Below are 219993 nucleotides of genomic sequence, written 5' to 3' on the forward strand. Positions count from 1 at the left end.
AAGTGGACTTTATGAGGCCCCCTAAAACTTCAGGGGCCAGAAGTGACCATGACCTCTTCTTCCTCTATAGTTGCAGTAGTGTATGTCCATCACTGAAAATCACTATTCAGTAAATCACTAGTTGCATGCACCTGTAAGCGGTTGGCCCAAGTGATACACCATCCTTCACATGGTTAAATTTGTATGTATTATATTAAGTGCAGAGAGGAGAGTGACTCAGCAATTGTTTAGAGATAAAAGGAAGAGCAAAGAGTTCTATGGCGTCAATCAGTCCCATCTAATCAGTGAGGCAGCAGGTAGCAGAAAAGGTAGAGCCAGCAGAGTGACACAGAGCTGAAGTGGCACAGGCCGTGCTTGAGGGCCAATGGTCCTGTGAAAGGTCTGTAAAGTTCTGTGCTGCACTGAAAATGCATCCAGAAAGAATAGAGGTGCCACCAAGGATGCTGCAGCGCATGGAAGGAGAGGGAGTCTCCCTGCCTGTCATTACCTGGAGGCAGAGACGGAGTGGGTGCTGTAAAGTTCTGCGCAGCATAAGCACAGATGAAGATGGAAACCACTGTCAGTGCAGTGGAGTACTAAAAGTATATTCTTGTGTCCCAAATCAGGGTTAGTATGAGCTGCTCAGAGAATCACAGGTCACACAGCATTTGTGTAAATCACTAATGATTCAGTTAATTTGTTAACAAGCCAAAGTATTTATAGTCATTTTAGACAAATACATTAAATGGTCACCTGACTTATAAATTGTTATGCCTCTTGATTATTAAACATGTGCAGTGACATCGGTCTCTGAGTCTCTAGTCATGCGCTGTTTGCTTACAGTCTGAGATCGTTAATTGGTAATCTATAAGTATTCCTAAGCTTAGTTAAGGTTTACATAGTTAAACATCTATATAGAAATTCAAATAAAGTAAAACAGATGATAAAGAGTTCTCTTTGCTAAGTAGAGTATATTTCTAAAACAGTCCATGTTTAGTTAGCCGCCTGGCTACACATTTGTGTGAGCGAAGGTCAATCGCAGCTTTTCTTCCTCAGGTCTTCTATCTTCCTATTCTGAAACAAAATATCTGAATATGTGTGTCAATTAAGTTAGAAAATGGAGTGGGAAATAAGATGGCGTTCAAACACTAAGGGTCCGAGCGCTATGGAGAGGTCTATATCTGGTGAACTAGATGCCTGCAGCAATAATGAGTGCACACTGTCCCCCAGATTTTGTCAGACATGAAGTTTCTTGCCATGGTGGGGTCTTGGATTCTATGGGACTAGACAAAAGTTTTAATGTACCAAGCGGTGTTATTAGTGGCATCATTTTAGTGCAAGGCCTTGCATAGAGACAAAGTAAATTGCTTGCATAGATGTAAGTAAAGGGCCTTTTGTATTTTGAATCAGATGTAATATTGTGATAAAGCAGTGGACAGCAGTAATGCAGACTAGGCTTCCATGCATTTGCCAAGATATCCCATTGGGTGGTTCTAAGAAGTCTGGGCTGATTAGCTACATAAAAGTAAGTTGCAAGAAGTGTATATTTTGGCAAAAGCTTCTGTGCATTATTTGTGTACTAAAATGCTGTCAGGGATGTGTGAAGCCCCTGCATGTGGTACCTATGTTATATTCAAAGTGCTTGTGGGTAATGAGCTTCCACACGAGCAGGGCAGAAGGAAGCTGGATGTAGAATCCCAGCAGCTGCCAGTTGGAAATTATTGTCTGAGCCCAGCATATACATCAATCAGTACCATTTAGAAATGAGCTGCCAAATTGTGGTATAGATCAAAATACTAGCGAACACCTTTCTATCCGTGTGTGAGTGAGTTACATGCTCCGCCCCTGATCACATGACAGTGACATCATTACAGTTCCTGTTCAATAGCAACTGAGGCCGTGGGGGTTTGTAGGAGATGCATAACTTACTCACTCAGGATTAAGTCCGGATGAAGGACCTGTGATAATATCATCGTCATGTGATCAGGGGCGGAGCATGTAACTCCCTCTGGATGATCAGGGGCGGAGCATGACAATGGAATGAGTTACATGCTCAGCCCCTGATCACATGACGGTGACGTCATCAAAGGTCCACATCCCCAGTGAGTTACACGCTCCGACCCTGATCACATGACAGTGACGTAATCACAGGTCCTGTAAGCACATGGCTGCTGTCCGGCTAGGTGTTCTTAGTATTCCATAGCAACTGAGGCTGCAGGGGCTTTGTAGGGAATGGAATACTAATGAACACCTACAGTAGCCATGTGCTTACAGGACCTGTCAAGATATCACGGTCATGTGATCAGTCACCTGTGTGGAAGCAGTCTGGGGTCACATGACCAGGGGGTGATCAATGTGTGCAGGACTCTGCTGTGCTGCATTTCATCCCTGTTGTATGAAGAATGTATGTAGCAGAGCTGTATGTGATGTACATGTTGCAATGTTATGTGTGTGTGTAACGTGCATGTGGAAGAGCTGTGTGTGTGTGATGTGCATGTAGCAGAGTGTATGTGATGTACATGTAGCAGTGTTGTGTGTGTGTGTGACGTGCATGTAGAAGAGCTGTGTGTGTGTGACGTGCATGTAGCAGAGCTGTATGTGATGTACATGTAGCAGTGTTGTGTGTGTGCGTATGTGTGATGTGCTTGTAGTAGAGCTGTGTGTGTGTGACGTGCATGTAGTAGAGCTGTGTGGCACATTGCGCCACCAGAAACACTGGTACTATATCATTTCCTAATAATTACTAGTCAGCTATATATACGGGAAAGTCCTGATTTCCATGTACCTTGCTGAGAGAAAGGCTAAGAGCAGATGTATAGGCAGGTATGTTATAACAAATATTGTGAGCATGAAAGTGGCATAAAAGCAATGGTTTGTGGCAAACACGTCTAGATTGAAGCATCCAGTGTGATAGCGCCATCATAAATTGTGGTTTAGGTGCAAGTCTCATCGGACAACAATCCATGTGCAGCATGATACACACGGAAACTGCACATTGACATATGTTGGCATGTCAAAATTTCTCATTCGTAAAGCAGACAGGAATAGGACATGCTTTGCGTTTTATCAATGTCCATGAGTATAGTCTCATAGGCCTATTATGGGGTCATATGCTATCCATGGACAGCAAGTGGCCCCAAAGTATGCTGGTGTGCACCTAGCTTAACTGTTAAAACTCACTTCATGTCCTTTTTTTGGCGTTCTATGGGAATACCTCGCCCATTGTTTTCAATGGGACCTTTAAAAACATCGCATGGCACTCGCATCCCGAGGAGTTTCTTGGTCCGTATGAACTTAGCCTAGCTTGGAAGCACTTTATACAATGTACTCTGCACTTCTGTATCCTGCTACTTCTCTACGAAGATGGGATCTATTGTTATGCAATAGAAATTGTATTATTCATTAATCCCTTCTGTGGGATTATTCGTATATATTATTTAAGAGTTGTATTGGATAGCATGTTTAGCTACTAAGAAGAGAATATATGTCTCCCCATGGTATTGCATTTTGCTCATACATTAAATTAGTGCATGTGTGTAACTGCCTGCAAAATTTTGAATCTTCTTGATGCCTTTCTATGTGTTTTGTAGACATTTTTTCAATGCAGTTCGTGGGATTAATAAAATAATATTTTCGGTGGTATAGGGCTCCAGAGTTCAGGGCCTGCACAGGGTGATTCAGCGCCCTAGGCAGATTAGGCGTGCTATAAAATAAAGAAAGAACCATTATGTACCTGCCTTCCCTGGGAAGCAGTGGAGCGTCTCCAGTGAATCTCCTGCTGTCGGCACTGGCCAGACGTCCGGTTACCCATGCAGCATCCTGTTCTTACCTCCTGGCATCATGGTGCACAAGATGTTGAGTGCTGATGCCAGGAAATTGGGAGGTGATACTGCAGCCTTTCATTGGCTGTAGAGGTAACCTTACTTCTGGCCAGCTCTGGCAGCAGAGGATTCACTGGAGCCACTCTGGTGCTTCCTGGGGGTGAGAAGGCAGGTAAGTACGGGTTCTTTTTTTATTTGATATCATGCCTGGCCATTTTTTTAAAAAGTATACTCAGACAACATATTTAAGTATTGCAAGAAATTTTTTTTTTACCAAAAAAAATTGTACTCATCAGCGGCAAGGTGGCACCCTAGGCAGTCACCTACCCCTCATCCTGGCCCTGCCGGAGTGTTGTGTTATTTGGTGAAGCACTGCAGTAATTTCCGGTTAAAGAGACAGTGTTCACAGGTTACGAATAGAGATGAGCGAGCATACTCGCTAAGGGCAATTACTCGATTGAGCATTGCCCTTAGCGAGTACCTGCCCGCTCGGAAGAAAAGCTTTGGCTGCCGGCGGCGGGGAGCGGCTGGGGAGAGCAGGGAGGAATGGAGGGGAGATCTCTCTCTCCCTCTCTCCCTCCCGCTCCCCCTGCTCACTGCTGCAACTCACCTGTCACCCGCGACGGCAGCCGAACCTTTTCTTCCGAGCAGGGAGATACTCGCTAAGGACAATGCTCGATCGAGTAATTGTCCTTAGCGAGTATGCTCACTCATCTCTAGTTACGAACAGACCACCGTGCATCCTGGGAGCACAGAGACTGTGTTTTGTTATAGCACGTTCATAGTAGTGCAGCAATAACCTTGTTCAAAAGGACTGTGTGCTGTTCCCCATGTTTTGTGTTCCACCGTTACCAATCTACTTGTTGTAAATGTCATTCATGTTGTTTTGATTTACCGCTTGCAATAAGTTACGGACTCAGAACTGTAACTTATTGCAAGTGCAACCCAGATTGTTTGTTTATTGCCAGTTACTCTCATTGCTACTTATGCTCATACCGGTGTAATCATCATTTCTGTATTCCTAAATAAAACATATGTTTTGTTGCCTCCGAGGCTCCATTGTATCCTGAAACCTCCCCGCGACATATTAGATAGGTAGACATTTTCTTTGTACATGAAAACTGAACTGGCATCTACAAGAAAAGTGCAAGAAAATACATTCATTGTAAAAAAAAAATCAAGCACCTAGAAGAAGTTGTTGGAATTGAATTAAAGTAGCTCTGTGTCATTGTAACATTAGTATAAGTAAGTGACTACAGTATCAGGACGAAAGGATAAATTATTGTAGAAAACTGAAAACTTGAAAGGAGGCTTTAGTATCCTGCTGTACCGCCTCTAGCTTGGATACAGGATGTGATACAGGCGAGCATGGAGGCTCTAGTACCCTGCTGTACCGCCTCTAGCTTGGATAGAAGATGTAATACAGGCAGGCATGGAGGCTCTAGTATCCTGTTGCATTGCTTCTAGCGTATATACAAGATGTCATACAGGCGGCCATGGAGGCTTTAGTACCCTTTTGTACCATCTCTAGCTTGGATACAAGATGTGATACAGGCGGCCATGGAGGCTTTAGTACCCTTTTGTACCATCTCTAGCTTGGATACGAGATGTCATACGAGCAGGCATGAAGGCTTTAGTAACCTGTTGTACCGCCTCTAGCTTGGATACAAGATGTGATACAGGCGGGCATGGAGGCTCTAGTACCCTGTTGTACCGCCTCTAGCTTGGATACAAGATGTGATACAGGCGGGCATGGAGGCTCTAGTACTTTGCTGTACCACCTCTAGCTGGGATGCAAGATGTGATACAGGCGGGCATGGAGGCTCTAGTACCCTGTTTTACCGCCTCTAGCTTGGATACAATATGTCATACGGACAGGCATGCAGGCTCTAGTACCCTGTTGTACCGCCTCTAACTTGAATACAAGATGTGATACGGGTGACATGGAGGCTCTAGTTCCCTATTGTACCGCCTCTAGCTTGGATACAAGATGTGATACAGGCGGGCATGGAGGCTTTAGCACCATCTCTAGCTTGGAAACAAGATGTCATACGGGCAGGCATGGAGGCTTTAGTAACCTGTTGTACCGCCTCTAGCTTGGATACAAGATGTGATACGGAGGGGCATGGAGGCTCTAGTACCCTGTTGTACCGCCTCTACCTGGATACAAAATGTGATACAGGCAGGCATGGAGCCTCCAGTTCCCTGTTGTATCACCTCTAGTGTGGATACAAGATGTGATATAGGAGGGCATTGAGGCTCTAGTACCCTGTTGTACCGCCTCTAGCTTGGATACAAGATGTGATATGGGGTGCATGAAGGCTCTAGTACCCTGTTGTACCACCTCTAGCTTGGATACAAGATGCGATACATGAGGCATGGAGGCTCTAGCGCCCTGTTGTACTGTCTCTAGCTTGGACATATGAGCACTACATGTCCACTACACACAAGTATCCTCTCAGAGCCTTTTTAAAGGCCAGGGTGGAACCACTTTTAGGGCCACAGGTGACAAGACCGTTCATCCAATCACACCACAACTCTCATCACTTGTATATCAGCAAGTATGGCAGCAAAACAACAACTTCTTCTAGGTGCTTGATGTTTTTTTTTACTAAGAGTATATAATGCAGCGAATGACTGATTATCTCCTTTATACCCAATGCAGCAGGTTTGTTCTGTGGCTCCGTCCATCGGCTGTCTGAGGCGATCACAATGAAAAGACATAATTTTCACCTAATTTGCACATTGCTAACAAAATATACCAACGTCAGTGGAAATGAAAGCGGGAGAAGGAAAGTGTAGCGATAATGTAAACATTTTTAAATATCATTATATAGTCATGTCTGACTGCCTCCCGCTCGCTCCATTCCCGGCTCGGCACTTGTCATGGCTTAAAATAGATGTTTACCGAGCGGAGCAGGGTGGCAGGAGAGGATTATAATTAAGGCTCACAAAAACAGGCTACATGTTAACCCCACGCACCGCACACACTGTTAGCCTCCATCACGGGAAGGTAAGCACTCATTGCCTCTGCTTTATTACCCAACTGACCGTCTACAACCAGATGGAAATGAGAAGGATGGGCATGCCATAGAGAAGGATCAGATGTAGTAGAACTGAGTTTGTCATTTGGCACAATGTGTGCTGTCTGTGGTTTTACATAGGACTGCGAGTCGACGAACCAAGTCTTCTAACAATGTACAAAGTCATCTACTTTGTATACTTTAACCCTAAACTATCTGGCAAAACTTTCAAACATGCATTTGAGTAACTTTTTGACGTATTCCGAATTTAAGGGGTTAATGGGGTACTCCTATCTTGGTCCTGACGATTTCCCCCCAGGTTTCAAGGGATGGCTTGATTTTATGATAGCAGTGTAACATGGGGTTCCCAGCTGTTCCCGCAGATACTTCTCGGAGACTGTATGCGGCAACCATTGAGAGGACAGCAGAGGGACTAAGAAGTGAATATCCCCTTACCTATTATTGATGGCACATCACTAAGGCTATATTCACGCTGATTTTGCAGTACATATTCGGCATATCGGAACATATATAAAAGCCACCAATCATCCAACAGATGCCGAAGGAGTGTCCTGCACTTTTCCATGCAGAGGCATTCCACAAAAAACGTGCACCGCGCCATTTACCTCTTGCTAACATAGGAGCCTACGGGTAACATATGCCACTGTATATTGACGGCATATCTTAGGCTTTGTCTACATCACGTTTGAGCCCTCTCAGCTATGGCCCGCAATAGCCATATGCGACCCTTGTAGTTGCACAGTGCGCTGGCCGCAAGCCTGCAGGGGGAGCTCCAGGCTGATGTATGCTAGGGGCAATCGTTCCCCCGCCCCCCCTTAGGTCCACCTGGCTAAATAACCCTGTGCCACCATCTGTGCCACCACAGTCCACCTGCCACCACCCACATGCAACAGCATTTTGTGGAGCTACTTGAATCATTCTACTCCTAGCTGTCTTCTAAACTCCAATGTTCTGAGGTGCCACTGCCAGCCCATTGCCGCCCCACAACACAATCACTTTGTTTTGCTACTGTATTTATGTTAAAAACTTGGTTCTGTTATTGTATCTATATATTGAGTTTGATTCTGGTTCTGTAATTATGTTCTAAGCTTAGTTCAGGGGCTTTATTTTTATTATGATCTTGGTTCTGGTGCTGTATTCATATACTGAGCTTGGTCCTGGTGCTGTATTTATGTACAGAGTTTGGTTTTGGTGCTGTAATTATGTAATGAGTTTGGTTTTGTATGTATCTTACAATCTTGGTTCTTGTGCTGTATTAATGTTATGATTTTGGTTCTGGTACAGTATTTATTCACTGAGTTGCTCTGTTTTGAATATGCTGTATGGGCAGACTGCCTTTCAGTGCAATATATGTTATTTTTCTTATGACGGGGGTGCACAAAACAATTCCACACAGGGTGCCATCTATCCTACGGCCAGCACTGTTCCCAACCTATACATCTGAAGAAGACAAAAAGGTGATGTGAAGAGAGTCTAAGATATGTCATCAAAGTGTGAGAGTTGCGAACAAGACGCCTGGGACCCTCAGCATTCACAAGACTAGAGGTGCTGCTGTGCTCTCTGGTGCCCTATCACCGCTGCAACTTTTACCAAGTACAGCGCCACCTTCAACTGTGAGCTATGTGCAGTATTGCAGGACATCCGTATTGACTGAATGAGTTAAAAAATATCAGACGCCAAATCCTGAGGGTCCCAGCGGTTGGACTCACACCAACCACATGTCCCAGGTATATGCCATCGAAAACTGTTAGTGCAGAACGGTTTTAATAGGATCTATGAGATTCCCTGTTAAACTTTCTAATAGAAAACTTTTCAGCCGTGCTGCTTGATAAGAAGAGATCGGAATATGTTTAGACCTATTAGAAACATGAGGTGCAGCCCAAAGGGGGGTTAGTTCTGGATCTCCATGCTTTGGCAATCATATTACTGTTCCAGCTGCAGAGCCCACACCTATCACACTTCATTCATAGTAAGGCTCTCCTGATGTAGGGCAGATTGGCTTTTTGCACCCCTTCAGACTTGTGCAGTCCTATAATTAAGGGTACCTTCACAGAGGCATATGTGTTTCTGTGCACGCCTCGACACAACATATTTGCGCTATATACGAGATGTTTTGCATGTGTATTGGTAGTGGGGATTTCACATGGTGGGGAGCGCGATATGGAGGCGGCATTCATGGCCCTATATCGCGCTTGCCCATGTGAGGTTAGCCTTATGCATTCCCTTGTATATTGTGCATGCATTTGCGCACCTCCCATAGACGTCTATGGGGACCGCTGGTGCGCAAATGTGCACAAAAAGAGGGCAAGTCCTACGCACAAATTCTGCTTGGGTTTTCTGCATGCAGATTATCCCCAGAAATATGGGCTTTAGCGCTCCTTCACATAGGCGTATGCGCAACGAGGTTGATTTGTGCACACAGGGCCAGTTCACATGCGCATGCAACACTCCCCACCCTAATCTAAAAGGGTATTTAGCAGTGCTTCTATGGGGCCCTTCGGTGTATGAATGCACACAACATAGAGCATGCCCTTTTTTTTTGCATGCGCAAGAAATGTGCGCGCAAAAATTGGAAACGTGTATGAAGCAATTGATATTAATGTGTTCTAATCTCTGCGTTTTGCATGCACAAATAAGCTTGTGTGGAGGAGCCCTTCACATGTGGATTTTTTTTCCAGACATAAAAGCACTAACACAAATCATATTAGTTCGCTACGGAGATCGTATGGCTGGTTATGCTATTTGCAAGCATGCATACTGAAGGGCTACACAAATAGCTTAGTGGCATGTAATGTGCCCACTTAATTGCTGTAGTGAAGCAGGTGGATAGTAAGTGATGGGGCGGCGGTGACAGAATATTTTATTACACAATCACAACTTAGTCACATTACCACATTCGGCATCTCACACCGACACATACATTGCCTTTAACATCTTCCTCCAGTGACAGCAACAAGGCACTTGTATCACGGCCTTCTCCAATCATGCCCAAAACCCAACCCTCCAGCTTTGTAGGAAGTGTGTCCTTTACTCACAGAAGTTGCAGACATCACTAGCACAAGGTTCTCTATCACAGAATCCGAGTCACTACCATTACATTGGACTTCTTCATCCACAGCCCCAACGCTCTGTAGACACCATATACACTGAGGTCTCTTCCTGCGAAACAACGTTACATGTGGCCAAATTACTGCATCACTGTTACGTGTGCTGCTGTGATCTGTAGTTCTAAGCTTCCTAGCAGCACAGCCCTCTCAGGGTTACTAATTGAGCTGCCTGGGTGTGGTACTTCCTGCTAGCCAATCACCTGGGTCTGTGCTCACATATAAACCCAGCTCATGGTCAGTCTCTGTCTGGTGTTCAGGGTGAGCAGTCATGAAACCTTGTCTATTGAAGTTTGCTGTGTGATCTGTGTCTTCCTGGTTCATGTCTGTTTGTTCGTTTATATTCTGTCAGTTTTGTGTTAGCTTGCTGTATGACCTGCAATCTGTGTCCTGTCCTGTTGCAGCATGCTGTGTGAACGGTGTCCGGTTCTGCTGGACTCCTGGTTAGTGTAGGGACTAGCAGTATAACCAGGAGTCGTGAAGTGGCCTGCTAGCTTTCATGTTTTGTACAAAATGTCAACCAATACCTGGTATTTATATTCAGCTTCTTACCTGTTACTAGTGGTTGCATTTTGGCTGCTGTATGCTGCGTATTCTGGCTCTGTGTGTCCTGTGGTTCAGTCCCTGTCATGTGGCATGTGAATGCGTCCTGTTCTGGTGCGTGGCTCCTAGGATCAGCTAGGGCCCAGATTCGAAGACCGCTGGGCTGCCCTTATTAGGGCAATGTCCCCTCTTAGGTAGGGCCAGGTCAACCTTCCGGTAACACAGGGTCAGTTGTCTGAAACCAGTGTGACCCGTGTGCAACCTGTGCGCATGCTTCCATCCCTTCCCTCTTTGGGTACGATCGTGTGGGCCCCGTGCTTAGTTTCCCACACGATCGTAACAATCACATTCCACCTTAAATATATAGTGGCACTTTACCCATCAGGTGCCTTGTTGCGCCATTATGGAGTAACACACATCAAGCTGTACACCATGGATACATTATACTACAACATAACTATTAACGGCATACAGCCTTGCACTCAACGGTGCCATAAGTCCACTACTCGCTTTAGCATAGTCCCATAAAGTCAACATCCCCTACCCAGCTCAGGGGAACTAGTACACTTAAACCACCTTCACTGAGTATCAGACTCTCCATCAAGCTAGTCCTTTTCTTCTGTGCTAACGGTCCTGTCACACTTTGGCACACGATGACTCAGTGTCACGGAGGGAGACTTCCTCTCCTCCCATGGAGTCCTTTACACCAGTGATCTGACTGGTCCTCCATTCATCCATCTCTTCAGCCCCGAGTCATGAGGGTCCTTTCAGTCTTTGGCAGTCTCATTCCTGACACCTCCCGAATATAGGGGCACTGCCTGCTGCAATGTCCCTAGGCATGGTCTCCACAACCGCACACCTCTCTGTGCTGTGGCCAACTCCTCTCATACTCTGCTGCAGAACAGTCCTAAGATAGTTGCTTAGTAAATTGTTTAGGGATTGTAAAAAACAGTAAAGGGAATGGGTTTGTCTTTATGTAAAATCCTGTTTAAAGCCAACATTATGCTAAGTTATATGTGAGGGAGATGCACATGTGGAGTCTCTATGGGTAGAGATACAACAATAAAATCCTCATAGGAGTTCTCTATAAGCCACCAAATATAACAGAAGCTATTGAAAATCTGTTAATGAAACAAATAGATGAAGGAGCAAATCACAATGAGGTCATTGTTATGGGGACATTATCTATTCGGCTAAAAACTGGGAAGCTGAAATCTGCAGATCTCATAAAGGTAACAAGTTTCTGTTAACAACTAAAGATACCCTTACCCAACTAGTGGGTAATTACAGGGACTTCCATTTTGGGCTCAATATTAGCTAATTGACCTGATAGAATAACAGAGGTGCAGATGGAGGGGCAGCTTAGAAATAGTGACCAGAATATAATACATTTTCACTTGTTTTACAACAAGAACTTTCATCAGGGAGCTATAATAATACTAAACTTTTGAAAGGCAAAGTTCAATTGGCTTAAAGATGCCCTGAACCCTATTGACAGGGATCATGTCCTCAGAAATAAGAGGGCAGACAACAAATGGGAAATGTTTAAAGACATCTTAAATACTCACTGTAAGAAGTTTATACCTTCCACAAATAAAAGGGTTAGGGATAGGAGAAACCCAATTTGGCTCAATAAAGATGCAAAGGGGGCAATAAACAGTAAAAGGAAAGTGTTTAAACTACTAAAACAAGAAGGCAGCGAACAAGCACTAAAAACATATAAAGAAAAAAAATAATTTATGTAAAAAGCAGCAAAAGTGGAGACAAAGACTCATCGGCAAAGTGTTCTTCTACTATATAAATAGTAGAAAGTTTAATACTGAAAGGATTGGCCCTTTAATAAATAATGCAGGGAAAATTATATAGAGAGATTATTAAAATTGGGATCATTTACTTAAAAAAAAAAGACAGCTGAAGGGCGGCCTAATAACTATGTATACATTTATCAGGGGACAATACAGAGATCTCTCCCATCATCTGTTTATAACAAGGACTGTGACTGTAACAACGGGGCGCCCTCTACATCTAGAGAGAAGAAGGTTTCTACACCGACATAGAAGTGGGAACTTTACTGTAAGGCCTCCCTCACACAGGGTGTTTTGTACAGCGTTTAGCGCTGCCTTTTCAGCCCAGCACTAAACGCTGTACAACACTCCCATTCATTTCAATTGGGCTACTCACGCAGGGCTGAAAACGCAGCGCCTTCCAACGCTGCGCTTTGACAGCAATGCATGTTCTATTTTTTGGCCTGTTTTAAGCCCTGCGTTGCCCATTAAAATGAATGGGCAGCGGTTTCAGCACTGCTGAAAACACGGCAACACTTGGTGCTTTTGGCAGCGCTAACCGCTCACCGATTTTCGGGGGGAGGGCTTGCAATAGAAGCCCTACCCCAAAAATCAGTCCCAGCTAGGCTAGATAGAGAAAAAAAGAAAGTAATACTCACCTAGCCGCTGCGGTCCGGGTCGCGGCCGCTGCTCTCTGCCGCCGATCCGGGCTTCCCCTGCACTCACAAGTCTATTGCAGTAGGCCAGGTTTGAAAACCCTGCCTCCAGCAATAGAGTGCTGTAATTGGTTGTCGGCGCAGGCCCGATGCCCAATCACAGCCCTTCATTGACTGTCTCAGCCAATCAGTGGCAATGTTATAGTCACTTATTATTTCAGAAGGGTCGGTGATGTAGGGGTTCTGATTGCCAGACTTTGAGTCAGGAAGGACTTTTTTTCCCCTTAAATAAGGAAAATTGGCTTCTACCTCATTGGGGTTTTTTGTCTTCCTTTAGGTTAGCATAGGCTGAACTGGATGGACATATGTCTTTTTTAAGCCTTACACACTTTGTTACTATGTTATTAGCATGTCATATGTCCTAAACCATGCTACATAATATGCAGACACTTGTAAGTGTCAGCCATAGTTTGTGATGGAAACTGCATGCTACTGGATATACGGGTTACATCACTGCACACAAGCTCTATCCTGAAGCAAAATGCAGTGGCCTGCCTACAGTGGAACAAGGATCATTATCATTGGACAGTTGAGCAATGGGAGAATGTTTCATGGCGTGATGATCACTACTATATCTTCAAATCAGATTACCAAAAGTTAAGTTCGGTGGAGGTTCCGTTATGGTCTGGGGATGACTGGCGTAACTATAGGGGATGCAGGGGATGTGGTTGCACCCGGGCGAAGAGCCTTAATCGGCCCATAAACCCTCTCTTCGCCATATAGGGAGCCCAGTACTATGAATAAAGCATTATGGTTGGGGGCTAAGTTACAGGTTTTGCATTGGGGCTCAGGAGCTTCAAGTTACGCCTCTGCATTAAGGGGTTAAGAAAAGTGGGGGGGCCCCCAAGATGAAATTTCGCAACTGGGCCCATGAGCCTTTAGCTAAGCCCCTGCTGGGGATGTTTTACGTGGTCTCAGTCTATTGGTTATAGTGGCAATAAACATGAACACGGAGATGTACCATGAGATTTTAGACACCAATGTACTGCTGATGCAGCGTCCGAGAAGCTGGCCCTATGCCCAGGAGACACCAGGGTAGAGTTTAGGACTTGTCACGGGGCTCTATCATTATGCCACCATTCCTCCCTCTGTGGTGAATCCGGGCAATGAAAGAACTGGTCCAAGCTTACGGAGTAGTTTGAATTAGCAAAGCCAGGAATGGTCAGCAGTGCCACTTTACTTAAACAAACTTATTTACAGTCCAACAAGAAATAACCCACAAAAGTGGAATACTCAATACAAACTTCACAAAGTGGTGCGACAGGGAGGAAAATCTCGGGTACACCAGGTAGTCTACAGTCTCAGTTATCTGTATGGCTCTGGGCCTGGCAGAACTTCTCTTCTCTAGCTCCCTACCAGTCCGCTCTCACGGCAAACACACACTCCACTCTGCACTGGAGAGCCACTCTCTTCCTTCTTTCCTCCAGCACCTCAGTGGTAGAAATCCACTGGTATCTCCTGGGTGTAATGGGCCCAGGAAAAGTGGAGGTTACCTCTCTCTTTCTCCCATTCTGGCCCCCACGGACTGAAGGTGTCTGTGTGGGTCTTTGGCAGCTTCACTCACTCCACCTGCTGCTGAGTCTAGAATAGAAGACCCAGCCTTGCAAACAGCTTGTATATACATACATAAAGCATGATCACAAACAAACAACAAGATACATTTCCCAGACATTCTCACATACCAGACAGTTAACTCATTCAGTGCTGCAGAAGTACAATGCACATCATATTCATGCAACATGAAAGACGCTGACAATACAACGCACGAGACAAATGCATTCATACATTATGGAAGGGCCCCGTTGTTCTGGGCCACTACATTTACAATGTGACAATACTCTGGGAATGGTCAGCAATACTTCAAACACGCCTTGTCACAAATACAACACTGTTTTACATTGGTTTGAGGATATCAATGTTCCATGATTGGACTGGCTGCACAGAGTCCTAATCTGAACCCTACTAAACATCTTTGGAACATTGGGTCAGGAAATGTGAACAGCGTCCATCTTCTTTGAGAGAACTCGCCATACATTTTCAAGATGAATGGAAGGAAATACCAACTGCAGTGTATCACACTTTAGTAGAAAGTATGCCACGGAGAGTATCCAATGCCATTAGGGCCAAAAGAGACCCACTAAGTATTAACATATGGAAATAAATGGTACTTTTGATTCTTGTTCAGGTGCCCAGTTACATTTGGTAGGATGCCGTATACCTGTTCTTTCTGAAATGTTTTAGCCATTCTCATCTACATGCTGTATTTCCATCCTGTGTATGCCCACTGGCCATGATTTTCACCCTGCAGGGGTGCCCATGCTTATAACAACACATATAGCCAACATATCTATGAAACTAAGTAGCAAACATAGTTAAAACGCTGTTGAAACTGTTGCTTCAGGTGAAACTATGGGATAGTATTTTGCCTTTGCTCCCTACAGTCCAAAATCCCTTGCCCTATCAGAGTCTGTGTGCCAATCTGACATTTAAGCTTCTATCTGTTTTATTTTCTTGAACAGTGGTGGCCAGGTAGATTAAGAAAATCCAGCCTTAAGTCACAATGCAAAATACCAAGATAAGAAATACAAATTATTTTCATATAAAGTATCGCTTTAATGAGCAAAACCCTTAGGACGTTCAATGCGCGATAACTCTGCTGCTCCGGAAAACTAATAAAGAGAGATGATGTGATGAGGAATAGCAGTTGGATGGAATGGAAAAATTGCCCCGCAGTTGTTCTCCGTCTGGGTCTGCTCCGGCTATAATTAAACCCCATCGGTGGCTGGTTGCCATCACTGTGTGTCACTCCCTTATTATTTGGGAAAGCACCTGTTACCGGGAAGATTAGCGAGGCTGTGTGATACAGATAAGTGAGCTTTTAAGTATCTTTCTTTGCAGTGAGATGCATTGTCATCAAGATCACGTATAGCAATAGGGAACATAATTAGGAAAACAAACGGAAAATTAGTGGTTACTAAACAACTGTTTACAGACTTGTCATAAATTGCTGCATGGGAAACCAAAATATATCCGAGAGGCTGCTTTACTTTACAATTGAATGGTATGTTAATGGACGAGGACAAAGCATTTGCTTAACTCTATAATCAAAGCTTGATTATAAAACTACTCGTAATTAAATGGTGAATAACACTTATTAAATCACTTTGTTGGGTTTATGTTTTCAAACTATGCCCCTTTTCTTCAATGCAGATAGCAATCTATGTGCAATGCTATAGAATATGCTGGCAATGTACATAGTCACCTCTTAATTAGAGACAACCATCTACCCGGTTTCCCTGAAAATAAGACATACCCTGAAAATAAGACATAGCATGTTTTTCCAGCATTTTTGAGAATGCAAAATGATTTTTCAGGCTTTTTGAGGATGCTTGAAATATAAGCCCAACTCCAAAATTAAGCCCTGCTAACAGTTAATTTAAAAAGTCAATTTAAATAGTGTCCAGGCAGCTATACATGTAAAAAAGTTAAACTTTTTTGAACAAAAATTAATATAAGACACTGTCTTATTTTCGAGGGAAACACGGTAGTAGTACGTTGGACCTCCTTCGGCCTTCGAAACTGCAGAAATTTGTTGGGGCCCTCCATCCATAGGATGTAGCAGAAGACCCAGGGGGTGCCAAGCACTGGCGTAATTATAGGGGATGCAGGGGATGCAGTTGCACCCGGGCCCAGTAGCCTCAGGGGACCCTTAAGGCTTCTCTTCTCCATATAAGGAGCGCAGTACTATGAATAAAGTATTATAGTTGGGGGCCCTATTACAGGTTTTGCATTGGGGCCCAGGAGCTTCAAGTTACGCCTCTGGTGCCAAGAATGCATTCTCCGCAGCATTACTGCACCTCTATTAGCCTGAAGTGTTGATACCTGAAAGATGGGGTCATGGATTCATGCTGCTTGTGCCAATTTCTGACTCTCCTATCAACATGATGCAATAGAAATGTGGATTAATGTGACCATACTGTGTTTTTCCACTAGCCAACGATCCACTGTTTGCTACCTTTTTGCCCACAAGGAGTCTTGTCTTCCTATTCCACTCAGGCTGCATTCCCACGAACGTATATCGGCTCGGTTTTCACGCCGAGCTGATATAAGTCTTCCTCATCTGCAGGGGGGAGGATGGAAGAGCCAGGAGCAGGAACTGAGCTTCCGCCCCCTCTCTGCCTCCTCTCCACCCCTCTGCACTATTTGCAATGGGGAGAGGCAGAACGGGGGCGGGACTAATTCTCGGGCCTTAGCCCCGTCCCCGTCCCGCCTCCTTTCATTGCAAATAGTGCAGAGGGGCGGAGAGGAGGCAGAGCTCGGGCAGGAGCTCAATTCCTGCTCCTGGCTCTTCCTTCCTCCACCCCCTGCAGATGAGAACGACGTATATCGGCTCGGCGTGAAAACCGAGCCGATATACGTTCGTGGGAATGCACCTTTAGGGCTTAGTCAGACGGGCGTTTTTAGCCGCGATTTGCGCATGTGCATGCGTCCGGCGATTTTTTAAAACCATTGCTTTGCAATGGTATCGGACACATGAGCGCTTTTTATGCGCTCGTCCGATAAATTATAGAACAAAAAATCGCAGATCGCACCTATCTGCGATCTGCGATTCCTGTTCTCTTCTGTATATGCGCTCAATGGGGCCGGCGACAGCAGTGCCGACCCCATTGAGAACATATAGAAGACAAATCATTCTTCTCTGCCACAGCTGTAACAGCTGTGGCAGAGAAGAACGATGTTTGCCCATTGAATTCAATGGAGCGGCAATACAGCCGGCTCCATTGAAAGCAATGGGCTGCCGGCGTGCGCGGGGTGAATTGTCGGGAAGGGGTTAAATATATAAGCCCTTCCCTGCAATTCATCCTAAAATGTGTTAAAATAAAAAAAAAATTGTATACTCACCTTTCCGCTGCAGCCGGAGTCCAGCCGCGGCCGCTGTCAGTTCTCCTGAACTGCTTCTCGGCACTATTCAGCCGGCGGGGCTTTAAAATCCCCGCCTGCTGAATGATCTGTCTCTGATTGGTCACAGCCCTGACCAATCAGAGGCTGAAAACACTCACACACCCATTCATGAATTCATGAATGGGTGAGTGACTGCTGCCTTAGGGGCAGGTCTGACTCACATCCATTCATGAATTCATGAATGGGTGTGAGTGAGGCATGCCTCTGATTGGCTCAGCGCTGAGCCAATCAGGGGGCAGGTCTGACTCACACCCCCTTCACACCCACTGCAGGACAGCCGCACGGAGCTTCGGCTGCCGGCAGAAGGTGAGTATACAATTGTTTTTTATTTTAACACATTTTAGGATGAATTGCAGGTAAGGGCTTATATATTTAAGCCCTTACCGACAATTCATCCTGGGCTCGCCCGCAGCGCATTGCTTTCAATGGAGACGGCTGTATTGCCGTCTCCATTGAATGCACTGCGCTGGACAGCTCCGGCCCGTTTCTAATGAAACGCGGCTAGGAGCAGATTTGCGGGCGATTTGCGGGCGACTTGCGCGCACCGGTCACGCGATTTGCGGATGCGCACCCGTCATGCGATCCGCAAATCGCGCGAAAAAACGCCCGTCTGACTGAGCCCTTAGACAGCAAAGACACTTGAATTCGTCATCTGCCAATCTGTGCTAAAGAACCATTAGTTGTATGTTTAGACACATTAGTTAATCAGTTCCAGGATTGTATTCAGCTGCAATTTGCTTGATGGTCCACCTCCTGTTCATCAGAATGATTCTTGACATCCTCCTCTGATCCCTTTCATATTGCTAATGTCCACATCCCCTTTCGCTGGATATTTTTTTCTCGATCACACCATTTTTGATATACTGTTGACACATATGCATAAGAAAACCCCACAAGGTTGGCAGTGTATGAAATCCTGGCCCCGGCTTGTCTAGCACTGATGACCTAGCTTCGTTGGAAATCACTCGAATCACTCGATTTGCCCATTCTAATGTGGATTCACACTGAAACTGAACCACAGAAAACTTGCTCACTTGATTTTATTCTGCAGTCCAGAGTCACATGACTAATTTCCTTACAGTAAAGTTCCAATTGTGAAAGGGCAGATGTGTAGTAACACAAAATGGTCACTACATAAATTGTAATGGTTTCAATATTATTGTGTTAGGTATGTTTATGCCCAGGTTTGAAGTTAGTGGTTCAGAGACTATAGAATTTAGTTTAGTAGGGGATAGAACAGCCCAATAACTCAGCTCCCTTCCCCAGCCAATCAGCATTAGGTTGATGGGAGGAGTTAATGTTATATAAATTGTCATGTCCCAGAAGTTGCAGAAGGGAGACAGCAGGTATAGTGATAGTTGAACAGACAGCTGGTTTAAGGAATGCAACATCTCAGGTCCTAACCACTCGTTTCCTGAATAGGATGATTGAAGGATAAAAGGGCTTAGTAGTGCTGGCTGAAAGTATCCCCGGGCCTTATGAGAAATCCAGATCAGCAGTATGGGAGGAGAAAGGCTACAGTATTATGAGCTAGCACCTTCAGAATTGGCATTGAAAGGTTTGCACCACTTGACAGTTGAATAGATGTGAATCATAAGTTCATCTGTCTGATTCCTTAGACATTCTTCCTCAAGGGAACCCCTACACCACACCACGACATCACACCGGGCAACAGCAGCCAGCCCGTACCATCAGTCCCCAACTTTTTCACGGGGACGCACCCAGGTGGGCCACTGGACATTACATAAGTCTCTGATAAAGTGGCCTTTCAGTGTATAAAATAAAAAAGCAATAGAAAAGCTAAAGTAAATTATTGTAACACATATGAGCCAGGTGGCAAATATAATTTTTGTCATATTATAATAACCCAAAAAAACAAACTCTTTTGATTATCAGGGTGCTCTTAAAAGAGGCCACCTGCACCCTTACACTTTTAGCTGAAGATGCAGATATAGTTGTGTGGTGCCCCACGGTGACCAAGACACGAGGCCCATACTCAGGAGCTGGCGGGGTAAAGTTGGCTCTTCTCACGGTGGCTCTACCAGACTCCTCCCTGGAGGGACGCACGGAACCTCAGCCAAGGCACCGCTAGGCCTCTTCCAGGCAATGCTGGGACAGCGATTACCTGTATATGTGTAGTGGACTTGAAGATGTCATGCGTGACGCCACCGTTCCTTTCACACCGGCAAATTTTCGGTGGTTAAGAGAGAGTTTTAATAAGAGAGTCCACACACAGTTAGCTTTGAATACCTCAATCACTGGGAACGGGCAGTGACTGGAACTTTACTTCTTGCAGAGATAAAACTTACTCTCATATGCAGGAAGGACAGTGTTTCAGTAGATGGTCAGGGAGAAGAACACAGGATGAAACCGGGCCCACAGTCTAAGTTATCTGTAGTGCTCCGCTCCTGGACACACACACACACTCCGGGACTCTGAATAACTCTGGAAGCGGACACAACACTCCACTGATGCTCACTCAGAACTTGTTTGTAGAACACTGCACGGCGGACTCCTTCACTCCTTGCACTCCTCAAAGGTGGTTCCTAGAATGCTAGTAATCTGGATACCTTTCCTCCGCTTCCATCACTTCACCGCATGAGGTTGAAGGTACCCTCATGTGGCCGGCACTTTCACTCCTCTCTCAACCATTGAAGTAGAAGGACCTCACCTTGCTCTCAATCGCTCATAGTTATAGATGGTAGACATCACGTGACTAGACAGATATTGATACTTTTCCAGACATATCCCAGCCACTTTCAAACATTAACCTCTCACATGCTGCAGCTGTGCAATACACATAACAGAAGACAAGACACTTTGCACAGTGCATGACTAGACATTCAAAATGTCCTAATGGGGTGTTGAATGCGGTCTTCCACTCATCTCCCTCTCGGATGCGAATTAAATTGTAAGCCCCCCTTAAGTCAAATTTGGAAAATCAGTGAGTCCCTACCACCTGATTCAATAAATCAGGAATCAGGGGCAAGGAGCACTGGTTTTTCACTGTAATTTTATTCAAAGCCCGATAGTCCACACAAGGCCTCAATGTCCCATCCTTCTTCCTTACGAAGAAGAAACCTGCCTCAGCAGGGGACCTGGACGGCCTGATATGATGTTTGGCCAGAGAATCTGAGATGTAGGACTTAAGGGCTTCGTGCTCACGCCCAGACAAATTAAAAATGGCTCCCTTAGGAATGGGACTGTCAGGGGTCAAATCAATATCACAGTCCCACTGGGGAGGCAAAGTCTCAGACAGTTTCTTGGAAAATACGTCATAAAAATCAGACAAATACTCCGGGATAAATATGGTATCTGCTGAACACAAGGATATAGTAGCTAAGTGACTATGACAGGACAACCCCCAATTCCCAAGTGGACCAATCAAATCGGGAATTATGCAGTGCCAGCCAGGGCATGCCAAGCACTATATCAACGGACATCCTTTCCATTACCAAGAACTGCAGATTCTCAGAATGGAGAACACTCACAGTGAACTGTATCATGGGAGTCCTCCATTGCACAACCCCTGCAGACAGAGGGGTAGAATCAATACTAGTAAAGCGTATGGGAATGTTTAACGCTGAGAGTTTAGTCATCAGAGGTCTGACAAAACTTAAATTAATCAAATTGGCGTCCGTCCCCAAATCAATAAAAGCTCGACCGGACCGAGTGAAATTCCGGAAGCGAATCTGACAAGGCACCAACAACTTAGGGAGTACCTGTGATCCTAGGCGATTCTCCCAAACATCACCTAGGATCTGAAGTTTTCCGCTGGTTCAGAGACTGATGTTGCAGATGCTTCTGATGACAGGTCGCTAGACGATGTCCGGCTTTCCCACAATAGAGGCAGAGACGATGAGTCATCTGGAATCGTCGCCATTCCTCAGGACTCAGCTTGTCAACTTCCATAGGCTTGGCACCAGAAGTTGGCATGGGAGAAGTGGGAGCGGGTCTGCTGAATTCCCTAGCTTTACGGGCCTGATGATCCTGTTTTCTAAATCTCAGCCTCCTGTCAGCTTTGACTGCCAATTCCATCGCAATATTGCCACGGGGGCGGGGTGAGAAATGAGTAGATCCTTGACAGCGTCAGACAGCCCCAACAAAAACACGTCTTTAAGGGCGCTATCATTTGAAGAGGTTTCACCTACATACTGTCTAAATTTAGAGCAATAGTCATCTAACCACTGCTGCCCCTGACATAACGACATGAGATAAGATACCGCCAACCCCGCATGGTCCAGCTCATCAAAAATACCTCCAAGTTCCCGAAAAAACAAATCAACTGACTGCAGGCAAGCCGAACTCTTGGGTAAGGAGTAGGCCCATGTCTGGGGGGGCCCCCGAAGTAAGGACATAATCAATCCAACTTTCTGGGAATCTGAGCCGAATGAGCGGGGCCGCATCCGAAAAAACAATCTACATGCCTGCTGAAAAACAAAAAAACTTGCTCCTCTCCCCTGAAAACACCTCAGGAAGAGGACACTTGGGCTCCGGAATAGAAGGGGTGGCAGAAACATGCACTAACTCGCGCTGCTCCTGGGCCATCATATGACCGGACAGGTCTTGGATTCTGACCACGAAATCCTGCAACTGACTTGCGAGGGTACTCATGGCCTCCATTGGAGAGCAAAAAAACCTGCTGAGCAATTTTTAAGGGCCAGTTATTATGTTACAGTATACTACCCTTGATACGCCAGCCGGGTTGCCCTGGATCTCACCCACAACCCCTGTCCCTGCCTGCTTGCCTCTACTCCTGGCTAACCCCAGGCGGGCAACTGGGCGGCAGTCCCTACTCTCACTAGGGACTGAGAAGGGACGCTGGCATACCTGATGGAAGGGTAGAATACTGACAAGGCAGATGAAAAGCAACCAACACGAACAAACTAAACAGATCCGAGGCAGATGGAGAAACCTGGCAGATGGTAGCAACTATAGCAGACAAGCTGATAGAGGCAGGAGACCTACAGAGGCAGACTAGCTAGCACACTGATGGAAACCAACAACTGGCAGAGACTGAGAGTCCCTGCCAGACCTTTAAACAAAAGCCTCCGCCCAGGGGCGGAGAGAGGGAGACAGCCCACTCCCAACAGATCATAATGAAAGGGATCTCGTGCATGGCAGCTGCACTCACAAGCACCACGGCAGCCGGCACCCTCGCCCCTGGCAACCGGACAACAAGCCAGGGGCAGACGTGCCCCGACCGCGGGACCCCGCACACTGCCACCCTGGGAGGACCAGCATCCGCCGCATGGTAACAACAGGAGCTGCAAACGTGACCAGAAACATCTTCAAACTTAATTGAGGAGGAGCCGGAATAAATGTGTACATTCAATCGCTGATTGGTCGGCTGGGAGACATGGCTCCTAGCCAACCAATCCACCAGCAGAGAAGTGTTTGTGTCGGCATCGAGCCATGACATTGAGCATGCACTGGCTTGTGAATCACATGGACTGGAGCATATGCCGTGATGTCTCCCCGATCCCAATCCAACACTCCTGGCGAGCCATAACAATAACCTTATCTCAGTCTCTATTTGCATAAACATGCCCTTATTTGCATAACCACACTCACAACATTTCACAAACCAGCCATCTCTGCACTTTTTTTTTCCGGATGACAGCCTTGCCAATATCTATCATAATATAGCAGATTTCACTGAACTACTGAATTAGATAAGTGAAGACAAAGAAATCTAATGCTTTCATATTATCGCAGCCTCTGTGGATTCGGCGTGCGCACCTAGGCCCCCGACTGTGATGCTCTCACCGTACAATTAGGGATTCAACGCAACAGAAGGCCAGAAGAAAAAAACAGATGTCATTTTTCAGCATATAAAGTACTTTCCTCGCAGTGTTTTGCTGAGAAATGTACAGTACAGAGATATTTTATTACATAAACAAACTCAATTGTTCCCCTGGTTCTAGGAAGTAATGCCGCATTTTCAGCACAAAACAGAACAATTTGCTGAGTTCGCTTCTAGGTATGACAAGTTTATTGTATTTTAGTGATATATAAATTAACAGCCAAGCATAATTGTCTGCTAGCGTTTAACAAGGCAAAACAAGAAAGAGTACACCCTCAATTGAATCTATATGAGACCTGATCTAATACACTAACCCTCCGTTTTACGATCAACTCACAAATTTCCAAACTTTTTTTGCAACACCTACAAAGGAGAGTCATGTCAAGTGTTGGACACTTGGGAACAAGGCAATGCCACTAAGTTCCAGTAACATTGTAGAGTTTTAAGTGGCCCTGCAACCACATTAGATATTTTCCAATGGTCTCCAGGTCATTTGCAGGTTTTTCTACCATGGGGAAACATTAAAAGGAACCTTTCACCTCCATACAGCACCATAAATAATACTATAGTGCTGTTAGGGGAGGTGACAGGGAGCTAGGGGATGTACTTTTTATACTCACCTGCTCTTTGGCTCCCATGGTGTCCCCTTCTGAAGATCCCGTGGCACAGAAAAATCGGACTCTTTTCAGAATGCTGTGCATGCGCTCTGCCATAGACTGGCACAGGAGTGTGCATGCACAGCACTCTGAAATGAGTCTGATTTTTCTGTGCCTGCGTGGCTCCCAATCTTACGAGGGGACACTGTGGAAACCAGGGAGTCAGTGAGTATAAAAAAATACATGTGCCCTCCGCTGTTAACCCCTTCCCTGCCACGATCTAAGTGGCACTTAATCATTCACAGCCATTCAGTAAATGACATCACTGAATGGCTGTGATTGGTTCATCTATCACCGTCTCTGAATGGCTGGCGCTCGATCCAATCACAGTGCTCGCTTGCAGGAGGCAGTGTATTCAAAGCCCCATTACCAAGCAGAGAATCCTCTGTCAGCGCGCAGGACACAGCAGCTAGCCGCAGCTCCGGGGAGGCCAGCGCGAGGGACCAAGACACCGGCAGATAGGTGAGTATAAGACATCCCCTAAAAATAATACATTGTGCCTCTTTTGGGGCAACAATTAATATAAGACAGTGTCTTATTTTCGGGGGAAAATAGTAGTAGCGATAATTTCTCCATTTTATTATGACTTGCATGCTACGTATTGTCGTAATGAGCTCTAGCATTAAAGGGATTGCTGGAGTACAAAAAAATATATATATGCCTAGACCTGATATAAAATGAGAATAGAAGCAGTACTTACCTTTCTTTTTACCCCGGGAAACAACAGAGCGGCTACAGTGAAAATCTCGCTGTCAGTACAGACTGGAGGTCAGGTGACCACTGCAGGGCTGTTGTATACAGAAACGCAGCGATGTCTAGTTAAAGAGACAGTGCTGGAACAGAGACTTAAAGGGGTTGTCCCGCGGCAGCAAGTGGGTCTATACACTTCTGTATGGCCATAATAATGCACTTTGTAATGTACATTGTGCATTAATTATGAGCCATACAGAAGTTATAAAAAGTTTTATACTTACCTGCTCCGTTGCTAGCGTCCTCGTCTCCATGGAGCCGACTAATTTTCACCCTCCGATGGCCAAATTAGCCGCGCTTGCGCAGTCCGGGTCTTCTGCTCTCTTCAATGGAGCCGCTCGTGCAGAATGCCGGCTCCGTGTAGCTCCGCCCCGTCACGTGCCGATTCCAGCCAATCAGGAGGCTGGAATTGGCAATGGACCGCACAGAAGAGCTGCGGTCCACGGAGGAAGAGGATCCCGGCGGCCATCTTCACCGGTAAGTATAGAAGTCACCGGAGCGCGGGGATTCAGGTAAGCGCTCCGGTAAGCTTTCTTTAGGTCCCTGCATCGGGGTTGTCTCGCGCCGACCGGGGGGGGGGGTTGAAAAAAAAAAAACCCGTTTCGGCGCGGGACAACCCCTTTAATACAATACACCACCGTGTGTCATGGGGGTACAGACTCTGTGTTTAGGTATAGCGAGTTCATAGTTATGCAGCAAGAACCTTGTTCAAAGGGATAGTGTACCGCTTCCTGTGTCCATGTTCCATTGTTACCTGTCTGAATCTTGAAGATGTCATTCATATTGTTTTGTTTTATCGTTTGTAATAAGTAACGGACTCAGAACTGAGTTAGTGCGCACAGCATTAAGTAACCATAGAGTGAAACCCAAATTGTTTATTGCCAGTTACTCTTGATACTACTTACGGATACCGGTATAATCATCATTTTTGTATTCTTACATAAAACATTGCTTATTTTTGTTAACTCCGAGGCTCCATCGTATCCTGAAACCTGCGTAGTGCACAACCATGCTCACGACAAATGTACAGTAAATGTTGTGGCCTTGGATATCCAACAGAGAAGTTTAATGTCTTTATTTCTAGGTGTTTAGTTTCATTATGACTGGGTATGCCTCTTTGATCCCAAGGATCATAGCATATCCCATGCCACAATGTAGTAGCAAGGTTGCCTTCAGCAGGTATACCACCAAAGACAATCTGGACATCTGCATGGAGTGACATTATGACAAATCTTCCTCTCTAAATTGACAGATTCGTATTCTGCAGGACTCCATAATATCTTATGTAATTGTGTAAGGGGTTAAATACCCATGCTTATATATTTATATATATTATTGCTTGACTTTATATATATTCCTGCTAGAACCTTTAGAGAGGTCACCTAACATTTTTTTGTAACTTTAACTTTGCTGCTGTCAATTAGGAGAGAGTAATTTGCCAATTGATTGGCTGATGGGCTAAGTATAAAAGGAAGGTCCTCTTCCTGGGCGAGGGAATGACTCAGCAGTTTTTGTAGAGAGTCTTATGAGGAGTGAGTTGCCCCAATGCTGCTGGAGGGCTGGGATTTTATTTACAAGAGAAAGAGAGATTGCAACTCGGATTTCTGGAGTAATGCTACCCAGATTTTGCAAAGCAAGTGCGTAAGGGAGATCATACAAATCTCCAAAGAAAAATCTGCTGCAATTACTGATGGCAAGCACCAAGCCATCACTAGGACAGAGACCACTAGTGACAGAAGACAGATTGACAGACAGAATACAAATATTCAAGTTTCGGTGGTTTGCAATCGTGAGTATCATCAGCCAGGTTCATCACCTGTAAAGCAGATTGGTTTGACTTCATCACTGTACAGCCTCCCGAAAGGCACCAGGGACAGTGACTGCATATTTCAGTTAGCAGATTTAGCCATTTGGGCGACCAAAGTTCGTCAAAGACTAAGTTACTTTAAAGAAGACTCCTATTTTCAACCAGCATCTGTGTAGTTATTTGTCTCTGGCTATGGAAAATCATTTATTGATACCTCCGATTCCAATGCTGAAGGCCCCGCTGATCCAGGAGCAGACACAGGATCTTCAGCAGCCCTATTAGGCCCTGTTAACCCAGTGGATACCACTACTCTTGTAAACGCCCCTACGTTTCCCCGTAGGTTGTATTTTTGTTGTGTCTGTGAGAAAAAGGGTGTATCGGAGCCACTTCCATTGCTGTCACCCACACCCTTCCATGGACTGTGGGCATCACAATAGGCTATGTCTTTAAGTGGTTCAAGGGGACCTCTTGGTTTTTCTTATACTTGCCATGAAATAAAGCTTTAATGCCCGACAGCCGTCCCAGAGATGTTTGTGCCTGTGATTTCACGCATCAAGGATCATCGCTCAGTGAATAGAGGGGGATCAGGCCTAGGATTGTTCCGGCCTGTTCACCTCCATTCAGACTAAAAAGACTACAATCATAGATGAACGACGGCCTGTCTACATGGAACGATGCAGTGGCAGACCAACGATGATTTTTTGGTCTGCATCAAACATCCGATCAGCTATTTATCATTGATCATTCTTTCACAGGAGGAATTCACTCTGCACAATTATTGGGCAAACTTCTTGATCTAATGAGCAGTTTACATGATGATCAGGTAATGTAGAAAGGGCTTTACTGTTATCTGTGTCAGTAGGGTGTGTCCCTACATGTCTGACACTATCAGCCATAATTGGACAGAGACTAAGTGTATAAGGTCCAGGAGGAGGAGCAAAGCAATGATACAAATAAAAAAAATTCTAACTACTCCATGCTATTGGCGGAAGGGAGTGAGGTGAATAATACAATGAAAATGGAAGGGAATGAGATGAATAACACAACTTGGTAAACATGGGTGAATTTCCTTTTTGGCACGAAATAGCATCCTGATTAGCCATGCAGAGAAATAATAACTACTTAATGACTTTGCAAATATTATCATACGTGAATACAATTATAAAAGTAATTAGAAGTAAGAATGGGATGAAATCATTTTAATATGCAACTTATTATTACAATATGCAATATTACCGGAATGGTAATTTTATCAAGGAGACACTCAGCGCTGAAATCTTCATCTACCTGTTCAAATTGTAAACTTAATGAAAAAATATTACCGGGGTAAGGCTAACAGCCTTATTACTGGACCGGGCTATAAATCGCTTAACATTGCTATGGGAATCAAGTGTGATGCATAATTAACTAGATCCGACTTTATTTATACAGTGTCATCTAGAAGGGAAAAAGCAGGGACATACCCTTAAAGGGATAATCCAGGACATTTGCTCTTGGTGACCTATCCTCAGGATAGCTCATCGGTAGTTGATTGCCAGGGATCTGATGCTCTGGATCCCTTCCAATCACTTGATTATTTGTCCGTTCTCATAGCAGCATGGCAGACGTCATCATCAGTGGTCGGGCCGGAAGTGTAATCAATGGGAGCGATGCCTCCTATTCACCGACAACCTCTTTAAGGGCTCTTTCACATGGCCGTAGGCGTTTTTATGTGTGCCCGCCAGTGCCATTAAAACACGTGATCGGGCACAGAAATCTAACGTTTGTGCGCCCGTTCAGATGGCAGGGCCCCGGCGCATATACACCGAGCCCGCAATGCCATTTAGTGTGGGGAGACAGTTTAGCTCTGCAAAACTGTTTTCCCCCTTCCCTCCCCCTCGCCGGCTCTCTGCCTTTCTCCTCCCCTCCGACTGTTTGCAATGGGAGGGGGTGGGACAGGGTGGAGCTAAGCTCCCACCTCCTCTCCACCCCTTGTCCGCAGCCAGCAATGGGAGGGGGCGTGGCGGAGCTAAACTCCCTCCCACCTCTCTTCTCCGGCCACTGTCATTATGCTCCCATAGGAGTCTATGGAAGCGGCCATATTCCGGCCCGGAAAGATAGTTCCAGAACTATCTTTCCTGGCCACCGTAAAAGTGCCCGACGCTATATTGGCTGGCCGAGCGCTTTTACGCAGCGGGAATATGCCTGTGTGATCTGATGCATTGGAATCCAATGCATCAGATGATAGCATATATATATAGTGGCCAGCCATGAAAATGGCATCCAATATACTCTGGTGTGAATAAGCCCTAAGCCACAAGACTCTATAGCAGAACTGTAAATGAGCTTCCATTGCCATCCTATATTGCATGTAGCAGGAGTGGTGAACTGCAAAGATAGTGCTGGTTCAGCAGTATTAGATTCACCGGAGGAGGATGTAAGTATTCCTTCACATGGCCGCATGTGTTTTTATGCTGGCAGCATTGCAGGCAAAAATCGCGTGACAGTAAAATAGCCGCGATGAAGTCCCGATCTTAATTATCATTCTCTCGTCCATTCACATGGGCGGCGTATTAGTGAAAATATACACTGCAGCACAGAAATCCCTCGGTCGGAAGAAATTCTCGGAATAACTTGTGATGCTTAAATAGAGGCAGCTGTGATTATTTCCCAGTGTTGGATGCCGGAAAACTCCCTCCCCTCACTTTTTTTTCCAGCTCCCATAAGATTCTATGGGAGCCTCCAGCATATCTGGTCAACAGATAGGGCAAGACCTGTCTTTTTGCACACCATATAAAATTGGTCGCCGATGTCCTACATTTCCAGGCTATGTTTTTCTCGCCTAAATATCGCTCATCTGAATGGATATGTTGGAATCCAATGCTTCAGATGGTTGCAGTTTTTTGTTGCAGGTACATTAGCCACATATTAGCCACTCGTATATATGCTCGTGTAAATAACGCCTTAAGGTGGCAAGTTGGTTTGGTGCTCGAAGAGCAAAATTACACTGGTTTTGCTTTGTTTTTTTGTGCTTTTGGGTCAGTGGAGGTGTACATCTTTGAGTTTGGGCTAAAGATCTTCAGCAATTAGTATGTGCCTTAATGTGCAAACGGAAACCGCAGTACCTCCTGTCACCAAATCTTGCTGCAGGTCTTTTGCAGTTACTCAAAGGTTTTTGACCACCTGCCTCCCAAGGAATCTGGTGGCAGCCAGTGATAGCTTCCTCTTTCTGCCACCTCCAAATAGTGTAGCCAGTGTTCCTTTAACTTTGAATTTGCGAACTATGCCTCCAACGGTATCTTTAGTAATATTCAATGTTTTTGCTATCTTTTTGAATTCTTTTCTTTATTTGCGTAAGGCAATGATCTCTTCTCTTAACTTTCTGGACCCCTCTCTTAACTTAGCCATATTTCTAACATGCAATCAAACGTCACAGTCAACAAAGCCCTAGCCAGTCCAGGTATTTGAGCTGGTTAATCTCAAGGGCATCTGATGCAACTAATGAAGCCCTTGATTAGTTACATCAGGTGTGCTTGATACAACACCTGATTCACAAGTGTGTGGGCTTTTATGAGAGATTCTCTTCAGGGGATGAATAATTCTGAGACTGCAGTAATCATTAAAAGTGTTATTTTGCGTCAAATTTGGAGAAACCACTTGCTGTTTTAGCATTTTTGAGATGTTTTAATTGCACATTTGTGTAAATCTGTCAAATATAAACCTAATTCGCATTGGGGGTTGAATTTTAATTGCAACTATAAACTGCTACATTAACCCTTTCAATTTGTGTTACAGTGACCATCATGACTTCCAGATATTCTTATCACAGCTCATTGCTTAGAGAACCATTACAACGAGACAGCAATCCAAGTGTGTTTGAACTGGAGAAGCTCCTATATACTGGGAAATCTATAAAGAACCATGTGGATGAGGTGTGGCCAGGGCTCTACTTGGGAGATCAGTAAGTGATATTAAAAGAAACACAATATACAGACGGTTTGAAAGACAAGGCTTTGCCAAGAAATTCACATTGCATCAAAGTATAGTCCTAAATTTGCTGTAGTAATGGTAGGTATTGCAATGTTGTCAATTTTTGACAGGATTCACACCATGTAGTGCATCCTCATAGACATCGAATCGCAAATGAAATTTGTGAGGCTCAAATTTGGTGAAATTGTTCCTCTCTAGGCATTACTGTTAATATTATTTTATTATTACATCATTTTAACTATTCTTATCTCTAATGTTTCAACGTACGTGTTAAAAAGAGCGCTGCATCTCCATGTAGTCCCAGCCTGATGCTTCTCCGAACTTTAGAATACATATCTGGTTTTAGTTGGAGATAGAAACGGTAACTATCTGAAATCTGCAGTTTGTGCACAAGTTCATTCACTATGTTTTATTTGACACCAGCCAGCCCACAAAACAATCCTATCTCCCACTATCTGGTTTTACTGAGCCAAACTTCTGGTAACATAGAGACTAATACTGTGAATAGGGGCAGATTTACTATTCCAAACACAAGAGTTTTCTTGTGCCGCATGTAATGTCTTTTTAGACATTTTTGGCCATTTTTTCTAACACATCTCAAATAAGGGCATAGCTTTATGAAAAGGGGCATAACCTAAATTGCAGCAAACGTTGCTGAAAACTATGCCAAGATTTCGAAAGAATTTTTGGTGTATACTAGGCCAACTGATAGGTGGTATAAAGTTAGACCAAATAGTCTTAATATTCTACAAATTTACCATCCAGCATGATTCACTGTGATGAATCTGGAGAATTTTAAGACTGCTAAGGCTGGGTCCCACTGGCCGTAAATCCCACATAAATCCAGTGAAATTTCTGCAACAGTAATGCAGCTTCAAAACTCGCGCCAAACTGTGCCGATTTTGAAGCAGCTTCGCCACCTGTAGTCCCCATAGAGAGGAGAGATGGCCGCAGCGGAGACTGTGATAAAATTGACATGCCAAGGCTTTGACTTCCGTGCGGTATGTCAGTTTCAGCGCAACTTGGCTGCAACGGCTTCTCCGCAGTGTGTGGACAAGATTTTCGCAAATCTCGTCCACTTTGCTGCTTAATCCCAGGATTAAAATGCCGTGTAGAAAGTGGAAATTCCACAGCGATTCCGTGAGAACCCAGCCAGCTAAGTGTGCACTGCTTAACTTTTAGAAAACATTAAAAAATGTGCCTCGTAGTCAATAGTTTTTCCAAAAATAGCATTTTTGACATTGGCATCTTTTGCTACATCTTTTTGTAACAAAAAAACACAGCATCCAGATGTTAGTCGTGGGTCTATAGAAAAATATCAAACACCATTGTATGCGGCTGTATTATGGCACCCATAGGAATTTACAAGACTCTACCTCTATATCTGTCCGATTTCCTACGGAGTCATTCCATGGTTGTTATATCTTATATGAGAAAAAAATTGAAGCATGGTCCATAAGAAGCAGAATTAAGACTTCAGATACAAATTCGCAACAGAAATCAACAGGTTGATCCACATTGGATTTTGACGACGTAGATGAGGCCTTAAAGCAACCCTGGAGAAAGAAAAATGGCCTCACCAGCTTCTGACTACCTGATGCACTGTGTGTGCTAGTATGCATCATTAGTCTAAGACATTACACCTGCTTTGATTAATCAGTTCTACTCCAATGAGCAGTGCTGGCCACTCAAAGCAGCATGTAGGGTGCATCAAATTTTGAACCATTTTGCACCAGAATGTTTTTGCAGCATATGGCTTCTTTTACACGAGCGCATATTGGCCGGCATTTTCACGGCTGGCCAATATACGCTTCCATCTGAGTCATAAAAGCTTGTGAATGGGCACACAAATCTAACGTTTGTGCACCTGTTCACACGGCATGGGGTCCAGTGCATATGCACCGAGCTCACCATGCCGTCACCCATTTCCCCTCCCTCCCCATTGCAGGCTCACCTCTCGTCTCCTCCCCGCTTGTTCTTTGCAATGGGGGGCGGGGGCGCAGCTAAGCCGTGGCCAGCCCTGCCTCCTCCCATTAATGGCTATGGACAAGCGGCGGAGAGATGTCAGTAGCTTAGTTCCACCCACGTCCCACCCCTTGTCCATAGCCATCAATGGGAGGAGTTGGGACGGGTCGGTGCTTAGCTCCGCGCCGCCAACTTCCATTGTACAGAGTAAGAGACAAGAGGTAAGCCTGCACGGGGAAAGGAAAGCAGAGGGAGGGAGTTTAGCAGGCCTGGGGGTCACTTTAAATGGTCTATGCAATTTTTACAAGTGTATTTTCAGTGGCATCTGTTTTAGGCTAACTTCCTACTAGTGTGAATCTCGTCCCAATATCGCACTTGCCAACGTGCAATTTTGCCATGAATGTGAGGAGTTTTTGTATCAAAACCACCTTGGATCACTTTAGGCAAGTAGCGATTTTCTGGTGAGGCCGACAGCCGCGGCGAGGATTATGGAGTGTTTCCCATTGTTTTCAATCGGAAACCTTGCATCGCACTCGCGTGCACCTAGCATGCACTCTGTTGGTGCCACCAGCCCCATTAAAAACAATGGGTGATGCAATGCAAAGGTGTGTATGACCCCATTCACAAGAATAAGGTTCATATTTATGCGGGATTTGTGCATTTTGCAACGCGCAAATCTTGTGTGAGAATCTCGGCTGTGTGAAATTTACCTTAGACCGGCTTCACACGGGCGTTAAAATTGCGCAAGATGTTTGTGGTGCGAGACGCCCAAATCTTGCACACTTATAAACCCCAGTCTTTTGAAGTGATCATATACATGAGCGATGTTTTCCTGCATGACGATGCGGTGCAGGAAACAAATTGCAGCATGTTCCATCTGCCTGCATGATCTCGTATCGCAGTGCCCATTATTTCCAATGGGACCAGCGGCAGCATCGCACCACGTGCCAGGTGCATGCAGGGTGATGCAAGGTTTCCCCACACAAGACAATAGGAGAAACTCCACGATCCTCTGCTGCGGCTGACAGCTGCGGTGGAGGATTGCTACATCCCCGAAGTGATGCGAGACTGCTTTGACATAAAAACGCCTTGCATCAGCAGGGAATTCACATTGTGGGGAGCGTGATATCACAGCCCCATATCGCACTCGCCTGTGTAAAGTTAGCCTTAGTCACAAATTTTAGCATGTGTTTTTCTGCATGTTTTTCATGTCCCATAGAAAAGCCTATGTAAAAACATAAAAATAAAAAAGCAACCTGCTGCCATTGCAGAAAAAAGATGTTTTCCTAAAAAATTGCACAAGCGAAGAGAAAAACAGAAAAAATGTGCTGTTTGTAGGTCATTTAACACTATATTTTATCACTATTGACTTCCAGCTAACATCAGCCCGGTGTGTTTTTGTGAGTGCTGCCCTTTTCCTAAGCTATGTATGACTCCACCCTGAGGCCGGCTTTCCATGGGATTAACTCTTTTCAATCCACTGTCTGACGTCTTCCTACATTCTGATTGAAGCTTGTACAGCTCCAATGTCAGAAAACGTCCGACAGGGTATTCTTACCCTCTATTGCCAGCCACTCTGCTGTCGGAGCCTCTCTGGCGCACACACACTGGCTTTAGCCAGCAGATGGCACTGTTGTACAACAGCAAAAAGAGAAAGCCTTTTAGGAAACCCTGAATCCAAAATTGGATTGGAAAGGGTGAAGCGTATTTGCACACACAGGAGTGCTGCGTAGTCATGGAATGAATGCAGGCAAAGTGCCTCCCTTTCTGAAAGGTTGGGTGCTATGAATATGGAAAGCAGTACTGCCACATCTCCTTGCTCCGTGGTGGTCATACCCAAGATCAGTACACTCGGTAAACTCTAAGCATGGAATATTACTTATATGTTGGGGTATTTAAACCAAGATTGGCATCCTGATTTGAAAACAAGATATTAAGAATGCAATATCAGAATTTTATTACACGCGTTGCTTGAAGCTTTTTCTGCTAGAAAGGACTCTTCCGACCTTTTGTAAAACGCCAGCATGATATGCACACAGCTAAAAATAAATTGTCACACGCATTCACCTTTTATATTCGCCCGCTACTTTGCTGACAGTTCCATGGTCCCCTGCTGAACTTTGTTCATTAGACCACTGGGGTGATGCGCCATGCTATACACATGACTGTAGCAGCTAGTCACTGCTGCAAATGTGATGGGCTATCCAAGCTGACATGACGGCTTCAGCGATTACTAATACTATTGTAGGATGTAAGCTGCAGTAAATAGTAAAATATCTCAGTGTATAGTCAGAATTCTGTGCATTATCAGATACTATTTATTGAAAGGCTTTTTTTATTCCGAGTCCAGGGAGATGGCGGCCAATAATGGTGAACTATACCGGATGCATATCACTCACATCCTGAACGCTTCACACAGCCACTTGAGAGGAGGAGCGGAGAACTACAAAGGAATGAACATTCTGTACATGGGGATAGACGCTCAAGACTCCCCCACATTTGATATGAGTGTACATTTCTGCCCAGCAGCAGATTTTATTCACAAGGCCCTAAGAGAAAGAGGTAAGAGACTAAGTGGGTTCGTCTTGGTAGGGGGCAGGCGACACAGGAATCGGGGTACGATGTGGACACCAAGCTTACAAAAATATAAATTTTTCTTATGACAAATGAACTCATTGGATGAAATAGCGATAGAAGGTTTTGTCTCTTGCAGAACATTAGACAGTTACTACAGAAATATTAGACAGCCTTATTGTCTCTAACTAAAAGTAGGAATAGCTTTAACACTACTGGAATGATATAATAATCTCTCGTTATTCACAGAACTCCGTAATACACTTTAACCGTAGAATACCACTGAACATATTAACCCAGTAATGAATGGTGGTTTACCGTACCCAGTGCAAATGTCACTGAAGTATTAACCGATGACCTCTTCTATGCATCCGATGGATGCATACTCCTGCAATTACGGTCCATAAGTTCCTCTGCAGTCACACTTCGGTATGTTTAGTGTTTGCTTGAGCTCCTATATTGTAGCTGGTAGGCTGCTTTATCCCTGAAGTCTGATGATGTGCACACAAGTAGGTTTTTATAGAGAACCGCCCTCAACTTACAGTTCTCCAGGTATACTCGGTACCACAGAGGGGAAGAGAAGTCTCTCAAAGTCCATAGGAGATGATTAATGCAAAAAGATGCAGAACGGTGCCTATCTCTGTCTAACAGTCTTACCCATGGTCCCTTTGGCTGCAGTCCTAGTTTACTTTCTTTGGACTATCTCTCCTGGCAATGGCTCCTGATACTGAGTTCATGCAGACAGAGTCAATACACAGTCTCATCCACTGGCTGCCGCTGTTCACCTGTCTCTCTCTCTCACTGCCACCATACACAGATTCTCACTGCCACCATACACAGGTGCCAGGCACATATCTCCTCTTCCTTCCTATCCCCAGGTACTTTCTCCTGGACCGTGTGACCCCTTCTCCCAGCAAATCACTGTTTTGCTTTTATAAAAGAGAGGTGATCAGCAACGTAACCATGCTACCAATTTAAGTCACTAGCAACCCACATTAGACACAGCTTAATACAATGGTAATAGCAGAAACAGCAATGCAACACACTTTCAACAATGAGGGAAAGCATCGAGGTGTGGGATTAACAGCACTGCACCCCCATTACATGTTCATGAAAGCATGGAGAAAGTGTCCCTGGAAAGCAAGATCACGAGAGAGAGACTGACTTACTTTAGACATGTGATGAGGACAAAGTCGCTAGAAAAAGAGATGCTACTTGGATGGTCAGTGGTAAAAGGAAACAGGGAAGACAAAAGACACATGTTGGCTGGACACCACCAAGGAGGACATGGGAATGGGCATCAGGCAATTGAAAGCAGCTATAGAGAATAGAGAAGCAGGGAGAGGACCGGCCTACAGAGTATGCAAGAGTCGGACACGTCTGAATGGATAGAATTGGAATTATTTACAGAGGAGCTGTGTGGTCGACACAAAAAGGTCTCCTGTATCAGAGCTGGATGAGATTTCTAATCAGCACAGCCTCTTTGCCCCTTTTAATGCTCATGTTGTTACTGTTAATTCTAATATGGAAAGTAGTGCTTTATTCAATAGTATTATGGATTGGTCTACAAAGTATAAAGCCCCGTCCAGACCTTGTTATGGCCTCCATCCTGGGATCCCATTGGGGTTACCAGGTAAAATCCTGAAAACTGCGCCTCTGGACAGGATGTGACCAGAACCTTTCTTTTCCATTAATGAAAATTGCTTAAACGGAGAACAAAAGGTCTCTATATTCATAGGTTTCAGATTGTTTCCAATATTTTGTGCCGGAAAGAACAACATGTTATTCTTTCTGGCACACATTTTTTGAAATCAATGGAGGCCTTCCAAAAAGAGTCCTATTGCTTTTGGCTTTAGCAGTTTTCATTAATGGCCAAGATAGGTTCTATTCTTGTCCCGTTCAGGGGTGCCATTTTTAGAACTTTAAATGGAAACCATGATGAGACTTCTGGACAGAGGCCATAACAAGGTCTGAACAGGCCTCAATACTGTTCAGAGGTCTCCAGCTGGTGCCTGGTTTGTGGCTTCTTCAGCTGATGAGTTTTGTATTTGTTCTTTGGTGCTAGATGAGAAATACCCACAGAACTCTTCTCTGGCACATTTCGGCACATTGATATGATTCTAGAAACATATGATAGTTTTGACAGTTTACCTGGTTTGATTACAATGAGGAGTTTAGGCAAAAAAATCAGTTCCTTTTACAATGAAGTGAAGATGCGAAGACGTCGCTTGACGGCTTAACATGATGTTGCCTCAAAAATCTGCATTGGTTCCCAGGCAAAACATGTCTGCTAGTAATTCACTGTAGAAGGATGTCTGTTCCGCGTGCAATGAGCCACAATCTAAATGGTTGAGTAACTGCTGTAATAAACATAAATGTTCATATTGTGCAGAACCTCAATCCATTTTTCATTGCTTTAAAAATCCAATCAATCCATTCAGCTAAATGCTAGCGCACCAAGATAGATGCACAGGCACTGATGAATTGTCAAGAAAGTTACCTTACCTAGAGGCTTAGCTAGACAGGCAGAAAGTGGAAGTAATTGTGAGCTAAATTAATTCTGATTAGAACTAAAGATGTTTTTTATGTCCCAAAATATGAAGGTGAATGCTGTTCTTAGATAGAAAACCTAAAAGGAAGTGGTTAAAGAAATGTTGTCTAAAGAGTTAAAAACATGTAATCGTAGAGTTGGAAGGGACCTCCAGGGTCATCGTGTCCAACCGCCTGCCCAATGATTCACTAAATCATCCCAGACAGATATTTGTCCAGCCTCTGTTTGAAGACTTTCATTGAAGGAGAACTCGCCACTCCCCCTGGCAACCTGTTCCACTCATTGATCACCCTCACTAGATGTTAGAGGGCAGAATTGCTGGACCTTTTCCCAAACTTCCTCTTGACACTTTAGACTTTCTCCTTTGGGTAAAACAACAATGAATAAGTTTAGATTACTTCCCCATTGTTCCTATTACTAACCTTTTTATTCCTGTAAGGTTTGACGCTCTCACAGTAAGTTTTTACGATGTTTTTAAACATTTCCCATTTATTATTTGTACTCTTATTTTTGAGGACATTTTCCTAAACAATATGGTTTAGACAGGAAAAAAGAGAGAGGTTCAAATCCAAACCAGTCGTATTATAATCAAAATAAAAAATGCTCTTGCCATAAGCAATAACTATGAATTGGATCTCTCTAATTTATATAACTTTTATTGAATTGCAAAAAGATTGCACATGTAAACGAAAATACTTTAAAACCCAGTATATGGTGCAGGCTATTAGGACTATCAATCTCCAGAGCTCCTATAATCACAGACTACGTGCTATTTCACACAAGCGTATATCGGCTGCCGTTTTCACGTTATGATGTGAGGTGTAAAAACTTGTGAACTGGCGCACAAATCTAACGTTTGTGCAACCGTTCAGATGGCATGGGCCCCGAGCACATATACGCCAAGGCCGCCATGCCATTTCCCCTTCCCTCCCCCTCGCTGGCTCACCTCCTCTCTCCTCCCTTCCGGCTAATTGCAATGGGAGGGGGAAGAGCTAAACGTTGCCCCGTCCCGCCTCCTCCCATTGCTGGCTGCGACAGGGGGCGGGAGCTTAGCTCCGCCACTCCCCCTCCCATTGCAATCAGCTGGAGGGCAGGGGAGGAGAGAAGAGGGAGGGAGTTTAGCAGTCATGCTGCTAAACTTCCTCCCACCTCCCTTCTCCGGCCGCTGTCATTGGCTCACATAGGAGCCCATGCAGCTGCCGATGTATTCCGGCCCAAAAGATAGTTCCAGGACTATCTTTTGGATCTGACGTAAAAACACCCGATGCTATGTTGGCCGACCAGGCGCTTTTACGTAGCAGAAATACGGCCATGTGATTTGATGCATTGGAATCCAAAGCATCTGATCACAGCGTATATCGGCCAACTGTGAAAACAGCGTTCGTGTAAAGGAGCCCTAAAGCTCTGATGATGGACCCACCCATCTCCTATTTAAACACTGACCTTTTCGGGTGGCGCCCTCATAGCTTTTATATTCTCCTGGAGATGCCATTTGGTGGTGAAACATGTTTGGGGAGCTCTGTTCTACCTTTTAAATCAGTATTAGACTGCAGGCATCGTTAGCCCATGCTATTAACCCTTTAGGTCACAATTATTACTTAGAACACAGCTGGACTGTAGTTTTCCAGAATAACATCCTGGTCCCTCCATAGTGGTCATACATGTGCTGTCTTATATAGATGCACTGTGCAAGACTGTCATGTCAATTTTCTGTATGTATGTTGCACAGCTGCGGCATCTGAAGGGTTAACTCCCTTAAAATCATTGCCTGTCAGCTCTGTCTGCTGCTGAATGTATCTCTTCTACTGTGTTATGTGGTACAAGTGAGGTTATAAAAGTGAGTGTCTGAGAGCAGGAAAGGTTGTTGATGATCATCCATCTACCCATGCTGTTGGAGGACTCACAGTGATGCAGGGAAGCACCTTTAGCTTCCCTGCACTGAAAATGGAGAAGAAGGAGAGGCTCCCTATGGAGGAGCTGAGGATCTTCCCTCTTCCCCGATCTGCTGGGGAAACCGCAGAGGCACAGGGAAACATCTCTGGTTTCCTTGTGTCTAATATGGAGGAGAAGGAGAGGCATTCCTACCGCATATGAAACGCATGAGAGAACGAGTGTATCACTAAATCCCCCAAAGTGAGAGCAACCCCCAAGTAATTCTGTATAGAGCGACCCATCATACCAGGTACCCATTCACACTACAGGCATTAATTTTTCCTGTGTGGACGTCTGCCATTAGGATCACCACACAGAGGTACGTGATTGTGACACCCACGTAGAGAATGTGCAGGATGCATCTAGGCTAAGTGTTCTTCTAAGTAACTTTCTCGCCAGAGAGTATGTGGAGAGATTCTTCTCTTTTTACCTCCTCCGGAGTATACTTAATTTCCAGGACCGGTGACATATAGATAACGTGGACTATAGGGCAGTATTGTTCCTGTGTATTTTTCCTCCCAACCTCTGAGCTTCTGCCTGTAATTTTCTACAATGATACCTGTAATTGCCAGAAAGCAAAGTTTTGCCGGGCCTCAACCGTTCCCAAGGACTCAGGTACGATACACTTGTCCAGTGTTCATTAATCCGCTGTGTATGAATGCTACCCCCCTCATCCTGAGGACTACTATCCTCTGCTGCAGTAACTCCCTCCGGGACCAGGAGTTGGTAAGTGCCATTGTGACAGGTCCATGCACTACACTCGCCCAACTTCAGACATTTTCCCTATTGTAATTCTCACCAGTTGGGCGTTACAATCCGTAGGCGTCTCTCTACAGGACATTACAGGACAGTCATACAGCTTCCCTCCATGGGAAATGCTGGAGGATGGTGTGGAATGTTCTGATGATCAGACTATCTAGTCAGATGCTATAGGCAATTCTCTGGGGGCTTAATTGCACCTCCAGTAAGGAGGATCTGTTTGGTGTTACTGATCTTCATGGAGAACACACGCCCTGCTCAATTTTTGACCATTTAACATTCTGTCCAGTACTGACCTGCTGAATTATAAATGCAAACATAACTATAGTCATAGAATGTCAGCTATTTAAATATTTTGGTGGAAAAGATGGTGATCCTGAGTTGTGACTAATTCCCTAATGTCACAGTAGGAAAATATGACTATGAATTAGCTGTCGTTTCAGCTTTTGTTTGCTCCCTAATTGAACAAGTTTTTCTATTTCAAGTCTGTTTTTAAACTAGCTGGATTTATGCCAATCAATAATTTATTTCATGTTAAAGCAACTGTTAAAAGTCCTTAAGAGGTCATGGTCTAGTCTGGATGGCAGAAGGCCAATCACTTTTGATCTGTTGAGGAAAATTATTGATGCACTGCTTCACATTTGTTCATCTGGCTTTGAGTTTTGCTTATTTAAAACAGCATTCATCTTGGCATTTTTAGGAGCTCTTAGGATTGAAGAACTAGTGGCTGAGAATAAAAATGTAGAATCTAGTTTGACTTTCAAGACGTTGTGATTGTTGATTCAGCAATATTGGCTTTTATTTGTAGGTCTAAGTCTTCTTTCCCACAAGGTTTTTTCCCCTTCTTTTTCACGGCCGGCCGATATACGCTACCATCTGAGCTGTCTCCCCCTTTCCCTCCCCCTCGCCGACTCTTTGCCTCTCTCCTCACCTCTGGTTATACGCAAAGGGAGGGGGTGGGGCGGAGTGGAGCTAAGCTCCCACCCCCTCCCCGCCTCTTGTCCACAGCCAGCAATGGAAGTTGCGGTGCTATGATCCCGCTCCCTCACACTACTAACAGCAGGAGGGGAGGAGAGAAGCATAGAGCTGACGAGGAGGAGTGGAGGGGGAGGACAGTTTAGATGGTAGCATGAATCCGTTGGCCGTGAAAACGGCGGCCGATATACGCTCGTGTAAAAAAAACCCTTAGGCAGGGCCCTCTCTTCCTCTGCACAAGTCTATTGCTCATTTAGTCATGTTTATTAAAGTTGTTTTTTGATATGCACCCCGCACTGGGATTAACCCTTTCCAATCCATTGTCTGACGTCTGAAGACATTCTAATTAAAGGATGTACAGCTCCAATTTCGGAAGACATCCGGCAGGGTATTCTTACTATATATTACTGGCTGCTCTGTTGTCGGGGGCCTCTCCAGCATGTCCTATACCGCAGTACTGGCTCTAGCCAATAGATGGCGCCATTGTGAAATGGCAGAAAGAGAAAGCCCCATAGGAAACCCTGAAATCAAAATTAGATTGCAAAGGGTTAATGGTGTTTTAGATGGAACGAATATCATTCAAAAAATTGTTTAAACGAGCAAAAATGAATGATATTCATTCAGTCTAAACATGAGCCAATGTCCAGACGATGAACAATCGTTCACTTTTTGTTCATTTTATACAGGCATAAAAATCATCGTTGGCTCATATACTTATCATTTGGTTTAAACAGCAGTCGTTCAGTCCCTCTCATTCACCTATACAGGGAATGTAAAAGACTGAACAATTCTGGGTGATTTCTGCTTTGAACAAGCCAACGTTGTATCTGCCTGTCTAAGCAGCCTGCACGAGCGAATGAGCTAGCGGTGACGTCACTCACTCGTTTAAATTATAAATTGGCTCGTCTAAAAGTACCCTAATGGTGCTTTAAAATAAATAATAATTAAAGCACCTCTCTAGCTGGGAACAAAATTCACATTACATGATCTGAAACGTGATATTGTATAAGATTAGGATCACTAGTTATGCTGACTAGTCTCTCTGTCCCAGCTGCTGTAAAACACCCCCTCAGCATGATGCTGCTACCACCATGCTGCCCCACTGTACGGATGGCATTGGGCATGTGATGAGCAGTGAGTTTAATCTTTTAGGCCTCAATTCTAAGTGCTATGTTTCGATGAATCAAATAGTGAGAAACAGAGAATCTTGTTTCTCACTATTTGAGATTCCTTTAGGTAACATAGTATATTAGGCTGAATGAAGACAACGTCATTTCTAGTTCAGCCTGTCCCCCCCCCCCCCCCCCCCCTTGTTGATCCAGAGGAAGGAAGAAAAAAAACAACGAGGCATAAGCTAATCTAGCCCATTTTGGGGGGAAAAAATTCCTTCATAATAGCAATCAGAATAATCCTTGGATCAATGTTTGAAAGTTCCTACCAGACTCCAAGACCCGAATCAACAACTCCGCTGGTTATTTAATGTCTATATCCTGTAATATCATAGCGCTCCAAAAAGGTACTTTTTAGGCAAACTCCAGGAGGGCTTTCAAATGACTTTTACAGAGCTAAGGCTTCTTTCTGACCACTCTGCTATAAAGCCCAGATTGGTGGAGTGCTGCAGTGATGGTTGACTTTCAGGAAGTTTCTCCCATCTGCAGACAGGGTCTTTGGCAAATAGGTTCTTGGTCACCTCTTTTACCAAGGCCCTTCTCCCCCTATTACGTATTTTGGAATAACCAGGACTCTTCCTAGAGCTGGCCGCCCCACCAAACTCCTTCTATTTAAGAATTATGGAGGACACTGTGATCTTGGAAACTTTCAGTGTAGCAGAATTTTTTTTGTAGCCTTCTCCAGATCTGTGCCTCCTGTAATCCTGCCTCTAAGTTCTACAGACAGTTCTATCCTCCTCATGGCTTGGTTTTGGCTTTGATATGCATAGTGAGCTGTGAGACTTTATATAGACAGGGGTTGTCTTTTAAAATGATGTCCAACCAACTGAATTTCTCACAGGTGGCTCCAATCAAGGTGTAGAAACATCTCAATGATAATTATGAAAGGATGTGAAGACTTTCCAAATGCATTATATACTTTATGGTCCTAGAGTTTCAGAAAGTACTGCAGCTCACTACAACTGGCCATCGTCTTGGTCCTTAAAAATGGACCGCTAACATTCATTGTATATTTCTTCATCTACAAGCCAATAAGAATAGAAAATGGAAAACTTTTCATACACTTTACATATTCTATACATCAATATTGTACTTTTTATACTTTTTGCATAAACAAAGACTAGAAAACAAAACTTATACATGCAGAACAGATAGAGCAGTGACTGTCATTTAACCCCTTAGTGACAAAGCCTGTTTGCGCCTTAGTGATGGAGCCAAATTTTGGAAATCTGACATGCGTCGTTCAACGTAGCATAACTCCGTAAAGGCTTTACATATCCGCATGTTTTTTTGTCACATGTTTTACTTCATTTTGGTTGTAAAAAGAGACCGATAGAATTTGTGTATATTTATTAAAAGCGCCAAAATTGGGAAAACTTTGAAAAAATTGTCATTTTTTCACATTTTCAACTGTAATATCTCAAATATGTCCAAACATACTGTACACATTTTTGATAAGATATATATTTCCATCTGTTTACTTTATTCTGAATGCACATTTGAAAAACTTTTGTGTTTTTTTAACCATTTAGATGACGTACAAATTTAACATTACTTTTCAGCATTTTGAGGAACACTTTGTTTTCCTGCACCAAGCCAAGTTTGCAAAGGCTCATTAGTGTCAGAATAATACCCCCCAAAATGACCCCATTTTAAAAACTACACCCCTTAATGTATTCACTGAGGGGTGTCATGAGTATTTTGACCCCACCGTTTTTTTTTCAGGAATTAATAAAATTTAGAGGAGAAAAAATAAAATTTCATATTTTTGCAAATATGTCATTTTAAAGACATATTTTTTTCCCATAGTGCCATGAAAATGAGGATTTACACCCCAAAATGGATACCCCCATTTCTCCCGTGTTCAGAAATATACCCATTGTGGCCCTAATCTTATGTCTGGATGCACAACGGGACCCAAAATGAAAAGAGTAGTCGGTGTCTTTCAGAACATAAATTTTTTTTGAAGGTGTTTTAGGCCCCATAGCACTTTTGTAGAGCTCTTGAGCAGCCAAAACCAAAGAGAACCTCCACAAATGACCCCATTTTGAAAACTAGACCCCTTAACGAATTTATCTAGGGGTGTACTGCCCATTTTGACCCCACAGTTTTTGAATGAAGTCAAGCAAAGCAAAAGGAAAAAATTGTGATTTTCTTTTTTTGGCAATTCTGTCATTTTAAAAACTGCTTTTTTTTGTACAGCACACAAATGAATGAAGACTTGCACCCCAAAATGGATACCCCTGTTTCTCCCGTGTTCAGAGACATACCCATTGTGGCCCTAATCTTATGTTTGGATGCACAACGGGGCCCCAAACGAAAGGAGTAGTCGGTGTCTTTCAGAACATAAATTTTGCTTGAAGGCGTTTTAGGCCCCAAGGCACATTTGTAGAGCTCTTGAGTGGCCAAAACCAAAGAGAACCCCCACAAGTGACACCATTTTGAAAACTACACCCCTTAACGAATTTATCTAGGGGTGTACTGCCCATTTTGACCCCACAGTTTTTGAATGAATTCAAGCAAAGCAAAAGGGAAAAAAATGTGATTTTCGTTTTTTTGGCAATTCTGTCATTTTAAAAACTGCTTTTTTTGTACAGCACACACATGAATGAAGACTTGCACCCCAAAATAGATACCCCAGTTTGTCCCGTGTTCAGAGATATACCCATTGTGGCCCTAATCTTTTTTCTGGATGCACAACAGGGCCCAAAATGAAAGGAGTAGTCGTGGCTTTCAGAACAGAAATTTAGCATGAAGGTTATTTAGGCCCCATTGCCCACTTGTAGAGCCCTCGAGCGGCCAAAACGATAGAGAACACCAACAAATGACCCCATTTTGAAAACTAGACCCCCTAAAGAATTTATCTAGGGGTGTACTGTGTATTTTTACACTACAATTTTTGAATAAATCTAAGCAAAGCAGTAGGAAAAAAATTACAATTTTCATCTTTTTGGCAGTTGTATCAATTTAAAAACTGTTTTTTTTGTACAGCACACATAGGGATGAAGACTTTCACCCCAAAATGGATACCCCTGTTTGTCCCGTGTTCAGAACCATACCCTATGTGGCCCTAATCTACTTAAAGGACACATGGCTAGGCCTATAATAGAAGGAGCACCCGTTGGATTTCAGGGTACAACGGAATAAATTCCAGGCCCCATCGCCCACTTATAGAGCCATTGAGCGTCCAAAACGATAAAGAACCCCCACAAGTGACCCCATTTTAAAAACTAGACCCCTTAACGAATTCATCTAGGGGTGTACTGTGTATTTTGACCCCACAGTATTTGAATAAATCTAAGCAAAGCAGAAGGAAAAAATAACGATTTTCATTTTTTTGGCAATTTGGTCAATTTAAAAACTGGTTTATTTGCACAGCACACATAGAAATGAAGACATTCACCCCAGAATGGATACCCCCGTTTGTCCCGTGTTCAAAAACATACCCATTGTGGCCCTAATCTACTTACAGGAAACATGGCAAGGCCTATAATGGAGGGAACACCCGTTGGATTGCAGGGTACAGCTGAATAAATTCCAGGCCCCATTACCCACTTGTACGGAATAAAAATTGACACCGTAAAATAATATCCCCTCCCCCACACACTCCGCACCCTTTTCGGCGTTCCCCAAATCTTAGATAAAAATAATAATGTGAACTATGTAGTATTACCGAAGACAGCGGTAATTACGGAGGCTGGTTGGGATGGGTACATGGGGCAATAAAACCGGGTATCCCCCCTCCTCTCATGCTTTTTGGGGGTATTTTGTGACCTCAGTGGCGGGTATGGGGTGTAAAAAGTGGCGCTCTCTGATTCTCCGTAAGCTTGATGAGGTGCGGTGGTCTCACACAGAAGGTGCTCAACAAGCTGCTCCTGGAACTGCATGAAGGCGAACGTTCCCAGGGGCTTCTTGTAAATTACGGATTACAGGTAGTGGTCTGAACAACGCCGGGCTCACACAGCCGTAAGCGGAATCCGCTTGTGGAGGCCTGCAGCGGATCCCAGCTGTGAGCCCGGCTGTGACCCTGCGTACGGCCACGTAATGTACTGCGCATAACTGCCTACTCACACAGGCGGTCATGCGCAGTACTTTTTTTTTGTTTGCATTTCCCGCACCGTCGCTTAGCGATGACGAGGGTACCCGCAGAACGTATGCAACGTAGTTGCGTATGGGCAGCGGGTATATCCGCGACCATGGAGCACAATGGGCTCTATGTTGCGGATATCCACGGTAAAATAGAACATGCTACGTCCTCTTTTCTGCGAGTGGATTACGCAATTCCGACCCACTAATGGGAGCGGAATTGTGTAATCCAATGCGATTGATCTGCATATTACCGCAGATGAGACGCATGCAGGATCCGTAATTCCTATCCGGTCATGTGAGACCGGCCTAAGGTAGATCGCTACCTTTTTATCACGTGACCGGGGACCGCTCAACGAGGCCACCCGTCACTGCTCCAGGCTCTCGGCGACCGTTGGTCACCGGGAGCAAGGAGATTTTAATTTTCCTGGGCTCCCCGACTCCTGCGCATGTGTCCGGTGTTTTACCGGCGGTCGCATGCGCAGAATCCGGGAAAGTTCACGGAAGATCGCGTCGGGGTGCAAATACGGAGGCCTCCGGTAAAAAGTTTCATTTCCTCTCACCGATCGCATCGGTGAGGGGAGATGAACCTTCACCTTTTTTTTACTTTTACGTGATCGCCATTATCCATTGGATAACGGCGAACACGTGATCAGGAACCGCTCACTGCGGCCCCCTGTGAAATCTCCAGCCTCTCGGCTAAATTTTGTAGCCAGGAGCAGGGAGATTTTAAATGACCACAGCTTTTGCGCATGCACCTGCCATTTTGGCAACAGGCGCGTGCGCAGAAGCTGGGGTAAGGTCCGCGGATAAATCCGCGGGCCTTAGGTACGTCATTTCATCCTCCCTCACAGATATGATCCGTGGGGGGAGATGAACGCAAGCTTTTTTACCTTTTTTTTTTACTTTTTACCCCCTTTTTTTTTTTTTTGTACTTTTTACACTTTTTTTTTTACTTTACATGATAACTGTCATCCATTGGATGACAGTGATCATGTCCCTGGTGACACCTCTCTGCTCCTGGCTACACATGGCAGCCAGGAGCAGAGGGATTTTAAATTTCCCGGGGCTCGAGCCCGTCTGTGCACATGCCCGATGATTGACATCAGGCGCGCATGCGCAGACGGGCACTTCAGGTCCCGGGACATCGGGACGTCGCAGAGGACCCGAGGTGAGTATTTTCACCTCCCCTCATGGATCGGATCCATGAGGGGAGGAAAAACTTTACTTTTTTTTAAACTTTTTTTAACTTTTTCGCGATCGCCGCTATCCAATGGACGTCATCGTCTGGCGCGCATGCGCAGAAGGCCGGTGGCGGGTCCGAGAGGACCAGATCTCCTGGGGACACCTCGGACAAGCCGGGTGAGTATTTTTAGCTGCCCTGATGGATCCGATCCATCAGGGAAGCTGAATATCTGACTTTTTTACTACTTTTATTTACTTTATTGCGATCGGCGCTATCCATTGGATAGCGCCGATCGCAATGCCGGGGGGACTGCCCGCATCCTGGGATGACAGCTTCATGCTGTCGGCTACCTGCGGGCACCGACAGCATGGAGCTGTCACGTCCTCAGGCAAGTGGGCATTAATCCTAAGAGGACGCATAAAACTACGTCCTCTAGGATTAAAGCCCACTTGCTGAGGACGTAGTTTCCCGATGGGGCAGTCATTAAGGGGTTAATATTCTGGGGAATTGTACTTAAAATAATAATTGTGTACCCAGAGAATTGGAATTTTTGACTGAATATTTTGTTTCCTTTATTAGGGAAAGTCTTTGTTCATTGTGCTGTAGGAGTGAGCAGATCGGCCACACTGGTGCTTGCATATCTCATGATTCACCATCGCAAGACTTTGGTTGAAGCTATTACCACAGTAAAAGACCGAAGAGGAATCATCCCTAACCGTGGATTTCTTCGTCAGTTACTAGAACTGGATAGCACCTTGAGGGGAAAGCGCTAATACACTATTTATATAATCCAACCAGCAACTATTTTTCATTTGCTGCTTATGGAAAACCCTAAAGTATATTCCAAGACAGTCCAGCAGCTTGGCTTCCATCATGTTGTATTATAGGCATTTCTTTGCCTTTGTTGAGATTTTATAATGGAAAAAGTAGGATTTAAAGTTTTTTTTCCATGATATGCTAATTCATATTTAACAGTGATAAACATTTTATGGGCCACTCCAGCAAAATCTAATTTTTCCACCCCTAAACCCCTCACCTGATTGCCTGTCAAATGTCTCCTCTGTATATTGCAGTCACTTCCATGCAGTGCAGCTTCTTCTCTGATACTTATCAGACATCATCTTAATGTGTAGATTTTTCCCTGCTTTCTCTTCCTTTATGCTGTGTTGCCAATCCCATGATGCATCAGCACAGCATCACATGACCAGCTAGAGCTAGTACTATCTTAGTACCATCTCTGTTTGCTGGGAGTACAGTGTAAATATCATTAGCCTCCGTATTCCCCTACAAAAAGCTAAAGACCATAATTATACAATCAGGAGGATGAACTATCATCTCTTTCATTTTAGGTCTGTGACAGGAGCCTTTAGTCATCAACAGAAACTGTAATAGTAGTTAATGCCCTCACCCCACTCCTGAGAAAAGCCTGTGTGGTACAGTCCATGTAATATCAAGCAGGAATTCTGGTATATAAAAAAGTGACTTCTTGAGAGAACAAAAGGACAAGTAATTCCTAGGTTGTCACAATGAGAACACATAGCCCACCTAAGGAGAAAGGCTCAAGGAAGTTTCAGATCTGAAGTAATAACTAACGTAATACTAGCCACATATATATACTGGGGGACTAGTTAAAGAAGGAAGGGAGAAAAATTCACTGAAATGGCCCTTTAAAGGGCTATTCTGATGAAAACAGATTTTCCCATTCATGAGCTGTGATCTCCTCTATTATAATTATGTGACAGGAGCTGTGTGATCATCATCAGTAACTGTGACAGGAGTGCCTGTTTCCTCCTAAAAGCTGTTCCTGTGGTTGATGTCACAGCATCACACAAACTGAGAATCTGACTAGAAAATGAGTTCATAACACCAAGTAGATCAGAGCTGGTCAGAATTGAGATAACACAACCATCTGAGGAAAAATAGGCTGGAAGTTTAGGACAGAAAGGAATAGCTAACCAAGGTAGCACACACATACTGGAGGAATAGCTACATAATGAATGAATAACAAAAATCACTGGAGTGGCCCTTAAATCAGATGGTAATACAAGTACAGTTGATTATAGTTACTGACCTACCCACAGTCATTTCTGCTTACTATCCTTATGCAAATACATGACACCCATGCTGATGGGGGTTATCTGCCTCGATCACATAAGGATATTAAACAGAAATTATTGGAGAGAGGCAGGAGCACCACTGAACCACAAACCTTATTAAACCTCATTTATACTGTATATCCTGGAGTGTAACTTTAATAGGTGGCGGTTTCTTTGCAAAATGTCAGGTGCCGTGAGACTTGAGAATCAACAAAATGTCCATTAGCAATTAGAGTTGTGGGTAATAAGTGACTCCAGACCAAAACTACTTATTACAATGGATCTTTGACTCTTAAAGATCATTTTAAAGAACTCTCCCCAAACCTAAGATCAAGTTGAAAGACAGTCTACTCCCTGCACATAAGCTAGAAGTCTCAAAAATGTAAGTGACTATAAGGTGGCATCATACCTTCCCATTTATTACTCCGTCCTCTTTCAGACAGAATGGAATTGTTCTGCAACACGCAATAGAATTTGCAGTTGGGGAAATCTGCAACAAAATCTGCATGTCTAAATGGGGATACTGATGCATAATTGCTTGGAGAATTAAGCCACGTTCAATTCTGCATCAAAATCTGCACATTAGATATGCAAAGTTTGGTGCCGATTTTTCTGCACCGCAGCAAATTCCGCGGACAATTCCATCCCATATGAAATAGCCCAAATACAACCCTTAGTCTGGTCTACAGGAAGCACATTTTGTTATGTATGGAATGCAGTTGTAGGAAGGGTTGAATTAAACACCTCTATCCCAGATAGCAACATTGTTGGGACCCCTCTTTTGACTATTGTGTTTCATTCAACTTCTCACTATGGGACACGCATGATATGTAAGACTAGGAAGTGGGTGGGGTGGAGGGTGGGGGGGCAAAGTTTCAAAGATAAGCATCCAGCCTAAATAAATTCAGATTTTAGTTATTTGTATATTATATTAACACATAATAAATGTAAAAGTCATATTTAATGAACTGCCATATAACGTATACTGTATTTTGTGGCAGCAATCCATAGAAATAATACTAGTCTTACTAAATCTTTGATGCAAAATTATATTAGTGATGAGCACAATATAATTGTGATAATTTCAAATGAATTGCCTAGAAGACCGTTTACATTAAATGTGTTCCTTTACATGTAGTTCTTTGAGCTGTTTGTATGAGCCTTGTCCATTACTGCATCACCAAGTAAATTGAAGGATATTACCAATAGATTAAATTAATAACTCGAGCACACCGTGAGGGGGTTCGCTGGGAATTTAACATTGATGGTCCATCCATAGGTAGGCCATCAATTGTTGAGCAATGGCCTACCAGACATCTTCATCTTTGAAGTATATGGTGCAGATGTGTTCATAGAGTCATAGAATAGTAGAGTTTGAGGAGACCTCCAGGGTCATCAGGTTCAACCCCCTGCTCAATGCAGGATCACTAAATCATCCCAGACAGATGTCTGTCCAGCCTCTGTTTGAAGACTTCCATTGAAAGAGAACTCACCACCTCCTGTGTTGGTTGTAGATCATCAATATACACCATGCAGTATAGTAGCTGGTATGGCCAGTCACTAGTGGAGCATGGAGATCCAGTGTAGTCAATTATTTGGGTGAGGGTTGAGCTAATAACTATGTATAACTATATCAGGGGTCAATACAGAAATCTCTCCCGATAATCTATTTATACCAAGGACTATAATAAGGGGGCATTCTTTATACGTAGAGGAGAGAAGGTTTCTACACCAAAATAGAAGGGGCATCTTTACTGTGAGAGCAGTGAGACTATGGGAAGCTGAGAGAATCGTTAAGAGTCCCAGAGTGGGCTGGAGGCCTTTGGTGAGTGCAATAATGCTACTGTTACGGCACTCTGACCCCCGAGCCCCAGGTGGGGTGCCCTGAACTTAACGCACCCCACTGTCCCTGCCTACTTGCCTCGACCTGGCTAACCCCAGGCGGACAACTGGACGGCGGTCCCTACCCTGGCTAGGGACCTGGCGCTGCACTAGATGTACCTAACTAACGGGGGACAGAGTACCAACAAGAAAAGGCAGATGGATTGACCAAACAGAAAATACTGAGCACAAGGCAAAGCTGGAAAAGGAAGCTGACGAGCAAACTAGGGAACTGACTGAGAAGAACTGCAGACAGGACTGACTAGAAGCTGACAGAACCAATAACTGGCAGTGAGCTCAGGTCACTGCCAGCCTTATGACTACAAGACTCCGCCCAGGGGCGGAGAGTGGGAGGAGCCAACTCCCCCACTACTGCACAAGAGAGGTGGAGGAGTGCGGCCGGCACCCTACGGGCGGACACGCCCACGCCGCCGCACACTGGCCGCCCCACATCGCCAGGGGAGCCCTGATGTCAGAACTCCCGGACGCCGAAGCCGGAGCGGCGCGCGCTGCCCGTGGGACCCCGCGCCTCCCTGCACAGTAACAGCTACAAGTCATAACCATTAGTACTGTGGTGTTAAGAAAACTTTTGAAAAGTTTGGTTTGGCTGGTTCGCCAAAATTCAGTCCTCCTTTTTCTTCCTCTTTTTCCTCCAGTTCGGCTGGGAAACATCACCTGAGGTTTGGGTTCACTTTAAACTCAACTTCTAGCAAAATTCGGCCCAAAACGGGCTTTGACTGCTGTGGATCACTGAACGCTCATCACTAGATTACTGGATCTAAAATGAAGAAATTGGCTTCTAACTCATGGGGTTTTCTACCTTCATTTGCAGGATAATAGGCTGAGTTGGATGGACATATATGTCTTTTTTATCCTTAGAAACTATATAACTATGTTGCCTAAAAACAGCACAAACAAGTATTTATTTAAAAAACTAAAAAAGCACTAATGAATGATCAAAACTGATTGTTAGTCTGTTACAAGGATTTACCTCTAATGCTTATGCATAGAAAATATATATTGGAAGGATATTTCGGTTTCAGGAAATACAGTTTATTCTGTTTGTAATTAAAGGGGTTGTCCCGCGAAAGCAAGTGGGGTTATACACTTCTGTATGGCCATATTAATGCACTTTGTAATGTACTTCGTGCATTAATTATGAGCCATACAGAAGTTATTCACTTACCTGCTCCGTTGCCAGCGTCCTCGTCTCCATGGTGCCGTCTAATTTCAGCGTCTAATCGCCCGATTAGACACGCTTGCGCAGTCCGGTCTTCTCCCTGGTGAATGGGGCCGCTCGTGCCGGAGAGCTGGTCCTCGTAGCTCCGCCCCGTCACGTGTGCCGATTCCAGCCAATCAGGAGGCTGGACTTGGCAATGGACCGCACAGAGCCCACGGTGCACCATGGGAGAAGACCCGCGGTGCATCGTGGGTGAAGATCCCGGCGGCCATCTTGCTAAGGTAAGGAAGAAGTCGCCGCAGCGCGGGGATTCGGGTAAGTACTAAACGTTTTTTTTTAACACATGCATTGGGTTTGTCTCGCGCCGAACGGGGGGCCTATTGAAAAAAAAAAAAACCTGTTTCGGCGCGGGACAACCCCTTTAAGTATGAAACAATATTCTAGTAGACATGCTGTATCAATTCCTACTGATTTTGCAAATATCTGCTTGCTTCAGTCTTCCTTGCTTATTTCCAGTGAATAAACATCTGTCCTGGTCACATTAAGAGCAGACAGTATGACTTATTGCCGGACACAACTCTGATAACTGTACTGTAACAAGCCATGCGCCTATGTGTCCATCACATGAGCAGGATGGATGTTTATCCTCTGGAAGCAAGCAACGAAGATTCCTGTAGAATGACAGCAAGCAGAGATTCTTTAATACAGAAAGCGTATTAGAAAATCTAAAAAAAAGTTATTATACAAAGAATAACTTTTCCTTGTTGAAACTGTAATACCCCTTTAAGGAATATCCACCGTAAACTGACAGTCAGTACGACACCAGTGTGAATAGAGGTCTATCTTTAGTGAGCAATGACACATTCATCTCTGCTACATGTGCAAGTACAAATGTGCTGATTAGATATGAGCGAGCATACTCGATAAGGCAAACTACTAGAGCGAGTAGTGCCTTATTCGAGCCCGCTCGTCTCTAAAGATTCGGGTGCCGGCTGGGGAGAGCGAGGAGGAACGGAGGGAAGATCTCTCTCTCTCCCTCTCTTCCCCCCGCTCACCGCCGCAACTTGCCTGTCACCCGCGCCGGCAGCTGAATCTTTAGAGGCGAGCGGGCAGGTACTCGAATAAGGCACTACTTGCTCGAGTAGTTTGCCTTATTGAGTATGCTCGCTCATCTCTAGTGCTAATGTTATTCTAGAAATACAAGGTACTGTATAGTAGACATGCATGCAATAGGATAAACATACACACCAAATGTACTTTGCATAAATTTAATACCTATGTTTTAGACTTTGCTATGGTATTCAACTCCGGTCAAACCACCTTAACGGGAATTATGTCAACTTTTTTTTCTTAACTTCAGCAGAAACTGTTATAATAATGGAAGACTAGACAAATACAATTCTAAAGCATAGATCATTTGTTAACTTCAGTCTTCATCTCTAAAGGACCACTCTCCTCTTCAACTGAGTCTGGGATGGCTTCTTCATCAGCTCTTTAGGGGATTAACAGAACATTAACTGATTAGGTCATAAAATAGGATAACTATTATTATTAGAGAAGTCAGGACCGGTCATTTTTAACTTTTTAATGGTTAGGATTGACTCATCAAGATCTTCCATTATGTCTTATTATGCCATGTGGACATCACAGAGTTTGGAACTAACTCTCTATTAGCGCTGATAACCAAGAACAGCCCTCATGCTGACGGACCTAGCCTGTTTATGGTGGGCCATTTATGTTAATGTCAAGCATTAAACACTATATTTCCCCTGCAAAGACTGCTTTCATCTGCAATAGCAGTTGAATCCTGGAGGCTTCTGAATCATCTGCTCACTTGCCCAGCTACAGTTTGAAAAGGGATTATCTTGACGAGGCGACCCCTTTAACCCCTTGGTCACATATAGTGGATGTACAGTACGTCAGGAGCCCAGGCGGCTTCATACCCAGCGGGTGTCAGCTGTCTTTGACAATTGCAATGTGCCCTAGCAAAGTGCATAGCAAGCATGACTCTTTACAGAAGACTGTGCATGTGCATAGAGATAAGTGCACACGCACAGCCTTCTGAAAAGAGGCCCGCTGGCTGTTCATGTGCTGACTTTGCCAGTATACAATGCAGAAGCAGGGAACCAGGTGAGAATGCAAACACTGCAGAAACAGGCAACTGGTTAAGTTTTAAAAGAGGCTCCATGGACTCCAAATCACCTAAATGATAACTCTAGTTTAACCGCTTAGATTTTGACAACAGTATTTAAATGGCTCAACAGAGGATAAGGGCTTCCTCTGTCTCTGAAAGGCCACCCCACAATGAGATTGTGAGGTACAATTAGTGTGCCATGGTATTAGAGCTGTCACCATTTATTTTTGCCTATTAAGCTATCCCTGTGGCATGTTTAATAAAATGCTTACAAAATACAATATAGTGCAGTAATAAAGTATTGTAGTGTATTGTATTAATGAGGTTTAAACCACTCTTTTCCTATTTTTTAAAATAAAAAAAAATAAACGTGTTATCACCATGTCTTTAACCCTTAACAACACAGGACGTACGGCTATATCCAGTGTGTTTGGGTTTGCATGGACGAGAAACAGGAGCCAATCCCGCTACATACAGTGTTGTTGTCAGCTATATCTTACAGCATTGATCGCGGCTATTAACCCTGTAAATGCCACTGTTACTTTGACAGCTGCATTTAATTCCTCCGCTCGCTATTGTGGCGTCTTCAATGGCTCCACTGCAATGAGATCTTGGGGTGTCGTTCTGTTGCCCTGGCAGCCTGGGGCCTTCTGAATGACCCAAGTGCTGTCATTGCTGATTGTCTGTCAGATTGCAGTATAATGTAATACTATGGAGTGATCAAATTATCTCAAGTTCAAGTCCCCTATGGGGATTTTAAAACATTTAGAACTTTTAAAATGTTTTTCAGTACATTATATAGTATCATGGAAAAACACAACTTGCTCCACAAAAAATAAGTCCTTAGACAGCTACTTCTATCGATAAATAAAAGAGGAGTTCTTGAAAGTGGGGAGAAAAAAAACGAAAATGGAAAAGAGGGCCGCGATTTTAGGAGGTTAAAAGTCCAATATATCCTGCATGGTGAATCCTGTCAGCAAAAAAATACCCAATACAAGAATTGTACTTTTTTGGTGACCCTATCTCCAAGTCTCCTAGATAAATTTTAACAAAAAGTGATCAAACAGTCACATGTACCCCAAAATGGTCCTAACACGATTACAGGTTGTTCCACAAAAAACAAGCCTTCACAGAACCCAATTGATGGAAAAGCAAAACAGCTTTGGTGGTCAGAAAATGACAACAGACAGTAATTAAGAAAAGATTTAATATTTTAAAAGTAGTGGACCAAAAAAAATCTATATACATTTAGTATCATACTGACCCACAGAATAAAGTTTTCATGTCATTTTTCCCACACCGTGTACACTATTAAAACATGACTCCCAAAAATGACGCAACTGCTTTTTTTCCCATCCACCCCACTTTGAAGTCTTTAACCTCTTAACACTACAGGGCGTAAAGTTACGTCCTGTAGCTTCGGGGTATGTATAGAGAGGGATACAATGCCAGTGCTGGCTGTTTCTTACAGCCGACACCTGCCCACAACAGCTCAAATAAGCTGTGCTGCTTATCGAATCTGTTAACCCTTTAGATGCCACCGTCAATTCTGACGGCCGTACGGCCTCCCACTATGAGATGCCAGGTTACTGTGCGGTTGTCATAGCAGCCGGGGGCCTTCTTAAAGGCCCCAGGGCTGCTATTGTAGATTGCCTATCAAGCCATACTTGTGTCATAGCTTAAAAGAATGCCTATGGCATTATATCATACTGCAGGAGTGATCAAAACATCGTAAGTTCTTGTCCTCTCTGGGAGTTATAAAAAAAGTAAAAGATAAGTTTAAAAAAGCTTTACTAATTATTAAAAAAATAAAAAGTAATAAAAAGTTAAAAGAAAAAAAAACCTTTGCCATATTTATAGTAAAAGACTCTAATTTCTAAAACAAAAATGCACATTTGGTATCGCTGCATCCGTAAAAGTCTGATCTATCAAAGTCATGTATTATTTCCTCTGCACGATGAACATCATCAGAGAAAAAAAAAAGAATGCCAGAATTGTGGGGGTTTTTTGTCCCCCCATCTCCAAGAAAGAATGCAATAAAAAGCGATCAAAAAGTCATATGTAATCCAAAATGGAATCAGAGAAACTACAGGACGTCCCGCAAAAAATGAGCCCTCACAAAACTTTGTTGATGGAAAAATTTTTTAAATTATGGCTGTCAGAGGATGGCGGCAGAAGATAATTTTAAAAAATTACAGCAAAAGAAAAAAAGAACAATAAATTTGGTATCATACGAGTAGTAATCTTACTGACCCATAGTATAAAGTTATCATGTCATTTGTGTTGCAGTGTGTACGCTGTACAAACAAGACGCACCCAAAGATGGCAGAATTTAGGGTTTTTTTCATTACTCTCTACTTAGAATTTTTTTAAAGTTTCTCAGTACATTATATGGTACATTAAATAGTACTATTGAAAAATAATACAACTCGTCCCACAAAAAACAAGCCCTCAGACATCTATGTCGATGAATAAAAAAAGGCATATGATTTTTTAAAAGGGGGGAGGAAAAAACGGAAATGGAAAAAAAAGACACGTCCTTAAAAGGGGTTAAAAGCTTTTCAGAACATTATATGGATATATTAAATGGCACCAATGAAAAATACAACTTGTGTTGCAGAAAATTGCCCTCAGATGGCTGTGCCAACAGAAAAAGAAAAAAAAATTATGATTTTTCAAAATGCGTAGAAAAATTCAATAATGAAAAAATGAATTGGCTGACCGTTTCTCAGAAAACTACACATTTAATACATACTGTTTGAGGTTCTTTAGAGTTATATGTTATATTTTTTTTAACACAATGACTAGATGTTAAATTTAACTAATCATGTAAAGCCAATAAAGGAAAAAAATCTAACTTACTTGTATGGAACTTTTCGTGCCAAATTCCTCTTACAGAACATAAATAAGATGATTCCCAGAGGCAATGTCAATAAAAAGACTACGAAGAGCCAATTTATTAGATACAAGTCCTCCTTACTGGAACACTGGCCACTATTGTCACCTGTATAAAACATAATAAATACATGTTCCTAAGTTGTGGCATTCACACTACATCATAAAGAAAAAACACATATAGATGAAAAGACACATCGCCATCAAGTTCCACCTTTCAGATATAACTTTCTGACCTAAGGGAAGGCAAAACAACCCACACACACACACACACACACACACACACACGCCCCAAACTCCTGGGTAGTTGTAGACAAAGATGGATCTTACCAAGGTAGTTGGATAAGTTGTTTGGATTTAGCAACACCCTATCCCCCTTATTCTACACCCCCCACCCCGACCCACCTCCTTCTAACATTTTTAGTTATGTGATGTCTGCCCATTTATAATTCTGTCTTTGCATTGGTCTTGAAATGAAACGTTCACTTGCCAATTCTTTGTACAGACCTTGTATAAATATTATATAATAACATTACGTTGAAGGAGTCTATTTCCAAGCAACAGAGGTTCAATTATTCTAGTCTTTTGTTATGAGGGTAGTCACCCATCTCATCTATTCATCTATTGTCCATCTTCCATATCCCTTTATCCTTTTCATATTATATCGTTATGATGAATATTATGTAACATATCCCATGAATATTATATTTGTACATCAATGTAATATGTATTTTATGCATTCCAAAATTTGATTTCCTTTTGCAGCCACTGCTTGGCATTGAGTGCTGCAGTTTAGCCTGCTTTTAATAAAAATATTCAAATCGCTCTAATATACCATTGTATTTGATTGGAGGGATCACCATAAGTAGCACATATCTGTTTGCTTAACACAGGGGATGTACAGAATTTATAGTAGAGTAAGGTACAACGCTTAGGCCGGCTTCACAAGGGTGTATTTTCCGTGGAATACGCAGAGAAGACATTCCATTGATTTCAATAGGTTTCTCCACATTTCTGTATTTTGTGTACATGTTTTGCTTATTTGCGCCCCAAAGTTCTCCAAAGAGGTCAATGGGGGTGCACAAATGCACATACAATGCACTAGGAGATGCGTGAAATGCTGCGTAATTCCGCTGGGAAAAGAACACATCAGACGAATTAGACATTTCAGTCGTTGCATCTCTGTGTCCTGCGCAAACATAAACAAGCCCTGCAGGCAGGAAAAAAAGTAGTAAAATATGCACGCAAAAAGGCCATTCAGTGAATGACAGCTGAGCACTGCCTCTGATTGGTCACAGAGCTCAGGCAATCAGAGGCAGTGCTTCTGGAGGCGGGGATTTTTCAATCCCCGGCCACCAGAATACAGAAGACTGCCAAGGATCAGGGATAAGAGCCCCTTCCCCCTCCCTCCCGAAAAAAATAATCGCTGCGGGGTTGCCTTCATTCCATTGCTTTCAATGGGGCAGCAGCAGCATTGAAAGTAATAGGATAGCATTACGGTCCTCTGTGACAGCTGTGGTAGGGAATTCTTTCATCCTCGCTGCAATCCCCTCATCATTGAACACTGTGACAGTGCTGTCACGGTGTTCAGTGATGACGGGACCTTCGTGCAGCAGCTGCTCCAGTGAATGAGCAAAGTTTAATGCACAAACTTTCCCCATTCCCATGTTTTCCTCATAAGCAAGGAGCGCATTTTTTTCGCACACATAGGCGCGCAAAAAAAAACGCTCGTCTGAATGAGGCCTCAGTGCGCAAATATTTGCAGCGTGCAATTACACATACACTTGTGTGAATATGTTACAAATAAATTGATGACTTCAAAATGAGGTGCCAAGTTACTACGTTTTAACATTTGCTCTTCAGCACTCATGGGCTCTTCTTAAGATGAATAATGGAAAACACTAACCAGGATCATATGTCCGTGATCTTGAATGTAGTTTACCAAAATCACCAGTCTTATTGCAAAATGGTGGATTCCAGCCCAGGTCACAGTGGCACTTATGTTTATTATTGCAAACCTTAAAAAGTAAAAAAAAGAAGACAAACAAGTACATTCTGGCTGAACATTTTAATTTTTCCCAGATCAATATCAAATTCCCTGATTCCCAGTGACAAGCTGGTGGAATAGAGGAACAGGATTTCAACTCTCTCTTTAAATGTAATATTTTATCTAAATTTCAACGGTAATTTTCTTTTACGGTGAACCCATATTGTGGTGGAGATATACAAACACCATGCGGAGGTTACTATGGATGGATTGGAAGCCATGCTGAGGAGCCATTACACAGCCCACTGCATCCTTTAACCCTTTCCAATCCACTGTCTGACATCTAAAGACATTCTGATGGAAGGCTGTACAGCTCTGATGTTGGAAGACATCTGGCCGGGTATTCTTACTGTATATTACTAGCCGCTCTGTTGTCGGGGGCCTCTGCAGCATAGCCTGTACCGCAGTACTGGCTTTAGTCAGCAGATGGCGCCATTGTATAATGGCAGAAAGAGAAAGCCCCTAGGAAACCCTGAATCCAAAATTGAATTGCAAAGGGTTAAAATAAGGAGAATATCATAATCAAGCAAGTTCTCCTCTGTTTTGTCTAGTAATGCTTAGAGGAGTGTGAACAGGTCAAGAAAATCAAGGAGGAAGTGTGATGGAACAATCCTGAGACAAACCCTAGGTAGGGTTATACTTCTGTGGCCTCCATAGCAGTAGATACTGCCTGTTTGGCAAGTATCCTATATGAAAAACTAGTTGGTTTTAAGACTTCTGTTTTACTTTTATTACCAGATACAGGTAGATATAGATATAATAGTTCTGGTAAACGTTGCATCACAACGCTCTATAAAGACGCATCGGATGATAAGAAGCAGCCACCATAGCATATTTTGAACTCATAGACAGTGCAGGGGATAGTACCAGGCAAAAGAGTAGAAAGAGCAGCAGAGATCTGAAACACCAAAGCTCTGTGACAGCGACACTCGTGTATGAGCCAAGAAACAAAAGAATCTGCTTGGTGGAGGCAGGGAGCAGCAGCAGTTCCCACCGGCACTCACCACCAATCAGCGGTACGAGTAAATGATTACAAGTTTGTTTGTATGACTGCGATTTAGTTTGCATGATCACACATTAAACTAGCGATTGTGCCGGAAAACTGGAATTTCGGTACGTTCGCGCTATAAGACGCACTGACTTTTTTGGGGGTGAGGGGGGGAGAAAAGTGCGTCTTATAGAGTGGAAAAATACGGTACTTACCCCATGACCATTACAAGTGGTCTCCCGTGTACAAGTGCTGTCTGACCAAGAGATGTTGGTGCATTTTTTATTAATGCAAATCTGAAAACATAATAACAAAAGTTGGAGATTTATGTTAATGTTCAAGTAAAAAGCAGAGAAGAAAATCAGTTTCAAGTCATTTGTGGAAGAATCCTCAATGAACTATAAGTTCAAGGGGCTCCTGATATTGGAGGTCCCTGAGGTGGGTACCCTACTTTTTAGATCTATGGCACATTCTTTTAGAAAACTTTCTGTAAAAACTGGCTCCTCACCAATGATAAACATGTAAGTCATTGGGCACCTGTGGGTTCCCAAACCATAAAAAAGATTATGTTCCCAGCAAACCCCATTAATATTTTTTAACCTTACATATTTTCTCTTATTTATTTTTTTTGGTTGATGTTCTGGGGATTTTACAACAAGTTATTAGTTTTCCATAAAATTACAGTCTCAAGTTAGAATATTTTTAATTGATAATGGCATAAACTACCTTACAAGCACATAATCAAATCAGGGGTAGGTACTTTCTTAAACTGGAGCCCTTGAAATTGATGTCCAAAGCACTGCTAAGAAGACCCAATAAACATGCTCCATTGTCTAGGAACACTTAGGTTGTCTACTATTAATAGAATGTAGTCAATCACCTTACTAAGAAGGAATTATATCATTGGGTAACTCAGATGTACATGAATTATCCCATAAAGCCTTACACTTCGGCTCCTTTTAGATGGTATGACCTCGTTTGCACGAGCTGGTGACGTCATCACCAACTCGTCCTTTCATGCAGCCTGATTCATCGTTGACTTTTTCAATGAGAATAGTTCACTTCTTGTTCCGTGTTTCACATTCGCTATGTCAAACACAATGAGAAGTGTTTAAATGGAACGGCAAGTGAATGAGCCAACAATTACATTTTTAGTCCTACAGAAACTGAGCAACGAACGAGAAGTGCACGATTCTCGTTCATTCATTGGCTGGCGTTTAGACTTCCATTCGCATAAATGATTTTTTGAATGATAATTATAATCGTTCCGTCTAAAGGCACCCTTTTTGCTCATTTTATCACATGGTGATAACATTTTGTACTTGCAATTGTTACCTTATTTTCACCACATATCGTCCCATCTTTAACCCAAAGAGGGTCAATAAAATGATCAGTCAAAAGGTCTCCCGATAAACAGATGTGATGTTTGGAGGTATAGGAGAAAGATATAGCCATGTCTGGTCTGTATTTTGCTTCTTCATCCGTTGTCATGCAATGAAGTTTTCCACACAATACATCCCTGGAGATACAAAAGAGACAACAAAGCCATTAGTGATAAGGTGGGATTCACACAGAGCAGAAATTCTGCAACATTTACAATGGACGAGATTTTAAAAATCAAATCCGTGGCATGTCACTTTTATCGCCGCCTCCATTGTGGAATTCACTCCCTCTCAATGATGATCCAAATAGTACGGGTTTGGAGGCAGGCTTTCCACGGCTGATCTGCAGGGGAATGCCCACTGCGGACATTCCGCTGGAAATCGGCCCCTGTGTGGACCTGGCTTTAAGGTTCTTTTTAATAACTTTATGATATCACTGAACCTTATTATTGTACCTTAATTTACAAATTTTCATAGACAAACAAAAGGAAAATAAAATTTGGGTTACTTTTCCTTGTCATGGCCAGCTTTAATCAAGAACATATTGCAAACCTTCTTTCAAAACCTCCGACTCCATTGGATCATTGGTCTTTCAAGCTAGTTATTTGTAAACCTCAAAAGGGGCTGTCCCACAAGGACTACCCCAATCCATTTGCCATATAAAAGCATCAAAGGAGGATCGACTTCTAGCTAGAAAAAAAAAAATCTCGGAAAATAGTTGCTTACAGGGCTTAGTCACACGGGCGTTTTTACGTACGTACACTACCGTTCAAAAGTTTGGGGTCACATTGAAATGTCCTTATTTTTGAAGGAAAAGCACTGTACTTTTCAATGAAGATAACTTTAAACTAGTCCTAACTTTAAACAAATGCACTCTATACATTGCTAATGTGGTAAATGACTATTCTAGCTGCAAATGCCTGGTTTTTTGTGCAAAATCTACAAAGGTGAATAGAGGCCCATTTCCAGCAACTATCACTCCAGTGTTCTAATGGTACAATGTGTTTGCTCATTGGCTCAGAAGGCTAATTGATGATTAGAAAACCCTTGTGCAATCATGTTCACACATCTGAAAACAGTCTAGCTCGTTATAGAAGCTACAAAACTGACCTTCCTGTGAGCAGATTGAGTTTCTGGAGCATCACATTTGTGGGGTCAATTAAACGCTCAAAATGCCCAGAAAAAGAGAACTTTCATCTGAAACTCGACAGTCTATTCTTGTTCTTAGAAATGAAGGCTATTCCATGCGAGAAATTGCTAAGAAATTGAAGATTTCCTACAACGGTGTGTACTACTCCCTTCAGAGGACAGCACAAACAGGCTCTAACCAGAGTAGAAAAAGAAGTGGGAGGCCGCGTTGCACAACTAAGCAAGAAGATAAGCACATTAGAGTCTCTAGTTTGAGAAATAGACGCCTCACAGGTACCCAACTGGCATCTTCATTAAATAGTACCCGCAAAACACCAGTGTCAACATCTACAGTGAAGAGGCGGCTGCGGGATTTTGGGCTTCAGGGCAGAGTGGCAAAGAAAAAGCCATATCTGAGACTGGCCAATAAAAGAAAAAGATTAAGATGGGCAAAAGAACACAGACATTGGACAGAGGAAGACTGGAAAAAAGTGTTGTGGACGGATAAATCCAAGTTTGAGGTGTTTGGATCACAAAGAAGAACGTTTGTGAGACGCAGAACAAATGAAAAGATGCTGGAAGAATGCCTGACGCCATCTGTTAAGCATGGTGGAGGTAATGTGATGGTCTGGGGTTGCTTTGGTGCTGGTAAGGTGGGAGATTTGTACAGGGTAAAAGGGATTCTGAATAAGGAAGGCTATCACTCCATTTTGCAACGCCATGCCATACCCAGTGGACAGCGCTTGATTGGAACCAATTTCATCCTACAACAGGACAATGACCCTAAACACACCTCCAAATTGTGCAAGAACTATTTACAGCAGAAGCAGGCAGCTGGTATTCTATCGGTAATGGAGTGGCCAGCGCAGTCACCAGATCTGAACCCCATTGAGCTGTTGTGGGAGCAGCTTGACCGTATGGTACGCCAGAAGTGCCCATCCAACCAATCCAACTTGTGGGAGATGCTTCTAGAAGCGTGGGGTGCAATTTCACAAGCTTACCTCAACAAATTAACAGCTAGAATGTCAAAGGTGTGCAATGCTGTAATTGCTGCAAAAGGAGGATTCTTTGACGAAAGCAAAGTTTGATGTAAAAACAGTTATTTCAAATACAAATCATTATTTCTAACCTTGTCAATGTCTTGGCTCTATTTTCTATTCATTTCACAACGCATGGTGGTGAATAAGTGTGACTTTTCATGGAAAACACAAAATTGTTTGGGTGACCCCAAACTTTTGAACGGTAGTGTATATACGCGCGTAAAAACGCCCGTGTGACTGAGCCCTCATGCTGAATAACTCTGCACAAACATGGATGCTTATTGACGTCAATGAGTGCCATTTTACCTGCAGTAGAAAGTGAAGTGTATTTGAGCAGCCTTACATCCAATTTATGCATATTTGTGGAACTTTTTTATATGAAGCATGTCCAATAAATTTTAATCCACAGTTACCAATAGAAAACAGTTACCTTTTTAAGAAGCGTGTCCCATTAGTATCTCCTTCAATGGCTGTAGTAATCTCCTGTTGCTCTAACCAATATAACATTTCCCTCTTAAGAATTTGTGCCATACCCACAAGGTATGCCATAAATACTTGATAGCTGCAGGACCTTCACCTACAGATTAGGAGTCACTGGGCAATTTTTCGAGCACCCTACTTTTCATACACTTCAATAGAGATATGGCCTTCTTCATTGAAATCTATTGCTGAAACAGAAAGCGCCCTGCCAGCTGCACAGGCCCCCTGTTCTCCCAACCTATAATGGCATGCTATTTATAAGATGGTCACAAAATCATTCTTATGGTACATTTCTTCCTCAAAAAAGGACATTGATAAATCATGACTTTAAATGAGTATGACTTACTGTGGCTGGCAGCTTCTATAAAATCCTTTGACTCCTCCACAATTTCCAAATCTGTCTCCGATGATATTTAGCTTTTGGTAGCATTCCGAGTCAGCATTTCTTGAAGCTGAGAAAAACAATATTATTTTTACTACCCCTGACTTAATAATTAGCAACGTTGGCAAAAGACTGCCCCAAGTTGTCCATATAAAAAGTCATAGTTATAGGTTGAGCAGACGTAGCAGTAGCACCCAAGCCTTGCTATCTGAGGGAGTCCAAAGACCTCTTTGCCACATGAGTTGACACCAATATCATAAATGGCATATGATAGGTGGAGGCCCTCGTACAGACTTTACATTGGGACCCAGGAGATACAAGCTTAATATGATCATTCTCATAATTCAACCATGTACTGACAGCCCTCCCAATGACTGTCGCTTCAGTACTTTCACACAGGAGCAATAGTCGCTTAGTGAATGGACGTGTACCGTACCAGATATCTCTTTCGGCTGCCCACCTCCATTCACTGTGAACAGGCAGTAATTCAAAGATGAACAGCTGTTGATTTATACTGACTGAGAAGTCCCCGCACATACTCACTCCCATGCTGTTACACAGGAGCGAGTATTACTGGCTCACTCACAGAGTGACCAGCAGGGGGCGGGGCGGCTGGAGGAGATTTCACTCCTGCCTTTGTCCCACCCCTCTCCATTCACTTAACACAGTATTGAATGGCTGCTGTTTACACTGATCGATCCCCATTCAGGATTTTATGAATCCTGATCGCTGATCGTTCAGTGTAAACAGCAGACATTCAGTACTGAACGGCCACTGTGTTAAGTGAATGGAGAGGGGCGGGGGGAGCACGAGGAGTGAAATCTCCTCCAGCTGTGAGGGTATATGTATATATTGCCATATGTTTTTTATGCTTTTATACCTGTATGCAAGTTCTATGCAATGCTAAAATGCAAAAAACTTAATATGTAGCCTTAAAAATCATATCAGATATGCCAAGGCTTTGCAAGGCCAAGAGAGATGTGTCCAGAAATTCAGAGATGATACAGAACCGAATACGAAGGCTGCGTGCTTGGCTGTTTTTCCAGAATCAGCTTATCTAGATAACGACTGCTTATGTGACTAACACTGCCTCAGGCAGAACTGCGGACATCACATATATGGTTATGCGGTGGATTTGGGCCACTAAGAACAGTTACACATTTCTAGTGAGGTGACAAGGAGTATAAAGCCCCATGTAATCTGTAATAAAGTGCGCAGTTACTCCCCGTGTGAGGAACTATACCAGACCTCTGTGTGTGGTGTTTTTCTTTACCAGCGGCAACGGGGCATTGGGGTTGGGCCTGATTGGTGCTGTATCCAGAATTTCCCTGACACAGCCACCCCGGCCCCCTGGATGGACGCTCTGAGCAAGCCAGTAATACTCGCTCCTATGTAACAGCATGGGAGTGAGTATGTGCAGGGGACGAGTGTCAGGCATCGTTTGCCCGACATTCATCCAGTGTAAATGTGCCTTTACTCACTAGCCGCTTTGTTTCAATTAGCTGAAACGAAGCAACTAGCGACTAATGAACAATTTCTCGCTCAGTACATGGTCGGGTACCACATTTACATGGGACAACTTTCAGTCAACATAGCTAGTTTGAGCAATTGTTTCAGCCGTTAGTTGGCCGATGTAAAAGAATCCTAAGATGTGTCCAACCTTTCCTCTATGAGCCCTACAACATCTTCCTGGATTTCCACTGCAGTATGCATGCCATGGTAATATTGTTTGATTATAGTCAAAGCTAGAGGAGGAGCAGATGTAGCAGTAGCATCAAGGCCCTGGTGCCTGAAAGATACCAAAGCTTCTTTGCCACGTAAGACACCAGTATTATAAATGACACAGGGCAGGTGGTAGGCCTTGCGTTGAACCCAGCAGCTTCAAGTTACACCACTGGCTACACTCATGCCAGTTTACCTATATATGGTATCGTCATCGTTAAAGGGGTTCTGTCATCAAAAAAAAACTATACTTACCTATTTCTCCCCAGGCAGCCTTGTTACCAGATATTCACCTCACTGATCTTCTCCTGGCTCCTCCTGTCCCCCGGGTCACATCACCTCCAGCTAGCTGGATCCTCTTCTTCCTGTGACAAAACATACATTGCCGGCATTCTGTTTCCTGCAGGGCAAGGTACGCTACATCACTAGTGACGTAGTGTTTACTACCTAGCAGGGAATGCTGAAAACTCGGCATGAAACACTAGCAGCGAGATATCGCGCATGCACGATAAGGCAGGCTGACGATGTTTCGGCATTCCGTGCTAGGCAGTGAATGCTACGTCACCCATAGCATTCGTCGCCCTGTAGGAAGTGAGCTGCGGCTAATGGATGCTCTAAAACAGAAAGAAGAGGATCCAGCTGGCTGGAGGTGAGGTGACCTGAGACTGGAGGAGCCAGGAGAAGATAGGTTGAGTAGAAGATGCGGTAAGTAAGAAGACTGCTTGGGGAGGAATAGGTAAGTATTGATTTTTTTTTCTAATGACAAAACCCCTTTAATAACACAGTGTACCCATATAATGGTACTGTAGCTTGTGGAATGAATGTTATTACAATTATGCTGTAACTATGTCCAATGATGAACACAAGACTTTAAAAGTGTTACTATGAAAAGTGGTTACGTGCATGCCAATCAAGCAATTGATTCAGGAAATAGCTATCAGGTGTGGGGGATGCCCTTTTTAGAGTGACAACTCTAAATTTAGGGAGAAATAGGATAGGGACAAACTTGTCTAACCTGAGCTACCTCAGGCATCCAAGAACCCTGGATGAAAAGAACCTCATCACAGACCATTGCGCAGTGGCCCGGCATGGTACTGCAGTCACAGCTCCAATTCACTTCAGTGGGAACTGTGACTGCAATACCATATCTGTCCACTGCAGAGTTAATAGAGCTGTCTGCTCCCTGTTCCTTATATCAAAACAGTGTCCCAGTAAACAGATGATCAGCCGGGGTTCTGAGTGGGCAGATCCCTGGCAATCTCCTATTAGTGATCTGGCTGAGGACTGAGCATAAATCCTTCAAATTTGAACAACCCCATTAATGCTCGGAATGCCTGCTAGGATTTTTACTTATATTCAAACTCAGAAGACTGCAATATTAGGAAACTGTTTGTACTTAGAGCACGGCATAAGCAGGAGACAGAAATGCTGAAATGATAACTATATACCACAAAAGTGAACCCTACACAAATAAATGTATAGTTTCCCTTATGAAGAAAAATGAGCTACAGTAAATACCTGGACCGAAGAATTGTACACATTGCAAATCAACATTCTGACACTTCCCTTCATAGCAAACACTCTTCTTGTCGTTGCATGGATTGCCATTTTGCTGGAAGACATCTTGGGGACAGGCTGACGTTGTTCCAGAGCAATACTCGGGTAAATCACATTCCTCTGATTTTTTTCTACAAACTGTTCCATATGGAAGAAACTAAGTAAACACAGACAGTCATGTATCAGAAACCTTGTGGTATTTTCTCTCTGTATTCTACGGTTGGAATGTGTTACATTCGTGCAGGGCGAAAGTACAGCACACTTCATGGACATCACCAACATGTCAGGCCAAGGAATAATTAATGTTGATAATGGACCTACATAAATATGTAATAAAACAATTCATGGGAAACACCAATATAGGAGTGGGAATGTTATCGCTAACTAACGTTGGCATGGCGGTGTTAGGTTGTGCTGGCTAAGATCTGTTGTTTTACTGGGTTCCAGGAGCACACCTGCACAGGTTGGGGTTAATTGAGCTGGCTGGGCGTGGTATTCTTCAGAAGCCAATCCCCTTTAGTCTGCAGCACATATAAACCCAGCTCCTGGCAGTACTGGAGGCTGGTGTTTGAGTGTTTGCATGTAGGTCTGTTGTGACTCTCTGCTTCTCAAAGATGGTTTGGACACCTGAAGACCTTGTCTGTATCATATGCAGACCCCATCTTCCCTTCCCCTGACAGGTGCGGCCTCCAAACGTCTTATGTCTCGTCTGTGTGTCACTTGGTGAATCCCTGACACAGTTTCCCTATGTCAGCACGGTGGCTGACTGTCTATCCCCCTGGTATGAGGACATTTAGACTTGCTGTGGTGTTTCATCTGTGAGCATGTGAGCTTTGGGTGGAGTCCGTGTTGTATGCACTACCTGTTGTAGCCTGGTGTGAGCAGTCCTGTTCTGTGCTCATTCTGTCTGTTTGTGGTGTGAACAGGTTCTATGTGTGGTGGCTGCAAGAAAGGTTGTGTTGCAGCTTGCTGTGTGACTTGTGTGCTGTTGTCTGTGCTGTTGCAGCTGTGTGTCCGGTGCCTTTGGAATCCTGGTTAGTGTAGGGACTAACGGTATAGCCAGGAGCCGTGAAGTGGCCTGCTAGCTTCCACGTTTTGATCAAAATGTCAACTAATACCTGCTATTTATATTCAGCTTATCATCTGTTACTAGTGGTTGCATTTTGGCTGCTGTATGCTGTGTTTTCTGGCTCTGTGTGCCCTGTTGTTCTGTTCCTGTCCTGTGGCATGTGTATGTATCCTGTTCTGGTGCGTGGTTCCTATAATCAGCTAGGGCCCAGTTCCGAAGACCGCTGGGCTGCCCTTTATCAGGGTGATGTCCCCGCTCAGGTAGGGCCATGTCATCCTCCTTGTAGTTCAGGGCCGTGCGTATCTGCTCTCGGTCACGAACGTGTGGGCCCTGTGCTTAGTTTGCCCACACAATCGTAAAAGGCAGACCCTGCCTAAAAGCAAGGTGATCATCCTAATGAAAAAGGTCTCACATCTTGAACCTAGGGGGCCTAGCCTGTCCCTGGATTGAGGGTAGGGAAGAATATAGAGCATATATGACATATGACTACGGCTTCAGGAATGCTCTGTCATTCTTGTGACAACACTGATTGTACCCGCTAACTGACATGGCAGTCCTCTTGAAGTTACTCTGGTTTGGAGGACTGTACATCAGTACAGCTGCTCTACAGCTTCAGTTTTAATTTTCTATAGGTATCTTATAGAGTTCTCTTTTTAAAGGGCCACTGTTTCACGATGCTAGCTCCTTCAATAGAAGTTTGTATATGTCTTCACGTTACTGCAGAAGTTATTTGACGGGTAAGCCTTTAAAAACAAAAGTACTTAGTTCTCCAGATTTGGATATGGTAAATTTGGTTTCCATTGTGTAAATATACCTGATATCTTCTGACACTGTATGTAAGCTCTTCTATTCCCTAATTACCATGGCTGTTAAATGACTATTTTTTCATATCCATCCAATTTTGGCAATCAAAGATTGTGGGATTGACTTTTGGATTGGCACAGTGAAGATTAGGATCAATGAAGATATTATCTTTTCGTACTGTTGTCATTTAATAGTCAATAAGGAAAAACATGCACTGTATTTTCTTCTGTCAACAACTATACCCACATACTTATACCAATAATAAATAACAGCGTATTACAATCATGTACCAATTATACACCAATTCAACATACAATAACTAGCCTCTACACATATATTAACGTCAAAAATACCATTTACGGTAATAAGTAAAGTATTCCGCTGACTGACCGCTTCTGTTCCACAGTCACATGACTCCCCATTATCCAGTACTGTGTCTCCACACAAAGAAGAGGCCAACCGAGGCTTTGTGTTAGAATGCGTCAAAAGACACAAAGCTCCAGTCTTCATGATGAAAGTCTGGAATTCTAGCAAGCTGCAGTTGCTGAAGCTCTTTGAATTGGCAGCCATCCTGGATATGAAAAAAATGTATACAGCCATCATGCCATCATGATTCCAATCAGCTAAGTAGTTGCGAAAATCAGTTCTATTCTTCTGAATGGAGTAGTGTTGGCAGCAAACACATGATTTTCTGCAGGGCCCATTCAGATAAATGGGACCGTCATAGACATTTCTGCAACAAATTTGCCACACATGACTACTATATAGCCTTATTCCACACTAATTTTAGAAAAAAAAGGCCTCGGACATATATGAGGAGTGGAGGACCAAGTTAAAAACCGTCACCACTCCCAACAGTAAATGGCAAACATCAAAGTAAGGTTAAATTAACCCTACATTCAGTGCTTATTTTCATCAAGACTGTTTCCTAATGTATAGACATGCAATTGCATGCATATACACTTGTATATGTTTGCTCTAGACTGCCTTTTGGCATATGGTTGCCCATTAAATTCTATCGGCACAGACATTGAGTGATTTTCCCATTGTATATGTCAGCAGTACACCCCTAAGAAAGTTAAATAAATGTCCAGATCCTGTTTTGTTTTTACACAAAGGGCTTTACAATCATTCAGTCAACTACTCTTCAAGTCAGTCCCATTCTATAGCACTCTACAGTGTATACCGTTATAATAAAAAGAACTGAACTTACATCATATTGTCGTCCATGATACAAGTAGAAGCTGGGCAGGTACATGCTCCGGAGCGATGGTGCAGCATCCCAATATTGTGACCCAAGATATGAGAAATAAGGCTGGAGAATTTCTCTAAGGACCATTCTTTTTGAAACTGCATACATTAAACAGACGTGAAATACTGATAATGCACAATTTTCTTCATTATACCAAATTCTAACTACCCTTCCTGGAGCAGAAAAGAGAATTGTCAGACCTGCAACCGATAAGTAGTGTGTTTTTTAGTGAATACACAAGAAAAACATCTTACATTTCGGTGGTTTCAGTTCAGTATCCAGTTTATGACTTATTTGGATCAAAATTATTGGTTGTTACCCTGCACTAGCCAATATGCCCCAGTATTTCCATGTCCCTCATATGCTTGGTATTGGTTGCTTGGATTGCAGTTGCAGTTGACCAACCCGCAGGTATGGAAAGAGTTGGAAACAAGGTGCAAGCACAGGTGGTTCTTGATGCAAGGCAACCATGGCACCTAGGCTTGTGCTTCCACACTGCCACACTGGAGTTGACATAGCAATCAAATTTAGGTTGGAAGATCCACCAGATCCAGATACATAAAGGACATTACAACAGTTTACTTTTTCAACTTCAGGGCCTGCAGCATAACACCACAGCAGGACCAATCTAATAATAGTGCAACTTGGCCACTAGGTAGCTGCAAAGCAGTGGAGAATACATGGCATATCAAATTATGGATGGATGGATGAAAGGAGCATAATGCAGTTGACAACAGTTGAGCGGATACACATCAAAGTAGTCTCTCTTTGAATGGATATTCCCATCTCAAAATCTTATGACATATCCACAGACTTTATATCATAAAAGTCTGATAGATGTGGTCCTACCCATGCAACCCACACCTATCTAAAGATTTGACCTTCCCCAAGGACTGGAAACTGTGCCACTCTTGCATCCTGACTATATTCAGTGGCCGAGGGTGTTCGGGATACAGAAACAGCCAAGCGGTCTGTCTTATGCTATTTCCGTAACTCTCATAGAAATGAATGGGAGTTAGGAAAAGAGCATAGCACAACAAAGGACACTGATTCCATAGCTTTCAAGCCATAATACATCCCCTAAAACTGTCTGAGTCAGCCTATGTGAAGGCCAGGTAAATGAGCGCCAATCTCATCTACTGGTGCTCATTACATGACCGAGATTGTGCCACATAAAAGGGCTCTTGGTTGTTTGGTGCCATCCCCTGGTAGTTACCCCTATAGTTTATCTTATGTCAAATCAGTTCAACCAAGTTATTATATTGAAATTTCAAAGCTACGGAAATATTTCTGTCCCCTTCCTCATTTTGACTTCTTCTGAGTAAAGCCAATAGATCAAAAGTAATTCCCTGCGGTGAATAGTTTGTTCTGCAAAGTGATACAGTTCAACTGTTCTGAATTGTAATCAAAGTGTCTGTGTACAGCCCATTAGGATTTGCTGAAATCTCATAAATATGTAACGATCATCATATTAACTGCTACTAACAATGATAATAATAATGGTGACGAATGTCATCACAATCATCATCATAATCACAATCTTTATCACCATAATCAGCATCATAATCATAATGTTCATCCTCCTATAATGAACACTTCCTAACAGTATGAATATTTGAGATTTTTGCTATTTTTGGACAATATAGTAACACTTTTGTTGTTCATGTGTCATTCATGCCGAATTAAAAGCTCATCTAGAGATAATTAATACCGTAAGTACTGCCCCATTGTTGTTAGAGCACATCTTTCCAAAATAGGTTTTTCCAATTCCAGAATGTTGTCCGTCACTAAAAAAAAAAAGAAGAAAAGTTTTAGCAACTATTCAGACCATACTGAAAGCATTGTCACTTCCCCATCTTGATGTACCAATTTTTTCACGCCAATACCATGGCCACTGCAAACACTTCTTTAGGGGGTCTGTTTTCCCCACTGGAAAACCTTTGATAGAAGAGTGCCATGACCTGAAAACTTGCAACTACGAAGAGTGTCCTTCATCCACGTCTCATCCATTGTGACAACTGACAGAATGAAGGCACCGTTCATTATATCATCATGTGTCACCCATAAATACACATTTTCATAGAATCATAGAATGGTAGAGTTGGAAGGGACCTCCAGGGTCATCGGGTCCAACCCTCAGCTCAGTGCAGGATTCACTAAATCATCCCAGACAGATATTTGTCCAGCCTTTGTTTGAACACTTCCATTGAAGGAGAACTCGCCACCTCCCGTGGTAACCTGTTCCACTCATTGATCACCCTCACTGTCAGAAAGTTTTTTCTAATATCTAATTTGTGTCTCCTCCCTTTCATCCCATTGCTCCTAGTCTTTCCTTGTGCAAATGAGAATTTTACGTCCATGACACCTTCACCGCATATTTCACTCAACTGCTGATAAATGTTGATGGGTTCATTGCACCCAAGAGAAGAGAATGGATGGTTACACGCTATTCTTGGAACATGAACATCACTGCTTTATGTATTAAAGAGGCTTTTAATTCCACGTGGCTGTCACGAATGTTCTGCGCGCTGAAAAATGCTGCCACCTGTTTCACTCATCCCTGAAGAACGCCAGCGTCTTCTAAAATATGTTTTTATCTGCCCCTATTCCCAAGCAAAATGTTTGGAGACCTTAGAATTTGAATGCATCTCATATCCTTTGAGAGAACAATAATGACAATATGCTATTCAAGAGCATCTTGCATGGAAGCTTCTGCTGAAGCACATTTTTCAAATATATGCTGCAACCCCATCCCTTAGTTGTAAACTCAAGAAAATTTATGTTATTATGGAAGAATGACGCAAAGTTAGTAATAATATTTTTAAAAAAGAAGTGCCACTACCCTGAAACGCGTCGCTTCTGCCCTCCATATGCATATTTATCTGTATGTTTTGCTTGTTTTACTTTGTTGGTTTAATAAATAAGTGTTTTTAAAAGCCACATCCAGACAACAACTTGGAGTTCCTGTTATCAGCAGTCTGAGACTATAAGGCGTATCTTCCTGGTTTGGGTGGTCTCCAAGGAGGGGATCTCCCACAAAAGTAAGTGACATTTATTTCACATAAGATAAAGTTCATTTGCTCTGAGTAAAATACGCAGGACACCATTTTTACTTATTTCTTTGAAGAGTTAGTGATGCAGTTGATGTTTCTGGACTATTCTGAACAGCAGTCTCCACACTATGGCCAAAAAGTACCACACGGTTGTGCCAACTTACAGCTATTTCTCACTCTTTTGCCCATGATTAAAATATTACCAACATAATAGTGATATTAACACACAATTATCTATAATCAGAGGCGTAACTTGAAGCTTCTGGGCCCCAATGCAAAACCTGTAACAGGGCCCCCAACTTTAATGCTTTATCCATAGTACTGGGCTCCCTATATGGAGAAGAGAGGCCTTATGGGCCCCCTAAGGCTCCTGGGCCCAGGTGCAACCACATCCCCTATAGTTACGCGCCTGTCTATAATATTGTGCCACCTACATAACATAAAATAATTCCAAGCACATAACAGCAGCTATAGCTTATTTGCTAGTACAGCAGTATACATACAAACGTATCAGCCTGAAGAGTGCCTGTACAAATGTGCCACAGTGCCCCAAGTATACTAATGTCCTCTCTGGTCTTGCCCTGCTCGACTGTCTATCTCTTTGGTTTCATCCACATGGCATTTCACACAACATTTGGCATTTTTGCTGGGTAGAGTATTGTAGTTAACTATGCAATTCTTTCAGGCTAAGATATCAGGATGGAATTCCTAAACATGGTATGAAACACTACATCCTTGTAGCCTTTGATAGGCACTTACATACCAGCAGTCCATCAGCAGCCACTTCAACGTATCTCTCTACAGTCAGAGATCCGCACTGGAGAAGATATGGAGAAAGGTCCAAGTGCCAGAATTCCAAAGTATTTGACTAAACCCTTGATATTTGCTGCTACAGAGCAGCTGCATAAAAGAGGTCAGTAAGCCACATACATCTTCTGGGTTACCTGTATGACCTCCCTGGTTACACTGTATATATTGTATCTTCAGCAAGTGAAGGTTTACAGCGTTATAAATGTAAAGAGGTCAATCTCTTCTACTGAAATACTTTTCAGATGATCTGAACAGGTGAGTCAAGACTTACACAAGCAATAGAGGAATATTAAAACTTTTGAGGTTGGACGGTAGTCCTGAGAGCCATTCAATGAAGTTCTCGAGTGTGTCACTCACACTGTCTGCTATGACACATAGATTTGATTCCGTCCAAAGATCAATAGCCGATAAAAATATTTCCATTTTCAGTGAAACAAACTTCTATGAAAAGAACAGAACAATTTTACTGTACATTTAATTAAATTTCAAAAATATATCTTGCTTTTTTTTTTCTTGTTCGACTTTAAGGACTATTTTTTTGAATAAACAGGTAAAATGAGCTATCATTGTAATTAAAGGATTAATCACATCTGGACAGCCCCTCCCCAAATTAAACCCCTTGTGACAGTGCATTTTGATGCATCCAAATAAATGAGCAACCATGTTACAGAAGGTAAACGTCTATTGTATGGCTGCCGCACACAATCTTCCCTCAAGCCAAGGGGGGAGAAATAGTATTAATGTTTGTTCGTGCAAGCTTACCAGGATGTGGACTATGCATCCAATTCTAACAACAACCTTCCATCTTCATGTAAGCAGCACGAGGGGTTTTAAATTATCCACAGCTCATCTTCATAAAATGCACAAGCTCTTTATTGATCCATTCTTTGCAATTCGCCGCAACGTTTCAACTGCCTGATAAAGACTGCGGCAAGCAGTTGAAACGTTGCGGTGAATTGCAAAGAATGGATCAATAAAGAGCTTGAGCATTTTATGAAGATGAGCTGTGGATAATTTAAAACCCCTTGTGCTGCTTACATGAAGATGGAAGCATGTTACAGAAGGTGGTATCAAGTCACTGGTGTAGCTAGAAGGGAGCAGATAGGGGCATGTGCCCCAGGTGCAATTAAGGCAGAGGGAGGAAACCCGATTAAATTAGAACTTAGCTGATTGTTGCAGAGCATGCTGAACATACATAGCACCTCTGTAAGTAAGAATCACCTGCTCTGTGTGCCTGATGGGCGCAGCCACACCTTACTAAACAGTCTTAGCTTAACTGCTATGACAGCTGAGCCTGTCCATGCCTTCTCCTCCCCGCCTCCCTTATGGTCTGCTGCACTGTGAACTACATTAATGATGATCTCACACAGATCCTAGTTTCCCTCATCATGCCACAGGGCCAGCACTAGGTGTATCTTCTGTGCTCCTCCGCTGTCTCCAGCACCTCAGAACAAGAGGAACCTAAGAACAGGTGACAAGGGAAGAAGACTGAAGAGGAACCCAGTGCTGACCTAGTGGCATGATAAGAGAGGCCAAGAACGGTGTGAGAGCATCATCAATGTAATAAATAGTGTGGGAAGAGAGTACTGGGGTAGGAAGAGCACTGTTACTATTAGGGCCCACATGGGAAATATGTTTACTACTGGGGCCACATGAGGAGCACTGTTATTACTGGGGTCACAAGGGGAACACTATTACTACTGGGGTCCACATGAAGAGCACTACTACTACTGGGGGCTACATAGGGAGCACTAATATTGCTGGGGGACACATGGGGAGCACTGCTACTACTGGGGACCAAAGAACACTAAAAGATTTTGTTGAAAATAAAAAGTAACACAAGTACTTACTGTGTTTACATAGCTAAATACTTGCAGTAAAGTAGTAATCACAGTTTTTGGACTGGCACCCAGGAGTCTGTACTGTAATATGTGAGCAAAAAATATTTGCAAAGATTAGTATAATATACAATAGTCCACTGGATTATCAGAAATATAGACTTGTTTGCATTATGGACATACAAAAATCTAATTTAAAATCTTTAGTAGTTATATTCCACTAACCAATAAGTATTGTACGTGGCAATGTCTTAGATATAAAGAATGCTGACATAGTAATCACTAGGGGGCTTCAAGATCCAGAGACCGCATAGCCTAGACTGTCTGTCCTATAAGACCAGTAATGTCATATATAGGCAGGACAGAGATGTGGTGACATACAATATCTTTTTAATTGTACAATGCAGTAATCACAGTAAATATCTACCCTGTTTCTTACTAACCAAATTTATACTTCATTTTCCATATAGACAATCATTGAAAATGGCCATATACTTACTGATACAGGAGGGCAAATATGTGCACCACCTTAGCATGCAGGCAGCCATACTGCCAAATGAGGGAGGCAGTTACTCCTGTGGTGGACACCAATGAGACAGCCACTCATATAACCTCCTAATATAGCGGGGGGGTGGCTGCTTGGTGTATACTCCTACACAGAGTAGATATAAAGTGCAGACCATTCTGATACATGTGGTGCACCATGCAGACTAGCAACATGCAGTGCGACTTTTAAATGTCGGGGGAACTCAAGGTGGCAGTACGAATGTGGTGCACTTTTTGAGGAGGAGGGCAGCCCGCCAAACTATTATGGCATCATTAATAGGTTGCTAGTCTGCATGGTGCACCACATGTATCAGAATGGTCTGGTACTTTGTATATACTCTGTGTAGGAGTATACACCAAGCAGCCAACCCCTCTATATTAGGAGGTTGTATGAGTGGCTGTTTCATCGGTGTCCTCCACAACTGGCTACCTCATTTGGCAGTATGGCTGCCTGCATGTTAAGGTGGTGCACATATTTGCCCTCCTGTATCAGTAAGTATATGGCTGCTTTCACTGATTGTTCATTTACCATATAGTATGTGTGTCATATACAGAGAGAATCAAAAGTGCAAGGTCACAGATTAGTTCCACTGTAGATTATTAAACTCTTGCAACGAGGGGCTGATTATTATAATGATCACAGTATGAAAATGCAAATCTCAGTTTTGCCTATAAATGTTTAATGTGCATTTAGTACTAAAATTGCTAAGCATTTGATTGCACCTAAATTCGGCCAGAATATACAGCATGTGGCTCTTATAACAGCAGCATTTTGATTAAATAGAGACCATAAATTTAAATATGAGAACATTAGCAAACAAGCAAACAGTATGCAATTATTCATACTCACTACTTCTACTGTTACAAACAAGGACACCTTTATATATCGCCTCATACCCAAAATAGATGCAGTAATCTGAAAGACACAATTCATGGACTGAGAAGTATTGTAAACAAGTAATCATCAAATTTGACTATAATTATAAAAAAACAGATTTACGTCTCAGATAACATAGCGTTTCCCAACATTTTCAGCCTTGTAGCACCCCTGCGAAAAGATTTTTATCGTAGGGAACCTCTACCAAAAAGCAGGAATGGTCAGGGGGTGTGGCTAGGCACATAACTTATCACAAAGTATTATTTTAATTACCATATATACTCAAGTATAAGCCTAGTTTTTCAGCACATTTTTTATGCTAAAAAGCCCCCTCAGCTTATACTCGAATGAGGTAAAAAAAATAACAACAAAAACCCTGCAATACTCACCTCCCAGCTGGCGTCTGTGTCCCCGACACGAGGGTCTCCTCGGCGGTGCGGCAAGCTGCTTGAGAATTTTCCCTGCTGTCATCTCCCTGCTCAGCTTTGAATTCCCCCGCCGTCAGCGCTGTGTAGGTTAGCACTGTGATTGGATCGAGCGCCAGCCAATCATAGTCGGTGCTCGATCATTCACAGCAATTCAGTGGATGACATCACTGAATGGCTGTGATTGGCCGGTGCTCGATCCAATCACAGCACTTACTTACACAGCGGGGAGAGCATCACGCCGGGGACACAAACGCCGGCTGGGAGGTAAGTATTGCATTTTTTTCTTTACCTAGTATATACTCAAGTATAGCTAGGCTTATACTTGAGTCAATATGTTTTACCAGTTTTTTGTGGTAAAACTTATTGACTCTGCTTATACTTGGGTCGGCTAATACTCGAGTATATACGGTATGTTATTCCAGTGGCCTATAGTAATAGTGCCAGCAGGCTCAGTAGTAACAGCGCCCACTCTCAATGGCTCCAGTAGTAATGATGCCCCACCTTTTATTGCGCTCAGCAGGCATAATGCTCCCCAATATTGCCCAATTATGAAAAATGCTCTGTCATATTGTCCTCATCATTAATAATACCCCCCCCCTTTGTTGCCCCATTATTATAAATGCTGCCCCTTGTTGCCCTGTAATTAATAATGCTTTCTTTTGCTTCCCCTGTTAATAATAATAATCCCCCTTATTTTCACATCATTAATAGTGCTCCACCTTGTTGTTCCATCAGTAATAATGCTGTAGCCCTCCATCAGTAAAAACACTCTACCTTGTTGCCTCCATCAACAATACTGCTCCCCCGGTCTCACTTACGTATGCTGTATAATTAAAGAAAAAAATATACTCATCGCCTTCGCTTTCTAATGCTGCTCCGCTCTGGTGGTCCTTGAACTTCAGTCCTTCCTGATTTATGGGCTGCACAATCACACATGACTGCATTGTCCAATTGACCACAGTGGTCATGTACTACATGACCGAGCAACCAGAAATCAGGCAGGACCAGACTGGGGAAAAAGTGAAGGAGGTGAGTATACTGTTATCTTTTTTTACTTACTTTGTAGCCTCACCCACGTATCTCGTAAACTTGAGGCTTAAGGGGAAGCCTGTAGCAGCTGCTACTGCAGTAGTAATTGTGGGAGGTCCCAAGACGTGACCGGCCCACCGGGATTTTTCCCGCCGCTGTTCTGAACAACTAATCTGCTCCTGGTGCTGCAGCACCTTTGGCAGGCTCTCACAGCCTACCAGGGTGCCGCACCACCACGGTTGGGAATCACTGGATTACATCACAGATTGTCTGGCGCATTCAGGTGCACTAAACAAGTGGGCCAGGCCTTAGATTATAAAGGAAAACAATTATCGAGCAGGAGTTTGCCATAAAATCGCTTTTCTAAACTATTGTATTAGGATATATTGCTTTTAAACCACAGCAGAGAATAGACACTGTCCTCAGAAGTTAGCTCTTTAGGATCCTACTGAACACGGTAGCCTAGGAGGCAGGGCAAAGAAAAGAGATAGTGGAATAACACACCAGCTTTGCTTGATACTTACATAATTTTGTTGATATCCAAAATTGCATCCCTGTTTTTTCACAAACAAGCAGCATTTCTGGTACACAACTCTTCATCAAGTATATAATTGTCTCAGAAGTCAATTTGGCCCCTGATGCAGGCTCAACAGAGAGACAATACAAGGACCTACAATGGATTCTATTCTGGAGTACAGTGGAAGGCATGCACTCCGGAATAAAACCCATTCCTGGTCTTTCTGTTGATTTCCTATTGTACCTGAATCAGGATCCAAATTGACTTCTGAGACCACTATGAGTCTGACAAAGGGTCGTGTACCCAAAACGATGCTTGTTTTTGAAAAACAGCAGTGCAATTTTGGGAATAAACACATTTATATAAGTATTAAGCAAAACTGGTGTTCTGTTCCATTGTCTCATTTCTCTGGTTCTGGGTGGATGGTGGTCTGTTCCTCCTGGAATATGCACCCACACATCTTACATCTAGGAGTTGTGTTACCTGAACCTTTTTGTATTCTAGAGGGAAGGGCAAGAAGCTCTCTCCTACGTAGGTACAGCCATTAATATGGACTGCAACTCCGTACACAACCACACCTACCCAAGATACAGCTAACTGGTGGGGGTCCCAGGCGGAAGACCCCTGCTGATGGTCTGTCCCACAGATAGGGCCATCCCTAGTTTACAATTGGACAACCCTTAATGAGTTTCTTGAAGAATAAACAAGTAAATCTGGTTTACCTGACTCTGGGTATGATGTCTGCTATAAATCTGATGGAATTCAGAATTGAGTACGGAATAGTACAAAAATTAGAGCAACTCTAGTTTTCCTGTAAGACATATCTTTTCCTAGAGAAACCCCTTAATTGACTAACATTAAATATATTTTTTTTCAACACCTCCTGACATGACGACATACCTTATTATTTCCTTTTAATGGTTTCAAAAGCATTTGCTGATAGCTGTGATTGTTCACATATTGTTCTGTGTCATTCTCAAATATGAAAATGGGCTCCCCTTTAGTGGCCCCTATTTTGTATATCATATGTAAAAAGTCAGACGTCCTCTGTACTGGCTCAATGATAAAGCTTTCATTCACAAATTGTAGAATTCCCCTGTAAACAGAAAATGATAGATTCAAAGTAATTATAAGGACTTGACTGCGTTATGGATCCCTGCTGTAAGGATTCATACAGTAACATGGCAGAGACTGTGATGGGCCAATACTGTATCTCTGTTTGGCCACATGGAGATTTTTAATGTCTATGAGAAAAAAAAAGGGTCCAGTCCCATTTTTTACCATATGAAGGCATCATATGGTCAGTTTAACCCCTTAAGGACATGGCCTATTTTGGCGTTGAGGACCAAACGATTTTTGGTGTTTTTTCATCTCCATTTTTCAAAAGCCATAACTTTTTTATTTTTCCGTCGCTGCGGCCGTATAAGGGCTTGTTTTTTGCGTGGCGAACTGTAGTTTTTATTGGTATTATTTTTGGTTACAAAGACTATATTGTAAAACTTTTATTATTTTTTTTATAATCGTAGGGAGAAAAAAACGCATCAATTCTGCCATAGATTTTTTGGTTTTTTTTTAAAGCGTTAATTATGCAGCATAAATGACACACTACATTTTTTTCTGCGGGACGATACAGTTACAAAAATACCAAAATTCTTATATCTTTTTTAGGTTTTTCCACTTTTCCACAATAAAAACCCTTTATTGGGAAATTATTATTTTTTTCTAAACTCACTGCATTCAAAGTGCTATAACTTTTTTATTTTTCTATGTACGGAGCTCTCTGAGGGCTTATTTTTTGCGAGACGAGTACACATTTTTTTTTTTATCTCTTTTATTGCGTTTTTTTGGGAGGCAAATGCTAAAAATTAGCATTTTGCCTCAGTTTTTTAGCATTTTTTTAACGCTTTTTGCCGTGCAGGATAATACGCGCATTCAATGTATTGTATGCGTCGTTATGGACGCATCGATACCAAATATGTGGGATTTTAATTTTTTTTATGCTTATATGAGAAAAAGCATAAAAAAGGGTTTTTTAACATTTTTATTTACATTTTTATTTTTTGTACTTTATTTTTCTCTTTTTTTTTTTACACGATTTGTGTCCCTCTGAGGGACTTTTACTACAGCACTGCAGATCGCTATGATAAGGCATGGCAGGACTTCTCTCCTGCCATGCCTTATCGCTTACTATAGCGATCACAGGCTATGGCAATACAGGACGCCGGTATCTGGCGTCCTGTTGCCATAGCAACCAGCCAGGCTCTCGCGATGTTTTCGCGAGAGCCGGCTGGAGTCACAGAGGGAGCGCGCTCCCTCTTTGAACCCTTTAGCTGCCGCAATCTACTTAGATCGCGGCAGGGAAGGGGTTAACAGCGGTGGGGCGCATCTCCAATGCCCCCCGCTGTTGCAGTGGGACGCCGGCTACTAGTGACAGCCGGCTCCCGCTGCGGGATAGCGCGAGATCTGCTATGATCTCGCGCTATCCCCATGATGTAAGGGTACGTCATTTTGCGGGAAGTACCCCGCTTCCATGACGTACCCTTACGTCAGGGGCGTAACTATAGAGGATGCAGGGGATGCGGTTGCACCCGGGCCCAGGAGCCTTAGGGGGCCGATAAGGCCCCTGTTCTCTATATAGGGAGCCCAGTATTATGAATAAAGCATTATAGTTGGGGGCTCCATTACAGGTTTTGCATTGGGGCCCAGGAGCTTCAAGTTACGCCTCTGCCTTACGTCATGGGGCGGGAAGGGGTTAAAGTATGCTGTACCATAGTACATAATGCGGTATTGTCAAGTTAAAGTTTGCTACATCTGTACACGGTAATCATACCTTTGAAGGATGTCTCTGTATGGAGTGATTTAGCAGACTAGGCTATTCCATAAAGTTGATAAACAGGTGTAGCAGCCTGACGGAGGCCAAAAGGATGCTCTTTTGGCTCCCATCAGTGGATATTGCCAATGCAAACTGAAGTTAGAAATATAGAATGGTAGAGTTGGAAGGAACCTCCAGGGTCATCTGGTCTAAGCCCCTGCTCAGTGCAGGATTCACTAAATCATCCCAGACAGATATTTGTCCAGCCTCTATTTGAATACTTCCATTGAAGAAGAACTCACCACCTCCCATGGTAACCTGTGCCAATTATTGATCACCCTTACTGTCAGAAAGTTTTTTCTAACATCTAATATGCCTCCTCCCTTTCAGTTTCATCCCATTGCTTCTAGTCTTTCCTTGTATAAATGAGAATAGGGCTGATCCCTCTGTACTGTGACAGCCCTGCAGATATTTGTAGACAACTATTAAGTCTCCTCTCAGCCTTCTTTTTTGGAAGCTAAACATTCCCAGATCCTTTAACCGTTCTTCATAGGACATGATTTGTAGACCGCTCACCATCTTGGTAACTCCTCTCCAGTTTGTCTATGTCTTTTTAAAATTGGGGTGCCCAGAACTGGACACAGTTGTTATATCTGCAAAGGATGTGCTGGACCAGCAACTGCAGGCACGCACAATAATTGCTCACAGTGCGGCAGCCAAAACAAACTGACAAATAATAAACAGGAAGTCTTTTCCTAAACATGTAATGAATGATGGAGTGGGCCCTGTCTGACATGGCAGCTGTTTCATGGAGGAATAAAGTTCTACATTTTTTACAAAAAAACAAGTCCTGGAGTGCTGATTTCACCACAAATCAGCTGACATGGCAGACTGATCGTGTTGATAGATGCGGGCCTGCACTCGTTCCTGGGACCCAAGTAACCCTACTTGGCCAAACTGAAAAGGGACAAAACAAAATAAAACACAGCACTTAGCTTTAGTAGAATAAGCCGCAGCACACAAAGCCATCCGGAGTAAGGAACAGTGGACACCATGCTTGACCACGGGAGCCACTAACTGCCAGCTCAGACAGAGAGCAAATGACAATTTACAGCACCTTAGCTTCCTATCTATTCCAGCTAAATATCCAGCTAATCATCCACAGATGTGAGCACATTGCATCACACTTACTAAGCCATGTCTAAAACTCGCACCAGACTTCGTCAACCCGGCAGCGATTCCAGCACTGCTGCAATAACAGTATTCCATATGAGGTCTGACTAAGGAAGAGTAGAGGGGGATAATTATCTCATGGGATCTAGACTCTATGCTTCTCGTAATACATCCTAGAATTGTGTTTGCCTTTTTGGCTGCTGCATCACATTGTTGACTCATGTTCAATCTATGATGTATTAGTATACCCAAGTCTTTTTCACATGTGCTGCTTAGCCCAATTCCTCCCATTCTGTATGTGCTTTTTTTATTTTTCTTGCCCAGATGTAGGACTTTGCATTTTTCCTAGTTAAATAGCATTCTGTTATACGCCGCCCACTGCTCAAGCTTTTCTAGATCTTTTTGAATACTCTATCTCTCTTCCCCAGTGCTCTCAGCCCAGCTGCAGGGTAATAGGCTATTGCACTCCTTTTTGGCTGAGCTTGAGATCCTCCTCTTTGCCAGAGTATTAGTGTGAGCTTGTCTCAGTCAACTAGCAAAGGTCTCCAGCTTCTGATTCCTGTATCTGCCTCGATCCTTGGACTTTACCTAGACTATATCTGTACTATGCCTGCCCTGTCATTGGACCAAACTCTGATTGCAGTTCAGACTGTTTTGCGGTGCTTTGCACCAGTGTCTGACTGCTGTGGTTCAGCTGCCAACTACACTGAGATATTCCAGGAGGTAGCGGCCTGCCCAGTTTCTCACACTGAAGGCCAGATCCCTGTACAGGGGTTAAAGGGTGAATACTGGGGAACCGCCAGGGTAACGCCGTTAGGATTAGTCCAAAGCCAAACCAATTAGTTGGCACAGTGGGTCCACACTCGCTGTCCCTAACAGGACCTTTAGATTAGATAGTCTTAAAATGCACCAGATTTATCATAGTGACTCTCCTGATTGATAAATCTGGCAAATTTTAAGACTACTTAGTCTAACTCTGTAGCATCTATCACTTGGCTTAGTTTAGACCAGCAATTTCACAACTTGGGTGCAATTTGTGGTGTAAACTAAGCCAACATGGCAAATCAAAGTGTCCAAAGGTGTCTAAAATACATAATTAATGTGCTGCAAAGAATCTCTGATGGTTTTCTGGTGACATTTTAACCAGAAAACTGCTGAATGTTCAGTCCTAAATTTACCCCAATGAGTTCAGCTTGCTACAATGTACTTGGAAGTCGTAAGGCAACTGTTTCATTTCTCCAGTATTCCAACACTGCTTATGGATAATTAGGATGATTGACAGGTTAAAGCTGCTATATACTGTCAGTAGAAGTGATGGTCACACAGAAAAGTCAGATCAGTAGGACACCTTCAGTACATTAGAGATAGAAAGAAAACCCTCTGTAAAACCTAAACAGGATTCATCTGAAAATGTAATAATAATTTCATTGTTTGAATATATGATAGTGATATATGATACCGCAGTCCAAAACACGTCCTCAAGGTAACAGATGATCCATTGGATTCCAGAAGCTGTCCAGAATAGTAACAATCACCCTAAAAAAAACAAGTTATATTGTAAATCATGACTTGACGCCTTAGTGGTGAGCCTATTTTTTGCAGGGTGGCAGGGAATAGCAATGTTCTCCCATTACTCCCGCTGCTGGCAGTAACCCCATTGAAAGCAATGGGATGCCGGCAACCCCCGCAGTAATTTTCGGGGAACGGCTTTAAATATAAGCCTTTTCCTAAAAATCATCCCTAGCATGTGTAAAAAATTTTAAAAAACATATACTCACCTCTCTGGCGCTGTCGGAGCTCAGCAGGTCTAGCTGTCTGGTCCCCAGCACTGGTCTGAATCTCTTACAGCAGGCTGGGGGTTTAAATTCCCCGCCTTCTGAAAGGGCTGCGTCTGATTGGCTGAGGGCTCAGCCAATCACAAGCAGCGCTCAGCCATTCATTGAAGAAAATGGACTGGGGTTGGGAAACACTCATGAAACTCATGAATAGGTAATAAATGTTTTTGGTGAGATAACCCTTTTAAGTGCAGGTCTGCAAATGAGATAATTGATCAGATTGGTTGCTATGGGCCATGCTTGTGAATACTACGGGATTCTTACAGTATTGGATTATATCATGGTGCAAAACAGAAAAAGCACTACGTATCAGACCAACCATGCTCATTGTAAACTTCGATAGCCATGTTTCCACTTTGTCGTCAATGAATGCTTGAAAATCACTGCACAAAAATACCCTGCAAAGGAAAAAATATGGTCAGGAATCCAGCAGATACATGTCTATAATACAGCTGCATTTTGGTGTCTATGTTGTGGCATAATAAAGACACAGAGGCATGCATACAATAGAGTCAGGCCATGTAGCTGTTTTAGGGTCCTTGGGTATAAAGGGCTCACACCTAGTGTGTTCCATCACCTGTGCTACAGCACATTTTTCGCAAACAAGCTAATGGATCTGGACTAAGAGAAATAGATACAAGGTTATACTGTCCTAGGTGGCAAAATTCGGAACCTTAATATACACCATCTTACAGATGCTACAAACCTAAGGCCTCCTGCACACGACAGGGTTGGATCAGGCATGCGGGATCCGACCCTGTGCCCGGCTGGTGACCCCACTTACTGGTCCGGATTCTTCTTTATCTGTACTGCAGAAGCATCGGCCGTCGCACCGGCATACATTCGCAGTACAGATAACGGCGCACCGTCGCTAGACGATGATGCAGATCCCACGACCCTTCTGCAGTGCTCACTGCAGAAGGGCCGCGGGATGGATGGCTTCCATTGGCACAGTTCGCACAGAATGGAGCATGCTGCGATTTTCCTGCCGCAAACGGAAATTTCCACTCGTGTGCAGGAAGCAGCGGTTCTACACAGGAGGCTATGGGCGGTATTTGCTGCAGAATCCGAGGGCAGCCGCCAGCCCCAGATTTCACAAATCAAATCTAAGGCTGGCTCCACACGGGCAATCACGATTTTGCCGCAAGAAAATCACGCCAAAATGGCATCTTGATTCACTGCAATTTGTGAGCGCCAGCGATGTCTTTTTTGGAGAATAATCTCGCATCGTTGCCACCTGCTATAAAATTGTGCGACAAGTTTGAGCAATTTTGTATTGCATAAGTCAATGGGACTTTGCAATGTTAAAATCGCATCGCAATTCACATTTGTAGCATTACGGTGCATTAAAAAAAAGTCTCCAAAGGAATACATGGGAGATAAAACATAGCACATCGCAGAAAGATAGAGCAAACCAGGATTTTTTATCCCCTCAACATCGCATCAGTGAAAAAAAATCGCAGATGGATATGAAACCCTTGTAAATGATTGGTTTCATATTCTGCTTTTTTACTGACTATCGCAGCAGGCAAAAATCGCACAATTTTCTCACCCATGTGGAGCCAGTCTAAAGCCAGATTCACATGCCAGTATGCCTCAAATGGGGCAGCACATGGCCACCCTTCTACCGTATGTGCCATCCAATCTGCATATGTATGAGACACATGAGAGCTAGGAAAATTGCACCCAAATTTGCACCAAATTTTGGCTCAGCAGAACTGACCATGTCCACTGGACTGTAGATGATTGGTGAATGCCCTGATATAAAAAGGACCATTTCTTGCTGTGTAGTGAGTCTAGCTGGACAGCGGCAGGAGAAGCTGCTGGCTGGGAGAAGATGTGCGAAGACTGCAAGAAAGGAACTGCCGGAGCCGAAAAACGCAGGGTGTAGGCGGGAGGCAGGCATGACGGGGTTAACGGGGAGTGAAAGGGTTAATTGAAGAAAGCTGGGAGTAAGAGAAGGAGGGGGTTAGTGGGGGGAGAAAAAGAGCAGCAAGAAAGAGGAAGGGGAGGGGTTAAAATTCAAAGAGGAGCAGTTGGAGCCGAGACGTGGAAGAGTCCCACCTGCCCGCCCTGGAAGAAAGGAGTTGGTGAGGGGGGGTGCGAACTGTCATGGCAGCAGGGGGGTGGAGGGGTCCCGTGGAGTCAGAAAGTGGGGGTAGTAGGGGGTAACAGGGAGCTGGATAGCTTCCTTTCCCCTCGGTAAACTGTTGGTTAGGACTGTCGCCTAAGGGAGTAGCAAGGCGGTGCCTTGCAGTGGTTTTGGGATGGGTTAGCCAGGTTATGGCTAGCCGTCCTCGGGGTCCAGATGAGGCGACCTGAGGCGAGGTGGAGAGTGTCTGTGTCTGTCAACTTGCGGCCGGGGCACTTGTAGGGAAATAGTGTTGCCCGAGTCCGCCATGCGACGGGTGACAGGCACAACTATTTCCCGTTTTTTCTGGTAAGGCGACAGTCCGGTGGTAGGGCTCCATGGGATCCCTTCCCAGGTTATCTGCGGTTAAAAATTGGTTATTTTACTGTTTATGTTTGGTGTTAAATAAATGTGGCTGCTGTGGCCATTAATTAATCCAATATTGGTGTTGCGTGGTTTGTAAGGTATGGAGGTAAAGGGAGGTGGGGATAGGTCACAGTGCCGGCGACTCCGTAATACCCTAGTCAAGACCAAGGGAGCCAAGTTGCTGCAGGACTGAGGAGGATGGGGCAGCACTTTCAGGGACAGTGAGCAGCGGTCACTCCACAGGACCAGGAGTGAGTGCAGCACTGTAACTACAACTAGCGCCAACAAGGAGACTGCCAGAGAAGCTGAGAGGAGCACTCCAGATCCCCAGACAATGCTGTAGGAGCACTGGGGTCGGTAGAAGCTGTGAACCACACACTACAAGTTGTAAGTGAGGCAGGCCTTGCACATGGAAAAGAGTTAAAATATAGCTAGTCAGCACGTCTGCTGTAATAAGTAGAGCTTATAGTAAGCACACTGAACTGTTGGCAAGTTTCTGATGTTTGACCCCCTTTTCACAAACTGAGTTATCTGTCGACAAAGGGAATGTCAAATGTCTGTTGGGGTATTGAGCAAGTCTTAATGAGACACTGTGAGTGTACACTGTAAATGGCTTGTCTAATGGACGCTACTGAAGTGTTATGTTCTCAAAAGAACTTGTGTATTATATTCCTGGATCTGGATCTCTCCAAGATGGTATTAGTATTGACTGAGCATTCTGATGTTACAGATTGCACACAAAGTATTACTTTTCCTACATTTTAAGGCCCTTTTACACGGACCAATAATCGCTCAAAATTCGTTCAAAAGCCATCTTTTGAGTGATAATCGTTGTGTGTAAATGTTCACCATAAAATCCATCCTTCAGCAGTAGAGCTGATAGCAGGGACTTCACGCTGTGTTCTCTGTGGGGAGCGCTGATAACATTGTCTCAGTTGTCAGCCCCGCTGCAGACCAAAGGAATGTTTTCAGAGAACAGACCACCTACTGTTCTCTTAATATAGCTCCCGGCAGCTCACATGCATTAATAAGCTACTAATTGGCATTACTACCAATTAGTAGTTTATGCAAAATGATCACTCAAAAGCCATCTTTTGAGCAATCATCTTTGCGTGTAAATGGGCCTTTAATTAGTATTAGATAGCATGTAGGAACTCAAAGGTTTTAACATTTTAACAATTACTATATAAATATCATTCAAGTTGTACTATTCAAGTAAGGGTCCATTTACACGGGACGAATGTTGGGCAAACTGATTGTTTATGCAGCATAAAAGATCAGCGATGAGCTTATCACTCATCGTTTGCCTGACATTCATCCCGTGTAAAAGGACCTTAACCCTTTCCAATCCACTGTCTGACGTCTTCCTACATTCTGATTGAAGCTTGTACAGCTCCAATGTTAGAAGACGTCCGACAGGGTATTCTTACCGTCTACCCACTCCCCTGTCGGAGCTTCTCTGGTGCACACCCACTGGCTTTAGCCAGCAGATGGCACCCTTGTGTAACAGCAAAAAGAGAAAGCCTTTTAGCAAACCTTTGGATCGGAAAGGGTTAACCTGGTTTTATCTTCATACTTTACATGTATTATCAATGTCCAACATTGTTGTTGAAACATCACAAACTAATTTATGAATATGTTGCGCAATGGCTGACATGACATAAGATATGCCTCAAGATACTTTCTGTATTTTGTACAAGTATATAAACAATTTTTAAGAACTGATATGACATTTCTCACCATGCTACTTTTTATATATAATCCCTGATACACCCACAGATATTGTTATAATCTGTACTATCCAGCTCTTTTCCAACTATGATGCACACAACAGTGGCCACTTACTGTTTCTCCAAAGTCATGGTAAGTTGTTTCCCTTGTATTGTGATGGAGTAAAGCAGCTGATCCTGTGGAATTAGGAGGTAGGGAGGGTAAATACCGCTATACATCTATTTCCCCATGACGTAATATAAGACCCTTGGGGATCATTCACATGGTCTTTTTTATTTCACACCATCCACTATAGCTGGGGTATCTATAGGAGCAGCATCCATAGGAGCTCCTGTTTCAGGGCAAAACTTTCACTTGTAGTGACAGTAGTCACTAACAGAGCTGATCTGGGTCTGCAAGAACCATTCAGCTCTGCTGTGACAAGGGGCACCCGGCGGTCACGTGATCACCGGAAGTAACACTTCTCCTTTCTCTTTAGTACATTGAACGCTATGTAGCCTGGAAAGGAGAAGGCAGAAGCGATTAAAAACCTGTTTCTCCCTTCTCCAGATCTTCGGCTATGTCTTACAGGCAAGGACCCGACCTGCTACTGCTTGATTGCAGGAGCGGAAGCTTTAATTCCGTGCCGTACATTTGCTATCAGACGATATTAAAGGGGTTTTCCAGTAAATACTATTGATGACCTATCATCAGGATAGGTCATCAATAGTTGATCGGCCGGGGTCCGCCGCTCGGGACCCCGACTGATCAGCTGAACATGTGCATGCTGTCAGCAGCGAAATAACACAGAGGTCAGTCAGAAGACTTCCTGCAGTAGCCGACCCTTGTATCTGCAGGCACAGCTCTCAATGAAATCAATGGGAGCCATGCCTGCAGTTACAAGCACCGATCACTACACGGAGCAGAGGTTTCCACTCCAACTTCTGTGAGTGGAAGTCTCTGCGCCGACCTCCCATGTAGTGGCCGGCGCTTGTAACTACAGGCATGGCTCCCATTCATTACAATGAGAGCGGTGCTTGCAGTTACAAGTGCCAGCCACTACATAGAGGTTGGCACGGAGACTTCCACCCCGACCTCTGTGTTATTGCGGTGCTGACAACATGCGACCGCTCAGCTGATTGGTCAGGTCCCCAAGGTCATCAATAGCTGCTGGGGCCCCGAGGTCATCAATAGTATTTTCCTGGAAACCCCTTGAACGTCCATGACGTCCATGAGTCATATTTTTACCATGCTTGGTCCCTAAAGCGTTAATAACTTTATCACAGATGAATAGGACTGTTCTTTTCTATAGGACCAAGTAACAGCACTCTTCCACCCAGGCAAGTAACCAGAAACTACTGTATTAAACAATCTGTTCCAAACATTTGACTCATCTGTTAAACGTGAGCATAGGAAAAAGAAGTGTAGACTTACAAAATGGCCAGTTGCGCCAGGAGATAACGGTTTCACCTCTACGAGCTCATACGAAGGCGGGAGAAGGGACTCTGCATCTGTTCACAACATAGTCACATTTTTGTTTCACTGCCACTAGTAGATTATTGGTATAGCAATAAATCCTCTATAACACGGACAAATCATAAAATATTGAAATGTGTCATTTTGAGACATTTTGGTAGGATACTGACCCAACTGCTTATCAAACTGAGCCAGCACGTCCCAGCTATCATATCATATCACATGCTTTATACACATGGCTGGCCTTAGTTCCATGTGACCGATGTGGTAGTCGGCCACTAGTTTGTATGGGAAACACCAGGCAGATGTAGGCTGCGGGCAATCACTCTCCCAAGGTCCTCCTGGCCAGATGATCTTTCTTTCCGTGTGGCAGCATCTTGTACAGCTATCTGTCTTCTTCTCCCTTCTGATGGTCTAAAGCACTGTTGTAAGCCCATCAGTGTTCCCACAACACAATTGCTTAATTCTGATACTGTATTTATATACTGAGCTTGGTTCTGGTATTGTATCTATGTACTGAGGTTTGTTTGTGCTGTATTTATGTACTGAGCTTGGTTCTAGTATTGTATCTATGTATTGGTGTTGGTTCATGCTGTATTTAAGTACTGGGCTTTGCTCTGGTGCTGTATTTATGTTATAAGCTTGGTTCTAAGAAAAGAGTTTGGCACAATGTTAGCTATAGAATAGGATTCCTTAGCTTGGTTCTGGTACAGTATTTATGCACTGAGCTGTTCTGATGTGGGTATACCTTGCTACTTTTGTACAGACAGCCAAAAGTTGATGGGTATTGTCTAACGTGGTCTAATGCAGTGGCGGACCACAGGAGACCCCAATTTGTATTCTGTGCAGCACCAATCATCTGGTCACAGTCATGCTTGTCAGTTGTCTGCTCACGCATATTTTCCATGTGTGTATATATATGCATGCCTCTTCGGATCTATTTCATTATGCCTGAGGAAGGACCGTGAGAGATTTGAAAGCTTGCTGTAACATCATGTATTTTTGTTAGCTATTAAAAGGTATCATATCTACAAGATTGCTTGGTTTCTCTATCTGGGAACAATCATTATGAGAAAAGGAATGCACACAGAGGGAGCAGGGACAGTTAAGTACCAATAGTGTACTTATAACAATCACCATCACTGGGATCCCCATATATTAGGAGAATGCTGGCCCACTAACCCTTAGAAAAGAATAATGAGGTGGAAAGTCTACTTATGAAAAGTTATGCTACTTCTGCAACTCCTATAAGCTATGATGGAGAGAGCCGTATGAATGCCAGTCTCCTGGGTACATTCATATTTCTAGGTGGGAGACCTGGAATCAGCAGCTATCAGATTTATGGCATATACTTTTGATATCAATACCATTCAGTTCTGGAGAATGCTATTTTTGATAAAGAATATATTTTTTTGACAAAAATGTCATTCTGATATATAACATTTTGTGACACAAAAAAAGCATTTTGTAGCAAATTCAACTGGTGTCTGATACATACCTGTGGGAGAAACAATTTCATAGTGTTTGTTGTCTTCCTCTAGGTAATAATCCCAAAATGGAGTCTCATCTCCCTCCAGATCTGTTGGAATCTGCCCGGTAGGTGCCTCCTGAATCCTCGCCGAATGATGACAAGAGAGGATGAGCAGTACGAACAAAAGAGATTTTGGTTCTACAATTCAGCATTCCGCTATGTCTGCCTGGAAGTATGGCCACTTATCTCACTATGGGTGGCTTCACACGGGCGAAAGCAGAAATATGCTCGCTGCAGGGTATTTGCGCATGAACGGGGTTTGAAGAGGACCATAATCAGTGAGATGCGTGCGCCTGTGCATATTACTGTACTTTCTACGCGAGGTTAGTTTACACGTGCACGTGACGCACCCTTTTTGTGGAATTTAATGGCTGTTTAATCCTAAGAACTTCCGTCTGCCTTCTTTTTCCTGCGCCTACTGTTTTGTGCATGCACGAAATGCACACGCAAAACGTGCTTATGAGAACAAGCCCATTAAAAGCAATAGGTTCTATTCTCTGTGTATAGCGTGCGCAGATTTTGCGTGCTCAAAAATATGCGCAAACACACCTGTGTGACATCACCCCACGATCAAAGCAGTCCCAATACACATGCAATACAGCTGTGTAAATGAAACCACTCTAAGGCGCAGTTCACACCCGGCAGATTCCCAACGTAAATGTCGCGGTTTGGCCGCAGCAAAAAACCGCGACAATTCCGCCGGGAGAACCGCCGCCGCGGCTTTGAAGCGGCTCAGCCGCTCGCTCTTCCGCTGCGGCTGCGCTCTCCTCTATGGGAAATAAAAAAGAAATAGACATGCTGCGTTTGACTAAACCGCGGCTGCGCTCGGCAAAGCCGCACCGCAGCGGCAGTTTCTGCCGGATTAACCGCAGCGGATTGGCCGTCCCGTGTGGACGAGATTTCTGAGAAATCTCGTCCACTCGGCTGGCTAATCCCGAGATTCCGCACGAAATTTCCGCGGCAAATCCGCCGCGTGTGAACCCAGCCTTAGGCCGTCTGCATATGGGGGGATTTTTGAAGCAGAATCCGCGGTGGGCATACGTACCACGGGTCCGCAGCAAATACCATCCATAGCATGCTATGGGAAATCGATTCTTCCTGCACACAAGCGGAAATCAATTTTGTTTTTGCTTGCGGAGGAAAAAAATATCACAGCATACCCCATTTTTGCGTGGATTCTGCGCAGATGGCTTCCATTGGAGTCAATGAAAGCCGTCTGACCCGAGGCCCTTCTGCAATGACATTGAGGAAAGGTCGCAGGTACCCGTGTCATGGCCGAGCGATGGTGCGAGAAAAGTGAACATTTAAAAAAGGTTTGCACATACGCTCGTGTGAAAGGGGCCCTCAAATACCCCAGGGCGCATGCATCTGTGAGATTCCGACCCTCTCATACGAGTTTCACGCGCGATAGAGGATCAGAAGTGTTTGGCATCTCACTGGCATGCACATCGCCCAGCATGCGAGGCATTACAGGTCCCATTAAAATTAACAAGTGATGCGTTAAAGCGTGCCACGGGAAAATATAGTTAGTGTCTACGGCTCCATTCAGAAGAACGCACAAATATTGCGCAATTTTCTTGGTCGTGTGAAACTGCCTTAACTAGGTTGAGTTGTAATTCCGTGGCCTGAATGTCCCTATACACTATTAATATATCCAAATGTATTAACAGGTTGGACTTTGAAATGGAAGAATGTGTATGTGTAGCCATATGGGCGCCATATCAGTGACAATATTCATACGTGACGCCTCACGCCTTGTGGCGCAGTGATGTCACCACTAAACATGCACATAAAGTGGCGACCTGCCGTCTATGACAGCTGGCAATGAAGAGGTTAAATGGCAGCTGTGAACAATTTTGTCCAATGATGGTAAGATTTGGCCGATATAAATCAATATTCCCCATTATAGATAAAACACGGAGGAACATAGCGCCAATACTTGTGCTGCGTGCGAGAAATGGCGAAAAAAAAATACTTACAGCAACCGCCATCAGGCAAACTGCCAGCACCAACCGTGCAGACATGTCTGCCAACTATCAGTGGTCACCCACGGCAACGGGACGGTCAGCATCACATGACCTACCTGCAGAGGGCGGAGCTACAGATGTAAACACTGCAAAACACATCGGGAGGGAGATGAGCAGCAAATGTCTGATGGAAATAAAGGCCTCATTCCCGCTAGAATCATGTACAACATACATGTTGGCGTGTCAGTATTGTGTGCCCCATGCTGTCTCTGTATTTTCCATTCTTAGGGCGGCTTCAGACTTACATATGTGCAGATATGCCCACTTTGGCGTATTTGCGTAGTGAACGTGGTTCAAGGAGGTAGATTTGCGCGTGTATTGGTGCATAGTAATGTACTTTTTGCGCACGCAAGGTCAGTTCACACGCACGACACATTTGATTTAGAAGACTATTTAGCCTTATGCGCAGTGTATAGCGCATTTGCGCGCCTCCCGTAGACTTCTATGTGGTCCTTGGTGCACAAATGCGCAGATAGAGCAGCGGCTATTTTTTTGCACAAGCATGAAATACATGTGCAAAACATGGTCATGACATCGGACCCATCGACATCTACGGATTCTATTCTTTGCGCATATATGTTACACGCAAAGAAAACACATGCAAATACGTCCGTCTGAAGAAGCCCTTCTCATCAGCAGCCTTCTATTACATATTGCAGATACAGATATAAATATGTGATACAAGTGTGTACTGATATAAGATACAGACACGTATATACATCCGTTTTTAAGCACCATTAAAGGGGTCTTCCAAAATAAAACATCTATCGCCACTCTACAGGGTGATTGTCGAACCCTGATATATCACTAAAACATGGAGGTCCCGTCCCTGCCCTCATGTTTATTGGCTTGTCTTCCTCATCTTATGCTTTGTAATGCTATATTCACACAGGCCAGCGCGATAACGCCCAAAGATATAACATGGTGCGAGGGGAAAAAAAAATATCGGAGTATGTTCTATCTTTGGGCGTTCCCTCTGAACATGTTCCCCGAGCGAACGAACAAACTCAGACATTGTTCACTCATTCAAACTACAAATCAGTTGGTGCAAACGGACCCTTAGGGCGCCTTCACACTTGTGAGAAAATCGAGCGTTTCTTGAGCGATGCGAGAGTGAGTGAAAACGCAGAATTATGAAACCAGTGATTTTCACTCATGTAATGTTGTGCAGAAAAATAAATCGTTGCGTCTTTTCTTTCTGCGTTTTTTATTTATCTTCCTTGTTTCTCTTCTTTTTATCGCACTTTATCGAACTTGCGATTTTCGTGCGATCTGTTTTTAACATAAGAAAGTCCTATTGACCTTCATGTGAAAAAAAAACACGCAAGAAAATCGCAAGTGGCAGTGATGTTTTTGCGAGAAAAAGCAGCGCTGACACTCAAAGATCTGGGTAAAATAGTCGCGACTTTGCCACGATTCTCTCGCAGCGATATCGTGATCGCCACTGTGAAGGAGCCCTTAGGCCGCTGTCACACAAGTGGTTTTTTTCAGCATTTATCGCGCCATTTGAAACGTCCGCTAAAACCGCTGTGAAACACCTCAATTTATTTCAATGGGGCTTCTCAGAAGCACTATAAGAATGCCGTCTGCTGTATTTTAGCGCATTTCAGCTATTTTTATTGCACCGCATCACCCATTGCAATGATGAAGTATATTAAAAACGTACGGTATAAAGAACACACATACGTAAATATGATGGAGGGGCGTAAACCTACAGCCCCGCCATGTAAAAGACGCTAAAGCTACGGTAATAATAGCTGTTGGGTCATGTGATGTGGAATAAGTCACATGACACACATGCTGGGCAACTGACTGCCTCCTCGGGCCTGGCACCAGCGTCGGCCATGTTAGCGGCGCTGATTCTTGTGGCGCTGATAGGTCTGTCGGTATGTTTATTCCTGTAGCACAGCATACATAGAAAAATCTCCTAGGGGTCCCAATTATGAGCCGCTGTGAGGAGAGGCCATCGGTGTTTGACCGCTTCCCTCCGCTGATTGATGTGGCCTCAGTTATACCTTGGTGGCCTATCCTATGGAAAAATCCCCCAAATATCATTTAACGGGAACCTGTCACGTCCCCACAGCGCCACAAACTAAGTTATGGTGCTGTTAGGCGACGTGACGGGGACCTGGTGATGTATTTTTCATGCCCCCATGATCTAGTGATGCCACCATGAAGTTGGCTTGCGGCACGATAATCGTTCCCGTGCATTCGTTCTCTTATAGACTTGTATGGAAAAGCGCCCGCATGGGTATCTGAAAAGAGACAGATTTTTCCGCGCTGCTCGATCTTCACCGGGTGACAACGCTGGATCACAAGTGAGTATAAACCATACATCACCCGGCTCCACGTTACCTCCCCTAACAGCGCCATAACGTTGTTTACACTACTGTAGGGACGGGACAGGTTCCCTTTAAGGAGCCTTTCCACATGGATTCCATAAATACATCAAAAGTCCTGTGGCCCCAAAAAATTTAAGTGGGGTGTAATGTGAAAAAAAGCAAATGCATCATTCCTCAGGGAGGGGGGGTTGATTTTGTGGCGTTCAGGGAACAGTAAAAATGACATGTTAACCTCAGTCAGTACCATTCAGACACTACAATGCTAATACTTTAAAAACAATGAAAACCCTTTATTTAAAAAAAAAAAATTCTCAACTTATTCAGGGCGCCAAACCTTATTTTTCTGTCGCTATCGATGTGTGAGGGCTCATTTTTTTTGCAGGGCAAGCTGTAGTTTTCATTGCTACCATTTTTGAATATACAGAACTTTTGATTATTTTTATTCAACTTTTATTAAGGGGCAGGGTGACCAAAAAAAACACAATTCTAGCATTACGCATATTTGTTTTTTGACAGTTTTCATGGCGTTAGATTTTTCAATTTCTTTATATACGTATTTAAAAATTTTATTTCACTTCAAATGTAAATTAGTTTTTTAGTTCCCTTAGGCCGAATGCACACGGGCGGATTGGTATTGTGGAATCTGAAGTGGGCGCTCTGGATTCCGCAGAAAATACTGCCCTTAGCATGCTAAGGGAAAACGTGTTTTCCTGCCCATGAGCAGAAATCAATTGCGTTGTACGCAGGGTAACTCCCTCCCCCTTCCTTTTTTCCTGCTGCCCATAGAAGTCTATGGGAGTTTGTTGCATATCACGTTGACAGATAGGGCAAGTATATTTTACATGAAAAAAAATGTGAGTCGCATTTTAGGTGCGTTTTTTAATGTGCCGAAATACCTGCGTAAATATGGTCATGTGAATAAGCCCTAAAGCCCATGACCAAGCGCCATAAATTTACTGTACTTTGTCCTTAACCCCTTAAGGACACGGCCTATTTTGGCGTTGAGGACCAAACGATTTCTTGTAGATTTTAATCTCCATTTTTCAAAAGCCGTAACTTTTTTATTTTTCCGTCAAACATATAAGGGCTTGTTTTTTGCGTGGCGAACTGTAGTTTTTATCAGTGCCATTTTTGGGTACATGGACTATATTGTAAAACTTTTATTATTTTTTTATGATCGCAGGGAGAGAAAACGCATCAATTCTGCCATAGATTTTTTTTTTAAAGTGTTAATTATGCAGCATAAATGACACACTACATTTTTTTCTGCGAGCCGGTACGGTTACAACGATACCAAAATTCTTATTTTTTTTTTAGGTTTTTCCACTTTTCTCCTATAAAAACCCTTTTTTTGGAAAAAAAATTTTCTAAATCGCTGCATTCAAAGACCTATAGCTTTTTTATTTTTTCATGGATGGAGCTCTGTGAGGGCCTATTTTTTGCGAGACGAGCTGTAGTTTTATTGGTACTATTTTGGGGTACATACTTTTTTTTATCACTTTTATTGCGTTTTTTTGGGTGGCAAAATGCTTAAAATTAGCATCTTGCCTCAGTTTTTTTGCGTTTTTTTTATGCTTTTTGTTGTGCAGGATAAAAAGCGTGTTCAATTTATTGTACTTGTCCTGACAGACATGGCGATACCAAATATGTGAGATTTTTTTATGCTAATATGAGAAAAAGCATAAAAAAGGGTTTTTTTTCATTTTAATTTTTTGTACATTATTTTGATCTTTTTTTTTTACACTATTTTTGTCCCTCTGGGGGATTTTAACTGTAGCACCATGGAGCGCGCTCCCTCTGTGAACCCTTTCCCTGCCACGATCTACTTAGATTGCGTCAGGGAAGGGGTTAACAGCAGAGGGGGCGCATCTCTGATGCACCCCGCTGTTGCAGTGAGAGGCCGGCTATCAGTGACAGATGGCTCTCACTGCTGGATAGCGCAACATCTGTCATGATCTCGCGCTATTCCTATGATGTAAGGGTACTTCATTTTGCGGGAAGTACCCTTACTTCATATGGAGGGAAGGGGTTAAGGGGTTAATTCTTGGAAAAACCCTTTAAGACAAAAAAAGCCCCCAAAAAGTTATTGTAAAGGCTAGAAAATGTTCTGTACAGTTTTTTTATGACATGTTAAGTGTCAAGTTCAACTTTGCTACATCTGTACAACAACTTAGAGATGTGTGCTGCCAGCTCAAGCAGTCAGCAGTGTCTCTTGCAGTCAGCGATTGCTCAGCAAACTGACTACATCTAATGTATCACAGTGAGGCATGCTGGAAAATTACACTTTGATATCTTTTTTAATCCCACCCACACAAGTCAACCATACCGAGGACGGGGCACGTGGGCACATGAAGAAACTGTACATGTAATAAGTTATTTCCAAACAAAATCTTTCAAAGAATACAACAACATACATATTCCAGTTACTTTATCCAAGTTCGTAAAATGATACAACCGGAATAATCACGTAGTGTGAGTAACATCCATCAGTGGATTAAAACACTGGAATTAGGAGAAACGGCATGACCACACAGCAGCAGCAATGGAAGCAGGAAAGATGGCGGACCCCAGTTGTATTCAATGCATTAGTTTTAAACAAACCATATTATTTCCATGATTTTTTTTACATTTTGGGCTACTTTGTTTATTTTACGGTGATAGTGGGCAACTTTAGATGGGCTGTCCAGTTGTAAAACACTGATGACTTTTCTGTAGGATAGACTATTAATTATAGATCAGCAGGATTCTACTACTCGAGACTCCTGCTGATTGGCTGTTCGCTGGGCCAGTTTATTTGTGCACTGAGCTGATTTCTGCAGAAAGCAGACTGCGCCGTTCCCACTGCAGTGGCTGGGCTTGGTGTTACAGGCCAAGTTCCCATTGAAATTAATAGGATCCCTGCCTGTAATACCAAGTCTGACCCCTACATTGGAATTGAGCTGTCTGCTTTCCGTTGACCTGAAGAACAGCTGATCAGCAGGGTTTGCTGCTAATGGATCCCCTCCAATCTAGGCTAGGTCAGCAATAGTTTACAACTGGACAACACCTTTAAGTTTAATTTAAACTTTTTTTTAAGAGTTTAGAAAAATACTTTACCAGTGTACTGAGCTCCTCCTGCCTTTTATGCATTAAACATAAAATCTTTTCTTGGCAAAAGTACTTTAAAGTGGAGCATCATAAACAGTGTTATTCCTTTGGAAGCAGGAATATTGTATTTGGCATGAGATGGCACTGTGAGTTCATTTAATATAATAGAAAACTGAATAAAGTGCCATGGGGGAGCACAAGATTGGTACATTACACACGGCTTACTTTTCTCTGCAAACAATCATTCTAGATATCACTCTTTCATTGGCAAAACTCCCATCCTGTCAGTAGATCATAGATGGACAATAGGCCTCTTTCCATGTGTTTAAAGTACCCTGCAGGCATCACAGAAGTCCCATACATGGTATATAACAACACTAGTTTAAGCTAGGTGCACACTAACCATAAGGGCAATTCGCTGTCCGATGCACATTGATATGCATAGGCATCTCCTATTTTTCATCTGTGAAATGGACAGGAACATGACATGACATGACATCGATACGTGTGAGAAAACATGCATGTGTATAGCGCCATAAGCTATAATGGGGCCATGGGATGTCTGTGGAATTACGCTGACCCCAAAACAAGCTAGAGTGCCAGAGGCCTTAATCAGTAAGATCTAAGACTATACATCTGGAAAGTGACCCAGTCAACCTGCAGTGATACCCTCGAGTTCATTCTCCCCAAAACATTTTTAATACAGGTACAGAAGGGGGTAAGAGGGGAGTGTAAAAGCTTAGGGATATAGACTTTTGAGCTCGAGGGGAAGTAAAACAAGAGTGCACAAAAATCCAGAAAACAATAGCAAGAAGCAAGACAAAACAAGATGAGCCAAGAGAGCCATGTTGTTGGCATCACCGAGCAGAGTTTTTGATGGCCCTGTATTGGGTGGAAGATTGGCATATCTCCCAGTGGGACCTGATGGATACAAAGGTTGAGGAACAGTGAAACAGAGAAAAAGTGAGATCTTCCATGTGTATAATATCATCAGCCCTTGCAATGAATCCTAATTATTTAACTAATTATATGGAGGATCCCTGCTTCCCCAGGGGATTGGTATGCATCACCTAGCAAAATTCGGTATCAAGTCACTGAGTGAGTGCTATGAGGAAAGAGCTCCTAGTCAAGACAAGATGACATGCCAGTAAGTTTTCATGCTATTCTCTGGACCTCTGACCAAAATTGAGAAACTATATTAAAAAACTCACAGAAAACTGTAATTTTTAAGGAACCTAAGGTACATCGGAGTTGCAGCGCCAGCAGATATAGGAAACGGATGGGATGAGGGTATGTAAATTTCAGAGGAACACGATACCAATGGGAGAGTAGTTTGTAGCCAGCTTCCCAGAATCTGGAACTGATAGTCATGGTTTGTTATCTGTGAGAAGCTATACAAAAGAGACATTCAGTGTCTTGTATTTAGACATACTGCTCTTAAAGTGAAACACTGTAAGTTTCCATATACAGCTAGTTTATATTTCAAATTGGACAAAGAGATTCCCAATATATTAGTGCTAGCCTACACATGTCTTAGGGCTCAGTCACATGGGCGTTTATACATGAACATGGATTTACCGACTTGTTTCACATGATTAGCGGCTTGAAAAAGACCATAATTGGTCGAAACGTTGCCTCTTTTTAAAGTGATGAAACAATAAAAGTTTTACTTTTATAATATTTTGAAGCACCTGTTATGCTGCCACCTCTTTTCTATATATTTGATTGGTCTTGGGTTGATGGTCTACAACCTAGAGGTTGGTTTGGCATGTTCTGTGCACTTTTCTGACGCACAAAAAAATCCTTTTTTCTCCTCCTCCGGTCTGACTTGGTCGTCTGGGGTTGATTTGAGTGCTGCTGATATATTATTTTCCTGGTTGTTTTCTGTACATGTGCGCTCAATGGGGCCGGCAGCAGCAGCACCAGCCCCATTGAGAACACATACTAAGGATCATTCTCTTCTGCCACAGCTGTCACAGCTGTGGCAGAGGAGAACAATGTTCTCCCATTGAATTCAATGGAGTCGGCAATACAGCCGGCTCCATTGAAAGCAATGGGCTGTCGGCAAGCGCTGTATTAATTTTCGGGGAAGGGCTTCAAACAGAAGCCCTTCCCTGAAAACCATCCTAAAAAAGTGTAAAAAAAAAAAAAAAAGCTATACTCACCTCTCTGCAGCTGCCGGGGCTCAGCCACGTCCAGCCGGCTTTCAGTAGTATTCAGCAGGTGGGGATTTAAAATCCCCGGCTGCTGAATGGGCTGCCTCTGATTGGTCACAGTGCTCAGCCAATCAGAGGCAGCTCTCAGCTATTGAATGACAGCTGAGAGCCGCCTCTGATTGGTCACAGCGCTCAGCCAATCAGAGGCAGCACTCACTTAGCCATTCATGAATTCATGAGTTCAGCTGCAGAGAGGTGAGTATAGATTTTTTTTTTTTTTTTTACACTTTTTTTGGATGGTTTTAAGGGAAGGGCTTATATTTGAAGCCATTCCCTGAAAATTAATACAGTGCTTGCCGGCAGCCCATTGCTTTCAATGGAGCCAGCTGTAAAAAAAACACAAATCAAATTAACCTGATGTATATATAAACTTTTGATATTCAAACTAGATGGGCTCATCCAAAAAGGATGGGCCCCATCCAATATAGTTTGTACACCGCTATTCGTATATACTCAGTAGGATTTTTTTCCTTTGGCTCAATGCATTTCAATTGGACCTCACAATTCTTCAGGAACATGTGTTTCTTATGTGTGTGGGATAGCCGAGCAAGGGAATTGCACTACTTGTGGAAGGAATGGACTCGCAGACAAAATGTAGCAGTTGGTGAGAAGAATATCCAGCACCTAGCTCTGGTCGAGGCTCACAAAATTCTGCTACCACCCTTCAAATAAAACTAGGTTTGATGAAGAACTTCATGAAAGCGATGGACCGGACCTCGCCAGCTGTCCGATACCTTCATGAAAAATTCACTTGATTGGATTTATTTCCAGACAACTGTGATATGGTTAGTGATGAACATGGCGAAAGTTTTCATCAAGATATCGCAACAATAGAAAAGAAATACCAGGGAAAATGGTCCATTACCATGCTGGCTGACCACTGCTGGACACTCCACAGAGATGCTGTACAAGAAATAGGCAAACAAATTTAAGACGTAGTCTATGACTTGATTTTTTACAGGTATTAACCATAGGCCTACATGCAATTTGTGTTGTAAGAACATCTAACCTCCTGCACTGTCCTATGTTGCCCTTTAATATCTTGTGGGTACCATCTAAAGAGGGTTTTGATTATCTGCTAGAAGCACTGAGAGCACGGGATTATATATTTTTTTATGACTGTAGTAATATATCCCTGTTAGGTGGTGAAAAGTCACGACTTGCTTTTTGTAGAAGATATTGAAATTGTGGAAGGTGAAGTAGACAGTCCTCACTGGAATGAGAGTCAACCTGAAGACAGTGATCTATTGCCGTACACAGAAGGTACAAATCTGAAAACTGCAGGCAAATTAATCAATATTAAAAAACTTATTTGGTTAGGTCTATGCAATCTGTACATGGACATACAGATGGGATATTCATCTGTTTAGTGCTATTCTTTAAATAATGATGATTCAGAAGAACAGGAATGCTTCTTTGAAGTGAGAACACCAATGTGGATCAGAATACCAATAATATTACCACCTAGGTGAGTTTTCAGTTTTGAGCTCATCTTTAGATAACAATTACCATTAGGCTGGGTTCACACAGGGCAGATTTGCTGCAGTTTTGTCGCGGATTGCCGTTGCATATCCGCACTGCGGCAAAACCGCTGCGTTTGCAGTGCAATGCAGCACAAATGAGATTTGCCAAAAAGCTGTTCTCACAGGACGGATTTTTTCCGCACAGCCGCAGTGCGGAAATGCAACTGCGTCGCGGTTTTAAAAGATGCAGCATGTTCATTCTTTGGTCTTTTCCGCAGCGCTTTTTTGTCCATTGACCTCTATGGACGCAGCCAAAACCACACCAAATACGCGACAAAAAGTAAAAAAGCGCTGCGGATTTTTCCGCACGAAAATCCGCAGCAAAATCCACAAGCCCAAATTAACCTTTGAAGCGGTTTTGCCGCAGAAGCAGTTCTTCTGCGGCAAAACCGCGGCAAAAAGTGGCAAATCTGCCCTGTGTGAACCCAGCCTTATAATTCTTAGAATTACTACAATAAAAAAGATTTTTTTTTACAAAAAATTAAAGGGACTCCTCCATCAGGTGTTGCACCTCCTCAAATCATAGCCCACCCCCAGTCTCTAGCTGATTGATGCTTGCTCCAGCACAGGGTGCCCTAATATGATAGTAATGGAGTAATCCCATCTTCCACAGCATATACCATAAATGCCAGCTGTAAACAGGTCCTGTCTCTGAAACCCACTGATTTTTACTGTGTCAGTACTGCTTTATCTGTCTTTTAGATGTCAACCGCATAGTGATCCCCATATTGATGGAGAAGACCAATAACAGTTCTAAAGTAAGTTTATTCCAAACTATATCATAGATACAGTTACTTCTACTACATACATATCAATTAGTATAGCATTCAAGTGAATGGCCAGCTATGCAATGTATGGATGAAAAGGTTCGGCCAAAGTGGGCGCTGCTCGCACAAAGTGCTCCCAGTACTTACTGATAAAGAGGGTCCAAGGAGGAGACCCCACCAATGATGCTCATGTGCCCTAAGGTGCATGTAGACAGGGTTTTCTTCAACCCCTTTTAAAGAGCTTTTAGCTTTTAATAAGTATTGTCAAATTAAGATTGAGCATTGTGATATAGACTCTGTTTCAATGTGGACATTGTCAATCATGGATGCGCCAGAGGAAATAATGTCCCCCATCTACATAGAACATGTACATGTCTACTTTTAATTTTACCAACATCTTATTACACAAACAAGATTCAGTATCATCAATAATATCTAATAGGTCATTTATGAATTAACATATAAGAAATGGACATAGTGGCAAATGATAAGCTCCAAAATCAGCTTCAAATAGGGGTATCATCTACAGGCGGTGGTAAGAAATCTGCTGCTCATCCGCATCAAAATCTACACCAAATTTCCTACATGTGAAACCCTCAAAGTAGCCTCTTTGGGATAGCAACGACGAGTGTGGTAATATTCATTGACATACATAAGTGTGAACTGTGTGAGAGGGAGGTACATATGGATGAGAAATGCAAACAGACAAGTATATGAATGAGTTAAAAAAAAGTCACTCTTGAAATGGTGGAGTTATGGCCTCCCGCAAACCAGGATGAGGTACAGAATTGGTATACATGTATCTACAAAATATCCTATCCTCTCTAAATTCTGAATGGCTGAATGGGAAATAAAATGTACATGTGGTGCACAAACGGTGTCTTCAGATCTAAGATCCCAACTTCAACATGTCCAGTCTCTAGCGTACCACCTTCATGACAGTGCCACTACTACTGTAGTGGCCTGGAGTTAGGGCCCCCACAGCACTTAGGTAGCTACTTCATGTGGTATGTCTATGTTTTTCTATATGTGTATGTCTGTACTGCTAATTGTGGTTGTTATGTGATTGGCCTACCCAGGTCACCAACAGGTCTCTGTCTGGTGTCAGTGTCAATTAACCTGTGTATGTCTGTGCCCGGTTCACCCTAGCCTATTCTGTGCCTTGTCAGTCATCCCTGCCTAACCCAGGTTTGGTTAGGGAGAGGAGTTAGGGTAAGCGGAGGCCTAAGGCAGATTGAGTGAAAGAAGGAGAGGGGAGAGTCGAGCTGAGGCTCAGACCAGCCAGTCTGAGTTAAGCACTAGAGATGAGCGAGCATACTTGTCCGAGCTTGATACTCGTTCGAGTATTAGGGTGTTCGAGATGCTCGTTACTCGTAACGAGTACCACGCGATGTTCGAGTCACTTTCATTTTCTTCCCTGAGAAATTTGCGCGCTTTTCTGGCCAATAGAAAGACAGCGAAGGCATTACAGCTTCCCCCTGCGACGTTCAAGCCCTATACCACCCCCCTGCAGTGAGTGGCTGGCGAGATTAGGTGTCACCCGAGTATTAAAATCTGCCCCTCCCGCGGCTCGCCACAGATGCATTCTGACATAGAGGAGGGAAAGTGGTGTTGATGCCGGAGCTGCTATGAATTGTCGGGAAGGGCTTAAATATATAAGCCCTTCCCTGCAATTCATCCAGAAAAGTGTTAAAATAAAATATATATATATATATGCTCACCTGCTCCCGGCAGCCGGAGTTCCGCACAGCCGGCCTGCAGTGGGTGTGAAGGGGGTGTGAGTCAGACCTGCCCCCTGATTGGCTCAGCGCTCCCTCCTGGTTCCCGGCAGAGCATTGCTTTCTCTACGAAGGGCTTTAAATCCCCGCCTCCAGAAACACACGTGCCTTCAGCCAATCACAGCCAATGACAATGATGTCATTGAATGGCTGTGATTGGCTGTGTTTCTGGAGGCGGGGATTTCAAGCCCTGCGTCCAGAAAGCAATGCTCTGCCGGGAACCAGGAGGGAGCGACAGCCTGCAGGAGCGCCGCAGAACGTCAGAAAAAGTGAGTAATGATTTTTATTCTTTGCTCCACTGTATTCCCGGCGTATAAGGTGACAGTTGGGGGGTCGTCTTATACGCCCCGTCGCCTTATACGCCGGTATATATTTTTATTGTAACACATTTCTGGATGAATTGCAGGGAAGGGCTTATATATTTAAGCCCTTCCCGACAATTCATCCCCGCGCACGCCGGCAGCCCATTGCTTTCAATGGAGGCGGCTGTATTGCTGGCTCCATTGAATTCAATGGGCAAACATCGTTCTTCTCTGCCACAGCTGTTACAGCTATGGCAGAGGAGAACGATCTTTATGCTGACAGTGCGGGGGGGGGGGGCCCACTCTTGCCGCTATTGTGGCTTAATAGTGGGACCTGGGAACTTGACATGCAGCCCAACACGTAGCCCCTCGCCTGCCCTATCCGTTGCTGTGTCGTTCCCATCACTTTCTTGAATTGCCCAGATTTTCACAAAGAAAACCTTAGCGAGCATCGGCGATATACAAAAATGCTCGGGTCACCCATTGACTTCAATGGGGTTCGTTACTCGAAACGAACCCTCGAGCATTGCGAAAATTTTGTCCCGAGTAACAAGCATCCGGTGCTCGCATTTTGGTGCTCGCTCATCTCTATTAAGCACCGGTCCAGCTCGGCTTAACCTAGGCAAGTTCTCTTCAGCTAAAGTTTGGATGCTAGTTGTGGAGCCAGCCCTCAGAGAGTCTTGTTTCTCCCTGCTTTCCTCTCTAAGCCAGGGCAGACCCCGCAGAATCTGGATGGAGAGCAGCCATTTCAACTGTGAGTTACCTTGTCCCTGCAAAAGCAGAAGTTAGTGAGACCACAGGACAGCCTGCTCCACTCCCTCCATTCCTCCACAAGTAATCCTCCAACGTCACAAGCTTGGACCTAAGCTCAAGAGCTTTACCCTTGAAAAGAAAGAGAGTTGAGGAAAGACTGTACTTCATTCTGAGTGACTGGAAAGTGTTGAAACGGTTACCAAGTATTCAATTGACAACAGTGAACTGTATCATCAAACTACCAGCTTTAAGTAAACTGTGTGCCTTCAGATTACTACTACCTATGCAGACTGGTTTCTTTATTTTAACGGTACATTACATTAAAAGACACTGGCGTCACATGACATCTACACCATCGTTATCGCTGACAGCCTTTTGTGTAATTCGCCTGCTGCATGAGCATCATTCTTGGTATAGTAGCCATCACTGTGACACAAGCTGTAGTCAGAGTACCCACTCAAGCTACTCCTGCCAGCTTCAGCCCACTGCACTATTCATAGTAGTAATCACTCTTCATAGTCATAGACAACATGCTTACTGCCTCATGCTTCTACACTGATCCCTGCTCCAGATGGTGCATTTAACTTCCTCTTCTTGTATCAAGGTCTATCATTAGAGAAAATACTGATAGCAGTGGTTGGTGGGACCATGCATTTAGCGAATAGCATATCTACCAAAATAGTGCCCCACTGCAGTCAGAGAAAGTTGTTACTCGAAGGAAAAAGCTCAGATCTCCTTGTGGATGGTTCACCTCTGCATACCAGTATCTACCAGTATTACTCATGGGTGTTATAACAAGGTCTTTTTGGCTTTCCTATAAAAATGTATAGGAGCTGTCGTATATGATCACCCTGGACAAGAACCAATATATTTTACATCTGGTGCGCAATTCGTGAGTATTTAACTACTTTGGATACATTTTGTTTACTATTAACAACATAAAGTCTCAGCAAAAAGTGTTGTATGCACAGAATAGATTTAGTCTTTAATGACCAGAGTGCTTCAGTTCTACAGGAACAGACACTTTTTAGCGATTTTATGCATGTGGTGGTTTAACCCTTTCCAATCCACTGTCTGACATCTTAAGACATTAGGATTTATGACTTTACAGCTCTGATGTTGAAAGACGTCTGTCTGGGTTCTCTTACTGTATATTGCCAGCCTCTCTGTTGTCAGAGCCTATCCAATGTGTCACCTCATGCAGTACTGGCTTTAGCCAGCATAGAGCGCCATTGTATAACAGCAGAAAAAGAGTAAGCCTCCTAGGAAAACCAAGATACAAATTGGATTGGAAAGGGTTAATGGATTTTTTTTCTTTTGAGCAAATGAGATTATTTTTTTATGTTTTATAAGTGGTCTTGTGTACAAAACGAAAAAATATATATAGGTCTTTATTTTTGAAAATGGTATATTTATTGTAAAATAAAGTATAGGAATGGGTTCCCAATTTTGTTTGGGTCATTTTGATATATAACTTGTATAGTCTGGAATCACAGGATGGCAACAGTTTGGGTGGGTTGGCATGGGTCATGGGTTTTTCTCTCTTTTTTTCTTATTTATCTTTGTTTTATTCTAGATTTTTGTAAATTTTATAACATGTGTCTCCCATGATGTCATAAGATCTCTGGGGGACATTCATAATGTAATTAGTTTTTCTTATTTTGCAGTTTTCCACTATAACTGGGGTATCCTATGAAGTGCTCATTGAATGCGATACATGCTGCAAAAGAGAAGGCAGCTGTGGTTATAAACTACTTCGGTCTTCTTCTAAGGGTCTCTAGCAATGTCTGACAGCAGGCATCCACCATGCTCCTACTAGACTGCAGGGACCAGTGCTTTAAACCTGTGCTGTGCATTTATAATGGCATGGGTTTAAAGCCCAGGATCAACTGTCAACATGACAGTGCTCGATTCTAATCAGATTAAGGAGATTGTCCCAAAAATGACTTATACCAAGTCGGATCAAACCTTCACCAATACCAGAATGGACAGCTCCCATGCTTAACCTTCAGAGTGTCTTATGTGTGGCCACGCTTTACTGAAATGAATAGGAGTTACCTAAAGTGAGTGAGAGCACTATGGACACTTCACCATTAATGATTGGCACTTCTCTGTTTTTTGGATCAGTAGTTTTGTCATTAGCTTGCCCCTTGATCACCATAATGGGCAAGAATGTGTCATTGCCAACCATTAACGAAGTGCTTACATAGCAATTTTCTATTGAAATGTATGGGTTACAGATACAGACATCAACTAGTGCTCGAAGTTCCCCAGCTGACTCACAGTTTTTTCCTTTTATACAAACTTTTTAGATTTTCAGAACTATTTTTCATGTGGTTTATGTGTCGTAAAATAAAAATATGAACTACTGCTTTCAATACAGGTTGCTTACGACACCAGACTTCAGAGTGTTTTCACATGAGAGCCAACAGTTATATTCCTATGAACCTCACATTCCTGTAAGTGGTTTCCAACTTTTACTTATATAACCAATAACTGGTGATTTTGTAAAAAGGTTTTATGGCATGATATAAATTTGGTGAATAGCACACATAGTACTTTTAAAGGGTTATACAAGGCTACAAAAATGGTCCGCTTTTTTCCAGAAAGTGCTATTGTTACTTTTATAGAACTGAAGTACAATACCAGACAATGCCCATGGACAATGGTGCTGTGTCTGGAGGAAAAGTTGACTCTTTTTTTAATCTCATACATTTGCTTTGAAGTCTCTGTTGAAAATACATACAATATATACTCTTATACAGTGGGGAAAAAAAGTATTTAGTTAGATACCAATTGTACAAGTTCTCCGTACACATGAAAGAATGAATAGGGCCATGTATCATGAGATTTTGAGTGCAAACCTCCTTCTATCAGCAAGGGCACTGAAGATGAAATGTGGTTGGGTCTTTCAGCATGAAAATGATCCCAAGCACACCGCCAGGGCAATGAAGGAGTGGCTTCGTAAGAAGCATTTTAAGGTCCTGGAGTGGCCTAGCCAGTCTCCAGATCTCAACCCTATAGAAAACCTTTGGAAGGAGTTGAAAGTCCATGTTGCCCAGCGACAGCCCCAAAACATCACTGCTCTTGAGGAGATCTGCATGGAGGAATGGGCCAACATACCACCAACAGTGTGTGCCAACCTTGTGAGGACTTACAGAAAACGTTTGACCTCTGTCATTGCCAATAAAGGATATATAACAAAGCATTGAGATGAACTTTTGTTTTTGACCAAATACTTATTTTCCACCATAATGTGCAAATAAATTCATTAAAAATCAGACAATGTGATTTTCTGGATGTGTTTTCTCATGTTGTCTCTCTCATAGTTGAGGTCTACCTATGATGTCAATTACAGGCCTCTCTCATCTTTTTAAGTGGGAGAACTTGTACAATTGGTATCTGACTAAATACTTTTTTCCCCACTGTATATGCCATACATACTGGATAAACTTCAGGTGTGATTGGTGCAAGACCAACCATTGAAATTCCCACCGATCCCAAGTACAGAGGTACTCAATACCCATTACCAGAGAAGTAGCTGTGTGTGGGTGGTCACTGTATATTAAAGGGTGAGCGTACTTAGTTATGTACATCCCATAGACTTCAAGGACATAGAAAAATTTGTAACACATTACAGTACGATGCTGAGAAAAAAGTCAACAAATAATTTTGCTGTTCATCCTCTGCATATTTGCTGCAGATTTGGGGAACAGAAAAGTCCTTTACATTTGAACATACCTTAAAGGGGTGGTCTCGCGAAACCAAGTGGGGTTATACACTTCCGTATGGCCATATTAATGCACTTTGTAATGTACATCGTGCATTAAATATGAGCCATACAGAAGTTATTCCACTTACCTGCTCCGTTGCTAGCGTCCTCGTCTCCATGGTTCCGTCTAAATTCGCTGGCGGCTTGCTTTTTTAGACGCGCTTGCGCAGTCCGGTCTTCTGCTCTCAGCACGATCCGCTTCAGTGTGTTAGACGCTACAGCTCTTCTGCGCATGCGCAGAAGAGCTGTAACCTCTCGGGAGCACGCTGGAGCGGCCATTCTGCTACCATCCTCTGTTAGAGGAAGGTGCAGAGCCGCCCAGCCGAGAAGCCCAGCCGAGCGGAGACGAGAAGCCCAGCCGAGCGGAGACGAGAAGCCCAGCCGAGAAGCCCTGCCTAGAAGCCGCCCATGTAAGTGAGGGGTCGGGGGTGATGTGTTAGCCTACCGCCCTGCCCTGTAGCCTACCGCCCTGCCCCGTAGCCTACCGCCCTGCCCCGTAGCCCACCGCCCTGCCCCGTAGCCCACCGCCCGGCCCCTGAGCCCACCGCCGTGCCCCGGAGCCCACCGCCGTGCCCCCGAGCCTGCCGCCGTGCTGCCCGAGCCTGCCGCCGTGCCCCCGAGCCTGCCGCCATGCCCCCGATGCTGCCCCCGATGCTGCCCGAGCCTCCCGCCGCCGTGCCCCCGATGCTGCCCGAGCCTCCCGCCGCCGTGCCCCCGATGCTGCCCGAGCCTCCCGCCGCCATGCCCCCGATGCTGCCCGAGCCTCCCCCCGATGCTGCCCCCGATGCTGCCCGAGCCTCCCGCCGCCGTGCCCCCGATGCTGCCCGAGCCTCCCGCCGCCGGGACACACACACAGACAGACACACACACACAGACAGACATATATATAGACAGACAGACATATATATAGACAGACAGACAGACACACACACACACAGACAGACAGACATATATATATACACAGACAGACAGACAGAGATATATATATATATATATATACACACAGACAGACATATATATATATATATATATATATATATACACAGACAGACACACACACAGACATATATATATATATATATATATATACACAGACAGACACACACACACACATATATATATATATATATACACAGACAGACACACACACACACACACACATACATATATATATATATATATATATATATATACACACACACACATATACAAACACGTGTGGGTATATATATATATGTGTGTGTATATATATATAATGTGTGTGTATATATACACTCACGAATACGCGTATGCGTATACTCGTACACACGTATACTATATATATATCTCTCTATATATCTATATCTATATATAGATATATAGAGATATATATATAAAAGATGTGTACACGCATATATACACACACACATTATATATATATATATATATATATATATATACACATACACATATATACACACGCATATAAAAAAACACGTGTGGGTATGTGTGTGTATATATATATATATATATATATATATATATATAATGTGTGTGTGTATATACACTCACGAATACGCGTATGCGTATACTCATACACATGTATACTATATATATCTATCTATATATATAGATATATATATAAAATGTGTACACGCATATATACACACACATATATATTTAGGTGAAAAAACTATTTCATCTAAAACAGTGGAAAGTGAATTGCAGGGAGGCATTACAGTACCTTCTGCTGAGAATTCAGCACTGGACAGCTCCCTGCTATTACGAAGCCTGGGTTACTTGTGCAGGGGGAAAGGATCAGCACTGGACAGCTCCCTGCTAATACGAAGCGTGACCGGCGTCTCGGGAGCGAGCACGTCGGGCTGAAGCAAGCGCAGGGAGAAGAAGCGGCGGCCATCTTTGGGAAACTTTTTATAAGTTCATGAAACGCCAGAACTGTAAGTAGGAACCGGCTTTAAAAGCCATTTACATTGGTACTTAGTAATGTATGCTGAAGAAGGGGGACTGGGCAAAAAAAATATTTCACTGCTGCCTCGAGACATCTCCTTTAAAGGTTTTTTCCATGACTTAAAGTTGCTTGCCAACCACTCTGTCCTTCCTGGTTGCTGTTGACCAGGACATGTGACTGCTGCAGCCAATCCCTGGCTATAGAAGATCACTGCTGTGGCCAGTGATTGGTTTCAATAGTCACATGTCCTGGTCAACAACTACGAAGGACACAGTGGTTGGGAAGTAATTTTAAGTCATGGGAAAACCCCTTTAACGGAGAGTGAATGTTCAGACGAGCAATTTCTCTAACAAGAGCAGGAACTAAGCACTCCATTCTGTAATCATGCAAAAACCCTTGATGGCTAGTTTTTGGTATACTACTTCTGTGCCTATACATTGTCTTACACTTTGGTTCTAGTTATACATTACTCTGTTTCTCCTTCCTTTAGACCATGTGCTATTATCAAGGATACATAGAAGATCATCCGCACTCAGCAGCAGCTATAAACATTTGTTCTGGACTTAGGTAACCAAACCTATCTTCTTTGGCAGTTTTCAACTACTTCACGTAAGCAGTGGGAGGGGCAGGATATAATAAAATGAAGCTCCACCTCTGACTAATATTGACAATTTAGTCAACAATTGGAAAATTGAACCATTTAATATACTTTTATCTTTATTGCTCATTACTCTACACAGTATATTACAAAGTTCCCATGGGAACCATCAACAAGCAGACAGGCTGCTTCTAATGGGTCATGGTAATATTGGGTATTCATGTTCTACTGAGCTGGACTGCCGTGTGTAATTATGTGTTAATGAATAACCTATCCAGAACAGTACATATGCCCTTATGCAGTTAATGGGTAATAACAATAAGAAAGGCCCTAACAGCAGCTTTCCTGCTCGCTGATGGTTTCCAGGTAGCAATATGATTTTTTTATATACTGCATGACTTGATAGTACTGAGAAAAAAAGTGAAAATAGAAAAAATGTACTGGAGTTGTGCTAATAAGATGCTGCATATTGCATTTTATCTTTATATAAGTGGAGCTACGCTTAAACATATGTGATGGGGATATACTATAGTTAAGCATTTCATGGGTGTTCATGTTAGACATTTGACTCTCCCTATGTCTTCTCACTATAGGGGAACCATGTACACCGATCAGTTTATGTACATAATTGAGCCTGATGGACCTCTGATGGATTTCAGGCACCACGTGTATAATATAGAAGCTTCTGAGCCGGAATTAAAATGTGACCTAAACATATCCAGCCTGGTAACTGTGGGAGCAAGCATGGATATTGCAAAGGTACAGTATATTATCCTTCTCGTGTACAGAGCCTTTCATCATAGTTGACTGGAAATGAAAGAACTCGAGGCATACAGTGATTTATCCAACTGCAAAAGCTATTGAATGGCTCGGTCATGTGATATTACTGTCATAACGGAGGAGTCCTCCCTGCAGCCCAGGCATCACAATGGATGGAAGAATACTTTTTGCAATTAGATGGCTAACCCATTGTCATCCTTGAGTCTTTCAGATATCTGGTAGGACTACAAATCCCAACCTCACCTCCGCCTCTCCATGCATGCCGATACTAGTTGTTCCCTAGAGCCTAGACATTGACAGGAGGCAGCAAAGTTTCTGAAAGTAATACATAGACTTCCAAGACTCAACATAGCATCTCTAGTCCTACTTACTGCTTCACAGCCGTGCTCTATGCCTTATTGCATTAACCAAATATGTAGTCCCCACATGAATTATTCTTTCTACCACCTGCATCCTCCATTGTTGCTACTTGGCTTTCAAATCACACAGTTCACAACCGTATAGTTTAAGGGGCCTTTCATAAGGGATGGAATTAGTCCGCACGGACATTTCTGCGTCACAATGTTATCCCTATGGGGTTTCAAAAACCCACACCTGCGCATCTTTACTTCAAAACCGCAATAGTAGATTCCACAGCGGAAAAGGTTTCGGCTTCGGAATTAAGGACATCTTGCAGAATATAACATACAGGAAATGTAATTTGGCAATAAAAGTCTGTGTAAAAAAACTCAAGAAATACCGCAAGATGCAGAATGCATTCTGCAGTTAAAAACGCAACGAATTCCCTACAAATTGACAAAATCCACATCTGTGCTACGTCCTGCGGACAGTTCTGTCCTATGTGAAAAGTTCCCATTTGGGACTTCTATAAATTTATGATAGATGCAGGTCCCACCTCTTCTATGGGAGCTCCAAAAACACAGTAGCAGAGCAGGCAGACTTGGTTATCTTTGTAACTCCCATAGAAGTAAATGTCGAGAGCTTTGCATGTGCAGCCACCCCTTCATTGATAGCGGCTGTAAGATGGGGATCAATGGACCCCTGCTCTCAAGATAGATGTACATCCCACTTCTACCCTGTGGATATGCCATAAATGTCCCAGATAGGAATACCCTTTAAGCTTGTCTGTTCCTCTCTCATGATTGTCGAGTTGGAATATTCTCGCCATAGCGAGTGAGGACATGCAGGAATTATGCGGTCTGATTACTACAGTCCGGTGCCTCACTGTTGCAGAGCAGAAACTGCTGCAAGATTATTTCTAAGTAATTTGCAAGACTGGCATAAATGGCACAAGACTGGCACAATATACCATAATAACTTCCTCAAATATTTAGAATCATAGAATGGTAGAGTTGGAAGGGACCTCCAGGGTCATCGCGTCCAACCCCCTGCTCAGTGCAGGATTCACTAAACCATCCCAGACAGATATTTGTCCAGCCTTCGTTTGAATACCTACATTGATGGAGAACTCACCACCTCCCGTGGTAACCTGTTCCACTCATTGATCACCCTCACTGTCAGAAAGTTTTTCTAATATCTAATTTGTGTCTCCTCCCTTTTAGTTTCATTGTCAGGGTAATTTCTGCGTACAGCACAAATCAGGCCCACCCCAATGCCCCGCTGCCGGCGGTAAAGAAGAGACACCACACACGGAGGTCTGGTATAGTTCCTCACACGGGGACATGACTGCGCACTTTATTACAGATTACATGGGGCCTTATAACCTTTGGTCTCATCACTAGGAATGGGTGATGGGCTCATTGGCTCAAATTCACCGCATAACCATATATGTTAAGTCCGGATTTCCGGCCTGAGACAGTGAAAGTTATATACGTAGTTGAACAGTCGTTATCTTGATACAGCGCCTCTGGGAAAACAGCCAAGCACGTGGCCTTCGTGTTCGGTTCTGTATTATCTCTGAATTTCTGGACACATCTCTCTCAGCCTTGCAAACTTTTGGAATATCTGATGTAAGGCGACATATAAGTTTTTCTCATTTTAACTTTGAATAGAACTTGCATACAGGTATAAAAACATAAAGAACATATGGCAATATATACATATACCCTCACATCATCCCATTGCTTCTAGTCTTTACTTGTGCAAATGAGAATAGGGCTGATCCCTCTGCAGTTAAATTTCTCCCCCATCTGGAAATTCAATGTTTTTTTGAAAGTTCCCTCATCTCAAGTTGTAACTTTTTATTATCCTAAGTTTTATTTTTTTTTGCAGGAAACACATGACCGGAAAACAGCATACTTGGAGTTGTTTATGGTGGTTTCTTATTTACAGGTATTTTGCCTATATAGTGTATAGTTACAGCAGTTACATGATAGAGAGCAATGACAGTATATGACACCAGAGCTACACACTTGTCTCTGTTACCACTGAGTCCAACGTGTGACTGATGCTACACATATTCTGCACATTGCATACTGATGCTAAATACTGTATGTAAATAATAAGATAACATGTAATACATGGCCAAACATTGCTGCCAATAATTGTAATTCTAAAATCATGAACACAAATATGGAGTTTGTCTTTCTTGCTCCTCTCCTCTTCCAAGGCTTTTCAGTGGACTTTGGAGCATGGCTGTTGAGACGTCCTGTTGGACATTGACCAACTGGTGTTGCAGCTGTCCAGCCATGGAAACCAAATCCTGGTGCTCCAAACAAATAGTGCTGGCTTTGCTTCCAGTGTCAGCCCCTATCTCATGACAGGTGCTCTAAGTCCCATGTACAATAAAACCCCTTTTAGTTGACAGAATCAGTCTAGCAGAGCAGAATTTCGACTAAGAGGTTAAGACAGCTTATTGTACCGTTCTGAATATTGTACGGCTGCACATTTATTTGATTTATGGCAATAATTACTTTCCCAGAATAAAATGTATGAATTCTATGCAGTCATGAGCTATAAAATATCATGTTGGCATACGGAAAAACTGCCAGCAGAGGGCAGTAGATACCTATAAAATTGTTAACTTTATCCCTAGTGTGTATCTTCCATTCCCAGTGCATTATTATTTTATTAGTAGTAATCTAGCACTGTTATTTCCAGGGTACTGTACATATGAAGGGGGAATAAGTACAAAATAAGGCAGAAACAGGAACAATAAGCATGAAGCAAATGAGTGTCAAACAGGTACAGAAGAAGAGAGGACTCCGCTCACGAGGGCTTACAATCTAGAAGGGAACATAGTGCATGTATTTAAGTATATAGTGGTATTATTTTGGGACATGTATTATTGAATTCACTTCTTAAATATGTATATATATGGCAATGTATTGTCTTTGCAGTACCAATTCCATGATGAAAATACCACGTCTCTGATTGAGAGCATGCTTGAGCTCATTAACCATGTCAATACTGTAAGTATGATGGATGAAGACATTTCCTGTATTATGATCTGGTTGCAAATCTCAATGTTCAAATAACACACACAAACAAACTGTGTAGATCAGGGGCGTAACTAAAGGCTCAGGGGCCCTGATGCAAAAGGTGAGCTAGGGCCCCCCTCTATCTGTATCTGTACCCGTACCCATACCTACAACATGCTGTACAGAGGCATAACTTGAAGCTTCTGGGAGCCAATGCAAAATCTGTAACAGGGCCCCAAACTATAATGCTTTATTCATAGTACCGGGCTCCCTATGTGGAGAGGAGAGGCCTTATTGGCCCCCTAAGGCTCCTGGGCCCAGGTGCAACCGCACCCCCTGCACCCCCTATAGTTACGCCCCTGGTGTAGATGTCAGGAATATATGTAAAGTACAGGGTGATTCAAAAAGAATGGTGAAATGTGAAAGTTGATATCTTCATACATGAACAGCCAGAATGACATGAAAAGATAGAACTCTTCAACTTTTTATTGCACCTTACATATGTTTGATGTGTCAAGTCGTTAGTCCAGTTGTGCCCAGAAACTGCCCAGTTTATCCTCTGTTATTGATTCCACTGCAACGCAGATACATTGTTTTAGGTCATCTAGTGCCCACACTGAATATCTGTAAGGTGCAATAAAAACTTGAAGAGTTCTATCTTTCATGTCATCCTGGCTGTTGTATGTCAATTCATGTATTAAGAGTTCAGCTTTACGTTTGCATAATTTTGTTTTAATTAATCCCTTATACTATATTCATTGACATCCACATCGTAAATGCATAACTTCATGCAACAGTTTATATACAGGTATGAATGTATGTATGATGGCAAGTTTGAAAATACATTGCATTTCTTCTCTTGTACTCATCCTACTACAAGAGTGGCAGCCTATTTTATCATTCAGAGTTTCATTCACATTTCTGTTGTTTTATTTGTGTATGTGTGGGCTTGTAGGCAAATTTTTGTATAAATACATCATTTAGGCTGCATTTGTGCTTTAGTTAAGGCTCCCAGTTATAATTCCATGTCTCTCTTCCACTTTTAGGTCAGGCTCACATGACTGGATGGAATTCCGCATGTAGGAGGCCCACTGTAGATTCTGGCTGTGAGCCTGCCTGGTGGCCCTGCGTACAGGACTAACCTGTATTGCATATGGCCGCCTAGGCTCGCATGCGGTCATGCGCAGTACAGCTCTTTTTTTTTAATTATTTGTATTTTACATTCCATCGCTTATCGATAACGCGGGTACCCACAGCCCATACACAATGTTAACTACATATGGACTGAGGCACAGACCTCAAGGGAGGCCGTCCGCACAGAGTCCGTGGCAAAATAGAGCATGCTGCGATTTTTCTTCTGCTCGCAGAATACGCAATTGGTATCCACAAGTGTGAAGGAAAAATTGAAACTACATGCCTTTCAATGCCCGCATTTTGCTAGAATGGTGATTGCAGATTCCACAATTAAAATTAAAATCCCCCTTAGAAGTAGAGAAACAAAACAGAAACAGACAGAAGGTTTTCAGTTAGCTTCCATTCCCTTAAGCTTCCATATTTTTATCTGAACAAATAGCGCAGTCCGCAATGTTCTACACCCAATGGAATTGAAGTAAACTGAAAGCTTTCTGCTTGTTTCCATTTATTTTTAAACCCATTGATATCAATGGGGAAAAACATGAAGAGGTTATTATTTCCATTTTAATTCAGTTTCTCAGCACGAAAAATGGAAGAAAGTGATGGAATTATAACTGACAGCCCCAACTGAAGTGTGAATGCACCCTAAGGCCTATGTGCGCTAAAAAAATGTGCTCCTCACATAAGCGAAAAACACGTGAAGGGGCAAAGTTTCATATGCGCAGCGGCATATGAAGCAGCAGCAGCTGCTCCACGAAAGTTCCCTCATTACTGAACACTGTGACAGCACTGACACAGTGTTCAGTGATGATGGGACGCCCCTCAGGGATGAAAGAATCACCCTGCCACAGCTGTGCTATCCCATTGCTTTCAATGAGGCCGGCACTGCTGATGCCCCATTGAAAGCAATGGTATGAAGGCAACCGCTGCAGCGATGATTTTCGTGGGGGGAAGGGTGGGGGGGCTTAAAAAATATAAGCCCTATACGGAAATTCATCCCTAGCTTCAGAAAAAGAAAAATCTTAACTCACCCAGAAGCGCTGTCCAGCTCTTCTCCCAGATCCCCGGCAGTCTTCTTCTGTCTTTCTGGTGGCCGGAGATTGAAAAATCCCTGGTTCCTAAGAACGCTGCCTCTGATTGGTCGAGCTCTGTGACCATTCAGAGGCAGCGCTTTAAGGAGGCGAGGATTTTTCAATCCCCAGCCACCAAAAAGACTGAAGAAGGCTGCTGGGGACGAAGAGAAGAGCTAGACAGAGCTTCTAGGTGAGTTAAGATTTTTTTTTTATCTGCAGCTAGGGATGATTTTCGAAGTAGGGATTATATTTCAACCACCATCCCATCGAACAGCTGATTGGTAGAGGTGCTGGAAGTTGGACCCCTCATTGATCTGATATTGATTATCTAGGTTGTAAATATTTAAGTCCCAGAGAACCCCTTTAGTCCATTTTCCTTCCTATCATACATATCTAGTATCTGAAGTGCACAGGACACATTCTAAAAGTCTTTTTTTCATCCCTCCTTAGGTCTTCCAGGCTTTGAACACACAGATAGTCCTGGTGGGGCTAGAAATCTGGTCCAATGGGAACCTCATTAACACAGAAAGAGAGCTGGCCAATGAGATCCTTTCAGAGTTCTTGGAGTGGAAAAAGAAGTCCCTGGATAGTCGAATGTCTTATGATGCCGTGGGATTGTCCTTGTGAGTCAGAATAAGAAGCATACCTGTGTCGGATGAAATAGTAAAACTGAATGGACATGAACTGTACCACAAGGGGGCAGTAGCTGAGATCCTACAAGGGGTAGACCAGCAGTCTCTAATACAAGCTGAGACACCTCTGTTTCCTGCCATGTGTTATAGTGAAATATAAGGGTCTTCTGACTGTACTGTCCCCAACTGTAATGTTGCATGTAGTGCACCCCAAGAAAGGTCAGGAGACAGCAGAGCTCTTTCACACGGGTCTTTGCGTATTTCGGTCTCTGAATATGCAACGTTTAAACGGACCAAAATACGCTGTTTCCTTGTGCGTATTTGACTGTTGACAGTTTTTATGCACATATTTCCTGAATATTTTGTGCATATTTACAAAAATCAATGGGCAATTTCAGCGTGCAATACACACCAAGGTAGAAGGTGCTGCGTCTGACGGAAAGTTGTGGGAAAATACGCAGCTGTGAATAAACCCCTAGAAATCAATGGGCTCTAGTCACTGCGTATTAAGCGCGTAAAAAATACACGTGATACACAATGGACTTACACTTGTGTTAAAGAGCCTAAGGACTCCCACACACTTGTGTTTTTCTTAACGCTGCATTTTTTTTACGCAAATGTCAATGGGACTTTCTAATGTGTGATTTTTGTGCGATGCGTTTTTAACATTAGATATTCCCATTGATATTTGCGTTAAAAAAGTACAACGTTAAAAAAAGGCAAGTGTGTGGGAGCCTTAACTCACGTTTATGCAGCATCTGAGGAGCAGGCCCTCAGCTGAGGAGTAAGTAGGGTAGAGAGATAACCTCCTCACTAAGGGTAGCTCGGGACCTGACCCCGTTACTACTGGGGGAGATCACAAAATGGGTAACTGTTGTTACCTGTAGTCCTGTTTGTCACTCGTGACGCCAACGTTCCATCCTCTGTGGTGAATCTTTCAGATGGAATAAAGTAGTCCATGTGCACAGAGTGTCTTTTCTGAACGAGAACTGGGAATGTTCGGTTCTCTCTGTTTACTTTGCAATCCAATTTTGGATTCAGGGTTTCCTAGGGGGCTTTCTTTTTCTGCCATTATACAATGGCACCATCTGCTGGATAGGGCCAGTACTGCAGTATGGGACATGCTGGAGAGGCCCCCGACAACAGAGCGGCCAGTAATCTACAGTGAGAATACCCTGCTGGACGTCTTCCGACATCGGAGCTGTACAGCCTTCAATCAGAATGTCTTTAGACGTCAGACAGTGGATTGGAAAGGGTTAAACGATGATAACAAATAACAATACAGCAGTTCTTACAGTGGTGAAGCAGCGAGGATTCACGGGGTATTTGTACATCTACAGTAATAGTTATCTGCAGGAACTCACTTTCCCGGTAACTCTCAATCTCTCTCCCGTCAGTCACTCACTGGCTTTCTCACTCTCTGGCGGTTTCTCCATTTCTCCGGACACACGCGGTTCTTACACGGTTTTCCTGGGTCTGGGCTCATGCAGGCTTTGTAGCTAGTCATGATGTGAAGTGTCTTGGGAAGGATAGGCCCAAGCGGGAACAGCAGACCACCTCTCGGCCTCCTCCATGTTTCCCTTCTCTTGCTAGCTCTCCTCTCTGGAAATCACTAGCTTCTCCTTTCTGAGGCTGGAACCCCTAGAACTCTCACTACTGGGCTCCCACATGACTACACTTTTATATGACACACAAGACAAAACAATACATTTTCCAGACAAGAGCAGACATTAACCCATTCATGCTGGCAGACACCCAATACACATAAATCTGATGCATACCACATACAGGACAGTGCACAGGACAAACATGTATTTTAGGGTGCTGAAGGGGACTCCAAACTCTGGGCCACTACATTTAGTCATCAAGGCCTGATGGTTTCTCATCTGCATAACAGAGGCAACACACTTAAATAGCTTTTCATGGTGGTATGGTAAGCTGCCATCTAATAGGTGGCGCTGCAGAGGTATTATTCCATCTCCCTTATTTGCATATTACCCATAGGAGCAAGGTGGGCCTTATAAATCCCCTTACTCACTTTCTAGGTGCTCTCCCTAAGGAGTGATGTTACCCTTCCCGACCCACATTCCTATGTCACACACTGAGTCGGCAGTGTTTAAAGCCAATGACAAGTGAATGATTCAACCATGATTTTTAGTTCTGCTGAAACTGCACGATGAATGAAAAGTGCACGATTCTCATTGTCATTTGCTCACATTTATTGTTCACTTTCACTCGTTTTAATGATTTTTTTAACGATAATCGTTATGTCAAAATGCAGCAGTACTGGACCTTGGTGATGACTATTGGCTCTCTGCACTTCACTGAGACTCAGTGCAGGCCTCACTCTTTTGTAAGCTTGCTCAACTATAGGCCTCACATGCTGGGTTCTAGACTATACAACTTTTAGTCCTCCAACTAATTGCATGATTATAGGTAATTCCCTAAAACTTGTTTACTTAGGAGAGTGAGCGCCACCACCCTGTACATTATAAACAGGCATGTTAATCAGCAATAAAACAGTGGCCTCTAGTGGCCACAAATAGCATTGCAGGCATATAGTACCACATCACACAGCATTAACCCTTTACACGCCTTGCCACGGCTTACATAGCCAAGAAGTCACCAGCAAGAAATCTGTGTGCATTTCACTCCCTGCACAAACTACACCATTCAAATCTATGCTCATGTAAAGGAAAATGTAAGTTAGAGAACACATTACACGTGGATTGCACAATTTTAATTGATTACACAATTAAAAATAATTAATTTTGAAGAGTAATAAACTATAATATCTTATGTCCGTTTTAGGAGAGAGAGCAGAATGTCATCATCTGGACTGGCACATTGGGGTGGGGCATGTGACCCGGATAACTCAGCATTCATTTCTATGGTAGGAATTACACCATATTGGTATCCTGCAATACAGCCCATTCTTGTAGTTGAGACCTGTCTTTAGCATCTCATTATTCTGCATGTCTGTTGTTATATCCTTTCTGCAGATGGACCGTGATAAGCTGGTGGTCAGCTCTGCCACCTTCATACACGACTTAGGTCATGTTCTAGGCATGAAGCATGATGCAATGGGATGTAGCTGTCAGTCTGGGAAACTGGCTTGTGCTATGGCTGAAGAAGGCTTGTAAGTAGTAATAATGGGCTAAATAATTATAAACACATATGAACTAATTTATCAGTGTGCTTATGGCTGCCTGCAGACAGCTGGGTCGGATACTGCTGCAAGAATTCTCGCAGCGGGATGCAGACCCGTGCCCCTGCAGACATCTGTGGCTCTCCCGCTCCTGGCATCTTCTCTGCTCTGTGATGGGCTGCCGCCCAGCCAGCGCATGCGCAGAGCGGAACCAGCCCATCACTACTGACATATCTGTGCAGGTCGAAATAAAACATGCCGCGATTTGTTTTCCGTGAGTGTTTTCACGTGGACAAATCATGGCTGTGTGGATTGGATTGCGTGCATGCATGCAATCCTATGGCAGCGTGAACGGGCAGAAATTCTGCAAGAAATCCCGCCTGGGAATTTCCGCCGGTGTGCAGGGGGCCTAGGCTAACCTTTGTGATGAAAATATATTGAAAAATATGGTATTCAGGCTGAACGCTATTTATGAAGAGCCTTTGCCATACAAATATGTTCGGAAAAGTGGTTGAAGCTTCAGAGTCTTCCTAAGACCCCCTAGCGCAGAACTGAACCATTCTAACTTTGAAAAAAAATGGTGTGATGTCTTTACATGTGGCGATTCCTTGCTATTGTGATTTAATTGTAATCGCAGTCACATGGTGCAGAGCTGAGGCGCAAAAGTCTAGATGGAAGGCTTAATTGCCAGATGATGGAGTGCTTACATTTACACACAGCACCTTACGAATCTTAAAGGGGTTGTCTGGTTACCAGACAACAATCCCCCTGCACCATAAACTGTGCTAAAAATAAGAAATGTTTAGTACTTACCCCTCCTCTGTCGCCATGATACAGATCTATAGCTCCACCATGGTCCCAGTGTTTGTTGTGGCAGATGATGTCAGCAGAAGTCACCTGACCGCAGCAGTCAATCAGAAGTTGCAGAGTCACCACTTGTTCTCCTGGCATCAGTGCTCACATCCTAGGCACCAGGAATTCCAAACAGTGACGCTGCAGTCTCTGATTGGCTGCAGCGGTCAGGAAACTTCCAGTGACATCATTTGCTACCACAAACATCGGGACCACAGCGGGGCTGCAGCATTGGATCGCAATAGCAGAGTACTGATCCTTTGTTATTTTAACACATTTGGTGGTATAGGGATAATGTTGTCCGGTAATTGGGCAAACCCTTTGAAATTTTTAGTATACCAAGATGTGAAATCACAATTTCAACTCTCTAAGGCCATTCTACATTTACGTGTTGAGACGATCATAAGCAACAATCGCAATTAGTCAAATTTTACAGATTTGAAGCATGTAAAGGCACTTAAAGGCATAGGGGGGAATTTATTAAGATTGCCAGTCTTAATCTGAAGAGCGCTGGAGTAAAATACACAAAATTTCTTAAAAGGACCAAGTCTTTTAATAAATCTGGTGCATTTTTACTGTCTGTGCACCAGAAAACTAAATCTATGCCAGCTCCAAAACGGGCAGAGACCTATTTCTGGCATAAATTATAGTAAATGTTGGGCCACAAGAGGCCACACCGTTTTTGCTAAGCCTGCCTACTGTTTGGAAAAGTTGCAAGAGCAGTGTAAAGGTAAAAGAAGTTGCAAATGTTTGTGCAAGAAAGGCATGCATCAGAATTTGCAATCCTTTTTTACGCCAGAAAACTGTTACAAATTTGATACTAAATCCCCCTATAGTTCCCCTAAAGTTGGCTGTGATTTTACTCAGAATGTTCTTTTCCTACAGGCTGTCATCTAGTTTTAGTGATTGCAGCGTGTTAGACATGGAGACGTTCTATGCAAGTGACAACGCTGATTGCTTGTGGAATGTTCCGGCATCTGATGTATCCTCTGTGAAGGCTCAGTGTGGGAACAACATACTGGAAATTGGCGAGGACTGCGACTGTGGCTCTGTAGAGGTCTGTGCCTTTAAAATTGTTGAGACATTAAAGGGATTGTCCCAAGATTTAAACTTAAGGAATAAGCACTGATCAGTGGGGTTCCCACAAGCCAGATTTCCACCGCCCATGTGAAAGGAGCAGTAGTCAAGCATTAACACTGATGTTCCATCCATTTCTATGGCACTACTGGAATAGCAGAGTACAATGCTTGGCAATCTTTGTCAGTCCCATAGACATGAATGAACCCGCAGCATGCATACTAAGACGCCAGTCCATTCATACACGGGGACATTTCACCCCTCTTGTGATCAGTGGGAGTGTAAATGGTCAGATACCCACCGATCAGATACTTATTCCCCTGTGGATAGGGAATGAATTTAAATCTTGGGACTACAATTTTAAAGGGAAGCTCAGCTTCTGTTACATCAGTGACTGGGGTCAGGAGATAAGGTCTGGATGTGTGTTAGTATTCCAATCTTGTAATATCATGACATATCGCTATGATATGACATAACATGATTAAAAGGAAGCCCACAATATATTCTTTATACTCACACATTCCCTGGATCCTCCTCTGAAGTCCCGGCGGAAATCTGACTCTTTTCAGAGTCTTGTGTGCGCACTCTCACATAGATTTGTATAGGAGAGCAAACACACAGGCTTCTGAAAAGAGACAGATTTTTATGCACCCCAGTGACTTCAGAGGAGGACAATACTGGATCCAGGGTGAGGGCCCTTTCACACGGGCTTGGTGTCAAAAAATTGCATCTATTAGAAGCGATGGTTTCCTGTAAAAATGATCAGCTGAAGAAATTTTGGACGCGTAAAAATTTGCACCTTAAAAAGATAGGACATGTGTGACTGCAATGCCTGCATCTAAGGTCCGTGCTGTGTGAAAAGAGAAGACCTGACCTATCTTTGGTGTGTTATGCGCAGGAGTCTCCATAGACTCCTATGGGAGCAAGAGTTTAGCTATGTCCGATGCTTGCAAAAGAAGATTACCAGTCATTAGGAGGATTTCTGCCGACCGAGGGAATTCCAAACAGCAGCTGCGCCGCTAAACCCAGAAGCACATTTTAAATGTCTGGATGTAAACTCCTGTTATTCCCCGTGGGGATGAGGGGAAGCCCTGAGAGTTCCGCTCATCTTCCTAGGGATTCCCTTAAACTCTGCGGGGACTAACAGGAGTTTACAGCGGGACATTTAAAATGTGCTTCTGGGCTGCAAGTTTTAAATGTCTTGCTGTAAGCAGCGGTGAATTCCTCAGCAGCGGGTTCCCCAAGGGATTTCTCCATAGTGGGGAGAGGGAGGGGCGGGGTTAGAGGGCATCCTGGAGAGCACGGGGGAGAGAGTGGGGCTAGAGGGAATCCGCCCTGCCCTTTCTCTTGCCCACCCCCTCTCTCTCTGTGCGATGGGGATATCCCTCGGGGATCCCCATAGCCCTGCTCTCCCTGCGATATGGGAATATTCCTCGGGGATTCCCATAGCCCTGCTCTCTCACTGCTATGGGGAAATCCTTCATCTTTCTCTATTCCCCGAACAACTGCACTTTTTTTAAGCAACACGCTGCTCCAGTGAATGCACAAAAAAATTGCCCGTTCACGCGATTTTTAGTTCAGTTTAGCTGCAATTTTTTGACATGCCTATACTGTGCTAAAACCAAGCCCATGTGAAAGAGCCCTGAGACTGAGTATAAAGAAATACATAATTTGGCTCCTTGCCATGTTCCCTAACAGCACCATTACTTAGTTTATAGAAGTAAATATATGGATACTGCTCCAAATAATAGTAGATTAGTGGATTGGAAAAAAGGACTCACCTGGTGTGGATCGCCTGTCAGGTGAGAGGTGTTCACACTGCTGGTCCAAGTTGGCTTGATATGTATTTAAATAGCCAAAGCACCGAATCCCTGAAGATGTCTTCAATACCCAGGGAGAGCGTCGTAGGGGGAATCCCAGGGTATAGGAAACACCTCGGTGGTGTGAAACAGAACAGAAGGAAATAAAATCCCCACGCTCTAAGCGAATGGTTAATCAATGAAAAAAAAAGGTTAACTTACTTCGTAGAGGAGTTCGCTGAGAGGACTGGTAAAAACACCACATCCCTCAACATGCAGACAGTCAAACTGCCTTGCACCCGTGGGTGTCTGCATGTTGAGGGATATGGTGTTTTTACCTGTCCTCTCATATTAGTATATCAGCTATTCTGGACTTTAGAGGAGTCCGTTCCCACAGCAGACTCTTCTACGAAATAAGTTAACCTCATTTTTTAATTGATTAACCATTCGACCTAGAGCGTGGGGATTTTATTTCCTTCCGTTCTATAACTTAGTTTATAGTGCTGTGGGGACATGACCGGTTCCCTTTGAAGGGATTTTCCAGGCTATTTCTATTTCTGAGCTGTCTTCAGGATAACTTGGGACTGCGGGCGATCAGCTGTTTGGGCACCCACTGTCACAGCTAAACACACAGGGTTTGGAGCAGAAGCAGATTGCTTAGACCCCTGTCTAGTCGGCAGTAGTGTTGAGTGATTATTAAAATGTTCAGGTCGGGAATGTTTGACCCGATTTTCAAAAAAGTATTGGATAACATCTGCATGGATTTTATAACGCTCCATCCAGATATTGCACTTGGTCAGATTTGAACTTACAACGTTAGCACGGCAAAGCAGCAGTGCTAACAACTGAGCCACTACAATTGTCTATTCAGCTCCAGAGCAGGAGAAGAACGGGAAGAATAAATACAGAGACTATAAACACACCATCCAGATGTTGCCCTTGGACAGATTTTAACTTAGAACTCCAGCACTGAAAGGCAGCAGTGCTAACAACTGAGCAATCACATCTGTCCTTTCTGATACAGTCCCTCAGTTGTTAGCACTGCTGTTTGCGTATCTGACCTGGGGCAATATCTGGATGGTTTCTTATGTTCTTCGTCAGTTTTTGTGCAGAACAGACAAATTTGGTGGCTCAGTTCTTAGCACTGTTGGAGTTGCAGGTTCAAATATGACTAAGGACAACCTGTGAATTGAGTTTTTCAAAGTCCATGCAGATGCTATCTTTGAAGAGATTTGAACCTAGGACCCCAGCACTGAAAGGCTCTCGAGCAGCTGATTATGACGAGCAACACCAATAACCAGCACTGATAATTGCAGGCACCACTTTCATTAAAATCAATGAGAACTGTGCCAGCAATTTCAGAATTCAGATTCTGAAATTCAGGGTTCAGAATGAGCGACTGACCCCAGCTGATCAACTATTGATGACCTAGGGTCAGAAATAGCCTGGAAAAGCGTTTCAATGGTGAGGGAGGCAATTCTTTAGGGTTATAAACAGCTTTCCTCTTGGGCTGGTTGAAAACTGAACTCATTTGTATGAGGTAAGACATGGACCTACACGTTGTTGAACAGTCAACACCTTTACTCACTTCTGGAGGCACACACACTTAAACGTTATAATGAATAGCATTGGCCCACTAGCTGCCCACCTGCTGCTGGTATCTTAATTACTGCTGGTATCTTAATCACATTACTGTGTTGCAGCTATTTTGCTTGGCACTGCCAGACTCATGTAGGCACAGTCCATGTACACTCTGCTGCTCAGTACGGTACTTAAACAGGTTTTTTAGGACTGCTATATCGATGGCCTGTCCTTAGGATAGGTCAGCAATATTCGATCATTGGGAGTCCGCTACTCGGAACCCTCGAATCTCAGCTGTTTGAAGAGACCGCCTTGCTTGGCTGTATGCTGTGGCCTCCTTGCAGGCCAGTGAGTCACGTTCATTCATTATGTGGCCTGAGAGTAGCTCACTCCCATTTAATTGTATCAAGTCCCAAGTACCCAACTGATTAGATAATAATGACCTTCCCTCTCCAAACTTGAAAGAAGGGTACACTCCCTTTTAAAAACTCTTTCTGCTTAGGACATCCCCCTGAGCATCCTCACTACAGGGTCTCCCCTTGAGTGATATCTAACTAGGCTCTCAGCTTAGTGCTTGTTCATATCTGTACTAGGGGTTTCTGTTTTCCTGCTCCATTTGGGGAGCAGGAAAATGGCAACGCCTGGCTGAAAGGATCCATCTAATTGCGGAACTGAATGCTATGAACAGACCCCATTGACTACGATGGCGTCCCTTCAGTTTCCGTCCATCTGGCATTTTACAAGACAGCATGCTGCATTATTTCGTCCTGTGTTTTTTTCAGGCATGAGCTATAGGGGTGTCAAACAGAACCTTCAATGCTAATATGAATGAACCCTTACAAAGCTGCAAAGAAAGCAGACTTCAATAAGCAGGATAACTGCTCCTTTCTGCAGTCTGACCTCTAAGCCCCGCAGATCATGAGAAGAAAGGAACTGGAGTCCTTTCCGCATTTCACCTGCATAAAGCCACTTCACAACCTTCTGGCACTCTATGGAAAGAAAGAATGTAAAATGCCTCTGGAAAATGTCTTTGAGCATTGGGGTCTTTTGTTCTTGCAATCTCTGGGTCATTCAGGTCAGCAGATTCTGAGATGAAATTATACTGCAAATGCCACTTAGACTATTATAATGTAGCTCTTTCTATGATACTTTGTTAGTTTTCCCAAATTTGCCTTTGCTTTACAGTATGTTTTTTTTTCACAGCTATGTCAAAATTTGTGCTGTAACCCAGTGATTTGTAAACTCAAGGAGAATGCCACATGTTCATCGGGACCATGCTGCCTCGAGTGTAAGGTGAGGATTATCGGTTCAAGAACCCTTATATAGCAAAACATGTCATCGCAGGTCCTACAACATACAGTTAGGGCCAGAAATATTTGGACAGTGACACAAGTTTTGTTATTTTAGCTGTTTACAAATACATGTTCAGAAATACAATTATATATATAATATGGGCTGAAAGTGCACACTCCCAGCTGCAATATGAGAGTTTCCACATCCAAATCGGAGAAAGGGTTTAGGAATCATAGCTCTGTAATGCATAGCCTCCTCTTTTTCAAGGGACCAAAAGTAATTGGACAATGGACTCTAAGGGCTGCAATTAACTCAGAAGGCGTCTCCCTCGTTAACCTGTAATCAATTAAGTAGTTAAAAGGTCTGGGGTTGATTCCAGGTGTGTGGTTTTGGATTTGGAAGCTGTTGCTGTGACCAGACAACATGCGGTCAAAGGAACTCTCAATTGAGGTGAAGCAGAACATCCTGAGGCTGAAAAAAAAGAAAAAATCCATCAGAGAGATAGCAGACATGCTTGGAGTAGCAAAATCAACAGTCGGGTACATTCTGAGAAAAAAGGAATTCACTGGTGAGCTTGGGAACTCAGAAAGGCCTGGGCGTCCACGGAAGACAACGGTGGTGGATGATCGCCGCATACTTTCTTTGGTGAAGAAGAACCCGTTCACAACATCAACTGAAGTCCAGAACACTCTCAGGGAAGTAGGTGTATCTGTCTCTAAGTCAACAGTAAAGAGAAGACTCCATGAAAGTAAATACAAAGGGTTCACATCTAGATGCAAACCATTCATCAATTCCAAAAATAGACAGGCCAGAGTTAAATTTGCCGAAAAACACCTCAAGAAGCCAGCTCAGTTCTGGAAAAGTATTCTATGGACAGATAAGACAAAGATCAACCTGTACCAGAATGATGGGAAGAAAAAAGTTTGGAGAAGAAAGGGAACGGCACATGATCCAAGGCACACCACATCCTCTGTAAAACATGGGGGAGGCAACGTGATGGCATGGGCATGCATGGCTTTCAATGGCACTGGGTCACTTGTGTGTATTGATGACATAACAGCAGACAAGAGTAGCCGGATGAATTCTGAAGTGTACCGGGATATACTTTCAGCCCAGATTCAGCCAAAGGCTGCAAAGTTGATCGGACGGCGCTTCACAGTACAGATGGACAATGACCCCAAGCATACAGCCAAAGCTACCCAGGAGTTCATGAGTGCAAAAAAGTGGAACATTCTGCAATGGCCAAGTCAATCACCAGATCTTAACCCAATTGAGCATGCATTTCACTTGCTGAAATCCAGACTTCAGACGGAAAGACCCACAAACAAGCAAGACCTGAAGGCTGCGGCTGTAAAGGCCTGGCAAAGCATTAAGAAGGAGGAAACCCAGCGTTTGGTGATGTCCATGGGTTCCAGACTTAAGGCAGTGATTGCCTCCAAAGGATTCGCAACAAAATATTGAAAAAAAAATATTTTGTTTGGGTTATGTTTATTTGTCCAATTACTTTTGAGCTCCTAAAATGTGGAGTGTTTGTAAAGAAATGTGTACAATTCCTACATTTTCTATCAGATATTTTTGTTCAACCCTTTAAATTAAACGTTACAATCTGCACTTGAATTCTGTTGTAGAGGCTTCATTTCAAATCCAATGCGGTGGCATGCAGAGCCCAACTCGCGAAAATTGTGTTACTGTCCAAATATTTCTGGCCCTAACTGTACATAAAACACAGAGGGTGACCGACAGAAGAACAACACAGTTAGGGCTCTTGGAAGGGGAGGACCAAAATAACTAAATGAGAATACAACTAAGCCATTATTATCTTAGACACAACTCAGTGATCCTGACAGAAGACACCGACCTACCGTCACCTCAGAGATCTGGTGGGCTGAAGGACCTGTGGTGATGTCACTGCTGAGGGAGGAGCCATTGTGCAGTTTGGTAAAAATTACTGTATACTGGATATGCCGACAGCAGCCACCAGGACCTGTAATGATGTAACCATCATGTGAACACCTGCGTTGATGGAGTCAGGGATCACATGACCAGGGGCTGATCATTGTATCCAGGAGTCTGCTGAGTTGGTGATGTCTAGAAATCAGCATAAATGTATCACAGCTGTGTGTGAATTAGGATGCTGTAACTGTGAGTTTTATTAATTAACCCGATTATGCACCAGAAAGCTGGTGCAGTTCGGGACAAATCTTGGAGAAGTGAATGGGGGCTAAGATTATGAAGAAACGTATATCCCATTTACACAGGACAACTGTTGGCTAAACAATCTGCACAAGCGGGTGACGCTGCATTCAGGACTGTTTGGAAGAGAGAGTTTAAGGCCGCCTGCAGACGGGCGGAAATTCCACGGTGGGATTTTGTGCTAAATTTCTGCCCGTGGAAGCTGCCATAGGCAGACGGCCGCGGTTTGTCCGCGTGAAATCTTGCGCGGAAAACAAACCGCAGCATGTTGTATTTCTCTGCGCGGCTCGCAGAGCCCCACAGAGAAACGTCACTGCCCGGCCGCCGGCTCTGGTCTGCGCATGTGCCGGCTGCCCGGCAAACCAGCACATCAAACAGCCGGAGCCGCGGGCGCGGGTGAGTACGCGCTGCTCTTTGCTGGCGCTCGGGTCGGGTCCCACGGCGAGAATCCTCGCAGCCGGATCAGACCCGCCCGTCTGCAGGCGGCCTAAAGAGGGGAAGACCAATAAGTATTGAATTCTTAAAATCATAGAATAGTAGCATTACAAGGGACCTCCAGGGTCATCTGGTCCAACCCCCTGCTCAGTGCAGCATTCACTAAATCATCCCAGACAGATATTTGTCCAGCCTTTGTTTGAACACTTCCATTGAAGGAAAACTTACCACCTCCCATGGTAACCTGTTCCACTCATTGATCACCCTCGCTGTCTCATATCTAATCTGTGTCTCCTCCCTTTCAGTTTTATCCCATAGCTTCTAGTCTTTCCTTGTACAAATGAGAATAGGGCTGATCCCTCTGCACTGTGACAGCCCTTCAGATATTTGTAAACAGCTATTAAGTTTCCTCTCAGACTTCTTTTTTGCAAGCTAAACATTCCCAGATCCTTTAACCGTTCCTCATAGGACATGATTCGCAGACCGCTCACCATCTTGGTAACTCTTCTCTGAACTTGCTACAGTTTGTCTATGTCTTTTTTAAAGTGGGGTGCCCAGAACTGGACACAGTATTCCAGATGAGGTCTGACTAAGAAAGAGTAAAGGGGGATAATTACCTCACCTAAACAGTCCAATGGGTGGAGCTATCACTGATTGGCAGCTATCTGTGAATTACTGTACATACAGGGTAGCTGCCAATCACTGATAGCTCCGCCCATTGGACTGCTCAGCTAAGAATGTGCAGAGATATAAATCAACAACATACAAGTTCTACTGCATCTTTTCCCATAAAACTATATACAATCTGCTCAGCTCCTCCTGCTCTATAACATTATGTCTACAGTTTGGACAACATGTTCAATGTGTCAGGTTCCCTTTAAGGGCTCAGTCACATGGGCGCCATGGTGCAGACGCCTCTCTGCATAACCGGCTCCATTGCCGGTCATGTGTTCTATCAGACGGCCGGTGCGGAGAGCCGTTCACACCTGCAGTGCAGTGGCCGTATCAGGCAGAAACACGGGCGGATCAGCGCCCGTGTGACTGAGCCCTAAGGAGGTAGCATTTCAACTAAAGAAACAAGGAGCTGGTGACCAGCGTAAAATTAATATTACTGCATATGATGAATGGCATAGTAAGATTCTATGAGTCCCTAAGAAGTGAGGATTACATACTTATGCCAATGGAACACTATTAGATAACTCGTTGCATCTGTATTTTAGTTCAGGGCCGCAGGTACAGCATGCAGATTCCCCAGCACGGAGTGCGACCTTGCCGAATATTGTAATGGTACTTCCAGCAGCTGCCCTACGGACGTGTACCACCAGGATGGTTCTCCTTGTAATGATGGACAGTCTGTGTGCTACGAGAAAAACTGCTATGATTACAGTGAACATTGCAAAAGGTTATTTGGGGAAGGTATGCTCAGCCCATCAATGTTGTTTTTGCTACTTACCATAGGAAATAGTTTCTACTGTCTCTTTCTAGTGGCACAGTTGGCACGAGTGGTAGTTTGCATGCACCCCTCCTGATCTAACTTCATCGGCACTGTGGATGAATTTCCATAGCAAATTATGCAGGATAGAGTTAGGCCGCCTGCACACGGGCAGATTTGAATTGCGGAATCCACGGCGGGCATCTGCCCCCCAGATTCCGAAGCAAATATGGGCAATAGCATGCTATAGCAAAGTGATTTTTCATGCACATGAGCGGAAAACAATTGCGATTTCCGCTCACGGACGAAAAAAAATCGCAGCATGCTCCATTGTTCTGCGTGTCCGACATGGACCACTTCCATTGAAGTCAATGGAAACCGTCCGACCCGCAGCCCTTCTGCAAATAACATTGTGGTTAGCAATGCAGCTACCTTTGCATCCTCAAAAATCCTGCAAAATCATGCTGGGCTTTTTTTCAGGGTAGGTCTTATTTTTAGGGAAACATGGTATATTTCTGCCTGGAGGGCTGTCTACCACTGACTGCAAGTAACTTGTATCACATTTGTAGCAAGGTTCCCTGCTTATATATAACTAGCTGATATACCCGGCTTCGCCTGAGTTATTTTGGTGTTGGTGTTTTTCCGGTGTTCACACAGAAAATCTTATGAAGTCTTGCTTACTTTAGAGATATCGGGAAAAAAATATGTTCACCATTTTGCATGGTTCTTTGCGTTACCCAGGAAACACCACGTGGAGGTAACCATGCGACGTTTCCTTTATATAAAATGACATCAGGAAGTGAGAGAATTACATTCCGTACGTAAATTTTGGACGCTAATTCTTTTGCGCTTAGAATTGAATAATCGAGTTGGGACCTTTTAACTTCTCCTATTTATGACATAATCAATGCTTGTGCCAAATTTCACGTTTTTATGACATCTGGAAGTGAGAGAATTAGATTCCGTACATAAAATTTGGACACTAATTCTTTTGTGCTTAGAATTGAATAATCGAGTTTGGACTCATTTACTTTTCCTACTTATGACATAATCAATGCCCGTGCCAAATTTCTATGACACCGGGAAGTGAGAAATTTAGATTCCGTACGTAAAATTTGGACGCTAATTCTTTTGCGCTTAGAATTGAATAATTGAGTTGGGACCCATTAGCTTTTCCTATTTATGACATAATCAATGCCCGTGCCAAATTTCAAATTACTATGACATCGGGAAGTGAGAGAATTAGATTATGTACGTAAAATTTGGACGCTAATTCTTTTGCGCTAGAATTGAATAATCGAGTTGGGACACCTTTACTCTTCCTATTTATGACATAATCTATGCTTGTGCCAAATTTCATGTTTCTACGACATCGGGAAGTTGGAGAATTAGTGGTGAGTCAGTCAGTCTTTATATATATAGATGTGCCAGAGACTGGTAGACGTGAATACAGATCACTATTATAACATGCCTGCAGTTTTTTTTTACATTACATGCAAACTGTTGAGTAAATAATGTTACTTCCCCTCTTATAGGTGCGAATGTGGCTCCTCTTTCCTGCTTCCAGGCTTTGAACACTGCCGGAGACAGGTTTGGAAACTGTGGCATAGATGGCGAGTTTCTTCAGTGCGACATTCAGTATGTTAACATTGCTCATGATCTAAATCTGTATTAGCTTGGTTTCCAGTATGTCCTCAGGGCAAGACCAAGGAGGACCCTATCCTAAGGAACAGTGTCATATAATGTGCAGCTAACATAAATGGAGAAAACTGCGTTCATTTTCAAAAAAAAAAAAAAAGATCAGTAAAATCCCCATTGAGGGACTTATATAGGTTGAATACCCTTGTTTCTTTTGACCAATTACAAACTAAGTACGAATTGCCTCGTACCCACTTTTATAGGTACCTACAGGTTAGACATGCATTAAATGCACAGTTCTCATCTGCCAACCCTTGCATATCACATTACCCCTTAATTGGTATATTGCATTCCCAAGGCCCTGGGGGCCTCATCTCCGCATTATATTCCCATCTGGTATTAGCCACAATATCCCATGCAACGCCTCAAGCTCTGACAAAATGAAGAACACTTTTACCGACATTACCAGACGATACCTATCAAGAAGTATTGGAATCACCTTTATTTGTTTCTCCGGCTGCAAATAATAAGCTGATACAGCTATACATTGTACACCAATGCTACCCTGACCCCTGCAAGGCTACACAAAATGAGTAGAGAGTTATCAATGAACTGTATTTGTTGCTCATGCAGCTATGCTGATTTTCGGGAGTGCCCTGCCATGCAGGATTTTTGGGGAGAGGTCACAAGCCTCCTCTCTGAGATCTTGGGAATTCTTGTACCTTTGAGTCCTGAGATTTGCCTGTTTAGGGTACTTGATGAAGAGATATGGCAACACCACATAAGAATATTCCTGAGGGAAACTGTTGTTAGCCAGGAAAACTATCGCTTTACGATGGAAAGATTGGAAATCCCCCTCATTGTCTAGGTGGAGGAAACTGGTAAATTCAGTTGTGCCATTTAGCTACTTGGTCTATAAAGGACATCAATGTCCTGAAAAGTTTGAGAAAGTATGGGGTCAGTGCTGCAGTTCCCCTCTCACTTGTTATCCTCCATGCTAGCCCACTTCGTCAATATTAGTACTCCAGAGGGGCTTCCGATACTAGTCTACTTCGAGATGAGACTCGTGATCCTTTGGATATATGTTGGCCATGTTAATTCTTGTTGCTCAATTGTGGTATAGCTGAGGGGGCTTGGTTCTCTCTCCCCTCCCTTGCTCTTCCTGTGCCCCAAATGATTATGCTTCATGTACTAGTTTTGTTGTGCTTTGCTTGTATGTGGAAAGTACATACTTCAATAAGATGAGTTTCATAAAAAACAAAAATCCCCATTGAGACTCATTTTGTTTCCGTGTGCTTCTGTTCCGTCTGGTTTCAGTTTTCTATTTCTTTTACGGAAAGAACAGACTGCCGTGCAGGACTTTTCCTTCCATCAAAAACTGGAAACCAGACAGAATTGAGGTTTTTTTTACATTGTACTCAATGAGAAACAGACAAACTATTTCATTTGTATCAATTTGTGTCCGTTTAACAGATCCATTACATCACACAGCGCAGGTGCAGATGAAAAGTTAGGGCTAAAAAGAAGGGGAAATATGGATCAGTTAAAAACTGGTTGCAGCCTAGGAGAAACTGAAGCAGGCAGAATCTAACTATTTATCTGATCTGTTTAATGGATTTGTCAAAATCCCAGATCTGTTCACTTCAGTTTGCATCAGTTTTTTTTTCACTTTTCAAAATGTAAAAAACAGGGTTCAATAAAAATGGATAAAGCAACACAAAGGTGAATGAAGCCTATGGCTGCTTTTACACGGGCTAAGAAATGTTGTAGCAATGCGTCAGCGCTATGGAACGCATGTATGTGAAGCCCATGGTTTTAAATGGGTTCTTTCACATGAGCGATATTTTGTAGCCTGCGACATTGCTAGAATACAAAATTGCGGCATGTTCTATACAGCCGTGATTTGCGTTGCTTTTTGTGCGATGCGACTTTTACAGTAGGATACCCTACTGTAAAAGACCTAAAAAAAAATAAAATAAAAATAAAATAAAATGCATCACCTAAGAGCTACTGTCCAATCTGCCGCATTTCTCCCGAAGCTCCCCGACACTTGTTTTAAGTTCTCCAGCAGATCTTCTTGAGTTTGAAAATCCCCGCCTCTAGGTAACTGTGCCTCTGGTTGGTTTACGAGCACCACAGCTCAGCCAATCAGAGCCATCGCTCGATAAACCAATCACAGCTATTCAATGGAGCTTCCTGGAGGCGGTCTGCCGGAGATTCAGGGAAGATGCGTGGGAAGCTGACAATGCCTGTTAGGTAATGTATTCTCTTTTTTAATGTAGCCAGAGATTATATTCGGGTTAGGGCTTATATTTCAACCCCCGAAAATACTGGCAAAAGAGCAACACAAAATTGTGTTATTGCAGCGAGAAAACGCAGCGATGTCGCACATAACACACATGCGATATTGTGATCTCATGGTGATATTGCATAAATCTCCTCTGTCCCTGCCTCCTATATCCTTATTTGCAGTGTTGTGTGATGATATCATGTCCATGGCACCTGGCGATAGAGACTAGTCACTACCCACCATAGTGTATGGCAATAGTCACGTGCTCTTGGCCACTACATTTCTTTCAGTTAGTAATGCAGCTAGCAGGAGCACTGAAGCTCCAAACAAGGAGCTCTGAGAGTAACATAGTATGTAAGGCTGAAAAAAAGACATATGTCCTCCACCCAGTTCAGCCTATCCCCCCCCCCCCCCCAATCTAGCAATCAGAATAATCCCCAGATCACCGGCCCCTCTTGTACCCTTTTATCGAATTCACCATCCCCACGTCCCCAGGCAGAGAGAGTTCTATAGTCTCACTGCTCTTACAGTAAAAAACCCCTTTACTTTTATTAGTAAAATCTGCACAAATACCACTTTTACCTCATATTACAACTTTTATATTATTAAAAGAAAGACTTGAAAACTTTTCAAACTTTGCATTGAAAAAAGTGAAATTAGGATTTGCTGCAATCTCATCCACAAGCCCAGCACTCTAATCCGCAGAGACACATCTGTAGCACTTCTGGAACTTGTAGACCTGTCCTTACTCTGTAAAATGTTTTATGGAGGACTTTAAGAAAACCTGAAGCTAGATTACTGAATAAATATTTAAAATAAACCTAAGTTTAGTTTGCTTTTCCTGCAGGGATGTGATGTGTGGCCAGATTCAGTGCTGGAATGTGAGCAGGAACTTCCCTCCTCATGAAAGGACCTCCTATGTAACAACACCCATAGGTGATGTGCTGTGCTGGGGCCTCGATCATAAAGGATCCGGTGACGAGATCGCTGTGCCAGATGGGGCATTATGTGGTAAAGGAAAGGTAACCATAGAGGGTGATAATAGTAAGGGGACACACACACAGGCATTTCTTTACATATACACAGATTACATACAAAGATCATCATAGACTCCTTCTGCATGGACGAAATGCGTTAGTTAACATTTGGGCAGCAAAATGGCAAATAGAGGCCATTTAAAGGGACCCTTTAATTTGGGGACAAAAATCAGTGCCAGTACTGGAGAGGGAGGATGTATACTGCTTGAAGTTGGCGTTCTCTGTTGTCCCTCCTATCCGCAAATAATTAGGATAGAACAATACCTCTGCAGCGCCACCTATTGGATGTCAGCATTCCTGCAAATCAATATCCAACACGTTATACAGGTCTTTGTAACAATGATTGGGAATTAAAAACCAAGCCAGAATCCATACATAGACAGCTGTTTCAGGACTTCTGCCCCTCATCAGTGTGTAGCAGGATCCTGGCTTGGCTAGTGAATTACCTATAGATGTGGGTCGCAAGGGGCATCATCACTCCTTAAGGAGAGCACCTAGAAGGTGAGTGAGAAGGCCATACATGCTACTCTGGGAAATATATGCAAATAAGGAAGATGGAACAATACCTCTGCAGCGCCACCTATTGGATAGCAGTCATACACATTTATGCAGGTCATATTATAGTGGCTCCTAATATTCTTCATCAGTTATAGTATGGGGTACATTATATATTATAATAAACACCTCGGCTGATGCAGAACTTCATTTTGAAAAATACGAGAGAGCCTACTATTCATGCACTGATATTAAATGCTTTTAAAAAGCTTCTATTTTTGCCTCCTTCATGCCCATTGTATGAAGTTGTTGTTTTGTTTGTCTATTTATTTTTAATGTTAAGCCAATAAATAACCTTTTTGATAATACATCACTGCCTCGGGCTATAATACCTCCCTAGACCTATTTGGAGGTTACCTTTGGATACTTTGGGCACAGTTACTCTCGGGGCCTATTTGGAGATCTCCTTGGACACTTTTGGCTAGGTTCCAAGCTTCTTCTCCAATTTAGGGGGTCCTCATGGAGAGGATCCCCCTCCAAAGTAAGTGAACAGTATTGTTTCACAATGTATCTATTGTTCATCCTCACAAGGAGTGCTAGATCCCTCTTTTTATTGTATTTCTGCATACTTTTAAAAGAGAAAATGGGCAATATATACAATGTAATCAGTGAGTGACACAAGAAAGTGGCCCTTTTTACAGGAAGAGATAAGCAGCAGCGAAGTCACCGCTTATTTCTGTATATTCTTCAGGTTCTGACAGCAGAATGTAATGATTATACAAATAGTATTTCTAGACAGGCCAATGAAAAATCCCCATTGATGAGTCTTATACGCCATCTTCGTTAGTACATGTTGAATATAGTTCTCTGATTACATGCTTTCTCTTGTTAAGATTTGTTTGGACAGAAAATGCGTGGATTTTTCACTACTGAAATATGACTGTGACACAAAGAAGAAGTGTAGCGGGAAAGGGGTGAGTACATACAAAGCAAGGGCATACATACCATAGAGGAAGACTATGTGACTGCCATGGGACCCTTAGGGCTCATTCGCACAGGCGTATGCGTAAAACACTACGTGGATCACTGCACATGGCAGCGATAGTGCACTGCGCACAACAACGTATCTCGCACACGCTGTCATGCGCAGTGTGATTTGTTTCATATATTTTTTTAATTCTCCGCTATGTCTCATACATCCTCAATGCATTGCGTATGGATGTCGTAGCATACGCTACCCATTAGCGCTGTACACGCATAATACGTGGTGAAATAGCGCATGCTGCAATCTTTTTCACATGCAATGTATATACGCTAATGGGAATGGATCAATATAGATCAATGTACTTTCATTGACTCCATTCATGGTGTATTGCGCGGGTGTTATACACGGTGAAAACACGCTCGTAAGAATGAGCCCTTAGAAGTAGAGGACCCAGTTTTGCTTGGGTCCCTCCTCTTTGCTACTGGGTGATGAGAACATGTGCAAGACTGCCCACTGCAGAGAAACTGCATTGTAAGGGCTCAGTCACCCAGGCGCATCGGCACCCGCACACCGGCGTCGATGCACCCGTGTGACTGACAGTTAGAAGACGGCCGTACCTGAAGACGGACGTCTCCCCGCAGCGCTGATGAAAGAACACATGACCGGCAATGAAGCCGGTCACATGTTCTTTCCTTTGGCGCTGCAGTGAGATGTCCGTCTTCAGGTAGGGCCGTCTCCTTCCTGCAGTAACAGGGGCACCGATGCACCCGTGTGACTGAGGCCTAAGGGGTAGGGAATTGACCTGAGGGTATGGAAAAGGGGTGTAAGATAGGGGCAGCATTGTGTTTTCCAACCATAGGGGATAGCTACACCAAGATCGCACTCTACAGCTAGTTTCACACAGGCGATTGCGATTTGGCTGCTAGAAAATCAAGGCAAAATCGTGTCTATTTGCCTGCGATTTTTAAGCGGCAGCGCTGCTTTTTCTCACAAAATCAATGGTGTCACGTGCGATTTTCTTGAACGTTTTTAATTGCAGGATTTTTTTAGTGAAAGTCAACACAACTTTCTAATGTTAAAATCGCATCGCAGGTTTGCTGCATTTACGATAAAAGGGAGGCTCCATAGGGAACATGGGAGATTAAAAAACGCTGAAAGATAGAGCATGCCACGATTTTTTTACTCTCGCAACGTCACATGAGTGAAATCATCACTAATGGGAAGGAAACCATTGTAAATCTTTGGTTTCATAATCTGTCCTTTTACCGATTCTCACAGCATGCAGAAAACGCACGATTTTCTCTCTTTTGTGAAACCACTTGCGTTCTGATTCGATTTTAACATTAGAAAGTGCTATTGACTTCCACAAAAAAAATTGTGGCAAAATCGCGCAAGAAAACCGCGAGCGGCAGCGATGATTATGCGAGAAAAAGCAGTGCTGATGCTCAAAAATCGTAGGAAAAAAGATGTGATTGTGTCACGATTTTCTCACAGCAAAATCGCGATCACCTGTGTGAAACTAGCCTGACTGTTCACATGAGAGAAGACAAAGCAATCAGTAATATTTGCGCACATAAGATTTGTGTGCGCAATACGCAGAGCATAGAGCCCTTTGATTTCAATGGGTTCATTCACATTTCCTTTTTTTGCTTGCGCATTTCTCGTACGCACTAAAAAGTAGAACATGCTCTATTTTTTCCATATTTGCCCACCAAAGAGCCCCATAGAAGTTTATGTGCATGCATTATGGAAGGGAATGCGTGAAAAACAGCGCAAAACCACACGAAAACACATCTGGACCTCAATAGTCTTAATAGCCTTTTAAATTAGGACAGGGGGGTGTTGCGCACGCACATAAACATGCCCTGCGTGAGCAAAAAAAAGTACAGTACAATGCGCAGACACACGTGCAAATCAGCCTCGTTCATAATGCTGAAGCATGCGCATTTGCCCATATGAAGGGGCCCTTAGGCTGCTCTCACACATGCATTCACAAACGCTGCATTTTTGAACACATTGTGCAGCATCAGGCAGCATTTTTTAATGCAGTTGCAAGCTTTTAAGCAAAAACGCATCACACTCGCATCCAGAATCAAAAGTTTCGAGTGCAATTATGGCCCGAGTTTCTCAGACCAATATCATACTCGCCCGTGTGAATCCAGCCTTAGATAGGCCAAGGTGCTCCTTAAAGGGTTTTCAGGCAATTTTCAGCAAAGAGCTGATCAAAAGGAATCCTGGCACTCTGCTATCAACAGCCATGCAAAGTTCAAATCAGCATCGCACAAAAAAGACATGCACCATAAAATTGCTTTCAAGTAATTTATTTATTACCCCCCACCAAGCTGGGTACTCATTTTACCGACCTCAGAAGGATGGAAGACTGAGTCAACCTTGAGCCGGCTACCTGAGCCATGTGGGGATTAAACCTGCAACCTTCAGGTCATGAGCGAGAGCTTAGACTGCGTTTCTGCACCACACGAGACTCTAATAAAAAAGATGGCTCATTAAAATTCGTCTCTCAATATGAAGTCACACATATTACACCTCTCCAGAAACACCAGAAGGAAACAAAATAGAGAAATCAATGGCGCTGACCTAAGTGTAGTATTTCGGAATCACAATTAAGCATGAGATGCAAACTCCTCACCTGATGAGGTTGTGCTCCTCCGGACACAACTCCAGTCATAGCCAAAGTGCAATTGTTGTTCTCCACTCCATCAGCCCCTCGCCGTGGCGCCTCTAGGAAAGCGTAGCTCCATAGACTTCAACCAGGTCCATAAATAGATACAAAGGCGATCACAGAATTGGCGCTGCTGGAAGGCTGAGGATTATGTCCGTTTTTATTCAAACCACATTGTAGGCACAGTTTTTAAAGTGACTGTTTTTGTTATTCATTCACTATGTAGCTATGCCCCAGTATATATGTGAGCTAGTGTGGTCAGTTGTTCCTTTCTGTCCGAAGCTCCCAGCCACTTTTTCCTCAGATGGTCATGTGATCTCAATTCTAACCAGCTCATAGCATGCTATGAAAAAACGATCCTTCATGCTCACGAATGGAAACCAATTGCAGTTTCCGCTCATAGATGAAAGGCGTCAATGGAAGCCATCCGACCCGCGGCCTGTCCACAATTGACACTACGGACGGGCCACGGATTCCGCAGGAAGAGCAAGGGTTTACTGTTTTTTTAAATCTGTACTGCGCATGACCAAAAGCGAGCGCCCACGGTCATCGGCATTACAGAAATTATAGGTACGCAGGGTCGCTGGCTGGGGTCACAGACGGACTCTGCTGTGGGCTCCCGCATGCGGAATCCAACTTGTTTGTGTGCAGCTGGCCTAAGCCTGACTCTCTCTCTCAAGAGGTGGGAGCTAAAGGTGCCCATAGATGTGTCTGTTTTGGCCATAGGATCACATGAGAGGACAGTAACAGCCATGATATTTGATAAAACTGCAAGGTTTCAACATGCATAGGGGGATAATATATTTTGGATGGTGACATTTAAAGTTTAAACATGATCTATGATTTGTTGGTAGGTATGCAATGATAGAAAGAATTGCCACTGTGATATGAAATGGGCCCCACCGTACTGCAACAGCAGCGGCTATGGAGGGAGTGTAGATAGTGGACCGCTGACCAAGAACTCCTTTATCAGATATGCCTCACCAAGACAAGCGAAGCCTAGAGGTAAACGGGCTTTGCATTTTCTTTAATTAGCCAGTAAAATATGCTAAAGAGAATGACATAAATAAAGAGATCACCTTAAAGGGGTTCTGTCATAAAAAAAAAATCTATACTTACCTATTTCTCCCCCGTCAGTCTTCTTATGGCATCTTCTCCTCGTCGATCTTCCCCTGTCTTCTGCAGTCCCCCGGGTCACCTCACCTCCAGCAGTCTGATTCTTCTGCTTCCAGTGAGGTGACCTGGGGGACTGGAGAAGATCAACGAGGAGAAGATGCCATAAGGAGTCTGCCTGGGGAGGAATAGGGGAGTATTGATTCTTTTTTTTCTATGACAAAACTCCTTTAAGTTTTCATCATTAGCAAATCAGTTAGTTTGGTTTCACATCTGCGTTAGAACCTTCGGTTGGAAGTTCCGTTGCAGGTACGGCTGAAAATACTGGAAGAAAAAGCGCTGCATTCAAAAGCTGGCCAGCTGAGCGGAAAGTGGGCAGACCCCGTTATAGTACATGAGGTCTGTCTGGCGCTGTTTGGTTCCGTTCAGCTTGGCTGCGGGGATTCCCCTTTCCGACTCCCTGAACACAGCAGGAAAGCGGAATCCCTGCCACAGATGTCAAACTACCCTTAGGCTGAGTTCACATCAGCATTCTTCATTTCTGTTGTTCGATTCCAGCACAGCTATAATGGCTGCACTAGTTCGTCCGGGAATTTGTACTGGAGACTCCCTTATATATTTTATACTACTTTTTTTATACAATTTTTGTAATAATAATAATAATAAACTTTATTTGTATAGCGCCATCATATTCCGCAGCGCTTACATAGACAGGGGGAATACAGAAAGACAAAATACAAAAATTACAGAACCGCGGTTACATAGTAATCAATTGATGAAAACAATAGGGGTGCGGGTCCTGCTCCAACGAGCTTACATACTACAAGTAATGGGGTGATACAGAAGGTAAAGGGGCTGGAGATGTGCACTGTATGGCGAGGTGGAGAGTGAGGGGTGATATACACATAGACAATGGTCAGACATTTAGCCGTGTGACGGCAGAAACAGTATGACTGCAGGAGCAGTTTATGATGGCTAGCAGGGATTGCGGTCAGTAGGTCAGGGAGCATGTTATCAGGCGGAGTACAGAGGGGTTTGTTTAGGGAATTCGGTATGCCTCCCTGAAGAGGTGCGTTTTTAGAGCACGCCTGAAGTTCTGCGAGTCCTGGATTGCTCGGGTAGCCTTTGGTAGTGCGTTCCAGAGGACCGGTGCTGCTCTGGAGAAGTCTTGGAGGCGGGAATGAGAAGTTCAAATTAAAGGGGCGCTCAGTCTGGTTTCGTTAGCAGAGCGGAGAGCCCGGGCTGGTTGATGGATTGAGATGAGGGAGGCGATATAGGGGGGCGCTGCGCTATGGAGGGCTTTGTGGATGAAGGTGGCGAGTTTAAATTGAATTCTGTATTTAACGGGCAGCCAGTGCAGTGACTGGCACAGGGCAGAGGCATCCGAGTAGCGGCTGGACAGGAAGATGAGCCTGGCTGCCGCATTCAGGATGGATTGGAGAGGGTAGAGTCTGGTGCAGGGGAGGCCGATCAGCAACGAGTTGCAATAATCGAGCCGAGAGTGGATGAGGGCAACAGTAAGCGTTTTTAGCGTGTCCACAGTGAGAAAAGAGCAGATTCTTGCGATGTTCTTGAGGTGCAGCTGACATGTTCGGGCCAGAGATTGGATGTAGGGGGTAAAAGAGAGATCAGAATCAAATATGACTCCAAGGCAGCGGGCATGTTGTCTAGGAGTTATGGTGGCGCCACACACTGAGATGGAGATGTCAGGAGGAGGTCGGTTAGTGGAGGGTGGAAATACCAGCAGGTCAGTTTTAGAGAGGTTTAGTTTTAGGTAGAGAGAGGACATGGTGTTAGAGACAGCGGACAGACAGTTAGTGATATTTTAGAGTAAAGGTGCAGAGATGTCACGGGAAGAGGTGTATAGCTGGGTGTCATCAGCATACAGGTGGTATTGGAGGCCAAATCTCCTGATGGTTTGTTCAATAGGGGCTGTGTAGATAGAGAAAAGAAGGGGGCCGAGGACAGAGCCCTGGGGGACCCCAACAGCAAGGGGAAGAGGAGGGGAGGTAGAGCCAGCAAAGGAGACACTGAAAGAGCGGTCAGATAGGTAGGAAGAGAACCAGGAGAGGGCAGTATCCTTTAGGCCAATGGAGCGTAGCATACTGAGGAGGAGTTTGTGGTCAACAGTGTCAAATGCTGCGGAGAGGTCAAGGAGGATCAGTAGGGAGTAATCGCCCCTTGATTTGGCTGTCAGTAGGTCATTGGATACCCTTATAAGGGCAGTTTCTGTCGAGTGTTGAGGTCGAAAGCCAGACTGTAGGGGGTCTAGGAGAGAGTGCTCTGATAGATAGCTTACAAGGCAGGAGTAAACCAGCCGTTCTAGTAGTTTGGAGATGAAGGGGAGGTTTGAGATGGGTCGGTAGTTGGCAGCATCAGTCGCGTCCAGAGTCGGCTTCTTTAGCAGTGGGGATATGATGGCGTGTTTGAAAGAAGAGGGAAAGATGCCAGAGGTCAGAGAGAAGTTGAATATAGTGGTGAGATGGGAGATGACCACTGGGAAGAAGGAACGGAGGAGGTGTGAGAGGAGGGGGTCGCTAGCGCAGGTGGTGGGGCGAGCAGAGAAGAGTAATTTGGAGACTTCTTCCTCTGTCGCTGGTCTGAGTGCAGACAGTGAGCAGGAGCTAGATGCAGTGCTGACAAGACTAGGATCAGGGCTAGTCTGGGGTTGGGAAGTTATTTCCTGACGGATGTCATCAATTTTCTTTTTGAAGTAAGCAGCCAGCTCTTCAGCACTGAGATCCGTCACCGGGGGCTGCGGTTTAGGGCTGAGAAGGGAGTGAAAAGTATCAAAGAGCCTTTTAGGGTTGTGGGATAGTGAGGAGACTAGAGAGGTGAAATAGACTTGTTTGGCACGGTGGAGGGCAAGGTTGTACAACTGAGACGAGCAGATAGGATTTTAACATAGAGTCCAAGCTTGCCTCTAGGTCCCTCAAAGTACGTTATTAAGTGTACAAGCTAATAGAACTGCGGACGGCTGATTTAATAATGCAGTATGTCCTTGTCCCTAACTAGCAGGCCTGCTTGCTATCTAACACTAGTTGTTCGTGTGCACACTCCGTTTTTATAGAGGTCCATCCTAACTTACAGCCTCTGGCGTCCTCTGTTCTATTGTCAGGGTGATAAGGCCTCTGATCACATGACGGTCTTCAATCCGGGTAACTGAAAAATGATATGTCCTTCTCTGTTGCGGTCTCAAACGTGATCCCACTAGTTGCCAGTTTTGGAAATGTACAACTGGAACTTCTATTGCAGAGGTAGTAGTCACAACTGGGCCTTGGTGTCTCTAGGGTCTGAGAGACCTTATAGCCATGTAAAAAAAAGAAAAACATCTGTATTACAAACAGCATATGGTAAGTAAGGGTTCCTTTACAGATATTGCACTGGGGCCCAGGAGCTTCAAGTTATGCCTGTGGTGTAGGGTGAGCTACTTAAGTGGCTACATAACATAACCTAATGTTTTACAGTGTCATCACCCCTTGTCCTCCAACTTGCTTGGAGGTTTAAAAGTGAATGAGACTGATCTTGCAGTACCAATCCAAGCCACTAAATAGTGTATGGAGCTGCGCTAGTTAGCACACAGTGACTCAGGCAAACAGCTCTTCGGCAAGGGTGTTGGGTTTTGGACCCCCACCAATCTGATATTGATGCCCTATCCTGAGGATTGGTCATGAATATTATAGTCTAGTAAAACCCCTTCAAGAAAAGATGCTTAGGATTTTTTTCATGGTGAATCCAAGTATTTACTTAAATAAGCATGCAATCTTTAACCCCTTAATGCCACAGGACGTAACCTAACATCTCGCAGCGGGAGCCGGTTGTTACTCATAGCCGGCCACCCGTTGCAACAGCAGGGATACATGAGGACAGCGACCCCCGCTGTTAACGCCCTACATGTCGTGATCTATGTAGATTGCAGCATGTAAAGAGTTCACAGAACGAGCGCGCTCCCTCTGTAACATCATTGGACCCCCACGGGTTGCCATGGCAACAGGACGCCAAATACAGGTGTCCTAGCTTGCCATTGCCCATTGCCTATGATCGCTATTACAAGTACATAAGTCCTGCAATGCCTTGTAGTAGCGATCATAACTGCTATGGTTCCGGTCCCCTTTAGGGACATAAAGATTGTAAGAAAGCAAACAAAATGGTGTTTAAAAAAATAAACAAAAACCCTTTTTTGCCGGGTGTGCTGTCAGTGCACACAGCGCAGGAAGCTGATAGCGCTGTCCTTATAGCAGCAGCGCGGTTTGGTACTGCAGGCACTGAACACCGTTAATATCTGCTCAGTCTTCACCATCTGGCCGTGTGAGATTCCACATTGATTGCAGTTCTGTACTGAACTACTGGAGTATTGCAGTCTCTGGAATTTGGTAGATGAATAATTAATGTTTTCATTGTTTTTCTGTTTTGCAGCTTCCAGTGTAGTGAAGCGCTGGGATGGATCAATGATAACCCTTGCCTGCCTTTCGATCCTGGCGTGCAGCATATGCTATGGCATCTGAAATATAAATCTTCAAACTGCAACAATGTGTTCTTTTAAAATTGTTTGTCTTTAGGTTGTCACGAAAATAAAACTTTAAGAAAACAAAATGTCATTTATAGCATTAGGCATTGGTGTCCATGAAGTGGCATCACGCTACCACATGCAACCGATGTCCGTAAAGTAGCTTTTTGCAGACTTTTTTTTTAAACCAAAAATGTAATTTTGTATGAAAAACACAAAGAGTGTGGCAGATTATTCATATGACCCTCTAACATGTTCCCCTTCTACATACCGATAATATAGACAGGCATGAACTCCCCCCATAAGTGGCACCTGGTGCCTTCGTTGTGCCCCAAAGAGTTTCCTAAAACCAACTGCTGCAGTTCACCTACACAGCCCTACTAATCTTAGAAGTGCCCCCATACTAGTGACAGCACCAGTGTGCCCTCGGAAGAGCAAAAACTATAAATGCTGCAATATTTGCTCCAGTACAAAAATTGGACCCAATATGAAATCTTTTATGATATTTTATGAAGAAAGCAAATGTAAATCCAGCTTATCCCCCCACCGCCCACCGCCTCCGTTCTACCAATCCAAAAAGGTCACTTGCCAATAGCTTCCTGCACTGAGTATGTGAAAGCAAAATGCTGCCTGTAGTCCAGGATGATTGGCAGAGCGGACACAGCTGTGTCTTGGGCGATGGGTGCCCTACACAAAGTAATAGTGCCCCCATGTAGTAATAATTCCCCCATAGTGACCACCACATGCAATAATGCCTCCTTTGTGCCCATAGTATTAGTGCCTTACTTTGTGTCCCCCTTGACAAAGTAAGAATAACTACTTTGTGTCCCTGAAAAGTAATATAACTACTTTGTGTCCCCTCTATGCTCACAAAATAAAAAAAGCCCCCACATAGTAAAAGTATCCCATCGAAGCAACAGAGCCCCCCTCATATCTCCTCAAATATTGGAGTCACCTCCATGCCCCCTCAAAGTAACGGAGCTCCATACATGCCCCCTCAAAGCATTAGAGACACCTCCGTGCCCAATCAAAATTATGCAGCCCTTTCAAAGTACTGGAGCCCATTCTTTGTTCCCTTCAAAGTATTGGAGCCTTCTCCCTGTCTCCTCAAAGTATTGGAACCCCCTCTGTGCCCCTCAAAGTATTGGAGCCTTCTCCCTATCTCCTCAAAGTATTGGAACCCCCTCTGTGCCCCTCAAAGTATTGGAGCCTTCTCCCTGTCTCCTCAAAGTATTGGAACCCCCTCTGTGCCCCTCAAAGTACTAGAACACACACACACACACACACACCTTTTCCACTGCACCTCTGTCTGGCCAAACAGTCACATCAGAGATTTAATGAGCCCCCTCTATGAACCAGAGTGGGGAGTTCACAAACAGCACCTATTTCCTTTTTTTTTTTAAACCCCACTGAGATCAATGGGAAAAAAATAGATCCTTTTTTTTGCTTTATTTCAGTTTCTCTCCTCCAAAAACGAAGCAGAAATATGGAAACCCTGAACTGACCCTAACGCAGGTGTGACAGCAGCCTAACGTGAATTTGTTGCAGATTTTGCCGTGATTCTGCCAGAGAATTCACCCCCCTGATTGAAATCATTGAATTCTGCCATGAAAATCTGCAACAAAAAGACGCTGCAGAGTTAACCCTTTCCAATCCACTGTCTGACGTCTGAAGACATTCTATTTAAAGGCTGTACAGTTCTGATGTCAAAATACTTCCGGCAGGGTATTCTCACTGTATATTACTGGGCGCTCTGTTGTTGGGGGCCTCTCCAGCATGTCCGATATCACATTATTGGCTCTAGCCAGCAGATGGCGCCATTGTATAATGGCAGAAAGAGAAAGTCCCCTAGGAAACCCTGAATCCAAAATTGGATTGCAAAGGGTTAATATCCGCGTGGCTTGTCAATACCGCTGGATTCACGGTGGAAGCTTTCTGCACAACGCGGATGACAGTTTTTAGATTCTCATCCACGACTTGTACTGTAAACTGCTGGTGAAGAACCTACAGTATTCACGCTACATGTAACCATTCCTCACAGCATCTTATGGGGGCGCTGTCACTATTGTGAGCAAAGCATGGGAGCTCTTAGGGACCGTTTACACCAAATGATTGCTCGTTGCAATGAGGGAACGAGTTCACTCAGCAGCCGGTTTATACAGCAGATACATTGTTGGCTGGTTTAAACAAGAAATCGGTCAGTTGTTCCAATTCGCTGTATAAGTGAGAACTACTACAGGACCGGAAGGTTGGGAGTTTAATCCCCGCTTGGTTCAGGTAGCCGGCTCAAGGTTGACTCAGCCTTCCATGCTTCCGAGGTCGGTAAAATGAGTACCCAGCTTGTGGGAGGTAATAAATAAATTACCAGAAAGCGCTGTGGAATATGCTGGCGCTATACAAATAACAGGATTTACTGGATGATCGGTATTTAAGCCAAACGATTAGTGAATGACCAAGGATTTTTATGCCTGCCTCATATTTCATAACTTTAGGCCGCGTTCACAGGGACGTATTTGAGTGCGCAATATACAGTGAATTGAACTCATGGATTTCATGCAAGTATTTTGCACGTGCTTGTTCGGCCACGCAAAAACGATAGAACCACCAAAGGCCCCCACAGAAGTCGATTGCGGGTCTGCAAATGTGCCCGCAATACGTAAGGAAACAGATCACATCTCCATTTCCATCAGTGCGTTTGTTTGACGTGCGTAAATAAACATGCCCTGTGGGCAGAAAAAGTACAGTAATGCAGGCTGTGCAGGTGTGCGCAATTACGCTTCTGTTAAGCAAGCTTTCGGGTTTATTCACACAACTACTTAGCTGCGTCCAAAAATCGGGCAAAAATTGCGCCCATCTAAAGCCTTGCATTAAATGAATTCATTCAGATGGGCGATTTTTAGCTGTGTAAAAAAAATGGCGACTGGAAAAAATAGCACATTGGCGCCTGTTTTCGGTCACCGATTTGATATGCTGCGTCCAAAGACAGGCCGTATCAATTGACCGAGACACGCTGGAGGCTCCCATAAGCTTCTATGGGAGCTGGAAAAAAGGGAGGGAGTTTAGCTGCGTCCAACGCTTGGAACAGAAAACAGCTGGCCCTAATTAAGCATTAGTAGTGATACCGAGGGTTTTCTGCGCCGCAGCGTATTTTTTTGCTGAAACGCTGCCGCTGCCCATGTGAACCACAGAAAATATGTGGCTAAAGATCGGGCAATTCTTCATTCATGTGATTTTTCAGAACTTACGGGCGACCGTAAAAACACATACGGTCATGCGAAGCCAGCCTAAGAGGCACATAATAGTGGTCAGTAAGCACCACACTGCACATGTATACTGTCCAACCCCACAAATCACAATTACTTCCCAACAACAGTATAGCCTACATTGCTCTAATGCCCAATACTATGACTATACATGTAAGCATTTCACAGCAGTGTCGGATAAGCCTTATCCACCGGTCACGTGATCACCATTAGAAGAACTCTCTCTTCGCCCACAACAAACATGGCGCCTGCCCGGCAGGAGCTTTTACGTCATCTCCCTGCGCGCCGGCTGTGACGTGGCCGCTAATGGCGTGGTCGGGATGGTGGTGTGGTTGGTACTGAAGCCTCCGGTTTCGTTCCTTCGGGTCCTTGTCAAATACCTCCAGCCCGCAGCCATGGGGTATAAGAACTCCATCCCAGACCGGTGAGAGCGGGGAGGGACAGTACGGGGCGGCCGGGAGAGAGCATGCTGCTCCTCTGCCGCCATTAGTCTGGATTCACACTGGTTAATAACGGCATAAAACCTTCAGCTGGGGATAAAGTCCATGCGGATTTGCAGTGACTTGTTGCGGTTTTTTCTCGCGTTGTCTGGTTGCGTCCTGATGGCGGCCGCTGTAAACGAGGTCACGTGTCTTCAATGCAGGCTGGGTTTACGGTTTCTGTCTGCGCCTTCTAATCCAGCATGGTTGTCGGGGCGCCGGACCCCCAGTGGGCTCGTACTAATGACCTTCCGCTAGCGGAACTAGCCACGGAAAAGCCGCACCATCTAGCATGTGTTCACATGTAGCGGGAATGTGGAGGATTACCGCAGCGCAAAACATGCACTATTGTCCCAATCAATACCGCCAAAAAAAAAGAAGCGCCAATCTGTTCCGTTGGTGCGACTCTTAATGCAGTTTATGACGAGGATCTGCAGCAGATTTCATCCTTTCACTTGAGGATCCGCAGAACATCGCACCTTCATCAGAAACCCCAGCAAAATCTGCACCACCAACGCCGGTTTTCATGCAGTTTTTTGTTGCAATTGCGACCTTTGACCGTTGGCGCTGCTTTTTTTTTTGCAAAAACATCACTGCCACTTGCAGTTTTTGTTTTTTTGGGGGGGGGGGGGGGGGTTGGCTGGGATTTTTTTTTAACGCAAAAGTGTAACGTAAAAGCATCGCACTAAAATCACAAGCTGTGCTTTGTGATGCGATTAAAAAAAAAAAAAAGTCTCCGTAGGGGAACATGGGGCACCCCGCGGTTTTTTTTTTGTTTTTTTTTGTTACAACATCGCATGAGTGATAACATTGCATATTGGAAGGAAACCATTGACAATCGTTGGTTCCATGATGCTGTGTTTTCACTCACATTGCGCAATTTTATCGTAAGTGCCGAGGCACAGGCAGTAGCCCTTTACACCCATGTGAAGCCGGCCTGGCGCCGTACGCACACGGACAGATGCAACTTTGGTCGGTAATAAACGGACCATTTTTCATGATCTAAATTATATATTTTTTTTTTCTTGTATGCGGTTCCCATAGTAACGTGCATTTAAAAACAGATCAAACTCTCATGCGCCTGTGTTTCCGATGTATGTTTATTTTAATTTTTTTTTCCATCTGAGTTCTGACCTTCTTGGAATTTGGCAGAACTCACACAACAAAAGCGCCCCTTCGCCAGATTCACGGATGAGCGTGGCATCTCTCTCACCAACGTGGTTTTCATGCCAATGTGAGGAGTTTTTGAATGAAAAGCGCCTCACGTCCCTTCTACGAAACTGCGATCCTCAGGCGAAGGTTTCCCATGTGACAGAGAATCACAAGTGTTTCCCATTGAGAGCCATGCGACGCCTTTAAATGTCTTATTGGTAACGATGGGTAAGGGAACGCCAAAAGATAGAACTGTTTTGGGTTTTTTTTTTTGTTTTTTTTTTAAATAATCCTCTCCAACTTCAACGCTGTTCGCCCCGCAGGTCGGTTTACGTGCTGCGGTCGGCATGTATGCGATATCACAGGCTGCAGCGGGGCACTCTGTCATACCCCACTGTTCACAAAGCCTGTGGGTCCCACAGGGACGGCCGTGGCCGCCATCCGACCAGTGTAGCATGATGGGGTCACACTGATGAAGGGGTCACACCTCTCATCTTCTCTTGCAGGTGGACAGAATACATCCCAGTCGGAAGACGAATCCCAGGAACCCGTTTTATCACTTTTAAAGTCCCTCTGAAGCAAGTAAGCTTTGTGCCTAGGCAGGAGAATGCTAATGCTCCGGGTGTCATGGCTGTATCTGACCCCTATGCTGTTCTCTTCCAGACGTATGATGATAAGCTGGAACCTCCCCAGCGATTCTCCCCTTCAGATCTTATTAAGGAAGTTGAGAAGCAAAATGAAGAACTTGGACTGATTGTGGATCTGACCTGCACCAAACGCTACTACTCCAAAGAGGTACTTCCCTAATGTTGGCTCAGTGCAATAACGTCCGTCTTTATTAATGAGGTGCAGCGCCTCAGTGCCAAACATAGAGCTGCCTATCGCGCTGGGCAGGAAATGCCAACACTACACAGAGGAACAGTCAGCATCTGAGTATGGTCCGTCCCCCCCCCTCCTTATATTTCAAGCCTCCCCAAAAATTGTAAAAAATCGGGGTAGGACTTATTTTCAGGGAAACACTGTAACCGTGCCAATTGGGGAAAGCCACAACTAGACATGCCCAATCATTGTTCCCCCTGACATAGACCCCTATACACATGCAACAATCGTCCAATCCGGCTGAAATCGGCGGGCCCGGATGATTTTGGTCCAATGTGTATTGGGGCTCTTACAAACAGCAAAGTCACATGAACCCATTACCACCTCCCTCTGTGTCTGCCTGCAGATGAAGGAACTCCTGCTGGCTCTCTAGGCCGTGTTCACACATTCAGGACCCAGGCACGGATTCCACACCTAAACCCAGTCTTGTTAGATAAATATCTTGTTACTTGTATAGCGCCAACTTATTCCGCAGCGCTCTCAAGTAATGTTTTAACTTCTCCCATTGTATTTGTACATCCTGCGTGTGCAGAGTTTGTATGGAGCCGAGCCCACTCCATACACAAGAGGTGTCGGCTGTGTCTGATGCCCATTTCTCTGATCATGGTTGTTAATTGTTCCAGTGCTCCAATCAGTGTTTGAGGCATAGACTGAAGTATTGCAGTATATGGTAAAAGTGATCAAGCAATCAGAGGTTCAAATCTCCTTGGGGCACTAAAGGAAAATAAGTTTAGCTGAAGGAGGTCATTTTTTTTTACAATAGGGAAGGTTTCAAACATTTTAATGTTACCTGTATTTAAAATATAAAAGTAGCCGGCCTCGCGCTGTGACAGCCCAGCCCCCCCTCCCGCTGTGAACCCTTTCCCTGCCACGATCTACTCTGGGACTCCAGCCGGATCACGAGAGCCCAGCTGGTTGCTATGGCAACAGGACGCCAGATACCGGCATCCTGTATTGCCATTGCCTACGATTGCTGTAATAAGCGATAAGGCATGGCAGGAGAGAAGTCCTGCCATGCTTTATCACACCGATCATTAGTGCTGTAGTAAAAGTCCCCAAGAGGGACACACATGGTGTAAAAATAAGAGCAAAATAAAGTACAAAAAATAAAAAATGTTAAACACTTTTTCTCATATTAGCTAAAAAAAATAAAAAATCCAACATATTTGGTATCGACGTGTACAATAAACTGAACATGCTTATTATCCTGCACGGCAAAAAGCGTTTAAAGAAAACTGAGGCAAAATGCAAATTTTTAACATTTTTGCCTCCCAAAAAAACGCAATAAGGCCGCCTGCACACGAGCGTTCCGGATTCCACTAGCGGATTTTCACGCGCGTATGGTACCTAAATGTGCTTGCGGATAGGTGCGGATGCGTGAAAAATCACGCGCGGATATACGCGGATGTGTTGCGGAAAAAAACGCGCAGAAAAATCCGGAAGACACCCTTATTGTAAACCCAACCCCTAGAGAACTGCCCATTTCCTGGAAAACAGCTTAAAAACCAACACCCAGACTCCGTTTTGTCCCTCTTGCTTGTGCGAGCACCGTTAAATTATTCTGGCAACATGCTTTCATCCGGTGAGCAGATGTCTTTGTGGGCATGGTTGATCCATGTAACTTTTTTCGGACGTACTATAAAAATACTATATAAGTGTGGTAACGTAGTAATCGTACTGACCCATAGAATAAAAATATCGGGTTGTTTTTGTTGCACTTTGCGCGCTGCAGAAACAGGACGCACCGAAAGATGGTGGAAAGTCTTTTTTTTCTCTCCGATTACAATTTTTAAAGGTTTTTCAGTAAATTATATGGTACAATAAATAGTGCCATTGCAAAATACAACTCATCCCGCAAAAAAATAACAAGCCCTTATACAGCGACGTCGATGGATAAATAAAGGAACTACGATTTTTTAGGGAGTAGGGGGGAAAAAAGGAAAAAAGCAAAAAAGCTCCGTCACTAAGGGGTTAAAAGTGGGGATGGAAAAAAGCACAATAAAAACAAAAGTAAAACTGCTTGGCCACTAAGGGGTTAAAATGAAAAAAAAAGTACATTTGACGCAATAGCGAATAATACTCACGCAAGTTCTTCTGTTCTGCTTCTACTGCGTTCGTCCACGCATCCCCATAAACCTGCGCGGACAGTAGACGCCAGGATTGTTCCTTTCTGTTCTTGTCGAGGTATTCTGGGGAGTTACTGTCCCATAGGCTGGGGAAGTCCTGCATGATTGCCACAAGTTTCCCCATGTCGATCATTATGGCTTGTGGCAGGCTGGTGTCTGCTGGCTGCTCTCTGGTAGATGAGGGGACTGAAAGGACAGATCTGCAGTTGAAATGTGCCTGTGAAGCTCTGTGCTGTGTGTTGGGACGCCTCCTACCATGCCTACTTCCTGTAGTCATAGCAACCAGTGACTCCATCCGCAGCTGCACTGCGGATGTACTGCGTGAAAAAACGCACCCATTCACTTGTATTGGAGGCTTCACGCGCATGATCCGACCAAAATTAGAACAGGTCGCAGATTTTTTCACGCGCGTGAAAAAACGCGATACACATCCGTCCGTCTGGGGACAACTGCGGATCCTCATAGGAGTATATTGGCTGCGGTCTGGGGCGGATTATGTGCCTAAAATCACGCGCTTGAAATTCTGCTCGTGTGCAGGCACCCTAAAGGTGATTTAAAAAAAAAATGTGTGTACCCCAAAATGGTACCAATAAAAACTACAACTCGTCTCGCAAAAAATAAGCCTCATAGAGCTCCGTCCATGGAAAAATTATTGGACTTTGAATGCAGTAATTTTAGAAAAAAAACTATTTTCAAAAAAGGTTTTTATTGTGGAAAAACCTAAAAAAATATAAGAATTTTGGTGTCGTTGTAACCGTACCGACCCGCAGAAAAAAATGTAGTGTGTCATTTGTGCTGCATAATTAATGCTTTAAAAAAATAAATAAATCTATGGCAGAATTGATGTTTTCTCTCCCTATGATCATAAAAAAAAAAATAAAAGTTTTACAATATAGTATTATGTACCAATAAAAACTACTGTTCGCCACGCAAAAAACAAGCCCTTATACGGCCGCGTCGACGGAAAAATAAAAATGTTATGACTATTGAAAAATGGAGATGAAAAAATACCAAAAATCGTTTGGTCCTTAAGCCCAAAATAGGCCATGTCCTTAAGGGGTTAACCCGTTTTTTTGATGGGTGTTTTATACCCCATTTGCATGCAGCATAAATAATCCCCTAGAAATAGCAACAGCTCTGTGAGGTTTAAAATCCAACATTATTGCTGCGGATTCTGCATGTAAAAATCGCAGATTTCCATTACAATGGGGCAGCCCCATGTGCGGACCCGCCGGCACGTCAGGGTCGGCCACAGATTCTATGAGCCTGTGAACCTAGCCATATGTTCTTCCAGATACCGAAGAGGTTGGGAGGGTTCAGTGGTAACTTCCCTACTTCTGGTGAGACTTGTCAGCGACTCTGCCATTGTATAATAAAGAGCATCTATAAGAGGGGCTCCTGCTCAGGACACCCTCTGGAGGCATGGTCTGTTAGTTATGGCGCCCCCTAGCTGATGGACATGTGATTGCTACCACAGTCAGCCAAAAAGAAATTATGGGGTCTACAGCGTCAGTCAAGCTTGGAGATGTTACTTTTAAGGGGTCCTCAAATTGAATCGCAGTGCTATGAGCAGCATAAAGGGGTGTTCCAGGACTTTGATATTGACTATCTGTCTTCAGGATAAGTCATCCATATCTCCTTGGCATCTCTGCCGATCAGCTGTTTAAGGAGGCCATGGGACTCTTAATTGTATGCCAGGCACAGTACCGGTCATCTTGTCCTGTAGATGCCTGGTATTCAGGCACAATCAAACTATTATGCTGGCTTCACACAAGCATCAGCTCACTTGCATGATGGGCGTTGCTTTATGCACACCTGTTTGTTTTTTTGTTTTTTTTTATTGGGCGCACGCAAAATACTACGCAAGCACGCTCCCATTGATTTCAATGGTTAAATAAGTTAAATTAGTTTGTGTGCAATATGCGTGAAAATAGAACATGGGTGTATTTTTGCATAAATGAACCAAATGAATGGGTTGTGTTGACTGCGTATTGTGCACACAAGTTCTGCATGTGCAATACACTGCACAAATGCATTTGCATGAATAAGCCCTTTCTTTGAGCTGAGCTGCATGTAGACCATATGGTGGATGAGATGTCACAAGCCACTGACCTGCGCCCCGACAAACACTTGGTCAGAAGGTGAGTGCTGGAAGATGGTCTCCCAACGACCTGATATTGATGATCTAGCCTGATGGCAGTCATCAGTATTTTAGTCCTAGAAGACCCCTTCCCGCTCCATGACGTACCGGTACATCATGGAGCGGCGGGGTATGTATGACAGCGGCATTTAAATCCCCCGCGGTGAGATCGGGGGAGCCGTGCAGGTGTCATGGCAGCCGGAGGCCTAATGAAAGGCCCCAGGGCTGCCTTACCAGACTGCCTATCAAGCCATCCCCGTGGAGTGGCTTGATAAGACTGCCTGGTAAATTGCAGTATGACGTAATGCTATAGCATTACGTCATACTGTAGGAGCGATCAAAGCATCGCATGTTAAAGTCCCCCAGGGGGACTTCAACGTAAAAAAAAAAATTTTTTTTTTAAATTGTTTAACCCCTTCCCGCTTCAGGACGTACCGGTACGTCCTGGCAGCCTGGTACTTCCCGCAACAGGACGTACCGGTACGTCCTGGGGATAGCGCGGGATCACATAAGATCAGTCACAGCCGGCGTCCCGCTGCAACAGCGGGGGGGGCATCGGAGATGCCCCCCCCGCTGTTAACCCCTTCCCTGCCGCGATCTAAGTAGATCGCGGCAGGGAAAGAGTTCACAGAGGGATCGCGCTCCCTCTGTGTCTCCGGCCGGAACTCGCGATGTCATCGCGAGAGCCCGGCCTGTCGCCATGGCAACAGGACGCCAGACACTGGCGTCCTGTATTGCCTGTGCCTATAATCGCTGTATAAGCGATAAGGAATGGCAGAGCAGTAGCTCTGCCTTATAACAGCGATCATAGGCACAGTGTTGTAAGTCCCTCAGAGGGACTCAAATAGTATAAAAAGAAAAGAAAAGTGTAAAAAAAAGAAAAATGTTAAAAAAAACCTTTTTTTATGCTTTTTCGAATATTAGCATAAAAAAAGGGGAAAAAAATGAAAACCCCCCATATTTGGTATTGATGCGTCCGTAATGACGTGTACAAAAAGTTGAACACACTTTTTATTTTGTACGATAAAAAGCGTAAAAAACAACGCTAAAAAACAGAGGCAAAATGCTAATGTTTCGCATTTTGCCTCCCAAAAAATGCAATAAAAGTGATCACAAAAGCCGTACATTCCCCAAAATGGTACCAATAAAAACTACAGCTTGTCTCGCAGAAAATAAGCCCTTATAGAGCTCCGTACATAGAAAAATAAAAAAGTTACAGGACTTTGAATGCAGCTATAGAGGAAAAAAAAGATTTCCCAAAAAAAGGGGGTTTTATTGCAAAACAGTGTAAAAACCTAAAAAAAAATATAACAATTTTGGTATCGTTACCGTACCGACCCGCAGAAAAAATTTAGTGTGTCATTTATGCTGCATGATTAACGCTGTAAAAAAAAGAAAAAGAAATCTATGGCAGAATTGATGCGTTTTCTCTCCCTGTTATCATTAAAAAAAAAGAAAAAAAAAAAATATTACGATATTGCCTATGTACCCAAAAGTGGCACCGATAAAAACTACAGTTCGCCACGCAAAAAACAAGCCCTTATACGGCCGCGTCCACGGAAAAATAAAAAAGTTATGGCTTTTGAAAAATGGAGATGGAAAAATACCAAAAAATCGCTTGGTCCTCAACGCCAAAATAGGCCAGGTCATTAAGGGGTTAAAAAAAAAAGTTATAAAAGTTTAAATCACCCCCCTTTTGCCATATTATTAAAAAATCTAAGTTATAAATTAAAATATGTATTTGGTATCGCCGCGTCAGTAAAAGTCCGATCTATCAAAGTATAGCATTATTTTTCCCGCACAGTGAACGTCGTCTGAAAAAAGAACGCCAGAAATGCCATTTTTTAGTCACCCTGTCTCCCAGAAAAAACGCAATAGAAGGCAATCAAAAAGTCGTATATTCCAAAATGGTATTCACAGATATAGATTAAAACTAATAACTTTTATTGTCAACTGATTAAAACTAGGGCCACATAAAACAAACATGGACTAACAACATAGATCGGGCTCAATACACCCCGTAACCGGGTGGTGTGAGGGTATCGATTCCCCCAGATAGCCAGTCAGATTAAACCCTGTTAGCAATATTAGGGGACTGGGTCACTCGTATAGAGGGGCACGTCACGCTCCGTGGAGTGATCAGGGTGTCAGACTTCCAATCTTTAAAGGGGTTGTCCCGCGGCAGCAAGTGGGTCTATACACTTCTGTATGGCCATAATAATGCACTTTGTAATATACATTGTGCATTAATTATGAGCCATACAGAAGTTATAAAAAGTTTTTTACTTACCTGTTCCGTTGCTAGCGTCCTCGTTCCCATGGAGCCGACTAATTTTCGCCCTCCGATGGCCAAATTAGCCGCGCTTGCGCAGTCCGGGTCTTCTGCAGTCTTCTATGGAGCCGCTCGTGCCAGAGAGCGGCTCCGTGTAGCTCCGCCCCGTCACGTGCCGATTCCAGCCAATCAGGAGGCTGGAATCGGCAATGGACCGCACAGAAGAGCTGCGGTCCACGGAGACAGAGGATCCCGGCGGCCATCTTCAGCGGTAAGTATTGAAGTCACCGGAGCGCGGGGATTAAGGTAAGCGCTCCGGTAAACTTTCTTTACTTCCCTGCATCGGGGTTGTCTCGCGCCGAACGGGGGGGGGGGGTTGGAAAAAAAAAAAACCCGTTTCGGCGCGGGACAACCCCTTTAAATTATGTAGCTACTCAGATATTTCTATTCATGTCTCAGAAATGGAAGCTCTCTGACTATTGGTGTCGCCGCTTCGATGTTTGTATACCGATTTTCACAGTAGGGATTTATGTGACTATTCAGATGTTTTTACACATTTCACCATTAAGGGTAATATAGTTGCTCAGATGTTTTTGCATGTTTCAACATTAGAAGTAGTGTAATTGCTCGACACGTTTCTCCGTCCCTGTCTAGGGCGGTTCCTCAGGAGCGGGGCCGACGATCGCCCAGAAGTGTGCGTGATTATCCCTATTTGTCCAATCACTGTGGTTCAGACCCTTGTTGGTAGTCCTTTAAAAGAGTTGAACTTTGTCGTTAATTCAGACAAAGTTCTCCTATACACCCCTCTTCCTGCCTTGACTCAGGACCTAGATGTAATAGGTCGCTAAGTTAGATGAGTCAAACTTCACCCTAAGTCTATTTACCGGAGACCAAGCACCGAGCCGCTCTGAGATACCGATTGGGGTATTTTAGTCTCAAAGCGGGTAGGTGGAGGTTGAATAGCCCCAATATCTTTCCACAAAGGGAAAGTCAGGAGGCAAAAATCTATCTCCGTTAGCGCATTCTATAAAATGCCCATCAATGGCGAGGAATCATTTCAGGGGGACCATAAGGTCCGAGCGCAATAGCTCTGAAATAATCTCCTATTTTTAAATAGACAAGAAGAGCCTATAAAGGATAATGAGGCTCTTGATCCATAAATTCCCTATTGGGAATGGATCAGGTGTCCCAATGCGCTTGTGTGGGCTAGCAGCAGAGCCCAGGTTGTGAGGCAATGCTGCGTTACCCTGCTAGCTAGGGGAAGTGTAGTACAGGTGAGGGATAGGAGGAAAGATGCAGCGCCTGCGGCTCTGATGGTGAGCGGCTGGCAATGAAGTCCCAGAGCTCCTGACGGGGATTAAAAGGGCTTGTTACTCCTCCCGGGGGTATGTCAAGGATTGGCCAATGAATTCCCTTTAGGGGTGGATCCGCATATAATTGATAGCTGACAATGAGGTCCAGCTATAGAAGTAAAACCTGCTCCCTTTCCTGATGATGATCGTGATCCGTGTGGTTAATCCTGCTCTTTGTGTACTAAATTCGCCCTGCCGATTGTTTAATAATCGGCCATGATCGGCGAAAAACGCCGGGGCACTATACTTCCGCGTTCCACGCTGGAACGCATGGAAGCGCTGCGTCATGACGTCATCGCGCTACGTGCATCCCGATTGGATGGGAGGACAAGAGCGCGATGGCGTCAGTCGGGGGCGGTGTCCGTGGGTGGGGTTAGCCGTTGTGACACAAGATGTGACGAGGATGCAGCATAGGAGTGGCTACAGCGCGGTGGTGACTCCCCTAGCCACTCAGCATGTATGTCTGGCTAAAGGGGAGGCGTTACCCAGATTGCAGGATGATTTAGCCTCTCGAGGTGTATATTCCCCTGAAGGGGGAGCATGACAGTCCAACTTCATATATACCCATGGATAACGGACTGATGGTATAGGGGAAGAAGTATACAGCAGGTGCATCCAGGAGAGTCACCAGGAAGGGGGAGGATGTACGATCCAGTTTAATAGTGGTCTCTGGGATATTACAAATATATAGCATGTATGCCCATGATTTTGAGATTAAAATAATGTTCATTTGCATATATGCAGGAAGGATTAAATGTGGAACAAGTCAATACAAAACTGCATAGATGAGGAGTCAAGTCAAAGATGGGTGACGTCCAAGAAGGAGATTCCATATGAAAGATATATAGCATGATGCTCAATGGAAGTAATGAATCGTATCAATACTAAATGTTCAGGTATCCCCTAATCTCCATACGAAAGGGCATGGAGGGGGATAAACCAGACAATTACCAGGAGTTAATTAGTGGTGCAGTAGATGGCATGAATTGCTATTAATGTTCTGGATCCGTGGTCTAGATCGTTTTGGACCAGGGAGTCAGAGGAAGCAATTGAAGTTCAGGGTCGCGTTTAGACCTGCAGGAGTCAAAGTATTTAATCTGAAAATCCAGGCCGCCTCTTTCTGTAAAAGCTTCTTATCAGTGTTGCCGCGTCTGGCGTTAGTTCGCAGGCTTTCAATTCCTTAGAATTTCAGATCATTCAGGTTGCCGTTGTGGACTGTTAGAAAGTGGTCTGCTAGTGGTGGTTTTTCGCACCTTCGGATATTACCGACGTGCCCCAGGATACGACGCCGGAACTCTTGGATCGTCTTTCCGACGTAGTTCCTGGGGCATGGTCAAGACGCCATATATATGATGTTGCGAGTTTTACAATTGATGAAGCTCCTGTTGGGAGTAGGTTTTGTTGGTACTGGCGCTAATGAACGTCTTGCTCTTCAATATATAGGTGCAGGCCTCACAGTCATGGCAAGGATATGTCCCCCATGGTTTTAAGCTTCCTAGCCAATTCTCTTTCAGACAGGGGGTTAGGTGGCTCTTGACATGGTGATCCCTGAGGTTGTGTCCCCTCCGGAATGTTATCATCAGGCATGGTGGTATAATGTCTCTCAGATCTTGATCGTTGGAGATAATGGTCCAGTAGTGTTCCAGGATATGCCGTACCTCCTTTGTGCCCGTGTCAAAAGTCCCGATAATTCTTGAAGTTCTTGTGTTGTCGCGTTGTCGAGGGGTTAGGAGATTTTGTCTTGGTTGTGATTCTGCATATTTCAATGCGTCTTCGATGATCTCGCTTGGGTACTCTCTCTCCAAGAAACGTTGCTAATCTGTATATAATCTGAAAATCCAGGCCGCCTCTTTCTGTAAAAGCACGCCAAAGAACTAGGGCTTGCTGTCACAGACCTACCTGGCCTAGACACACTCCAAGCCCTAGAGGACGAAAACGAGAGACAAATAGGGACTGGGCCTTTTACAGATCTGAAGGCTATTTTTGAGCGCCTGGTTACGGAAGATCTGAAGACTATCAAACCCCGCAAAAAATACCCTAATTTACCCCGAGCGGAGAGTGAAGCCCTACAAAAACTCAAGGCAAATGAAGATCTAGTAATTAAACCAGCAGACAAGGGGGGTAATGTTGTCATTATGAACAGGGACAAATACAAACAGATGTGTCACCAACTGTTAAGTGATTCTGCCACCTATAAAGTCCTGACCACTGATCCAACTACATACTTCCAAAGGGAACTAAGGGAACTTCTTTATGAGGCCCGGGAGACAGAATGCATTGATAAAAATGAATTCACATACACGAATCCAATCGTGGCTACCTTTTACGCTCTACCTAAAGTCCACAAAGGGACGGACCCCCTTCGTGGAAGACCCATTGTGTCTGGCATCGGCAACCTTACACAAAATGAGTATCTACGTAGATCGGATACTACGCCCATTTGTAACATCTCTCAGATCCCACGTCCGAGACACCATGGACGTCCTTAAAAATCATTGATGGGATCTCGGTTGATCCAGATACACTTTTGGCCACATTAGACGTCGAGTCTCTATATAGTTCCATCCCCCATGAGGGGGGGCATCAGGGCCACACGATTCTTTTTGGAACAGAGAGGGACACAATTCCTACAACACAATCAATGCGTATTGAAGTTTCTAGCTTTTATCCTGACCCATAATTTCTTCTTGTTCGACACCCAGTACTTCCACCAGCTCAGGGGGACGGCGATGGGGACTTCTTGTGCCCCATCGTACGCCAATCTCTACCTGGGCTGGTCGGAGGAAAGGTACATATACCCGAACGAAGAATGCTCTGAAAATATCACCCTCTGGCTGCGCTTTATAGATGATATTCTGGTCTTCTGGAAAGGCACTGAGGCATCATTCCATAGATTCGTTGAAACACTTAACACCAACAATCTGAATCTCAAACTTACATCGGAAATCAATAAGGAGTCAATAGCCTTTCTTGACATACTGATCTCGAAAAATCCTGATGGATCTATCACCTCGACTCTCCACCGTAAAGTAACGGTGACGAATAGCCTCCTTAAGTGGGACAGCCATCACCCTTTCACCCTAAAGAGAGGGATCCCAAAAGGGCAGTTCCTCAGAGTTAAACGGAACTGCTCTAATGATGAAGACTTCCAAAGAGAGAGCAGAAGACTGAAGCAACGTTTCTTGGAGAGAGAGTACCCAAGCGAGATCATCGAAGACGCATTGAAATATGCAGAATCACAACCAAGACAAAATCTCCTAACCCCTCGACAACGCGACAACACAAGAACTTCAAGAATTATCGGGACTTTTGACACGGGCACAAAGGAGGTACGGCATATCCTGGAACACTACTGGACCATTATCTCCAACGATCAAGATCTGAGAGACATTATACCACCATGCCCGGTGATAACATTCCGGAGGGGACACAACCTCAGGGATCACCTTGTCAAGAGCCACCTAACCCCCTGTCTGAAAGAGAATTGGCTAGGAAGCTTAAAACCATGCGGGACATATCCTTGCCATGACTGTGAGGCCTGCACCTATATATTGAAGAGCAAGACGTTCATTAGCGCCAGTACCAACAAAACCTACTCCAACAGGAGCTTCATCAATTGTAAAACTCGCAACATCATATATATGGCGTCTTGCCCATGCCCCAGGAACTACGTCGGAAAGACGATCCAAGAGTTCCGGCGTCGTATCCTGGGGCACATCGGTTATATCCGACGGTGCGAAAAAACACCACTAGCAGACCACTTTCTAACAGTCCACAACGGCAACCTGAATGATCTGAAATTCCAAGGAATTGAAAGCCTGCGAACTAACGCCAGACGCGGCAACACTGATAAGAAGCTTTTACAGAAAGAGGCGGCCTGGATTTTCAGATTAAATACTTTGACTCCTGCAGGTCTAAACGCGACCCTGAACTTCAATTGCTTCCTCTGACTCCCTGGTCCAAAACGATCTAGACCACGGATCCAGAACATTTATAGCAATTCATGCCATCTACTGCACCACTAATTAACTCCTGGTAATTGTCTGGTTTATCCCCCTCCATGCCCTTTCGTATGGAGATTAGGGGATACCTGAACATTTAGTATTGATACGATTCATTACTTCCATTGAGCATCATGCTATATATCTTTCATATGGAATCTCCTTCTTGGACGTCACCCATCCTCATATATGCAGTTTTGTATTGACTTGTTCCACATTTAATCCTTCCTGCATATATGCAAATGAACATTATTTTAATCTCAAAATCATGGGCATACATGCTATATATTTGAAATATCCCAGAGACCACTATTAAACTGGATCGTACATCCTCCCCCTTCCTGGTGACTCTCCTGGATGCACCTGCTGTATACTTCTTCCCCTATACCATCAGTCCGTTATCCATGGGTATATATGAAGTTGGACTGTCATGCTCCCCCTTCAGGGGAATATACACCTCGAGAGGCTAAATCATCCTGCAATCTGGGTAACGCCTCCCCTTTAGCCAGACATACATGCTGAGTGGCTAGGGGAGTCACCACCGCGCTGTAGCCACTCCTATGCTGCATCCTCGTCACATCTTGTGTCACAACGGCTAACCCCACCCACGGACACCGCCCCCGACTAACGCCATCGCGCTCTCGTCCTCCCATCCAATCGGGATGCACGTAGCGCGATGACGTCACGACGCAGCGCTACATGCGTTCCAGCGTGGAACACGGAAGTATAGTGCCCCGGCGTTTTTCGCCGATCATTAAACAATCGGCAGGGCGAATTTAGTACACAAAGAGCAGGATTAACCACACGGATCACGATCATCATCAGGAAAGGGAGCAGGTTTTACTTCTATAGCTGGACCTCATTGTCAGCTATCAATTATATGCGGATCCACCCCTAAAGGGAATTCATTGGCCAATCCTTGACATACCCCCGGAAATGGGAGGAGTAACAAGCCCTTTTAATCCCTGTCAGGAGCTCTGGGACTTCATTGCCAGCGGCTCACCATCAGAGCCGCAGGTGCTGCATCTTTCCTCCTATCCCTCACCTATACTACACTTCCCCTAGCTAGCAGGGTAACGCAGCATTGCCTCACAACCTGGGCTCTGCTGCTAGCCCACACAAGCACATTGGGACACCTGATCCATTCCCAATAGGGAATTTATGGATCAAGAGCCTCATTATCCTTTATAGGCTCTTCTTGTCTTTATTTAAAAATAGGAGATTATTTCAGAGCTATTGCGCTCGGACCTTATGGTCCCCCTGAAATAATTCCTCGCCATTGATGGGCATTTTATAGAATGCGCTAACGGAGATAGATTTTTGCCTCCTGACTTTCCCTTTGTGGAAAGATATTGGGGCTATTCAGCCTCCACCTACCCGCTTTGAGACTAAAATACCCCAATTGGTATCTCAGAGCGGCTCGGTGCTTGGTCTCCGGTAAATAGACTTAGGGTGAAGTTGGACTCTGTGTCAATTCATCTAACTTAGCGACCTATTACATCTAGGTCCTGAGTCAAGGCAGGAAGAGGGGTGTATAGGAGAAGTTTGTCTGAATTAACGACAAAGTTCAACTCTTTTATAGGACTACCAACAAGGGTCTGAACCACAGTGATTGGACAAATAGGGATAATCACGCATACTTCTGGGCGATCGTCGGCCCAGCTCCTGAGGAACCGCCCTAGACAGGGACGGAGAAACGCGTCGAGCAATTACACTACTTCTAATGTTGAAACATGTAAAAACATCTGAGCAACTACCGTATATACCGGCGTATAAGACGACTTTTGAACCCCGAAAAATCTGCTCTGAAGTCGGGGGTCGTCTTATGCGCCGGTAATACAAAAAAAAAAAAGTGTAAAAAAAAAAAAAAAAAAAATTCATTACTCACCTCCCCCGGTGTTCTGTCGCGCTCCGGCAGGATGTCGCTCGCTCCTCGTCCCCGGCGCAGCATTGCTTTCTGAATGCGGGGCTTGAAATCCCCGCTTCCAGAAAGCTAATACACACGCCGGCAGCCATGACAGCATTGAATGGCTGTGATTGGCTGAAGGCGCACGTGTTAGCAATCACACCCATTCAATGATGTCATTGAATAGTGTGATTGGCTGAAGCCACGTGCGTTTTAGCCAATCACAGCCATTCAATGATGTCATGGCTGCCGGCGTGTGTATTAGCTTTCTGGAAGCGGGGATTTCAAGCCCCGCATTCAGAAAGCAATGCTGCGCCGGGGACGAGGAGCGAGCGACATCCTGCCGGAGCGCGACAGAACACCGGGGGAGGTGAGTAATTAATTTTTTTTTTTTCTCCACTGTATTCCCGGCGTATAAGGTGAAAGTTGGGGGGTCGTCTTATACGCCCCGTCGCCTTATACGCCGGTATATACGGTATATTACCCTTAATGGTGAAATGTGTAAAAACATCTGAAGAGTCACATAAATCCCTACTGTGAAAATCGGTATACAAACATCGAAGCGGCGACACCAATAGTCAGAGAGCTTCCATTTCTGAGACATGAATAGAAATATCTGAGTAGCTACATAATTTAAAGATTGGAAGTCTGACACCCTGATCACTCTACGGAGCGTGACGTGCCGCTCTATATGAGTGACCCAGTCCCCTAATACTGCTAACAGGGTTTAATCTGACTGGCTATCTGGGGGAATCGATACCCTCACACCACCCGGTTACGGGGTTTATTGAGCACGATCTATGTTGTTAGTCCACGATTGTTTTATGTCGTATGTGGCCCTAGTTTTAATCAGTTGACAATAAAAGTTATTAGTTTTAATCTATATCTGTGAAGGGCGTTTCTCTGACTATATAGATTTGAAATACCACTGTAATTTGGTTATTCCAAAATGGTATTATCAGAAACTACAGGACAGCCCGCAAAAAATGAGCCCTTGCTCAACTACGTCGATGGAAAAATAAAAGTTATTGTACGCACAAAATGACCGCAGAAAACAATTGAAAAAAATTAAATGTCTTTGAAAAAAAATAGTACAGTTAAAAAAAACTTATACAAATTTGTTATCGTAGTAATTGTACCGACCCATAGAATACAGTTATCATGTCACTTTTGTTGCCGGTTGTGCGCCGTAGAAACAAGACGCGCTAAATATAACGGAATGTGGGGGGGGGGGTGTTGTTTTTTTGTTTGTTTTTTCATTTTACTCCACTTAGAATTTTTTTTTAAGTTTTTTTCAGTACATTATATGGTACATTAAATAGCACCATTGAAAAATACAAGTCGTCCCGCAAAAAACAAGCCCTCATACAGCGACGTCGATGGATAAATAAAGGAGTTACGATTTTTTTGAAGGGTGGAGGAGAAAACGAAAATAGAAAAAGAAAAAGGGGCTGCGTCATTAAGGGGTTAAAGAGGCTCTTTAGGCTATTGTCACACAGGCAGTATCTTCTGTGGATTTTCCGTTGCTGCAAAATCTGCAATCAGCATTGCAGATTTTGGTATGTATTTGCTATGATTTCACCATTTGCAAAGGGTGAAATCTTTAGCCAACCATTGACTCTGTCCCCATTTATTTACACTCCCAGACAAGCCGTTCTTAAGTTTATCTACCGTCAGTGTCACGCGGGTGTTCCCTACTGCTCAGTCTAAGTGGGGGACTTTGGACTTGATTGACGGTCCAGCACCACCCATTGAGTGAGCGGTCCTCTCCTGGTGTTCACAACCTAGTACCTGAGCTGAGGCTCTTCAGAGGATCCCGCCACTGTCCCCGCAGAGCGTTCATCCTGGAAGGGCATGTTACAACATAAGTACCGCATTGTGTCTCGCGTAGCTGGCGGTCTTCACTAATCTATCTGATCAGCAGTGTCCTCATCGTAATCTAATGAATGTTCATTCTCTATTTCAGGAGTTACCCAACACAATAATGTATGCTAAGATCTTCACCATTGGCCATCAAGTACCCAGTGATGATGTTATCGCTCAGTTTAAATGTGTTGTAAAACAGTATCTAAGCCAGAACTCTGAGAACGGTAAGTCCTGTGGAGGTGACTTGGCATTGGAGCTGTTGGGCATGATTGATAAATGGTGGCCGTGTCCAAATAGTTGCTAGTTATACACCGATCAGCCAGAACGGTAAAACCGCGTGGCTCATGTAAAGGTAAACTGAAGGTTCCTCTGTTGCTGGCAGCAGATCTTTCAGGGCCTGTAGGTTGTAACAGGGCGCCTCCATGGATCGGGCTTGGTTTTTTCGGAACTTCCCATGAAAACTTGAGTGGATTGAGATTTGCGAATTTGGAGGCCAAGTCAGCACCTTGATCTTTGTTATAATATATATGACTGTCAGGACACAAGGTTTCCCAGCAGAACATTGCTCAGATCTCACTGCCTCCGCCCACTTGTCTACTTATAGTGTATCTGGTGCCTTCTCTTCCCCAGGTAAGTGACACCCACACATCAAGCCATCAACGTGATGTGGAAGAAAATGATTCATCTGGGTAGGCCCTTCCCGCCCCCCCCACTAATCCATGATCCAGTTTCCATGCTCGCATGCCTACTAGTCTTTCAGAGCTCCCTGTTCACATCAATAAGCCACACGCTGTTTGCCAGTGATCCGCCTGTCTTTCCTTGGACTCATTTTGGTGTTTAGTAACCACTATAGTGGGAATGCCTCACCAGACCTGACCTTTTTGGAGGTGCTGTGACTCACTTCACCTGTTGGTGGTTTTAATGTTCTAGCTGATCAGTGTATATACTACAAAGTTCCTGCAGTGAGCTGCATTGACTTAAGGCCCATTTACACGCACCAGTTATCACTCAGAATTCGTTTAAACAAACACATTTGCGCAATAATTGTTACATGTAAACGCAGGCACTCGTGCGCTATTCATTCACTTGTCGTTTATGGCTGTTTTTTAGACTTCGTTAAAATAGTCTTCAGGCAGCTCAACATTCATTACATGTGAATGGGAGTAGTTCAGTCTTTTGGGCGGCTGGATGACATGAGGGGAGGGGTGAGTGTTTAATTTTTACAAACACCAATAAGTTTCTTGTTTACTCTTGCTGGCTGAAGACAATGGATTTCTTCACACTAATTAAAATCCTCTGGGCCAGATAAACACACCCACCTGAGGAAATGACTAACGGCCCATTTACACCAGCCACTGAGCGCTAAAAACATCGCTAATTGGCGATCGTTTAGCGATCATTGTGGGCTTTTCGGGCACTGCTAGCTGATTGTTAAATTCAGTCTTAAGGCCCATTTAGACACAACGATTATCGCTCAAAAGATGCCCGGTATGGAGAATAGAGCTGGACCGCTCTGTTCTTCATACCCAGCCGGTGATCAGGGAGCGAAATACAGCTGAAACAATAGTATCAGCTGTATACCGCTGTGAATCCCTGATAAGGCTCATCGTTGTCTTTCAGCACACTGAAAGACAACAATGAGCAACGGCATAACGAAAACTGCACGATGTCAGTGTGGTTACACACAAAGATTATCACTCAAAAGACGGCTTTGGAGCGAGTTTTGGCGATCATCGTTGTCTAAATGGACCTTTACCTAAAAATCGTCCTTTGCTCTTATCAGCAGTTCTCCACGGGGAGTGCTGATAGCATAGTTTTCCCCCCCTGGAGAACAAAGGATCTGAATACAGATAAGAGCCCTTGGGCTATTAAAGGGGTTGTCCCGCGCCGAAACGGGTTTTTTTTTTTTTCAACCCCCCCCCCCCCCCGTTCGGCGCAAGACAACCCCGATGCAGGGACCTAAAGGAAGCTTACCGGAGCGCTTACCTTAATCCCCGCGCTCCGGTGACTTCAATACTTACCGGTGAAGATGGCCGCCGGTATCCTCTTGCTCCGTGGACCGCAGCTCTTCTGTGCGGTCCATTGCCGATTCCAGCCTCCTGATTGGCTGGAATCGGCACGTGACGGGGCGGAGCTACACGGAGCCCCATAGAAGACTGCAGAAGACCCGGACTGCGCAAGCGCGGCTAATTTGGCCATCGGAGGGCGAAAATTAGTCGGCTCCATGGAAACGAGGACGCTAACAACGGAGCAGGTAAGTAAAAAACTTTTTATAACTTCTGTATGGCTCATAATTAATGCACAATGTACATTACAAAGTGCATTATTATGGCCATACAGAAGTCTATAGACCCACTTGCTGCCGCGGGACAACCCCTTTAACTGTATTCAGCTAAAGGCTTCATTTGCACACTAATTGCTATTAAGTAGCGGAGTAGCTACTTAATAGTTTATGCAAAATGATCGCTCAAAGCTGTCACTCAGCCTTAAAAGCCCATTTACATGCAGCGATTATCTCTCAAAAGCCATTGTTTAAGCGATAATCGTGTGTAAATGCTCCCATCTTTCACTCTTCAGCTGAACGATTTTTAGGTAAACATAAAAGCCATCGTTCAGCCAGAGAGAAGATAACGCAGACCGCATGCTGTGTTTGCTGTCTATGGTGCTGTATTATCCATGGGAGCTGCTGATTACATTGTATTCAGCAGAAAGCACCTGGTAGAACAAAGGAGCTAACTACAGCTCCTGGAGGCTCATTTACGTGGTGATGGTGATCTTTATCAATGAAGGTGATAAGCTGCTAATGGACATTAGTGTCCGTTAGCAGGTTTTAAGCGATGGTTTATGCGAAACAATCTTTTGAACGATTATCTTTGCGCGTAAATGGGCCTTAATCGCTGAGTTTACTTTCGCTAATTACGGTAACATAGATCATTTCAAGCAATTAGATTTTATCCAAAAAGACGTCAATTCGTTCAGTAGTTCATCCATTTTAGCGATAATCGTTGCATGTAAAAGGGCCTTTAGTGACTGGAAAAGCTAGATTACCTAATCTTCCTTAAGTGACTGGGATGTGCAACCCCCAGCTATATTGTTTTCATATGTCAGCTCAGAGAAATATGTCCAATGGACAGTCCCCTCTGCATTCTCGTGCCCCCTACCCTGTGGCTAACTGATCTGTGTTCATGTATAAGGTAAAATAACTCCTTGTTGTTGGACTTCCTGTAAGTAACTTGTGCTGCCTTCAAATAACCCAGCAGGAGCTCAATGGCAGTGTCCCCTTAAAAGGATTCACTCACCACCATATCGAAATTGAGCCATTAACGCAGCATTAAATGGCACACAAACCGAGCACATATTTGTTATACGCAGAATCTAAGTTATTGCTGGTGTTGGCTGGGCCGCTTTATTTCGCGGGTGTAGGCCTCAGAGTCCCACAGTCCTGCCTATGCTAATGCCCCTCCCTCATTGCAGCACTGCCCCATAGCAGTGGACGTCGGCACAAGTTGCAGTGAAGTTTCACACTTGTGCTGAGTGTCTGTCTCGCCCTCCCGGAGGCGGACATGCTGACGGCCTCCTGATTTCAGACTACAGGGCACACAGTTTTTGACTTTTTAGTAGCAAAAAAAAAGTGCATCTTATAGTCCAAAAAATATGGTATATTATCCTACGTACTTAGGAGTTAATTCTAAGAATTGATAGTAAAAACTATGATTTTATTTTTTCTCCTCCACAGATAAACTTGTTGGTGTCCATTGCACGCACGGACTGAATAGGACTGGGTATTTAGTTTGCAGGTAAGTGGACCACTTATTACAACTCATCTGCTAGTTAGAAGTTATGGTGCTTTGTAGTAACTGTAGCTCCCAGATGGCCCAGTCATTCATGCAGAGTGACTTCCCTCACAATTTATACAGTTTCCCAGAAAATAAGACCTACCCTGATTTTAAGAGGGAAGGGGGGTTTGAAATATAAGCCCTCCCCTGAAAATAAGATACGCCTAGCTACACTAGGTGAAAAAAAATGCAATACTCGCAGGCTGCTCTGTAATCCTCCACGCTGTCATCTCTCTGGTAAACGGGGCTTTGAATTCCCCTGCCTCCAGCAAGTAAGCGCTGTGATTGGCTTGCACTCAATCAAATCACAGCCAGCGCTCGATCATTCACAGCCACTCAGTGAATGACATCACTGATGGCTGTGATTGGTTCATCGAGCGCCGGCTGTGATTGGCTGGCACTAAATCCAATCACAGCGCTTACTTGCTGGTGGCGGGAGAATTCAAAGCCCCGTTTGCCTGGGAGGATTACAGAGCATCCTGCTGCACCGCCGGTGAAACCATAGCGAGGGACACAGACCCTGGCTGTGAGGGGAGTTTAATGCCCCTCCCCCTGAAAATAAGACATTGTGCCTCTTTTCAGGCAAAATCTTATATAAGGCAGTCTTATTTTCGGGGAAACACAGTATTTAATTCTGTCTTATTGTCATTTGAAATGCACTTATAGAATGACTGCCTGGAAGGGGCTTTTGTTGCTAACTTGTAGGACTCGCTCAGTGATCCACTGATTTTGGCAGGACCACACACTTGTTATTTACACTGATTTTCTGATTAAGCTAAGGGTCCTCATACATGGCATGACTGCCGGGCCTCGAAGCACCCAACAATTGTCCTTGCGGTTTCCCTGCTTCTGTACAGGAGCGATGATCGCTCAGTGAAGGGAGGCAGAGTGGGCCACAGATGAGCGACTGCCTGTGTGTGTGCGGTGCGTGTGGTTTTTTTCTTTTTTATGCCTGCACAATCCTAACGAACAAATTATGATTCATTGCCCAGATCCTGCAGACATTTGCACTGAATGATTATCGTTCAGATTCTGGTGATCGTTCTGTATAAAAGGCTGTGGTTCACATCTGCATTGTGGTTTCTGTTTTTATAATGGACGCCATGTCAGAAACTAACGGTGATTTAGTGACCGCTATCAAATGTGGCGGAATTGCTCAGATGTCACCAGAGTCTAATAAAAATGAATTTTTTTTTTTAAGTTTTTCCTGCTTTGCAGAGTTGGCTCTCCAAAAAAAAAAAAATCTTTTTTACACAGTGCCCATTTATTACCGTGCCCATTCATAGTGAAAGGGGTTATCCGGGCAAGGAAGATCTCAGGCTTTTTCTTTTTTTTTTCAAAGAAAAAAAACATACTCTCCAAACCGAATCACCCCCCCCCCCCCCCCCCCCACACTCCCCCAGTTCTCTAATTTATGCCCAATTAGCAATTACCTTACCCCACAGGGACATGTACCCACTACAACTTATCAGTTTGTCACCAGCTGAAGTGCGCTGGTGATTGGCTGCAGCATTCACATGTCTCTGGTGTCAGCGATGTCATCAGGGGATCAGGAAGTGGCTGGTGATTGGGTGAGTATGGATTCTTTGTTTGTGCAGCACTCTAAGCCTCTTTTTTTCTTTTTTTTTTTTTTTCCTGCTTGGATAACCCCCAAAAGCCGCTCTTTCCTCTGTTGTGGTTGATTGGAGTGGTTTACTATTAGGGATACTGTTTTATGCTGACTGGGAAAACTGCACATACCTATAATGCTCCACTGTTCACAAGACTTGCTTCGTTTAAAGTGAACCCGTTGAGTCACTGGGCTGTGAGTGGCACTGACGTCACGGTTTGTCACTTATACCCAGTGCAGGATTTTTGCAATACTCATATCTGTAAGTTTGTAGCAACCAACAGAGGAGTCCGATGAGCTTCAGTAATCCTATATTCACTGATCACCTGATGCTGGTTGACTACTCTTCCTCTACAGCACTGGTTCCATTCTGGTTTCTATCTTCCATGCAGAAAACTGCAAGGGGCGGAAACTGCGCCATAGAGGTGAATATGAAAGGTCTTTCCCCTCACACAGTTTCGCCACACGTTGTCACTGAAGCACCCCTATGGTCCAGGGTCTGGCTTGGCTTCAGTCCCCATGTAGTTTTGTGCATAGAGGACAGAAACCAGAATAGAACAATAAGCTGGAGAGACCTGACAGCCCAGGAAAGAGTGGTGCAAGCATTGAATATGTATGTTAATCCCATCAGCGTCATCTTTGCTGGGCGCTGCGAACCTACAAATGTGAGTACAACAAAACTGCTGCACCAATGGGTATAAGTGACAGATCACTGAAATCAGCGTGTCCAATGCTATACTCTGCTGGCTAGAGCCAAGGCATGATTAGGGACCTAACAGGGTGACTTCAAGTGCATGGAAATGTTCGATGCAATGGTATAATCTCTCTCCTTACATAGCTCATAGTTGCTGGTCGGCAACCGGAGCCCATCGGTCACAATTTCTGACATGCCACGGACTCTCATTTGTAACTTCTTATTGCAGTGTCTACTTTTCTCTGTATGCACAGTTGAATCTTGAAGCACTATGACGAAATGGAACAGTCAGCATTAGTTTTATCACCCTTCTAGGTATCTGATTGATCTGCAAAGTATGGAGCCCTCCGAAGCCATAGAGAGTGAGTACCGTACAACCTGTGCACACCGTTACCAGATTTGGGATATTAGAAGATTCCCCCTTTTTACCAGCCCTCAACACCGAATCTGTGCAGGTTTACAGGTGCTGCACAAAGTGTGCACATACCACTTCTGCTAGACTGCAGGGTTACTGTATACTAATGCATGAATCCACCTACTTACTGCAACTAGATTCATTACATATAGTACATCGGGAGAACATGCAGATGTAGCAAAGTTTATAGAACGCTGGTAACTTGCTGCAAGAAGTTAACAAGTCATTGGAGAAATATTAGAAAGTTCAAGTAAAAGTTCTGTCCCACAACTTATTTACTGCATTGTGTCAAGTTAATGTTTGCTGCATTTGTAACTTGCTGCATGCAGCTCTGAAGGAGTCATACATTCAGAGAGGCGATAACCCTCTTCAGATGGTGGTTCTAGTTGGTCCTTTGGATTCACACAGCTTCATCGACCTTCTGGGGCTTATTCGCACAGGCGTGTCGATGTTGGATTCGCAAAAAAAAAAAACGGCAGCGTGTGGATGTGGAATCGCTCCCTCGTGAATAAGCTCTAAGGAACCTCGCACTTCATCTTTTGCAGAATTTAACAGCAGCCGTGGACACAATATAGAAAGAAGAAATTATCTAGATGATCTCTTACATGGCAAGTCTAGAAGGTAACTGCCCTAACCATTTCACAGCCAAAGTCATACAGAATACATCCTTACTTCAAACGGGTTGAGCTACTATTACTTTTATTTTTTTTTTGTTTTTAATAGCTGGACGTGGGATAAAAGTAGGGGTGTGGGGGGTTGGGGGGGGACACACAAAAACATGCACTCCTGTCTTCACCCCCTGGGGCACAACTGAGCATTTCCTCTGGCCCAGCACCTGACGTGGATATCTACCTGCATTCGGGTGACCGCTGTGGACAATTGGGTTGCGGTGTCAACGTCTCAAACACTGGCATCATGATGCCCAGGATGTGATTGGTGATGCAAGGAGTCTGGAACGCTGTGTCTTATGTGTATCAGCAGCAGTCACCTGGCGTCCACGCTGGGGCTTGGGCCAAAAGCTGCTCAGGTGTGTCACGGGGGCCAAAGACTGGTAGGCGTGGTATGTTTTTTTCGTAGTGACACAACCCCTTTAAGTGCTGGCCACTGCTAGAATATATCCTATATAATACTAGATCTCGTTATCTTATTAAAACTTTGAATATTTAGTGTATATACTCAAGTATAAGCCTAGTTTTTCATCACTTTTTTTTTGTGCTGAAAAAGCCCCCCTCGGCTTATACTCGAGTCAGGGAAGGGTTAAAAAAAAACCTCCATACTCACCTCCCAGCTGGCGTCTGTGTGTCCAGCGGCAGTGCGGCAGGTTGCTTGAATTCTCTCCGCTGTCATCCCCCACCGTCCTCATTGCTCGGCTCTGTCATACCCCACCGTCATCGCTGTGTAAGTAAGAGCTGTGATTGGATAGAGCATCAGCCAATCACAGCCAGTGCTCGATCATTCACAGCCAATCAAGCTTTTAGAATTCTCTCCGCTATCATCTCCCTGCTCGTCTTTCAAAACCCCTACCGTCAGTGCTGTGTCAGCAAGCACTGTGATTGGATCCAGCGCCAGCTGTGATTGGCTAGCACTCAATCCAATCACAGCACTTACTTACACAGCACTGACAGAGCCAAGCGGAGAGGATGGCGGGTGATGACTGCGGGGAGAATTCAAGCAGCTTGTTGCACAGACACAGACGCCGGCTGGGAGCTGAGTATGGAGGTACTTTCAAGCGATATCGGGCTAGAATGTTCAGGCACATCACTTATTTGAAGTTGACTTTTGCTTTCTGGTTAGTGATAGTGTGAAGCAAAATCAAAGCTTGTTTGTTTAATCTACCAACTTTACATTTATATTGATTTCCATTAATAATCCTTTTTTTTCCAATAGTAATGCTGGATTAGATAAACCTCAGGACGTGCAACATTTCTCAGGAATGAACGTTAATTCACTATTACCTCCCTATCCAGAGGAGCAGCCCCAGAGTTATGGGTAATCACTCTATTTGGTACTTCTATTCTTAGCAGGTTTTGTGCGTTTAAGATCGTGTTCAGGTCAAACCTTTAGTGTACGTTCACATGTAGCACGTTGGAAAAAAAACCCAGCACATCTTCTGCGTGGGAACGAACCGTTTAGCTACAAAAACTAACCTATTTTAATTTTTAACAAAATGTTTTGATGCAAATTGCATGAGGGCGCCCATGATTGTGGAGTGCCATGGTTATACAGTGTGCCGCGTGTCTCCTTTCAAAAAAAATATCACGGTAGGGTTATAGAATATGACTTGAAGTATTTCATTTTTGACAAGTGTGAAAACTGTCCTCTGGCCAAAAGATGATTATCCCGAACAAAGCGGAGACCAATTACACTGAGCCTCTTGCTCTGGAGACCCTTATCCTGTCCGCATTACACAGACTGCCCACCAATATAAATGGACGTGGTGTAATGCCTAAGCTCCACACAAGACTAAGGGGTCTTTAACTCAGACAGTCGCCCAAGTAATCACTCAAACGAGCAACCGTCGGTCCATGTAAACATGGGACTGGTAACGGGACTGGTGGTCCTCATCTGGAAGTAAGCCGCGAATGTTTCTCTTGTAGTAGGATTGCAAGCAGAGATCTTGAAACTTGAATAGATACAGAAAGTAGAGCGGAACATCGTGGAACTTGTCATTCTATAAAATAACCTTTCTACTGAAACGGGAATACCCCTTTATTAAAGTCTACAAATTCAGTATATATCAAAGCTTCTTTACTGCAAACCAATGTACTAAAAATGGGTATCTCTTGTGCAGTCACAGTTACGCCACTCCAAGATGGGGGCCGAGGTTTCATACGCCACCATCTGGGCAGCCATCTTTGCATCATCAAGAGGCAGGGGGACCATGGCGTGGGGTTCCACATTCTGGTGGGAGATATCCTAGGTGAGCGCTTCTTGTTTATGGCCTTTCCACACTGGCAAATTTTATAGACTTGTATGGGCACCATGTGTGATTTCATTAGCCTGAAACATGAAGGATCACTTTACTTGACAGTCTTGACTGAAACTTAGGAACAGTCTTGATCGCATTTCAACCTCCCCTGTTTTTGTTCTTTACCTTCCTGGTGTGACTTTTGCCTTACCATATTTTGTGGGACATTGTGTCTGTAGAGAATATCTTTGGCTTATGCCATTGTGACCATATCATGAGACGGCTAGTAGCTGTTATAGTCAGATGATATTGATGTCGTCTTGGCTAAAACTTTTTTTTTTTTTCTCTGTGTGTGAGATGGAGGATTTTATTTTGCCCCCTACCCCCATCATATTGTATCAGGTCATCATATCTGCTGTAACAAGCCCGTCACTGCACTTTCAATTATGATGTTTTGTTGTACCCCTTTGCAGTCATGATCCTAGGATGCCTCCACCTGGTTTTCCACATTTGCATATGCCAGGTCCCAGGCATAGTTTACAGCAATTTGAAAGGAACCCACCCCACCATTTTAGGTAATGTAGTGTTTTTTGTTTTAAGTAGTCCTAATGTTTTTTCCATTTGTTTTGATATGAACTTTTAAAGTATTGGTAAGAAATAGTCCTACAATATTGAGGATGAAAATTGGGGGTGGGGGGGGGGTTGAGCTGTATATGACTGAAAGCCTAAAGGCCTTTCTAGATTTAAATAAAGGCTTAAAGGAGTTGTCCGGGACTTTTTTTTTTTTATTGATGGCCTGTTCTCAGGAGAGCAGTTGATTCCCAAAGTCACTGTTAATACAGACTTGGATTGGCACTGTCAACATTGCAGTGACGCAGTTTGGTACTACTAGCATAGCTCTAATTGAATTCAATGGTGGCTGTGCCTGCATTACCAAGCCAGGCCACTGCAATATGGACAGAGCTGTCTGCTTTCAGTGCTGTTCCTATTGACAGCGGTGCTGGCAATTAACTGAACGTTGAGGATATCAAGCGGCGGACTCTTGCTAATCAGTTGTAGAAGAGCTATCCGGAGTATAGCTTATCAATAGTAAGTATTTTTAAAATCCCCTTTTAAAGGAGTTGTACCAATATTACAAGTTATCTCCTATACACAAGATGGGGATAACTTGCTGATCGGTGGGGGTTTCGCCACTGAGACCCCCAAAGATCTCGAATGGGGGTGCTATGCTCCCCTCTGCCAGTCACTGCAAGGTGTTGCTTTTTCCCCTGCAGTGACATTAGAATGAATACAGCACTGGTCAAGAATGTGCAATGGACGCTCATTCATTTCAGTGGGGCTGACTAAAATGACCAAATGCTTTGCCAGTCAGTTGTTGCCACAATCCCATTAAAAATGAATGGAGTGTTGGCATGCTTGCACAACCAATACCCTATTTAGTCGTCTCCACTGCGGGGTGTGTAGTAATCCTACAGTCAGGGGGGGGGTGGGGGGGCGGCGGCCACGGGACTTCCATTCTCAAGATCAGCGGCTGCCTCATTGGGGAAGATGCCCATCGATGAGCAAGTTAATCCCTAAACTGTGGATAGGGAATAATTTATAATCTTGGTATAACCCCTTTAGTCATTGTCATGTACAGCTGCAAAGGAAAAGTGAGCAGTTTTGGAAATGCTAATAAAATGTGTATAATCTATAAAGTTCTACAACAAATCACAGTAACCTCTTCATAGAAACGCACACCGTAAAGCCGAACAGGGAATTGTTTCCAGAAGCTAAGAGAAATGTAATGCAATACACCTACATCTTGGCTCCTTGCCCCTCTCAGGGGTACTTTCTCTCTGTATTGTAATAGTTCACAGATACAGACAAGAAATCGTGCATGGGTGTGTATTTTGTTTTCTTACTTTTTGGAGTCTTTTTGCATAAAATGTGGTCAGTTATTTAAGTTGCGATTCATAGACAAACAGAATCTATGTAAACTAATACATAAACTGTTGTGCTAGTCATATATTTCATTGAACACACTGAATGAGCATCCAAAGTGCAGGGAGGAAAGTAATAGAAAATTCCTTAACAGAGGTTTAAAGAGCTACAGTAACTGGAAAAAGGAATTTAAAATTACCTGTAGGTGACAATGGAAGTGCCGATTTCACAGGTGCTTTGCCCATTAACTAAAGGCATAGAAAGCCTGGTTAGTGACAAATCAATCCACGTTTTAGACAAAACCTCTGCTAACAAAGAAAACTGTTAGTGCTCTCCCCAGGAGTGGGTGTCCTGCCTAAGGGGTATGCCCATCGTGACGTTCATGGCATTTTGCACAGGATGTGCCATAGGGGCCTGATAGGTACAGTTTCCACCTTTTTTGGACCTGGACCTGTTTCAGGTTGGACCCCATTGCTTCTGGTATGGCTGAATGCCATGATCAAGAGTGAAAATAGGGGTCACGGAGAGCGCCAACAGCTATGTATAATACCACAATGGTGCTCGTGTGGTAACTCACCTGGTGCAAGGCATATCACCCTCAGGTGGTTATGCCTGCACCTAACATCCTGGTGTGCTCGTAAGAATTATTTTATCCAGGGTGTACCAAAAAAACAGATTAAATAAGAAGAACGATCCAAAACTTTCTGGAGAGCTGCGGGTCACAGTATAACTCCGTTCCTCCTAAGAGGTCGGATAAGTCAAAAAGAAACTACAGAAAAAACTATAGACCTGCGCTACTTGAAATATCGAATAAATTATGCATGTCTCAATAATCAGTGTTTCCAATAGAGACAAACAAAAACAAAAACACTGTTTTTATTGTAAGCAAACAAATAAAAGAAAAGAGGTAGCAACCTCTTCAATTAAATATATAAAAATACTTGCGGGATCCTTATACATGATCAAGAGTGACTTGCAGAAACAGCTGAGCAGTCTTCATTATGATCTTGGTGCAAATCTCTTAGGAGGCAATGGGATTTTTGTAAGCAGCATAGGAAGGGAGCTACACTCTTTCCACTGCTTAGAAATGTAGAGTGCTGTAGACTGTTGATGTGATTCTCTACTAGGGACATGTAGAAGACTATAATTTGGCTGAAAGCTGCTTCATCGTAGTTTTTTTGGGGGGGGGGGTTGTTTTTTTTTTGCTACACGTTTTTCAAATTGGTTGTTCACCTGCATACAGAATTGTAGTTAAAACTGCTGTTGAACTAAGAAGCTGCACAGACATTAAAAATTAGTCTGAAAACTGCAAACAAACTTCCTTGGCCGCTTTATTGGGGGACACTGAAACTATGGCCCTTTTTAAGATGGAGAAGTCGTGGTCATCCCATACTTGGATGACCTTCTCCTCACGAGCCCACCCAAGAAAGGGCACACTAAGAGCCTCATTCCCATACAATGCATCCATTTTCTGGGAATGTTGGAATGTTGTTCGCCATGACCTTTTCTTCCAGAAAATAAGTGGGTTGCCCTCCAGTCCAGAGTTCGTGCTCAGGAAATCCTCCTACTTGTCAATCTGTTTCTGCATGAAAATCCTGGGGAAGATGCTGGCGGCCATGGACACAATCCAAAATTCCAATCCGGACTTCTCTAGCGTACCATTCTTTACATCTGAGACCAGTCCCATACCTTTTCCCATACAAGTGCATCAAGCCCTCCTATGGGGTCTTCACTCCCCTCTATTTCTCCATGGTCGCTCTGTCCTCCCAGTCCACTAGCTAGTCATCACCACAAACTCCAGCCTTGTGGGGTGTGGGGGATGATTCTCCATCATACGGTCCAGCAGAATCCTGACTGCCTGTTGATATTCTCGAACAACGGTGATCTTCCTCTCCCTTCTCCACTTGCAAGATTTTCCTCAATCCAGCTCGTGTCCAGTTGGACAATGCCATGACTGTAGCTTACATCAATCAACAGGGTGGCACAAAGGTAAGGCTGCCATGCAGGAAGCAGTCTGGATTCTCTTGAACCAGAGTACCATGCCTTGGTAATATCCATTGTCCACATCCCCAAGAAGTGGTCCTGCTATCCAGAAGTCTTACCAGCGCTGGGGAGCTCAGAGCATCGATCTTCTGGCCTCTGATTTGAACCACAAGGCTCTACAAATAGTATTCAGAAGCCGCAACCCTCTTGCAGTTGCAACAGATACTCTAGTAACTCTGTAAACACCCCCCCACCCACCCTTTTTTTTTTTTTTTGCCCTACGAATTCCCATTGCTCCCTCTTTTGGAACTATGGTTTCTGTTGTCCTCCAATAAAGGCTACTAGAAGGAGATTTTACAGGAAGTACAAATATCGTCATATTGTCATTGTCAATGTAGCTACGTGCCCCCATCCTTAGTTATAATCACAACCCGTATCTCAATGTGCACCTGGTATGTTTGATTTTTAATTAATTTTTTTTCTTACTTGTCATGAACCTTTTCCTTTTTCTCTTTTATGCCACAACAGAGGTACAAATGGACACGGGCACCATCCTCGGAGACCCTTCCCTCAATATTATGGTGCACCACCTGAAGACAGTAGCCCACCCTTCTCTACACACAGTGACCGCAATCCTGGCAGCTGTCCAGTAGCACGGTTTCCTCGTTCACAACAGCATGGCAACAGTAATCCATACCAGAGGTATCCGAAACCTGCCCACAAAAAGAAACCCAAGACCCAGTGGCAATAAGAAGTGGTGCTATTATTTAACTGTCTGCTTTACTCTTTATTTCATAATTTCTTATCTTATTTTTTATCTCCAGGATCTTTAAACTAAATGTTGAGATGTCTTAAAATTTTTTGAAGGCCAGAATTAGAAATCCAAATGATTGCTGCTAATGTTTGCCTTGCACTTTAAGGTCAGCGCACTCGTTGGGTAGCCTTGCCCGTGCCATCTGACCTCCTACATAGTGTTAACACATGATTATTACTTACTCCATTGGCTACTGCAGGCAGGGAACCTTCCTCGATATACAAGGTGGTTTGCATAGATCCTTGACTCTTTTTTTTGTATGCAGCGATTTAAGGAACTCCAGTTTACCGCTTGCATACAGATAGCATGCACACAGTCGCGCAAATGGGTAGGCTTTTTTTGATTAAGAGAATAGGAAGTTTTGAAATGTATCTGAAAGAATCTATAATCTGGAAAGTTAGCCACTAGGCCACTGTTGTAGCATTGGCTATTAGGCCACTTTCAGATGAGCATATTCCCGGGCGTTTTTGTACTGTATTACAGATGGGTGTCCTGGCCCAAGTGTTGGTCTACTTACCTGAACTCACAACATAGATCCCCATGATGCGGAGAGTTGGGAGGGGGGGGGGCAGTAAAACTGCAATGGTGATGGATACTTGATAAAGTGTCCTTAAAGAGGTTCCTCTGCTTGGGGCTCCTTCACGACAGCGCTTTCCATTCCTTTTTTTTTTTAACAGTTTTCCTATCCCTTTCATGGAAAAAAACAAACAAAATAGAACCAAACAAACTCTAGTTTCTGGGCGCTTTTTTTTTTTTTTTTTTTTACCTTCAACTGCTCCTGTCAACAAATCTGTGAAGAAACTTGACTTTTTCTTTTTCCGTTTTCGCTCCATTTTTAACTGATCTGTTTTGTCTTTTATTGTCTTCTATGTATTCTCATTTAAAAACTGATCTTTTAAACAGAACCAAATGGAAACCTTTTCCGTTTAGTTTCACCCATTGGCTACCATTTTTCTCTTATCTAGGCCGGTTTCACATGACTGAGATTCTCGCGTGAGATTTGTGCGTTGCAAGACCTATGAATTTAAACACTGTTCCTTTGAATGGGGACAAGCAGATGAGCGCCTTCTTCATTTCCCCCGCATTACACTTTGATGCAGGGGGAAAATTGTAGCATGTCCTATCTTTGGGTTTGCCCACGCATCACCCATCGTTTTTAATGGGGCGAGTCGCAGCATCGCACTGTATGCTAAGTGCACGCGAGTGCGATGCAAGGTTTGCCATTGAAATTAATAGGAAACCCTGCGGCGTAGGGTCACTACTCCACCAAAGTGACAAAAAAAGCCACATCCGCAACAAAATCTTATTTTGGCAAGCTCGATATTGGGGTGAGTTTCACAGACCGATATCGCACTAACCCATTTGAAATTATCTCCCACCCCTTTGCCCAGCGGAATGGAACTGAACGGAGCATAACTGAAGCTCAGCAAATCAATAGGAAGTAAAATAGAATTTTTTTTTCCCATTTTGCTGCTACTCTGACGAAACGGCAAAATGGGAAAACGAACACAGATGTGACTGAACCCCTAGGCCTGTGTCACATGAGCATATAAAAATTTTTTTGCATGTGCATTAATTCAATGGGTTCGTGCGCAAGCGTGTATTTTTACATGCGCATTTGCAGAGAGCGTGCTGCGTATTTATTATTGCACGATTTTCCTCTACATTTGTTGAGGAAAAGAACAGATCTTGAACTTGTGAAACTAAATGGCCCTTTCAGTGGTTGGGAGAATCGCTGCATTTAAAAAAATATAAAAATATAATTTTTTTTTTTTTTTTTTTTGCGTGCCAAATGTACTTTAAATAGTGTTGTGCAGGCAAATGCGCAACGTCTAATGTGTGTACGCTCATGGGACACGGACCTTAGTTTAAAGGGATGTTCCCAACTTAGCTCCTCATGGTCCAGATGGAAAAACTGGGCGCTTTGTTCAAACCTTCATTGGAAAGCCGAGAGCTGTTCTGTAGCTGCGAATGGGTGTAGCGCCCTCTGTGGTTTCCAGAGCTCCTGTTCACTTCAGTGAGCGCTATAAAAACGGCAATCGGCTCTTTCCGCAAGCTCTGGTGAATGGCTGGTAATCATAGCAGTGGTTTCCCATCTCGGCTATGAAAAGCTGAGATTTGAATACCCCTTTCACGCCTCCTGAGTGTAAGATTTAAATATATATATTTTTGTAAATCACTTTATTCACTACTTTGCAGCATTGAAACAAATGTTGACATCCGTTTGTTTTAAAGAAATCTGTTACAGCATCGCAAGGTTACAGGGAAACAAACAAAAAAACTTCAACTATTTTGTATCCGGTATACGCTTACCGCTATTCACCTGCAATAAAATCTCTAATGTATGGTTTATATTAATCATAGGTTAACTGTAGGGTAGAGTGTGAGTTGAGCCACTGGCGTCACACTTCATGCCATCCCCTGTGTTGGTACACCACTTTCTCGGAAGGTATTATGGTATGGTGACTCGGTCTTTCGTCACATAATGATGGTTTTGTGAGCCAAAAATAAAATTTCTTTTTAAAGTGTGTATGTCTACTGCTCTTCATCTAATATATAGCAAACCTTGTAATTTTAGGGTCTTGGTCAGAAAATGATAAAAGCGGTGACCTGACATTAGAAACGTGGAGCCATTCCAAATATTGGCACCCAAATCATGGCACCTCTGCCAAGTTGACATGGGCATGTTGCCTATTCTAGGCAGATCTAGCGGGGTGAGGCAGGACTGATGTATAATTGTATCAGTTCTTTGTTGATGAAAGGAGAGACTAAACTGCTAACAGATTTCAGTAAGTTTTCTAAAATGCGCCAGGTTCTCCTTGCCCTCTCAGTTGCAGCTTGCACACAGTTTCATGTCTGGAAGGGCAGCTTCATACGACCATATGCGCACAAACGCACGCCCTAGTGCTGTGAATGAGGTAGATTTGCACACGTATTGGCACGTAGTACTGTACTTTTTGCACACACCTTCTGTGGTGTAAAAGGCTGTTTAGCCTAATGAGGTCTGGATGTGTCTTGTTTTACTACACTGAAAGGTGTCTGATCATTAGGACTAAAACACCCTGCTCCTTAAGGGGTTAATATAAAGGCTAAACAATTGGAAAAAAGTGTCTAAGTTGTACAACCTGATGAAATGATTTATTGGGGTTGCTGAAAATCCGGGCCATCTTGTCTACATAGAGTCCAACCACTCTCCCTCCCATCCCAGGACATGCCAGTAACTGTAGGGGTATGTCATATAGCTAATGCTTCTATGGCAAAAAGGGACGGGACAGTCCTGACGGCTGCCACTAAAAAAATTTTAAAAAACACTGGTGGTGAATTACTGAGAAGCTGTACCCAAGTTTAAAATCTAGTGCCAATCCCAAAATGGTGCAACAGGCCGTAAGAAAGGGCTGTTCAACTGGAGCAAATGCCCTCACTGCATACAAACAAGCCTGGGTGCAGGCCATATTTTGGCATCCGTCTAGTTTAGTAGTAGTTTGGACTCTTCTAATATTAATAGCGGTTTGTATTTTGGGTATAAATCTGTCCGGATTGATTATGTACAAAATGACTTGATGCAATCTGGAGGCCAGCACCTCGGTCATCATCTCATACGTACATTAGTGGGATTAGCAGTGTGAACGTTTTCAGCTTGGGACTCGAATAGTAGATCTTTTATGTAATATTATAGGCACCATCCGGTGTGACCGCTACTACCAAGATCCTGGCTGTAGTCACAGAGACCAACAGAGCCAGACTGCAGTTTCCCTGCAATCTCAATTTGGGGACAAAAAGTAGTTCGGGACACTCCACTACATTTTCCTGACATTTAATTGGGCGTCAGATCAGTGTGGTTTGATACTCCCTATATGGAGTACAGCCGTATACGCCTTATATACAGGGTGGCAGTATTGTGCATGCTATTGCCCCATTAATAACACTTCCATACACGCCCCGTGTCTCCCAAACAGGGCCAGGCCAGCCTCATGTCTTTCTAGTTATCTATAGAGCTCCAATCTCCTTTCATCACTGTATGGTGCTGCCACCTACTGGCCAAATTATGTGTCACAGAGCAAGGGATATGCCAGTTAGCCACTATAGGCCTAGACCAGGGGTATAGAACCTGCAGCGCAGGGGGCCACATGCAGCTTGCGATTACATTCTGTGCAGCCACCAAGAATATGGACACAGTAATGCCTGCGTGTAGACTTCATGTCCGAGACAATAATCTTTATTTATGGAGATCCAACATCTTCTGCAGCGCTTTACAAACCAGAGGAGAGAAAAGAGAACTTGCACACAATTTAGGAGCAGGGATGGGCAAGTACTAGTGGTGCCATGTGCAGTCATCTCTGGCTCCCCACTATATATGGAGAATAAACAAAACAAGTTTGGAGAGGGTTCCTCCACTGGTTACACGCTGCGCATATCAAATCCTCTGAGACCAAGGAGAGCTGCAGAAACAACAAGGGGGGTTCTCTAAACAGAGATTCGCCACCCCCCCCCCCCCAAGAAATATAATAAAAAATTTTCTACGCTTCTAGATTATGCAGCAGTGACCAAATATATTCTGTCTAAGAAAAAGATAAGGCGTAAGAATGGTAATACTCTTTCAATGGGGTCGTGCCAACTTGCAGCACACCTTCCAAGATGCAGTGCTGGGGGCAAACGGCTCCGGGTATCCACACCTAGCTGCCGGCGATATGTAGTATTGTACATGTCTGCCACTAATGCTGAGCAGCTATCTGTTCTCGGTCATAGAGGGAAAAGTGCCTTACCAGGGGTCGTGCTCTTGGCATAACCACTTAGGTTTTATTGTGGCCCTTGGTTCAGTAAGACCATGTGGCCTGGTTATCAGAAAAGGTTGTGCACCCCTGGCCTAGACCACATCTCTACTTTGTCCTCTGCTAATAAAAGCCATTTGTCTATTAATTACTGTAATGACTTTTCAGCCTTACAGTAAGTATTAGATTGTTGGTAGATCTCACCAAATTCTGCTCAAATATCTTCTACCGCTATCCAAATGTTTGTATATTAAAGGGGACAAAACTTTTGGTATGTTTTGCATTTGGAAATAAACCGCTACAAGGATGGCGTCATGTGATAATTCACGATAATTGTGCGGTCTCTTGTGTGGGTTTAATCCAGCCTTAGCATAAAAAGCCTACATGGCCTGTTTGCTAGGAAAAGTTTGGCTACAGGTCTCATTCGCATAACTAGTGTTAGTCAAAAATAGGAATTAAATATTCCCACAATGTTCCATTTTGCTTTCTGGCTTAGGGCTTGGATTTGTAATGTAGCACCTATAGTTTTATATTGACCCACATCATACCACCTTGTACAATAGATTGTCCATGTCTCAATGCGGGCCTTATTACGGAGGGTGTTCCAATAAAAGCAATGCTTCTTAGGGCATTCTGTGGTGCCCGATAGAGGTGGTATGCAGAGTACCTACAGATCAGGAGAGACTGTGTGCTGCTATTCAAGGTTCACATGCATGAAGCCTACCCGCTAGTGATCTTCAGAAGAGTTTCCTGGAGAAGAACGAAGGGTCTGCTTCCTTCCCCCAGAAATCCTGCTGTAGTAATTCATAAGGTCATTGTGTTAGTCAAGTGAATGGGACCCATGCACAGGGGTCCATTAAAATTAGTACACATAACTATTGATGTTAGTGATTGGTGGGTTCCTAGACCCTTACCATTGCAACCAGAAAAATCTCATCAATGTACTCATTATTTAAAGTGGACCGGTCATTGAAATTAGGTCCCCTAATTAAAGGGACACTGTCAGCATGGCAAAGCACCATAAACTAATATATGGCACTGTTCTGGGTGGGGACAGGGGATGTGGTTTTTATACTCCTCCGCTCCCTACCAGTTTCCGTGGTCTGCCTCTGTGAAGTCTGCACACGGTCTGAGAGCTCATCTCTTTTCAGACCGCTGTGCATACACGCTCTCATAGACTTCTATAGGAAAGCATGCACAGCAGCCTGCAAAGAGTCACATTTCACACCGTGTGCAGACTTCACAGGAGAACACTGCAAGGAGCGGGTGAGTATAACAGCCACATTCCCTGGTTCCCCATTACCGCCTGGAACAGCAGCATAGCTTAGTCTATGGTGCTATGCCATGCTGACAGTGTCCATTTAAAGGGAATCTGTCATCTCACCACAGCACCATAAAGAAGTTATGGTGCTGTTATGGAAGGCGACAGGAGACCGGGTGATATATGTTTTATACTTCCCTGTGCTCCAGCGGTGCCCCCTCTAAACTCAGCACAAAAATCTGGCTCTTTTCAGAGACATCAATGCATGTGCTCTCCTATACAAGTCTATGGAAACGTGCACAGGAGCTTGGGAAAAAAAATCAGATTTTCATACTGCACACCAGAGACACCCCTGGATCATGGGAGCAGGGGAGTATAAAGCGTACATCACCTCGCTCCCTGTCGCCTCTAACAGCACCATAACTAACTTTATAGGGATATGCCATGCTGACAGTGTCCCTTTAAGTGCAACCACCTATAATGCCAGGCCCACTTGTCCAAGCTGCTGTACTGTTTGCCGTGCATTGGGTTGTTGATCCTGGAGACAGTAGGTGTCCCTGCATAAATCATTCACTGGAAAGCACCTGAAAGCCTAAATTGGGAGAGGTCACACCGAGAAATAACATCATAGTTTGTTTTAAATTCCAAGTGTAATAAATGTCCCCACTAATCTTATAAAAGTACTAGATGAGGTTTAAACCTGTAAGATCCAAGCCCTCTTGGGCCGCATAATCTTTTATTTTTTTCCCCTTTTTGCCTCCCCAAATGACATAAAAGTTAATGTTTAATATAAATGGATGATAGAGAAATAAAAATTACTTTCAAAATTGAGTTTCTATTCTTTTTATATACAGTGTATGTGTGTGTATATGAATATCTCTCTCCCTCTCACATTAGGGTACTTTAGTTACTGCACATTTATTTTTCACTGTAAGGGCAATTTACTACTAAATGCTACCAGTTCGCACATAATGAACGGTCAACCCGCTAGAGCATGCTATATCACAAGCCAAACCTAACGGTCTATATGAACCCCCATCTGCCAATGTAGGATTCCTGGCCCAGGTAAACTGAATGCCGCGACATAAACTAGAAGCTGCTATAGCTTTACAAAAGCTTTGTGGATTTGCAAAAAGGAGGGTTTCACTACACATGGGCTCCGCTTTAAGCTAGGTGCACACCCGCCTAAAAAAATGTGTCCATGTTGCACCAGCAAAAAAAACGTTTGTTCATATGTGTGCAGTTCCATATGCCATCCGTATGCAGCCTGTCTGACCTTTCTTGTATGCCGTCTGTTTTTCACATGCACAAAAAACTGAAACGGGTCAAATTTTTTTTTTGGATCCCTTAGGAAAAATGGACTTCATACAGATTCCTATTGATATGAATCGGTGAGTCTGTTCCGCGAATCATGTCAGAATAGTGCATGCTATGAGGTTTTTTCTCGCTATCCGCGTGTTCATGTGAAAAAAAGAACAACAAAAAAAAAACATGCCTTATTGACTGATATTGGGCTGTATGCTGTCCGAGTGTAGTCCGTTTTTTGACTCGGGACAGCACATTGACCTGACACAAACATAAAGGCTCTATATAATTAGGTGGGGAGATTCTGTATGTACCATCCCCAGGGGCATACATCATATAGGCAGTTCATGCTGCTACGGGGCCCTATAAGAAGGGGGAATTTTCACTGAGGTAGAGAGAGAGTTTATTTGGTAGAGTCTTCTGTTAGGTTGGTCCTATAATTTCAGTGGTTTCTAGGTTCGATTCTAATGGTTCTTGGTTCAACGCGTTTCCCTGTGAGCGACAGTTCATCAGGAACCCTCAGAACCCTCTCTGGATGGAAGAGAAATCACTGATCATTTCCTAAACTTAGAGATGATCAGTCATCACATAAGTGTATAATAAAGGCCTAACTTCTGAACTAGTAAAGAGTTCCAAAAAGTAGTAGCGACAAATCCTAACTTGTATACAGAAGTATATAGCTATATTACATAGCACTGCGATTTTTCGGTGTTGAACTACACAGAAACAGCGAGGTCCTGCTTGGCTCACTGGATGGGATACAGGGAATCTCAAAGCTAGTATCTGCTGTTCTTTTAACTCAGGACAGCACACGGACCGGACACAAACGTATATAATTAGGTGGGCAGAGTCTGTGTGTACCATCTCCAGGGGCATACGTACCATATGGGCAGTTCATGCTGCCATGGGGCCCTATGAGAAGGCGGATTCATTCTTTTTGATAATGGGTGGCAAGAACATGTGCACGAGTCTACTTTCTAGAGCAACTGCATTGTTACCAAGCAAATAGGCTGGAAATTTGCCCAAGAGTCTTTGAAAGGTTGCAACAGATGGCAACTTGTTCTGTCCTAACACAAAAAGAAGAAAAGATGACACCATCTACTCAGGTTAAGAAACACACCAGGACAAGTAATTCTTTCACTCTGGTCCCTCAAATGCAAGTTTCCAAGATGCCTGTACTGGGATTTACAGAGGTTGCTAGAGAAGTTGCCAAAATTGCACTCCACTTCTCAGACATATCATACAGGTCAGCAGTTATTGGCAGGGGCATAGCTAAAGGCTTGTGGGTTCTGGTGCAAAAGTTCAGCTATAGCCCTCTGCTGCAGCTTCACTTCACAACCACAACCCTAAAAAGTATATACATTGTGGTCCTAGACACAGTTTTCCATCAAAAAAATAATGTCTTTGTGCCTCATGGTAATAGTGTCTTCTTTTGTGCCCCACGCAGTAATAACAGCCCCCATTGTGCTTCTGAAAAAGATAATAGTGGTCCCTCTGTGCCCCCACACAATAACAGTGGACTCTCAGTGCTGCCGCAAAGTGTAATTGTCCTTTTCTGCCACTATAGTGGTCCTCTGTAACCTCATCTCAAGTTATGGTGGTCTACTGTGCCCCCAGCTTGACTGGTACCTTCACAGGATGATTATCTTTACTCAGCATAGCACTAGCACACAGCAGTGTGTGTATCCTAAATCCTCCTCTCCCTAGTCTCCTCCACACTGGAGCTCTAAGTACTAGTGGAACCAAAGAGGAGGATGTAGCATGCAGACTCTGCCATGTGCTGGTGTCATGTTGAGTAAAGAAGACCATCATGTGAAGGTGCCAGTCAGTGTTAGTGAGTGTGGCAAGGGAGAGTCCATGGGGTCGCAGTAGTTGCAATTGTGACCGGCCCATAAGTCAGAACGGCTTACAGGCCTGGTTATAATTGCGATTGTTGCAACCCCTATATAAATGCCACTGGCTATTGGATGAAGTTATAACTTTTGACGACCCTTTGCATGTAATTCTGTTCCAAATGCAGGAGAAACAAGGAGAAGAGAGTTTCCCCAATCACAAATTAATGGGTTTGCTGTCAATGTTATAACTTGGAGGTCCGCAATATTCTTTATTCTATGGGCTGTAGACCCATAGTGATAAAGTTCCAGTTTTCACCACCTACTGTATATTTAGCTGAACGGATTCTGATTCTACACGAATTTGTAGAAAATGTGTTTCACATTTGCATCGGGGCTCTGCTGCCAGTGGGAAAAATAGTGCAATTTTTCACATCAAAACAACTGGCACAAAGCTGAGACCCACCAGTTCCCATTATAACACCAATGGTTCTGCTAGGCGCAGGTGGTATTCACCATTCAATGGATTTACTAGAGTGTTGTGGTTTCTGTTATGAATCAAAGCTGCAACGCAAGTGCAATTTCAGCCTAAAATGCACATACAGAATGGGAGGAATTGAGCTAAGCAGCAGCACATGTGAAAAAGATTTGGGTATACTAATAGATCATAGACTGAACATGAGTCAACAATGTGATGCAGCAGCCAAAAAGGCAAACACAATTCTGGGATGTATTACGAGAAGCATAGAGTCTAGATCCCATGAGATAATTATCCCCCTCTACACTTCAATGGAAGTGTTCAAACAAATGCTGGACAAATATCTGTCTGGGGTGATTTAGTGAATCCTGCACTGATCAGGGGGTTGGACCTGATGACCCTGGAGGTCCCTTCCAACCCTACCATTCTATGATTCTAAAATGTAAGAATCCAACTATCCAAACTGGAGGTTATGCAAATTTTCCATTAGTGCACATTTGAGGCTGGTTGCTATGGAAAACAGCTACAGCCTTTTCTATGAGCTTGTCAAGTACCACCTTCCTAGCAACCGGCCCGCCACACATTACTCATGGCTTCACCTCAAGGCAAAGTTTCCACAGAACTGACATCAGGGAAGACTTAGCAGCACTAAACTATAGGCCTCATCTATCAAAACTAATGTGGCCTTTTTGCCCATAGCAACCAATCAGCGCAGCTCCAGTAGTTTAAGAAATGAAAGCTGCTCTTTGGTTGCTATGGGTGACAAGGACAACTTCTCTTTGATACTAGAGGAAGGAGCATGGCTTCCTCTTCTCCATAGTAGCCTTATTTTTGTAACATGGCATTTAGAGCGGAACCTTTAATAAACTTAATATAACATTTATTACTTCGCCTTTCTATCTGCAAGCTGGTAAATAAAGGGCAGCGCATAAGTGAAGCCGACCGTGTCACAATAACTAGTTGCCTGGTAACAACTGCAATCAATTCTTGCCATAGGAATATTAATCTAGTTTCCTTAGTCCCAGTCATAACGCCGTCATCTGCTTCTCAACGTGGATTAACAGATGCAAATACAATCTATTGTGGGATAAGTCAATAAATGACTATCATTCTCTCTTTACACCTTCCTGTTCATAATGCAAACCCATCCCCATATGGATGGAATACAATAAGCTATAATCATAACAAGACCATCTGTCAAGGAAGCATCCTAAATTATATCAAGTAGCCACTTGGGTACTTGCAGTAATTGCTGCCCCCCCCCCCCTCCTCCGTACTCCAGGTTGGTATATTTACCATTATATCAGTAGATACAAGATACAGACGTCACCCTCCCGCAGCTAGTCTGGTAACCTGCATAGGTGCTAGCAATGTTTCAGCTCTCCAGAGGGGGCAGCAGTGAGTCTTGCATTGACCATTTCAACAATTAGTAGAAGGGCGGCTAAATGACACCCCAAAAATTTTTATTTTTTAACCTTGGAAGCAGTTTTCCCATTAAGAAAGATGGGTGATAAATGTCTGATCGCTGGAGGTTTGACTGCCAGGAACCTAAGATTTGCGCACCCTGAATGCCCCATGCGAATGGAGTGGTGGTGCTCAAGTATGACCTTCACTCCATTCACTTCTACGGTACAGATGGAGAGAGATCTATGCACTCAGCGATCTTTCTCTGTTCCATAGAAGTAGATGGAGCGGAGGTCTCGCAGGCGATGTATGTATCATGGTGTGGCGGTGTTATTTGGCCCTTATATAGTGTTGGTCTTGGTATAGTGGGTTTTGTTCAGTGACAGGTGAAGTGGCGGTAATTATATGGGCCATGATGATTGCAGTGATGCCGTGTCTGGGTTTATTTCACTTTTACAGAATAAAACAAAAACTGTTTTTTGTTTTTTTACCTGTGTCCATTTTTAATAAACTTTATTAACATGTATTCCATTATTTATTTAGTCCCACCAGGGACATCACAATGCAGTTGTTTCATGGCTTTTGTAATGCTTTGGTAGAGGGAAAGTGGGGGCACTTTTTTGATATTTGACCATTGATCAAATTCCCGAGAAACTATCCTGTTGTTGATAAATCTTAGAAAACTGCTACCCTCATGTATGACAGTAATCATGCCAAAAGTGAAGCAATGCCCATAAGCAACCTACAGGAGCACCACTGCTAGTGTTTATTGTCAGGCCTGAAGTAATGATCTGCAAGGAGGTGCAGCCAGCAGAAGATAAGCCAGAAACCTACTACACAATAATGAGGGGCAAACCCCGAAATAGTTGTCTGTGTATGGGTATTCTGGCTTGGCTTACAATTCCCAGTCATTGTTATAAGACTTCTCTAAAAAGTCTGACATTGACTTGCAGGAATGCTGCCTTCCAATAGGTGGCACTGCAGAGGTATTGTTCTATCTGCTCATTTGCATATTTCCCATTGGAGCATGGATAGCCTTATAAGTCTCTTCACACACTTTCTAGGTGCTCTCCCTAAGGAGAAATGATACCCTTCCTGACCAGCAGAAGACATACAGAGATCACAGACCTGGGCCCAATCCTGAATGGTGAGCTCACTGGGACGCAAAATACTATTGGTATAATTGCTAACAAGATGCCAGAATGGTCTCTGTGATACAAATGTGTGCAGTACTTTCTATCAAATTGCGGCATGTAGGATTTTGCTCCTGGGAGGGGGCATAGTGGGCTATGGAGTGCCAGTGGGTATGTTTTTAATATGGCACATATGTATAACAAATCCGGATACTTGTATATGCATGTTGCTCCATTTTTAAGTCTTTTCACAGCCATTTACAGGCACATTGAAAACCTAATTTGCAATTGGGGAAGGGGGGGGGGTCATTTTGATTACAGCTGAATAGCAAAAAACTGATTAGAATTGCATGGATGATCCAATTGTGTGTATATGTTCCCAACATGTCCGATTATGTAAAATAGTGGTGAGCACTCATCATTTATTCCAGTTTCCTTATTTATATGCTAATATAGTTTAACACTTCTCCATGTTAATATGTAAATGTACTGGGAGGCCTTATAACTAAGTATGACATCATACCTGCCATGTGATACTCTTACCGCTGCGTGTTTATTCATACAGGAGCAGAATGGAATTAACACATTTTTACATGTTACCACAAAAATGCTCACGGTTTGCTGGGAATGTATATTTTTCAGGGCTTTTTTTGTCTTATAAGGGCCCCTTCACACTGGCGATTGCGATATTGCCATGAGAAAATCACGGCAAAATTGCCACTTCTTTTCACGCAATTTTTGAGCATCCGCAATGCTTTTTGTCGCAACAAAACATCGCTGCCACTTGTTATTTTCTCGTGCATTTCTTTTGCCGCGATTTTTTAACGCAAAAGTTAATAGGACTTTCCAATCTTAAAAAACGCATCGCACAAAAATCGCAAGTTCATGCTTTGCGATGCAATAAAAACGAGGCTCCATAGGGAAATATGGGGGGAAAAGGCAAAAAGCAGAAAGTTAGCGCATGCCGCGATTTCTTTCTCACATCACATGAGTGAAAACATCGCAAATGTGAAGGAAACCATTGAAAATCATTGGTTTCATAATTCTGCGTTTTCATCACACAAAAATCGCGCCATTTTATCATCAGTGTGAATGCAGCCTAATAGTGGCACTGATGTACCTGATTAGGTCACAGTTGTACCCAAAAACAGACGATCTTTTCCTAAGTGATATAAAAAAGGCGATCTGGTTAAAAAAGCCTATTTTAAATACCATCTTTGAGGGTTGCAAAATAATAGATGGGATAATGACCCTCATCTACTACTCAGAGCAGGGAGCAGCTAGAAGGTCGTCCCCTGCTCCGGAGGACACAGCACATGGGCAGCACATGGATTTCAATGGAAACGGTGTAATGCTTTATTTGACCTGTGGTGGCAGTCCAGGAGAATTACACACTTGTTGGCAGATTCTTCCACAAATTACAGCTGATTGCAAGGGGTAGCGGCGCATGGACACCCTCTAATCAAGTTATTATTGAGAACCTGCCTAATACAAAGGGATTTTCAAAGCAGACAACCCCATTGACGGTGGTTTCACATACAGTTTTTCTGGAGAAATGCCACTGCAGTTTTTGAGCCAAAGGAAGAAGTAGATCCAAGAGGATGGAGAATTACATAGTCGAGTCACATTATTATGACCACCAACTATTTTCGACAGTAACCGCTGCGTGCCGCATGGACAGCAGTCAGACGGGCTGGGAATGACTCCATAAGGTGCTGGTAGGTTGTCACAGGTATCAGGAGCCATGTTGACTGCAGTGCATCTCACAGTTGCTGGAGTGTGCATGGGGGAGGATCCATAGAGTGAACACGACGATCGAGGTGGTCCCACAGATGCTAAATTGGGGTTAAGTCTGGAGAACTATGGGGCTAGGGAAGTACTTGGAAGTTTTGGTTGTGCTCTTCCAACCACTGTCGGACACTTCTATCTATAAGACCCCACCTGCCCCAGGGAAGACAAACAATATGTATGGGTATATGTGATCTACTAGGATGGATTCATAACCAAATCAGTTCAGAGTGCCTTCCACATGGATGAGCAAACCCAGAGAATGCCATGAATAAACTCCCCAGCCCATAACTCTGCCACCACCAGCTTGTGTTCTTCCAGCAATGCTTGCAGGGTGTTTCTACTCTTGCCTGATACACCAACGTCCATCTGTTCGATGAAGCAGAAACCCTGGCTCATCAGAGAAGGCAGTCCTTTGCCAATCAGTGGTTGTCCAATTCTGATACTGCTGTGCAAATTGAAGACTTTTCTTCTGATGCAACTTTGTTAGCATAGGTGCAGTGACCATCTTTATACTTTGGAGCCCCCTACACTGTAGGGTTCACCACCTGTGGTTTTAAATACATGTTTGTTAGCCCCCTTGTTCATTTTCATAGTGAGCTGCTCCACTGTAGCATCTTGCTTGCCCCTCACGCACCTTCGTAGTTCACCTCCCACATCAATAGCACATGGTGCTCCGCAGTTTCCATGCCGGTTATTCCCAACACTGCCATTTGTGCACCCACTATATTCTTTCACCACATCTGCGCAAAAGCAGTTCATAAACTGCGCTGTTTGAGGAATACTGACAACCTTGGCCCAAAGTCATCCCTTTTCGCAACTCTCATCAATCGCCCCTTTTACCCATTGAGTGATACGTGAGCAGACAGCCTATCGCACACCTTATATACCCACCAAGCCAGCCGATGACACGTCACTTCCGTCATGGGCTGCGCGTTGCCGATGTCGACAGTAGGAGGTGGTAGTAGGAAGTTCTACCTTTATATTTTTTTATTCCATTTGAGTTCACTTCTGGCTTTGGCTCAAAGAATTTCATAAGAAACTGCAGCATATTAAAAAAAAAAAACCTGCGTGGGAAACCACCCGAAATCACCAAGGAGAGGAATGGTATGATGCCAATTCTAGTGTATGCCACAATTAATAAACAAAGGCACTCCTCAGAATCCCTCAGTACACTACTTCAGTATGCACTTTCAGAAATTCTACTTCTAAGGCCTCTAGCATGTGCGAGGACGAGTGTCGGGCATCGTTTGCTTGATATTCGTCCCATCTAAATGGACCTTTATATATATGACATTACAACTGTGTAGCATCAGTATTTCATCAGTATTGGCCTCCGTATTTACTGTCATTGTTGTTATTTCCTACTGGACAAACACTGATCCTTATTTGCCCAATAGAAAACAATACCAATGCACGGGTAAAGATGCAAAAAAAATAGGTCCTGCTGTGATTTTAAAAAACTGTTGGGAAAAATATGGCCATATGAATAGAGACATAGATTTACGAGTTATTAGCTCCATATTACGGTCTACAAAACATGGACCAAATACAGAATATTCTTGTCTGAAAATGGCCTACATCTGTATACACACGGGTACTTCTGTAGACTTAGGTGCCTTCATTTAACAGTGGAAAGCTTAAAAGCTTCATCTTTTTTCTTTTGCTCTCGTGCGAGTTCTTGAGGATAATGTCTTAATAACTTCTTCTGTCTATGGTAAAGGTCCCATTACATGGGGCCATATTGCCTGAATAATTGCTGGAAACAGTGAATTAGGGCTTTTTCAAATGGCTGTGATTTTTAAAAGGTAACGAAACGAAGTCACTGATTTCAGTGGCTTCATTTCGACTAGCGTGAATCTTGCGCAATATTACTATGCGCAAGAAAAGACAGGCCTTGCCCTATCATTCTCGCACGTAGTTTTCTTATGTGCGAGAAAAGACAGGCTAGGACCTATCTTCCTGCCCGTGTAAACAGGCAGCGGTTCATCTTTGAACAACTGCTTGCTCATAGTGAACTAAGGCCAACGGCCAGGAGAGATCTCCGACCGCTCTGCCTCCATTCTCTGAACAACTATCACTCCTGCGTGAAAGGGCTCCTTCACACAGGCTTATGTGTTTGTTTATACGTTCGCCCCTACAGAACAAATATTCACATGAATGAATTTTTGACAAGTTCGAGTCCCGCTCGTAGTTGGAGCAGTTAAAGCCATTTACATGGGGCGCTGCAGCGCGCATTAAAAAAAACAGCAATTACAAGCAACGATTGGAAGAAATACTCGAAATGGCAATAAAATGCCTAATTGTGGCCAGCTGTCTTCTTTTCCCAGCATTGTACGCAGGGTTACTCCCTCCCTCTCCCTTTTTTTCTGCTGCCATAGAAGCCTATGGGAGCTTTCTATGTAACACGGTGAAAAATAGATCAAGACCTATCTTTTCACGCGCCGTATAAGAGATATGGCTGAGAAATATAGAGCAAGTCCTATTTTTTATCGCACAAATATTTTGTGCAGAAAAAACACGTTCGTCTATATGAAGCTACGGAAATCCAATGCATTGCATGGTCGCGTTATGCAAATATGTTCGTGTGAAATAGCCCTTAGGTGCAGGTTTGGCCACTGCAGATTTTCTTCATGTTTTCTTCTGCAGATCACCCGCAGTAAGCACGCCATGTGTGGAGGCGGCCATAGGATACAGCTACATGTATCATGGTAAGGTTGGCAAGCTTGTGGTGGATAGCAGATGGCAAGGTTGTGATGCCCCATTTTGTAAATGGATTTTTTAACCTATAAAATTGATTTTACCCACAAAACCACTCAGCCAATCAAACTGCTAATGACAACTTGTCTGTAGTATGTGAGTGAGTGCTTCTGATGCTCCGCCCCTGGTAACGTCATCGCTCCGCCCCCTGGTGATGCCATCGAAGGTCCTACAACATATATAAAACACAGAGTCTGACCAGTAGAGGAAGAACACAATTAGGGCTCTTGGAGGGGGAAGACAAAAATAATACACTGAGAATACAACTAAGCCGTTATTATCTCAGAAGACACAACTCAGCGGTCTTGACAGAAGGCAACAACCTACCACCACCACCACAGAGATCCAGTGGGCTGAAGGACCTGTGGTGGTCACTGCTGTGGGAGGGGTCAAGCTGTGTGTGTGATGTGTGGGGTGTAGTAGACCTGTGTGTGTGCATGTACTATATAGCAGAGCTGGGTGGCGCATTGTGCCACCAGAAACACTGGTACTATAATTTCCTACACAACTCAGCAGTCCTGACAGAACACACTGACCTACCACCACCAATACAGAGATCCAGTGGGCTGAAGGACCTGTGATGATGTCACTGCTGTGGGAGGAGCCAAGCTACTGTGGGTGTGATGTGCCCCCAGAAGCACTGCTACTATAATGTCCTAATAATTGCTAGTAACATTGTATAATGGTCACACGGTTTTGCAGGTAAAAACAACTGTTGATCTGCAACTTGGAGCAGCCATTTAACAATCAATTTACAAACAGCAGCTACGAGTCACCGTAGGTTTTTTCACAGCTGTGTCAGTGCTTTCATATGTGATTGCACACCAAAGGGACCCTGCATAAGGCACAGAACTGTTCCACAGGGCACAGCAGAAATAGCTATCCTACAAAAAATTCTGCACCAAATCTGCATGGCTAATGTGCAGATTTTGATGCAGAATTGAAAACGGCTTAATCTTGGCAGCAATTCCGAATCAAGATCTGCATTTCGACATGGATTATCGGAGCAGCACATTGTGTTTCAGGGAAAGTGCCTTTACAGCTTTTACCAAAAATTCTGAAATCCAGCTGTTGCAATTTTAGATCAGAACGGTCTGAGCACATTATGCTGATCATAGTACACAACAAGGCTATAACTTTGCATATGTGATGGCTCTATGTTTAGCTGGAAATCTTTGTCCAGTTGCTCAGGCTACCAGGGTCAAAAGGTCCCTCTGCTCCATATAAGGAGAACAATACTGCATATAATGCTTGTTGGTTGGAGACCCTGTTGTAAACTTCGCATTTGGCTCAGGAGTTTCAGGTTACACCACTGGAGGGGAAGCGAAGCATTACATACCAGTCGTTCAACTGAATGACCATCTATACCTCTATGTAATGCAAAGATGCGTTTCCCAAAGTCAGACTTCTTTAAATGGTGAAAGTATATCAAATGACCATTTGGGAATTTTTCTCCCACATTTCTGGTTATTCTGTTCTGCTGTTTGTGGATAATGTTTACTTAATATCACTGTTAACTGAGACTTGCTGTTGGTTTGCTTGCTTTAAGCTTCACTGAGTAAGGTTATCTCTTGTGTAATTAACTTCTCTCCTCCTCCATGACACCTCATAACCCCTATTAGGTTACTGGGAGACAGCAAGGGCCATAAATTTGCTGTTGCACAGTAAAGATTTAAGCTGTTTTTCTAACTCTACGCTTGCAGCTATGGCTGGTCAAGAGTGATTCCTGAGAAAGGTAGTAACTTAGAAGTCACAAAGACCCTCCGAGGCACCGGGGTAACAATATAGAAGAGCCTGGTCCAACTCCGAAACAACACTTAGGCAGGGAATGTTATGGCAGGGGTAGTCTTCTTTAGACTCATAATGGCATAGTAGGTGTGGGCAAGCACTGTCAACTAGCTTGGGTGCAACCTGACCTCCTGAAGGATTTAGGAGTGGCAGACAGTCCTCCAGGACCCAACAAGGGACTGCATATATATCTGCAATTGTTCTACTGTTCAACTGTTCAAGAAACTATACCCATTTAGTGTGAGTGCAGCATTTTTTCGAATGAAGCAAGGAGTTTTTGAGGACCGGGGCATTCGTAGGGATACCAAGATGCTTGTGTTACGTTCATGTGGGCAAGTGAGCATCGAGCCCACACAAACATTACCGGGGATAGTGTCCAACACTCAATGGAATTTTACCAGGGATAAGGACTGCCAACAGGAGTCCAACGCTCACCTTGCATACCAGCACACATAACAAATGGAATTGTTGTAATAAATACAAAAGATTGGTTCATGAATTGGCCAAGTCAATTAAGCCGCGAGCCCAGCGATCAAGGGTCTTTGTGTCTTGCAGTCCCTACACTAGCAAGACAACTGACCCCAAGCTGCAGGGAGAATGGTAGGACCCTACCTAATAAGCAAGGCGATCGCCTCAATAAAGGTGGCCCTGCACTGGAGTCTTGGTCCTGACTATTCCTGAAAGGTTAATACACGGAACCAGACAGACTGGCACTCAGAACACAAATCACACACCAACACACTAGGGCTAGCATCCAAGACAGAACAACCACATAGAACAGGACAGTTACCTCCTCATGTCTAGCCACCTGCACACACATACAGAACATGGCGCTGTTCACGCCATATACACAGAACAAAGCTATTCACATCTAATGTCTGGCCATCTGCACAAACACTGGACCAGCTCCTGTTCAAACACCTAACACATGTACAAGCATGCAAGACCAACCAACCCTAGAGTGAAAGGATACCAGACACCAAACACACAGCAAGGTGCAAAGGAAACATGACTGCTCACCAGGGAAACCAAACCATAGAGTGAAGGGATACCAGCATCCTCTTGCAGAGAGCGGATATTTAAAGGAGTTGTCCGGCCACACAGGGTAAAAATTTTTATAATGCTGCTGCTTCCCTTTCAGTAAGGATAGTAACAGACAGCATACTAGGGCTCAAACTGGCCGGCAGATCAGCTGCAATGTCAGTTTATTACCTTAGACTGATCTTCTCTGCAGTTTTCAAAGATGGCGCCTCTGTGCTGCCTTCTCACATGCCCTGCGCCCCCCCCCCTCTTCTGTGTGCGCGCTCCCGATGGTAGTAAGACATGAAAAGGCAGGATTTCCCTCAGCTCACGTCCTAGCCCCGCCCACGACACGCCCACCTCTATTGAACTGCTCTACAGTCTCTCCCCGCCCAGGCCCCGCCCCCTGCTAAAGTAAAGTAAAACATTTCCCCACACACACATGCCCTCATAGTGCCCCTCTCACAATGACCCCCCCCCCCCCACACTTCTGTCAGCCGGGTCAATGCACATACACATCACTGCACCCCCCCCCCCCTTCCCCTGCACACATCCATCCATCCATCCATCGATCTCTCCCACTCCACACCCCCCCCTTCCCCCGGGACTTCTGTCAGCCGGTCCGTGCACACCACACACACATCACTGCCCCCCCCCCCTTCCCCTGCACACATCCATCCATCCATCGATCTCTCCCACTCCACACCCCCCCCTTCCCCCGGGACTTCTGTCAGCCGGTCCGTGCACACCACACACACATCACTGCCCCCCCCACCCCACCCCCCCGTGCACACATCCATCCATCCATCCATCCATCCATCTCTCCAACATTTCTCCCCTACTCCCCTTCTCCCCTTTCACATACTTTTAAAGTCCCGACGGTCCCGACAGCGGCAGGCAGTCACTCACTCCGCTCTGGTATATGAAACCAGGAAGTGAGTGTACTGCGCATGCGCCGACCGGCGGCGCGCGTCCCCTGCGATGATGAGGTAAAGAGCGCGGTCCCGGCAGAAGAAAAAAGGACTGCGCATGCGCGGAAGGGAAGAGGAGCGTTCCAGCGCCGACGAGAGCTGCTGTCGGCCCGACAAGAAATGCAGAAGATTTCTTGTCGTAACCTGGGACGACCGAGGGTCAACACAGGGGGGGGCACCCCTAAAGGTAAGTCCAAAACTTCTGTTTGCTTCATTTTCCATGCACAATGTATATTACAAAGTGCATGGAAATGGGCAAACAGAAGTAATGAGCTATGATGTTTCTGGCCGGACAACCCCTTTAACTGCAAACAGACCAGAAGTGATTGGCTAGCATGAGAACACAACACCCAGCCAGCCAAATTCCCTCAGCTGAGAAGGTGTGCTCCTGGAACCCTGTAGAACAACTGATCCCAGGAGCACAACCTGACAGCTTGTTTATATAGCTATTGTTCTACCAAACCTGTTATATGCCTGTGAAACGTGGACAGTCTACAAATCTCACTCTCAACTTCTGGAATGATTTCATAAGTGTTGCTTTCGAAAAATCCTGCAAATCTCTTGGGAAGACAGGCGGACAAATTTCAGTGTTCTGGAAGAAGCAAAGACCACCAGCAATGAATCGATGATCCTTCGCCATCAACTTCGCTGGACTGGCCCCACTGTGCGAATGCCCAATTACTGTCTCCCAAAGCAATTACCATACTCTGAACTCAAGAACGGAAAACGGAATGTTGGTGGACAGCAAAAAAGATTTAAGAATGGACGTAAAGCTAACCTTAAAACCTGTGGCATAGACATCGAGAACTGGGAAGCCCTGGCCCTCGAGCGCTCAATTTGGGGGTCAGCCATTACCAACAGCACTGTAAATTTTGAAGAGGCATGAATGAAGGGCAAAAGGAAGAAACGTACAAAGAGGAAAGCATGTCAAGCCAACGATTGTCGGGACTGTCTTCCACTTGGAAACTGATGTCTCCACTGCGAAAGAACCTGCGGATCAAGAATAGGTCTCTATAGTCATCTACAGACCTACCACAAAGCCCACATACTTGGAAGACAATCATGCTCGGCCACGAGTGATAGCCTATGATGATGACCCATTTATTGTGAGAGAAACTAATAAGTATGTTATGCCACTTTAAGTAAGGTCCTCTCTTGTGTAATTATCTTCTCTCCTCCTCCATGACACCTCATAACCCCTATTAGGTTACTGGGAGACAGCAAAGACCATAAATTTGCCACAGTAAAGATTTAAGCTGTTTTTCTAAGCTTTAGGCTAGCAGCTATGGCTAGACAAGAGTTATTCCTGAGAATGGTCGTGGCTTAAAAGTCACCAAGACCCTCAGAGGTACCAGAGTAATAATATAGAAGAGCCTGGTCCAACTCCAAAACAACACTTAGGCAAGGGATGTTATGGCAGGGGTAGTATTCTTTTGATTTATAATAGCATAGAAGGTGTGGGCAAGTGCTGTCAACTAGCTTGGGTGCAACCTGACCTCCTGGAGGATTTAGATCTGGCAGACAGTCCTCCAGGACTCAACAAGGGACTGCAAATAGATCTGCAATTGTTCTACGGTTCAAAAAGCTATACCCATTTAGTATGAGAGAAACTACTAAGCATGTTATGCCACTTTAAGTGAGCACAACCATTAAGATTATTGTGCCTTTCTTTAAAAAATTAAGTTTATTGTTCTTTCAACAGCTATCTGTGACATTCCAGGAGGGCATAGCTCCATTTCAAGTGTTAAAGTTAATCTGTGAAATTGCTTTACCAGTTAAAGATGCAGTGATACTTTTAAAGAGGTTGTACCCTCACAGTAGCCTATGGACTGAAACTGTGTTGACCACACAGTGGTCAGGCATACTCCCAGAATTATGACTCAAGTGTGGATATCATACATATTCTTCCCAGACAGCTGTGGGGAGTCAAGAGTGATTCATCAGAAAGGTAGTAAGTAACCTAAAAGTCACAAAGACTCTCAGAGGCGCCAGGGCAACAATATACAAAAAGCTGCTCCAACTCCTCGGGGAATGTTATTGAAGGGATGGTCTTCTCTAGATTCATAGTGGAATGGAAGGTGCAGGTAAGAGCTGTCAGCCATATTGGGTGCAAACTGGCCTCCTGGATGATTTGGGTGCAGAAAGAAGTGAATGCTTGTAGATGTGCAATTGTTCTACTGTTTAACTAACTATACCAACCAAGAAACTGCTAAATATGTTATGCCACTTTAAGTTAACACAACCATGAAAATTATTGTGCCTCTCTTCAAAAAATAGTTTGTTGACCTTGCAACAGGTGTCTGCGACATTCCACATGGCATAGCTCCATTTCATGTGTCAAATGCATGCTTCCTTCATAGACTTCATAGAGACTGTTTTATGGATGTACATTTGTAAGCAAGTCCATCACATGCATATAGCTGTAGTGTCCATGATTGCAATATAGGAGGGGGCTGAATTCTATTACTGGATTACTAGATTGTGTCATGAGCCACCTGCTCTGGAATATTCCTATAAAAAATGGCATAGTTAAAGGGTAAGCACCTCCTCTGTCCATAAGTCCTTCCTCGATATATGGATGTCATCAAAGGTGGTTCCACGCTTGAGCCAAACCAAAGAAACACTTTGTAAAAGCAGATCCATCTCTTGATGACTAGACATGTCACATGGATGAACATTCATTTGAGCAACTGGCATGTATACACTATCCTACCATCAGTAGAATGGATTGTGTCTTATTAGCATGTTATGTGTCCTACACATGCTACATAAGATTCAGGGTCTTGGAAAAGTTAAGATATATGTGATCCAATAACTGTCCCCAGACCAGTCTAGAACTTACCTTCTAGTAGAAGCTGAAGAGATTGGTTTGATAGGAGTGTGCCCGTATAAACCCATGTTGATATGGAGTTATATAGCTATTTTTCTTGACGTATTCCAGGATGGCATCTCTTAGAAACCCTTCAAAGATTTTGCTCACGACAGAAGTAAGACTTTTCAGACTGTAGTTTCCAGGTTTGCTTTTTGAATATTGGCATCAAATTTGCTATGCACCAATCCAGTGAAACAGACCCCGTTACTATAGAGTCCTTAAATATATGGACTATCTATCACATTACTTAATTCCCTTGGACCCAGGATTTTATGCCATCCAGACCAAGCGATTTGCCTATTTTAATATTTTAAGATGGCTCTGCACTTCTTCCTGGGTTAGATAAGTTACATTTAGTGGAGAGTTTACTTTATAACTCTGCATTTCACCTGACATTTCATTTTCTTCTGTGAACACAGTGGAGAAAAAAACTATTTTATGGATTTGCTTTCTCACCATCACCCTCTACAATTTTTCCTAACTATTTTTTAAAGGCCAACACTTTCAGTATTAATTAAGGTATTTTAATATTATTTTCTCTTTATGCAATGGGGAAGACAATTTGATAAAACAAAAAACACCAAAGCAGCCTTGTGCAAAGTGGCAAATGATCGACCAAATTCGAATAATAATGCCAAAACCGACCGAGGCTGAAAATTTCCAACCTGGCAGATCACATTTTTGGTAGAAATAAGTCTGCGCATTGGCCATCATGAACAGTCATAAAATTTTCAGATGATGGGAGGCCAAAATTTGCCATTCCAGCCTAATTTTATCTCAGACAATGGCCCCTTGCATGTACAGTACAAGACATTCCCTGCCCATCTGATATTATTTTCATGTAGGCAAATGATCCCCAGCCTTTAGCCCCAGAAATGCAAGGGTAGAGACAATGTACTTTTGAAATATTTTAGCATGTCCATCCTTTCCTAAAACCCTGAATGTCTCATCTGCCAATTAATAATGAGGACATTCCTCTTGTATTGCTGCAAATTTGCAGCTTTTAACAAGTTGACTATCAAGTCCAGTTAATGTGCTGCCCTGTGCAGAGCTCTCCCTTTCTAGCAAGGGGACAGCTGCTACTACAATGTCCTCTTAGTTTAGGGATTATTTGTGCATTGTTATTCACTGGGAGCCCCTTTCCTGTTATCATACAGCTATGAATAGCCAGTGACTTTGTACAGTGAGATTAACATCACATTGGAACAATTCTATTCTCCTTTTTATCAGGGCAATAACGGGAACTCATTAAGCTGGTTAAACCTATCTTCTGGTCAAAGCAGTTGTTTAGGGTGCATAGCCTTCATGTGGAAGGTGGTACTCCTCAATGTTCATATCACTGGCCTACCCAGGGGGCGTAACTATAGAGGGTACAGGGAATGCGGTTGCACCCGGGCCCAAGAGCCTTAGGGGGCCCATACGGCCTCTCTTCTCCATATAGGGAGCCCAGTACTATGAATAAAGCATTATAGTTGGGGGCCCTGTTACAGGTTTTGCATTGGGGCCAAGAAGCTTCAAGTTTTGTCTCTGTGCAGCATGGTTTAGGTATGGGTACAGATACAGATAGAGGAGGGCCCCAGCTCACGTTTTGCATCAGGGCCCCTGAACCTTTAGTTACGCCCCTGCCCCTACCCCTTCAATCAGCTCTCCAGAGAGGGGGAGACAATACACGTGGCTCTCTCTATTGTAAATGATAGATGTCTATGTAATGGCTTGGCATTTCATAAGTCCCATAAACTATAGTAGAGAGAGCTGCATGCATATACCATGCCTCTAACTCATATACTCATTTATGGAGTGCCAGATGGATCTAGAGACTTTATTCTTCTAATATATAGGGGACCCGGACATGGCTACACAGTTCACCCTTAGTACTTGTCCGTTCCTGTTGTCCTGCATGCTACTTCTCTTCACCCTTACATGGAAACGACCTGTGAGCAGCCATAGATATTTCTGTGTCCAGATGATTGGGTCCACACAGGTTGGCATTGTGGGCTGTATGTTGTGTCCCCTGCCCTATAGTATCCAAGGAAGCTGTAACAAATTTTGAATATTGTAGAAATTCCTTGACAAATAAATGATCAACAATGTAATTTATTCACACTTTTACAGAGTAGAGCCATGAGTTGGACTACATGCATATTTAGTGTGCAATAAGGGTTAGAAACTATTCTCTGATCTAGTTTCAGACAAGGGCGGACAACCACCGGGCTGGACATGTTCAAATCCAGGAGGTCATTGACCTTGTGGGAAACAGATGTGTGGTGCATAGCAAGGGACTATTTTTGTTAAATCTGTCTGGTAGAGTGGAGTAACAACTAGTATGGCTGGCACTAAAACCCTCATAGGGATCGCACCACAGCTTTCGTAAGTCTTGAATAGAAAACTTGCTTATTTTATTCATTAGTACTTCATCCGATCTTACTGCAACACAATTAGCTAGACTTAATGAGAACAACTGGAAGTCTTCTCCTGGGGATGATGTAACTGTAGCCATATTGGTTGTCGCCCACATTCCCTAGAAAGCTGGTTAGGGTAAATTCTCAGTGTTTCTTCTTAAAATACCAATTGATATTGTGACTTCTTTATATACATCAGACCTGAGGATGAGCTACAAATTTGACTTTATCTTAGAAGAGGGTCTACTGTACTCATTGCCTCTTAAAGGGGTATTCATGTAACCAGAAGTTATCCCCTATCAACAGGATAGGTGATAATTACCTGATCGGTGGGGGTCTGACCATTGGGATCAAGAGAATAGAAGGTTACATTTGTACTGTATCGCAACTCCGATCGGAGTGACGTCACTTTGAGTAGAGAGCTGGCAGCGCATGCCTGGTGCCACTCCATTCATTACAGTAGGCCTTACAAAAATAGTTGCACGGCCAGCTTTCCATTCACTCCAGTCAGAGCAGCAATACTGATTCTCAAGATTGGTGGGGTCCTAAAAGTCATACTCCCACCAATCTACCAGCTTTCACCTATCCAGTAGATGGGTGAAAACCTTAAAAAAGCTCCCTTACCAGAATACCTCTTTAAAGAAATGCACTTGGTAGGACAAGCATATTACAGGAGCATTTTTGTGCCTGTGTAATGGACAAGTGTCCCTGCCATACTGACCCATACTCACAGCATAATGGATTCCTATGGATCTGTTTGGGACGGAAAAGTTGTCTGTGATATAGGTACAAAAAAACGCACCTATAATGCGCTTGTCTGAATGTGGCCTTACTTGGAAATGATTGTTACCTTTTCCATTCAAGTCCTAGATTTCAAGTCAAGCCCAATACTTTCTAAGTATTATAATTTTGCCTCTGTGGACAAGACTTTAAATCTGATTTTGCAGAAGAATTTTCATATTTGACCGGAATTGCCCCTTTAAGTGATGTATAGTAGTTGGTGGAATGCCAACCCAGGCGCCTCTATATGTTCTGCCTGTTGTTAATATGTAAATTAGTTAGAATATTAATTATGTTCTGAATGGAAAAGGAAGCCGTCTTAGTATATGGTGAAAGCAGAAATTGGCATCCTAAAGCTCATGCTCACTTTGATATGCAGTCTCAGTAGTTAATGTGGGCATCTAAATGATGGCATCACCGGTCTCTTTGTACCAGAATTTATTTTCCAAACCTGTAATAATTGATTTTCCAAGTTTTCATAGGATTGATTGATGGTAATGCAGTGAAAATGGGTCACACCAGATGTATCTGTGAATGAGGTCTCCGCAGCTTCCCATGATATTATTCAACCTCCTTATTAAAAAACGCTGTTGCTTTATACAGGGTGTAGTGAAAAGCTCTGAACCAGCACTATATCGCAATCCTGGTGTCCCATATTGAAATACCAATAGTGTAGAAAGGCATGGATGCACTGCAGATGTGAACGACTTTACACTTTACACCAGACGGTTTTTGATAAACCAGCAAGTATTTTTTGGCGAGCTGAAAGAAAACAACCAGCGGCTTCTCACTCATCACCCTGTTGGCGGCCGCGTTTAGACCGAACGACTAGCGTTTAAATTTGCTCTTTCCAGTAGTTATTTTTGCTGATAGTCGTCCTGTTTAAAGACATCAATACACTTTAATAAACTGTATTAAATGTTGATTATGCGTAATTAGCTCTACATTACGCCTCTGTTCAGTGGGAATATGAAAACAGACCATAAATGTTGTCTTTTGAAATCTTCATGACCTAGATTCTCATCCTGTGATCTGTTCAGCCCAGGGGGCACATGCCATAGCTCAGTATCCTTATGTTGTGCTTTTAATGGTTGCAGCATAGTGTATGATCAGCCTGGGGATACTTGTCTCATGCTCTAAAGGAATTGATAATGTGCATGAACAGCAATAATCACCCAGCACAGACAATGGATGGTCATTCTCATCATTGTACATATCTTTTAATGCATGACCAGCATTCCTATAAGAAGAAATATCGGAGCACAGATTGGATAGGGAGAATATTTCTATAAATGCCTATAGTCTGTATAGTGAATATCAGAAGGCAGGTTAGCGGTGATGTACCTGTATACACATGGCTACTTCAGCCAGACACTAGTTTCAGCAGTGTACGTGTCGCAGGTGGTGGTATAGCAATGCAGATTCAGGGTACAATGCAGCAGATGGAGTTACAAAATATGTAATATTTATTACAAACATAGAGATGAAAGTGAATACTGTTATTGTAACAAAGAAACAGTTCACTGTAGAATTGTCTATCAGTAGCTGCAGCTACATCCTATAATTATTAATACGTTATGCAAAAGAAGGAATAATACCAACAGAGTGTTGGCAACAATACTATGCAGGGTTAGTACTGTACAATAGAAACAGGAACTGCCCACTGTCATACATAGTTCTCTATAAAGGGTTATCAATTTGCTTGTCATAAAACAGTAAATTGAGAACGCAATTGAAATGAACCCCGGTATTACTGCCTCTGACATGGTAGTCCCAACTCTTGTTAATATAACGATCTTAGGGCTTATTCAGACAAATGTTGTTTTCCACCCTTATGCGGACAGATTTCAATGGTTTTGTTTCCACCAGCTCTTTTCTCAGGTGTGAATACTACATGCAGGAAAGATTGGACCTTACCTATCTTCCCATGGTTATTTTCAAACTCCTGCACTCTGAAAATCCGGCGGAGGAGAAGAAATTCCCCTCATTCAGGCGCGGCTACGCTCCGTGTTGCCAAGCGTAGTTGTACCCACGCTCATCTGAATCCACGCTTGAGCTCACTCCCAGGTACTTGGGACCAGAAATTGTTATCAGTGTTCAAAAGTATACTAGTGTCTCAGTGTACAGCAGGCCTGCTGACTTACTATTCAGTTTGCAGTCGTGTTCATACCTAGTGGCTTTACTAAGGCCCGGCCTCACTTACAATCAAATGCCCATAAACTTCTCAGTGTCCTCTTTGATCTTGGTCCTTGGTGCAGTATTGCAGTCTCTCTCTCTCTCTCTCCCTCTCCCTCTCCCTCTCCCTCTCTCCCTCTCCCTCTCTCCCTCTCTCCCTCTCTCTCTCTCTCTCTCTCTCTCTCTCTCTCTCTCTCTCCTCTCTCCCTCTCTCCCTCTCTCCCTCTCTCTCCCTCTCTCTCCCTCTCTCCCTCTCTCTCCCTCTCTCTCCCTCTCTCTCCCTCTCTCTCCCTCTCTCTCCCTCTCTCTCCCTCTCTCTCCCTCTCTCTCTCTCTCTCTCTCTCTCTCTCTCTCTCTCTCTCTCTCTCTCTCTCCCTCTCTCTCTCCCTCTCCAGGCAATGGCCAGTCTCCAGACTCTCAGCGCAGTGTCTTCTGTTTTCCAGGCACTCTTTCTGCGGGCTACAGCACTCACCTCAGCTCTCCAGCAACAGTTGCACTTCTCACAATAGTCTCTGCACTCTCTGTGGCTCAGTAGCAAAAATTCCTTTTTTACATTAGGTGGTTCAGACACAATCCTTGAAGCATTCTCAATTTTATAGTGCCAAAATTTGGCGCAATTGCTGGTGCAACTTTTGGCACATTTCTCAATCCTTTGACACAGCGAACTCATGACCTTTTAGGCTAGCCTCTTACATGTGGCGGGAGGCCAGTGATTGGCTGCAGCAGTCACGTGTGTATACGGCCAAGGCCACATTCCCACTACATGCCCAGCGGGTAGGACTGGAGGAAAGGGGGGATTGAACTGTTGAGTGTTTTTTTTTTGGTAGGAAATGTATTCTCAGACAACTCCTTTTAATTTAATAGTCAATTTAAGACTATGATCACATCTACACCAGAGGCTTCAATTGGGGCCTCTGGCATAAAATCCTTGATGAAACAAAACAGCATGCTGTGCTATTTAGTCTCGGAGAATTCCAAGTGACTTGCCAGAAGCCAGACAGACCCCATTATAGTCAATTGAGTTAGTCTAGCACTTCAGTTTTTTGGTTCCCAAGAAGAAGTTGAACAACCTAGAAAGTTAATGCTGGTGTAAGCCAACCACAGCAAAAGAACCAATGCATATAGTTCTTGTAAGAGGGTCACTCGGCTCTCCAATACCCTAGAAGGACATTTTGTTTTATAGTGCTGGCCATTTCCTGTGATGCAAGGAACCTCATACCTAAGAAACAGTTGAATAGACATTTAAGACCAGTCAAAGGGATTTTCTCAGAGTTTAAAAAAATTGCTAATGGAATTGGATAATGTTATAAACTTTCCAGTACTCACCTATTAAATGTCCTGTGCCTCCAGCGCAGCCATTCCGGAAGCTCCTGCGGCTATCATGTGCCATTCATCATTCATGTGACCGTAGGATGGACTTTTATTTATGGGGATTTTTTTTTCTATTTGCAGTAGAAATACTCTTGTTTAGGGAAGAAAATCGGCCAGCAGATCTTAGCAGATTCCAGAGGACTTCTCTTATGGTCATACTGCTATTTCCAGTGATGATGTATAAAGTGTCAACACGCCAAGTTACAGAAGACTCTCAACGATTTTAAATGTCAGGAACCTCTTGCAATGAGGTACATTTTACCAAATTGTGTTCCTGGTAATAGCAGTATATTTCCCATATATCCTACAGGGATGCACTTTTCAACAGGTAACACCGTCTATACATGTCTTCTGTGAGTATGACTGTTAGCCAAACCATAGACTGCGCCAAAACAAAGACCAACACATCTGTAGATTTCAAGGGTTCCTTCCCTTCATCAATATAGCGCAAGATAGTGTTTGGCTGGATAAGATCCCTGTAGCTCAGGGGAGCATTGATTCCTACCTAGTGGATGTATGGAGACTAATTTTTAGGTAATACTCCATTGGAAAAAAGTATGCAAATTAGCTAAACCAAACCAAAGACTCCTCCAAAAGGAAGAGTGAAACACTGTTTAGGGTTTTTGTTCGTCACTTGCATACTCTTTTTTTCATGCAGTATGGCCCAAAGTGGAAGGTGGTCATCTAAGAAGAAAGGATCCTTGCCACCGCTGTTCATGAGATGGTCTGGTATTGGAGCTCAGCTTCATTCATGGACAGGAGCAGCCACACCAGACAGAAATCCTTTTTTTCCCTAGTCCCCTTGCTGCTGTTAGAAAACATCATGTCCGCATTCTGTAACAGATACTAAATCTTCTTGATTTTTTCATATTGATTAAGGCCAGGCTCAGATGGCCATAATCCATAGCGTGCCGTCCGCAAGCACGCAGCAAATATGCAATGACATGCGTACTTGCTGAGTGCCACCAATTGGCATGCATTATCTTGGCATGTAATAGTCATCAAGATGGAACATGCTGCAATTTTTTCTGCGCAGGTAGTTTGCGCAATTTCTGTGAGTGTAAACATGGGGGCCTCTGGGAGATTAGTACAGTGTATCACATGCACAAAAACTGCACGCGTAATGCGCTATAACCACACAGCCCGGCCTAAGGCTGTCCAAATGATGCATATTGAAAATGGAATAATACGTTGGCCATAAACAAGCAATAGGTGTCCGACAAAGGATTGCTTGGCTGTCAGTGATGAACTTGAATTCTTCCATGTTATTTCAATAAGCATCTGACAAACAACTCTTTGTAGATTACTTGGAAGAAAACTATACAACTAAATAAGCACAACCACTGTGGACAACCCACTTCGCAATTTCATTAGCACCTCCACATGGAAATGCCCCGCGCAGGGCCAACACCATGTCCTTTATTCAGTCCATCATAACATAAACCAGCTTCAGAGTGCAGCCGGCATGGTAAGCTAATGACTGAGTAAGGCCGTCGGCACACTAGTGGGGTTTTTTGTCCATGTATAGCCCGTTTAAAAAAAAAAACAGACCACACACGGACAGCATAAGGACCCATATTATTCAGTTTGGCAAAGCATGCTAGATAGTTTTTTTTCATGCAGACTGAGTGAAAAAAAACTAATTGTGTACACTATTCTGATCTGGAAAGACTTGCCCATTCCAATCAATGGAGATAGAAAAAAAACTAACAGCACACGGATGCCATCCATGTGCAGCGGCCATTTTTTTTTAATGCAGAAAAAAAGAACTGGGCTTCTTTAATTTTTCATTTTGCCGACATGAAAAAATGGATGGCACAGGGAGTAAAAAAGAAATTGGACACATAGACTGAATATGGACCAAATACTGAGGTCACATGGAGCTGTACATGGATAGAAAACGTTTGTCAGCCTTAGGCTTCATTCACACAGCCGATATACACTGCCCATCTGATGCATTGGTTTACAATGCATCAGTTCAGATGGGCGTATTCCCATGGTGTAAAACGCCCGGCCGGCCAAGATAGCACATATGGTGCGCATTTCGGCCATGTGCTTTTACGTTCAAGAACTATCTTCCCAGTCGGAATACAGCGGCAGCTCCCATAGACTCCTATGGGAACCGCCACCGTCCCTTTGCAATGGCAGGGGGCCGGACAGGGCGGCAGCTAGTTGCTAAGATCCTGCCCCATGCTGCCCCCTCCCATTGCTGTCAGCCAACAAGGGGCAAAGAGGGAGCGGGAGCTTAGCACACCAGCTCCCGACCCCTTTCCTTGTCAATAGTCGTTGAGGGGGCAGAAAGGGGGAGGCAGTTTATTAAAGCTAAACTCTCTCTCCCCACCTGACGGCATTCCAAACTCGACGTATATGCGCCGGACGCAGGCCGTCTGGATGGGCGCACAAATGGCAAATTTGTGCACCCGTCCACACGATTTTTGGTCGCGCTGTGGCCTTGACACGGCTGATCGAAAATCGCTACGCTCATGTGAAAGAGCCCTTAGGCTAAATGCACACTTGCATTTTTAAAAAAATGTTTGTGCTACATCCACAAAGAATGGGCGTTTTTTCCATAGCCTACGGGTAAGGCTGGGCGCACATGTGCATTTAAAAATCATTCTGTTATGTCCGCCAAAAAGGTACATTTTTCCATGGATTTTTCTATCCATATTGACATGAATTGGCGACTCTTGTCTGTAAAACAAATCAGAATAATGCGTGCAATTAATGTTTTCCACAGTCTGTGTCTGCATGAAAGAGCTCACTAGTGTGCATTACCACAATGGATAGGATGGGTCTGTATGCCGTCCATGTATAGTTTGTGTTCTAAACAGACTACGCATGGATGAAAAAAATGCTAGTATGCTGGAGGTCTAAAGGACTTATTTCATGCCTAAGGTTGTGCCTAGTGCTGGAACCTCTTATACAGTTGAACAGGTGATAATCCAGCCTGTGGGAGCTTTATTTTACTATGAGAGATGTTGGGAGATCACTATTAGCAAATCCTGTCAAACTGGATTGTGTATTGCTGGCTTTACAGTAAACATGGTAATACACTCAAAATACAATCCATCCCCTAGAAGGAGTTGTAGGATGGAAGGAAACTGTCTGTGTGATTGTAACATTGATAAGTAAGCAATTACGATATCAGAGCAAAAGGTTAATTTATTGTGAATACTGACCCCTTAAAGGGAGGCTCTAGTACCCTGTTGTACCTCCTTCAGCTTGGATACAAGATGTGATATGGGGGGCATGGAGGCTCTAGTACCCTGTTGTACCGCCTCTAGCTTGAATGCAA

At 43.7% G+C, this 219993-nt stretch overlaps 5 protein-coding genes across 6 annotated transcripts; 3 read left to right on the forward strand and 2 right to left on the reverse strand.

Moving 5' to 3' along the window:
- Positions 1 to 6698: 6698 nt before the first annotated feature.
- DUSP26 (dual specificity phosphatase 26) lies at positions 6699 to 51328 on the forward strand. Its single transcript, XM_066593004.1, has 4 exons — positions 6699 to 6813; positions 30747 to 30912; positions 35257 to 35468; positions 48718 to 51328. The coding sequence occupies exons 2-4, from the start codon at positions 30755 to 30757 to the stop codon at positions 48909 to 48911; spliced, it is 564 nt and encodes a 187-aa protein (XP_066449101.1). The 5' UTR covers positions 6699 to 6813; positions 30747 to 30754; the 3' UTR covers positions 48912 to 51328.
- A 3135-nt stretch (positions 51329 to 54463) lies between these two features.
- On the reverse strand, positions 54464 to 73953 carry LOC136610799 (disintegrin and metalloproteinase domain-containing protein 9-like). The gene is made up of 10 exons (XM_066590001.1): positions 73887 to 73953; positions 72137 to 72273; positions 71314 to 71494; positions 69012 to 69207; positions 65736 to 65841; positions 62695 to 62878; positions 61575 to 61655; positions 60231 to 60342; positions 58292 to 58433; positions 54464 to 54787 (listed from the first exon to the last, which is right to left on the reverse strand). The coding sequence occupies exons 1-10, from the start codon at positions 73917 to 73919 to the stop codon at positions 54709 to 54711; spliced, it is 1251 nt and encodes a 416-aa protein (XP_066446098.1). The 5' UTR covers positions 73920 to 73953; the 3' UTR covers positions 54464 to 54708.
- Positions 73954 to 76013: 2060 nt separating this feature from the next.
- On the reverse strand, positions 76014 to 93674 carry LOC136610154 (zinc metalloproteinase-disintegrin-like atrase-A). Its single transcript, XM_066589402.1, has 7 exons — positions 93525 to 93674; positions 91436 to 91497; positions 87413 to 87491; positions 79273 to 79338; positions 77889 to 77960; positions 76310 to 76479; positions 76014 to 76128 (listed from the first exon to the last, which is right to left on the reverse strand). The coding sequence occupies exons 1-7, from the start codon at positions 93672 to 93674 to the stop codon at positions 76014 to 76016; spliced, it is 714 nt and encodes a 237-aa protein (XP_066445499.1).
- Positions 93675 to 94282: 608 nt separating this feature from the next.
- Positions 94283 to 151005, forward strand: LOC136610155 (disintegrin and metalloproteinase domain-containing protein 9-like). Its single transcript, XM_066589403.1, has 21 exons — positions 94283 to 94479; positions 105122 to 105242; positions 106205 to 106260; positions 109933 to 109994; positions 111486 to 111561; positions 115313 to 115389; positions 115563 to 115667; positions 116014 to 116179; positions 118433 to 118492; positions 119500 to 119571; positions 122238 to 122410; positions 125231 to 125312; positions 125422 to 125558; positions 127305 to 127476; positions 132080 to 132169; positions 136018 to 136213; positions 137765 to 137867; positions 141005 to 141179; positions 142583 to 142663; positions 146209 to 146359; positions 150884 to 151005. The coding sequence occupies exons 1-21, from the start codon at positions 94399 to 94401 to the stop codon at positions 150970 to 150972; spliced, it is 2325 nt and encodes a 774-aa protein (XP_066445500.1). The 5' UTR covers positions 94283 to 94398; the 3' UTR covers positions 150973 to 151005.
- Positions 151006 to 154538: 3533 nt separating this feature from the next.
- Positions 154539 to 189120, forward strand: DUSP11 (dual specificity phosphatase 11). 2 transcript variants are annotated; one of them, XM_066593006.1, is made up of 11 exons: positions 154539 to 154661; positions 156375 to 156450; positions 156532 to 156663; positions 172511 to 172634; positions 176147 to 176207; positions 178865 to 178911; positions 179510 to 179585; positions 180852 to 180953; positions 181756 to 181884; positions 182346 to 182447; positions 186307 to 189120. In XM_066593006.1, exons 1-11 carry the CDS (start codon positions 154558 to 154560, stop codon positions 186527 to 186529), a joined length of 1176 nt encoding a protein of 391 aa, XP_066449103.1. In that variant the 5' UTR covers positions 154539 to 154557; the 3' UTR covers positions 186530 to 189120. The 2 variants fall into 2 exon arrangements, with proteins under 2 accessions (XP_066449103.1, XP_066449104.1); XM_066593007.1 differs by lacking the exon at positions 182346 to 182447.
- The last annotated feature ends 30873 nt before the right edge of the window (positions 189121 to 219993 follow it).

The sequence above is a fragment of the Eleutherodactylus coqui genome, chromosome 2 (assembly GCF_035609145.1).
Source record: "Eleutherodactylus coqui strain aEleCoq1 chromosome 2, aEleCoq1.hap1, whole genome shotgun sequence".
Classification (NCBI taxonomy): domain Eukaryota; kingdom Metazoa; phylum Chordata; class Amphibia; order Anura; family Eleutherodactylidae; genus Eleutherodactylus; species Eleutherodactylus coqui.

What these genes read in the sequence shown, in the direction of transcription:
- DUSP26 (XM_066593004.1), top strand. Translation starts at nt 30,755, where the DNA reads ATGACTTCCAGATATTCTTATCACAGCTCATTGCTTAGAGAACCATTA. An exon ending in GGGCTCTACTTGGGAGATCA is followed by an intron (nt 30,913 to 35,256) that starts GTAAGTGATATT and finishes TTCCGAGTCCAG; the next exon opens with GGAGATGGCGGCCAATAATG. An exon ending in CAAGGCCCTAAGAGAAAGAG is followed by an intron (nt 35,469 to 48,717) that starts GTAAGAGACTAA and finishes TTCCTTTATTAG; the next exon opens with GGAAAGTCTTTGTTCATTGT.
- LOC136610799 (XM_066590001.1), bottom strand. Translation starts at nt 73,919, where the DNA reads ATGTGCTCTAACAACAATGGGGCAGTACTTACG. An exon ending in ACAATGGGGCAGTACTTACG is followed by an intron (nt 72,274 to 73,886) that starts GTATTAATTATC and finishes TAATGTATGCAG; the next exon opens with TTTCAAAAAGAATGGTCCTT. An exon ending in GCACGAAAAGTTCCATACAA is followed by an intron (nt 54,788 to 58,291) that starts GTAAGTTAGATT and finishes AATCCCCTAAAG; the next exon opens with AGCTGATGAAGAAGCCATCC.
- LOC136610154 (XM_066589402.1), bottom strand. Translation starts at nt 93,674, where the DNA reads ATGCGTGAGCAGACAACTGACAAGCATGACTGTGACCAGATGATTGGT. An exon ending in ACCATGACTTTGGAGAAACA is followed by an intron (nt 87,492 to 91,435) that starts GTAAGTGGCCAC and finishes TTTCCTTTGCAG; the next exon opens with GGTATTTTTGTGCAGTGATT. An exon ending in TATTTAGCTATGTAAACACA is followed by an intron (nt 76,480 to 77,888) that starts GTAAGTACTTGT and finishes TTCTTTTCATAG; the next exon opens with AAGTTTGTTTCACTGAAAAT.
- LOC136610155 (XM_066589403.1), top strand. Translation starts at nt 94,399, where the DNA reads ATGATGACAAGAGAGGATGAGCAGTACGAACAAAAGAGATTTTGGTTC. An exon ending in TCATTAACCATGTCAATACT is followed by an intron (nt 119,572 to 122,237) that starts GTAAGTATGATG and finishes ATCCCTCCTTAG; the next exon opens with GTCTTCCAGGCTTTGAACAC. An exon ending in TTTCTTCAGTGCGACATTCA is followed by an intron (nt 137,868 to 141,004) that starts GTATGTTAACAT and finishes CTTTTCCTGCAG; the next exon opens with GGATGTGATGTGTGGCCAGA.
- DUSP11 (XM_066593006.1), top strand. Translation starts at nt 154,558, where the DNA reads ATGGTGGTGTGGTTGGTACTGAAGCCTCCGGTTTCGTTCCTTCGGGTC. An exon ending in GCCCTCCGAAGCCATAGAGA is followed by an intron (nt 178,912 to 179,509) that starts GTGAGTACCGTA and finishes CATCTTTTGCAG; the next exon opens with AATTTAACAGCAGCCGTGGA. An exon ending in GAGCAGCCCCAGAGTTATGG is followed by an intron (nt 180,954 to 181,755) that starts GTAATCACTCTA and finishes TCTCTTGTGCAG; the next exon opens with TCACAGTTACGCCACTCCAA.